The sequence below is a fragment of the Macrotis lagotis genome, chromosome 5 (genome assembly GCF_037893015.1).
Source record: "Macrotis lagotis isolate mMagLag1 chromosome 5, bilby.v1.9.chrom.fasta, whole genome shotgun sequence".
Taxonomy (NCBI): domain Eukaryota; kingdom Metazoa; phylum Chordata; class Mammalia; order Peramelemorphia; family Peramelidae; genus Macrotis; species Macrotis lagotis.
In genome coordinates, this window is record NC_133662.1 from 90,739,324 (window position 1) to 91,027,681 (window position 288,358).

A 288,358-nucleotide genomic window follows, 5' to 3' on the forward strand; every position below is an offset into this window, starting at 1 on the left:
TAGTTTATTTTACAGAGGAACTAAGACAAACAGGGTGTGCCCAGGGTCACACAGTTAGATAGAGTATGAGACCATTTGTGAACTCAGGGAGAGGACTGTTCAAAACTACAGGTCCAGAACTCTATTTGCTATGCATGTAGTTCTCCCCCTTAGAAGAGGCTCCAGTAAGCCCCCATATCCATCTTGATCATGAGACTTTATCAATTCCTTTTGTTATATGTTAGTACTTTACCTATAATAAAAAGAAAAAAAAACTGCTGATAGAAACCATAGCCTAAGAGTACTAGAGAACAGTGACTTATATATTTAGTTATTTTCCTTAAAAAAAAATGCAAGGGTTTTGAAAAGAATTTTATTTTCTGACCAGTGCAGTCCTTGCTTCTCTTCTTTATGTCTAGATCTCTGGTCCTGTCTCTTCAGTCTCTTCTTCCCCTCTCCCTTGCTGAAGGAAAGAGATTGATTCCCTTTTAACACTAATCAACATGATTCCCAAGAGAAATGGTTTTCTTCTGTCACTATTAGAAGAATTACTGCTTTCATATTAGTAAAGACCCTCTCCTGAAAGGATTCACAGAGGGAATTACTATGCAAACAAAAGAATAATTTTTGACATTTGAGCAAGTACCTTAACATTCCCAAATCTTTTTAGGGTTTTCTATTGCTCTGAATATTGGTTCAGGCACATGATTAACATCTTTCTGACGCTTTATGACTTCTTTCTCACCCGAAGAGGGAGGGAATCAAGCTGTCTTCTGATGGTTGTTGCTGTTTGTTTTTTCTTCTCCCTAAATTAAAGATTGCCCTTATATTTACTCTTGGGTAAAACCTCCTTGTTAAATGTCACTCTTCTCAATTGTATTCACAGGAAGGAAATAATTCTTCTTTCCCACTGAGGAATTCACATTCAAAGCTGTAAAGGAAGAAAGAAAAGTGATGATATCAAGGATTTTTAAAAAGTATAGAATATGGTCTTTGTCTATAAAGAGGATTCACTATTATTTACTACTTAGAAAAAGAAAAAATATTGCCACTGGGAAATGCTAAATTGTATTGTAGGAGTTCATAGAAATGTAAAACAATTAAATATAAAAAGACTTAATGAAAGTATTTACAGAGATGGCATTTGATCTGTACCTTGATAAATGGACAATAGAGTAAACAGAGGAGGCCTTTCTGTACTAGAGGGATGATACTAGATTTTATGAGATTCAAGAATATGGTATATAGTGAATGGATCAGTTTGGCTACAAAGAAGAAGATAGCACTAGAAAGAAAATTTGAAGATATTTTTTCAGAACACAGTGAATGTAAAACTGACAGCTCTAGGCTTTAGCTTTCAGACAAAGGGGGCAGGAGAGAAGGAAGAATATTGAAGCTTTGGAGCAGGCATATAACAATAAAAATAGCTAAACTTATCACCAGCATGGTGGTATAGAATAGAAGCTTTGGAGGAGGTATATAACAGTAAAAATAGCTAAACAATATTATGAAGGTATAGAATGGATCATAGTAGTGAGACTAGGATAGGAAAAGCTAGTTATGTTGGAGACAAAAAAGAATAAAACAAAAGAAACTGTACTTTGGAAGAAAATGTAAAGATTCCATTATCAGAAAAATGTTCAAATATCAAAGCTCCTTCTGAATTATCTTGAAAACATGTAATAATACACGTGCTATATATTTAAACACATTTCATTATATTTGTGGGGAGAAAAAGATTTATTTTTTTTCCCTTGGAATATTTCTTGAGTCCTATACCTATATAGAACAAGACCAAATTGTAACTTCAAAGAACACTTGAGAATACAGCCCCAAATCCAGTAAAAATGATTATTGCTACATTGCTAGACCTACCCTTCAAAATATTTAGACACTGAAAACTTGCATTATACACTGCATTACTCCTAGAGGAGTTCTTGGTCTAAAAGCATATTTTCCTATTGGCATCTATGATCTTTTAACTGTTAAAAAAAAAAATAACAGACCTGCAAAAAGAATAGCACTGTTAGGGGGAGTTCTGGTTTCTGCTTTTGAAACTGAAAAATATCATTAACTTTAGATTTTTCTGACTCCTTTCTGTACTTTCATTTAACATTGGCAATAATGACCTGTGGGTGAAGAATTTCTCAGCAGGTAATAGCCATCTGGGTGAAGGGCCAGAGGCTTTGTCAAAATGTCTAACCTGAGGGGCACTGTTGCTGATACAGATTAAGACACTGCATGAGAAATTAGTTTTGCTGCCTTGTAAACAATAAAGAAACTGTGAATGTAATTATGCAGGACAAAAATAACATTTTCACAAAGTTACTAGATTCATTCTTGGCAATGTACTATTTATTAGCCAGGAGGCAAATTAGCCTTTGACTAATGTTTGTGAACCAGCTATAAAAAAAAAAAAAAAAAAAAAAAATTTACATTTATCCAAGATCCCTTGAATGGAATTGAAAGTAGAGACTAGATTAAAGGACTAGGAATAACTTCCTTCAACCAAAAAGTTGGACTAGTCCAATCCAGTTAGTATCTTCATACCTTACACTCCCTGAATGCAATTGAATCCCATGATTACCATTTTCCTTTTAATCATTACTCTATCTTCTTTTACTCATGTAAATTTCACTGACAGCATTGCTGCAATAGTGCATTACTCATAGTCTGAGGGGGCTCCATTTAGGTCTTTTTATCCCCATAAAATTACTCACAAAACTGAGATGTTTGCATTTCTATGGAAAATAAAATACATGGAAATTATAACTAATGCACATGTTTTCATGGAACACACTGCTACAAATGAGACAGTGTATAAACTTAATAAAATGGAGCTCATTTGTGGCCAAACCCCTAGTAGAAACTAAAGTAGAATAAAGGAAAAACAAAAAGAATCCTGAGCTTTCATCCACATCAACCTACTGACTGAATGATCTTGGATCAAGTCCCCTACTTGATCTTTAACCTAGGTCTGAAGATTTTCCCATCTGTAAAGAATTATGGTAGTGACATATATTTATTTGTAGAGTGCTTTGGTATGCTTAAAATAAAGATTTTATATAAGTGAAAATTATTATGATTGTATTTATTAATTACTGGGATGGTTTCAGTGCACCTTTGCTATTTAAAAATCCTATTTGCAGCTGTGAAAACATTACATTTACCATAAGCAGTGATTAGCAATGGTTGGTACAGAGCAGCCAGAGAAGGCAACTGCCTGAGGGGACAACTGTTAAGAAAAGGGAGAAAATGAAAAGAAAACTTTAGGTGTTAGAAAAAAGGAGGTAAGATTCTGCCCCCCCCCCAGTATATTTTATATATACTAGTTTTAAGTATGCAGATATAGCTATATTATTATATATGATATAATTATATTTGTATTATATTATAACACTATAATATATCATACATATTATATATTACTATAATAATGTTATTATAGATATGCTATAGATGTAAATATATAGATAGACATACACACATGCATGTGCATATTTGTTTGTGTGTGTAATATTTCAGCATTGCTATTTTTTGTAAGAAAAAAACATGCTTCTTTTTGTTTCAGTAAGGAAAGTCCCACTATTATCTCTTCTGTCTTTTCCCTCCTAGATGCATTCATCTTTTTTGTTTGTTGACTTTTAGTTTTTATCTGAAATGGTAATGTTTCTAAGCACCTTCCAAAGGAAATTGGAGAAAGAAAAGATTTTAAATAACTATCTTCATTATAATTACACACACACACAAATATGAAGGGAAGCAGAATATCCCAAACATAAAGCAAATATACATCTTTTAAAAAATCAATATGTATTTGTTCATTATCTTACATTTTCATCTGGTGAGAAGCATGGAAGACCTTCATAAACAAGGCAGAGACAATACCTAGATAAAAGAAAAAAATAATAACCTGCATGGGAAACAAAATATTTCTCTTACACTTCCTACTTACAGGGCTACAACTCTAGTTTCTTGACACCTATGCAAAATTCTGGTCTGTCCACCAATTTGGAAAGACTTTGAGTGATGGATTCAGTGATAGACTATATCTAACTAAAGTGAGATAGGATTATCTCAACATTGGGATGGATTTTTAAATTATAGAAACTTTTTTTTAGGTTTTACATGTATAGTCAAGCAAAACATTTCCATAATAGTCATGTTATGAAAGAAAATGGATTAAAAACAAAAGTCTCAAGAAAAATAAAGTTAAAAAATATGCTTCAGTCTGTACTTAGACACCATCAGTTCTTTTTTTGGGAATGGATAACATTTTTCACTTAGTCCTTCAGAGTTGCCAGAGTTGTTTTGCTGAGAATCAGCTAGAGAAACTCTTGAAGAGCACATTAATTTATAGAGAACATGTGATTTTTATCAAGCTGTACCTTCTCAAGGAGGCCTTTCCTCATCCCTTTAAGTTATCCCATTTAAGGTTACCTTCTGTCTACTACACATTTATTTTGAAGTTTTTGATTTATATATTGTAAAACAAAAATGCATGGAAAAATTATTTTAGTTTTGCTTTTTTTGCTTTGCTTTTATTTATATCATCAATGCTTATGACAGTCTCTGGAGTATAATATGGTTTTAATAAATGCTTTTTTTGATTGTTTGATTGTTTAATTGGTATAAAGAATTCCCATGCCTGTAAAATTATGGATCCTCAAAATCCTTAAGTAAAAGTAAACTAAACTCTTTGGATTGTTTTTAGGGTCATTAAGCAAAAGAAAAAAAATTATCTACATAAATATCCCTAATGCAATAGATAAATAAATTGAAATATAAGTTCCTTGAGAGTAAGGATTATTTCATTCTTTGTACTTGTCTGCACAAAACCTGTATCGTAGATGTTTTATAAATACTTTTTCATAGATTGATTGATTGATGTATTAGTGCAATGAAATATTGTAGCTCTGTAAAAAATGATGAGTATGCAGAATTAATTATGGCAAAGATAGAAATTGACCTCAGAGACAGGAAGACCAGAGTTCAAGTTCTACTTCTAATACATATTGGCCATGTGACCTTGGACAAGGTATTTATCTCTTCAGTAAGCAAAGCAAATTGCTACAATCATTTAATACAGAAAAGTTGCTCACCTGCATGTGTAGTGAGACTTTCCTTTTTACAGAGTTCTTTGTGCCAAGAAATTGCAGGGTAAATTCCTATCTCTGTCCTTATGGGGAGACTTATATTAAATGATGCATAGGGAAGCAGTTGAAACAGGTAAACTATATGTGCAGAAGCTATATATTAATGGAAAAAAATAAATTGAACAAAAAAGTTCTTAGAATCATTAATTTTTACCCCAAAGTATAAATAAGAAAATGACTTTCTCCACTTTTTTTATAGATCTGGAAAACTATAGGAGTTACAAAATCCTTTAGATTCAGCACATTTGGTTATGAATTTTGCTAAGAAGTTTTTCTTCTCATTATTTCAGTTTTTTTACAAAGGATGGTTCTATGGATAAGAGGAAAAGGGAAATATTTTTGGAAACAAAAATCATGTCAAAATAGAACATATTAATATAAATTAAAAATTAATGTGCTTCTAAATGTCAATCACTTCCCTATCAAGACTTTGGGATTCTCTAGTTCTGTGTTCATAAGAAACTGGATTCATCCTTAGAGGGAAACCTGACCCCAAAGTTTTCCTCCAAGGTCAATCATCTCCACCCTAGAGAAGCCTTGGGCAAATCCCTAACACAAAGTTTAACTATACTCCTGTCGAATTTACCAAAAATACCAGTCAGAAGTTCCATATAATAAATGATTTCCATGTAAAAAATAGGTAATTAAAAGCTATTCATTTTCCCTACTATATAAATATATTTTAGACTCAAAAGACTAATAGACACAGAAATGTAAATGTGGACAATACTCAGTTAACCCATTATACATACCCACATACAAATTACTCATTATACATCCCTCCTTCCCCCAAATCAAAACTAGTAAAGGCTCTTGACAAGATAAAATGGATAACATCTCCTGACTTTCAGTCAACAATTTTCTATGATGCACTCTCTCCTTCACCCCCTCTCCCCACCCTTTACAGAAATCAACAGAGAGATAGATTAATTCCAGCAAGCAAAGGAGAGTTTCTTTCAATAAAGAATCAAGGTATCCAAATTTAGAAAATCAACTTGTGATTTGGGGCAAAATAAATAAAATAATTGTTCAGGTGCCAACTATATCCCAATTAGTGTAAATAATAGTTCTCATAAAGAGAATTCTCATCTATTCAAGTTCACACTATTTGAAGTTATAATTATTTAAAATATAATTATTGATTCTAACTCAGTGGAAAAATACAGTGCAAGTTCAATAATGTATTCACTTCACAGGATTCATTCATTATGCACCTTAATAGTGAACTAGCTGTAAGTCTCTTTTCCCTTGATCTTCATTTTATAATCCTGATTTGGGTCCACTGGCTTGGCAGTCTAGAATGAAAGAAACCAAATAGGTCAGAAAAGATGACAACAAAGAGAGGAGAAAGGGAATGAACAAGTTAAAAACATCCCCCTTTAAAAAATTTTCTCATTTGTTCCCTTATATTTTTCTTCTCTTTTTCATCGCCTAACTTCAAAAGTAAAAATAAAGATTGATAGTGAAGATAATATAGATATATATAAGAGAAATATAAATAGAAATATAAAGAAAAAAGAAAAAACAGAAAGAGGTAATGTTGACAAAAACAATATGATCTTGAAAAAAACATTTGCAAGTTGGTCAATATGTGAGAATTAGACTTGTTTGAATTATGAAGTTTTTAATTGCTTGAGCTGGTTTTGTATTTATCAAGTCTTCTTCCGCTTCATTGTTTTTCTCCAGCTGCTGCTGTTTATTTCTTTTCCTAAATGGATTTGAAGTTTTTTTTTAATTCTCTCCCTCTTTTCAGAGAATATTCTTAGGTGTACTTAGATTTAAAGAACTCTTATGGTTGAAAACAATGTTCAAAACAAATCTTGACCTCCATCAAGTTCAGATTATAAATATTTTCTCAAAAATTATTTGAGTTTTATTCCATTGTCAGAATTAAAACCTGAACTTGATGAAATGTTTCATTGAACTTTGAATGAAAATGAAGTCAGTACTTTATGATATTGGGACAGTTGTTGTTCAGTCATTTTGGCTGTGTCTGGCTTTTTTTACCACATTTGGCGTACTCTTAATCCAGATAGTGGAGGGATCTGGCATTTCCCTCTCTAGCTCATTTTTCCAGATGAAGAAAACTGAGGCATACAAGGTTAAGCAACTGTTTATAGTCTAGACAATCTAGAAATGTCTGATGCAGGATTTGAACTCATGAACATGTGTCACACACAACTTGTCTGCCTCTAGAATGGCTAGAATTCATACTATTACATCCATAGACCATTCCTTTTTGAATATAGTATTATTTAGAATTTAGTATAGAATACAGTAATAAATAACAGTTTTATTTTTGATTGTGCCTTGACATTAGTAGCAATTTCTATTGTTGAAGCCCATATTAACTCAGCAATGAGGTATAAGAGATAAGGTTCTTCTTTAGAACATTATCATCTTGGCCAGTCATTTAACTTCTTTGTTCTTTAGTTTATTCATTTTAAAAATGAATTTAAAATGAGGACATTGGATTCCATCTTCTATCTCTAAATGTCTTGGTTCTATGACTTAAATCACTTCATTAGTTATCCTAATTGATCTCCCTATTTCTAGCTTCTTCTCCTTACCCCCACCTCCAAAACCGAAGAAACAAGAACACATCATTCAAACCACAGCTGGATTTATCTCCCAGAAAGGTCTATACTCTCTCTGTCTCTTTGTCTCTCTGACTCTCTGTCTTTCAGAAAATGATTGTAATTTTTATTGTCTATAAGGTAAAGCCTTGCTTTCCCCCCCACCCTTGTTTCTTTTCATAAACCTTCTGCTCTTGGTCTGCCCATTCTCTCTAGACTGCTACTACTCTACTCTTCTCTCTCAAAACCCTACCCATTCTTAAAGTCCATTTTCCTTTGAGACTCTATCCATGACCAGCATCTTCTTCTCATCATTGCAGTCCAGTGGCATGACAAAACTCAAGTTGACTGGTGACATCCCAGCAGAGAGTCATGAGGCTACCCAAAGATGAGCAAACTGGACTATGTTCAGAAAAAAATGTAGCAAACTAATGATTCTGCAATGAATATTGATAAATATTGGAATTACTTCTGAGTAGTTACAATCCTGCTACTCTTCTTGCAGTGAAACAAGTTTATTCTTAAATATTTTTTAAAAAAATATTAACCTACTGATATAGGTTTTATATATATATATATATATATATATATATATATATATACATACATATATATGCACATACTCTACTGATCATCTACCTGTTTCTTAGTCCTTAGACAATTTACTAAAAACCTTTCTCAGATAATTTATGTTGAGGTGCTTCAATTAGACATTTTGAAGGGAAACTGCCAAAATGCCATCATTAGGTTGGACTTCCCCTAGTTTTTGTGGACTTTCACAGATTTAATAATCATATAGCTCTTGTTAATCTCAAACTGACCTTTCAATGCAGAGAAAGAAAAGAGAAATTACATATTTGAAGGTTGTTAGGATCATCAATAATCCTGAGGTCCTATCTACAATATGGTAAATAAATGTTTAGGAAATTGTTAAATGTTGCATCTAAGTATGAAACCTTAATTGTTTAACAATGGAAGCATGTTTGTTGTACAGATTGTTCTGTCAAAGTTACAACCTTATCTTTGGGAAAAAAAATAAGCTATTAGATATTATTCAATTTGAATAATCCAAGGACAAGAACAATTTAGAGGGCAAATATTCAAGGAAAAAATAGGGTGAATTGTAGGAATTTTTTTTTTGGGTTTTTGCAAGGCAAATGGGGTTAAGTGGCTTGCCCAAGGCCACACAGCTAGGTAATTATTAAGTGTCTGAGGCTGGATTTGAACTCAGGTACTCCTGACTGTAGAAATGTTTTAAGAAAAAGCTAACCACTTCTTAATAAAAAATATTATTAATTTTAAAAGCAATTTCAAGTTTACAGAGCTCTTTATATACTCTAATTATCTGAGATACAAATAATCCTGCAAAATCTGTACTGTAACTATTATTAATCCCTTTTTCAGTAAGAAACCTGACATTTGAAGATCCTCTGGACTTTGACCATTGTCACACAACCAGCATCAGAAGTTGTATTCAAACATCATACTTTTTTGCTTCCACACTCACTCAGTGTTCCTTCACTTAGAAATGTTAGTGTTTTTAAGAGCAGGATTAAGCTTATGCCTATTTTAGCTATGTTGTTTTTAGAATACAGTGATGGATAGTTAGAAATTGCATGCTTTAAGGCATATACAATATTGGAAATCTATGAAGAATTAAGAATAATTTCCAATAAATATATCTTATAATTGAGGAAATAGTAAAATAATGTGAACACATATTATTTTCTGGAGGAGGACAGGGCACCTATGATTTCATTGGTGTAGAAATTTTAGGGAGGTCTAGGTAAGGCACTTCCTCAAACTATGCTTATAAGCATCTTATAAACATGCATCCATATACATATGCATATGTTATTGCTCAGTCATTTTCTAGTGCCTGACTCTCTGTCACCCCATAAAGATATTGAAGTGGTTTGCTATTTACTACGCCAACTCAAGGCAAACAAGGTTAAGTAACTTGACATGGGTTCCATAGCTGCTAAGTGTCTGAAGTCAAATTTGAACTCAGGAATATGAGTCTTCATGATTCTAGGCCTGGCACTCTATCCACTGCACCACCAAACTGCCACTATACATGCATGCCTGTATATGCATATATACACAGTCATACATGCATGCATGTATATAATTTATTTGAAAGAATCACAAGAAAATGTTCATCTGAATATGTACTGAGTTCAACTGTATTCAACAACACAACTACACTATAAAGACCAAAATTATTGAATATTTATTCATATAATAAAAGTGGGAAAATAAGGTATTCAATTTTATTTAATTTTTTTCTTAGGATATATTTCTCTAAACCCACCTAACCTTTGTCATGTGGGTAAGTGGTGCAGTCTACAGATGGAAGGGCCTTAGCCCACCTACAGTTATGTATATCTGGTGTGTCAGTTTGTACTTGTTAACTTGCCAAAATTCACATTTTTGTAGGGGTGGAAGTAGGTGGGTGGTAACACACAGATGTTTCACTTAAAACAGAGAATAATCCATACACTATGAATAAATGCACTTCATCACCATGGATAAGAAAACCTTGAACAGAGATAGAAGATAAAACAATATATAATACATATGTGTAATGGAAAATCTCCAGTGCAGAATACTGTCATTTGGATAATTTTAATCATAGTATATATCTCTATGTTCCCTTTAGTGCATTTTTTAAAATGTTAATAATATTGATTTGGGCCATCTACATTAAGAATTAATATCTAGTCCCATATTTTCCAAAATATTCATAGCAGCTCTTTGTGTAGTGGCAAAGAATTGGAACTTGAGGGGATGCTTATCAATTGGGTAATGGCTAAACAAGTTATGGTACATGAATATTTATAGAACATCATTATTCTATAAGAAACCATAAATGGTTGGACTACAGAGAAGCATGGGACAAGTTACAGGATCTGATGCTGAGCAAAGGGAGCAATGTACACAAGAGAACAATATAGACATCAACAACACCAATATGAGATAATCATCCTTGAGAGAAGCAGCTTCTCTCAGCAGTTCAGAGAGTTAGGACAACCCTATTAGACCAACTATGGATAATGCTATCTCCATCCAGAGGAAGAAAAACAAAATAAAACAAAAATCCTTCAGAATCTGAGAAACACAAGGGGTGGCTAGGTGGCATAGTGGATAGAGCATTGGCCCTGGAGTCAGAAGTACCAGAGTTCAAATCCAGCCTCAGACATTTAATAATACCCTAGCTGTGTGGCCTTGGGCAAGCCACTTAACACCATTTGCCTTGCAAAATCCTAAAAAAAAATAATAATAATTTGAGAAGCACTACATTCACTTTTTAAAAAAAAAATCTCTTTTTTCTTTCCCTTAATCCTAATTTCTCATATCAACAATGGCTGCACTGAAAAGATGCTTATCACAAACTTTTAAATTCAATATTAACCTGACTGTTCACCACTGAGGGGAGAGGAGAGGGAAGGAAGAGTGGAAGGAAATTTTGTAATTTAGAATTATATATAAGCATATGGATGAATACTAAAAAAATCTTTCATAACATGTATTTGGAAAAGTAAAACATCAATAAGAAATTAAATGAAATGAAAAAAGAATATCTAGTGGAAACTGGATGGTGTAGTGGTTAAAGCACCGACCCTGGAATCAGGAAGACATGAGTTCAAAAAAATCCGAACTCAGTTATTTAATACTTACTTAGCTGTGTGACCTTGGGTAAGTCACCTAACCACATTGCCTTGCAAAACAAACAAAAAATAAGAATTAATGTCTAGATTAATAATGTCAGCTTGAATTTCTAGAATTAGAAAGTATTTTCAAACCAGATATCACTTTAATTAATATTATACCTCAGCCACCATTAGAAACATGTTTGTCAATGAGGAGAGATGATTTATTTTTATGGGTATATGTGGATGAGCCTGTATGCATGTGGCTGGGTGCTTTCCCCCCAGTCCAAAACTGTCTATTCACCAAGAAATGTTGTAACAGATTGGTAATTTATCTATAATTTATAGTCTTAAACAATTACCTAAAGTCTTGATAGATTAAGTGATTTGTCCAAGTGATTTGTCACTCAGCTATTATATGTCAAAAGCCAGACTTGAACCCTGGATAAATTAACCTTCTATCCAATATACGCTCTATGCTACCTCTCCTAAACAAAATAAATAGCATGAGAGAAGCATACTATCAGAGCCACATAAAACCTTTGAGATGGTCTAATCAAGCCATTTTACAGAATAGATAACCAAGGTACTTAGAGTAATTTGTCAGTGATTACACATTATATACATGTACTAAGTGGCAGATATTAGGTTCATGGGCTTAGGACACAGTCACTTCTTTTTCTTTTGTGTTTTGTTTTTTTCTCTATTACTCTTTGTAAAACCTCCTAGACCAGAGAGGTGCATTTGTGCTAATGTTCATGCTACCAGGGCTGCTACTCCAATGATTAAGTGTCCCTAGGTCCCAAAGTATGCAAACCCATATGCTCTGACTCTAAAGCTGACAGTCTTCCCATTATATCACAAAAGAAGGAATTTAATCTTATTATAGCAACAAACTTAAGCTAGTGGCTCTATTTTTACTTGATTATGATTGGATGTTCTAGAAGTAGTTCCTCATTTTCCACTAAATATAATACAAATGTCTTACACTGGCATTCAAGGACCTTCTCCACAATCTGTCTGCAATTTAACTTTTAGGCTTTATTTGATAATTCTTCCCTAAACATTCTCTACACTCTAGCCATCTGGACTACTTATCATTTCCCCTAACCTGTCCTATTTTCTTCTCATACCTTTGTATAGGCTGCTCATGACTCCTGGAAAGGTCTCTCCTCTGCCTTTCCCATGGCTCTGCCTTCTGAATTCTTTCCTCCTCTATAAGGCCAATTCAGAAACCATCTCCTCTATGAAAATTTTCCTGATTTCCTTAATTGTGAAGGAGTTCTTTGTCTAGATTCTCTTTTGCTATATTTATCCTGCTTCTATGTACTTGTGTTATCTATAGGATCAGAAAAGACAACTTGTGTTAAATTTTGAGGTTATTAGATTCTAGGAGCTAAAGACTATGTCTATTCTAGCTTTGCAATTTTTATTACCTTAAATTGAAATCAGATATATTATTACAGTCTCAGAAGCAAGAATTTTTTTAAGGCTATAAGAGACTTAGAGGCTATCTAGTACAATTTCTTTATTTAACTTATTGAGAAACTGAATGCCAGAGAAGTGAAATTGCTTATCTAATTCATATATAAAAAGCTATGGTTGAGTTAGAAATAGAACTCAGTCCATATGATTTCTAAAGCACAATGTTCTGTGATATTTCATACCAAAATGAAGCATAAGAATTTTCTGTATGTTATATTATGCTATGGTGTTTTATTATATGTCATATTACATAATTATAGAATTTTATGTTATACTATAACATATCATTTTGATACATATATGTTCTGCATTATGCTTGTTGATAAAATTTTAAGTACTAAAATGTTTGATACTTAAGTTGTCAGGTCACATAATGAGTACTTAATGAATGCTTCATCTATCAATCTATCATTTCTCTTTTAGTACATTGCAAGTAATTATGGAAATATTAGATAGAGAAGGGCATATATTTTCATGTTCCCAACATGCTAAGTGAGATAGTTCACCCTACATGCTTCAGATGGAACAAATATTTTGGTCACCTCTGAATTGATTGCACAAATATAAAAATAGTCTAAAGGTGAACTTTTCTTTCCATTTCTTTCTTATTTAAATTTTCCACAGGTAAAAGAATTTGAAAAAAATAATCATTATTTTATGTTCTCCTTCAGATTATTTTCTGTTATTCTTCTTCCTTTATACATTTCTTCTCATTTTATGTATAACCCTCAGCCCAAATTTATATTCCATCATCATATAGATTACTGATAGTTTCTTTCTCTTCTTCCCCATTCTTCCTACTTTCTCCCTGTGTATCATGAAAAAGGATCTCAGTTAGAGATTTTTTTTAGCTGAATTCTATTCTTGATTTAGACTCTTATAGGAAGAAATTGAAATAAAAGCAATAGTTTAGAGGGAATGACAATGATGGCCTCAGGAATCTCCTATACATGAATGATAAAAAGGAAAATAAAGGAGGAAAAAAAGAGACAACTATCCAATAATTTACAAGCTAACAATATATAATGTGGGGGAAAAAACAGGTACAACAAAGAGTCATTCAGGAATGAATTCAATCTACCTGTATTATACATGTCACTTTTGAAGTTGGAGAGGGGTAGGTGGGTAGTCAATCACTTAGTGTCCTACATATAATTCTGTTTTCTTGGTTTCTCTCTACTGTATCCTACCCAAACTTAAAAATCACTATTGAAGACATTTTCATATCAGTGCTATGTTCACATTTTTCTTTTTTTTTTTTTACTTGTAGGAAGAAAGAACAAACAACAGCAGCAGCAACAAAACGCTGCAGGGTTATCATGAAGTCAGTGAGAAGCAAAAAAAAAAAAAAGGGAGATTTTTGAAGTCAGGCCTATCAACTTAATTATTATAGCAATATATAATATGTATAGCCCTTTATGATTTGCAAACTGAGTCTCACAACAACCCACTGGGTAGGTATTAAGGGTATTGTTGTAAGCATTTTAACACTAAGGTAACAGACTGGAAGATCTTAAATGTCAGGGTCATTCAACTAGACTATAGTACAGGTGGAATTTAACCTAGGAATTCTTTACTCCAAATTGACAGGCCACAATGCTGCCTTTCGAAATACTTTCTAAGTCCTTTATAAAGGCCAATTCTGAGGTGGTAGCAATCTGCTAATGGATGAATAATAATGATATGAAGCAACACTGGGCTCTTCTGCTCCTAGTTTTATTAAAATTCCCAAAACTAATTCAGCTTAAAGGGATTGCTGCATTGCACTATGAAAAGGAATCATTAATCAGCCCTGAAGAATGGTTAGACTGATTTAAATCTAATTGGTGCCTTAAAAAAAAAAAGTGACTTTGACTATTTTTTCCATTACCCTCCGACTCTCCACAAATAGATCTGATAAGCCTGTGAACTATCACAAAGGTGCATGAAGGGCAATGGAAAGAAGCAGCTCCTTGACCTACAACTGCCTATTCATCTGCAGCATTTATTTTTAAAGCACCTACATTTAAACCGCTAGAGGAGATAGAGCTGTCATTCGATAATAAAGTTATCTCTATCATTTATTTACCTTCTTTTGAAAATGCCTCTGGCAGTATTAGAGAATAAAGCCAAACAGTCAACTAGAACTAGATGACATGTAACACCTTGGGAGACACAATGTCTGGTAGAATCTGCAGGAAGACCTCATTCATCTAAGCAAACAAATACTAAATAATACATTAAATAAATATTTAGACCAACTAGAATATTACTATGGTTTTCAGATTTATTGTTAAATAGTTATTCTGAAATGGAGTCCTGAAACTTAGAGCTTTTTTATTCCATTTCAAGATGGTAATTAAAATTTCTGCATTATAATGAGATCGCATTTTAAAAAACATCAAAAATGTCTTTTGTTCTGCTGGTTAGGATGTGACATAATTCAAACAGCAGAACTTAGAGAATTCACTTTTGTTATGTTAAGTACATGAGCTTCCTTTCATACATGTATCAACACAGCAGGATCCCTGCTATTATCATACAAGTTCCAAATGGAGAGATATCTCCCCTGTCTCTTATAACTGATGCTAATTCATTCCCCAAACAGAGGATGTGCCTACACTTGAATTTTAATAATTCAGAATTTGGGCTGCACTCCTTTAAATTGGCTTATTTGAATTTGAAGTTAGTGTAAATAGAATATTATGAAAAAATCACAAATTTTGCAATATATTTAGATAGTATATCTACATCCAATGTCTCAGGAAACATTTCATACATACCAGAAATGATGCATACTGTGGAGCTAAGTTCCATAGGAGTCAGCAGAGAGATGTTGGAGTCAGAACAGATAATGCAAGCAGGTTAAATTAATTATGTCTTTAATGAAGAAAGTATGTCCAACATGTGTACTATAAAGACCTTCATTTAAATCCATATACTTGCCGGCTATGTGACTTTGGGCAAGTTATTTAAATTCTGATAAGGACACCTACCTTTAAGGATTATTGAGGTTCAAATGAAATAATATCATTAAGTGCTTCACAAAATATAGTTGACACCTTTTTTTTTAAACTGAGGGAGGGGAGGGGCCCAGATGCTAAATAAGTTTATAAAGAAAAATTAGGTGAAGTAGGGCCTCTTGGCATGGGGTTTTTGTCATGTCATCATCTCCAAGGTTGAATTAGGATCATGAGCTTAAGACCACTGTTCCTTTTCTTTTACTCCAGTTTGTCTTCTCCATTACTCTTCCTATAACCCGTGGTCCAGAAAGGAACATGTGTGCAGCTCAGGCTACAAAAGAGCATTGTGTCATTCCATGCAGGAAATTCCATAACATACTTCACATATATCACATATAGGATTGGACTAAATGGTGAATGTATGTATATATGTATATATACACGAATGGATTAATAAATATTAATGAATGAAAAAAGGAACGAGTATTCATTCAGTATTTACCATGGGTTAGGAGCTGTGCTAAGAGCTAGGAATGCAAATGCAAACAAACAAGGCAATTTCTTCTCTCAATTATCTTCTATCCTAAAGAGTGAATGAAGCACATGTGACAGAGGTAGAGGTAGAAAGGAGAGTAATGGAGCAAGTTTCCATGCAGCACTATGATTTAGAAATAGCCAGAAAGAGACATGATGACTTGATTCTGGACAAGAGAAGGCAAGACCTTACCTATCAGAGCTAAGGATCCAGTGGTACAAGTATGAGTTTTTGAAGGGGAGCAGAAGAGGACAAAAGTGAATATGTCATAGTTTTGAATTGGTTGATCCATTCCAACATTAACATTCTATGATCTATGATCTATAATCATTTTGAGAATGGCAAAAAATGAAATATTGCAAAGAAAATGAACAAGAAGGAATGGTAGGTTTAACTCGTAGAAGATTTGACTCTGACAACATTCTCTGTCAAAAGAAATACTGAAGTCAATGAATGTTCAAGGATTGTCTGGTTTCCTATTTAATATTAGATACTAATATACTATTGAATATACTAATATTGTATTCTATCACACTATTTAAATTAAATCACTCTACTGAGACTTTTCCATGGACCTCTAATTGGGAAAATCACAAATCTTACTTTGCCTCAATATTTATTTTGTAAACAAAGAGTTAAAAGCACATGTAATTACCTAGTTATGTGCCCTTGGTCAATTCACTTAACCCCATTGCCTGAAACAAAAAAAAATAGTATACTGTGAATTTCAAAGAATGCAGGGAAAGTTGAGAAGTGATAGAAGCAGTTTATGATGAAATGAGACTATTCTGGATAGTGACAAAAGGAGAAAATATATTTCACTAAATTTGACAAAAATAGCCATTTTAACTATTTTAGTTTGCATCCAATTTTTCCTTCCTTGGTTTCAAATCTCCAATCCACAGCTTTTCATTTTTAAAATTACTTGCCGAGATGGAAATTAATTGTGTTTTGGTTAATATCTAATAATTGACTTTCCAAGGGGAAATATATTAAACACATACTTTTCCTTTAATTTGTGGTATTAACATTTTCCATATCACCTTTTCAAGTCTAGATAACCAGCAAAGAAATAAGCTAAGCCTTCATTAATAGAATTTCTGGCTTTTGGGGTGTATATATTCACTTTAAAATTTTAACAATCAAATTTCCTGAGCTAATTTGAGTTGGCTTCAACATATCCCTTGGTCCCGGACTCTTCCCAGTCCTTGATCAAATCTAGCCTCTGTACCTCAGTTTCCTCATATAATGGAGTAATGAGACAGCATCTTCAAACCTTGCTCTCTGCAAGATCATATTAGATTATTATGTTAAATTCTTGTTGCTTTATCCCAGTAAGACTGATATTATACAGAGGAGAGTAACCTCTATGGCAAAAAGTGTCAGATTCATATTCTATGTAGAACAAATGAAGAAATGAAGGATGCATAGCCTGGAGAAGAAAAGATTTGGGGGCATGATACTAGTTTTTGAGAATTTAAAAGGCTGACTCATTCTGTATGGATGCAGAAGGCAGATACAAAACAAGCTAGAAGGTAGAAGTATCAATGAGTCTGCAGTTATTCCTAAATAGATTAAACTTCCTAGGCAAGCCCCCTCTACCTAAAAGTCTTGAGTAAATGCTGAATAACCACATGCTCAGGCATGTAAATCCCTCCTAACTCTGAGATTCTATAACTAGATTAGCTCTATGAATCTTTTTAACTCAAAAATGCTATGTTTTACCTTATGACACTTTAAAAGGTGTGGAGATATTTTTTTTTCCTATCTGCATCAATGTCAATATGAAAAGTAGGGGGGGAAAGGGCATTTACAGTCATCCCATGGAATCTAGGGTCAGCACTTTTCAACAGAAGTAACAATTAAAATGAAGTTCTTTCATATACCTTGATCATCTAGTTACATATTTATGACTACTTCTTAGCTTTATGCTTTTATCTGTGTAGTAAACCACAAAATCTACAGGATGAAATAAAATATTAAATATTAAAAATTTTCTACTATTGATTTCGTTATCCCTTCAATTGCCTCCTTTTGATTTATTCAAGGTCATTTGGTTGACAGGATAATCAAACTTAATATAACTTAACATAATCAAACAAATGTTCCCACATATTCTATAATACATCAGAATCATCTTATAGTTGATATGCTTATTTTTCATTCTCTGTCTCATCTATCTTTGCTTATAACTGCTGTTATGGTTAGATGTTACCATCCCTCCAAGCTAATATTTGTCATTCCCTTTGCTCTCAGTAAGGATAAGAACAGCTATATTTTAAATTACTTGTTCATTTCATACAACATTGTAACCTCATTAGACATTTGTTTGATGTTCCCTGGTAGCTTCTGATAACTATGTGCTGAAATACAAAGACTCCTAGACAAGAAGTCAGGAAATCTAGTTTCTCATCAGTACTCTGTTTTTAGCTTGTTCTGTTAACCTTGAGGAAGCCACTTATACTATTTAGTAACTCCATCTGCAAAATTGAGAGTTGAAACTGACTTATGAGGTCTTTTCCATGTTTAAGGTTATATTTATAATATTTTATGTAGAGAACTTAGATGACAGCCTAGTTTATGTCACGTATTAATCAATGTTGCTTGATTTCCAACATTAATTGATATTATAAAAAATAAGGCCAGGCATTTTTCACTCATTGCTTATTTGGATTTTATTCTACTATTTAAGTTCAAAATGCCTAAGTTCTCATATTCTTTACCACTTTCCTTATTATTAGTTCTTTGCCAAGTAAAAAAGGAGAAAATAAAGTCCCTGAGATAAAATACAAAATATTCAGCCTAGTCTCAAAATTTTTCTCCTATCTACAATCCCAGTTAGATTTCTTGATACATCTTCATTTTTTCTCCAAGCCAAACTTGCCTAATAGCTATTCTTTATATATATATATATATGTGTGTGTGTGTGTGTGTGTGTGTATACATATATATATATATATATATATATATATATATATATATATATATATATATGGATTCCCTCATTTACCACTTCCCCCTTGTAAAACTGCCTCTCATCTCCCAAGTCTCCAATATATTCCCTTCTTCCTTCTGAATGGTGCAATCCCTAGCTTCGTTTTAAACATTACTCAGATAACAAGGGGAGGAAGAGAACCTCTGGTGGGATTGATCTGGTGTTTCCAAAGTAACCACAGGTGTGAGTGTAAATTCAACAAATCTAGTAGCTTTATAGGAGTGAATAATTTAAATGTTTGCCCAAATATAGACCCTGAATGGTGTTATAAATATAAAAATGGTCCTTGGCAGAAAAAAGGTTCTCCACCCCTCTCCTACAAGAAGCCTTTTCTGATCTCCTCATGCATATGCACACACTTATTAGCATTTAGGCTCCTCAGAAAGACTTGTAATTTATAAATATATATGTGTGTGTGTGTGTGTGTGTGTGTGTAAAATCATTTTACCTACATACGTAACATTATGTTGCTTAATAATTAAAAAAAAACAAACTTCTTGAGAGTAAGGCCTTCCCCCCTTATATAATTGTATAATTAATAACTAGCCTTGCTTCTTACATATTGTGTGTGATAAGAATTTCTTAAACTGAATTTGTTGAATTGAGAATACTATAATTTCTGGCAGATTGACAAGTGTTGTGGCTTCATGAGATCAGAGCTCAAAATTGATATTGAGTTCTAAAGATGGCAAGTAGTATTTATAGCAGAATTACTTTCAAGATGCTTTTCATTCCTTATTTTATTCTGTCTAGTGTATATACTTACTGGGAGCAATGACAGCATGAAGGAAAACTGGAACAGAACCAAATGGAATTATAGAATACTCATCATATAGATTCATAGAACTTAAAAGTAGGAGAGTATTTAAATAAGTCATCTTGTCCAACCCATACATATGGGATTCTCTCTACATCTTCCGCAAGTGGTCATTTACTCTTTACTTAAATACAGTACCCCTAGTATAGGGAACTCTTTACCATACAAGGCAACTCAATTCAGTTCTGAATTGCTGTTTTATAATTTTTACCTGTAAATTTTAATTTTGAGCCCCTAATCTAAAATCTACAACTCTAAAAAGCAAAATTATCAAAAAGTATAATTCCTTTCCACATGAAACCAATATTAAGCAGTTTATGACTCTTGACTTGCACTACTCCAGACTCTTTAACCTCTTTCTAAGGACAACTCAGATTCTACCTCTCACAAGAAGCCTTTTCTAATGATCTCCCCATCCAATCCACATTTTCATGCAAATGATATAAACACATAGGTGATTTTTTGCCTTTTGAAATTATTTTAAATTATATTATTATGTATTCTGTATTTGTATTTCTACAGATAAAATGTATTTGGTATTTATATTTTAATATATAAAAATATGTTTTATATTTGTATCTCAGTATATGATAGCTAGGTGGCATACTAGATAAAGTGTCAGACCTGGAATTAAGACGTATCATGGGGCAGAGCCAAGATGGTGTCAGGAGAAGAGCCTCTTTTAGGTGCTTTCCCCAAATTATTTCAAAAATCTTAAAATTATGACTCTAACTAAATTTTCAAGAGAGAGAACCCACAGAAAGATACAGTGAGGTAGCTCTCCAACCCAAGGTAATCTGGAAAATAGTGGGAAAATTGTGTTTCACAGGGATGGAGGGGCAGTAACACACCAGAACGATGGACCTTCAGCCTCCTGGGAACATACCCAGGGTGCCTGGGAGTGCCAGCTCCCAAGAACAGGAGCTGTTTCCTGACCTGCGTCTCAGGGAGCACCAAGCACAACTTGGAAGATCAGCAGGGAGATCTGTCAGAGTGAGCACAAAGCCCAGGCACTCAGTGCAGCCATGGCAGCCTAGAACCCAGGAAATGGAAGCAGGCCCATGGAGTTGCCCCGTAGGAGCCTCCAGACAGATGCATACTGAGTGCTCAGCCCACCAAAGGTAAGGGAGTGGAAGGAGAATGCCAAGATCTATCCTCTGTCCCTGGAACAGGACTCTGGACCTTTGACCACATTCAGACCCTGTTCACAGTCTAGGCCCCTCATAAGGCAGGGACCCCCCCCCTCACAGCCTGGTGGCAAGGGGTGAGCTTGTGGTCATTCACAGACCAGAAGAGTAGGCAGAGTCTCACCTGTCCAAGGGGGGTGGTATACCAATAATACTCAAAAGCTCAGGAAGCACCCCAAAACCAGGAACACACTGGGGAAATGAATAAACAGAAAAAAAAGAAACCTGATCATAGACAATTACTTTTGTCCCATGGAGGACCAAAAGACTCTAACTGAAGATGAGAAAGTCCAAGCTTCTACATCTAAAGACTACTAAGAAATATAGAAATTGGGCCCAGGCTAGGACAGAGTTCAAAAAAGATTTTGAAAATCAAGTTAGGGAGATAGAAGAAAAATAGGGGGGGAAATTGAGAGAGAGACTGGAAAAACTGAAAATGAAGTCAGCAGCCTAGTCAAGGAGATCCAAAAACAATGCTGAAGAAAATAACATGTTGAAACAAGGATGCCCAATATCACCACTACTATTCAATATTGTATTAGAAATATTAGCTTCAGCAGAAAAAGAAATTGAAGGAATTAGAATTGGGAAGGAAGAGAAATCCCATTCAAAGTAACCTCAGACAATATAAAATACCTGGGAGTCAATTTGCCAAGGCAGACTCAGAAACTTTTTGAAAACAATTACAAAACACTTCTTCACACAAATTAAATCAGATTTAAATAACTGGGCAAACATCAACTGCTCATGGATAGGTTGAGCTAATATAATAAAAATGACAATTCTACCAAAACTAAACTACCTGTTTAGTGCCCTATCAAAATTCCAAAAAATTACTTTAATGAGTTAGAAAAAGTGGTAAGTATTCATATGGAGAAATAAAAAGTCAAGAATTGCCAGGGATTTAATGAAAAAAGTGCAAAAGAAGGTGGCTTAGCCCTACTTGATCTAAAATTATATTACAAAGCATCAGTCATCAAAACTGTCTGGTATTGGCTAAGAAATAGAGTGGTGGACCAGTGGAATAGACGAGGTGCAAAGCAGGAAATAATTATAGTAACCTGCTGTTTGATAAACTCAAAAAGTCCAGCTATTGGGATTAAAAACTCTCTCTTCAATAAAAACTGCTGGGAAAATTGGAAGTGACAATGGAAGAAACTTAGATTATATCAACACCTCACTCCCTATACCAAGATAAGATCCAAATGGATACAGGATTAAGACATTAAAAAAAATACTATAAGCAAACTAAAAGATCAAGGACTAGTTCACCTGTCAGATCTATGGAAAGGGAAGCAGTTTATGACTAAGGAAAAGATGGAGAACATTACTAAAAACAAACTAGATGATTTCAATCACATTAAATTAAAAAGCTTTTACACAGACAAAACTATTGTAACAAGATCAAAAGAAATGCAGTAAATTGGGAAACAATCTTTACAGCTAATGTTTCTGACAAAGGACTCATTTCTAAAATATACAGAGAACTGAGTCAATTTTTTTTTAAAAAGTCATTCCCCAATTGACAAATGGTCAAAGGATATGCAAAGGCAATTTACAGATGAGGAGATCAAAGCAATCCATAGTCATGAAAAATTGCTCTAAATCATTACTTATTAGAGAAATGCAAATTAAAGCTTCTCTGAGGTACCACCTCACACCTCTCAGACTGGCCAATATGACCAGAAAGGATAATGATCATGGTTGGAATGGTTGTGGGAAATCTGGGACACTATTATATTGCTTGTGGAATTGTGAACTCATCCAACCTTTCTGGAGAGAAATTTGAAATTACACCCAAAGGATAACAAAAATGTGCATACCCTTTGATCCAGAAATACCACTAATGGGTCTAATGAAGAGATGATGAAAAAGGGTAAAAACACCACTTGTACAAAAATATTTATAGCAGCCCTGTTTGTGGTGGCAAAGAATTGGAAATCAAGCAAATGTTCTTCAACTGGGGAATGGCTAATGTCATAGAACACTATTATTCTATTAGAAACCAGGAGGGATGGGAAATCAGGGAAGTCTGGAGGGATTTGCATGAACTGATGCTGAGTGAGATGAGCGGAACCAGAAAAACACTGTACACCCTAACAGCAACATGGGGGCGATGATCAACCTTGATGGACTTGCTCATTCCATCAGTGCAACAATCAGGGACAATTTGGGGCTCTCTTCAATGTTTCCAGAGAAAGAACTGTGGAGTTTGAACAAATACCAAAGACTATTACCATTAATTTAGGAAAAAACCTGATATCTTATTGTCTGATCTTGCTATCTCTTATATATATATAATCTCTTATATTCCTTAAGGATATAACTTCTCTCTCTCATCACATTCATTTTGGATCAATGTATACCATGGAAACAATGTAAACACTGACAAATTGCCTTCTGTGGGAGGTGGGGGGAGGGAAGTAAGATCAGGGGAAAAAATTGTAAAGCTCAAAATAAATAAAATATTTATTAAAAAAAAGAAAAGAACATGTTAAAAACCACTTAAGGTCAAATGGATAAAACAGTTCAAAAAGTTATTGAGGAGAAGAATGCTTTAAAAAGCAGAATTGGCCAGATGGAAAAGGAAATAAGAAAGCTCGCTGAGGAAAATAAATCCTTCAGATCTAGAATAGAGCTAAAGGAATCTGACGACTTTGTGAGAAATCAAGACATAATACTCCAAAAATAATGAAAAATTAGAAAAAAATGTGAAATATCTCATTGGAATAAAAACTGATCTGAAAAAAAACAGATCCATAAAGATAATTTAAAAATTATTGGGCTACCTGAAAGGCATGATCAGGAAAAGAGCCTTGATCTCACTGTTAAAGAATTTCTACAGGAAAATTGCCCTGATATCCTAGAAGCAGAGGGTAAAATAGAAACATAGAATCTACTGATCTCCCCTGGAAAGAGATCCCCCAAAAAACAGCCCCCCAGGAATATTATAGCCAAGTTCCAGAACTCCCAAGTCAAAGAGAAAATATTTCAAGCAGCCAGAAGAACACAATTTAAATATCATGAAGCTGCAGTCAGGATCACACAGGACTTAAGCAGCAACTACATTAATGGTTCATAGGGCTTGGAATATAATATTCCATAAGGCAAAAGAACTTGGAATGCAATCGAGAATCAACTACCCAGCAAAACTGAACATTCTCTTCCAGGGAAAAAGATGGACATTCAGTGAAACAGGGAATTTCAAATGTTCCTGTTGAAACAACCAGAATTGAACAGAACGTTTGACCTTCAAGTACAGGACTCAGGTAAAGCATAGAGAGGGTGGATGAGAAGGGCAAATTATGAGGGACTTAATGATGATGAACTGCATGTATTCCTGCATGGAAAGATGATACTGATGATACTCATATGAACCTTCTCATTTAATAGAGCAGGTAGAAGGAGATTTTATAGATGAGGCATAGGAGAAAGCTGAATTTGAATGTATAATATATTGTAAAAAATGGAGACAATGGGTGAAAGGGAAATGTACTGGGAGAAAGAGAAAGGATAGGTAGAACAGGCTAAGATATTTCATATAAAAGATATTTCCTATAACTTTTGCAATTGTCTGGAAGGGGGGGAAGGTGAGGGGAATGAGGGAACCTTCATTCTCATCAGAAATGGCTCAGACAGGAAACAGCATACTCAATAAAGTATAGACACCTAGAGGAAAAAGGAGAGAAGGAGGACAGGAGAAAAGGTGGGAGGGATGTGGATGATAGAGGAGAGGGTAGATCATAGGAGAGAATAGTCAGATATAACACAATTTCTTTTTTTACTTTTTTACAAGGTGCTGGGATTGAGTGGTCTGTCTGGACCACAGGGATCAGGTGGGTCTCTGGAGTGGGAGTAGGCTTGGGCTCTACTGGCCCCAGGGCCAGTGCTCTGTCCCCTGTACCACTCAGCTTCCCTGCAGCATATTTTTGAAGAGGGACAGAGTGAAAGCAGAGAGAAAATATAATAGATGGTAGTGGGGAGGAATGGATGGAGGGAATTACAATCAGTGACAGTAACTGTGGAAAAATGTGGAAGTAACTTCTACAATGGATTTACAATAAAGAAAGTTATCCACCTGAGACAGAGCTGATGGTATCAGAACACAGACTGAAATACACTTTTTTCCCTCTTTCTTTTACTTTATTTCTCATAAGATTTTATATTTTTGTGGGGGCAATTTTACTCTTGAACAAGAATATTTTAGTAACATGTAAATAAATTAAAGAAAAAAAAAGACATCTTTCTGAGTTCGAATCCAATCTCAATTACTCAGCTATGTGACCCTAGACAAGTCACTCAAACATGTTTGCCTCAATTTTCTGCTCTCCAAAATGTGTTGGAGAAGGAAACCACTCCTGTATCTTTGCCAAGAAAACCCCAGATGGGATCATGAAGTCAAACACAACTGAAATAGCTGAGCAAAAACAAATTTCTTTATTTGTATGATTTCTAGGCTAAAAATTTCTAGTTTGTGGAAATGAATTTAAAAGTTTTATAGAATTATAGATTTTTATCTAGAAGAGACCTTAGAGGTCATCACTTTTACACCTATCCTTTTACAAAAAAAGAAAATAAGGGCAACTTCCGGCCAAGATGGCAGAGAGAAGAAAGGCACAGTTCTAAAGTCTCTCGATCTCTTCCCCATCTATCACATGAAACAAACCTCTTAAAAGAAATCCGATCTACAAAACCCAGAGAGAACATCCAGGAGAAAGAACATCTACCTCAGGATTTGTCTCCAGCAGCAGCTTTGGCCAAATTTGAGTGGGTGAGTCTGGGCTCAGCCCTGGATCAGCCAGATTAACAGCTGAATTGGAACCAGGAGTCTGAGGGCGCAAGAGCCAGACGTGCTGGATCGGTGGTGGGGCTGGACAAAAGGGGCTTGGGTCGGCAGGGGAACAGAGGCACTAGTGTTGGTGCTATACCCCTGGAGCTTGGGGATGGGGCTGGGGGGAGAGAGTTCTGGTGCAGGAGAGCTGAGGTTACCATCCTGGGCTCCTCTGGTCCCATCACAACTCAGACCTCCTCCCAAACAAACAAATGCAAACTACTTCTGCCTCAGGCCCAGGTGTGTGAGCAGAACCAGCACAGCAGAGGAATGACCTCAAGCAACCAACACCTTCTACTGGCCAGCCAGAGAAACTGCCCTCAGTGAGTAAAGCCTTTAGCAATCCCAAGCGTGGGTGAACCAGCCCTCCCCCCAACTCAAGGTCTTAGCAAAATGAAGAAGGGTCAGCAGAAAGGTGGATCCATAGAAAAATTCCTGGAAGGGAAAGACCCTAACTCAGAGAGACCTGGAACCTCTGAGGAGGATACAATCTGGTCTCCAACACAGAAAGACTTCCTGGAAGAAATAAAGAAGGAGCTTAAAAATTTGGGAGAGACAATTAATACCTGGCAACAAGAAAACAAAACCTTGGAAAGTATAATTGGACAGAGACAAAAAGGAGAATAAATCTCTCAGATCATCAATTGGACCAATACAAAATGAGAATAATTCTCTCAGATCCTCAAATGAGCAAATGTAAAAAGAAATTAATTCTCTCAAAACCTCAATTGGTCAAATGGAAAGCTCTTTCAAAAGTAGAATTGACCAATTGGAAAAAGAGTTGCAAAAGGTCAATGAAGAAAACTCTTCCCCCCCCCAAAAAGGAATGGAGTCTACAGAAACTAATGACTCCATGAGACAGAAAGAGTCAAACAAAATCAAAAAATAGGAAAAAAAGAAGCAAATGTAAAATACCTCATCAACAAAAGCACTGAGAATAGATCGAGAAGGGGCAAAAACTGCTCTGATATCATGGAATCGGAGGGCAAAGTAGTTATTGAAAGAGTACATTGATCCCCACCAGAAAAAGATCCTAAAATGAAAACAACAAGGCATGTTGCGTCCAAACTCCAGAACTATCAGATAAAAGAGAAAATCCTGCAAGCAGCCAGAAAGATACAATTTAAATATCAAGGAGCCACAGTAAGGATCACGCAGGACCTGGCTGCATCAACATTAAGGGATTCAAGGGCCTGGAACGAGATATTTTGAAGAGCAAGGGAGCTTGGAATGCAGCCAAGAATCTACTTTCCTGCAAAGCTGAGCCTTCTCTTCCAGGTAAAAAGATGGACATTTAATGAAATGGAAGAATTCCAAAAATTTCTGATGAAAAGACCAGAGCTAAACAGAAAATCTGGACGTCAAACAGGAGGTTCTAGAGACACATGAAAAGGTTAAAAAAGGGGGGGGGGGGGAATGCAATCCAGTAAATTGAAACTGGCTATATCCTAGCATGGGGGGAAAAAAGATTCTCATAAATGTTGAGAATTGTAACTCTGGCGGAGAGAATACACCTAGCCAGAAATGATGGACATTCATGACCTATCCATGAGACTGCTATCTAATGGGATATAACTGGCTTTAACCCCACTTGGGAGAAAGACTCTAATAACTCTCAGGAATTTTGACTCTATTCGATAGAATATACTGAACTAGAAGGGACAGACACTCAGAATTTTCTATGACTTAGACAGAATGATCTAAAAAACACTACCTCCTTAAAAATGGGGACAGGAAAGAGATGGGAGGAGGGAAGGGATTGAATGGGGTAAATCTCATTACACTAAGAGGTACAAAAAACCTATGGTAATAGAGGGGAAGAAGGAAGCAGAGGAGGAACACCTGAATCTTCCCATCAGACTTGGCTTAAAGTCAACGTACACATACTCAGTTAACTTATAAAACATCTAACCTTTCAAGTATTAAAAGGGGAAAAGGGGAGGGGTGGATTGAGAAAGGGAAAGGGAGTGGGGGGGAAAATGGGGAAATAACAAAAGGAAGGGAAGGGAAAAGGGAAAAAGGGAAAGGGAAAAGAAAGGGTAGGGTGTGATATAGGAGGGAAAACACACTGAAGGGGGTGGTATTCAGAAACAAAATACTGGGGAATATGGAGAAAGGGGGAGAAAGGGGGAAAAATACAAACAGAGGAAAGATAGCACAGAGGGCAATAAAGAATTAATAATCATAACCTTGAATGTGAATGGGATGAACTCTCCCTTAAAACGTAACCAAATATCAGAGTGGAATAAAAAACCAGAATCCTACAATATGCTGCTTACAAGAAACTCATTTGAAGCAGAGAGATGCATATAGAGTAAAGGTAAAAGGTTGGAGCAAAATATATTTTGCTTCAGCTGAAGTAAAAATAGCAGAGGTAGCAATCCTTATCTCAGATGAAGCAGCAGCAAAAATAGATAGCATTAAAAGAGATAAAAAAGGAAACTTTATCTTCCTTAAAGGTACCATAGACAATAAAGTCATTTCAATATTGAATATATATGCACCCAGTGGGACAGCACCAAAATTTTTAGAGGAGAAGCTGAAAGAGCTACAGGAAGACATAGACAGCAAAACTCTACTAGTGGGAGACCTCAACCTCCTGCTATCAGATCTAGATAAATCGAATCATAAAATAAACAAGAAAGAAGTTAAGGAAGTAAATAGATTGTTAGAAAAATTAGATATGGTAGACGTATGGAGGAAACTGATTGGGTATAGAAAGTAATATACCTTTTCCTCTGCAGTACATGGAACTTATACAAAAACTGACCATGTACTAGGACATAAAAACCTAATGATCAACTGCAGAAAGGCAGAAATAGTGAATACATCTTTCTCAGATCACAAAGCAATAAAAGTCATGTGCAATACTGGGCCAAGTAGATATAGGCCCAGAACAAATTGGAAACTGAATAGCCTCATTTAAAAAAATGAGTGGACCAAAAAACAAATTATAGAAAGAATTAATCATTTTATCCTAGATAATAATAATGAAACAACATACCAAAACCTATGGGATTCATTTAAAGCAACTCTCAGAGGATATATGCTTACATGAATAAATTGGAGAAAGAGGAAATCAATGAACTAAACATGCAACTAAAAAAATTAGAGAAAGAACAAATCAAAAATCCCCAATTAAATACCAAATTAGAAATTCTAAAAATTAAAGGAGAAATTAATAAAACCAAAAGCAAAAAACTATTGAATTAATAAATAAAACCAAAAGTTGGTATTATGAAAAAACCAATAAAATTGATAAACCTCTGGTCAATTTGAGTAAAAAAAAAGAAAGAAGAAAACCAAATTGCTAGTATCATAAATGAAAAAGGTGAACTTACGAACAATGAGGAGGAAATTAAAGTAATAATTTGAAATTATTTTGCCCAACTCTATGCCAATAAATTTGATAATCTAAGTGAAATGGATGAATATTTACAAAAATATAAGTTACCCAGCTTACATGAAGAAGAGATTAAATACCTAAAGAACCCTATCTCAGAAAAAGAAATTCAACAAGCCATTATTGAACTCCCTAAAAAAAAAAATCTCCAGGGCCCGATGGATTCGCAAGTGAATTCTACTAAACATTTAAAGAACAATTGGTTCCAATCCTATATAAACTCTTTGGAAAAATAGGGAAAGATGGAACTTTGCCTAACTCTTTCTATGAAACCAATATGGTACTGTTACCTAAACCAGGAAGTGTTAAAACAGAGAAAGAAAATTAAAGACCTATTTCTCTGATGAATATAGATGCAAAAATCCTAAATAAAATCTTAGCAAATTGATTACAACAAGTCATCACTAGGATAATACATTATGATCAAGTAGGATTTATTCCAGGAATTCAGGGTTGGTTCAATATTAGGAAAACTGTTAGTATACTCAATTATATCAACAACAAACCTATCAGAAATCATATGATCATATCAATAGATGCTGAAAAAGCTTTTGACAAAATACAGTATCCATTCCTATTAAAAACACTAGAGAGTGTAGGAATAAATGGACTGCTCCTTAAAATAATTAGCAGTATCTTTTTGAAACCATCAACAAGCTTTATATTCAATGGTGAGAGGATAGAGGCATTCCCAATAAGATCAGGGTGAAACAAGGGTGCCCAATATCACCACTACTATTCAATATTGCATTAGAAATGTTAGCATCAGCAATTAGAAAAGAAAAAGAAATTGAAGGAATGAGAATTAGGAAGGAAGAGACAAAGCTCTCACTCTTTGCAGATGATATGATGGTCTACATAGAGAATCCCAAGAAATCATCCAAAAAACTACTGGAAACAATTAGGAATTTTAGCAAAGTTGCAGGTTATAAAATATAGCAGGAAGAGCTAGAAAGAGAAATCCCATTCAAAGTAACCTCAGACAATATAAAATATTTGGGAGTCTATTTGCCAAAGACAAACTCAGAATCTTTTTGAAAACAATTATAAAATGCTTCTCACACAAATTAAATCAGATTTAAATAACTGGGCAAATATTGGCTGTTCATGGATAGGTAAAGCTAATATAATAAAAACAATTCTACCAAAACTAAACTATCTGCTTAGTGCCCTACCAATCAAAATTCCAAAAAATTACTTTTAATGAGTTAGAAAAAATTGTAAGTAAATTCATATTGGAGAAATAAAAATTCAAGAATTGCCAGGAGCTTAATGAAAAAAGTGCAAAAGAAGGTGGCTTAGCCCTACTTGATCTAAAATTATATTATAAAGCATCAGTCATCAAAACTGTTTGGTATTGGCTAAGAAACAGAGTGGTGGACCAGTGGAATAGACTAGGTGTAAAAGCAGGAGATGATTATAGTAATCTGCTGTTTGATAAACCCAAAGAATCCGGCTATTGGGATAAAAACTCCCTCTTTGATAAAAATTGCTGGGATAATTGGAAGTTAGTATGGAAGGAACTTAGATTAGACCAACACCTCACACCCTTTACCAAGATAAGATCCAAATGGTTACAGGACATAGACATAAAAAAACAATACTATAAGCAAATTAGAAGATCAAGGTCTAGTCTACCTGTCAGATCTATGGAAAGGGGAGCAGTTTATGATTAAGGAAGAGTTGGAGAACATCACCAAAATCCAATTAGATGATTTCTATTACATTAAATTAAAAAGCTTTTGCACAGATAAAACCAATGTAACCAAGATCAAAAGAAATGTAATAAATTGGTAAACAATCTTTACAACTAATGATTCTGACAAAGGACTCATTTCTAAAATATACAGAGAACTGAGTCATATTTTTAAAACAAAAAGGCATTCCCCAATTGACAAATGGTCAAAGGACATGCAAAGGCAATTTACAGATGAGGAGATCAAAGCTATCCATAGCCATATGAAAAAAATGCTCTAAATCATTAATTATTAGAGAAATGCAAATTAAAGCTTCTCTGAGGTACCACCTCACACTTCTCAGATTGGCCAATATGACCAGGAAGGATAATGATCATTGTTGGAAGGGTTGTGGGAGATCTAGGATGCTATTACACTGTTGGTGGAGCTGTTAACTCATCCAACCCTTCTGGAGAGCCATTTGGAACTATACCCAAAGGGCAACAAAAATGTGCATACCCTTTGATCCAGCAATACCACTACTGGGTCTATACCCTGAAGAGATGATGAAAAAAGTGTAAAAACATTACTTGTACAAAAATATTTATAGCAGCCCTGTTTGTGGTGGCAAAGAATTGGAAATCAAGTAAATGTCCTTCAATTGGGGAATGGCTTAGCAAACTGTGGCATATGTATGTCATGGAACACTATTGTTCTGTTAAAAATCAGGAGGGATGGGATTTCAGGGAAGCCTGGAGGGATTTGCATGAACTGATGCTGAGTGAGATGAGCAGAACCAGAAAAACACTGTACACCCTAACAGCAACATGGGAGTGTTGATTAACCTTGAAGGATTTGCTCATTCCATCAGTGCAACAATTTGGAACAATTTTGCACTGTCTGCAAAGGAGAGTGCCATCTGTATCCAGATAAAGAGCTGTGGAGTTTGAACAAAGTGCAAGGACTATTCCCTTTAATTTAGAAAAAAACAGATATCTTATTGTCTGATCTTGTTACCTCTTAGACTTCTCTTCTGTTCTTTTAAGGATATGATTTCTATCTCATCACAGCCAATTTGGATCAAGGTACAACATGGAAACAAAGTAAAGATTGACAGAGTGCTTTCCGTGGAGGGGTGTGGGGGGGAAACAAGATTAGGGGGAAAATTGTAAAACTCAAATAATATCTTTAATGAAAATAAATTAAAAAAAAACAAAAACAGAAAAGAAAAGAAGGGAGAGAAGATAGACAACTTGTTCAATTCCACATATGTTTTAGGTGACTGGGTTGAGACTTAAATCAAAATTTTGTGATTCAAGTCCCTTTTCCATTCTTATTGTCTTTTTCCCCTTAGCTTTTCAATGCCCTTTTTAAATATGAATATCATAATTGGAAGTAGCATTACAGATATAGTCTAAACAGGATGAAATATTTCTGGTAAATTATTACCCTTATTTTAGAAATAAGTGCCTATAAATATCTCATTTGTTTATTTTATATATTATCTATAGGTTCATAGTATAGATATAATTCATTAAAAACCTAGGTGTACTTCACATGAAGCATTTTGTAAAGATTTCTTATATATTCTGCATTTGTGCAGAATTTGAGCCTGGGTTGCGATTTCATATTTTTCCCTTTTAAATTTAAGCTGGTTAGCATGAGTTTATAGTTCCAGTCTGTATTCCAAATCAGCTGACCCATTATAATGTAGTCCATATCTCTTAGAAAAATATACTGAAACCTTATATGCTACTAAAACCTAGATATGTTATGACCAAGTTCACAGATCTAGTCTAGAGATCTTGTCAAAAAAGAAAATGAAATTAGTCTCTTGTATGATTATTCCGTTTTTCCCTCAGAGGTAATCTAGAAGTCTCTGAGCATATTTTAAATTAAATTAATTTTCAATTAAGAAAAATATTTTCCTTTACCTCTCACAATTTAAAAGGGATTAAAAAAAAGAAAATACTTGCAGGCAGTTGGCATGGTAAAAATAAAATGAATATCTATGTTGACTATATTTAAAAATTATGTCTCAGTTTGCCTCCTATATCTAGCATTTTTCTTTCTGGAGTGGATAAGATGCTTCATCAGGAATTTTTTTTTAAATCTAACAAAGGATTTTATTGCCTTGAAAATGGAATGATTTGTAGTTGCTTTTGCTTTTCAAAGGATGTTTATTCATTTTAGTGCCTTTCCATGTCCCCCAACCCAGAATTTAGGGAAATAATTAATAATGAATATATAAATAAGTACATAAATAAACAGAGCTTTGCACCAAAGATGCATAGACAAGCAAAATTTTATTTGTGGAGGGTAAAAACTTTTAAAATGTTATATAATCAAAATTGTACATTTTATAATCTGAGATCTTCTCTATCACCTATTTAGTCATGAAATCTTCCAAAATCATAGGTCTAGCAAAGATTTTTTTCCTCTTGAGCTTTTACTTAGTTTGATGTGCAACATTATATATATTTGGGTCATGTACTCATCTGAAGTTTGACTTGGTATATTGGTATATTATGTGAGATGACAATTGGAACAAAATTTCTTCCAGATTTCTGTCTAGTTTTTCTAATCATTTTTATCAGTTGTCATTCTTTTCCAAATAGAACTTTTATTTCATTGAATAGGCAACTATATTGTCTCTGTATACTATATATATATGCATCTAATCTGTTTCAATGATCTCACTTTTTTGCAAAACTTATTCTTTATGAGAACTTCATCTAGACCCCAAAATTTCTAGAGCCTTGGGAATACTGGTATGACAGACTAACCTGAAAAATAAATCCAAGTGAGATAATTTATGACTTATTGGTCTACCTGAAAGCCTCAAAATAAAAAGGAGCCTGGAGATCTTTCATTAAAACTATCCTAATATTCTGGGACAAGAAGACAAATTATTTCTTGAAATTATTCCTTGAAAAATCCACTGAACACCTCCAGAAAGAGATCCCAGAATAAAAACTCCAAGGAATGTTGTAGCCAAATTTCAGAATTTTCAGCTAAAGGAGAAAATCAACCAAAAACAAATAATATAAATACAAAGGAACCACAGTCAGATTTCAGTTTCAATATTAAAGTATCGGAGGGATATTCCAGAGGGCAAAAGACCTTGAATTACAACTAAGAATCAACTACCCTGAAAATTCAGCATACTCTTTCAGAGAAAAAGATGGACTTTCACTTTCAGTGAAATAGAGGAATTTCAAACATTTCATTTAAAAAAACAGAACTGAACAGAAAATTTGATCTTCAAGTACAAGATTCAAGAGGTGTGTAAAAAGATAAACAAAAAGGAGAAAAACTTTAATCAAAAACATTATAGTGTATACATTCCTACATGGGAAGACAAAATTTGTAACTCTTGAGAATTGTATTTCTCTCAAGATGATTTAAAAAGGCATAATTGGAGAGAGGGGATTGGCATAGACTGATCATGATAGTGATGATGCTTTGGTTGATACTTTAGCTCATGGGGATGAATATAGATGGAGGAAGTATAACTTAGAATATTTAGGTGTGAATGGATTCTCAAGTGATTTTGCTTTACATGACACTAGCTCATGAGGGTTGTATTTCTATTGGAATAGTTGAAGGGAGTTAGAAGATGTTGATATAACAATATCATTAAGTGATTTTGCTTTTATAATACTTTAGCTCATGAGGGTTATGTTTCTAATGGGACAAAGGGAAGTCTTTATATGATATTTTAGCTAATGAATGTTGAATATAGTAGGAAGGAGTGAACTTATATATATGTGCATTATCTATATTACATATAGATATAAGTATACATAAATAATAGTATGAGAGAAACAAATAATTCAAATATTATATATCAGAGAAACAATTAAATAATTAAAATATTATCAGCCACAGTCAAGATATCCCCACCTTTCTAAAGCAGTTTCTACATTAAAGTATCAGAGATCTTAGAATATAACATTCCAGTTTTTCAAGGCAATGGGGTTAAGTGGTTTGTCCAAGACTACACAGCTGGGTAATTATTAAGTGTCTGAGGCCAGATTTGAACTCAGGTACTCCTGACTCCAGGCCAGTGCTCTATCCACTGTGCCACCTGGCTGCCCCTCAATTTCTTTTCAAATAATTTTTTTAATTGAAATGAACAAGAAGACTAGAATAGAATTTTACATGCCAAATAGATCATTTCATAATTGAATATAGAAGTAATAGAGAGCCACTGGATTTTAAATGAAACAAGAAGACAATTTGATCTGGGCAGATCTAAAATTTAGGAGAATCATTTTGGAAAAAGCTTAGTGAATGATTAAATGAAATAGGCAAATGATGCTTGTGATTTTTATGAATCTATGTATCTATAATAATTGCCTATCTAAATAAAGTTCAATTACCTCTTTATCTTCCAGTGAAGAGTAAGAGGTTAGTAACTTTTCCCCAAGAATTGTGGGGAAAACCATTATTAACATGAATGATTAAAGAAACAGAGAATGCTGGACTAAACATATACTTAGTCAAAATTAATTAGACCTGTATACAGATTCTTCCTGTGATACAATCAAGCTGTGTGAACCTGTATAAGTCACTTAAATTCTCTGTTTTAGGTAACTCTCACCCTATAAATTAATACAAAAGTGCTCATCTTCATTAGTGTGAGCATTCTCACCCCAAACCTCATTCTCTCAATGAAATTATAGTTACATTAGCTATGAAAAACTAAAAAAAGTGTAAAAAGAATATAGTAAAAAACTAAAAATATCTGTTGCCAGAAAAAAAATTTCTACTCAGACAGCAACCTATTTCCCTAACAATGAAGAATGTTTCAAAATAATAATGAATTATTGGACAAAGTAGAGAAATTCTCTAGCAGTCTTTAAAAATAGCATAGATTGTCATTTTCTTTGATTGGTATTTATTTTTTATATTACTCTAGCTGAGAATTTCCATATAAGCATACAATCACAAGGGGAGATTGCTGTCTCTTCACAGCAAAGTAATATGTTTATTGACTAATAGGTATGAATGATAATTTTATGCTTTATGGCAGTATCAGGATTTCTCAATCTCAACTATTTGTTCTTTATCAACTCAGCTATAAAATGGAAAGAAAAGCAAAAACAAATAGGAACTTAACTAGACCCTTGGGCTAAAATACTAAAACTGGCATAAAATTATCAATATCATCAAAAATATCATTTCAAGAAAAATATATCACTTTTTTTTGATGTTGGTATAATTTGTTTCTCTAAAGCTGATGTGATTGCTCATATCTGTGAAGGTATGCCAAATGTTATGGTGGATATTGATCTTGGAAAGCAAATATCTGAGCCTGGAAGTTCCACTGTGAAAAAGACAAATATAAATATTTGGCAGACTAAAATAATATTCAAAAGATTGAAGTAATCGATTAGTGGAAAGAAATATGTGAATATCTATCATTTTGTACTAATTACCTAATTATCTTTTGGGTCAAATTAATTCCTTCCATGAAATATTTGCCCTGATCACATAAATGACAGACCACTTATTTTTTTCTCTAAGTAAAATTTTGCAAGGATGTGTCTACATAGTATACATAGTTTATGTCTTTATACAGATGCAAACATTTATATATAATATATATATGCATACATATTTCTGTATATGTCTTTTACATGCAATGATAATAAATTTTGACTTTAATATATGAGGTTTTTTCTTTTCAAAAACATTGACTGACTTCTGGCCAAGATGACAGAGAAAAGACAGGCACATTGTTAAATGTTTCTGGTTTGCCTCAAAAATAACATGAAAGAAACCTCTTAACAGAAATTCGACTAACAAAACCCAGAAAGAGAAGCTAGGAGAACACCTACCAACATCTACCAAGGTCTGTTTCAGGGCTCTATGGGTGAACAGGAAGTGGAGATCAGTTAGCCAGAGCAGGGACAGCAGCTGGGGGAAGCCAGAGAGGATAGGCATTAGCTGCAGAGGTTTTGGTGTGTGGCAGGAGCGAGAACTACCTTTAGTGGCAGAATCTTTGGAGGTGGTGGAGGAACTACAGGAGGGTGAGGTCCAGCACACAGAGTTTCAGAACATGCCTGGGAAATGACGAGCTGGGCTGGGACCTGAGCTCCATATTTTCAGTTGAGCTCTCTCCCCAGAACAAATGGTAAACAACCCCTACCCAGTCAGGCTCAGGTGTGGGCAACAGAGTTCAATCAACTGAAAGGGATATTAACTCCCTCCCTCAGGACTCAGCCCATTGTTCAAGATCAATTAAGATTCCACTGCTGAGGGACTCAGACTCTCCAGAGAAATCAACCAGCACCCCCTACTAGCCAGCCCACTTGGAGATACAAAGCCAAGTGAACAAAGCCTCTAGGCTCTTCAAAAGCAAACTTCTGAGAGTCAACCCCTCTTCCAACATAAGATCCTAGGAGAATGAAGACAGGTCAGCTCAAAGGGGGGCCCCATTGATAATTACTTTGAATGCACAGATCCTAACCCAGAGAGATCTAGCACTTCTGAGGAAAATATGAATTGGTCTCCAGCCCAGAAAGACTTCCTCGAAGAAATCAGGAAGGAGTTTAAAAATCAATTGAGGGGCAGCTAGCTAGCACAGGAGATAGAGCAGTGGCCCTGGAGTCAGGAGTATCTGAGTTCAGATCCAGGCTCAGACAGTTAATAATTACCTAGCTATGTGGTCTTGGGCAAACCATTTAACTCCATTTGCCTTGCAAAAATCTAAAAAAAAAAAAATCAACTGGAAAAATTAGGAAAAGAAACTCAAGAGAAAATTAGTACCTTGCAAGAGGAAAATTAACATCTTGCAACAAGAAAACAAACCCTTGGAAAATAAAATTGGATAAATACAAAAAGAGAATAATTCTCACAAATTCTCAATCGGGCAAATGCAAAAAGAAAATAATTCTCTTAAAACTACACTTGGGCAAATGGAAAACTTCAAAAATATAATTGACCAACTGGAAAATGAGATGCAAAAGGTAAATGAAGAAAATTCTTCTCTAAAAAAAAGAATGGAATTGGTGGAAACTAATGACTTCATAAAACAACAAGATTCTGTTAGACAAAACTAAAGGATCAAAAAAACAGAAGAAAATCTAAAATACCCCATCAGCAAAACCACTGACCTTGAGAATAGATCAAGAAAGGACAACCTGAGAATTATAGGCCTTTCTGAAAATGTTAAAAAGAAAAAAAAGCAGGGACTTAATATTACAGGATTTAGTGATGGAAAAATTGCCCTGACATCATGGAACCAGAAGGCAAAATAGTTACTGAAAGAATATATTCATCCCCTCCAGAAAGAGATCCTAAAATGAAAACATCAAGGAATGTTGTGGCCAAATTCCAGTACTACCAGATAAAAGAGAAAATCCTGCAAGCAGGCAGAAAGAAACAATTTAAAAACCAAGGAGCCAGAGTAAGTATTATGCAGGACCTGGCTGAATCAACATTAAGGGATCAAAGGACCTGGAATGAGATAATCTGAAGAGCAAGGGAGCTTGGAATGCTGCCAAGAATCCACTATCTGGCAAAGCTGAGTCTTCTCTTCCAGGGGGAAAGATGGACATTTAACAAAGTGGGAAACGTCCAATATTTCCTGATGAAAAAGCCAGAGCAAAATGGAAAATGTGGACATCAAACTGGAGGCTCAAGAGCCACATGAAAAGGTTAAAAAGGGTAGTAAAGAAAAAAAACTGCTATCCAATAAGATGAAACTGATTGTATCTCCACTTGGAAGAAAGATTCTCATAACCCTTGAGAATTGTAACTCTACTACAGAGAATATACTTAGCCAGAAGTAATGGTCACTCATGATTTATCCTTGAGACTGTTATCCAATAAGATGAAACTGGCTAAATCCCTACCTGGGAGATAGACTCTAATAACTATGGAGAAGACTCTATTAGAGAGAATATATTTAGCCAGAAGTGATGGACACTCATAACTTTTCTGTGACTCAGATAGAATGATTTAACAATAGCTTCTTGAAAAGCGGACAGGAAGGAGATTGGAGGATGGAGGAGATTGAATTGGATAAATCTCATTACATTAAGAGGTACAAAAGACCTATTGTCATAGAGGGAAAGAAGAGAGGAGGTGAGAAGCACCTGAATCTTCATCTCATCAGATCTGGCTTAAAGTTAACTTACACACACTCAGTTAAGTTAAGAAACTTATCTTACCTTTCAAGTATTAAAAGGGGAAAAAAAGGAAGAGAGGGATGGAAAGAGGAGAAAAAGAGGAACTAAAAGAAGAAAAGGAAGAAGGGGGGAAAAAGGGAAAGAGGAAAGAAAGGGGAGTGGGTTTGATATAGGAGGGTAAGCATACTGAAGGTGGCAGTATTCAGAAACAAAACACTAGGAAATATGGATAAAGGGGGAAAAGGGTGAAAATACAAGCAAAGGGAAGAAAGCATGGAGGGCAATAAAGATTTATTAATTATAACTTTGAATATAAATGGAATGAATTCTCCATTAAAATATAAGTGAAAAGCAGAGTAGTTTAAAAACCAGAATCCTACAATATGCTGATTACAAGAAACTCATTTGAAGAAGAGAGATATATATAAAGGTAAAAGGTTGGAGCAAAATATATTTAACTTCAGGTGAAGTGAAAAAAGCAGGGGTAGCAATCCTTATCTCAGACAAAGCAGCTACAAAAATAAATAGCGTTAAAAGAGAGAAAGAAGGAAAGTATATCTGCCTAAAAGGTACCATAGACAATAAAGTAATTTCAATACTAAATATGTATGCACCCAATGGTACAGCATCCAAATTCTTAGAGGGGGGGAGTTGAAAGAGCTACAGGAAGACACTGATAACAAAATATGAGACATCAACCTCCCGCTCTCAGATTGAGATAAATCCACTTATACAATAAACAAGATGGAAGTTAAGGAGGTAAATAGATTGTTAGAAAACCTAGACATGATAGAATTATGGAGGAAATTGAATGGAGATAGAAAGGAATATAATTTCTTTTTCTGTAGTAAATGGTTCTTACACAAAAATTGATCATATACTAGGGCATAAAAGCCTACCAATTACAGAAAGGCAAAAATAGTGAACACATCTTTCTCAGATCATAATGCAATAAAAGTCATATGCAATATTGGACCAGGGAGATATAGACCCAGAACTAATTGGAAACTAAATAAGCTCATTTTAAAGAATGAGTGGAACAAGCAGCAAATTGTAGAAAGAATTAATTATTTCATCTTAGATAATGACCATAATGATACAACATACCAAAACCTATGGGATACACTCAAGGAAGATGTCAGGGGATATACTATATGTTTAAATGCATACATGAATAAATTAGAAAAAGAAGAAATTGATGAACTAAATATGCAATTTAAAAAATTAGAGAAAGAACAACTTAAAAACTCCCAAATACCAAATTAGAAATTCTAAATATTAAAGGAGAAATAAATAAAATTGAAAGCAAGAAAATTATTGAACTAATAAATAAAACCAAAAGTTGGTTGTATGAAAAAACCAATAAAATTGATAAACCTCTGGTCAATTTGATTTAAAAAAAAGAAAATAAAATTGCTAGTATCATAAATGAAAAAGGTGAACTCACCACCAATGAGGAAGAAATTAAAGTAATAATTTGAAATCATTTTGCTCAAATCTATGTCAATAAATTTGACAATCTAAGTGAAATGAATGTATGTTTACAAAAATATGAGTTGTCCAGATTAAAGGAAGAGGAAATTAAAAACCTAAATAACCCTATCTCAGAAAAAGAAATTCAACAAGCCATTATTGAACTCGCTAAGAAAAAATCTCCAGGGTCAGATGGATTCACAAGTGAATTCTATCAAACATTTAAGGAACAATTGCTTCCTTCTTTCTCTTTAAGGAACATTGCTTCCAATTCTATATAAACTCTTTGGAAACATAGGGGAAGATGTAATTCTGCCTAACTCTTTCTATGACACCAATATGATGCTGATACCTAAACCAGGAAGAGTTAAAACAGAGAAAGAAAATTATAGACCTATCTCCCTGATGAATATAGATGCAAAATTCTTAAATAAAATCTTAGCAAGGGGCAGCTAGGTGGCACAGTGGATAGAGCACTGGCCCTGGAGTTAGGAGTACCTGAATTCAAATCCAGCCTCAGACACTTAATAATTACCTAGCTGTGTGACCCTGGGCAAGCCACATAACCCCCATTGCCTTACAAAAACTAAAAAAAAAAAAAAAAACTTAGCAAAATGATTAGAAGTTATCACTAGGATAATACATTATGATCAAGTAAGATTTATCCCAGGAATGCAGGATTGGTTCAATATTAGGAAAACTGTTAGTATAATTAATTATATCAATAATATACCTATCAGAAATCATATGATCATATCAATAGATACTGAAAAAGCTTTTGACAAAATACAGCACCCATTCCTAATAAAAACACTAGAGAATATGGGAATAAATGGTTTATTCCTTAGAATAATAAGCAGTATCTATCTGAAACCATCAACAAGTATTATAGTCAACAGGGAGAGGCTAGAGGCATTCCCAATAAGATTAGATGTGAAACAAGGATGCCCATTATCACCACTACTATTTAATATTGTATTAGAAATTTAGCTTCAGCAATAAGAGAAGAAAAAGAAATTGAAGGAATTAGAACTGGGAAGGAAGAGACAGAACTTTCACTTTTTTTGCAGATGTCATGGTGCTATATCTAGAGAATCCCCAAAATTCATCTTAAAAAATTACTAGAAATAATAAATCCTCATAAATCCTCAACATTTCTGTATATGACTAGCAAGATAAAGCAGAAAGAGCTAGAAAGAAAAATCTCATTCAAAGTAACTTTCAGACAATATAAAATACCTGGGAATCTACCTGCCGAGGCAGACACAGAAACTTTTTGAAGACAATTACAAAACACTTCTCACACAAATAAAATCAGATTTAAAAGACTGGAAAACATCAACTACTCATGGATAGGTTGAGCTAATAAAATAAAAATAACAATTCTACCAAAACTAAACTATCTGTTTAAGTGCCCTAGAAATCAAAATTCAAAAAAAAAAATAAAATGAGTTAGAAAATTTTTAGGTAAATTCATATGGAGAATAAAAAAGTCAAGAATTTGCAGGGATTCAATAAAAAAGTGAAAAAGGAGAAGACTTAGCCTTACCAGATCTAAAATTATATGATAAAGCATCAGTCATCATAATTGTCTTGTACTGGTGAAGAAAGAGAGTGGTAGATCAGTGGAATAGACTAGGTGCAATAGCAGGAAATGATTATAGTAATTTGCTGTTTGATAAACCCAAAGAATCCAGCTATGAGGATAAAAAACTCTCTGATAAAAACTGTTATGAAAATTGGAAGTTAATATGGAAAAAACTTGGATTAGACCAACACCTCACACAATACCAGGATAAGATCCAAACGGATACAGAATTTAAACCAAAAAAAACACAATATTGAAAGCAAACTAGGAGATCAAGGAATAGTTTACCTGTCAGATCTATGGAAAGGAAGTAGTTTATGATGAAGAAAGAGATGAAGAACATCATTAAAAACCAACTAGATGATTTTGATTACATTAAATTAAAAAGCTTTTTCACTAACAAAGATCAAAAGAAATGTAGTAAATTGGGAAACAATTTTTACAACTAGCATTTCTGACAAATGACTCATTTCTAAAATATACAGAGAACTGAGTCAAATTTAAAAAAAAAATTCCCCAACTGAGAAATGGTCAAAGGATACGCAAAGGCAATTTACAGTTGAGGAAATCAAAGCAATCCATAGACATATGAAAAAATGCTCTAAAACATTAATTATTAGAGAAATGCAAATTAAAGCATCTCTGAGGTACCACCTCACACCTCTCAGATTGGCCAATATGACCAGAAAGGACAATGATCAATATTGGAAGGGGTATGGGAAATCTGAGACACTAATACGTTGTTGGTGGAACTGTGAACTTATCCAACCTTTCTGGAGAGCAATTTGGAATTACACCCAAAGGGCAATTAAAATGTGCATACCCTTTGATCCAGCAATACTACTACTGGGTCTAACCCTTGAAGAGATTATGAAAAAGAGTAAAAACATCACTTGTACAAAAATATTCATAGCAGCCCTGTTTGTGGTGGCAAAGAATTGGAAATTCAGTGAATGTCCTTCAATTGGGGAATGGCTTAACAAACTGTGGCATATGTATGTCATGGTACACTATTGTTCTATTAGAAACCAGGAGGGATGGGAATTCATTGAAGCCTGGAAGGGATTTGCATGAACTGATGCTGAGTGAGATGAGCAGAACCAGAAAAACATTGTACACCCTAACAGCAACATGGGGGTGATGCAACCTTGATGGACTTGCTCATTCCATCAGTGCAACAATCAGGGACAATTTTGGGGTATACCATCTGTATCCAGAGAAATAATTGTGGAGGTTTGAACAAAGACCAAAGACAATTACCTTCAATTAAGGGGAGAAAAAACTGTTACCTTATTATATAATTTGGCTATCTCTTATACTTTATTTTTTTCTTCCTTAAGTATATGATTTCTCTCTCATCACATTCAACTGAGATCAATGTATACCTTGGAAACAATGTAAAGACTAACAGATTGCCTTCTATGGGGTAGGGGGAGGGAAACAAGAATATATAACTCAAAAATATATAAACTCAAAATATAGAAAATCTTTCTTCAAAAAAAATTTTAAAAATTAAATAAAAAAAAATCACTGATTACATGAAACTTAGAAGACCTTACTTTGTATTCTGTAAAGGCCCAGTAGTAGGGATTCAGCATTGTGCCTGTCAGTCAATCAAGTTATCAATTTAAATCAACAACAAAGAGTAGCAAACCATAAATACAGCCAAAACCGGAAACTTCCCCTACCATCAAGAGCTTACATGCTAATGAGAAGGAAAAGAAGGACAAGCATAAAAAATAAAGCAAGATTTGGTGGAAGATAATATAATGGAGGAAAGTACTAGCAAATGAAGGAAATGGGAAAGACACTAAGAGGTTATATTTGAACTGAGTGGGTTTTTTGTTAGTTTTGGGGTATTTTAAAAAAAAATTTCTTTATTTATTTTCATCCATTTGTACATATTTTAAGCTACAAAATTTCCTTCCATCCTCCCTTCCCATCCCTCTTCCCCAAGGGGGTGAACAGTCAGGTTAGCCCTTCAATCACTATGCCACCTAACTTCCCTTTCTCTCTCTTTTTTATCAGTCCCTTCTTCCCCTTTCTTTCCTCTCTCTCCTCACCCCCCCCCCCCATTTCCCAGTAGGGTAGGATAATTTTTAAACCCATTTGGTAACATATATTATTCCCTCTTTGGGCCCTGTTGAGTCAGGTTAGCACTTCTGAAAGCAGAAGCACAAAATACTTGAAGCTTTCAACAGTGTCACCTCTACCCTGAAAGCAGAACCTAAATTTAACATAAAGGTAAAATCAAGAAATACGATGGAAAATGAAAAAAAAAGCTGATCATAAAAATTTACTATGGTGACAGGGAACATTAAAATACAAATTCAGAAAAAGATGTTGAAATCAAATAGCTACATGCAAAGTCTTAAAGGTGCACAAAAAGATTTCTGGAAGATCTTCAAAAGAATTTTAAAAATAAAATAAGAGAGGTAGAGGAAAAATTATGGAAAAATGGAAAAAATGTAAAAAAATCATAAAAAAGTCAACAGCTTGATAAAGGAGAACAAAGAAATACTGAAGAAAATAACACTTAAAAAAAGAAATGGATAAATGATAAAAGAAGCATAAATATTCACTGGAGAAAAGAATTACTTTAAAAAGTAGAAATGAGGGGCAGCTAGGTGATGCAGTGGATCCAGCTCAGATACTTAATTATTCCCTAGCTGTGTGACTTCAGGCAAGTCACTTAACCCTTAAAAAGAATTTTTTTTAAAAAAAAGGAGAATTGACCAAAGGAAAATATGATACAACAATTTCTGATGGAAATATTTCCTTAAAAAGTAGAATTGAGCAAGTTAAATATTAAAATATTAAATATTAAGAAACAGTAAAATATATTCAAAAGAAAGATAAGAGGAAAAAGTGGAACATCTCATTAGAAAAATAACTGATCTGAAAAATAAATCAAGGAAAGGTAATTTAATAATCATTGGTTAATGGCTTAAAAAAATGTATTTCTTAGGGGAAGTTAAGTGGTGCAGTGGATAGAGTACTGGCCCTGTAATCAGGGGGAACTGAGTTCAAATTCAGCTTCAAACATTTAATAATTACTTAGCTGTGTGACCTTGATGAAGGCACTAAATCCCATTGCCTTGCAACCCAGCACCAAAACAATCTACTTACACCTCCTGAAAAAGATCTTAAAATGAAAATTCAAATGAATATTATAGTCAAATTTCAAGCTTCCCAGTCAAAGTAGGAAAAATTGTAAGCAGTTCTAATTCAAATATCACCAAACTGCAATCAAAAAAACCCCCAAGATTTAGCAGCTTCTGCATTTAAGGACTAAAGGGCTTGGAATATAATATTATGGAGGGTAAATGAGATTAGATTACTATAAAAAAATCACATACACAGCAAAATTGAATAGAAAGGATGAGGGACAGATATTTAATGAAATGAGGGGCTTTTAAGCATTTCATGATGAAAAACTCTGATGAAAATATTCAATAAGAACATACAAAAATAAATAAGAATGAAAAGCATGAGAAATTCAATAAGGTTAAAGTGTTTACACTCCTACTTGGAAAATGATAGTGTTAACTATTTAAAAACTTTATGATTAATATAGATAGAAGAAATATACAAAAAGACATGAATGTGAATTATGATAATGTTATATCAAAAAAATTTAAAAAATTAATTTGCAAGAATGTTGACTATTATAATAGGCTGATAGAAAAATAAAAATTAAGGGGAAAGAAAGGGCTGCACTGGGAAAAGTGAGAAGAGAGAGGCATAATGGGGTAAATTATCTCACTTGAAAGAGACAATGAGTTTTTTAACAATGAAGGGGAGGGGTGGCTAGGTGAGGCAGTCAATAGAGCACCAGCCCTGGAGTCAGGAGTACCTGAGTTCAAATCTGGCCTCAGACACTTAATAATTACCTAGCTGTGTGGCCTTGGGCAAGCCACTTAACCCCATTTGCCTTGCAAAAAAGAAAATGAAGGGGAGATGGGTGGTAGCATACAATACCTGAAAGCTATTTTCATCAGAATTGACTCAGAGGAGATAATATTTACACTTGTTTGAATATGGAAATCTATGTTAAGGTATAGGAAAATAGTATGAAAAAAAGATTTAGAGGAGCAGGGGAGTGAAAGTTGAGAGAAGAAAGGCTGAAATTGAAGAGGCAGTGGTCAGAATAAAAATACTTTTGAGGAGAGACAGGGTGAAAGGAGGCAGGGAGGGAGGAGGAGAAAAAGGAGAAGAAGAAGAAAGGAGAAAATAGAATGGAGGGAAATGTGGAAAAATTATTTTGAAAAAAATTTACAGATTTCTCTGCTATAGGTCCAATTTCTCAAATATATAAAGAACTGAGTCACATTTGTAAGAAAACATGTCATTCCTCAATTGGTAAGGAATCAAAGGCAATTTTAATGTAGGAGGATTAAAGATCAAAGCTAATTACAGCAATGTGAAAAATGCTCCAAATCAATATTGATTAGACAAATGCAAATTAAATCAATTCTGATACACAGAAGAACTTATATGATAGAAAAAGAAAATGACATATGTTGTGACATGGGAAAATTTGGCACAGTAAAGTACTGTTGATGGAACTCTGAAAAGATCCAGTTGCTCTAAGAGAAATCTAGTATTATATCCAAAGAAATACAAAATACACTACTAGGTCTGTATTTCAAAGAGGTCAGGGGAAAAAAAAGATTAAAAAACTTATATACAGAAAAATGTGGTGGAAATGAATTGAAAACTGAGGGAATATTCATCAATTGGGGAATGCCTAAATAAGTAGTAGTATATTATAGTGATGGAGTCTTGCTGTACTCAAAGCAGGATGCTTTGAGAAAAATCTGAAAAGATTTACATAAACTGATGCAAAGTAAAGATAGCAGAACCAAGAGAACATTATACACAATAATAATAATGATACCATGATCAAATTATCCAAGACAAGTGTGAAGGATTTTTGATGAAATTAGGGAGAGTGGAAGGAAATTTTGTACCTTAAAAATATACATATGCATATGGATCATTGTTGAAAACTTTCATAGCATGTATTTGGAAAAATAAAATATCAATAAAAAAGAAAAATGCTATATTCACCCCCACAGAAAAAAAAAAACTGATGGGAGTCTGAATTAAAGAGTAAGACATACTTTTTAAAACTTTTTTTAGATTTATTGTTGTTTGTATGTGATTTCTTTCACAACATGGTTAACATGGAAATATGTTTTGCATTACTGAACATATCTATATCAGTTCTATATTATAAAGAACATTATATAAAGCAAAACTATATCAATCTAAATCAAATTGCTGTCTTTCTTAATGAAGGCATAGGAGTGGGAAGGAAGGAGAAAATTTATAACAAAAAAAAACCTTAAAGCAATGATTTTTTACATGTAATTGAAAAAATAAAATATTTTTAAAATTATAAAAACCCATTTCTCCTGAATTGAAATGTGGTACTCTTTGAACATTTTATTTAATTGCATGTATGTCTCTCTGTGTCTTTCTCACACTCTTTGTGTGTGTGTGTGTGTGTGTGTGTGTGTGTGTAGATAGATAAATATAAATGTGTGTATGTGTATTTATACATTTGCACATATGTATATATGCATATACATATGCACATAAAACATTTTTGTGTTTATATGTGTATAAATTTGTTATTGTTCAGTCATTTCCAGTCATATCAACTCTTTGGGAATTCATTTTTTTTTTCTTGGCAAAGATTTAGGAATGGTTTGACATTTTCTTCTCCAGATCATTTTATAAATGAAGAAAATAAGTGACTTGCTAGGGTGACATAATTAGTAATTATCTGAGACCATATTTGAATTCAGAAAGGATGTCTTCCTTACATCATAATTAGCATTCTGTCCCCTGCCATAGACAGACAGATAGATATAGATACACATATATACAAATAGATGTATAAATACTGCTAATCTCCATAGAACTTATCCAACATAACATATTATTAATTAGGCTTGAATTGACTTGTATCTTAGTTGAATCTGTATTATTTCTTTGAGAGCTTGTATTTATGTGTTGCTGATGTCAAATGGGTGGTACTTGCATAAAATACTTATTAATGGTTTCAGATAGATAATGCTTATTATTCTAAGGAAAATCCATTTATTCATATGCTCTCTAGTGTTTTTAGTAGGAATGGGTGCTGTTTTTTTTATCAAAAGCATTTTCAGCATCTATTGATAATCATATGATTTCTGATAGGTTTGTTATTGATATAATTAATTATACTAACAGTTTTCCTATTATTGAACCAACCCTGCATTCCTGGGATTAATCCTACTTGATCATAATGTATTATCCTAGTGATGACTTGTTGTAATCGTTTTGTTAAGATTTTATTTAGGATTTTTGCATCTATATTCCTCAGGGAGATAGGTCTATAATTTTCTTTCTCTGTTTTAACTCTTTGGCTTAGGTATCAGCACCATATTAGTGTCATAGAAAGAGGTAGGCAAATTTCCATCTTCATGATAGGTGTTATTTCTATTAGATGTTGTGTCAACCTGCATTTATTTAATAAAAAAAATTATTTAGAGCATTTTTCCATGTGAAAAGCTTTGATTTCTTCTTCTAAAACCTGCCTATTTAAACCCCTTGACCATTTATAAGTTGGGTAATGCATCTTATATTTTTTTGAATTTGACTTTATTAACTACTTATTTTTATTAAACAAATAAAGAGTTGCCATTTACTTTTCATGTACAGAGAATTCCTCTTCTACCAGGACTCTGCAGATTAGATCCTCAATAAGGAGGAAACATCTTTAGTGAATAAAAATATGCTTATTTTATATCTCATTTAATATTGACATTCAGTGTATCAGTAAAGAAACTTTTATCTCTGGTTATATTTTTCAAGGAATTATGTATAATCAGAATATATGTGGGAGATACTTTATTGGAGAAGAGGTATAAAGTTAATGTTTTACTCTTAGAACTAAAAAAAAACCCACAAAATAATCAGTAAAGTGGAATTATGTATTATCTGCCATTTCAATCTTGTCTTTGTGTAAAGATTGTCTTTTTTAGAAAATTATTTGTTAAAGCTCTCTTGATCTCATAGTTCCACTACAATATTATAGACACATTTTTCAATCAATATGACAATGAATAGATGACCAATAATTGAGTCAAGAGAAACTCCTTCTCTTCTTGTGTCTTCTGCCTACTAACTATGTCACAAAGGCATTGAACATTTTGTGGTCCCTTGGGACTTAAAAGAGAATATTAAATAATTCTTTATACTATGTATTATATATATATATATACATATATATATATATATATGTTGAAAATTGGCAGCAGTTAAAGGAATTTCTTCACTAAGAATTCCATGAATCCATGAAATCTATGATTTGTACCTAAATATGTTAAATAATTAACTGATTAAAGTTTTACAAAAATTATGAATTAAGTATATGATTTGAATTTCTCGTCATGTATGGATCATTGTTTTGGTTAGAAATTATCAGTGTTATTATTCAACTGTTTCTAATTTCTTTCTCTCTGTAATCTTATAAGAATTGGTCCCTCAGCACTTTAAAAATTGTGATATTTCTAGGAAGGATATTTTCTGCTTGTATTTGATTTGACTTCTCCATTTCACCTAATTTTATCTTCTTAAGTGTCATTTCCATTTTGCACATTTGTAGAGGTTTGAAGTTATATGTTGACCACAATATGGATCATTATTTTTGTTATTCTGTCATTTTTCCTTTCTATCCAACACTTCTTAATTCCATTTGGTGTTTTCTTAGCAAATATACAGTGAATATTTTTGTGTACATAAATCTTTTTACTTTTACTTTAGTCTTTTGGGGGCATAAATTATTAGTGGTATTCCTGAGTCAAAGGGTATACACAGTTTTATAGCCCTGTGGGCAAAGCTCTCACTTGTTCTCCAGAGTGATTGGACTAGTTCATGATTCAAACTTCAACTATTATTAAAATAGCTGTAATTATTATTATTAATATTTAATATTGATAAGTATTATACTATTTATTAGTATACCTAGTTTACCTCACCTCTGTTAGGTGTCATTTCTATTAGTTGTTTCAATTTGGATTTATTTCATGAATAGTAATTTAGAGCAATCTCTCATATTAATAATTTTGATTTCTTCTAAAGACTTTTAAATCCTTTGATTATTTTATCAATTGGTGAATGTCTCTTGTGTTTCCAAATTTGATTTAGTTCACTATTTGAGAAATGATCCTTTATCAGAGAAACTTGCCATAAAATGTTTGATAGTACTTCATAGTCTGTAGTACCATTTAATAAACTATTTCCCTCAATATCTCTTAATTACATCTATTTTTGACATATCTGATATCATGATTACTATTCTTGCCTTTTTTGTTTCAAATGAAGCATACTAACTTCTATTCTATCTCTTTTTTTTCAAGGCAATGGGGTTAATTGACTTGCTGAGGGTGACACAGCTAGATAATTATTAAGTGTCTGAGGTAGGATTTGAACTCAGGTTCTCCTGACTCCAGGGCCAGTGTTCTATCCACTGTACCACCTAGCTGCCCCCTGTTCTAGCTCTTTAACTCTTTTTGAGTTTCTCTTATAAATAACATGTTGTTGGGTTCTAGTTTCTAATCCATTCTACCATCTGCTTTAGTTTTATGTATTAACTCTTTTGAGTGCATATAGTATAAGAGATAATATTATTTCATTGATTAAAGAATTTAGTCATACCATATCTAACACATAGCAAATGTGATAGAATTTTTGGTAATTTATTTAACCCTTATACTTATCTCTTTTAATTTGTAAAATAATGATAATGACAACTTGGATTTGAATAAATTTTTGCTACAAAGACTGAAGTAATCTCTCAAAAACTTTTACAGAAAGCCATAACTTCTGTTATCTCATTGTAAGCTGGGGAACAGCCTAAGTTTAGAGAAACTCTCACAACTTGCTACATCACTGTGAGCTATTTCTATTTTTTCCTGCAAGATATAAATAAATTAAACCTTAAGCCCAGTTAAGGGCCTTGTTTACTAATATGATGAGTGTCTGACATGTTATGTCTAGTTTCTTTTCAAACAAATCCAATATATTTAAACTTTTCCCACACAATCTATATAACATTGAGGTCTGTAAGCATCTCATTCTAAGAAAGTCTACAAAAATGTGAAAGTAAAATCTAGGTTGCATTTTCATTATATTTTGCTTTTAGTTTTGAGGAAAGGAGAAGCATTTCCTCATGTAGTTAGATCTACATTTGTTATCAAGTACTTGTATAAAGCTATTACCTTGCTTTCTCCCTGTTCTTGGAAGAAAAGAACCATTAATTAAATGACTTGCTCTAACCTCTTTGTACTAATACTTATTCTTTCTCTTCATTGTGGGATAGTTCTTAATCAAGAAGTCTACTTGTTGTTCTCTTTGATGTCACGGAAAAGTGGCTCTCTTCCTTTGCTTAACATGGTTTGAAAGAAATCTTGCCCAAACATGGCACCATGAAGCAAATCTAATTCTCTAAACTCAAATAAGAACACATTTACCTCCCTACTTGATTTGATTTCTTAATTAATCCCTTTCCCAAAGTACACAGATTCTGTTCTTATTTAATTATTTTTCAATTTAGTCCAACTTTTCAGGAGCTCATTTGGAGTTTTCTTGCCAAAGATACTTGAGTGTTTTGAGATTTTCTTTTCCAGTTCACTTTATAAATGAGGAAACAGACCAGTGACTTGCCCAGGATCACATAGCTAGTAGGTGACTGAGGTCAGAGTTGAACTCATGAAGATGAGTTATCCTGACTCCTGATACCTAGTTGTTCTACAAAGTTTCAATTAATATAAATTAAAAAAAATATTGCTTTTGTGTTTTCTATACCTATGGCACTGTTTCCTCCTATGTCTCCTTTCAAGAATCATTTTAGAGTTCAAACCTTTTCCTTTACATTGAATCTTAGAGTTAGAATAGGTAATCATCCAGTCCAATTCCTATATTATTAAGTGTGTGCTGGATACATGCTTATCAGGAATATTGTACATAGGACTATACATTTTACTTTAATTCATAAGTCCAATTTTTTCTCTTAAAAACTTATCCAAGCAACATTTAAACCACCCAATGAGAGTGAACTCACTGAGATATCTTTCCTCACCTTATTCCTCCACCAGTCTCAGGACAATCAATTCATTTTGGGATGATTCTAATATTTTGAAAGCTTCTCTTTATAAAAAAGTCAAAATCTGTCTCTAAATACCTTCTAACCATTTATCCAAGTTCTTCCCAGTGGGGTTAAACAAAATGAAATTATCCTTCTTTGTGACAATCCTTCAAATTTTTGAAGAAATGATTATTTCCATTCTGTCTTCAATGAAATAATGAATCCTTATATGATGTGATATCAATTCCATTCACCTGAAAAGATAGCAGGAATGTCCTTCATTTTCATGAAAACAGCCAGTCACTTAAGACCTCCTTATTTTCCCTTTTGTTCCAGATTCTTTTGGCTTTATTTCCCTCCAAACTCACCTTGTACCTCATAGTTCTATATTTCAATAATGATGTCACTGACATCCTAAATTCCTTCATCCAAATCAAGTCATTCTTAAATCTTAGGTACCTGTGGGTATTAAAAGCTTGAAAACTGTAACAGATAATAAGAAACAATAGTTTAGTAATTGCCATTGGACTCCTGGTTAGGATGGCAGAGTAGCCCAGTGCTCCTACATGTTTTCCCCAAACAAAATTGTTAATTCAAAAAAATTCTGATAAAAAAATGGGAATTAGCTTGGGTTAGAAATAAATATTCTCAGAGTATTCCTTAGCCAACTTAGATTTTTTTTAAAGACCCAAACAAAATGAAAGCAGGTACAGGTGATAATATGGATACAAAAGAGTTGTATGCTCATTGCATTAGTGCTAAAGAGACTAAGAAGGATAAGGAATACTAAAAAGAGTTTTGAACTATATTGATTACAATAAAAATATAAGAAAGAATAGTAGGATTAGTATTATTGCTCAGAATAAATAGAATGATTGCAATTGTCAGAAAACAACTTATTTATTATTCTATGTTTGTTTGCTAGAAAGCCAAAAGAAATCTTTATATTAGAAAGGTAGAAGAAAATTGTGTGAACTGAAACCCAGGGAAAGTGAGATGATTATAAAATAACGCATATTATTCTTAATGAGTTTGTCCTAACATTCAAATAAACTTGTTTCATTAAAGATAAATTTTATTGTTCTGAATGAATTGATGAACATGATTGCTAAGACTGTCAATGACACTACCTCAAACATTGGTATCTATAGATGAAATAAAGTTCAGGCAAGTCACTCAGGAGTGGATTACTAAATCTTTGAATCCCATAGGAACAAAGGAATTTTCTCATTCTCCCTTCTTTCTACAGATGTGTGTGTGTGTGTGTGTGTGTGTGTGTGTGTTTTGCATCTAATTTATATTTTATTCAAGAACAAAGCCAATAGTTGGAATTCTTCTACATCAAATTAATTTGATCAAGGTGGAATATGGGAGAGAAGTAGGAAGCAGCAATGTTTAGGATGACTCAACTGGTCCTATCAGGAAAGGAAGTGGTCTGCCTCCTAAAGAGTATTTATATTAAGGCAAAAGAAAAAATCTTGATATTGTCACCTTGTGGGAAAGCCCTGCTTGATCTATGTTAGTAATAGATCATAATGAATTATTTACACAGCTTCTATCTTTTTCATCAAGATTCCCTCATCCTTCTTCTTTGACCTGTAACTTACCAGTTGTCATCATCTAATTTATAAAAGAGAACAACATTTTCATTTTTTGTTTGTTTGTTTCTATTTATTTAAGACAATGGGGTTGAGTGACTTGCTCAAGGTCACACAGCTAGGCAATTTTTAAGTGTCTGAGGCTGGATTTGAAATCAGATCCTCCTGACAGTGTTCTATTCACTGCCCAACTAGCTGCCCCCAGATTATGATTTTTGATTCCCATTCTTGAGATTTTTTTTTAACTTAGAATTTGGTCCCTTTGCTTATAATGAAAATCAGTTTTTGATTTTTCTATTTCACAGATTTGTAAAACCAACTTTAGGTCCCTGAAAGTTCCTTCTTCTATTGGCACAATAATGACTGTAAAAACTAACAAACTAGAAAAAGAAAAACCCCCACAAAAAGAATTCCACAGCAAGATTCTATAAAATATTTCATTTGAAATTTTTGCATAGAAGAAATTCAGAATACAATAGTGCACGATATCAATGACCTTTATGTAATACATCTTTCTAAATATTAATTGTAGGGTAGTTAGATGGCATAATGGATAGAATATCAGTCTCAGAGTCAGACCTTAGACATGTCATTTAACCCTGATTGCCTCCCATCCAGGACCATCTCCAGTGGTCCTAATTCAAATCTCTCCACTGGACTCAGATGGCTCTGGAGGAGAAAGTGAGGCTGTTGATTTAGCACAGCACGCCCTGCCCCTCACCCAAATACAATTCATGTTCATGTCATGACATCACCTCCCTGATATCATGATCTTTCTTCAAGAACAAAGGAAAACCATTATTATTATTATTAAATATTGAATACATACATCTTCTTCATCTGCTTTTTGTAAGCTATTTCTGCTAGGAAAGAGATTTGAGCTGGGGAATTTTTGTTTAGTGAACTTCAATTGCTATAATAACATAGCTAAGGAGTTAATCCATGTTTTGGTAAACTAATTTAAAATCTAAATAGTCAAGTTGTATGATTTTTCAAAAAAATTGAATAGCTGATGTTGTACGGAAAGAAAAAAAATCCAGATGATCAGATGCATTTTCCACCATTCTACCAGATGTTTGGAGTTCCCTAATACATTGGGACAGTAGATATGGAAAAGACATAAGAGAACTTTTAGTCCAATACCCCAACTAAAATAGACATGTCTCCTAACTACCAAAAAATATTTCTTCATTTATTTGAAGGTGTACAGAGAAAAAGGCTCAATAATCTATTCTAGTAGGTCATTTCAGTATTTTATCATTCTGTATAAGATATTTTTCTTTGTTACCCATTCAAATCTTTCACTTCAATTTTGAATCTGTTTTCATTTCATCAGTCTTTTTAAGACAATGAGACTTACTTCATCACACACTTGAAAATCATAGCTATTAAATTTTTATCTTTGCCTTTTTCTAGAAAAGTCATCTCTGTCCCAATTTGTTACCCCTTTCCTCTTTTTTGTTTTTTTTTTATGCAAGGCAATGGGGTTAAGTGACTTGCCCAAGGTCACACAGCTAGGTAATTATTAAGTGTCTGATGCCAGATTTGAACCCAGGTCTGGCTTCAGGGCTGGTGCTCTATCCACTGTGCACTTAGCTGCCCCTACCTCTTCCTCATATGAAAAGCATATAAGATATAGTGGAGAGCATTGTGAGCCCAGGACTTAGAGAACATTATGGTAAATCTCTTAAACATGTGTTATCCCACTTTGGACAAATAATTTAACATTCTCAAATCTCAGATTCATATTCACTGGGAAGTGATAGGAAAGAGCTTTGTACATATTAAAGTGAAATAAAAATATGAGGTATCTTTATATAACTCCTAGGTTTCTAGGTGGTGCAATAGATAGAACTTCTTCATTTGTAAAATTGGGATAATAATAACATCTTCATTCCAGAGTTTTTATGAGGATCAAATGCAACAATAATTGAAAAAGTTTAACATAGTGCCTAGTACATAGTTGGTGCTATATATGTTAGCTATTATTACTATTGCTTTAGCTCTTTTCCTATGCTTACATTCCTCTTTTTCATGCTTTTTTAAGACCATCTCCAATTCTCTACTTCATTTCTATTTCAGGACAAAATTTTGACCATTCCAGTTTGAGTCAAAGTCTTTAAGTAAATATCAAATGAAAGTGAACTATTATATATATACACCAGGTCCTTTAGGTAAAAATAAACAAACAAAACACATAAAATTAAAGTAGTCTCTGTTTTCCTAGAACTTGCATTCTACTTGGAGAAAAAAAAATGAACAGATATACTTGTGTTTGGATAAGTATGTTAATTTGAAAAGGAAGGAAAGCACCACAAAATTATATCAGGAAAGACTTCCCTTTATAGAGAGGTGAGGAGCTAATGTATTCCCTCCATTAAGAACAGAAATCAAAGTCATAGAATTGGAGATAGGATTCTCAAAATGGAAAATAGGCAAGTTTGACTGAAAAGCAGAAAATGTAAAGTGGCATAATGGGAAGGATGACAGAAAACATAAACTAGGATCAGATTTAAAAGTGAAGCTGAGGGATCTTGTATTTTAACCTAGAAGCAAGAAGTTAAAACTGAAGGGGTTTTTTGTTTTTTTCTTTGTTTGATTAGCAGAGAAGTGACTTAGACTTGAAGAGTAAGATTATATTTTTCTTCTTCCTTCTCCTTCAGATAGATTGAAAAGGGGAAAGTCTAAATTGTGAGAGATCATGCCAAGAGCTAAAAATTTTCTATAACAAAAACACAAGAAAGAGACTGTGGAAGGGGAACCAAGATAGTGAGTTCAAGTTAGCATGCTTCCAGAGCTTTTCCTGACACAATGTTAAGTGAAGTCTCTTCTCAGATATTAAAACTATAGATCCCACCAAAAAAAAAAAAATAGAAACAAGTTTTCAACTATAGACATCATGAAAGATCTTCAATGAGGATCTGTCTCTTTAGAGGAAAAGTCCAACTTGGTGGGAGAGGGCAAAAGCCAGCCAGAGGTTTCGAGGTACAGTGCAACCTGGATTACAGCAGCCCAGGTTCCAGCAACTGGATAGCCAGCCAACAGGGAGGGTCTCAACCCCAGACAGTCTGAACCCTGAGTGGGGCAACATAGAGCACTGGGTTGAGAATAAACAACTGCTTAGGCAGAGCCTGGACATAAAGGAGGAGACAAATCTCTGCATAGGCAACATCTTGACAAGTAATAAACCAGGGATCAAACCCCAGTCCCAGAACAAAAAGTATTAGACTATATTCCCAGAGTTTAACAATCAAAATGAGCAAAAAGGCAAAAAAAAAAAGTGCTAAACATAGAAAGCTACTCTTCAGTTAGAGACATTAAAAATACCATCTCAAAAGAGGAAAGTGGTGATAAATTACCTACAAGGGAAGTCTCAAAAGAGTTAATAAGCTGGGCTGAAATCCAAAATCACATAGAAGACTTTAAAAAAGGTTTTATAAACCTAAGAGAAGAAGAAAAAATGGAAAAGAGAAATCAGAGTTGTGTAGGAAAATAGTGAAAAATTAACCAAAGAAATCTTCTCTTTTAAAAGTAAAAATAATCAGCTGAAAAAAAATTAACTCATCAAAAAGTAAAAGTGATCACCTACAAAGGAAAGAAACTTATCTAAAAGCCAAAACAACCAAATGTAAAAGGAATGCAACTCAGCAGAAAAAGAAAACACAAAAGTTAAGTGGACATTAGATAACCTAATTTTAAAGAATAACTAGGTCAAACAACAAATTATAGAAATAATCAACTATTTCATGCAAGAAAATGACAATGACATATCATACCAAAATTTATGGGATGCAGCCAAAGCAGTTTCAAGGGTAAATTTAATATCTCTAAATGCTCTAAATAAAATAGAGAAAGAGGCAATCGATGAATTGGGTATACAACTAAAAACATTAGGAAAAAGTACAAGTTATAGATTCCCAATTAAATATCAGATTAGATATACTGAAAAATGAAAGGAGATATGTTGGGAACCATTGTGTGTGGGAACATTGTGAATTATCTTCACCTGGTATCCCTGAGTACCAGAATCTTATCTTACTAAATGCCACAGGAGTGGGAGTGGATTAGAGACTGAAAAGGTCTTTAGTGAATAAACAGAGCACTTGGAGATCTTGATGGAGTACTTGTCTCCTTGGTCATCTTTGTCCAGTGCTTGCCTGGGAAAGATAAGGGAGTCCAGAAGTGGGACTGGACATATGGCATCCAACAGAGACTGAACACATGGTACCCATAACAGGTCAATAAAGGCGGTATTATCTGAATAAAGTCCAGAATAAGGGCATAGCAGATACAAGCAAAAGAACCAGGCACCATCCCAGAGCTGAGGACTCTGGAGAAAGTAACAGGTTGATTTGTTGCTTAGGGGGGCAGATCTTTAAATGAAGAGGAATCATAGAAAGTGAGAAAACAATTAAGTATTTAACATTGAGGAGTCAACTGGAAGTAGGGTCTCTGGGATGAAGTGTCTTGCTCAGCAAGAGGGCGTAACAGCACCATGATGAACCGGATGCAGAGGACTTTCTTGCTGCTCTTTTTGGCCACTGCTGCTTGTCTGATTGTGCTATGTGCAGTAAACGGGATCTAAATCTCTAAATCTACGGTGAACTGCAGAGACACCTCCTTGTTGTCACAGACCCTGACGCAGACTTTGACACAGACCCCAACACTGAATTGCACTCCAGAAGCCACAATGAGTTTCACTTGCCAAGCTACAGCAGGCAACTCTGCCATCGTTCAGGCAGCAGAGGGCTGTGAATGGAACACTAGCTGTGCTTCTTGTCTGGACAGTGAAGGTATCCCATGCTATTGGACAGTTTGTAATGGTATTGACAACTGTTTACAAAATGCAGCAACTCCAGATTGTACTGTCAACATCTTAAATAATTTGAAATGCTTTCTCTCATTCTCTGCCATTCCCACTCTCTGCAGAGGGAGGGGGGAGGGAGAAGGGAAGTCTTCCTTTTTGGAACTTCAAAACTCAAACCCATGTCTCAAAAAACTTATTTTAGAAATCAAGGGACTCCCATGCCTTCTTCCTGGTTTGGGGAGGAGGTGGGGTTGGGCAATGACTATGGTTTTCAATAGGTTATTTGATTGGGAAGCTTTGTGGTGCAATTAGTTGAGAGAAAAGGGGAAGATTTTTTTTTCTGGGATTGGGAAATTTGGATTTTGTCTAATGAAGTCTTTGCCTATGGTTTATATTTCTGTTGAGTAGGCTTGACTGGTTATGTGTATATGTGTTTATTTGAACATCTATAGGGCATTTTACATCTCTTTACTATCTTGGAGAAGTGGGAGAATATTTCTATAGTCTGAGAATTTGGTACTGTCCAGGGTGTCCAACAATCTCACTTTGATAATTTTGAAATACAAAAGAATTGTTTTCTGTGTGGAGAGTGTGTTAGTATCTAAACTGCAATAGTTAGGTAAAGTTAAATGCTACTCCTTTTAGTTTGAATTTTGAATTTGATTGCTTTGAAAGGTTTTTTGTTGGCAAAAGAAAATTTTGTAATCTTTGTTTATTTGTAAGTTAGGGAAAAATGAATTTCAAGGAATTTGGGGATATTTATTTGGGTTTAACTATTGTTATTGACATTTTTTTGTACTGTTTTTGAACTTTTGTTTATAACTTGTATAGCATTCATTATATAATAATTTTGCTTCAAAAACAAGAAGGGGAAATGTTGGGAATCATTGTTGTGTACGGGAACATTGTGAATTATCTTCACCTGGTATCCTTGAGCACCAAAATCTTATCTTATTAAGTGACACAGGAGTGAGAGTGGATTAGAGACTGGAAAGGTATTTAGGCACTGGTGTTTTGGTGAATAAATGGAGCACTTGGAGATATTGATAGAGTACTTGTCTCCTTTGTCATTCTTGTCTCCTTTGTCATTCTTGTCTCCTTCCCCTCCAATTCATTCCCCTGGGAAAGATAAGGGAGTCCAGAAGTATGACTGGACAGGGATATTAATAAAATTGAAAGCTAGAAAACTATTTAATATATAAAACAAAGAGTTGGGGTTTTTTGCAAGGCCAATGGGGTTAAGTACCTTGCCCAAGGTCACACAACTAGATAATTATTAAGTGTCTGATTCCAGATTTGAACTCAAGTACTCCTGACTCCAGGGCTGTCCCTAATAAATTAGATAAACTTTTCGTTCATCTGATTAAAAAAAGAAAAAACAAACAAATTATCAGTATCAAAAATGAAAAGTTTTAACCCACCCCCAATGATGATGAAGACATTAAAAAGATAATTTGGAGCTAGTTTATGCCAATAAATTTGACAACCTAAGTGAAATGGATGAACACATACAAAAATACAAACTACTCAGATTAAAAGAAGAAAAAATAAAATAAATAATTCCATTTCAGAAAAGAAATTGAAGAAACTATCAATGAACTCTGTAAGAAAAAGTGTACAAGCCCAGATGAAAGTGTACAAGCCCAGATGAATTTACAAATGAATTCTACTTCTATATAAAGTATTTTTTAAAGTAGTGAAGTTCTACCAAATTCCTTTTATGACATCAATATGATGCTGATAACCTCAAAAAGGAGTCAAAATGGACAAAGAAAATTATAAACCAATCTTCCTAATGAACACTGTTGTAAAAATTTTAAATAAAATTTTATGAAAATATTTACAAGAAGTTATTACTAGAATAACACATCATGGTCTGGTAGAATTTACACTAGGTAGGCAGTGATGGTGCAATATTAGGAAAACATTCAATATAATTAAACATTTCAATCACAAAGCCAAGAGAAATCATATGATTATCTCAATAGATGCTGAAAAAGCCTTTAACAAAATACAACATTCATTCCTATTAAAATCACTAGAGAGTATAGGAATAAATGGAGTCTTCCTTAAAATAATAAACAGCATTTAACTAAAATCATCTACGAATATTATATGTAATGGGGCTAAACAAGGGACATTTCCAATAAGTTTAAGGTGAAATAAAGATGCCCATTATCATTATTATTCAATATGGAAATAGAAATGTTAGCTTTAGCTTTATTTTTGGTGGGATCTGTAGCTTTAATGTCTTTGTAGAGACTTCATTAAATGTTGTATAGGAAAAAAGCACTGGGAGTATCCTAGCTTCATGCTACCCCTGAAGTCTTAATCTTTACTTTGAGCTTCAGGATTTCTAATTTGGTTTTCAATTTGAGAATTTCAATTTGCTCTTTTTTCTAGATTTCTCAGATGTATGTCCAATTTAGTGAGTTGCTTTTTCTCTTTTTTATTCATGTAAGCATTTAGAGACATAAAATTTCCACCAATTACTTCTTTGGTTGCTTCCCATATTATGTTGTCTCATTATTGCAGTTCTCTTTGATAAATTTATTGCCTATTTATTTGATTTGAACCACTCATTCTTTAGGATTAGATTATTTAATTTCCAGTGGATTTTTAATCCATCTTTTTATGGTCCTTTATTATATATATATAATTTTTATTACACCATTATCTGAAAGGGATGCATTTAGTATTTCTGCTTTTCTGCATTTGACTAAAAGATTTTATGCATTAATTCATGATTAATTTTTGTGTAGGTGCCATGTACCACTGATAAAAAGGTATATTCCTTTCTATCAGCATTAAATTTTCTCTAGAAGCCTAACATTCTGTTTCTAAAATTATATTCACCACCTTATCTTTCTTTTTTATTTTGTGGCTAGATTCATTTAGTTTCAGAGGGAAAGGTTGAGGTCCCCCACTAGTATAATTTTGCTGTCAATTTTTTCTTGCAGTTCACTTCTCTTCAAGATTTTCCATGCTATATGCCACTTGATATACATATATAGTTTTGTACTAATATTACTTCATGGTCTATGGTACCATTTTTAAAAATTTTTTTTTAATATTCTATTTGTTTTTCCAACTTCATGCAATGGTAGGTTTTACTAATCTTTTTGTTTTGGTAGGTTTTGAATTTTATGGTTTTCTTCCTCCCTTCCCTACCCCATCCCCCTGTCAGAAAGCAATCTGATATAGGCTTTACATTTATAACCACACTAAACATAGATCCATATTGATTCTATGGTACCTTTTAATTAAATCTATTTCTTCTTTTGCTATGTATGAGATCAGAATTGCTACCTTTTTTTTAACTGAAACATAATAGATTCTGCTCCAACCTTTTACCATTACTCTTTGTGTGTTTGTGTCTCTGTTTCAAATGTGTTTCTTGTAACAAAAAATTGTAGGATTCTGATTTTTAATTCATTCTGCTAACTGCTTCCATTTTATGTGAGAATCTATCCCATTTCCATTCATATGAGCTCTAACTCTGTATTTCCTCCCATCCTATTTTTCCATTTATTTTTTTTCTCTCTCTCTCCTTTCACCCTGGCTCTCCTTATCAGTCTTTTGCTTTTAGTCACTGCCTACCTTCTTACCAGCCCCCCCATTCCTTTTCCTCTTCCCTTCTTACTTCTCTATAGAGTAAGAGAGATTCCTTTACCCAGTTGCATGTGTATGTTATTCCCTCTCTAAGCCAAATTCAATGAGAGAAATGTTCAAACAATGCTCACCTCCTCTTCTTTCATTCTACTATAGTAAGTCTTTCATGCATCTTCATATGATATAATTTAACCCATTCTGCCTCCCCCTTTCTCCTCTTCTCCCAATTCAATCCATTTTTTATCCCTTAATTAATGTATTTGTTTGTCTTTGTCATTACATCAAAGCCAACTTATGGCAACAATCTCTAATTATACTCCTTTTAACTGACCTAATAAAGAAACAGTTCTTCAGAATTTGCCCATGCAGTTATAGAAACAGTTTAACCTCATTTAATGCCATATTGTTGTCATTGTTTTCCTTTCCCATTCGCCTTTACATGCTACTCTTGAGTCCTGTATTTCATCAGGAAATCTTGAAAGTCCTTTATTTCTTTCAATGTCCATCTTTTTTCTCTGAAATATTATGCTAAGTTTTGCTGCATTGAAGATTCTTGGTTTTAGTCCAAACTCCTTTGTCTTCTCGAATACCATATACAAAATCCTCTGATCCTTTATTGTTTATTGCTAAGTTCTGTGTAGTCCTGACTATGACTCTAATATCTGAATTATTTCTTTTTGGCTGCCTGTAATATTTTCTCCTTGACTTGATTATTCTGGAATTTGTGTACAATGTTCCTTGGAACTTTCTTTTTGAGCTTTCCTTGAGGAAGTGATTGGTAGATTCTTTCACTGAATTTTTTTCTATCTGGTTCTAGTTTTCCTTGATAATTTTTTGAAAGTTTTTGTCCAGTCTATTTTTTGATCCTGATGTCCTTCTAATTTATTTTGGGCTAGAAAATTGTTTCATTATTGACTTATTGTGTTTATTGTTCTTCTAAAATTCTTTTAGAGGTTTGAGTCAATATTGTTTCTGAAGGAAACTGGAGATAATTCAGACAATTTTCTGGTTTCTCACCACCATTAGGTAGTGTTTTCAAGAATTTGTAAGAATGGAAGAATCAAATGAGATTTTTTTAGGATTGGGGAGACATTAGCATATTTATAGACAGTAGGCAATGAGTCAGTAAACTAGGAGAGATTCTATACAAGTGAATGAATGTGGATAACTACAGATCATTCTTGGAAGAGATGGAATTGAATGGGATATTTTGACTAAGTAGTGAGGTTAGCCTTAGTTGAAGAATAAGGTCATTTCATCATATGAAAGAACAATGAAAAAGGAGAAAGTGCAGAAGACATCTGAATGATTAGTGATGAGGAAAAGAGAAAAAGAGGGATTTCACAGTGAAAGTCTTAAATTGTTTGCCACAAAATATGAGGCAAAGTTTTTAGCTGAGAGAGAAACTGAAAGGATATTTGAGGAGGGATAAAAACAACTGCTGAAGAAAGAATGCTAGTGTGTTGATAAAGCAAATATAGTAGACCCAGCAGCAGAGAGAACCCAGTTGAGTTTGTGTAACACAAAATTTGTAGCCAGCCCAGTCAGAACAGTTGTAAGATTTTCTCTGTTTTATTTAGCGGCACATGTGTAGGAGCAAAGGTGATGAATGATGGGTGAGATCCAAGGTTAAAGCTCAACCCAACATAATCAATGATATGAAAAGTGGTATATGAGATTCAAAAAAAGGAGAGCTGTATAGAATTGAATGGGTTCATCAAAGGATCAATATAGGGAGAAGAGGAAGAAGTGGTTACTGAAGGGCCAATGTCCTAGAAGAGAATTAAAGGTCAAGTCATTAGAGATCATGGTATGAATGAAGATTATAGGTTATAAGGGAAGGGAGAAGGAATGATGAATAGCTGATAGATTGTGACTGGTAAAATTCTTGAACATAGAAGTGGTACATTTGTAAGTGATAGCAAGGTCTAGGGATTGACAATCTTTGTTTATGGATGATGTGGGAAGGAGTTGATGCTTAATGGAGGTGAGTCTGTTTAGGATCTGAATGGTTAAGGTATTTAAGAAAGAAAATATGTACATATATGTATGTATATGCGTTTGTATGATTGTGGGTGGATGTATCAGCCACTATGAAGAAGGAAAGAAAGTGACCTGGACATCTACCTACCAGGATTTTTGATTGAGTTGAACATATGAATAGCATAAATCTAAAAGGATGAGAGATTACTGAATGATTAAAGAAATGGCAATGGAGAGCAGAGAAATCAAAGAAAACTGATGACTTTGACATTTTAAAACTGCACAGATACACCCTGCACTATGTATAAAATACTCCACCTGAGGTGGCAGCTCCCATTTAGAAGGGATTAGTTGTAATCTATGGATTAAACTCCTCTAAGCCCTCTTCAATTTAGGTAGAGTTCTACTCTCTATGACACCAGGTTACCACTATTTTGAAGAATGCATAACAATTCAAGTATCACATCCCAGTACTGAATTCTCTCTTTGCTTCCAGATTGTCCTTCAAAGGAACATTTTGTCTCTGGTGCCACCAAATTCCAAAGTCTTTCTCATTTCCTGGTTCAACAAACTTAGACCCTAGTGAACTTTACCAACATATCTTTCCCTGTGTTCCTTACAATAATCTTTAAGATTCTCCTGAACTATCTCCAACTATGAAAAGGTTTTAACACCTGCCATACATTTAACACTTGAGGACAGAAACAGTTTTTGGACTTAAAATCTTAAAAAGTCTTAAAAAGGGGGCGGCTAGGTGGCGTAGAGGATAAAGCACCAGCCTTGGAGTCAGGAGTACCTGGGTTCAAATCTGATCTCAGACACTTAATAATTACCTAGCTGTGTGGCCTTGGGCAAGCCACTTAACCCCGTTTACCTTGCAAAAAAAACCCTAAAAAAAGGCTTAAAATAATATTGGAGTAACATAAGAAAAAATGTAGATTTTAAAATTCTGATCTTACTGTATGTTTTGTTTATTTCTCTTCTCATATTGGGCAATACTGATTTGTATAGAACTCAATTCCCTGGTTTCTTTTCATTCACAAGCTCATTTTACCCATTTTTTAAAAAGAACAAAAATACAAGTTAGGGTAGTATTTTAATCTCCCTTTAAAATAATAAATATGTATGATGGAACTGGCTATGAAAGTTGGGTGACTTTCCTTCTATGCCTAATTACTTGCCTAAATGTTTTCTTCGTTGAAATAACTTTTCAGGGGTTAAGGGTGAAAGGGGCAGGTAGGAAGACTCAAGGTCAAATGATATGAGAAAACTGGAACTTAAGTTGGAAGTATCAGGATAAGATATGTAAATGCAACTTTGAGGGTGCTCAGGCAATGAAGCAATGAAGACTATTTTAGAAAAAAACCAGTTTTCAATATATCGAGAGACAGAGAGACAGAGAGACAGAGAGACAAAGACAGAGAGACAGAGACAGAGAGAGAGAGAGAGAGAGAGAGACAAAACAGAGAGACAGAGAGAGAGAGACAGAGATGGAGAGAGAGAGAGAGAGAGAGAGAGACAGAGACAGAGAGATGGGGAGAGAGAGACAGAGAGAGAAAGAGAGAGAGAGAGAGAGAGAGAGAGAGAGAGAGAAAGACAGAGACAGATTAGTCAGTCTAGTTAGGCTCTAGTTCTTAAAGCAAAAATACTCTGGACTTCTTAAAGGCAAAACTAATTGACATGTAGGAAGCAAGGACATGCAGTTTCTGTTATTTTAGTCTACAAAGTTCAATTAATGTAGCCAATGGTAATGACAAGCAGAGACAGAGAGAGAGAGAGAGAGAGAGAGAGAGAGAGAGAGAGACAGAGAGGTACTCAACAGGGTTCCCAATCTTGTTACATTTTCCACTCTTAGGCAAACTATTCTCTTCTTTTGGAAAAGGTAAGCTATACTGAAAGCTACTTTTAAAAGAAAAAAAATTATCTGGTGATAGTCTTATGCTAAAATGATGCCTTTCATCAGTTGTTACTGAATGTTCAGGTCATTTAAAAGAGAGACACCCTCTGATAAAATTTCAATATAATGAAAGCTTCCTTCTATCCACCTGAATTTAAAGTCATATTCTTCCCACACACTCCCAGTATGAACCGGATAAGTTTTAATGATGTTTGTGCTTATAACCAGATTCATAGGTCCCTCTGGGTGGTAGAAATTGTGACGAGTACAGCAACAGTCAGTGCTGAGAAGACACCAACTCAAAATAAATTTTAAAAATAAATTTTAAAAAGTGATGATACTTTGGAAAGTTATTAATCATTAACATCAATTAAGCTAAGAGTACAAATGTCAAATAAAGAAAATTCCATTTCTACAATTATTTTTACTAATGCAAAAATGATTTTTGATATTCTCTAGCTATTTTAAAAGCATTACATATTGGGGTGGCTACTTGGCACAGTGGATATTGTACCGGCCCTGGAGTCAGGAGTACCTAAGTTCAAATCCGGCCTCAGACACTTAATAATTATCTGGCTGTGTGGCCTTGGGCAAGCCACTTAACCCCATTTGCCTTGCAAAAACCTAAAATAAAATAAAATAAAAAGTATGCATATATATACAAAAAAGTTGGAATGAAGGAATATAAAACAAAAGTTCTTAAACCATGTATGTGTCGCTCTTTTAATAAGAGCTCTTGTAACAGAATTTTGGTTATTTCTTTTCTTTCTTGAACAATTCAAAAATATTCTCCCTCTTTTAGGGCCATAATTTAAAGAAGAGGTATAATTTCAAAACACCCATGCTGTTTAAAACACTTCACTCTGTTCCATGACAAATATTTCAAAGTATTGGTAAATGATGGTAACTGCAACCAAGATTCTCATTCCATATCTAATAACTTGAAAGAAATCTTCCAGGACTTAAAGGATCCAAATATACAGTCTACCAAATGTAGCAGGCAAGGGAATGCATCTGTTTAGTTTATGGACCATGGAAGTTACTCTGCGACCTCTCATCACCATCTGCTGTTTCTTTTCCTGTTTTGCAATATCTTTGGCTGGGAAGCCTGAGACTTCAGTTCATGTTTTGGAAAAGAATTCACATGAATCCAGAAAGAATGCTAAGTATACAATGGATTCTAGAGGGTGACAGGTATTAGCAAATGTCACCAACTGGGTAAGCACAAGCTGAACCCCAAGAGGTATCAAACCAGGTACCCAGTAGACTATCCAATAAGTTGCCACTGAAGTCAGCAGAAAAAATCTGGGAAATGACATAGAAATGAGATACTAAAGCAGATTGAAAGAAGATGGGAATGTTGGAAGTGTAGAAAAACTTGATGGGATAGATGTTGTACTGACCATGATAACATGCTTTTATGGTCAGGTCAACAATTAAGCCCTGCAAATAGATAACTGTAGATATAAAGATGGTGGGGATCAGGTAGATTCATGAGGCTGGGGAAGTTTCAGGGACAGAAACTTTTCAAAAGGCCCAAACTTTATTCATGTAGCCAACAGATGGCACAATGCAATGAGGGTACCTTCAAATTCCATATCTTGGCCAATATTGACAGTAGTAGGATTAAATGCTTTTCACATAATGGTCTCATAGATGTTGGTAGCAATGAAGAGAGAGATACTAGAACTAAGACCATATTTCTGCAAGAGTTCATCCAAAAGGAGGCCAATTAACCCAGCAGCCAAGTGTTAAATGTTGATTAGGAGGTAGATTCCCACACTCATTTTAGAGGGGTCTCTTTACATTCTAGTCATTACAAATAAAATGTATTGGCCAATAGTAATAATCATACCAAATAACTTCGATGTGACATTGAAAAAAGAACATGGTCTTTTGGAATGTTATCCACTCCAATTATCTTTTTTTTTAATTTTATTTAAGGCATTGGGGTTAAGAGTGACTTGCCCAAGGTCACACAGCTAGGTAATTATTAAGTGTCTGAGGTCAAATTTGAACTCAGGTCCTCCTGACTCCTGACTCTGTCCACTGGGCCACCTAGCTGCCCCCCCCCCCAACTCCAATCACCTTCATCGCAGTCAGAAGTTACATGATGAGGTTAGGGACAATGATGGTGGATATTCCCAGCTCCATCAGAGTGCCTCTGTTACAAGCTAAAATCACTCTCATCCAATTGAAAGGATTAACAGAATCTGATGATATGATACCAAACAGAAATCTGGCAACAAACTAAAAAGATAAAGAATGTGATAGCAGTGCATAACACCTCCTTTAACTGGATCTTCCTTTCAAGTTTTTGAATTTTTAGGAAGATGACATAGAAGTAGAGAACAAGGTAGAGAAAAATGTCAGTAGTAACACTACTCCTTCCAAAGTGGATGGGAAGGGAAGGATTGACACATAAATCTTATTATAGGAATTTAATTAAAGCTGGCTAGGAAGATAAAATATTAGGTAATTTTTTTTACTAGATATTCTTTGAACATGTATGAAAATGTTATCTTCTCCTTAGCCTCTATAAAGTGATAATCATTTCCCCCTTAATATAACTTGTGATAATGATGAGGGAAAGAAGGTTGTAAGGTTTAAAAACATGTGAATGAATACACGGAAAGAACAGCTCTTGACCTAGTATTTGGGATGGAAAAAAAGGTTTATTTATGTATCATTGCAGTTAAACAAATAAAGAAATGCCATAGTAATAGGGGCTTGGGTTTCTTAGAAACTTTAGCAAGAGAGAGAGAGAGAGACAGAGAGACAGAGACAGAGACAGAGACAGAGACAGAGACAGAGACAGAGAACAGAGACAGACAATAAGTAATGGCAGTTACAAGGCTATTACAATTGGGCTGATCCCCTGAAGGAATAAGCAGCAGCAGCTAGAGAAATTTAGCAAATTAATTAGGGACAATTAGAACAATGGACTGATTAACAGTAGCAGTCACCAGGGGCTAAGTAGCATCAAGAGAGAGCAGCATAGGGGTACAGTGAATAGAGCACTGGCCCTGGAGTCTGGAGGAGCTGCATTCAAATGCAGATTCAGACATTTGATAATTATGTGACCTTGGGCAAGTCACTTAACCCCATTGCTTTGCAAAAACCTTAAAAAGTGTGTGAGAGAGAGAGAGAGAGAGAAAGTAGCAGCATAAAGTAGAGAAGCTAGGAATAACTGTAAGGTTGTGTAGTAATAGGGGTAGAGAAGCCAAGCAAAGAGAGAGTTAAGACTGATTGCAACAGGGATAAGACTAGAGTTTATATAGGGTAGTGACTAAGAATAGTGCTCAGTAGAGATTAAGGAGTGGATAACAAATAGTCTGAGTATATTCTGAATGGAATGCAAGAATAGGCAGCTTTCAAGTAGTTTCAATAGCCCTGAACAAAGAGATGGGAGTAGATTTTTATAGTTTTTAACCTAGGATAGGAACAGGTACTTTAGCTCAAAGACTTAATCCTTTCAGGCTAGGGCAGGGATTTTTTGTTTTCTTGATAGAGGCATATCTTTTGGCCTGGGGGCAGGGCTTGACTGAGTCTTTGCCAGAGGTCAAAGTGTTTCATTCAAGTTCATTGTCCTCATCAATACAGGGTAAGAAGGACTATTAAGACTCATGTCATTGGGGTTAAAATTAATTTCCAAATTTATCTACCACTTAGTCTTTCTTTCAAATATAGACAAACAAGAGAACCCAAGTGCCAAAAATTAAGTGTGACTTCAACAATTTTACCTTATAATGGACAGAAACAACCTATTTGTAGATTAAAAATATATATAAAACAATGAGGGAGTAAGGTGGATGAGTTAACTGAATCTCAATGAAGGACCTTGACCCCTGGCAAGGATTCAGAAAATTCCTGCCCCCCCCCTCAAGACAAGTCCCCAAACAACAAGACAACAAATCCTTTTCCCAGTCCTAATTCCCTCATTTTCCTACCTTTAAAAGCTTTCTCTATTCAATCAGGAGAAAATCCCACTTCTGGGGAATGTGATCTCCCAAAACAAATACCCTTTGCTTGACTTGGAAAAAGTCTAGTATGCTAGGTATGAAGTAGATAAGAGCACTGATCCTGGAATCAGGAGAACCCAGGGTCAAATTTGACTCCAGACACTTAATACTTACTTAGCTGCGTGACCTTGGGCAAGTCACTTAACACCATTGCCTTGCAAAAATCAAAGAGAGAGAGAGAGAAATGATCTGTATCCTGAACCTCAATGAGGCTAGTGATAAATATTAGGGATATCAATGAGTTCTTATGTAGGAGTTGATACCTTAGCTGAACAGTAAAGGAAGGCAAGAATTCTAAGAGGTAAGAGAAAATGGTTTCCACAAAGGAGTGAAATCCTACATACACAACTGCATAGACACATGGAGGAAAATGAAAAAATTCCATGTACAATGAGCAAGTGAAAAGTGTGTAAGAATATATCATGGGAAATCACATAGTAATCTATAAGGAAAAAATATTTGTGAAAGATTGTAAAAATCTAACACAAGAAGTTGTTATTTTATTCTATAGGCAAAAGAAAATTATAATTCTTGAGGATTTTGACATGAAGTAGTTGTGGACTTGGGAATCTCAATTTAACACCTCTAATGACCTCTTGTATAGAAGATGATTTAGGAAGGGGAGATAATGTTGAACAGTGGAAGGAATCTTGCATTCCTGGAATCAGAATGGAAGACAGCATGGCTCAAGGGATAGAGGGATGGACTTTGAGTTAGAGTTGTAGTTAAACCTTTTACTTAGACACTCAGACAGAAGCAGGGGAACTCTGAAAACAGAGAAATGTAATCTTTTCATAATGGAAACTTTTCTGTACTGTGGGCGGGGAGGTCATTTTCATTGTGTTGGCTCTTTTTGAACCCCATTTCCTAAGTCACTTTGGACTAACAGTAAGGCTGACCTTGGTAATGCACTTTGTAGTAGGAATATGCATAGTACTATTGAACACTGCTCATGCTCAGTGAGTACTGACTTACATCAAGAAACATCCACTCCATATGGTCCAACCACTCCTTAAGGACCACCCCTATGGCATGAACATCAGAGAGTACTTGAAGCTTGGTGCTCAACTACTCCTCAAGCACCACCCTTCCCTTATCGTGCTCACCATGAAATGTATTTAAGTAAGCTTCCATCCCAACTTGCTCTCTTTTTCCTACTTCTATCAGGGCTGTTCTGGCCTCTTTCTTCCTTTCTTTAAACTGGATCCATATGCTATACCTCCAAATTACTACACCAATGGGGTCCCAGAACCATGCAGCTGGATCTATGTTGATCTGATTTTCCTTTCCTTTCCCTCTTCCCTTTTTATTTGTCTATCCTCTTTGCTATCTCTCTCAACTGTCTCTTTTTGCTTAGCTTTATTAGTTTCTTAGAAATTACTATCTCTTTTAATAAACTCAATATCTAGTTGCTTCTCCAAAGGACCTATTTGAACAGTTTGTAGTAATTTGTGGATTTTGTATGCTAACTTCTAGTGGGTTTTTTTTTTTGGCAAGGTAATGGGGCTAAGTGACTTGCCCTAGGTAATAATTAAGTGACTGAGGTCACATTTGAACTCAGGTCATTCTGACTTCAAGGCCGGTGCTCTATCCATTGTGCCACCTAGCTGCCCTGTATGCTAACTTATAAACCATTTGTGTAACCTGTTAATTTTTAGTCAGAGACTGGTGAGTTCTTCATTCAAAATGAACCACAATTATATCTCCCTAACCCCAGTTGCTCAGGCAACATTTTTGGCCACCCTGGGTGAACACAGCTGTCCCTCTCTACCTGGAAACAACTTGGAAAAGTCATTTTAGTTTTCTTACAAGTAATTTTCTCATCCTCATAGTAACTCAGATTTAATTCTTCCCACTATTTTTTAAATTACTATTTATTTTTTGTTTTTGCATAACTTTTCCTGCCTTTCACCTACCATATCTGAGTTGAAATATTACCTTGTCAGTGTTCTCCATTTCCTGAAATTATAATGTATTTTTAATTGTTATTTAAAATTAAGTATTAATATTAATTATTTACATTCAATTTAAATTGTATTTAAGTTCTATGTCGTCCTGTTGAATTCAAGGTCCATAAAGTCAGGAACTATTTCATTTTTTGTCTACATATCTATCATAAATGCCTAAGGCACTGCTTGGCATTCAGAAGGCCCTTAACAAATGTTTAAAAATGCTTATTGGATTGAAAGGTAACAGGGTGTTAATTTCTCTCCCATTCTCTACTCTTCTTCGGGATTTCTGTCCATTTGTCTCTCAAAAGAGGACAAATCTCCTGCTATATACTCCAAGTATAAAGCTTTTTAGCTACTGCTTCCTACAGGCAATCTCAGGAAGTTCTATAAGAAATTAGAGGAGACACAAATCAATTTTAGTCTTGGGGAAGAAGAGAGGAAAAAAAATGTCAAAGTTTTTCCCTGAAGGAAGAATTATAATAATAGGTAGAAATATATAATCAGGTGGAGAAGTATTCCTAGCATATGACAGGCACTTGATAAATGTCTGTTTGTTCAATCAAGAACCTACAATATGATGCTTAACTGCAAACAAAATAGTAAAAAGCCTGTTCTCAAGGAGATTGCAACATAAAGGGGTTAGGGTGGGAGAGAGATTTGCACAGGACTGCTCAAAACAAAAAAGAGATTCAAAGAAAGGTGCCTGAGTACTTAGAGGGGGGCGGGGGGGGGGGGGGGGGGGGGGAGATCACTTTCAACTAGGCTGAGGAAAAGTTTTGTATGATTTTGGGAATCAATGCCTTGAAGAAAGGACAAGGTCTCAACAGACAGAGATTGGAGTGGGATGGGGAGGGGATGATACATTTTAGGAAAGAGAGAGAAAACATGAGTAATAACTGAACAAAATATATATCAAAATTGAAATCCACTTCAGCTTAGAGAGAAGCAACACCCCCTTAACAAGTCAAGAATTAAATTGTATGTTTCAGTACATGAAAGCCATATAGAGGAAAAATATTCTCCTTTCACCTTTGTAATAGAGTTGGAGATGATTAAAAGATTCCATTTGGATTGCTGTTGAATCATTCTTTCATTATAGTCAGATGGTTGCCTCATCTGACTTGAGAATCATGAAAAGATTGCTATTTTAAATGTCATTTTGAGGTAAAAACATATTTAGAAGTGACAAATATTCACATTTGTGTTAAAAGAAAATAGAAGGGGAAAAAATCCCATGGGGTTTGATCTTGAACTTCTGATGCACTCAGAAATATTTTTCAGAAAAATTCTATTAATATGACAGTATGTAGCATGGAAGGAGATTGAACTCATAATGTGGGTTTGATAGTGATGATTCCCTATCTCAGAAGTCTATCAATGAAGAGATTCTTAAAAAACTTCAGAGGAAACAAATGGCTTTTTGTGCTTGTTAAGGAAACTGAAGTCTTGAGAACTAAGGAAATAGAATCACAATAAAAAGAGAACACTAGCACTCTATTTTTATCTATTTAGCACTATATAAAAGCCACAATATGCATGAATCTGTGTGCTCAGTTTGGGTTATCAATGAATAAGAAATAAATCCCAGTAATTAAAAAGATTGCAAGAACATGATGAATGTTGTGCTGTTTGCAACTTTGGACACTGTGGAGTTGACAGTAATCTCATGGCCTCTGTGTATTGCTTCTTAGTTCCTTCTCTAAGGGAGGCAAAAAAAAATAATATGAGTCATGCTACAAATTCTTATTTTTCTCTTAAATCACTCTGTCTCAGTTTTGATTTTGGGATTCTATTGGAGTTCTCATTCTGCATTAGCTACATGGTTTCTGGCATGAATTGGAGAAACAGATAAGCACACTTACTTATTTGGGAAGAAAGAAGCAGTGAAGGGAATTTGACTTAGGGCATTTAAATTTAAAGAGATGAAGATATATGATGACTAATTTATTACTAAGAAACTAGTTAAATGGAAGCACAGATAATGGGATAATAAATGCAGGTATATATTTTTATAAATTAATATTACATATTTATAAATATAAATATATAAACAATAAATATATAAGTATGTTTATGTTTATAAATGTGAAAACATAAATAAATTCTCTCACATATATAGTTTTTCAGGTATATTCACATAGAGAAAATCAACTTCACCATAGGTGGGTTGTTGGAGGGTTGTTTTTTTTTTAATTTATTAATTTCATTAGCCTTAGCTACCATATGATTACTAAATCAAAGATTAAGAGATGAAATGGGGGCAGCTAGGTGGATAGAGCACAGGCCCAGGAATCAGGAGTACCTGAGTTCAAATCTTACCTCAGGCACTTAACAATTACCTAGCTGTATGGCCTTGGGGAAGCCACAACCCCATTGCCTTGCAAAAACTAAAAAAAAAAAAAAAAGAGAGAGAGAGACAGAGATGAAACAATATTTTTAATAAAGAGAATTTTGATGTACTTGGATCGCCCTGAATGTAATTATAAGGTGATATGATTGGTGCTGTTGTTGACAGTACTAAAAATAATTCCTTAGAGATTGTTATAGTCCATAGGGGAAATGGTGAAATTGAGGTTTTGTCATTTAATACTTTCCATAATTAATGGATAAGTATTCATTTTCTATGGTTTTTAATTTTCGAGGCTACCTCCATTGGTCTACAGGAAACAAGATGACCTTGTTCTAAATCTAAATCAGAGATGTCATTCTTTTAAAAAAAATTGTTTTGAATTTATTTAAACAAATACCAAATGAGAAAAGAAAAAAAAATCATTGCTATGTAAAGAGCAGAACATAAGAGAGGATTCATTATAAAATAATAAATTTCCATTTCAAGAAAACCTATATAATAAATGTTAAACTATTTTCAAAACAATCCAGTTCTTTGCTTTCTTTTGTTCTCTGCTTCATGACTTTTACTTTATTTCTATATTTAGAGTCTAGTGTTCCCCTGACTAAAGGAAGGCTACAAATAAACATGAATGTGTATATACATATATATATATGTATATATATAAAACACACACTTATGTACATATTATATGCATAGATATCTATAAACATATTTGTGTGTATACATAAGCATATATGTAATATGCTTATTTCTACTTGTCATCTATTTCATAAATCTATGTCATTCAATGTTTTTTCCATGTTTTAATCAAGAAGTTCACAACATACTCCAACCCAATCACAACATATCTGAGAGATTGTCTATGTTAATAAAGTTGGGACAGAAAAGACCATATTTATTGAGATCCTTTTGAGATCTGAATGGAGATGGGGTAGTATGAACAAAAAACCTTACAATTTAGCAGCAGCTGGGGAAAGTGTGTTGGTTTTCCAACTGCAGTTAATCATGCCCCTGACAATTTAGGATTGTTAATTGCTTCATAGGCCTCAGCTGCCTATAGTAACTTTGGCCAGAAAATCAGAACAATCCCAATCAGGATTCCCCCTCTACCATGTTCCCATCCTTCCCTCCAATTGACCTCCCACTTGAAGACCAAACCTGTACCAGGGGAGGCACTCAACCCAAACTAGTTCTTTTTTTACAGTTAAAGAAGGCAAGCATCCAAGGTTAGACTAATTTTCAAGATCTGACAGGTGGTAAAGTGAATAGAGCAAGAAATCTGGAGACAGGAAAACTCATCTTCCTGGAGTCAAGTCTGAATTCAAACACTTACTAGCAATGTGACCCTGAGCAAGTAACTTAATCCTGTTTGCCTCAGTTTCCACATCTGCAAAATGAACTAGGGAATGGCAATTTCTAGTATCTTTACCAAGAAAACCCCAGATGGGGGTCATAGGTGCTAGAAATAATCACATTATTCAATAAAATCTCTAATTGTAATGGGAGAAATGATCTTTTAAGATAGCCTGAGAAAAGGGGTTTGGAAAAAATGGGGGATAGGATGACTTACAGAGGAATACTGATTAATAAATGAGAGCATAATATTAATTTTCCCTAATGTAAATAAAAAAGATTCCCTGTATCCAGCTCAGTCTAAGAATCTTTAGAGGATATCTCCACTTGCTGGCAGCACTTTCCCTACTAAGGTCTCCTCATCAGATTGATGAATTTTTCCCTATAACTTCTATTTGAGGAAGGAACCACACTCACCTGGTTCAATTCAAAAGTATCCCCATGACTGGATTAATTTTCTGCCTTACCTCCACTTGGATAACATACTTTTATGCCCAACAATTCACTTCTTTTCATGACCTCTCATCTTCCATTAGAGTATAATCTCCTTGAGGGTTGGGGAAAGAATTAAAATCTGAGAGAAAACATTCATAATGAAATATAAAATTTAAAACTACATTCCAAACTCCAGTAGAAGTCAGCTGAGGTTTAGTATGAACTATTTTGTCTTATAACCTCTTATGCTCCAATGAACAAGTATGACTACTCAATAGTTGCTTCCATGAACAGAACTTAAGCTTTCTAAAAGTCCAGATGGGCTTGAAATATCAGTTCTATATAAAACAAAAGAAAACAAAAAACTTTATGAGCCAGTAAGCACAGTATATGCAAGTTTTACAAAATATGTAACTGTACACCTGATCTCACTTGTATTAACTAATATGAATAAACCCAAACTTGCCTTGAAAAATTCAGGGCATGAGATTATGTTTCTAAGCACAGGCATTCTTTTGATATGCAAATTATAAAATGTATGACTATATGGGGCTAAGCCAAAAAATATTAATCAATAAAACACAACAGGGGTGCAATTTTCATAATTACACCCAGTGCTCTGCCGAATCGCAAGATTTAAGGTGCAGCCCTGATTGCTACTTTATGATAAATGTGTGCCCTTCAATTGTCTTTTAGCTAGCACGTGGAATGTTTCCTGCCAGGGAAGTTTTCTGGTTCAAAGAATATAAAGGCAGCTGTTTCCAATTCAATTAAGTTCAACAAACATTTATTAAGCACCTACTAAATGATAGAAACTGATAGGCACAAGGGATACCAAAATAAAGTCTTTGATAGGATGATTTTCTACTGAATAAAATTTTAGGATCAAATAGAAAAAAAATGAGTTGAGTTTAGTATAGTTTTCTTTTTAAATAGTCACTAATTCAGTAATCTATAATACCACTTGGAAACTAGGACAATTAAGTTTCCTCATTTGGAATACAAATCACTGATTAACCCTTTTCCTCCTCCTTCTCCTCCCAGTCATATCTTGGGTCTAATCAGAGGAGCTGAGATCTAGGTCTAGAAGGGATCTCAGAAGCCAATCAGCCTGTTGTAAGGAAGATACTTTTAGTTGTGTAGGACCAATTCTTTATACATAAATCAATATATAAACAAGTCCACAGACAGACACACACATATATTTCCGTTAGCATTTAGTAGAGCCAGCAGTACTAACCTTCTATTAATTAGCTTGAGTACAATCAAAACATACATCTAGAGATTTTCTTGGTGTTTCCTAAGAGTTTCACCTTCTGTTAGAGTTGCATATTGTCACAAGTGCTATAGTGATTACAGTAGAAAGTACTCAAATTTACTTCACAGAATCAACTAGGGCTTGAGTCTTGAGGGATGATGCAGATTAGAAAGGAGGAAGGAATGTTGGGAGGGAAAGTGTGGAGATTGTAAAATGCTAGGTGTTTTTGTGCACCAGAACCTAATCTAGCTGAATTGAAGGGTAGATTATGCTGAGAGGAAGAGTGGGAGATAAGACTTGAAAGACTGGTCTGTGAACTCAGCAGGGAGCCTTTGAATACTAGGTGAAAGAGTTTGTGCTTAATTTGGTAAGAAACTGGGCTTTTCTTTATTTTTGGAGGAGGAATAATATGTTCAAAACTGAGTTGGAATTTGTAATTTATTTTAGTGAAGATATGATTTTGATATTTACTAGTTGTATGACTATGAATAAGTCATTTAACCTCTCATTCTTAGTTTTCTTTCTAGGAATTAAACTGCATCTTGAAATTTAAAACTAAAAGGGTGGTTGGGGATTAATTTGTCCTTCTACACAGAGTTTCTGTGAGAGAATAAAAACCATATGTAATAAGTATATGGTAGCAACTTATAAATTATCTCAGTATTATTATTATCATCAGACTATATAACCATGAACCAAGGAATGCCACAATATCTGAAGAGAATTAATAATCTTCCAGTGGGCAATGGAGATATTCTCACAGAGCACTAGTAGACTTGAAGCATATTACCAACAAATAATTGGTCCATTCATTCCCATTCAATGTTAAGTGATCTGGAGGTCACCTTTTAACATATGTCACATGTTAGATATTCTTTTTTTAACATGTTACATATACTAGTCTTTAAGAATTTTTCCTCTCTAATATTTCCTCTCTTCTCCCAGTTCCCTTTTCTCTTTGCTTTAGTTCAGAGAAATCTTCCCAGTTTCTTCCAAAATGATATATTTTGTTATTTTTAGCAAAATATTATTCTATTACATCATATCCACAAATTGTTTAGTTGTTGCTCAATTGAACATTACCTTAGTTTCCAAAGTTTGACTGTCTCAAAAGGGTTGCTATAAATTGTAAATATAGATTCTGTTCTCTTTGATTTCTCTCAGGGATAGACCTAGTAGTAGAATAGCTCAGTCAAAAAATTTGGACAGTTAAGTAAATTTAGGTGTAAAGTTCTAAATTTTCCAGACTATATAAAGCAACTGAAAGTTCCGACAATTATACATTATTGTACCTGAATTTTTTTCCCTCAACTCCTTCAACATTCAACATTTTCCTCTTTTGTTATCTTTTCCAATTTAATGGATATGAGGTGGACCCTCAAAATTTCTTAAAGGCATCGATGATTTCCAATATTTTTATGTTGGTTTGTATATATTATATTTCTTCCTTTGAAGATCATGTGACTTTTCTTATCTTATGACTATCAATTATGAAATAGCTCTTAGTCTTATAAACATATCAGTTTCTTATATATCTTAGATTTGAGACTTTATTAGAGAAAATGAATACATAGATTTCCCCCCAGCTGTCATTAGCCTTTCTGAAAACAAATATATATATATATGTGTTTATATGTGTGTGTGTGTGTGTATGTACAGACATACACACACACACACACATAAATAGAGCCAGTTAAAGCATCTATTAAATGTCTACTATATTCTAGATATGTACCACACTAAGCACTGGCAGTGATGGTCCAAACCATAGGTGTCCAACCTTTTAGCTCTTCTGGATCACATCACCCAACAAAAACTTGTCAAGACAGCATACAGAATTTAATATTTATGACTACAATGTAACTCATATTAAAAATAGTGTAATAATAATAAAATATGATAAAGTATTATAACAGAAAACAATGAGTATAATAATAAAACATTTATTTTTAAAATAGAAAATAAAATAAAACAGTTCACTTTTAATGTGAACACTGAGCCTGCTTTTTCTATACCAGTGAATCTATATCTAGTTTGATTTGAGTTGTAGTGATGCAGAGAATATTTTTAAGACGCTTATCTGAGATTTCTGTTCTATTTTTACTTCTTGTACCCTTCATAAGGGGAAGAAAAAAACTTGCTGGCAAATGTATTAACTCCCCAAGAGAGACGTCATGAACAGGGCATGTTCGTGAAATACCGGATATTTTTCTTTAGGCAGATACATTTTATAAAAGTCCAATAAAGAAACTTGAATACATTTTTCTTTAAGTTTTATATCTGATTGAAAATCTCTACATTCTATTTACAAGTTTTCAGGCGAAGTGTTGATGCCAATTGGGAATGAAGTAGCAAATATACAGAAATGTAGTTGGTGTTTTCTAAGACCTTGAAATCTATTCTCAAAGTCCTGTGACAAAATAGCAATTAATGCTGCATACAATAAAGTTGTCTGTTTTAATTACAAATAAGTCATGTAAGATTTTACAATAACGATCCTAATTTCTATATGCATATATTTCATAAAATAGCAAAAAATTCCAGCAGTCTGTGAGACCACACAATGTTAATTACATGAAAAAGTCAAGCCATGTTAAGAGTTAAGCTGGTCTGTGCTGTGGAAATGCTGGTGCATGTGCTCACTCCTTCATTTTCCAATTATGGTTATGTGGTACAGGAAGCATGAATAAACTTTGAAGTCTTCTAAACCTTGAGTGTTGTCTAGTTTTCCCAGCAGTTTTATTCAAATGGTGAATTCTTTTCTTAAAACCTCATTTCTTTGGATTTATTGAACACTACACCAATGTGTTTGCTTCATCTATTCCACTGATCACTCTGCTTTGTACTGAAGTATGAGAAATGAGACTAATATAACCTTTCGCCTCCACCCTTTTTTAATCATTATTGAAAAGATCTTTTATTTTACTCCATTGAATATAAGGTCTACTCTTCTCTAATTTATTTATAAAACACAAGTTGTGTGTGTGTATTTAAAGTGAGGGAGTGTATAAAAGTGCTTTTTAGATTCCAAAGCAATAAAGCATTCTCTGTTGGTAAATAGAACCACAGACCAATGCATGGAACATGAATAAGGGAATTAGTGACCATTTCCATGAGTGAAAATAAGCCCTACCTTTCATATTAGAGGAATTGAGTTCAAAACTCACTTCTGATTATGCAACATGAAATTTATATTACCAGCAAGTCACTTTATCCTATTAGGTCTCAGGTTTTTTTTTAATAAAATAAAAGGAGTGAACTCTAAGACCTGTGAAATTTCATCCATCTTTAGAGCCATGATACCATGATGTTTGTGTAAAATTCACTCTTTTTTCTCAATTAGAAACATTCATGTAAAAGGAATGTGGAGTGTGTAGCATCATCTAAGTTCTCAAACTCTTGCATCACTACAGCATCAAGGTAAGCTTGTATTGTCCAAGTTTCTGACTAAGAATCATAACCTTTGCCTGTTCCAGTAAAACTAAAAAAATTCAATGATAGTATTTCACAATGTTTCTGTTGCCTTAGGATCAATCTATCTAAGTGAGTAGCTCATTCCTAAATGGTTGTACACTAGTTGGGGACAGCTATAACTCAGGAAAAATCATCGTCTCGTTTTTGTTTGTTTTTTGCAAGGCTTTGGAGTTAAGTGGCTTGCCCAAAGTCACACAGCTAGTTAATTATTCAGTGTCTGAGGCCAGAGTTGAACTCAGGCCCTCCTGACTTCAGGGCCAGTGTTCTATGCAATATACCATCTAGCTGCCTGAAAGATCATCTTCTAAGACAAATAAGGGTTACTAAAAGTCTAGATCAGCGAAAGGCATTTCCACATTGATAAAATTAAAAAAATCATCTTAAAAATTTGTGCAATATATCTATCAGGGTCCTGTGATATCATTGGGGAGTGCTTCCCCCCCCTACTTAGGAAGATCATAACTCATCTATAGTTTATATTTTGCAATAATTTCTTGAAGGTCATAGTTTCACTGCCCCTACATATTAGTGATGGAATTTGAAACCAGTTCTTTCTAACTCCAAGTCCAGCATTCTATATATTATGCAGATCTTTCTTTGTACATAATTCTTAAGCATAAAATAAAAGTTTGTTTTAGACAGATACAAATTTTCTTCCTACCATTAGGACTCATAATAAATTACTCATTTTGGGGACTTAATTACAAGTTAAATTTCATTTTCTCCATGGGTGCCATGGAACATTTCTCACAAAACCAAGTTTATGATGTGTTATTTCAGCTTTCCAAATAATCACTTTCTCACCCACCCAGGGCAAGTAATAAAGAATGATGATTTCACATGTTTGAATTACCTGTATGCCTGGGGGGAGGAGAAAGGTTTAGAGAGAGGTCTAATTTGTAGAACATTTTTTGTTGGGAGATACTTGTAAAATAATAATAATAAAAAAACAGCTATTTGCTTGGCAATGCTATTATTAAATTTTAAAAGTCTAATATTGGTCCCTCTATGCTTGTGGTTCAGTTATTTTTCATCCACTATGTAAAATCATTTTCAAACTTGTAAGGACAGAACAAAAATGGTTATTGTGTAGTTCAACCTCAAAAGGAAATATCTTCTTCCTATCTTCTGTTAGTCGTCATGAAGCCAGAATAAAGTACATTAAATTTATTAACTCTCTACTATGTGAATGGAACTACATATACAGTGGAAAAAATACATGGATATTTGAAATATTGGTTGCTGTGTTTGTTAATACGTTGCCATTCATCCTTGAAAAATCAGCCAATAGAAAAAGATTGGACTAAGGTAAATCTCCATTTTCTAAGTAAGAAGGAAGAGAGCATAATGAAATATGGTTTGTTAGTGACTTTTACTTTCACTCATGGGGGGGAAAGTATTAAAAGGAAGGTTTGCAAAAACAGAAAGGAAACCAGTGATGACAAGAAGAAGCAAGTCTTAACAGAAAAATTTGCCAAAGGTTATTTTTATTTCTTTTTTTTGATAGGTCTGCTAAATATAAATCAATAGAATACTGTAGGTCTAATATGCATAGATTTTTTAAAAATGCTTTTATATTCTGGCCTTATGGGCAGGATAGAGAGATGTAGACTAGGAAAAAATAAATGACTAGTTAAATGGATTCCCATATATTTAAATGACATAAACATTCCTCCTTTCCCATATTTTCTATTACTATTGAGAGTATAACCATTTTCCTCATCATTCAAGTTTATAGCCTTAGTGTTATAATGGCCATCTCACTCACATTTCAGAACACATATCCAATCTATTGCCAAATTTTGTTGTTTCTAGTTTGAAAAACATCTGTCTTCTCTCTCTCTCTTTTATTAATTTTTTTTAATCTTTCTTTCTCTCTTACCTATTCCCTTATCTCTCTTCCCACAAACACCAGCTTAGTATAGGTTCTCATCACCTTTCTCCTGGACTACTGCAATACCTTTTACCCTGCCTCAAATTTCTTTCCCCTCTCTAATTATTACTCTACTCAACTGCTTGTCCATTTTAGACCTTTCTTGCCTAGACTCCAGTCCAAGTTTTTTTTTTTTTTTTTTTAATCTCCTATTACTCCTTATACTTTGGCTAAATTTGACTTCTAGGTGCTCACCTAATGCATCCCATGCTCTGCTTCCTTTTGGCTTGTGTTTCAATTAATCCTTTCACGTGAAACAATTTTTGTCCCATGTTCATCTGTCAAAACACAATAATTTCTTTCAAAAAAAATGTAATTGTCACCTCTTAAATTAAACCAAACCTGTTCCCTATTCCCAAATGAGTGATTGTGCCTGTTTCCCAAGATAGAGAAAAGGAATAAAAATCTGTGATTTTAGTGATACAGAAAACTAACTACAAGATAACTTCCTCTACCAACACAGGTCATCATCTTCACTACACATTGTGGGCTTAGAGAGTCACACAAAGCCCTTTGAAGTTAAATGGAAGTTGCTTGGAGACATAAAGCCAATATGTGTCAAAGAAGAGACTTGAATCAAGACCCTCCTGGGTCTTAGGTCAGCTCTCTATCCACAACGACTCCCTGCCTCTAACCTCCTTTATGGTTATCATACATCCCTATATTGAATTAAATATTTCTGTCCTTGTCTTCTTTTCTTTACTAGAACTTAAACTCATTTGTACCATCAATTCCTTGTTCAGTTCCCTGTGGAGAATCTAACATATTTAAATTAATGCCATGTTCCAAGGCCTCCCAAGATCTCTGGGCTTACATGAAAGACATTCAATTCTATGGATCTGACCCAAAGTGGTCACTCTCTCTTTGGCTCTTTATTACCCTATCTTGATTTTTTCCATGAAAAGTCTCAAAATAATATACCTTGGGTATCATCCCCAGCCCAATACTTAGAGAGTCCCTCAGTGTTTACTACTGCCACAGAAAATTCATATAGCCCAAAGATCTCAAAGAGGCTCAGGAACAGAGTTCCATAAAACGTTGAAATAGTCCATTATGCTCAATGACTCCATCAAGAAAGTAAAAACTTTGGTTACTTCCTGTGACCAATGAAAAAATATTTTCCTTTCATCTCATATGAACTTTCCAAATAAATCACAGAAAATCATGGAAAATGTACAAGGTTCATTCTCACACCTTCAAATTAGGGCATTAATCATCCAACAGTAGAAAATTCTCTTTGTGATCATCTTCTCACAAACTTGCAACTGAGAAAATCAACTCCTTCTAAAAGACCAGTGACTACTTTTGAAGTTGGTAGCACCAAAATTCAGAGTTAGGAGATAAACACCCAAACACCAAAAAACTGTGAATGATTTTCTTTGCATTAGTAGTCTCTACTCTTTATTCACAAACAAAGGCAGAAGAAGATTATTTAGGGACTCTCCTATCACACTGCTAGGATATGCACAGGCTACTTGCTAAACACTCACTTCTGCAAGGTGTCATTTTCTGCCCCATTTCCTTTCTTCAATATAGTTAAGTAATCCAAAAGATTATGTATATGTGTGTATTTGTCATACATACACACACAATCAAAACAAGCAAAGAAAAATAGTTTCTATTCTCAAAAAATTACATGTAATGACATGGAAAAAACATGAAAACAATGGCAAATATACAAGTTTTATGAAAGATAAAATGGGAGTAGTCTCAAAGTGAAGGAATTAATTGAAGGGGCATTTTAGAGATGATGAGAAGACTGAAATCAAGGAAGCTAGAAATTAGAGATGTAAAGGAGACCATTGTAACCAGTGAGCACTCGGAGATGGAGTGCTATATATGAGTAACAGCATGATCATCAGTTACTGGATCAAAGAGTACACAGAAGATAGTAAGGTATAAGAAAAGGAGGATAGGAATATACTAGGTTGTGAAGATCTTAAAAAATAATTTTCTATATAGAGTCACTATATTTTATTAAATATAAAGGAAATATGACTTGGTCAGACCTGAACTTTAGGTATATCACTTTGATAAATGAGCAGAGGATGAATTGGATTGTGGAGAGATTTGAGGGAAGAACAAGAACTAGCAGTCTGTTGCAATACTTCAAGCATGAGGTGAGAAGAGTGCCTATCAGAATGGTTGTTGTATTAGAGGAAAAATTAAGGGAGGTTAGAATAGAAATGTTAGCAAGGTAGTATTCCCATAGGACTTGGCAACTATATAAACATGGGGTAGGGAGAGTGAAGGAGAATGAGAATCAGTAAAGGTTGAGAGCCTATGTGTCTGGAAGGATAGTATTACATTTGACAATTATAAAAATTTTAGAAAGAGTTTTTTGGTTTTGTGGATAAAGATAGAGCTTAGTTTTGATCATGTTGAATTTAAGATGTCTATAGGACATCTACTTCAATATATCAACTAGGCAGTTGGATACTTGAGACTGAAAGTTAGAAAGTTAAGACTAAATAATTCAAAATCATCGGTATGGAGATTATAGTTGAAATCACTGAAGATGATGGAATCACTAACTGAAATAATATAAAAGAAGAGAAGAGAGCTCAGGATCAAACAAAATAATAATTGTCAAGGACTTAATACAGTGCCTGGCACAATACAGCCTTCAAATGTTATTCCCATCCCCTTTCTGCTTCTTTCTAGGACAGACTCCTGTGGGACACCCACCATTGGCAATCATGACTTGAAAGAAGTTCCAATAAAGGGGAGTAAGGAGCAATCAGAAGCTAAGAGGAGAATCAAAATAGGACATTGTTAAGAAAGTCTAGACTTAAACTATAAAGGAAATGAGGTGATAAGCAGTGTTAAAAAGCTGCAGAAAAGTCAGAAAGGATGATTATTAGAACAAAAACCATTAGAATTTGCAATTAAAAAATAATTAGTAACTTTGAAAGAGGTAATTCAGTTAAATGATGAAGTTGGAAATCAAGACTGTAGAGTTAAGACACTGAGAGAAAAGCATTTGGACAGCTAATACAAATAGCTTTCTCAAGAAGTTTAGCCAAAAAATTGAAAAGAGGTAGCTAATGGCTATAGATGAACTAATTCCCCAAAGGATCAAGATCAGGAAGGTGAGAGAGTAGATTGAGAGATAAAGTCTGGGGTAGGGGGTTGGTACTGAGGTGTGAAGAGATTAGGGGTTAGGATAATGTTAGGATAATGAACAGGGTTTGAAAGGAAGAGGAAGGGAGAAATAACAAGGGATTATGATATTCATGAACATAGATATGTAATATTTGTGGGTGATAGCAAACTCAATGGCATGGCCATCTCTTTGTGTAACTGTAATGGAACAGAGTAGTAAAGAAAAACAAGTACATTTAGGAACTGAATGTTAAGGAAACTTAAAGGGGAGTAAATATGATTGTTGAATTCTCCTTGAATGATGGCAGAGAAGACAAAGTTGTGATCCAAACTCAGAACTCAATAAGGAAGGAAAGCATTCTGGAAATCTGCAAATAAGTTATAAGAATCTTTGTTGAATAATAAATATGGATTGAATGAACCTTAAAGGAGGAAAAACTATTAACTGCTGGTGAAAGAGATTCTGGTAGTGACAATAGGAAGCATGGAATCCCTCACTATAAATAAAGAAGAATGAAAGAAAGTGCAACCAATATTGTAAAGGGTAGTCAAGGAAGTTATTTTATTGAGTCAGGTGTCAGTGAGTTCAAGAAAATCTAAGAAAAAAGTTTTAAGATGAAATCTGTTTCATTACCTCTAGAACATGCTTTCTGGAGAATAGAAGTTATAGAACAAGATTTGAATGATGACAACTGAAATGGATTGGGTATGAGGGGTTGAAAATTGAGGAATGAGTTCAGGTATATTATCATTGTCCAAAGAGGATTGTTCATGGATAGAATTGTTCCAGGAAACTGCTGGGAGACAGCATTAAAAGGCTATGTGTGACTATAGAGGAGAGAGAGAGAGAGAGACAGACAGACAGATAGACAGAAATTGATGCCAGCAAGGTAAATTTTGGAGGATTCTAAGTAGCCAAAGACATTAACTGATGGAGGACTAATGCAGGATAAACACAATCTGTTGTTGCATTTTAGGGTTGGTTTCAGGGGGGAAATGCAAAATATTAGAGATATAGCACAAAGAAATGAGAACCTTAGGAAGTAATAATTTCTTATTTATTTGAGGTTTTTAAGCAAAGATCGAAGAGTTTATAGTCATGCATATTTTGGGCATTGTATATTTGAGTAGATGTCAACTGAGTTCCCTTACAACTCTGAAATTCTGTGGTTCTTTTAATAACCAAGATCCCAAAATTGGACCAAATTTCTAGGGATGCTTCAAATCTCTTTGGTAGAGAAGACACAATAGAGCAGGTATTCTATTTCTATTTCAGATTCACATCCTTAGAACATCATAGCAGTGACTTCAGTGGTGACACAGGTCTTAGCTTGTAGGCTACCATGTTGCTATCGCACCAATGTAGTGCAAGATGACTACAGCTTCCCTTAATCTTCCTTGAAATGTGGAGAGTCAGATTATTCAAAAAGAGTAAGCAGAGCAAAGATATTCTATTGAACTTGACCAATTTTTCATACATTGAATATTTGAGACTGATATTGATCCTTTGGGGAATCAGTTCAAATCTATACTGTCCTTTTTCTTGAGACTTTCTTCCTTTTGTCCTTTCAGAGATCTTTCTAAGTCAAATATTCTGTTATGTCATAAACATAAATCTATTTTTTTCATAAAGCATTTCTCCTCATGTTTTCCCCTCTTTTCTAGGATCCTTTAAAAATTACCTTAAAGATTCAAAAGTGGAAACAAACTATCCATATCAAGTATGGAAATAAGCTATCAGTACCAGAACTTACATGTTTTTTGATTGAATGTTTTACCTCATGGACAGCAATATCTTGAGGATGCTGCCTTTGCTTTATTGCCATGGCTACCATGGGGAATCAATGCAGAGAGGATGCTGACACAGCAGCCTCCCCAAAACAGCAATATTATTAGCATCCCCAACTCTGCTAACCCATTCTCAAAAGGATTTTGAATTTCCAAAGATGTGTCTTCAAAATAGGTTGCCATGAATGCAGCAATATCATTTTGAGGAACTGCATACCAGTGCTGTAGCCCAATTCTGATTGCCTACTTTATTCAAATGTTGCACACTCTGAAATTTCCTTGAAAAGACTAAAGATCCAGCCACCTGGTTGTTTAAAATCCTTAGTAAGATGTGAATTGCTGTCCTACTTGGGCTGTTTGGCCTAGTTGGGAACATGAAAATGGATTCTCAGAGTAAAAGTAGAAATATTTGGGATCCAAGCAGCAAGGGAGGTTTTTATGGTAGGGTGGGCATGAGGAGAGGTGAAAAGAAGCAGGGCAAAGTAGGAACTTGGAAGAATGAATTTTATATTTTCTGATTACATTATAAAGATAGTTTTCAACATTGATCTTTTGTAAGATTTTGAGTGCCACCTTTTTCTGCCTCCAATCATTCCCTCTCCCTTCCCCGCAACAATGAGTAATCTTATATAGGTTTATATGGTGTGTGTGTATGTGTGTGTGTGTGTGTGTGTGTGTGTATACAAATCAATTTATTTTTTTTTAAACTAGAACCAATATACAATAGGTACATTCTTAGTTTTATATCTTACCTTAACCTATGTTGCTATGTGTTTTTACTTCCCCCCCCAAAAAAGTGCTAAAAATCAAGACTACAGAGTAAATTTTCTATTTTCTTTCTTTTTTTCTAGTTGGTTGTTGCCAAGATAAATATTCTGTTGTGTCATAAACATGAATCTATTATCACCATGAGGCAGTTCTCCTAAATCAAAGCTTTAAATGAACCTTCTGATAATGATGACTTCAGAGAACATTTTGACAGGATGTATAACCTTTCTTAATACACTTCCAAAAAGAAGTATTTTATTTGCACTGTGGCTCTGAAGCAGTTGTGATGAATACTCATTTGTAAATGTTAGTACTAAGGTCACTATGACAGGGCAGAGGGGGAAAATATGAATGCAGAAACTGGAAGATGGGTTGATTCATTTCACAAAGGTAAATATCGAGGCCTGCATAACTGTCTGCTTTTAATTAGATTGTCAAAAGATTTTGACAAAGACCTCCAGTGGATTACTGAGTAAACCTGAGCTTGCTGATTACTTCTATTGAATCATGTCTTGTCGTTCATAGCTTTTAATAGAATTGATCTAATCAGGCTAGTTCTATTTCCTTATCAATTGTATACCCTTCTTTTGTTTGCATTGTGAACTAGAAGGTTTTCTGGAAACAATTTTGTCTCCTCCCAGGTTGCTATAGCTGGTCTAAGCTCAGGTGCACACTTTAGATCTCAGCTGATAATTTTTTTTTTTTGGCTCCCCTTATCAGTGAGCATGATGTTGCCAATTTTAGTTTTCAAAAATTGTTTCCTATAGAAATCCACTACTGAGAAAGTCTATTGTTGAGACAATAAAAAGGTAAGGTCATTTAGAAACAAAAAAATCCAAATCATAAGAATATTTGGGTGGTGATAATGATATTTTTTAGACAAAACACATTATTTAAGTGTTCCATTATATATTATTATTTTCTTCCTCAAAACTTGTTATGGAAATTTATAATAAATCTAGAGATCCAGAGGGAATCTCATACAAAGCAAGTTTCTTCTCCTAAATAATAGGTGAATTCCTAGAAGTTAATAAAGGTAACATTTAAAGTCAGAGGTTAAATGACCTTTGTAAATCTGTTCAGAGTGGTTAAAGGTCATAGTAAACATTGAAAAGTAAAAGTTCCCACTTCAGCATTTGCTGCCTAGTTCTCTTCTATAAATGATTGTGAGGTATAACTGGGGTTCCTTTAGAAACCAGATTTTAAATATGGAAAATATTCATTGTCACCAATATAATAAGTATATAGCTTTTCATAAATAAATGTTGCATTTCCCAACATCCCTAAAATAATTTAAAGAAATTAAAGAAAAAAAAAACCCTTCCAAAACAGGGGGTGTTTTTTAAAGGATAGATTTTGACTAACTTGGTACAAAACTATGAAATGAAGTCAAAGGAGAGTGGAACTTTATTTGTAATGTTTTAAAATCACTCCAGAATTACAAGTATTTTCCAGATGTCACAAAAGTTATAGGTATTTTTTTCTGATCAAAAGTCAAATAGAGTAGACAAGCTATTAAAGTGACAAGTAGTTCAACAGTAATCTTCTCCATCAAAATGAATAATCTAAAAAGGTTCATTCTCTAGAGAGCTATTTTAGACTAAAGGGGATATATCAGAGAAGATAGGGGCTAAAATAGTCATGTTAGCTGAGTAAAAAAGATAATACCTGCCCCCTACATTTTCTCAGGCAACTGATTGAACCAAATACATTTATTTTATTGAAAAAATAACATCTCCATGTCTTTTTTTTTTAATTTCATTCACCTTTATATATTATGGATGAAAAGTTTATTCATAGGTTGCCCTTCCATTCCATAGTGGTTTATAAATTATCAAACAGCAATTTAGAATACAGTAGAAAGTCAAGGTAATATTCCCAATATTACTGAAGCTAGAAAGGAAGTAAATCTCAATTATATTTTCCATGAGTCTGTTTTCTTATCTGTAAAATGAGAGAATTGAACAAAATGTTCTCTATCAGCTTTAAATCAATGTACCTATGTTCATATGATAGACAGGCAAAGAAACCTCTAAATCCTAGAGCTATATCTGGGGAAATATGACCAGTGCTTTGCCTCATGAAGCAGAAATTTGGAGTTTTCTTATAGTATTTCTCCTCATTAAGCAGACAGAAACACTGATTAGTCTTAACAGCAGATGCAAACATCTGTCTAGCCTTAATAGAAAGCTAACAGATGGTTTATTTCCTTCTCTATCCCTGAAACTCATGCCTTGTATCTCAGGTGAGTTCCTGTCTACTGGATCCTATGATTTTCTGTGATGGCCCAAACAAAAGTGGTGTTACAGTTCTGCAGGTTAACAAAGTCAGACCCACATAGAGTTCTATCCTGAGTCCCGAGTTTTCCCAGAAGTAGTGCTTCACCAATTTTATTTATCTCAAAATGTTAATTGGGGAGTGATTTGGTAATTCTTTCTCTTCATATATTTTATGCTAGAACAGGAGCGGTAGTTACAGATCTTTCAGAGTACCTTCCATTTATAAATCCTAAAAATCCAATGAAGGCAGAGAAATTTAAAAAGTTATTTCTCTATGTTTCCTTGGATTATCAAGTAGTAGAACTCCGCTCTGTCTAGTTTTACAGATTTATGGGTTTAATTTGCTAACAAAAACCATACCATCTCAAACTATAGAATCAGTTGATTTTCAGTCAAAGAGATGAGAAAGAACCAAACTGAATTAGATCACAAAACCCTTAAGGACCTGGTCCAGATTTTTGTCCCCAGAGCCCTGTTTAGTTCTTTGCATATAATAGACACTCAATAAATATTTGTCAATGATGGTGATTACTGTAATTAAGTTAATTACCCTGACTAGACTAAGCCAACCTCTGTAAGCTAATTCATTTGCGTCCTGAAATCATGAAATTCCCAACTCTTCCATTATGTGTGTACTCATGTGGGCTTTATCTTTATATTTCACTCTGACAAACTGTACAAGCCATATGAATATTTAACCAGTTACAATATTTTTTGTTCCACATTTTGTTTTGTTTTGGGTTTTTGTTGTTTGTTCTGCCAGATTATATATTGGTAATCATGAAACTCTATAGTCTCTGAAGAATTAAATTTGAAAATCAATCCAGGGGCAAAGGAGAGAGACTTATGATACAAGCTGGTTGTGACACATTAGAAACAAGGAACTAAAAAGAAATGAAAATGATAGAGAGAATTTATTTTTTAAAAAAATGCATGAACCAAAAAAAAAAATAAAGTGGGCTGGCTAGATTGTAACTGAAAGAATACTATTATATAACATATATATCTTACTGGTATCATTGGGCCAATCAAGTAAAAGGGAAGAGGGTTTCTACATATTGAATACATATGCCTCTGAAGTCAGTTTATAAGAAGACATGAACAAGCCTTGCAAAGAATGAGCATCCATGAATATGTTGCAATTTATTGTCGAAGGAAATACCTACCCTGTAAGATCTCAAAATTTTATGTATGGTTAGTTTTAAAATTTAGTAGAATAGCTTTCATTAGAGATAAAAGTAAGGTATAGAAAAATGTAGTATTTGCCAAAAGTTGAGATTACTTTTGTTTTCTTCCCCCTTCCTCTTCAGGCACATGTCTGGCTCAGTCCAACATTTTATTTTATCTTGAATATTTGTTTTAAAGAGTTAGAAATGAAGCATTCAATCAGCAAATATTTGTTTATAGTTGACTATGTTTGTTGTGAGTCAATCTTTGAAAGATGAACAAGGACAAGATGTAACCACTGTCTTTGTCCTTACCATGATATGAGGAAGCAATCTAGATTAGATGAATGAAAGAATAATGGAATTATACAAGTATATAAATGCTAAGTGCCATGTGAACAGCAGAAGGATTTAAGTGCTGTAGCAGTTCATAGGAAGTTGAAGTTCATCACCCAGTGATAGTGATGTCTTTCATAATGGAGATAGGATTTAAATTCAGTCTTAAAAAAATAAGAGGAGGTGAGAACCAAGTGGTGGAATGTCAGGAAGCAATATGGAATTCTTTTTCACATACTCCTCCAAAACTATCTTAAAATATACTAGATCAAGGAGCAGCTAGGTGGTGCAGTGGATAGAGCACTGGCTTTTTGGAGTCAGGTGGACCTAAGTTCAGGTCTGACCTCTGACACTTAATAATTACCTAGCTGTGTAGCCTTAGGCAAATCACTTAACCCCATTGCCTTGCGAAAACAGAAAAAAGAATATACTAGACTAAATGCTGGTGAAGAAATGCAAAAGATAAAAATCAGAGTCCCTTATACAACCAAACTCAGAATGGAGTGGAATAGAGAAGTGTTCTGGTATTAGAAACTAGATTGAGCTTGGAGTAAATTGGGTAGGGACTACCAAAGGATTTAGGGTGAAGCCATGGACCAGGCAAAGAAAAGGTTTTAGACCCATTCAGAGGGCATTGACTAGAGAAGATTCAAACTGACAACTTTATCTTGCACTATTCCAGTCTGCAAATATAGGGTGAACTAAGAGAGGATTTGTGCAGTGAAGTGGTGTTCTGGACAAAAAAATAAAATGGGAAGTGTATGGAGAAAAGAGGAAGTTTAGAAGGCAGCAACAGAAGCAGCAGTGTGATTCTCAAGTACAAAACAAGATCTCTTTTCTATCATCTGGCACACATTTTAGAAGAATAACCTAAATATTAGTCCCAGATCAAAGAGAACCTAGAATTTGACCTCTCTGAATTAACAGCACTTTCCAGTTGTCTGATAAAAGTTCAATCTACACTTGTGCAGATGCAAACCCAGGTCAGAAATTGGTAGAGTTCACAATAGAGAGCAAACTATTAGACTTTGTCATGGAAAGGATAACTTTGGAAGCTATATAAGATTTCAATTCCCCATCCTATCTCTGAGAGCCTGTAATAAAACTACACTGAACATCCCAAAAAGCAACAAAACCAAGGACTAGGCAAGAATAGCCAAACAAGCAAAAAAAAAAGAGTGTATTATTATGGTTGCAGGGATGCTCAAGAGAAACACAGAAAAAAAAAAGAATTATTCCAAAATATCTACATGCTATGCCTTGGGAACAAACTCAATTATAACTCCTAGAAGAGACAAAGTAAGAGGTTTTTTTTAAAAAGAATTAAATGAATTTTTAAATTTTTAAATTTAAATTTTTTAAATTTTTAAACAATTTAAACAATTTTTAAACAACTCAAAGATATCAGTTTCAGTGATATTTGACAAAATTTGCTGTAACAAAGTTCTATGAGTATTTCACAAAAATTTTTGGGAAAACTGGAAAATAGTATGAAAATATTTGGCATAGACATCTCATACACTATACCAAAATGAGGTTAAAATGGTTACAGGATCTATAAATAAAAGGGCAACACCATAGATAAATTAATAGACCAAAAAATATTCTATCTTTATGAAAAGGGGATTTATGAAAAGGGGATATCTTTATGATAAAACAAGAACTAGAGTACATTATAAACTGTGAAATGAATGATTTGATTATATTAAATTAAAAAGTTTTTGTACTAATAAAATCAATGCTGCCAAAATTAGAAGGAAAGCAGAAAGCTGGGAAACCTCTTCACAAGTTCTGATAAAGTTCTCATTTATAAAATATATAGAGAATTGCATCAAATTTATAAGGCTACAAGTCATTCCCCGATTGATAAATGGTCAAAGGGTATGAGTAGACAATTTTTCAAATGAAAAAATTAAAGTTACATATAATCATATGAAAAAATGCTCCAAATCATTATTGATTAGAGAAATACAAATTAAAACAACAATGAGATATTACCTCACAGCTATCAGTTTGGCCAAGATGAGAAAGAGGGAAAATGATCAATATTGGAGAGGTTGTGGGTAGATTGGGATATTGATCTATTTCTGGTGGAGTTGTGAAGTGATCCAACTTTTCTAGAGAACAATATGGAAATATGCCCAAAGAGTAATAAAACTGTTCATACCCTTTGATCCAGCAATTCCAATTCTAGCCTTATATCTAGAAGAGTTCAGAAAAAATGGGAAAAGTCCCACAAGTCCACAATATTCATAACAGCTTTTTTATAATAGCAAAGAATTGGAAATTGAGGAGATGACAAGCAATTGGAGAATGGCTAAACAAGTTATGGCACTTGAATACTACAGAATATTATTGTTCAATAAGACACCATAAATGGTCAGACTTTAAAGAAGCATGGAATGAGTTATAGGATCTGATGCTGAGGGAAAGAAGCAGAACCAAGAGAACAATGTATACATTAACAACAACATTGTGAGGTGATCAACCTTGATGGAAGGAGCTACTCTCAGCAGTTCAAAGAGCCAGGACAACTATATTAGACCATCTATGGACAATGTTATCCCCATCCAGGGGAAGAAAAAAAAAACAAAACTAAACTAAAACCTTCAGAATTTAATGAAGACTTTATAAAAATTATCTTTTATGTATCTTTTTCCCTTAATCCCAATTCTTCCTACCAAAAATAATTAATTTGTAAACATGTTTATCAAAAATATGTATGTATAGTGCTAACCTGTTTGCTGCTGAGGGGAGGGGGATGGGAAAGGAGGGTGGAAGGAAATTTTGTACTTTAAAAATATGCATGTGAAAAGAATAATTTTTATTAATTTAAATAATTTAATAATTTAAAAATAAATTTAATAATTCAATATTTTAATGGGAAAATAAAATAATAATTTAAAAAATAAAAAATAATTTATAAATGTATATGTATAATATAATTGTGCATGTGTAAGCTATATAAAATTGCTATTTTAGTATGAGGATGGGTGAGGAAAGAATGGGAAGGAGAAAATTTGACAAAAATTAATGTGGAAAATTATCATTACACTTAATTGGAAAATTAATTAAGTAAAAAATTAAATGTTTTTTTTTATCTTGAATAAGGATGTTTGAAGAAAAATAAAGTGGAAAAAGGTTGAGAGTTATCAAAGAAACAATTGGCAAAAGATTTAATAGCTTGGAACAAGAGGTAAAAAATTTACCCAAACAACAAATTCCTTGAAAATTAGACAGGCTAAAATAGAAGTCAATGACTCTATGAGACAACAAGAAATTTAAAAAAAAAGTCAAAAACCAAAAAAAAAGGAGCAAAGTATCTTACAGCAATAGCAACTGTCCTGCAAAACAGGACAAAGTTTTCAAAGTTTTCCTGAACTACTTCAAAACCAATTGTTTCTACTTCTACCTAACACAATGTCTACTTTAACTTTGAAGTTTCAGATTGTATAAAATCAATTAGTTCCATTCTTTAATAACAATGTAAAAGAGAATGAGTCAGAGACAGAGTATTTAAATTGGACACCTTTTAATCAGACTGAAATGCCTAAGAGTTAAGTAGAATTAAAAGAGGAGAAAAAAAATCATCCTTTAAAAGAATAATTTTGGGGGAAATTCCATTCAAATATTACCATTCTCCCTCTACTTCTAAAATGTTATCTTTTCTATCTAGGACTGTTATTTTTGGGGGGTTTTTTTGAGATAGCAGAATGCATCCTGTAATGCTCTGGACTAGGAATAAATAGAACTTTTTTCACTTAGCTCACTAAATTCAGGCCCAGGAACCTAATCAGGATATTATGTTTATATGTGAAGGTGCCTTTTTCCAAGTCAGGCACTAGACATTTAGTCCTAATGGATGCTATTTGCAGACACTGCCTCGCCATAAATAACTGTTTCAATGAGGTCAAGACCCTTTGTGTTCAACTTGTTGTCAGTGTTCCAGCTGAATGGCATCTGTGCTTATATCCTGCTTCGGGGGAAAAATGCAAAAAAAATAAAAAATCCCCATAGTTCCATAAACCACATCTCCATTCTACACATCATTATTTGTGTCTAAAAAGTTTTGGTCAGAATGAAGCTGGGTAAATTGAAGATGACAAAATTTCCCATGGTTTCCAACGGACAATCAGAATGTATTTTGCTCAGCTATACATCTCCTTGCTTGCCTGCTACATATTTTATTTATTTTCTCATTTGTTTCTAAATAGCTAGACCTACATTTAAATTTACAAATATAGATCACAGAGCCTCTAGGCATGTTTAAAATACAATAAGAAATAAGTGCTATTACAAAATTTCTATGAAAAACAACAATAGAACCCAATTTTCTGAGACTAGCAAGAAGGATAAGGCTTAGAAAACCTTAAAAGTCATACTTTAAAACTACCAGGAAAAGAGGAGATATAATCCAATGAAAATTAGATATTGTCAAGGAAGAGTGTGAAAAAGTAACACATATGGAAGACTTATTCTTGCCTAATTAAAATGAGTATAAGTGAACTTTATGGTACCAAATGGAATCTCATGCCTATTGCAATCAATTTTAAGTAATAGAAATTATATCAAAACTAAGCAATATCCCTTTCTCTCATATCTCCTCTCATATAACCTTTGGTTTTATTAATGATGATGTCATTTTCCTAATTGAAAAATAAATACAGAAAACAACAAAACCAAAAACCTTTCAGTGACTTCAAATGGATGAATTCAAATTGTCTAAACTCCTTATAGCTCATTGGGTCATTAGATCAGTGAATTTGAATTTGACAAGTTAACTGTGTGTGTGATGCATAATATTCATTACTAACAACAGTTATCATGGGATAGTGGGGAAAAAAAAAGATCAGAAGATCTAATTTCTAGGCTTAGCATTGTAACAATGCAGTTGAATGACATAGAGCAAGATGTGTAATCTTTTTTCTGGGTTCTGTTTCCTCACCTATAAAATTAGGGATTTGTACTAAGGTCCTATCCTATTAGCTTTGGAATTCCAGGATTTTAATCCAATCAAATGTAAAACAAGTAAGTGAATCAATTATTCAATTATTCTTATCTTTCAGAATTAATTTTGGAGTCAGAGCTGCATCCAAATACTATCTCTGATTCTATCTAGATGACCTTAGATAAGTCACTATTTCCTCATTTATAAAATGAGATAATTGGTGTAATCAGGCTCTGAGGTGCCTTCCAGCTTTAGATCTATGTATGATTCATTAATAAATAGGGATTATAATGTCATTAACTTTTTAGTAATTTATTTTCTTTTCCAATTTCAGTTATCTACTAGTAATTAAAACATGAAATATATACATTGTTTATTAATAGATGATTGTGGCAATAATATCATGTATGATTTTGGTATTTTATCCATAATTACATATTCTCATATATGAGAGGGTAAAGTTAAATTGTGTTATTCTATTACATATGTTATTGGAAATGGTAAAATTGTTATAAGGATAGTATATATTTCCCAAATCAGCGTCCAATGGATGCAAATAATTAGAATTTCAAATTCCTTCAGATAATTCTTAAAAGAATAGCCTGGAATGTTAGGAATAAAAAAAAACATGTCATAAAAGCTGAGAAATTTTAACAGTAATTTAGAGAAAAAAAATTAACCACCTAATAACAGTGGGTGTTTACTTTCAATTATCCAAGGTAATTTGTATCCTATAACTGCAGGAAGCCAGTTTTCAGTAATTAATATAGCTTTAAACTTTTCAAAACTCATTCTCAAGTAGGTTATTTTTTCTCCTAAATGGCAGCAGACTTAAAAATTAATGATCCATTTTCAGAATAAAAAACATACACTAAAATGCCTCATTTGGATGATTGTTATGGTTAATTCCAAAAAAAAATGGTCTAAGGAATAAAATTGAATTATTTAAATTGATTTAGCATAACCTCTCATACTCAGTGCTAATGTGTGACCTTTGTAATATCATAGGGGAATAATTCTTATTATAAGTGTCTTCTATGTTCTAGAAAGAATGGCTGACAGGACTGGGAATTGGAAAAAAAAAAGGCATTCTCCAAAGAGACAACATGCAGTATTCCCAGTTCATTGGATTGTGTAGCAAATCTGATGAAATATAAAGATGGACAGCCCCTCTTCTCCTTCAGGGTTTAGAGTTCCTGATTCCTCATTTGAATCATCACTCATTTGCAAAAGGCTGAACAAATAATTTTATAATTATTAACATGGATTAAATTACAATCAGACACATTTTTGAGCTCTTTAGGACTAAAAAAATGCTTCTTAACTCTTCTATGAAAAAAAATATTTTATTAACTCCATTTTACAAATGGGAATGCTAAGAGTCAAAGAAAGCAAATGATTCCCTCAATGTGATAGGTTCAGGTTAATCCGTTTTAAGTGTAATTCAATTCATTTCAATTCAATAAGTGATTATTATGTGCTTATTAAAGCTTTTAAAAAGGGGATATAAAGATAAAATGGAACAGTCCTTGTTCCCTAAGGAGTTTAGATTCAACTGAGAGGAAAGTTTGTACAAAGTCAGACAAATAAAAAATTCTTAAATCCAGTAAAGTCAATGTAATTTGAAAAATAGTAGCATCAAGATGTGAATCACCCACGATATCTTATTGGAAGTTGAACTTAGGCTGAATCTTGGATTTTAAGAGAAAGGGTTTAAAATAGAAGTTTTAAGTCAGGTTATGCTAAGGCACAAATATGAAATGTGGGATGTATAATAAATAGACTGGTTTGACTGAAATGTAGAATGCATGAGAAAAAAACAGTTTGTAAAGAGAATTGAAAGACTGATTCTAAAGTATTTTAAGTGATAAAGAAATTTGCATTTTCTCAGGGTAATAGGGAGCTAGTGGAGTTTTTTGATTGGGACAGTGACATGATTGTTAAAAAGTTGTGAAAGATAGAATGGAAAGGAGTGACACTTGAGGAAGAGAGACAAGATAGGAGACTATAACAATTGTGCAAAGGAGGTGATGAATGCCTGAAGAATAATGGCTCTGGGAATACATAAAGCTGGAAGGGAAGAATACTATGGAAGTAGATCCATTAAGACATGATAAGTGATTGGATATAAATGTTTCAGTGAGAGTAAAGAATTGAACATGACTCAGGCCAAAATTCTGGGTTATAGATATATTTTCCCTACAGAAACAGAGAAGTTATGAGCAATGGATTTAGAAGGACCACAGTTTCAGCTTGCATTTGAGATGCTCATAGGACTTCTAGGTAAAAATATCTAGCAAATGGTTTTAGACAAAAGACTAAAGGATATGTTTGTACACTTTTAGAGTGTTCTGTATTGAAATGATATTTAAAACTGTGATATCATTGAAAGATGGAGAGTGAGAGACAGAGAAGCAAAGAGATGACAGAGAGACACTGCCCTAGACATGGAGCCATAAAAAGACAAATTGGAAATAGTTCCTGCTTTCAAGGTCCTTACATCCTATCAGAAAAATGCTGTGAATATAAATATGTATATGCAAAATATTTATCCATTTTAAAATTTTATTTTTAGAGTGGATACCAGTGTGAATCAGAAAACTTATGCCCAGAAATTGTTGTCCTTTGAACAGTCTTGTTGTTATTATTTGATTTTAAGAAACACGGGATTCCAAAAGTTTTTGGATTTGGGTTATAGAGTATCACTTGTGCAAAAGCATAAAAGCATAAAAAGAAGAGATGAGGGATTGTGAGTAATTTCAAGAAAACCAGTCTGGCTGAGGGAAAGAAAGTGATTACATAATAATGTATATTTTGTTTGAGACCAAATTGTGGAAGGCTTAGAAGCTTTTGTTTGATCTAAGAGGTGAGTCATTTAAATTTTTTAAACAAGTAAATGAGTTGATCAGACTCACATTAAAGAAATATAACATTAGGAGAAGATTAAACTCAACCATATTTACTGATCTGATTGTTTACTTAAAAAATCCTAAAAAATGAACAAAATTATTAATTGAGACAATAGCTCCAGCAAAGTTTTAAGCTACAAAATAAACTCTTAAAAGTTAACAATATTTTGATATAAGGAAATCCAAGAAGCAATAAATGGAGGAGCAATCTTATTCCAAATAACTACAAAATGCCTAAAATATCTAGGGATCAATATATCATTCAGAAAACTGACATAGATTCGATTATAAACTGTTCTCTAAGGAAAATTACATAACAGTTTTCAGACATGGACTGTGTCAATAATATAAAAATGCCAATGCAGCCAAAATTAATGTAACATTCAATGCTATAACAATCAAACTATCAAAATGATATTTTATAAAATCAGATTAAATAATAAAATTTATTTGAAAAATAAATAATATATCCAGGAAAATGATGAAAAGAGGAAATGATGAAGGAGAAATAAGTTTCAGATTTCAAATAACATTATAAATATTTAGTCATTAAAATTATATGGTATTCATTTAAAAATCGAGAGGAGGGGGCAGATAGAGTACTGTCCCTTGAGTCAGGAGAACCTGGGTTCAAATGTGACCTCAGACACTTAATAATTACTTAGCTGTTTAACTTTAGGCAAATCACTTAGCCCCATTGCTTTGACAAAACCAAAAAAATAGAGAAAGGTAGATCAGTTCAATAGACTAGAGAAGGAAGAATCAGAAATAGTGGAACATGTTGACACAATGCTTGCTACACTTGAAAACGAATTCTTAGAAAAGAAATCTCTATTTGATTTTAAAAATTGCTAGAAAAAATGTAAAAGCATCCTGATAGAATTTAGACTTAAAACAGCTTCTTATACCTTATTCCACCAAAAACATAATAAAAGTCCATGTGATTTTAACATCAATGTTCATGTTATTAAAAACAGAAGAGACATAGAAAATATACTATGACCATACAAGATAGTATGAAAATATAATAAATGTAGGTAGGAGATACAGTCTTGAACAAACAAGGAATAGTGGAAATAAAAAGGGATAGAGGTAATAACTGATTAGTTGAAGGTTAAAAGCTTCTGTCATAAAAAATAATAAGAACACTATATCTAGGATAAGAAGGGAAGAGGTCGAAAGGGGAAAAATTTTAGCATATATTTCATTTCCTGTCAGAGGTCAAAGGATATGAAGATAGCTCCTCATAGACAATTTCAAACTTTTAATAACCATTTGAAAGAGTGATCTATGTAACTAATAACATAAGAAATGCCCATTAACCCTGATATTTTACCTCATACCCTAAAAATCAACAAAGATGATATAGTATAGGAATAGTCAATACTGGAATGATTTGGTGAAGATATGCATAATGCTGCATTGTTGCTATGAAAGCTATGAATCAATTTAATCATTTTGAAAAATCACTTTGGAATATTGTAAAAATAAGTCAGTAAAATTATTATTCCTTTTGACCCAGAAATTGTATTACTATGTTTATTCCCCAAGAAAACACTTATGAGAAAAGTATCCACAAAAATTGGGGAGTGACTAAGCAAACTATGGCACATTGATGTAGTAGAAGCTTAATATACTGTTAAATTAAAAAATGAGATAAATATGAAGAAATGTGAAAAGGTCTACATTAATTAATGTAGGCAAAGGAAGAGTCAAGAAAATCAGCTAAACCAGTAAAACCATACACAATCAAGATTTAATGTTGTAAAATTACAAAAAAAAACTATGACAGTTCAAAAGAAGAAATAAAAGAAAACATTCCTTCTCAATCTATCCCATTGGTGAAGTAGGGGGTCCAAAACATTGCACATTGTATATTTTTAAATTTATTATTTGTTCAAATTTTTTCCTTTCATGTTATTAAAGAGGAAAGGAGAAAGAAATTGAGGGAAAACTTATGAAGATATTAACAAAGATTAAGTTTTAAAAATTAATGTCAACATTTTCAATTAAAATTATTAAATCATATTAGAGGAAGAGGGAAGGATCAAAGAAGAGGAGAGAAAGAGAGACAGGGAGGTGTCAAATTTATTGCCAATATTATGAAACTGTTACTAGAAAGAAGGTATTATCCCCAAAAGAAATAATTAAATTACTTGAAAAACTGCTGAGGTTAAGGATTAACACTATTTTAAAATGATATGAAAATTAAAAGGATACTAGCAACCTTTGAAAAGACAAGTCCAACCCTATTCTCATACTACCAATGATTTCCTTGGTTGTAGATTATTTTAAGAGCATCCTCTGTCATCTATTTTGTAGTTCTTGAAAATAACAGTTAAAGAATAATTTAGGTAGCAACTATTCTCAATTATTTTCTCTGGTCATACCAGCTGAAAAAAGTTTTCTTTATGTATTTTGAAGAGGTATTTTTGTAGTTGTTAAAATAAAGAGACTCAAATGAGTTAATATGATAGCTGCCCAATACTCCACCTTCATTATTAAGGTCTTTTCTTTCCAACACCCTTCCAAACAGTACTTAACATAGGAAAGGAATTAAGGGAAAATGGATGCATTATCACATAGCTGAGTAGTTTTGATCTCCTTTAACAGCCCATCTGCATATATTTCTGCTATATAGTCTATTGACCTAATCCAGACCTTAGGTTAACCTTCAGGTAGAAAGATAGAAAAGACCATTAAGCTCGCATGGCTGGTTTAAAGCAGACATAGAAGTCAAGTTTATAAAACTGAGTGAATGAGAAACACCCTGATGTGTTAAACAAAGCCAGTACTCTCTCTTAAACATACTGTGTTTTGTATTTTAAAATACTTTACTTCATTGTTCTACAGTACATTGCACAGGCAATAACCATGTCTGATGCTCTGAAGGTTCCTAGAAAATTTTAATTGACAGTTATCTATTGAGTCTACACCAGTGACTCTTAAAGATCACAAAATGGAGTCCCCAGACTAGCAAGACAGCAGAGTTAAATTTAAAATTATCTTAAGAATCAGGAATAGGTCTGGCAGGTGAGGTCCCAGTGGATTTTCAAATATCAAATAAAGCAGTAGGAAGCCATTTTGTCATCTCTTTTGCTCCAGATGATACAAGACACATGTGGGAAAGGATGATAATCATTTTGATAGCTATCGAACTCATATAAATTTTGGAACTTTTGATATCTTAAGCATTAACTGGAAAGTTGAACTAATTTTGACTTTCTTAGGCTGCATTTTAATGGAACTCCCCTAAACTAGGTCACATAATCCTTTCCTTATCTGTATGCTCAGATTCAATAAAAATAATGACAATATATGAAATTTGGGAAAGCACAAGAGCATAATTGTAACATTTACAATATTCACTACATTAATTTGCCCAACTTGGAAAGTCATGAAAACATGGCCTTTTACATCATTTGAAAAAAATTTGATTTCCCATTAAATACTTGGGTTTAAGTCAGATTTTTCACTGAAGTGTATAGCATGAACTATCTGGAATTTTATCCTAAGGATGAGTAGTATTACATTGCTCTGTAGTTTCACTTTTAACATAATATTTGTTACTTCATCAGAAACTATAAAATTATAGACAGTGCTCTGTCTAAAGCTAAGAGAAGACTATATTTAATCCTAACTACTTTCTGACAGTGAGCAAGAGATATAGGATTTACCATCTTATTATATCACTAGCTTATTTATTATAAATAAATATGACTTTTATTCTATATATATATATATGTGTGTGTGTGTGTGTGTGTGTGTGTTTCTCTAATAGAATTCTAGATCCTTGAGAGTTATATAGCATGTTCAGCATGTGAGATATTTTCATGGAAACTTGGGAGTTTCATATGACTGAGAGATTATGACAGTGCACACTCAGCACTCTGTTCCCTTTCATAGTTTTTATGATACATAATAGTTTATATGTGCTCAAAATAAATGGATTTGAAGAGTATATGAATTAATTTTCATCAGACTAACCCTCACAAAATGAACAAATGACTTTAAAAAAATAACTGGTTAGAATTATCATTAAGAGAGCCAAGATGGCAGAGTAGAGGACTGAAAAACTCTCACTCAACACTTCATTCCAAACAACTTTAATATAATTCCCTGTACTGAATTCTGGAGTAGCAGAGACAATAAAAGCTGAAATTAAGATACTCTTCAGTCCACAGCATGGTAAAAATGACAATTAACAAAGGGAGAAAGGGAAGCTAGGTGACCCAATAGATAGAACACTGGCCCTGGAGTCAGGAGGACCTGAATTCAAATCCAACTTCAGAACTTTATAATTACCTAACTGTATGACCTTGGGCAAATCACTTAGCCCCAGTACCTCAAATAAAATTTTTTTAAAAGAGGGATAAACACAGAAACTACATGTTGCTAAAAGTCATCCTAGACAGTGAAGTAGGCATATATGGACCAATATTCAATTTCTTAAAGGAAAATTAAATGAACCTCATAAGGAAGTAGTAAAACTTTTTTTTATAGGTAAGGTACGTCAACTTTCTCCTCTCAGAGCTAGATAAACCTTAATAAAATAAGAAAGACAACAAGGATATGAATAGAACCTTAGGAAAATTTGGAGAAAACTGAATGGGAATACAAAGGAGTATATCTTTTTCTCAACTGTACATTGCTCCTTCATAAAAACTGACCATGCATAATTTCCTCACACATAAATACATGAAAGACATATTAAATGCATCCTTTAAGACTAGAAAGCAATATAAATTATATTAATAAAGGATCATTATAGCAAAAAAAATCAAAGACTAATAGGAAACTAATAATGTAATTTTAAAGAATGAATAAGTCAAAGAACAATCATAAAACCAGGTAATAATTTCATTAAAGAGAATATCAGCAGTGAAAAAATATTCCAACATTTGTGGGATATAGCCAAAATAATACTTAGAGGAAAATTTTTAACTCTAAATGCAAACATAAATAAAAGAGAGAAAACAGCAGATCAGTGAATTAGACTTGTGGCAACAACAACCAAAAAGAACAGTAAAGAACAAATTAAAAATCCCTAATTAAAACTAAATTAGAAATTCTGAAATTCAAAGGAGAGTTTCATGACACTGAAAGTGAGAAAATCAGCTAAAAAATAAAACTAGGGATGGTTTTATGGGATAAAATGAAATAGATAAATCATTGGTTAATTTGATTTAAAAAAGAAAGGAAATCAAATTACCCTTATCAAAAATGATGAGTGAATTTGCCATCAATGCAAATGAAATTAAAGCAATTATTGAGAAGTATTTTGCCCAATTATATGCCAATAAATCTGAAAATCTAAGAGAATATTTTCTAAAATATAAATTGACCAAATTAATAAAAGAAATAGAATACTTTAATAACTCTATATAAGAAAAAGAACTTGAATGAACCATCAATGAACTCCCTAAGAGGTAATAATCTAGACCAGATGGAATCACAATTGAATTATATCAAGAATTCATAGAACAATTAATTCTGATATGACAGAAAAATAAGCAAAGAATGAATTCTACCTACTTCTTTTTTGTGACAAAAAATATGGTACTGATCTATAAACCTAGAAGAGCAAAAAGAGAGAAAGAAAATTTTAAACTGATTTCCCTAAGGAATATCAATGCAAAAACTTTAAATGAAAAAGTAGTAAGACATTTCAGCAATATATCACAACAATCATACACTATGAACATATGAGATTTATACCAGGCTAGCTCAGTAGTAGGAAAAAGTAATAGCATCATAAAAATCATACAATTATCTCAAAAGATGCATTAAAAACTTTTGACAAAATATAGAACTATTTCCTATAAAAACATAAGAAAACATTGAAATACATGACAAGCATCATTTATTTTAAATCCATGAGCAATCAAGCATTATCTGCAATGAGAAAAAGCTGGAAGTCTTCCCAATAAAATCAGGGGTGAAGCAAGGATATCCATCTTTACCTTTGGGTCTAGAATGCAGCAATAAGAGAAGAGAAAGAATAAGGAGAAATTAAAATAGGTAATGAGGAAACAAAACTATCATTCTGTCCTTAGATATTTGGAATCTGAGAGAATCGACTAAAAAATCCAGTTGCAAAAATTAACAATTTTAGCAAATATGCCAGATATGAAATAAATCCACATAAATCATAAGTATTTTTTTTATATTACTCACAAAGTCTTGCAGTAAGAGATAGAAAGAGAAATTCCTTTCTGTAGACAATACAAATTATTGGGAAACTACCTGCCATGTCAAATGCAGGAAGTATATGTATACAATTACAAGACATTTTTCATAAAATAAATTAAGATCCAATCAACTGGAAAAATATTTATTGCTCTTGGGAAAGTTGAGCCAATAAAATAAAAATGACAGTTATATCTGAATTAATTTACTTCTGTAGTGCCATATCAAATTACCAAAAACTATCTTAAAACGCTAGGAAAAAATTAATAACCAATTGCATTGGGGAGAACAAAAGATCAAGATCACTAAGGGAATCAATGAACAACAATGTAAAGGAAGGTGCTTTCACCATATCAGATCCCAAAATGTATTACAAAGTAGTAATCAACAAATCACTATTGTACTGGCTAAGAAATGTAGACCAGTATAATAGATTAGGTACACAATGCATAGAAGTAAATGACCACAGTAAAGATTCAAAGTTTTGGGACGACTACTCATTATTTGACAAAAAAAAATTTGGGAAAACTGGAAAGCAATTTCACAGAAACTAGGTAGGTCAAGCTAGGTACATGATTTATACATAAAGAAGATATAAGCAAATTATAAGATCATAGAATAATTTATTTGTCATATCTACTGATAAGGAATGCATTTAAAACCAAAAAAGAGATAAAAATATTGTAGGATGTAAAATAGATAAATTTTTTACATTAAATTTTTAAAAAGTTTTATAAAACCAATGTGGCCAATATTAAAAAGACATCAGAAAACGGAGCAGTGAGTCATTTTGCATTATATCTCTGATAAAATTCTGTTTCTCAAATATGTAGAGAATGGAATCAAATTTATAAAAATACAATTTATTCCCCAAATGATATATGGTAAATAGACATAAACAGGCAGCTTTCAGATGAAGAAATCAAAGCAATCTTTAGTCATATAAAAAAAACCTCTAAATAACTCGATTAGAGAAATGAAAATTAAAACAATTCTGAGCCGCCACTCCATACCTATTAGATTGATTATTATGACAGAAAAGGAAAATGACAAATGTTGACATTTGTGGGATGTGGGAAAATTGGGACACTAATGCACTGGGTTTATTTTTATTCTTGCTGTTGTTGTTTATTTAGTATTTTTCCACATGTACATATAAAAACAATTCTTAACATTCATTTTTAAAACTCTGAGTTACAAATTTTGTTCCTTCCTTCACCCCTTACCCTTTCACCCAACTGAAAATACAAACAATTCAATATACATTATATATGTTTGATCATGCAAAACATTTCCATTCCCATAAAAATAAATAAAGAAAAAAATTCTTCAATCTCCTTTCAGCTCATTCTCTGGGGATGATAACATTTTTCATCATTAGACTTTCAGAGTTGTCTTGGATTTTTGAATTGCTAAGAATAGTTAAATCATTCACAACTCATGTTCTTACATTATTGTTGTTACTTTGCATACAGTACATTTCACTGTGTATCAGATGCTCATGTAAGTTTTTCCAGGTAAATAAGCATTTTGCTTATCATTTCTTATAGCATAGTAATAGTCCATCATAATCACATACCACACAGTCTGTTCAGCCATTCCCCAATTGATGGGTATCCACTCAATTTCTAGTTCTTTGCTACAGAAAAGAATTGCTATAAATATTTTTGTACATATAGGTCCATTTTCTTTTTGTAAATCTATTTTGGGATATAGACTTCATAGTGGCCTAGGTCAAAGGTTAGACAAGGTTTTATAGTTATTTGGACAAAGTTCCAAATTGTTCTACAGAATGGTTGAATCAGTTCCCAATTCATTCAACAATGCATTAATGTCTCAATTCTCCCACATTCCTTCCAACATCCTTGTCAATTTCTTTTTCTCTCTTATTAGCAAATCTAACATGTATCATAATGTTTTAATTTGAATTTTTCCAATCGGTGGTGTTACAACATTTTTTTATATGGTTGTGGATAGCTTTGTTTATTTCATCTGAAAACTTGATATCTTTTGATCATGTATCAATTGAGCACCAGCCTTGGAGTCAGGAGTACCTGGGTTCTAATCCAGTCTCAGACACTTAATAATTACTTAGCTGTGTGGCCTTGGGCAAACCACTTAACCCCATTGCCTTGCAAAAAAAAAAAAATTTGAAAAAAAATTTTGAAAGGCCCGGTGGTGCAGTGGATAAAGCACCGGCCCTGGAGTCAGGAGTACCTGGGTTCAAGTCCGATTTCAGACACTTAATAATTACCTAGCTGTGTGGCCTTGGGCAAGCCACTTAATCCCATTTGTCTTGCAAAAATTTAAAAAAAAAGCATGCAAATTTATTTCAATTCTCTATGTTTGAGGAACGATGCTTTTATAAGAGAAATTTGTTTCAAATTTTTTCAGTTAAGTATTGCTAACAGTATTTCCCTTCATTCTATTCCTCCCTGTTTACTGTATTCTCTCTCTTCTTTTATCTTGTCCTTCCTCAAATGTGTTTTGCCTCTGATTACCCCTTTCTTCAATCTACTCCCTCTTCTATAACTCCTCCTTCTCTTATTGCTTTTACTTTCTGTTTTCCTGTAAGATTAGGTTTCTATACCCAACTGTGTGTATGTTATTCTCTCTTTGAGGCAATTACTCTCTGATGAGAGTAAGGTTCACTCCTTCCACCTCACTTCTTCCCTTTTACTTGCCTCTTTTATGTGAGATACCTTTTTCCACTTACTCTCCCTTTCTCTTTCTCTTAGTACATTCCTCTTTGATCCCTTAATTTTTTTTAGATATTATCCCTTCATAGTCTACTATCTCCTATTCCCCTTCAAAATATATGTACTTTCTAACTGTACTAACAATGAGTTCTTATGAGTTACCAGTATTATCTTCCCATGTAGTAATATAAACAGTTTAACTTATTATATCCCTTAATATTTCCCTTTCCTGTTTATCTTTTTATGCTACTCGAGTCTTGTATTTGAAAAATAAATTTTTTGTTCAGTTCTGGTCTTTTCATCAGGAAAGTTTGAAAGTCCCATATTTTATTGAATGTCCATCTTTTCCCTGAAAGATTTTGCTCAATTGTGTTAGGTAGTTGATTCTTGGATTAGAATTATTTTCAGTATGAGAATTTAGGATTAAGGGAAAGAGGTATAGAAGAGAAAATTTCTATAAGGTTCATCAGATTCTGGATTGTGTGTGTGTGTGTGTGTGTGTGTGTGTGTTTGTGTGTGTGTGTTTTGGTTTGTTTTCTTTTTCTTCCTCTGGTTGGGGATAACATAGTCTACAGTTTTAATACAATTGTCCTAGCTCTCTGAATTGCTGAGAAGAGTTGCTTCCATCAAGTTTGTTTATCTCACAATGTTGTTGATGTGTACATTGGTCTTTTGGATCTACTCCCTTCTCTAAGCATCAGATCCCTGAAGTCATTCCAGGCTTCTCTAGAGTATGACCATTTATGGTTTCTTATAGAACAATAGCATTCCATTAGTATTCATGGACCATTACTTGTTTAGCCATTCCCCAGTTGATGGGCAACCCCTCAATTTCCAATTCTTTACCATGACAAAAAGGGCTGCCATGAATATTTAAGAACACATAGGACTTTTCCCTTTTTAAAAATAATTTTTTCTGAATATAGACCTAGAATTGGAATTGCTGGGTATAAAGTTTTATTGCTCTTTGGGCATTGCTCTCCAGAAAGGTTGGATCCATTCACAATTCCACCATTAATGCATCAATGCCTCAATCCTCCCACAACTTCTCCAACGTTGATCATTTTCCCTTTTTTTTTCCATCTTGTTCAATCAGATAGGTGTGAGATACCTTACTGTTGTTTTAATATTCACTTATCTAATCAGTAATGATTTGGAGCATTTTTTCCATATGAGTATGTATAACTTCAATTTCTTCATGTGAAAGCTGTTCTTATCCTTTAACCATTTATCAGTTGGGGAATGACTTATGATTTTATACATTTTAGAAATGAGACCTTTATTAGAACTCCTAGTTGTGAAGATTGTTTCCCAGCTTTCTGCCCCCCCCCCTTATTTTGCAAGGCAAATGGGGTTAAGTGGCTTGCCCAAGGCTACACAATAATAAGTGTCTGAGGTCAGATTTGAACTCAGGTACTCCTGACTCCAGGGCCATGTTCTATAGCTTTCTGCCCTCTTTCTAATTTTGGCACCATTGATTTTATTAGTGCAAAACCTTTTTAATTTAATATAGTCAAAATCATTCATTTTACAGTTTATAATGTTCTCTAATTCTTATTTGGTCATAAATTTATCCCCTTTCAATAGATCTGATAGAGTATTTAATTTATTTATCTACCTATCTTTATGTCTAAATCCTCTACCTATTTTAACCTTATTTTGATTTGGGAAACTCACAGGTTCTTTCCAATCTTATATATTTTGTCCTTATGGTTTGATCAGTGACAGAATATGAAAATAGTCACTTCCTCTCTATGGATAGCATACCTCTCAATCCTGGGCCAATGTAAAACACTTTAGTAATTAAAATATTTTATGGTATAATATTGCAAAATTTTAGGAGGAAAAGAGATACCATCTAGTCCAAGACTCTTTCTTTTTCTCATTTGAGGAAACTAAGCCCAAAGAAGATAGACTTAAATATAAGACATCTAAAAGATTGGTGTAGGTGACTCCCAAGGGCAGTTGCCCATCATGTACTATTTCAAGAATACTTTTAGAACTAAGAATGTAACATAATTGAATTCGTAAAAAAACAAACAAACACTGTTTCTTTTTGTATGGGTTCTAATAATGGAGCTCAAAATAATTGCACTGCAAACCCAAGATTAGAAGTTTTAAGATTCTGAGATTTCTTTCTGCTTTCCCAAAATCCAATTCTACTTGATGGTAGAGAAGGGGAAATTACCACTATTAACTACTACAAAAATAGGTTCTGTTTACCAACAAAGAACAATGAGAGAATTTCATAATTCATAATAGCATCCAGTTAATTCAATGAGAAAATTTTCTTCTATTTTCTATTGACCTGTAAGCCAAGTTAAAATTTAAAAAAATTAAAGGTATATAAGATAGTTCACTTTTCAACTGTGATGTTAACATTCAATCTAATGAAGCTTTATTAGCTCTCCAATTTCTTACAAGATTCAAAGAAGATATATTTAGGGTTGAATAATTCTTTCCCCTTGATAATCACATGCATATTTTCAATTAACAGTATTAATAACTAGAAGTTGCATATATAAGATGTCAGTACAATGAAATTTTTAAAAAATTAGGCAAACAAAATTTAAAGATCCATTTTATATCATATAATTTAGAATGAGGATTATCACTAGAAGCCAGTTTACACTCCACTCATTTACTGAAACCCATTCATTTTACTAATGAAATAACTGAAGCCCACAGAGATGAGGAAAAGCATTAAACACAAGGTTAAATAAATGATACTGGCCTTCCTTCAGACTAATTTAACAAACATAATGAATGATAGAATCAAGGTTATTGAAAGACTAGAGAATTGGATTGAATAGAAGATAAAATTTATTATGGAAAATGTATATTTTTTACATGAAATTAGAAAAAACATCACCTTTACAGACTCTGGATTGTGAGGTGTAATTAGACAACAGTTGCTATTTAAAATAAAGATAAAGGAAAGAAAAGAAATATCTAAGACTTTTAATGGACTCAAGTTCAATATGGATGACAAATGTGTTTCAGGAATCAAAAACTTATACTACATTGAGAGGTATGACTTCTGGGAATATGGAGGTAACAGTTGTACTGTTTACTGCCCTCATCAGACCTCATCTGGATATTATGTTAAGTTCAGAGAATCAACTGGAAATACTGAGAATAGGATACTAATGAGACTTGAATCTATAGTATATGAAGATCCAGTGAAAGATCTGGTGTTGTGTAACCTAGGGCAGAGAAGATTCAGGAAGTGTGTGATAGCTCTCATCACATAGAATCACCATTTTATTGAGGAGGGATTGTATTGAGGAGGAATTTTGTCTCAGAAAATAAGATTTAGAGTTAGGTTGAATGCCTAGAAGTGAAATGGGCTGCCTGATAAGGTACCGAGTTTCTTTTCCATCATACACTGTATGATGACTCATCAAGTATGACATTAGAAATGATTCTTTTTGTGAATAGATAAAATACATTAATAGCCTCTAAAGTCTTCCATCTCAGAAATTCTGTTTCTGATTTGGTCCTGAGACTTCAGAACCAATATTTTCCTCAAATGATAATGTTATTATTTTCTCATTGATTGTTTTAAGTTGTGTTATTTTATTATGCCACCTAAAGGAACCAAAAGTCAAATGAAGTAACATCGATAACGAAAGAGGTGAAAAATTAGTACATAATATGCTTTTTTTTATATATTCTTATATCATTGTCACTTTTTTCACTTTCTCCATCTGATTTTCCACAGAAAAATATCTAATGAACTTTGTGAAACTAAGAGGTTTGTGATTTTTTTCCCAATTTCTAAAGGTTAATAACTTTTACAAATGAATATTTTTAAAAACTTGTACTAATAAGAAAGACACATGACTTAGAGATTTACTAATTGTTCTTCCATACTGTTAGTTTTATCCAAATTTTGGTTTTATAAGCAAACATTACAAAGGCTATCTAGACACTAAAAACCTGTCAATTGTGCCTTGTTGTTTTGTTCATGGAAAATCTCCCTTCTGTCAGCTTCCTATGAACCAACACTAAAAACCAGATAGTGTTGATATGTTTTCAGAAGTTACACATCTCATCGATCAGATTTGAAGGCATAATAATTTAATAATTTTGGAGTGGCTCAAAAATAGATGTTACTGAAGATTACCAATAGGCAGGATCATTAATAAGATGAAGGAAATAATTAATTATATGCAAAATGAGATGTGTGAGTATGAGGTTTAATATGAAAAAACTGCTCAGAAGAGAGCATAAGAAATCAGCGAGACTCCAAGGTACATTTAATTGGAATGAGGAAATGATGGGGCATAGGTCAAATGAAGGAGAAAGGGTTCAAAGTCATCTTAACTTTTACAACAGCTCTATTAAAACATTCTATGCTATGAAAAGACTTATTCCTTTTTAATCTCTGATGCTAACAAAATATAAGTGAATATTGATTGAAAATATAGATTCACAAATATTTCAAAATTTAATAATCTGTCACTCAGGATGAAATCTTTCTGTCATAATAGTATAAATAGAAAACCTTATTTTTAGCTCAAAAATTATCTATCTATATAAACACTCCTGCTCCAAAGTGGGGTGGGGTAAGGATCTATATTTTTGAATTTCAAATTTGCAATAGGATCAAATGCTATAGAAAATTTCAAACTGAGAAATTCACCTTAATGCAGAAATCTCCTAACCCAAATGCAGCTGAAATGAAGGCCATGTCATGAAGAAAATGTAATCCCCCTCTGACAGTGAATGACTGGTACTTCAAAACTACCACAGAGGCAGAGCCATTAGAGAGATGGATGAACAAATCAGTAAGTATGGGCACACATATCTGTTAATGGGAAGGTCACAAAGCAAACATTGACAGTCAAAAACACTAATATATCCTCCCACTCTCATGAATTCTCAATAGTGACTTTTGACAGGAGCAATCTGGTTCCCATATGTCTCTTGCTAAATCTCAGGGACAAGTTCAGTTCAAAACAAGACATTTCAAGTTTTTTTGTTTGTTTGTTTTTGGCCTCATCTTGAAGGCACTAAGACAAGAGAAAGGAAATTTTTGGCTTCCATTCTATATCCTTCACTGGAAAAAATTACTCTTCATAAGTAGTCATGTCAGTAGAGCAATTTGAGTTCTCTATACCTAACTGTATGGTATGCAGAGAATACTATTCTAAGAATCAGCTAAGCTTGAATGTACTCTCAGTTCTGTGAAAACCTCTGTGACTTGAACTAAATCACTATGCATTTATGAATCTCAATTTCCTCAGTTGTTATAATCAGGAAGCTAGGCTAGAGGATCTCTAAATTTCCTTCCAGCTTTAAAAGTTGAAAAATGGCATACAATTTCTTGCCAGACATAATATTCTCCATTTGATTGTGATGCTTGAATTCAAATCTTTGCTAAGATTTTTCTAATTATTGTGACAGTCACAGAACTAAATTTGGAATTGATCACAGTGATTATAAAACAGGGACTCCACTCATTTAAATTTCCATAGGGAATGAAAGGAATAGTAAGTGAAATTGAGGATAAATTACTAAATTAACTGAAATTAGTGGCATATCCAATGGAGAATCTATAGAGGACACGAAAAAAAGGTTGCACAAGATAAGTATGAATGGGTTGTGGTATTTATTGTTGGAGGGAACATCCACCTTAATGAAATCATAGGTCTCTTTGAATATAATTGGTATATTTGAATATAATTAAGATATTATGCTTCAATATAAAACTAGAATGATAATATCAACAACTCAAGGATTGCATAAAGCAATCATTTTGCTTACCATGAAGTCTTTTATATAGTAACTGTTACATATATTTTATTATGAGATGTAGTAAAGATTAGAGATTTTCATGTTCTCTATGGAGTCAGAATAACTATATTTGTTTTTATAGAGAGAGGGAAGGGAAGGGTAAAGAAGGAAAGACAAGATAAGATAAGGAAGGCAAGGCAATATAATAAGTATCCTTTATAAGAGGGAATATGAAGAAAATTGGGAACCAGAAAAACATTAAGTATAGATAAGGAACTGTTAGAGAAATATTCCAGACAGAAGAGTTAAATATATTTGAGATTAAAGTATAGCAATAATTTAAGAGTCTAAAGGAAGAAAATTTAGCAGTAGGTAGCTGAATAGTGACAATAGTCATGTGACAGAAGGTTAAGAAGATATGTAATAATAGCTAACTTCATGTAAAGATATATTATCTTTTCTGATTCCCCATAGCAATTATGAATAGTGGATGCTATTATCATTCTGATATTACAGATGAGAAAAATTATTCTAAGATCATTCTGAGATTCTGAGATATTTTTAAGTGACCGAGTCAATGGAAATTAGAAAAATCTTAGCAAAGTTTTGAATTCAAGTCTTCTTGACTCTCTCTCTCTCTCTCTCTATCTATCTAATTCACCATACCAACTAACTGCCTTTATAATAAATAGCATTTATATGATGCTTTGAGATTTGCAAAACACTTTATACATTATTTCTTTTGAGATAAAGAACCCATAAAAGGTATTGAGTCAGGGAATTATATGTCTTTTTCAAAGTGAAGTTTTATAGAATAGAGTTCTGTTGAATCTTTTATTTAATAATAGATAATACTGACCATGAAATTGTAAGAGAAAGATTATTTACTGACTACATTTTGTTATTTTCTATTTTTTAATGTACCTTCTTGAGATTTTTAAGACATTCTATTCCAATTATTATTCCCTCTAATCAGAGTTATAATGTTAACACTTAATCATGCCAATGTTATATGATAAATATCTCCTCTCTGAGTTTATGTAGTAGGTAACTGCTACTAAAATATATTTACCACAGGGCAAAAATTATAGAGGTAAAAAAAAACCTAGGTTTGATTATTATGCCCATGTATAGTTTCAGAACCCAGAGAAAACCTAAATTCCCATTAGAATTCTAACAAGCCCTCTTATAAACAAAATTAAATCAGTGACAGAGAAATATTTTTTGTATGTTTCAATACATTACATTCCTCTTTAGCCATAAAAATTAAAGAGAAGGAATGTTCAAAATCCCATACTTCCTTCAATGTCATAAAGGTTGAACTGAGTTATAATCAGAGTTATAAACTCATAAAAAAAACTTTATAGGTAAACTAAGTCAGACTTCAAATTAAACAACATTCAGAGGATTAACCAAAAGGCTGATTAAAGTAGATTTACATATCACCAAGGAATCAAGGACAGGTGAGAGTCTTCTGGTTTCTTAGCTTTTATATCTTTAAGTAAAATTTCACATCCTGTAGGTCAGGTTTTTAGTTAGTTTGACAACCTCTCACCTAGGGGGAACTAGCCCTGATCTTCCTTTATCATTATTATTTCATCAGTCCAATCTTGGACAGCTGAAGTTAATTGATCAAGACTCAAAAATTCTCATTACATCAAGTCTTTATTCTGAACATGCTTTTTTTTTTGGGGGGGGGGTTTGTTTTGTTTTTGTTATTGTCAAAAACTTCCAAGTAGGGGGCAGCTTTTAAACTTAATTTTTATTGTAGAATACACATTCAGTATAGTATAAAGTTACTAGTCAACTGTGGTGATTGTGTTCATATATGTGTGTATTTGGTTTTGTTTTGTAGCAGTACATTTTGTGATGTTTTTGTTATAGTTTTAATTCAGCATTAGCAAGAAGGTTGAAATGGGAAGGGGCAGACAGAGAGCTCATTTCTCAAAATATGATAGAATCAAAGTGAAATATATAAAGAATATATTATCAAATTCTTTACTTGGGTAAAACCTCTAAAAGAAATGCACAACATGCCCAAAGACAAGAGATGATAATTTAGCTAGAGAATTTTAAGGATAAAAAATAACCTTCACACAGTCACAAAATTACATTCCTTTGCTTACTTTACCTGGCTTTTTTAGTCTTAGGAACTTAGAATCAGAGGAGAGAATTCTATTTTGATTGATGGTCATGGTCAAGTCTAACACTGGTATTAGAGTGATGAAGACTGAATTCAAAGTTTTTCTGTTAAATCTCCTATCACTACCCTATTGAATTTTAGGATTATCTAGTATATGTAATTTTAAGCTTGAAGTAAAGGTAACTAGGTGACTGCAATAGATATAGTACTATACCTGGAGCTAGGAAGACTTCATTTAAAACTTGGTCTCTGTGTGATGGTAGTGATGCTATTTCTTATTCAGTAGGTAACAATTTCAGTCTGTTTAATTTCCTTCATTGCTAAAATCAGGATAATATAGTTCCTACCTCCCAGGATTATTGTAAGGATAAAATATGGTAATATTTGTAAAGTGCTTTGCAAATCTCCAAGTAATATATAAAATTCTAGCTATTATTATTCAATACTTCCTCATGAAACATGTTGAAGCTGAGGACAGGATAACTATCTCCGCATTATTTTATTCTCTCAATAATAAACTGGGTGACTGAAGAGATTAAAATTCCATAAATTTAGTTGACATTATTAGATTAAATAAAGAACTTTATGAATACGAAAATCACTTAAAATAACTTTCATATATCTAGAAACTGTTCTGAAACTGGAGTCCATTAAGGATTACTGAAAATTATGTCATTGTTTATACATATTCATATGGATGATCATCCAGTTAATCTAATTATAATAGTTTACTGCAGTTTATGATATACTATACATATATATATATATATATATATATATATATATATATATATAGTTTGATGATCAGCTAATTATATTAGAAATTGTGGAACTGGTTGATATAGACAGAGCCTTTTAGGTCCAGAAAAATACAATTATTTTTTGGCTATGGAATGTAGGGAAAAATTCAGTCAATTTGGGACATTTTCATTAATCCCCTTTGATTTGAATAGAAAATTATTGGCATCATGAGAGCAGAATGAAATAGAAAAATATCTTTTCATGTTAAGTCAAATAGATGTTTTAGACTGAGAGATCCTTGAGCAGCAGTAGAAGAAAATAACTTGAAAAGACAAAATTAAATATTCATAGACAATTCTACATGGTTGGATGGATGACCTGGCTAGACTACATCTCAATAGAGATGAAATATTTTAAGATTATGAGATTTTCAGAACTGAGATCACAGGAACTTCATGAAGAGGTAGTTTCTTAGATTCAGACCAACAAATGGCAACAGAAATCAGCAGGAGCTGAGATACCCAGCAAAAAACCCAGAGCTACCCAGCAAAAAACTTAATTTTTTTTGTTTCAATTTATTGTATCCTCTGATTGAACTAATAAAAGCAAATATATTAATGAATATTCAAAAGTTGAGGTTGTGAGTGAATTTCCTACTTGAAATAGTTTCATGAAGAGACCCAAAGGTATTACACTCTTATTAACTGTGTGACTCTTGTCAATTCCCTCAAACACTCTATTTCCGTGTATTTTAAATGAAAATGTTTTTTAAATGTGAACGAGAGGAGCAATTATTTTTCAACTAACATATGCATAGTATCATATGCAAACTCTTCATAAAATCAGAGATTGTAAATCATCTATGATTTAGTAGATAAATCTAAGAAAGTCAGTTGAGATAGGTGATAAATAAGTGATTTGACCTGTCATAAATAAGTAACAGTAAATAACATAAGTAAATAATAGAAGTGGTATTTGAATTCAAGTCATCCTGGCTACAATTCAGCACCCTACGTACTATTGTAGGATACATACATACCTAGCCTGAACTGATCTCTAACTTGTGGAACCAAGCAAAGCAGGCTAGAAATAGAAAAATTAGGAATCAAACAGAAGTTTGATTTCAAAGTGAAGGAAATGACTTGCAAGCAGGAAGGCAGATTAGTGTGGTCAAATCTCAATGCCTCTACCAATGCTTCACAATGAATTGTAGCCCTGACAATGAGGAATGATGGCAACAATGTAATAAATTTGAATCACAGTAGGGTTTTATAACCAGAACATGGATAAAGCAGGCACTTTTCTGAGAGAACACCTGGTGCTGGTCAATAATTACAATACAATAATTATATGAAACAATTCTGGGATGTTGCTGTGGCGGAGATCATCCAGAGGGTGAACACAAAGAATTACTGACTAAGCTCAGGTGTTGAACAGCTTGATTATTGGATCTTGTCCTAATATCTTGGTAAGATCATCTAATTCTAGACCTACATCAGAATGATATGACCAACCTTCAAAGGCAACAATGTTGAGTGATAATAGCGGGGCTCTACCTTCTTTCTTCACATTCAGTCCTCATGTTTGGGGGAGGAGAGTGGAGAGTGGGCATTGGAATGGACAACATTGCAGGGGTAAATAGATGAGAAGTACAGGGAGAAAATAAATTGGCATAAATGTTAACCACATGTGACCTTTATTGATCCTTTTCTTACCCTTACTTTCCTTATGTAGCCTTTCTGTGTTATTTGTAAATTCCTGTAATGTAAATTCCTCAATCTCTTTTTTTTCTTTTTGTATAGGAATCCCTAGTGGCTATCCTAGGTCCTGACATACCCACTTAATAAATGTTTATTGATTGATTAAGGAGGTATAAAGGATGAATAGGCCAAATGAATTTGGTTTCTGGGACTTCTCTTGAATTCCTCAGGATCATCTTCATCCTCAACATAATTTGTATTCACTGCTTCATAATTCCTTTCTATGGAAACCAAATCTTCCCTAAGGGCAGAATACTCACTTTCCCCCCTTGATTTTACCAAATACCAGTTTTTAAATGCCCTCTTGGGGTACATTAGCTCAAATTTATGCCCCAAAAGAACATAGGCTACCATGGCTATTATATTACTTAGAAACACAAAAAAAGAGTTCAGGATAAAAAGGAATTAATTAAGTACAGAAAGGAGGTTACAGAAGTTACTGTAGAATGGAAAAGCAGGATGGAATATAGAAAAAAAGTGAATGATGGTAAAGAGGAAGAGATAGCTATAAGGCATTGTCTCTCAAATTCAGGGAACGAAAATTCAGAGGGGAATTGAAGGAGAAAATTGGTGACTGGTAAACTAGGAATAGTGAATAGTCCCTTTCATTGAAAACCATTATATTAACAGTTTCATTTTTCCCCCAAATGCATATGTAGATAGAAAACTTATAATGAGTATTAACCATTGTATACATAGTGATTTCACAAGTAGTTCTTCAATCACCTTACAATGTTTTACTCTTACTCTTAGAGAAGTTGAAAAGTTCTTCAATTTATGATATAATTTAATGTGCATGGTTTGTTTTGTTATAAGAATTATATGTGACTTCTGTCAGTGTATATCAATTTAATTTATCATCATTGTTTGAACATTAGAGTTGACATACAATAGAAGAGCTATAGATGAAGCCAATACCCACTAACTGATAGCAAAGAAATGGATAAAAATTAGTTACATTGAAAGGTGAAGGTTGGAACACATTTTTTGTATTACAGTTCAAAAGCATTACAACTATAAAAATAACAAGCTATATATTTCAGTCCTTATGATGACTCTTCTTATAAACAATTATTTATAATTGTTATTTATTCCCTATGTCAAATGGAGGGCTGCATTTCTAATATTTATCTTTGTCTAATAGTATATTCAGAATTTCATGAAACTACTTAGACAACTATTTTTGCTCAAGAAGCAAAATCTTGTACAGTGAAGACTAATGTTAATTAAACTAACCATGCATATAGATCTTAATATGAACTAAGAGAAAAGCTCGTTTCCAGTTGTGCATTACTTATATTTGATTTGCTTTTTCTACTTTTAGGAATTGAAAACTTTAATCTTATTATTCTATTATTAGCATTTCAATTAATGGTTTCCTATCAAAAGAAAAATAGATTGGTTCTTTAGCTATTAGTAAAAACAACACACACACAAACATATACAGAAAGACTCAAACACAAAGAAGAGGTATCTGACCAAATATTTCTGAGATAATTTAATCATATATCAATGAAATATTTGCAGGAACTCCTTCAGAATTTCTGGCATGATATTATATCCACATTCTATTGTGTAAACCACAGCTTGTCACAGTTTTAGAATCCACAGGAGGTCTCATCAGCAGCAATACTCTTTCTAGACATATCCAAGGCCCTGCTGTATGGTTGAAAACTGGCCATTTTTCTCCCTGATCTTTGTACTTCACACTGTTGATCCCTTTCTCATAATGCATTTGTGAACTCATTGAGGAAACAGAAACATTTTCCCCCTTTTTCTTAAATGACTTCTTCCTTAATTCAATTTTAACTCATTTTCAAAGAAAAATTGAATAATTCATCTGGATATTTTTAATTTCACTTCCTTAGTAATTGTCAGGGACACGGGTCTTTGTTCAGTAGTTTCATGATTCCAAACTTTAAATGAAAGTGCAGAAGCAGAATAGCATGGCAGAAAGAATTCTTGATTTGGAGTCAGAGGTGCTGAGTTCAAATCTAAAAAAAACTTTTCTACTTTATGGTGATTTACCTAGGTTGTGTTCTAAGATCATCTTTGCTAGTAACTACATAGATAATCTCAGACATATTATGGACTCTATAGACCTGTTGTTCTTTGTTTTTATTTTCCTTATTGGAAAATAAGGAATTTGGCTTAGTTAACTCTTATATATCTCCTCTTTTTTAACTCTATGATCTTATAAATTCCTACTTTTTTGTCTAATATCATAAAGCTGTCTAAAAAAATTTAAGGAGCCTGAACATAGAAGGATAAATGAAAGGGATTCTAGTAGAAGAAACTGTCTCCAACTCATCATAATTACTAGATAGCTCTTTCCATGTTCAGGGTTAGCCCCAGTACATGGGCAGAGTAGTTAACTTTCTATATGGTGAAATTTCAAGAGTCCAATTTCTTCTACTACTTAGATTATTGGGGTCCAAAATTGCCCCCAAAGAATTTAACAAATATATTTTAAGATTCATGGAAGGCTGTTATCCTAGTTAAAAGTACAAGTATCCTCAGAAGTCATTCATTTATATCAATGAGTAATAAAGAAAAAGAGAGTATAGGAATCAGATGTCCAATCTGGGGAACCATAGCTATCACCCAATGCACTCCTTTTGTTTTATAGGCTAAAACAAAAACAGTCACAAACAAAAAACTCAGAATGAAACTCTGAGCCCCAGAAAGTTTAAGCAACTCTGAAAAGTCCATACTTATTAAGTGTTAGAGGTAGGGTTTGATCCCAGGTCATTATGATATTTATATATATATATATATATATATATATATATATATATATATATATATATATATATATATAATGTATGTATGTTGAATAAGTTGATTTTAACTCCAAAACCCTACCCAGTATACCACAATGGTAGGAACAATAACCTAACCCCTCTTTCCAAGTAAGTTATTTTTTCATCAGCAAATATTAAGATCTTACTTGAGTATTAGTTGAATGCCAAACTTGATTATCACCTGAAAAGACCAAGCCTTTCCAGGGTTGGAGATCTCAGGAGTCAACCCCAGACCTAAAAAAAAAAAACCTAGTGATATTCTGTGCATATCCATCCCTCTCATCTCTGGGTTCAAGAAATAGACTCTAATAATGATACCTAAATTCATAAGTACTTGAGAATTGTAATAGAGAAACAATTTGTTTCTTATTTGTATATAAACTGGAAGGGGGAGCAGTATGGTAAATGATCAGAATATCATTCTATACTTTCTCCCCAATATTTGCCTAAGCTTCTGGAGCCCACTCTGGTATTGTAAGGTTGCATGGAGGACTTTTCATTGTTATAATAAGCATCTATGCGTCAATCATTATTTCAGAACTAAAATAATAGAAAATTGTCATTTGTTAGAATGGAAAATGCTGTAACAAAGGATGTATTTCTATTTTTATCATGGAAACCAAGATTTTTACTAGTCTATTATTCTGCACAAATTACACATACACATACACACACACACACAGAATGGGCTTGCAGTCTGCAAATTAGACTATGCCTATTTAGCACAAAGAAGAAAAAGAAAACTGGGAAGGAAATAAAGATACAAGGAAGGAAAAAAGGAAGGAAAGAAGGGGAAAAGAAAGGGAGAAAGATAGGAAGGAAGGAAGGAAGGAAGGGAGAAAAAAGGAGGGAATGGAGGAAGAAAGGACAGAAAGAAAGGAAGGTTGGGAGAGGAAACTAAAACATGATAAAAAATAAGGGAAGGAAAAAAGACCCTAAAAATAAAAAAGGCGGGGTGGCTAGGTGGCGTAATGGATAAAGCAGCGGCCTTGGAGTCAGGAGTACCTGGTTTCAAATCCGGTCTGAGACACTTAATAATTATCTAGCTGTGTGGCTTTGGGCAAACCACTTAACCCTGTTTGCCTTGCAAAAAAAAAAAACCTAAAAATAAAGGGGAAGGATGAGAAGGGGAGAGAACAAATATTTATCAAGCACCTTTTATAGATCAGGCACGTGTTTATTGCTTTAGAAATAACAATATTCTGCTTAATTCCTTGATTTTACTGATTAGACAAATGCTAATTGTCTGATGTCAATAGTATTCAACAAAATCAAAATTAGAAAGTTAGTTTCTGAGTATATATTTTTACATTTTTGGTGTTTCAATGCCTATGCTTAGTGTTTAATATATGTTTATTTTTTTTACTTAATTTATTGACTTATTACTTACAAATTTACTTATCTGTTTTTCTTTTTTTTTCTTTTTTTCTTTTTTTTAGGTTTTTGCAAGGCAAACGGGGTTAAGTGGCTTCCCCAAGGCCACACAGCTAGGTAATTATTAAGTGTCTGAGGCCAGATTTGAACCCAGGTCCTCCTGACTCCAAGGCCAGTGCTTTATCCACTATACCACCTAGCTGCCCCTACTTATCTGCTTTTTAAATATACAGCTTGAATAATGTATCTTATTTAATTAAAAAAATAAAACTTCAATGACTCTCAATTGCTAAGTAAAAGTTTTCACAGTGGCAGTATTGTCGCTAATGAGGTTCAAGCATCCATGATCCTTTTCTACCATTCCTAAGAGATTACACAAATCTGGGGCAACTGGATGGCCCAGTGGATAGAGTATTGCCCCTGAAGTCAGGAGGACCTGAGTTCAAATTTGGCCCCAGACACTTAATAATTGCCTAGCTGTGTGATCCTGGGCAAGCTACTTAATCTCATTGTCTTGCCAAAAAAAAAAAAAAAAAGATTATTCAAATTCTGTATACTTTTTTGGGTTAAAATTCTTTTCAAATCACTATTTATTAATGTATTTAATAATCAACTAGAAAATGCAATCGGTTCAAAAAAGTCATTTAATGAAATATCCCTTTAATAAAGAAAAAAATGGAAAATTCCCCCCAGTAAACTTTGATCTCAACCTCCCACTTAAATGTACATCTCCAAAAGTAAGAGGGAGTGAATACAAATCATAAATGTTATCTATGTCTATGTCTATGTCTTTATCTATCTATCCATCTATCTATAACCTTTTCAATTTCGCACTGAATCTGTTATAATCTCCAACTCAGATGCCATCTTCAAGACCCTTTGCCATCTTGGAAGAGTTTCTGTTAGGATCAGTAATTTTCTCTTATTTGTAAGATCTATCATTCTTCTCAATCACCCATGTGCTAATAAGCATGGAATTCAATGACTTTAGCATAATATTACTCTGTTGATAAGTGAAAGTGGAATGTGTTCTATCTGTCCATTGTATTATTTTTCTTCAACTCCACCTGAATTATTTTTTGAAAATCTATATTAGGGAGTTGTGAATGGATCCAACCTTTCTGGAGAGCAAAATGGAACTATGCTGAAAGAGCAATATAGCTGTTCATACCCTTTGATCTGGCAATTCCAAATCTAGGTCTATATACAGAAGAAATTATAAAAAAAGGGAAAAGTTCTACATGTTTCAAAATATTCATAACAGCTCTTTTTTGTAGTGGCAAAGAGTCGGAAATTGAGGGGATGCCCATTAATTAGGGAATGGCTAAACAAGTCATGGTACATGAATACCATGGAATATTATTATTCTATAAGAAACCATAAATATTTGGACTTTAGAGAAGCATGGAATGACTTACAGGATCTGATGCTGAGTGAAGGGAGTAGAACCAAGAGAACAATGTACACATCAATATCAACATTGTGAGATGAACAACCTTGATGGAAGGAGCTCCTCTCAGCAGTTCAGAGAGCTAGGATAAACCTATTAAATTAGCTATGGACAATATTATCCCTATCCAGAGAAGAAAAACAAAACAAAACACACACACACACTAAATCACCTTTCAGAATCTGAACACTTCATAAAAATTATCTCTTCTGTATCTCTTGCCCTTAATCCTAATTCTTTTTACAAAAAAATAACTAATCTGTCAGCATGTTTATCAAAATACGTATGTACAATGCTAACCTGACTGTTTATGGCTGAGGGGAGGAGGGTGGGAAAGGAGGATAGAAGGAAGTTTCGTAACTTAAAAATATACATATATATATATGAATGAAAATAAATAAATTTTAAAAGAAGAAAAAGAAAATCTATGCTCTCATAATTTCCCCCAACTGAAGTAAATACCTTTAGGCTCCTAATTCTTTTAAGAGAAAATTTATTGTTGTTGTTGTTGATAATGATGATAATGATGATGATATGATGATGTAGATGATGATTATATAAAAAAGAGGAAGAGAAAAGAGATGGAGAACAAAATATTATTTATTAAATATGTATGGTATGACAAACACTCTGTTTAAGTGCTGGAGATACAAAGCTAGATATACAAAGCAAGTTCAAACCTACTTTCAAGGTTCTTAGAATGAGGAAAATCCACACACATATATTGCAAAATCAGAAGGGGAAGGGTGAAGCAACTGTCAAGGAGGATAAGTCTGGAACATGTGAGTGTGAATGAAGTGAAACATGACTGGGTCCCTTCATGAAATAGTGATTCAGGCAGGCAGTCACTAGCTATGCATGCAAAGCCTCAGGGAGAGGTATCTGGAGAGTAATAAGGTGATTGGAGAAAAAGAAAAAAGAAGTTCAGAAAATAAAGACATAAAGTATCATTTAAAATTGATGCTCAATTTTCCTTCCTGATCTTGTACCATGTAGATTACAAACGGTTGCACAAGTTGGAGAAAAATAAAAGAACGACAACTTTTGTCCCACCTAATATTTTAAAGTTTAAATCTTTTTATTCAGATATTGAAGACTTTCTGAATCTGGTTCCAACAACCTTTCCACTTATATCTATCTCATCCTACTTCATTGAACAGCATGTCTTCCACTAAATTGGACTATTTAAAGTTCTTTGACTTACCCTTCCCCATATCTATACCTTTGTTCATTTTACTACTCATGTATAAAAGGCCACCCTCACCCCAAGCCCAATCTTACCTATCAAAGATAAGTTGTACCTTTATACAATTACTTTGTGTACAAGGTTTCATCTTTTGTACAAGACCCAAACAAGAGTGTTATCACAATCCATAAAGTGATGATTTCATCAGCCAAAAGTACTTCTTAATTTTTTCTGAGATTCTTTGCCTTTTCTAGTTATTTGCCTTCATGTCTTTTAGCTTTCACCTAATCAATTATTAATTAACTAATGAAGCACATATTAATGTAGACCCAAATATAGAACAAGGAGTTTACATTCTACCTGGAGGGTACAATTTGTTCACAATTAAGCAGATACAGGATATATATAGAGAAAATATATACAGTATTTGGGGAAGTGGGTATACTTTTACCTGGGTAATCAAAAATTTCTTTTGTTTTTTTTTGTTTTTTGCAAAGCAATGGTTAAGTGACTTGCCCAAGTTAAGTAACTATCAAGTGTCTGAGACTGGATTTGAACTCAGATCCTCCTGACTCCAGGGTCAGTGCTCTATTCACTGTACCACCTAGTTGCCCCCTTTTATCTTTTTCTTTCTTTTTTTTTTTGGTTTAAATTTCCCTTAAAGAGGTGAATCATCTGGTTCCTCTAAGACAAGAGGAAGAAGTGAGAAAGATACCTGACCATTTGCCTTCAAGGAAGTATTTAATCTTTGTATCCCCTGAGTTTAGCATGATTCTTCTCTAATGTATATTATGAGTTTAGTAAATGTCCATTTATTCCTTATGTAGTAAATTGAAAAAATGAATATAGTGAATACCTATCGAATTAATTATTTATATATTTTTTGTTTTCTTAGTGCAATTGAAATTAGGAATATTAACAACAATAGCAATCACCACAACTAACCAAAGGCAGGATAAAATCTTCAAAAGTGAGTTAGTAAAGCAAGACTGAAAACTTGCTTCTACTTCCCAGAGCACCCAACATAGGCAGATACCATAGGGGCTCAACTAGTATGAGGAAAAATAAAAACAAAATAAACCCTGTAGTGGGAATCCATAGTAGAAAGTCATAACCTAGAATTCTTTGATTGAAATGGGTAGGGGGGTATGGATGGAGGGGGTATGGGGATATTCCTGGTTGCTAGGACCATAATTACTATGAGAAAAAATAAAAAGGAAGTAGGGGAAAGCAAAAATGAATCTCCTTTGAAGTGAAGCTAAGAACATAATCTCCTAGATCCCAGGAACTAGAAGGCTTGTAGGTTCCATTCTGCATGACTTGGATGAACTGTCTATTGACAGATCCTGTGGATAAGTCTTCTAATGCAGTGTTTTCCAATCTATCTTTTGCACAGGAATGGATTTAATTCCAATCTATCTTTTGCACAGGAATGGATTTAAAGGAGAAGGCCATGTGGTCACCACTCTAATTCTTCCAATTCTAAATGTTAATCATCAATACAAAGGTATTCTGCCTGCTTTCAACTTGCTACAGCTGCTTTGCACTCAGGAGACAATAACAGCAGGTGACCTCCATGCTGCCCCTCATCTGGAAAAACAAGGGTGGGAAGGGGTGTGACTCCAACTTAAAAGTAGGCCAGGAAGCCTAAGCTCTTTGAATTTGACAAATTGTGCAAACTTTTGTTGAGCTTAAATCCTATTTCTTTGATCTTCCTGGTATGTTTATCCACCCCCACCCCCCACTCCCCACCTCAGACTTTCAATTCTGTCTGCTTTCTTGAACACCCGGTTTGGGACTAACTGTGGTTATACATCTTTTCTCTAGTCCTTATCTCAGATTCCTAGTTTCCTCATCTGTAAAATAAAGTGGTTGGTCTCAGTGATCTCTGGGATCCCTTTTGGGTCTAGGTCTGTGATCCTTTAATATGCTATTTGTTACTATTCCTATGACCTGCCCCTCTCCTATGGTCTCTTCAACTCTGACTACATAGAAGAATTATGTAAAACTACCAGATTCAACAAGCTGCTTGTCCTAGCACTATTCCCACACTAGGATAAGATCAAAGGAAAGAGAACAATTTCTAAATTCCAGTTATGCATTGTGGGCACATTTGGTTGACTAGAGAATTGCTATTATACTAAGGTAGCTTTTATGATCAATTTGATCATCACTAATAGCACATGCAAGGGTTGGGCTCTTATGTTACCAGCTACAAATGTTTTCATTGACTTAGAGCTGAATTGCTTTTAAACTGAATCTTTACTTAGCTTATTTGCTATCGGAAATTGAGTCAGGTATATAAAATTTCTAAATCACAGCCTTAAGAGTTTAAGATACTACCCACAAAAACAGTCTGTTAGGTCAATTTAGTTTACATAAATAAATACATATTTTTGGTCCAGATCTGTTAAGTCACCATTGCTCTCAGGAAAAATGAACACAAAATAGGATAACACCTGTTCTATAATTTACTGTTTTAGGGATGGTCTTGGCACATTAAAAGTTCAAGTGAATCATAGTTTAATGTGACAAGACCAGAACTTGAACTCCCACCTTCTTGACTCCCAGGTTAGTCTAACTACTATACCTAGTTACATCTTAAATATACACATATATTCAAGTACTAAAATGAATCTATGATTTCATTTATGCAGTCATTTTGGAAGGTAACATGGTTTAAAGGATTAAAATTCTAGACTGAAAAAAGGTAGGCCAGGACTGAATTGGGCCTCAGATATTTATCACTATGTAAGCCCTGTCAAGAAATCCACATACAATTCACCAGGAAACTGAAGTCTACCTGGTGCCATCTACCTTGTTGCTCCCCTACTTCACCTTACTTAAAATATTAAGTTTCTGGATGTGACTACAAGAGACCATAGTTTAAGTCTCCAGATCCCCAGTGGAAATCATCCACTTTGCTAGGAAATCTGTCTGGTAGTCCCAAATGCACTAGTTAATGAATGAGAAACCACCTAATATTTATATCTAGTTAACCCATCATATCCCTCTCAGTAATAACCCACTAGGAAATGTATGCCAATCTGAGCATCTTATCATTTTCCTTGCCATTCTTTGCCTCACCCCATCTTCTCCTACTTTCTATCTCTTGTTCTGGGAGTAGTAACCCAAACAAATTAGCAATGCTATTAGCAATGGCATACAAGATAATCTAGTGCCCCATGACTACATTTACCCTCCCTGTGATTCACCAGACCAGAAACCCTAATCATACTTCCCTTATTGGAATGTAAGTTCCACTCTCACATTTTTGTTTGTATTTCCAGCACAAAATAATGTGTTCATCACATAAAAGACATTTAATTTTGCATTCATGTATTTCTTCATTCAAGTCTCTTAACCTCTCAGAGGATCAGTTTCCTTATGTGTAAAAATAGGTTTAATAATATATCATCTACTTCACAAGATTAGTTGTAAGGAAAGCATTTGACTCAATTTAAAGTGACAAGGGGCAACCAGGTGATGCAGTGGATAGAGCACTGGCCCTAGAGTCAGGAGTACCTGAGCTCAAATCCAGCCTCAGACAATAATTACCTGGCTGTGTGGCCTTGGGCAAGCTACTTAACCCCATTTGTCTTGCAAAAACCTAAAAATAAAAAATAAAAAATAAAATAAAGTGACATAAATGAATTGAAGAGAATAGGAACTCTTCAATTATACATATATATTATACATTATACATTATACAATTATACATATTCCACCCTTTTCTTCCATAACATATTATCCTATGTAGTTCTTACATTCTTCCATAAATGTTCCATTGAGGAGTCAGCACATTAGGGCCTATGGGCCAAATCTGATCCACTACCTATATTTATACTGTCTATGAGCTAAGACTGGTGTTTATATGTGTGTGTGTGTGTGTGTGTGTGTGTGTATATATATATATATATATATATATATATAATTTAGGTTTTTGCAAGGCAATGGGGCTAAGTGGCTTGCCCAAGGCCACACAACTAGCTAATTATTATTAAGTGTCTGAGGTCGGATTTGAACTCAGGTACTCCTGACTCCAGGGTCAGTGCCTATCCACTGCACCACCTAACCACCCCTGGTATTTATATTTTTAAGTAAAATGTACTAATGTATTTACTCAAGGAAGCAAAAAAAGAAATAATGAGATCTTGGTTTAAAATAAGTGTTTTAGGAATAGAGAGATGATGACCCCTGTTTGCTCTCCTGTTGTCAGGCCTCACCTGGAACATTGTTTTTGATTCCAGAGACCAGTTTTATAAGGACATTGAAAATCCATAATGCCCCCAATCCATAGTGCCCCCCCAAACTGCTGAGAGAGGTGATGAAGGGCCTGGGTTCCATATCATATAAGGATAAACTGAATAAATTTGTGATGTTTGGACAAAAGTCATAAGGGAACCATGATAGTTGTCTTCAAATTGTCTGAAAAAATTAATGATTATATGCTTCTATTTGGTCCCATGGAGCAAAACCAATATAAGTGAAAGTTGCTTAATGTCAAAGGGGAGGGATAAAGAAGTAGGAGAAATAGGAGAGAAAAGGTAAAGAGGGAAAGGAAGGAAAGGGAAAGAGAAAGAAAATAACTAAAACTGATCACTTTGGTTATAGTGGTGTTTATATGAAATTATAGTAGGGATTCCTTTTGTGACCTGGTTCGTCTAGATGGCCACTGAGGATCATTCAAATTCTTAGTTTCTGATTCTGTGACCAAAGGATCAACCCTTGATACTGTGTCTGCATACCTACAAATATAATTGTCAATCCTTCCTCACTAAGGGACTAAGAGTTCTCTTCTTTCCTTTCAAAATAAATGCATTCTACATTCTTGATAAAGGCTGAGAAAACCTTTTTCATCCCAATGTAATAAAAATATCTCTCTAAATAATAGGGAAAAACGTACTCTTGCAGTATTTGTATATTGCTTTTTCGAGGGGTAGGCCAGGAAATTATTTACTTAAGGAAGACTGACTCTACTACTATTAAATAATTAGTATTCTATTGAATCATTTGCATGCTAATAAGCACATAGAGGAAGACCTATGAACTGTGTTCCTCTATCATTTCCGCTGTTTTTATCCCTGGCTATTTCTATAGGTAAATTAGCTCTGGGAATTACCAAAGGGCATTTAGAATGTGAATATGCTCCAAAGAAAATGAAACAAAAGGAGTGCCTGAAATGAGGCCATGCAGAGTTTGTTCAGAGAGTAGTCTTTATGAAAATAAACAAACAAAAAACCTACTAAGGAATCATCTAATTGACCAAAAATCTAGAAATTTAAACATTCTTTATTATATGCTTATAAAAATTCTTTGGGGTAAAATTATTAAAGATTCAAACAGATCTAATGATGGGGAATACTTCTTCCTGCATTAGTGATCTCAATCCATTTATCCATTCCCATCCTATCACAATGAGCGTCCATAATCCCCTACAAAGAGGTTCCATCCAACAAATCAATGAACTCCCCCAATTTTTCATGATATTATAAGAATGCCAATAAAGCATTTGCACAGATTGTCCAGTGACTCAACACATTTCCAGCATGTTATCTCGGGTGAAACTATGGATTCTGAAAGTAGAAATCTAGATAATTTTTCAAGACCTAACCAGAATTTAATTATTTCCTTCTATAATGATGACATGTGCAGCATATTCATGCAATCTTTTGCATTCCTTCTCCATATGTTTGGAAACTTATCTTTCAGGGTGCATGGCATTCTTTCTTTGCCCTAGCCAGTGATTCTGCAGGCAATCATTTCATTACATATTCTGAAATCCACTTTCAAAAAGCAAGTATTGATTTTGTGGCTGCTGTCTCTTTTGTTTCTGTTTCTTCTCACCAGAAAAGTGCCAAAATATTATTTCAGCTTGGTGAGAAGAGTGTAAGAGGAGTTGGTATTCTGGAATTGGCTTCAAGTCTGTATGAGCAGAATGCCAGAATGTTCATTCTGCTCAAGGGAAGAAAGAAAAGAAAAGGAAAAAAAACACGTTTGAATGACATTTTGCTTCTGCAGTATTACACAGTTCCTTGAAATATATGAGACATGCATGAAAATGCTGAGTTTTAAAGAATATTTATTAGAGGGTATTAAACTAACCTTTTGCAATACCTGGAAACTAGTTGCTTCTTAAAAATGCTTGATGGATTCAATTCATTTAAAGTTCTTTGATTATCAAGACAACAGATCTGGGAATGTGAGTCTTCAGTATGCCAAAATATCCAGATAAAAGTGGAAATTTGTTCAAACATGTGACTATTTAGTCACATTGATGGAAAGGAATTATCTATTTACAAATACTCAAATGACTAAATTTTTCCTTTATATCAAAATGTTTGGTATTATATTAAGCAGCCTTAGAGTTTCTTAAGCAAGATAAGGTTTACAGGTTATGTTCAATTTATGTATTTCTATGGGAATTATGTAGTGGAAAGCAGTTTTCCTCATGTTAAACCATCTTTGTAGGTAATAATTGTTTAGTTCACTTCAAGGTCCATTATATTTGGAAACATAGTAAGGGATATTTTCATCTATGGCAAAACAAAGAAATAAGCTAGCAAGCCAACAACTGGAGGGAGTGGCAGCACAGAAGGCAAACCTACATTAGATAATGTATTGAAAGAGAAAGTTGTCAGTTTTTTGTCCTCTCAGAGATCAGGAGAGCGTTTCTGCAAGAAGAACCTGGTAAGAACAGGACTATAACAACAAATAAGAAATAAATGGCAACAATGACTAGGATTTACATAACCCTTAAAAGGTTGAATTTATCATATAGTATATCATTTTTATTCTCACAACCCTTTGATTTAGATATTATTATTTGACATTTGACAAATGACAAAACTGAGGCTGAGAGATTTTATGTGACTTATCCATGATGCCTAGTGAATGTCTGAAGTATGATTCCATTGTCCAAGAAATAGATTGCAGGACCTGGATTCCCCAAAGCCCTGAGTTCAAATCTAACTTCAAAACCATATTAGTTGTATTACCTAGGATAAAGTTAATTATTCTCAGACTGCCTCTATTTTCTCATCTATAAAAAAGGGGTAATAAATATCATCATAGTTCCAGTGATATCATTAGGAAAAAATGAAATATTTGTAAAATACTTTGCGAATATTATTATACTATACAATATGTAGTACTATAGATTATAGTACTATATGCTACAAATACTAGCTATTATTTTTCCTATCAGGCTACAATTCTGTCTTTTATGCCCTCTAGCTGACAACAGCTAGACAGAGAGTGTCCCCATAAGCTGACGAAGGACTGAAAAACAAGAGATAGAGATTTGGTCCCCTTGGGAAGAAAGCACCTCTTTCAAGAAATGCTACCCTTGCCCTTCATGTTGGCACCTTTGGGAAAAGCACTGTTTACCAGCATGCTAAGTTATGCTTTCTGACTATGCCTAGCCCGGCCAAGGACTTCAGGGTCATTTGATACTATATTTCTGTCTTGTACTTCTCAGACTAAGGGATCTTTTTTTTGTAGGTTTCCATTTATCACAATTCACAGGTCTCTGTGTGTAGTGTCTTTAAGAAGTTTTAGTAGATCGCTATCAGCTTTATGCTTTTTATTAGCCAATGAAGAGACATAGAGAGGTGCAGGTTAGGGCCACCCACCAGGCCATTTGAGCTGTTTTTATGACAAGCTCCCTAAAAACATTTGTTGAATATCTCCCCCTGCTGTTATTGAACTCTCTTTACCAGACAGTCTTCTTTGATGAAATACTTTGCCAGGCAAGACAAGTTCTACTTTTAAGAAAATTGGGTCCACAGGATTAAAGCAGATTGTTCCTCTTTGGAATATCAGAATGGCCATTAATAGGAATGCTTTAGGCTCATATCTACACAAGGTGAATGCATCTGTCTATATATGCTTCTCCTAATAAGTTCAGGTCTTTATCTCATGGAGGGGTTAGAATTTCAGTGAAATTTGGCAAAACTAAATCTTCACCTTTGGCATTTTAGCAGTCTGTAAGTAAACAAATGAACAAAGCATCTTATTATGTTATGGAATTTTAAACACACAGGGATATATAGAGAGAAACTTCAGGGCATACCCCTGAATCTATGCAAAGACTTGGTACAATTGTGGCTACAGGCTTAGTTTAAAAAAATAAGTAAAAGAGGGAAGGGAGAATAGTTTATTTCTGTGTGCCTTATGGTGATCAAATTATCTATTATATCCCCCAATTGGTATTAATTAATTGATAGCCTATTGCTCTGTGAAGATTTCAGAAGAAAAGGGGAAAAATCACAGATGAATAAATATAGGTCTAGCAGTTTTAGTTTATGTAAACCAAGCACCTACCACCTTTTCAACCCGTCTCATTGGGAATGCTTTTCTTCCTCACATTCACCTTTTGGTGAATTACTGATTCCTCTAAGAGACTGATTCCCTCCTGTGTTAGTGCATTCCCTTGTAACTTAACCAAATATATATGTGGTTATTTTATCTTTCTTTCTGCCTATCTATGTACACATGCATTTTTTTTTATTTATGTTTATGTCTTTTATTTTTATAGTTATTGCTGGCCTGGTAGAATGTAAACCCCTTTGAAGGCATGTTTTGGTTTTGTCTTTATATGCCCATTATCTAGCATAGGTGGCACTTAAAAAAATTCTTGTTAAATGGATATTGAGCACAAAATGTATTAATCCTGAATCATCTATGAATAAATGCATTTAAAAATTCACTTAATTATAAATTATGTAAAATATTTTCTAAAGTTAGAAGTAAAAATAATGAAATGATTAAAATAAAATGAAATATTTTGTTTCTTATAATTTAAAAATGTTTTAGGGAAAAGCATTATGGTTTTCAATATGCAATAACTTTAACCTCAAATTTACAAAATGTCCTGGCCTCCACAGTCATACATTTTATTCAATATATCCAAGCATTGCTTCATCACATTGCTATTTGAACTTCATCTCTGCTATATAATCTTATAATTTCTGTCCCAAAAGGTCTCTTCATTTTCTACAAAGAATCAGTGTTTTCTCTAAGTTCAAGGGGACATGATTTAAACAAATAAGCAAAGCTAATATGGAACTTTGAACTCTAGGATAAGGAGAAGAAAGTGTTCTTAGGAAAAAAAGACGTTTCTAATTCATTGTATTCTCATTTGTCTTACAGGCCATTTCTTGTCTGTTTCCATCTCATAGTGCCATTTCCCACATCCACATTCATGGACTCTGCCTTTGGACCCCCTGATTTTGATAATCTGTCATCTCCTCTTGCCTAGGCTCATTTCCAAACCATTTCCTAGGCATCTCTATCCCATGCATCATACACAGCCAACTCCTTCCAGCTTTGCTCTATGCATTGCCTTCTCTAATAAAAACATAAGCTCCTTGAGGATAGATAACATCTCATTTACTTATATTTTTAATCTCAAGTGCTTAGCATAGTGTATGGAGCCCAACAAATAATAAATTGTCTTGTACCTTCCTATCTATATTAATCTTTCTTTAATCATATATTTTTTTTCCTCTTAAGACTTTTTGACACACACACAGATGCATACCATGTCTACTTTTCATGATTATTTAGGTAACATTTTAGAGTTACTAACCTTTTATAGAAAGTGTATTAATTCTTATTAAAATATTTAATATTTTCTTAACTATGATTTTATTATATCTTGAAACCAAAATCTTTGACATGGAAAAGTATCACCAAGGAAAGATATAAAAACAAGGAGTAAAAGGAAGCCTTTGTGTTAATAATCAATTTTTTAAGACAAACATCTACTGAGTCCATTATGGGATAGATTTTTTTAGTTTTCTTATAGTTATAATTTTTAATTGATATTTTATTTTTATAAATGCCTGCTATGAAAGTTTTTTCAACATTCATCTATATGCTTATGTATATTTTTAAGGTACAATATTTCCTTCCACCCTTCCCACCCTTTTCCTTTCAGGGATGAACAGTCAGGTTAGCACTGTATGTATATATTTTTGATCAGCATGTTTACAGATTAGTCATTTTCAGTATAAGGAATTTAGATTAAAGAGATATATAAGAGATAATTTTTAATTTGAGTTGTTTTTTGGTTTTGCTTTGTTTTTCCTTCCTCTGGATGGGGGATAACATTGTCCATAGCCAGTCTAAAACAGTTGTCCTAGCTCTCTGAACTACTGAGAGTAGCTGCTTCTGTCAAGATTGATCATCTCACAATGTGATTGTTAATGTGTACATTGTTCTCTTGGATAAGATTTTTTTTAAACAAGAGTAATTCAGTGTGCAAGAAGAATATTGATCTTTGCCATCAACTGAAATCTTCCTTTTGCCTTTAACTAGGAATTTATAATTTCCTAAACTTAAATGTTTTTTTAACCTAAAACAATTCAAATATTGGATAGCATCTAAGTTTAAGTGGCCTGTAAACTGAAATCTTCTTTTCCCAATCATAATGTAAGTTATATTGTCATTTTCTACTGATTAATTTCTAAAAATAATATTTTGGGGGGGAGGTTCTACTAGGTAATGTCGTTAAGTAACTTGTCTAATGTCACATAGCTAAGAAATTATTAAATGTCTGAGGTCATATTTGAACTCAGGTCCTCCTGAATCCAAGACAAGTGATCTAGCCACTGCACCACCTTGCTGCCTCTCTAAAAACAATTTTAACAGCCATTCATTCTTTGCTCTTGAACTGTTGGTATATGCATAAAAAGAAGTCAACAATGAAATTATTCCGATGCTATACATCAAAAGATATTTTTTTTTAAAATTGGGTTAAATTATTTAATTCCTGATTGGTACTACCTGCCATTGTTCATATTCAGTGAGAATCATCTATTATTGTCCTACATAAAACTCCCATTATTGCAAATTAAACTTCTTCCCAAAAAATGACGTGTAGTCCATTAGGCCACAGTACGATGGTTCATGTGTTGAGATTCAATGCAATCTATTAAAAACCTGGTGATTGGGTGTTAAAGTCTGATTAAACTGGGAAAAACATGCAGCTTGAAGATGGATGGGCTGTAATGTGCCACTGCAGCGCTCCCAGTGCTTTGTTTATCTTTGTTTCAAACTGGCACTGAATCAAGATAACAAGCAGTCCAATATAAAAGAAAATATAAAGAAGGGACATTTAATCACTGTATTAGCTTCAGATGAGGATCGATTCCTGCCCTGCATTGTCAGATAAATGGAGCTTGATAAAGTTAACCTTGTGAATGTGTGTGTATGTGTGTGTGTGTGTCTGTGAATGTGAGCTTGACTGTGAGTGTGTATGTGTATGAGTGCATATCTGTTTATGTGTGTGTCTAAAAATGTGTGTGTATGTGTGTATTGTGTGAGTGTCAGTATGTGTCTGAGAATGTGTATATGTAAGTGTGCCTGTGTGTTTGAGTGTATGTGAATATGTGAGTATATGTGAATGTGAGTGTATGTCTATTTGTATTTGCGAGTGTGTGTGTGTGTGTGTATGTGATTTTGTGAATTATGCTAGAACAACATCTTGAGCTCTCTTGGTACCAAATAACTAACCTACCTTTACCTAGTGAATGGACTAAGAGTCAGACACCCATGCATTTCCTAATTTCCCTTGAGGTCAGGAGGAGTATTAGGATAAGGAAATTAGGTATCTGCCAATTGAAGGGACATGCTTATTCTATTTACTCATTTAAAAAAAAAGAAGTTTTAATTTCACGTCCTTCCAGCTGCATGATGAAACATCTACCTCTTTCTTCGTATTTGTTTTATAATCACTTTTCATCCATTTAGAATTATGTTCCTCCTCATATTAAGGATTTGACATGTGTACCCATTCAATTTAGTTCCTTCTTAGGCTCCTAAGGAATGAAGATTTTTTTGTACAACTAGTAATTCCATTAGTATTTCTCCTTTATTCTACAAAAAGCTTTACAGATGGATTTATAAAATATGTCAGCTTACAAAGGTTATATAGGTCTGGTGCTTTCTACATTTGACTTGTGATGGCAGGAAGCATAAATAATCTGAAGAAGTGCAGTACTCATACTAGGGGTCAATTTTTTTCCATGGTTATTAAAGTTATTACTTTCCCAGTTTTACTTCTTTCAGACTTTAGGTTAGTGAGGGCATTTTAATTAATTAGACTTGGCTACAAACCTTCTATGTAAATCACAATGGTTTAATTATATGTGTGTGTGTGTTGGAGGTGGATGAAGGATCTAGGTGCAAAAGAATGAGACGAAAAAATAAGAAAGGTTTCCCCACAAATAGTAACACTAGGTCAAATATCTACCCAGAAATTTCAAAAAACTAGGGGCGGCTAGGTGGTGTAGTGGATAAAGCACCAGCCTTGGAGTCAGGAGCACCTGGGTTCAAATCCGGTCTCAGACACTTAATAATTACCCAGCTGTGTGGCCTTGGGCAAGCCACTTAACCCCATTTGCCTTGCAAAAACCTAAAAAAAGAAAAAAAGAAAAAAGAAATTTCAAAAAACTTAAGAGATAAGGTCCAATATTACTATGTATGTTCAGTATATATATAAATATATATATATATAAATATATATATATATATATATATATGTATATATATATATATATATATATAATGAATCCCAGTCACTAACTATGAGTCAAAGTGATCAAGTAAAAGGTGCATTAAAGTAGGCTCAGGACAGAATAGAATTGATTCTAACTTCTGGTGACTTAGAAGAATCCAGCCCTTTGACCTTTAGTTTTTTTTTCATCAGGAAAATTGAGATGAGAGCAAAATTAGGATGGATAGTTTCTGTAGTTATATTTTAGCCCCAAATTTTCATAATTACCATTTTCATAGTAACACTCTATGAAAAAAGGAGGAAGGGGACTCCTTCCTCCTCCACCACAAATATCTTAATGAATTTTCAAGCAATGACTAAATTATTTATATTCAAGAGAAACAAAAGAAAATGAAATGTACCATACAGTCTAATAAATTAGTAGCCAAAAAGATTAGGAATAGTGTTTTAACTGACAAAGTTACAAACATATTTTGCAAAACCTGGGATATTTATAAGAATGATAAAGAAAAAAGGTTTGAAAGACCTAGTTTCTGGTCAAGAGCAGAAAAGAAAAGATAATCAATAACCTAAATGACATCTTTATCATAGGAAAGCATAGATCTATGTCAATCAAATTTGTGAACTTTTTAAAAAACAAATAAATGTGTAAACACATGTATATCTCCTGAGTCAATTAGGAGATGTATAGTATGTATATAGTATGTGTGTAAATATGTATTATATGTATATGTGATATATTTATGCATGTGTGAGTTTGTTTTCATATGTATGTACACATAAAGCATTTGTGGGTTTTTCACATTTATTTTTCATTTTTGTACTAATTCTCTATAATATAATAAAGGATGATTGCACACATATCTGCAAATTTATTATATACATCTTGTTATCTTTTTAAATATGTAGTAAAGTTATCATGTAAATTTCTTTTGTTTTAATTTTTTGTTTTGTTTTCTTCTTATGTAAGTTATTTGTAAAAATTTCCATTGCTTACTCAGGTGATGGAGGTTAGTGGGTGGTCCCATAAAGTGCTGTAATCTGTTGCACTCCATCATCCATTTTCTCAAAGTTAGCTATATATTGGGAGAAATATCATATCCCTGGGAGTGAAATTACTATAGTTCTCTTCAAGACTCCTCAAACTAAAGCTTATCAATCAGTCTATTAGCATGTTCTTCCTATATTTCAAGCCTATGCTAGGTGTTAGGGTCAAAAAGACAAAAATGGAAAAGTCTCTTTTCTGGAGAAGCCTGTATTCTGTCAGGGGAGATCACATTTGTTTACACAGGTACATAGGGAATAAATACAGGGTATTTAGGGAAGAAGTATGCTGGCAGGAGTTGAGAGTGATTTAGGAACACACATTTAGTAAGTGAGCCTTGAGCTGTGTCTTGACAGAAGTAAGGAATCCTATGAGTCAGGGTACAAAATAGAATATATACAGGAATGAAAAAAGAGCCCTAATCAATGTTTCAAAATCAAGGGATACAGAATGAAGGAGAGCATCTAGGTGGTAAAGTTGATTCTATCATTCTTTCCACTGTTGCACCTAGTTACCCAGGAAACAGACCCCTCAACCCTCTGCCCCTCCACATGTTTTTATTATTCTTCAGTTGTTTTCAGTCATGTCCAATTCTTCTTGACCCTATCTGAGATTTTATGGCAAAGATTCTGGAATGGCTTGTTATTTCCATCTTCATCTTATTTTATTGATGAAGAAACTGAGGCAGTGTTAAGTGACTTTTCAGTATCACACAACTAGGGTCTGAGGTCGGATTTGAATTCAGGAAGGTGAGTCTTCTTGTCTCTATCCTGCCCCTTTATATACTGAGTCATCAAGATCCCCACTTACTTATGTAACTAGATACAAATATATAAATCTGTATCTATATATAATTGCTATACACAGATGTATATCCATTTTCATATATATATATATGCACATGCATATATAAGAATTTGTACAAATATATATAGATATATAATATATATGTATGTATATATGTCTATCCTTATATTACTTCATTGTGTTACAAGTGTTCGCTGCTTAAAATTTTTAGGAGAAGAGATGCTGTGGCCAGAGCTCTCCATTCTCACCAAATTAATCTTCATGATAGAATAGTTTTAAAATGAGTATCATCATTTCAATTATAATCATCCATAAGGGTATCAAGTCATTTCCCCACAGTTTTAAAGTGACAAGAAGCCAGAATCTCCAGTTTTAGACCATTGCTATATTTTAAGGATCTTCTTGACAAGAATCCTAGCTGGCAAAAGCTCACTCTAGAAAAGGCAGTTGAGGGACTTTCCTAAGCATTTACTTTGGCTTCAAATAAACATTCACATTGAAGGACCATATTTCCCACAGTAGTAGAAATTTTATAGGAAAAACAAAAGAAGAAACAATTGCATGATTCTCTGGCAAGTAAGCTCAATCAATTATTAACAGGAAATGCCAAAGACTCCACAGGTCTTAAGAAATGCCAAGAATATTTCCAGTGGAACATCCTTGATGTTGTCTAACTCTCCAGGGAATTCTAAAACATTTGAGCAGCCAATGAAATATTCCTGGATACCATATGCATGTTCACAACTTTACAGAACCTTGATTATTAGGACTATACCTGGTAGGCTGGTGAACCCAGCTTGTCATATGGTTGGGGAAAAAAATGAATAAATATTTATTAATTACCTGGTTTGATAAAGAAAGAAACAAAATCCACATGGGAGTCTCATGACTTTTATATCCTTTTAAAAATTGCCTAGATGCTTCAAAAATAATATAGTTAATCTGAGGGAATTAGTGTCATATAATGATAATAACAAAATAGACTGGCATATTTAAGTCAAGATTATTTAAGAGAGAAAAATATAGTAGAGGATAAGGTGAATTTAACTATCATCTTAGCAAAGAAATTTAAAGAGGTTTGAGATGATTTAAAAGGTTTTGAATAAGATAATTCAAAAGCTTACCAAAGTCTAAGACCACTAGAAACTTTAAAAGTAAACAAGAAAATCTACTTTACCTGTCAGAGGTTAAACTGTACCCAAAACAAGATTGAAAAAAATTAAAACTTTGTCACTGTCAGATCCTGAACACTGAGCTGAGTGTCCCACAAAGGAAAGTTTTAAAATGAAAGGAAGATATTACTATCTGTATCTCAACTCTGATTAATATTAATAGGATTGCATTCTGCAAGGAGGAAAGACTCAGCAATGCATGGCACTTTGTGTTTAGTAAGTATAAAGAATGGTGTCCAAATTTAGTCAGGACCTCTGTGGTCTTTTTCTATGGCAAATCAAAATCAAAGAAAATGTTTCAGAAGATGCATCTTAAGCATCATTTTCAAAGTTGATATGAAAAAATTACAGCATAGAAATTACACCAAATCTAATAAAATGTCTAAGAAGCATTCATATTCCTAAAAGAAATTCCCATATGTGTCACTTTCTTTGTAGTAGAGTTACTGTGCAGTGATATTCATAAAGCAACATAATGAAAATAATCTGGCTAAATTTGTTCCCCAGAGCTTTTCTTGAAAAGAAAATAATAATCAGAAATAATTCATTTTTTCCCTCAGTATCTCTCAATTCTAGATCATGTTTTCCTTCCATTTCTGGAATTGTGAGATAGGCTTCCATGTTTCAATATAAGTGGGGAAAGGATCAGGATTCCCTTTCAAATACTACTCTCCTAAAGCTGCATTTAAGGAGTCCCAAACAACTACAAAATGAAGTTAGGCTTTAAATTAAATTGATAGACTCCATAAAATCCTGGTGTAACTTGTGGGGGGGGGCAGAAGGGAATGAAGTGGGGCTGTGGGGTGAGTAAGATAGGAAAGAGACTAGGAATGTAGAGTATTAAGAACAGGAAGGTACAGAAGAATTTTGGAATAAAATAAAGGAAATCAAACCTCTTGCCCCAATTCCACATGATCTCTTAATCCATTTTATAAGAAAAATATTGTTTTTTTCCTGGACACCATGCTATCTGCATTGAGCATTATATTCATCACAGTTTGGCAAATGCTTATGTATAGATATTTATTTTCCCTTTCAATCCTGCCTATGAATTCCCTGGAGCATGGGACAAAAAGATTACAAAGAATTCATGGGCTATGTAGTGTGCCCCAGGTGTTTGACTAAGTAGCATCCTCTGGGAAGGAATATAGAAATGTTATACGAATAATTTAGCATTATTGCAGTAGATTAGCAATGTTGAAGAAAGTGCTATAGGGAAAGTAGATCTGAAACCACTTTGGAATGGTATGGGCATTACAACTAATAAAGCACTTTATTTGCAAATAAAGTGTTCTCTACCAAGTGTTATGCCATCAACATTACTAAATGCAATAAAGCTCCTTTATTCCCTACTGGCCACCATCAGTTTCCCTTGAAAGCACATTCAAATACGTGAGGGTTTATGATTATCTCTATTATTTTTCAAAGTAGAATGAAATGGGCTTTATTTAGAGAGCATCTTTTTAGCAATATGGCATTAAATAAGGAAGCATATTCATAATGCAGACATCAACAAAAAGTACACATTTTTCTAGATGCTACATATCCTGGTAGGAGGGAAGCAAGCAAGGCAAGCAAATGAGAGAAAACTACTATATGCTAGAAAATAATGGATAACCTTTCTACATCTAAATTGATCATTTGTGATTGATCAAATTTAAGGAAAGAATCTTAAAATTAAAAATACCTTTCAGAGAAAAGATATCTAAGCAGATTTACCTTAATGATAATTATAAAGAAAAATATACATTCATGCATAAATAAATATCCATTTACATGACAATCAACATGGCAAAATGGTTAGTGAATAGATCTTAAAGCCATCAGGACCTGAATTAAAGTCCTCTCTTTCTCTGATGAAATTTGACTGAGGGGTCAAGTTAATTAATTTAAACAAAAAGTTATAGAGAAAGTAAAAGACTGCCTTAGTAGAGGGAGCTATCTGACTTGAAATTTTCCAATAGAAATGAAATCACAGGTCAGGCATATTTATATATATCTATATATCTATCTATATCTATCTATATCTATATCTATATCTATATCTATATCTATATATATTCCTAGAAATTTGATATTCCTTTGCCATTGCAAACAAAAATTTGTAGAAATTGACATGCAATTGTAAATGTTTCCAAAATTACCACTTCTGAAAATGAATTTCTCTAAAACAAGTCTAAACACAAACCATTATAGTGCTGTTCTAAATTATTTAGCAAGAAACAGAAAGATCAAGTTGTTTGGCCCACACAGACAGACACAAATAAATACCGAATTACGGACACTGGCTCATATCACAGTTCATCCCATGACTCATGACTGGTTTTTATGCACATCTGCACCCAGGCAGACTCATCTCTGAAATCTGATGTGCTTTAATCATGATAGAATGAAGATTTAAAGCCTCTTGTTAAATTGCTGAAGTTTCTCATTTAAAGCAGCCGCCTCTTCTCCCTTCAACGGCACATTCTTATTGTCTTTCTTTGTGACTCACATGTGTCTCTTACCACTCCCTTAAAGCTTTATCATCTGGAATTGTTAAATATGTCACAGAAGAATGCAGTGGGGAAAACAAAGATTGATCATCATAAAAATAGGCAGTCTAGGAAAAAACATGCATATTGTCAAAATAATAAGAGTTAGAGGCAAACTGATCAAATGAAGGAAGAATTCTGCTAAGTGTTAAAACAGTGGGAAAAAGTCCTTTCCCCTCCCTCCCAAGTCCTACTTTTAAGTTCCTTTGATACAAGGTGGCACAAAGTCAAGAGAGAACTTAAAACAAGCTTCACATTAATATTTGAAAAAGGGCACCCAGTGTGTTTGATGTGGCGCCCTTCATGCAAATGATGTAGTCCAAGAGAAGTCCCAATAGGGAAGATTCAGCTTTCTTCTTAGCATGTGCTCCTTTTTTTTTCTGGTGGATAATAATGAACTTTTCACACTCCCTTTGCAACCCCCCTGAGCTATACAGAAATAAAGTTATTACTTGCTAGCTGCTGACTGTTTTGGCAGATTTGGGAGGCCTTTTATTATTGATTTTTGGTAGAGTAAAAGAAGCAAAGTCTAATCTTTATGAAATAGAAAAAAAAAATTTTGCCTATTTTTTCCCAGAAAGGAAATGGATGCCATAAAGAAAATGTATGATTTAAAAATATACCAAGTGGTGACTGATAACAATAAAACAAAATAAATCCCCACACATTTATGCACTGGTTGCACAGAGGGACATTGATTTAGTTGGTGAGGAGGGATTATTAGCAGAGTGAGCCTAGAGGGTTGAAGGGATGCTATAAAGCAGACCCTTGGACTCCTCATAAACAGCTCCCAGGCTTCAGAAACATGGAGTTGCAATTACCAAGTTTCAGAGCTAGAATTGCTGCTCTATTGACAGCCCTCAGCATGTCATGTAATTAGGACCCAAATGTAGGGTGACTATATACAAAAACAGCCCCCCAACTTACAGCACTTAGAGGGAAGGCCCATCCACTTTCTTTCTGTAACGAAAACAAGGTCATGTCCAGAATCTCAAAGGCTTCATTTAGGTGAATGACTGAGGAACACTGCTTGGTTCTTTCCATCCCCAGAGGATACTTGGTTTTGAACAGGAATTCACCTATTTCCCTTGAATTTTTCCTGAACATTTGGTATATTTTCTTGACAGCTATACTGTGGGGATGCTTTTAGCAAACCAGAAAATTCATGCAAGCACATATTAAACACAATCCCTTTCCTTCAACTTCACCATATGTTATATCTGCATAGATGGTTTTATCAAATGCATTGACAGGGTTCAGAAGTTTCCTGGCCTTTGATTAACCATAGACCTGTATCCTCCTGATGCATGTACCTGTCTCATTATCTCATTACCCTTTGTGGAAGAGAAATATTTTGGTAGTACAAAAGATACCAGTGATAATGCATTCATACAGAAAGTCAACTCATAACTAGTAGATTTGGTTTTTCAATTGCTTTATCAAAACATAAACTAATACTCCTGGTTAATCAAGTGTCAGATAGTCGGTAGGGACAGAAGGAACCAAAAATGATTACCTTAGCAGAATTTGAATGGATTCAAGGTATTATTGATAAACTTCTTGAAGAATGAAACATTTTTTCCTCTTGGATCAAAATGTAAGACAGTTTGATAGCATGTTTGACATAGTTCCAACTTGTTCCCTAGAATGGTTGAACTACTTCAATACTTCAATAGCAATTCATTACTGTACATTTTCTCCCACATCTGCTCTAGCAATTGTTGTTTTATAGGTGGGAGAATGTATGACAAAGTTGTTTTAATTTGCAATTCTCTCATTAATACTGATTTAGAGCATTTATAAAAATGTGACTATAGATTACTTTTATTTCTTCTTCTGAAAAGGGCCTGTTCTTACTCTTTGACCACTTATCAACTGGAGGATGGTTCCATTTTCCTAAATGTGACTCAATTCTTGATATATTTGAGAAATCATGGTTTTATCAGAGAAACTCATTGTATAATTTTTGATATTTTAGCATTATCTACATTACTTTCCAGTAAAATGTAGTTATCCTAATAATCTTTTAGTTAGATGTAGTGTTGCTTTCAGTTTGTCTAAGATCATAATTGCTCCATCTCCCTATATATATTTGAGGTTATAGCAAGGCAAATGGGGTTAAGTGACTTGCCCAAGGCCACACAGCTAGGTAATTAAGTGTCTGAGGCCTGATTTGAACTTAGGCACTCCTGACTCTAGGGCCGGTGCTCTATCCACTGCGCCACCTAGCTGCCCCTACATCTGCATTTTTAATTTAAGTTGAAGGAATCAGATTTCTAATCCACTCTGCTATCTACTTCCAACTTATAGGTTAACTCATTCCATTCACATTCATAGTAATGATTACTCACTGTATTTTCTTTCATCCTATTTCCTTTTATTTCTTCTTCCTTTATCTTCTACCTATTGCTTCCCTTAATCTTCATCTTTCTCTCCTCTTTTTTCTTATTTCCCTATTGGATGAAATAGATTTCGAATTACAATTAAGTGTGTGCCTGTGTGTTGTCTGTCAGTCTGTATGTGTGTATGTATGTATGTATATATGTATATGTGTGTGTGTGTGTGTGTGTATACACATATTTACACCAGTTCTGATGGTGAGGATTAACATTATTACCACAAAACCTCAATTTTCTCTTTATTGTAAAAGTTCTTCTCTTTATTCTTCTTCTTTCCCCCTTCTCTTCAGTGCATCCTTTTTTTTTTCACCCTTTCATTTTTTTAAAGATCATTCTAGGGGCGGCTAGGTGGCACAGTGGATAGAGCACCGGCCTTGGAGTCAGGAGTACCTGAGTTCAAATCCGGTCTCAGACACTTAATGATTACCTATCCGTGTGGCCTTGGGCAAGTCACTTAACCCCATTGCCTTGCAAAAACTAAAAAAACAAAAAGAGAGAGACAGAAAATGTGAAGGGACAGCTGGGTGGCATAGTGGATAAAGCACCAGCCCTGGAGTCAGGAGTACCTGGGTTCAAATCCAGTCTCAGACACTTAATAATTACCTAGCTATGTGGCTGTGGGCAAGCCACTTAACCCTGTTTGTCTTGCAAAAATCTAAAAAAAAAAAAAAAAAAAGATCATTCTAAGATAATTAACTTATACCCTATGAAAATTCCTTTTTACTTCCCAAATAATGATGAAGTTCTTAGGAGTTACATGCATCATCTTCTAATTTAGGAATGTAAAAAAAATGAACTTTATTGATTTTTTTTTCACGTTTACTTTTTTTTTAGTTTTTTTTTTTTATAAGGCAATGGGGTTAAGTGCTTTGCCCAAGACCACACAGCTAAGTAATCATTAAGTGTCTGAGGCTGGATTTGAATTCAGGTATTCCTGACTCCAAGGCCAGTGCTCTATCTACTGCGCCACCTAGCGGCCCCGATGTTTACCTTTTTATGCTCCTTTTGAGTCTTCTATTTGAAAATCAAATTTTCTATTCAGCTCTGGTATTTTCATCAAGAATTCTTGAAAGTCTTCTCTTTCATTAAATTTCCAGATTCCCCCCTGCTTTCTGAAATTCACATGCCAAGCCCCTCCATTCCTTTAACATGAAAGATGCTAAATTTTGTGTGATATTACTTGTGGCTCCATAATATGTGAATTGTTTCTATAGCTTGCTAATAGGAGCTCTGTAACTGATCCATAATGTTCCTGGGAGTTTTCAATTGAATATCTCATTCAGGATTGGTTGGTGGATTCTTTTGGTTTCCATTTTACCATCTGGATCTAAGATAGCAGAAAACTTTTTCTAATTTCTTGAAAAATTGTATCTAGGCTCTTTTTTGATCATGACTTTCAGATAGTCCAATATTGCTTTAATAATATGTCTTCTATCTATTTCCAAGTCCTTTGTTTTTCCAGCAAGATATTTTAAATTGTTTATTTTTTCAGTTGATTTTGTTTTATTGTCTCTTGATATATTATTGAGTCATTAGCTTCCACTTACTTATTTTTAAGGAATTATTTTCTTCAGTGAGTTTTTGAACCTCTTCTTGAATTTGACCAATTTTGCTTTTTATGGAGTGAATTTTTATATTTAGTGAATTTTAGTGCCTCTTTTACCATTGGATCAATTCTATTTTTAGAGTATAACTTTCATTGATATTTTTGGTGCCTCTTTTACCAAGCTGAAATCTCTCTTCATAATTTTCTTGTATCATTCTCTTTTCCAATTTTTTTCCCTCTACCATTCATCTCTTTAACTTTTCTGAAAAGATTTGCTGGGCTTCTGACCATTTAGTATTTCTCAATCTTTAAAGCTTATGTGAAGTTATTTCATATTAATAATATTTCATATTACTGTTTTCTGAGTTTGTGTCATGGTCTTCCTTACCACTCACTGAAGTGCCTTTTTTTGTGTTCAAGTTTCTATTCTAAAAAAACTATTTGTTCATTTTTATATTTTTAATTTTGTGTAACCATCCTTTTAACCATATATTCAAAATTTTAAGCTTTTTTTTGTGTTGCTCTTTTCAAAGTTAATTCTAGGAATCAAGTTTTAGGCACATCCAAGGTGATGTGTTCAGGGGATAGATTTTGTCACTGCTCTCCTGGTCTGGGATCTGGTCTTTATTCAAGAAGAGTCCCTGCTACACTGCAGAAATAAGCACTATTCTCCTCTGGGCCCTAGAACTGTGGCCAGGTCCTCTGCTCTCCTTTAATTTTCTTGGAAGTGCTCATCTCTACCTTGAAAATGTGACCGGGTCTGCAATGCAGAATTGCTTTTGAGCAACAGAGCTGCCAATTAGTTTCAGATATACCCAGTACCAGCAATGGATCCGCTTTAATCTCTCTCTTGACCCATTGTCTCACCATCTTACTCTCTGGGCTGAGAGCTCTAGAAGTTGTTACTTCTGCTACTACTACATGCTATGCTGCAGTCAGGTCTCACAGACCTTTTCTCCCAACCTCTTAAGTTTTCTTATTTCAGTAAAAAAAAAATGTCTCACTTAAACCTTCCATTGCTGCTGCTCTAAAATTGACTTTGAGTGTTATTTTAAAGTTGTTTGTAGGGGAATATTGAGAGAGTTCAACTGGTATGATTCCTCTAATCCATATGTATAATATGTTTAAATAAAATACATAATTATTAATATTAGATACTTTTGATGAGGGTAGTTTCAGTTGTAGGAATCAAAGACTTCATTAGAAGGTGGTACTTAACTGAATTTAAAGGAAACAATGATTTACAAGAGACAGAAGTAAAAAGAGAAAGCATTCTACAATGAGTTAGTGACAAGCAGAGGGAAATGAGAGATAGATTATGATGAGTAATGAAGAACAATTTCATGAGTGTGGTTGAATTGTAGCGGGTATGAAAGGGAGTAATGCTTAAGAAAACTAGAAAATTAGGGAAGAATCAGGTTTAAGAAAACAAACAACCAAAGCTTTTTATATTTGATCTTAAATGAAATAGAGAGCCACTAGAAATTATAAAAAGGGGTGACATGGTAAATTCAACAATTTAGGAAAGCCACTTAGATGGCCATAAAAATGTGGTTTGGAGTCAAGAGACAAGTCAGGAAAAACAAAGATAACTCAGTAATATAAAGAAGAGGTAAAAATGACTTGATTTAGAATGCTGATTCTGTATTCAGAAAGGCGATTTATTCAAGAAATTTTAGAGAAAGAAAAAATAAAGCTTAGCTATAAGAAGGGAGAATGAGGAATAAAGAATAACACTAAAATTTTGAACCTAGATGACTAAAATAATTGTGGTACTCATGGTATTATTAAAAAAAAGTACAGGGCAGCTAGGTGGCACTGTGGATAGAGCAATGGCCTTGGAGTCAGGAGTACCTGAGTTCAAATCTGGCCTCAGACACTTAATAATTAACTAGCTGTGTGGCCTTGGGCAAGTCACTTAACTCCATTGCCTTGCAAAAAATAAAAAATAAAAACAAAAACAAAAAAAGGGAAAGTACAGAAATGAGGCAAGTTTCATAGAAAGATAATTCTATAAGCTTGAGATTCCAAAGAGCATCAATTATAAATGGTATAATAGTAGGTAGTTCATGATATGGGACCATAACTCAGGAGAGAAGCTAAAAGGAGACATATAGATCTAAGAGTTATCTACATAAACATGATAAATATATGGGAAGATGAGGTCACCAACTGAGAAATTATAAAGGTTCAAGGGCATGTGTCCCAGACCAAAGATCTGAGGTACATATAAAATCAGTAAGTGTGTCATGATGATGATCCAGTAAAGGAGACTGGATATTAACAATCTGACAGGTAGCAATAAATAAGAAAAGAAGAATGTAATGAAAACTCAGAGAGGATAGAATATTCAGGTGGAGTAAACTATCAATACTGTCAAAAGTTGCACTGAGGTAAAGGATAAAGTTGGAGAAGTGGTCATTAGATTTAACAATTATGAGATAGTAGATACTTTTGAAGAATGATGTTTCAGTTGAATTCTGAGGTCAGAATAAAAGAGGATTTATAAGAGATACACAATGTTATGGAAATGTTTATTTTATTCCATAAATTTAAAAAAGAAATATTTTTAAAAAGAAAGAGAAACAATGAGAAAAAAATGTGGGGAGATACAGAGTTTAGAAGGCTTTTTTAGAGTTTGAATAAGAGAAGCAAGACATAGGGATGATAACTAGTGAGGAGAAAATGATGTTATAGAATTTTTGTAAAATATAACTTCATCATTCCCCAATTGAGAAATGGTCAAAGGACATGAACAGGCAGGCTTTAGATGAAGACATTAAAGCTAACTATAATCATATGAAAAAATACTCTAATCATTATTGATTAGAGAAATGCAAATTAAAAAATGCTGAGGCATCAGTACACATCTATCAGATTGGCCAAAATGCCAAAAAAGAAGAATGATCAATGTTGGAGGGGATGTGGGAAAACTGGGACATAATACATTGTTGCTGGAGTTGTGAACTGATCCAACCATTCTGGAAAGCAATTAGGAACTCTGCCCAAAGAACAGTAAAACTGTGTATACTTTTTGATCCAGCTATTGCTTACTACTTATTATGTATCCCAAAGAAATTTTTCAAAAACAAAAGCAGCTCTTTTATAGTGGCTAGCATTGGAAAATGAGATATCCATCAATTGAGAAATGGCTGAACAAATTGTGGAATATGAATGTACTGTAGCATTGTTGTTCTATATAAAATCATAAGCGGGCAGATTTCAGAAAATCCTGGAAAGACTGCATGAACTGATGCTGAGTGAAGTGAGCAGAACAGGAGAACATTGTAGACATTAATAGTAATATTATATCATGAGCAACTATAATGAACATAGCTCCTCTCAGTAGTTCTGTGATCAAAGAAAATGCTAATCACATCCAGAGAAAAAGCAATAGAGATTGAATGCAGAGCATACCGTACTATTTTCACTTCTTAAGACTTGTTTGATTTTTTTCTACTTCTTCTCATGTTTTTTTCCCCTATAGTTCTGATTCTTCTTTTTACAACATGACTAATATGGAAATATATTAAACATGACTCTGCATGTATAACCTATATCAGATTACTCACTGTCATGGGGAGGGGGGTGGGAAGGTAGGAAAGTAGAAAAATGTGAAATTCAAAAACTTACAAAAAACCTGAAAAGTATCTTTGCATGTATTTGAAAAATCTACATTCAAAAACTACATTTAAAAAATAAAAATATGACTTCATAGTGGTGTTTATATGGTACACTATAAAGAATATAGAATCTGGAGTCAAAGACCTATAGTTCAGATCCTACCTATCTTATTTACTCCCTGTGTCAATGAGTATGACACTACCTCCTTAGATTTTAGTCTAAGATTGACTAGTTGTTTTCTATAGTTTTTTCTAGCCCTTTTTTATGATCCTTTGATTTGGGTTCAAATCTCAGCTCTGTTAATTATTTTCTTGTGCCGTTAGGCAAATCACTCAGTTCCTTATTTGTCAGACAAGAATGTTGAACAAGATAGTCTGTAAGATTTTAGTCTATGATCCCATGAACATATACCTCAGGGTTTGTATCACTTAGGTTGATAATATTATTGAAAATAAGACAATATGCAAAGTATATGCATCCTATGCTGTTCCATGCTTTGAACATTACAGTCTTTTCAAAGTTAAGAATAGATGACCTTAGCTATTTTGAAAAATGAGCCATAATTAGAATCAGGAAATAGTTACATTCAAATCCTGCCTTTGATATTTACCAGCTGTGAAACTCTGGACTAGTCACTTCATGTTTCCGAGTCTCAATTTCATGCTTTATAAAAAAAAAAAGTACCTAATACTTCTGGTTGTTGAGATTTGTACTTCATTTTTGATGTACATCAAGGGGTGATGTCATGACTTGTGCATTAATTGAATTTACATGAGATAAAGTTTCACAGAGTTTTCAGCTTTACCCTTTCTTCCCAAGTCATTGAAGTCTTATTACAAAGTAAAAGACAAGATGACTGGTGATAGCTTGGGATGTAGTGGATGATTCTTGCATCTCTGATGTCTAACCAAGTTCTTAGCACCCCATAGTACCTGCTTTAGCTGCCTTCATGGTCCATTAGGGAAAAAATTTTCCTCATTTGACCATTCTGCCAGGGAAAGTCTTCACATGCTTGGGTTAGACATTTCCCTAAATCACTGATGAATTTAAGTCCTGTTGTTTGTTCTCAACTTGGTTTTTATTGAGTTTCATTGGAATGTGTCTGCTGCCCATGCTACAGCTTCTTGGAACTACAGGTGAGAATTGAGTGATAGGTAGACACCAAAAATGGATGAGCAGCCCTGAAAAGGGCTTGACAAGATAATACCTCTGGTAACAAACTCACAGAGCCATTGTGGGTGTCAAATGAAATAATGCCTATCAAATACTCTGAAAACCTTAGAGCATTTTCTCCAATGAATGTCAGATGCTATTATCATTTTTATTCTATCACCAAAAATGTAATATAAAGAACCTTCCTTTATGTTCTGATCACACCCTGGGAATTATCATAAAAAAAGCCATGCCTACGAAACAGAACGTGATTTATCTGAAGTCTTGAAAATTCTTGGGATGAAGGCTTTAGTTTTTCCTTAAATCAAGTTACTAGGGTTCCTGACCTAGTAAAGGAAACCAAAGGAAGCAGATAGATAGTAATAGTGATAAAAATGATGAATTTGTCAAAACAAGGACCATAAACCTTATATTTAACTAAATTACCTCTACTTTGATAACCCTAAAATAATGATTTCTTAACATCCCTTCAAATAAGAACGTGTATTTTAACATAACACTTCTGACAATTAATATATCTCATCTTCATGAGACGGTGTTCATGGCAGCTGCTTGAAAGAAAGACTAAAAGAATTGCACATATATCCCTCTATACAGAGCACATAGCACCCTTGCTGACCCAAACAGATGACACATTTATGCCTGGGAGATTCTAATGACTTTTCTAATGATCATATCCTTCATATCTGTATTCCTCAATCAGTTTAAAAATTGAACAACCTTTTCAAAAGTAAATAGGTAGACTTGCAATCAGATGGTTAGTTAGTATTTACTTAGCAATTTAGCATTGACTATTTTTTAAACAGATTTAAAGCTTTTTAAAAACTGTTTTACAGTTTCCTTTGACTTGACTGTTTTTGTTAGAAGACAAAAGATGTGTACCTTTCAATAATTAAAAAAAGAAAAGAAAAGAATTGGAAACATGTCATAATGAATGTTTAGGTTTTGCTTTGTTTCAACACAGGAATAGCAAGCATTTATTTACTGAACATCTATGATATGCTACACAATGCACTAAGTCTTGAGAATATATATATATATATATATATATATATATATATATATATATATAAAATAAACAGTTCCCACACTCAAGGATCTCATAGGCTAATGGAGGTGGCAACATACAAACAACCATGTACAAATAAGGTATATAGAAAGTTGAAGGGTAACTCAGGGAACATGAGAACTAAGGAGGACTGGAGAAAGACTCTTACATAAAGTGAGATATTAATTAAGACTGAAAGGAAGTCAGGAGCTAGAAGTGAGAGGGAGATAATTCTAAGCATTGAAGACAAACAGGAAAAATACAATCAGGAGATAATGTTCTAAGTAGAACAACAATGAAGTTGTTTTGATTTGATTTGATTTGATTGTAGATTATGTGGATAGGAAAACTGTGACTGAATACTGGAAAAGTTGAAAGATGTTAAGAAGTGAAAGTCTTAAAAACAAAATGAAGGATTTTATGTTTGATCCTAGAAGTAACAGAGAACTACTGGAGTTTATTAAAGAGAAGGATGTCATTGGCACAGTTATGGTTTATGAATATAATATTAATAGCTGAGTGGGGGATGGAATGAAGTGTGGAGAGACTTGAGGCATGGAAATTAGCCAATAGTCTTTTGAAATTTCTTATATATGGGGTGATAATGTCCTGTACCAGAGTGGTAGTGGTAGTGCTAGTATCAGATGAGAGAAGGTAAGCATATGTGAGAGATATTGAAAAGTTAGAATTAACAGATCTTGGCAGTTCATTAGATATAGGTGTCAGAGAGATTATAGTTCAGAAAGATATTTAGATTTAAGGTTTAGGTAAATAGCAAGATGGCGGTGTCCTCAGTAGCAGATCTGTGGAAGGTGGGAAGAAAATAAAGCTTGAAGGAAGTTAATTTAATTTTTGACATATTAATTTTAGGTGTCTTTGGAATATCTAGTCAGAATAGCAAAAATTTAGAATGTCTAAACAAGTGTAAAGAATGTATTTTTAATCACAATCTCTTAGTGAGACAACTCTTTAATGGGAGCATGGGGTATATTTAGCTTAGAAAGGAGAGACTTCAGATTGAACTGATTGCTATCTTCCAATATTAAAAAGATATTTGCGCAAAAGAAGAATTAATCTTAATTTTGGCCATAGAACCCAGAACTAGCAATGGATATAAAATTAAATAGAGATAGATTTCAGGAAATACTTCCTAGAAACTCCACCAATCTAAAAGTGAAACGGGCATCTCTGAGAGGAAATGAGTCCATCCTTAATAGAGGTCTTCAACAACAGCTGAATTAACAGTTGTAAAACATATTGTAGAAGATGGTCCAGTTTAAGTATGCATTTTTAGAGCTAATGGGTTCTGAGTTTCCAATGCTGAGATCCTATGATTCTGTGGTATGTTCACCTCTAAAGATTTATGTATGTGAGAACTAGAATAGGTCTGTGTAGGTACACTATGGAAATTGAATTCTTCACGGGTGATGGAAGTTATTCTAAAACTTGCCAAATTAAAAAATCTACCAGGCTATCTGTTTAATTTTAGGGGAGGATTTTAGGGGAGAAATCAACATCAATGCTATTGTGCTGGGATTAGTAGATAAAGAGATGTCTTTTAGTCAAGGCTTGACCCATTTTAGCTATGTGACCCTGGACTAGTCACTTAACTTCCCAGTGTTCTAGGCAACATTTTATGAATATAAATCACAGAGCAATTTCACTGCTGAAGGGAGTTTCCTTCCTTAAAGCTTCCTAAACCGATAAAATCACAGGTCTGGAATGATGATAACAATGATGATGGTGGTGATTATGATACTGACAAAAGAAAAACTACCCAGAGTGGCTATCTACGTAAGAGTCTCTTTAAAAGAACTTGGTGAAGATTGTATACTGACTTAGAAGGGAGTGAATATTAGAGATGTCTTTGTGGCCCATCTTTGCCCTTTCTGAATCCACTCCATTTCTCTTTCAATAATGATATTGGGCATTTATTTAGAGTCTAAATTCAGAGAATGTGAAAAGCTTTACATACATTATTTATTAATCCTCACAACATGCCTGTGAGTTAAAGAGTATTATCCTTATTTTATAGATGGAGAAACTGAAGAGGTTTTAGTGAAACCTGTTCAAGGTTAAACAATGAGTCAGTCATGGGTCTAGAAATAGAAAATGAGTCCCGATATTTTATCCTCTAAACCATGCTGCCTCCTTTAATAAATAATTCAAAATAAAATGCTAGGCATTATTTCCCTTCATGTTAGAAGACTGTACAACTCTCATTCCCAGTCTATGCCTTCCATCAGGAATCTGAAGTATACTTCAGATATATTCAAAGATAAATTCAAAGCATCTGTACACAGCACAAACTCAACCTAGAGTTTCCCCACTAAAATCTGCTGAAGAATTATTCTTTTCTCTTTTAATAGAATAAAATTTACTCCTTGTAGATGAATATAAACAAGTAAGGTCTACACAGCTCTTTCTTTCAATGGTGATTCACTTTGAGGTAGAGATGTTAGAGGTATATCATTTTTGTTTGATGACTTCATTTCATTTCAGTTTATTTTATTTTTCAATTAACATGCATTTATTTTCTCCTTATTTTTATCTCTCCTCAATTTAAAAGAAAAGAAAAATCATTGTAATTCTTATTCATAGTCATGTAAAATATTCATCTGGAGGAACAGAAGGTTAAGAATCTTAAAAGAAAGTATTTTTTAAAGGAAGAAGGAAAAATGCCTAGCAATACTAGATCTCAAAATATACTACCAAACAATAGTCACCCAAATTATTTGGTTCTGATGAAAAATCAAGAGATCCATTAGTGTAATATATTAGGTACAAAAATTATTGAAGTAAACAAATGTAGTAGTAGTATTCTCTAATCTTTGGTGATTTCTTAAGACACTTCTGGTGAGGCAGCTAGGTTGCAGAGTGGATAGAGCACTGGCCCTGGAATCAGGAGGACCTGAGTTCAAATGCGGTCTCAGACACATAATAATTGCCTAGCTGTGTGATCTTGGGCAAGTCACTTAACCCTACTGCCTTGCAAAAAATCTAAAAAAAAAAGACACTTCTGGTATCTGAAAGTCCCATTACCAGCCCTAGGAATTTCTTATCTCCTTGAATGAGAAAGTTCATGATTTGGCAATACTCCAGAAGTATATTTTTACCATTTCCAGAAAAATAAGTGATAACAGCTTTCCAGTTAAGTCTTATAAGGACATCATCTTTAGCATTCTCTCAAATACCAACTTTATAAAATTTTTTTTTAAAAAAGGAAACTTGTACAAGGATCCCTAGGATCCAGATAGAAAGGAAATCTTTATAATAACATAATGCCACATTTTTATCAACTTCACAATATCCTCCTGTTCATGTGAGTTGGTTTTAGATTTAGCATAGACCTTAGTTTTGATATGGTATAATTCATTCATATTACAATCAGAAAACTGAGATCCAGAGAGAAGAGGTCCCTTGTAGAAGTTCATAAAGGTAAAACAATGAAGCTTAGTGTTCTTGGATTAACACTTCTTCCTACTCTTTCTACTCTACTTCTCTCACTCCCAACTTAACCTAACTTTGGCCTTCATCATGCAATTAAAATTTCTCTCTTTAAATTTAGCAATTGTCTTAATCATAAAATATTATCATTCTTCATCCTCATCTTATCCTTTTTTCCTGGATATGCTTTTTTTATCGGTTTCCATGACTACTTTTTTCTTTATTTTTATTCTACATTTTTGACTAATTACTTTGCTGGCTTATTCTTATCAGGCCACCAAACTGTCATTATTTCCTAAAGTTTCTATCCTGTGCCTACTCCTCTTTTCTTGAAACCATCATTAGTATCCATGGTCTTAAACATAATCTCTATCTAGTTGATAGATCATATATGTTAGAAATAATTATGCATATAGTTAGATTGAATATGTCCTAAAGTTAACTCATTATTTTGTCTAACAAACCCTTCCTTCTTCCAAGTTCCCAATTTCTGATAAAGATACCATCTCCTATTTTTCTAGTTTCATAAGCTTAGCATTATTCTGAGCTTCTCATTCCTTTTTACTTTATATATCCAATTAGTTGTTGAATCTTGACATCTCTACATTCACTGCATCATTCATATCTGACCTCTTTTTCTTCACTAATACAATTATCACCTTAATCTTAGACTTCTCTCTCCCAGATTATCACAACAGTTTCCTTAGGCAGCTTTTGCCTGAAGTCCTTACCTACTCACTTAAAATTCACTCTGCACACTGCTATCAATGTCATTTTTCCTTCCTGCAGATCCACTCATGGGATTCCCCTTCATAATCAGTTCCAATGGCTTCCTATTTCCACTAGCATAAAATATAAATTCTCTTTTTTAGCTTTGAGATCCCCATTCCCCATACAAGCATGCTGTAACCTATTTTTCCAGCTTCACTGAATATTTCTCCCATTTTTGTCAATCTCACCAATTGAACTTCTCTCTACTCCTCACACATACAGTTCTCTTCTGTTTTCTGTGTTTTTCAATTGGCCATCTCTAATGTCTAGAATATACCCAACTCTTCACCCACTCTTAGAACCCCTCTTTTCCTTCAAGATGAAGTTTAAACACTGTTCTGCATAAAATCCTTTTTTGATTCCCCCAAGTGACAGTGCCTTCTTTCCATAATGACATATTTAGCTTTTTTTGTATATATTTCATGTACTGAATCACATTTATGCTATATAATGATATTAATAGATGTGCTTAGTATTGCTTCTGTTATAATTTAATTGTCTTCATAGTAGGATTTTGCTTTCATTCTTTGCATTTGCATCCCCAGAGATTAACAGAGATACTGACTTGCTATTGAATGACTGATTGCTTTTTTCTACACCATCTTGTTCTGTCTTTACATTATACAATTTTATTCAACTTGACATGCATTTATTGAGTAACTACTATATGCTGAAAGAACAATACTTGTCACTGAGGGAGATACATAGATAAAGTCCTTCATAGGATCATGCAATAACAGACATAGAGCTGAAAGGAGCTTCAGAGATCATCTAGCAAAAATTTCCTCTCATTTTATAGATGAGAAAACTGAGGGCCAGAGAGAGGTTGAGATACTTGAACAAACAGGGAGTAAGTGGCAAAAGAGGGATTTGAAACAAAGTATTCTAACTCCACTAACTCCAAGTCCAACATATTTTCCATTGTGCAAAATCACTTCTTTTATGGAGCAAGTAATCAGCAGAGAGACCCACCCAGGGGATAAGAGGTGGATAAGAGGGATAAGAGGTGGAAAAACATATATTATCAGACTTAAAAGTAGAACAGAGTAAATGCATAAGAAAAGTACAAAGGCTATGTAAGATTTGAATAAGTAAGGAATGAAAGATATTCTGATATTTCAGCATGGGAGAAAAAATAAATTGGCATTTGATCTGAGACTTAGAAGATAGGAAGATAATACCAAGGCAAGATCAAAATGGGTACAGGATTTAGACATAAAAGAGACTATTATAAGCAAACTAGGAAATCATCAAATAGTTTACCTATCAGATTTATGGAAAGGGAAGAAGTTTATGACGAAGGAAGAGATGGAGAACATCATTAAAAACAAATTAGATAACTTTATTATGTTAAATTAAAAAGCTTTTGCACAAATAAAGCTGCTGTAACTAAGATCAAAAGAAACGTAGTAAATTGGAAACAATTTTTACAGCTAGCATTTCTGACAAAGGACTCATTTCTAAAAAAAAAATAGAAAACTGAGTCAAATTTATAAAAAAAAAAAACCAAGCCATTCCCCAATTGACAAATGGTCAAATGATATATAAACGCAATTTACAGAGGAGAAAATCAAAGTTATCCATAGTCATATGAAAAATTACTCTAAATCATTACTGATCAGAGAAATGCAAGTTAAAGTATCTCTGAGTTACCACCTCACACCTGTCAGATTGGTCAATATGATCAGAAAGGATAAACTTTAACATTGCAAGGGAAATGGGAAGTCTGGGATACTAATACAGTGTTGGTGGAACTGTGAACTGATCCAACCTTTCTGGAGAGCAATTTGGAATTATGACCAAAAGGCAATAAAAATGTGTATATCCTTTGATCCAGCAATACTACTACTGGGTCTATACCCTGAACAGATCAGGCAAAAGGGTAAAACCATCACTTGAACAAAAATATTCATTGCAGCCCTGTTTGTGGTAGCAAAGAATTGGAAATCAAGTGAATGTCCATCAGTTGGGGAATGACTGAACAAATTGTGGTGTATATATGTTATAGAACACTATTGTTCTATTATAAACCAAGAGGAATGGAGTTTCAGAGAAACCTGGGAAAATTTGCATGAACTTATATTGAGTGAGATGAGCAGAATCAGAAGAACATTGTATACCCTAACAGCGACATGGGGGGGGTGATGATCATCCTTAGCGGACTTGCTCCTTCAATACAGCAGTCAGGGACAATTTTAGAGTTCCTGCAACATAGAATGCCATCTGTATCCAAAGAAAGAACTGTGGAGTTTAAACAAAGTATTACCTTCAATTTTTTAAAAAAGTATCTTACATTCTACATAATTTTGCTATTTCTAGTATTTCTCCTCAAGGATATGATTTCTCTCTCAACACATTCAATTTCAATAAATGTATAGCATGGAAACAATGTAAAGATTATCAGACTGCCTTCTGTGGGTGGGATGGGGGGAGAGAAGGGAGGGTGGGGGAAAATTGTAAAAATTCAAAACTTTACAAAAAACCTTATAAAAAACTACTATTGTATATAATTGGAAAATAAATAAAACATTAATTAAAAAAAGAAGAAAGGAAGGTAGATAAAATTATTCTCTCCTGGTCTAATGATCCTCCTTATTATGCCACCGGGGTGCCTTCATAGCATGTCACAGAGAATAGGCTCAATGATTTCTAATTCAGATGTTGGTGGTTATAAAGACTATTTTTCATTTCCTTAGTTTACAACCTTTCTTAGAATTTAGAGGTAGAAGGGATCAGAGATCATGTGGTCATACTCATGTTACAGTTAAGAAATTGAGGCTTAAAGTGATGAAAAGTCTTTCTCAAATTCATTATAAAGGGAAAGTCAGATACTAGCATTTTTATAGTTCAGGCTTGGGGGGGGATGAAGCACTCAAATTTTTGATTTGTGAATCATCAGTTAACAAAAGACTACTTATTCCTAGTAAGAGAAGGATGTGCAACATTCGCACCTGTAGATGCCCATTTCCCTTATCTTCATATGGAAACCATTCTGATCATCAAGACATGGTGTGCTGACTCACACACAGTGTTCCGAAATGCACCATGACAGGTGCACCAGCTCCATATGATTGGGAGTTTTATGTCCTTTGGCGATGCAACCAGAAAGCTGCATCAAGGGAGACAGGAATCAAGGTCCTAAGGGACAGTTTTGTCCCATTTTTGAGGAAAATTATTCCCTTTTAGGGATGAGAAGAGAGCAGGATAACCCTAGTGGATATTAGTCTGATCACAGACATATGAGTAGAAAATAGCTGAACTAGGATTCAAATGTGCTTAATCCACTCCACTCCCTCCCCATTAGATGTAGAGTCCTAAGACATCCTATGTATTCCATCCAATGTCACAACTGTATGATGTTTTCTATGATAGACTGACAATATAAGTGTTTATATGGAACTAGAATTAATTATATGCAAACTTTAAGTCTTTGTTCCTTTCTCTTTGTTGTTCTGTTTTGTCAATTAGTCACGTCCAACTGTTCATGATTCCATTGGTGGATTTCTTGTGTAAAAGATACTGGTGTGGTTTGGCATTTCCTTGAGGAAACTAAGGCAAAAGGTAAATGATTTGCCTGGGATATTCCTAGTAAATCTCTGAGGTTGGATTTTAATTCAGATCATCTTGTCTCCAGGGCTATCACTCTATCCTCTGTATCACCTAGCTTCCTTTTTTCTTTTTCTTTTTCTTTTCATTAAATTTATTTATTTATTTTCAGCCATGTGCACATGTATATTTTTAAGTTACAAAATTTTCTTCCACCCTCCCTTCCACCTCCCCTCTGTGATGAACAGTCAGGTTAGCATTTTATAAGCACATGTTCACAGATTAGTAATTTTCAGTTTGATGAATTAGGATTAAGGGAAAGAGATATATAAGAGATCATTTTTATAAAGTATTCATCAGATTCTGAAGGGTTGTTTTGCGTGTGTGTTTTGTTTTATTTTGTTTTTCTTCCTCTGGATTGGGATAACACTGTCCATAGCTAGTGTAATATAGTTGTCCTAGCTCTCTGAACTGCTGAGAGGAGCTGCTTCTATCAGGGTTGTTCATCTCACAATGTTGTTGTTGATGTGTATGTTATTCCCTTGGTTCTGCTCTCTTCACTCAGCATCAGATTCCAAAGGTCATTCACTTTTTTTCAATGTATTACTTTTCTAATACGATTGTAGCTAATTTTGATGATGAGTATCTGTTTTCCATAAGGCAGAATGGAAACAATTAATATGCAGAGTTCTATCTCTATTTCCAACCTCTCTGTTTATTCCTTTCATTGCTTCGTGAGGATCAAAAGTATGACCAAGCTTATTCTTACAACATTGTACTAGTTTAAAGAACACTGACTTGAGATGTTGAAATTGCCTCATTCTGAAAAAATTTCCTGACTTCCATATAGCTTCTGAGGAAGAATATTGGAGTTTAAATTTAAAAACAAAATCCATCTGACTGACTAACCATATCTTAAATCAACCTGAGCTTCACTTTCATCAATTAGAAAAACTGGTATAACAATGTCTGTTTTTGCCATGTTCATAGATCAAAACACCTGGGGAAGAAGAAGGAGGAGGAGGAGGAGGAGAAGAAGGAAAAGAAAGATAAGAAAGAGAAGGGAAGAAGTATTTATATAGTATTTTAAAATTTGAAAAACAATGTACACATGTTATCTCATTTTCACCTCATAACAACTACTACCCTACAGGTGCTCTGATATAGATGATTGAACTGAGACTGAAAGAGCTTAAGTGACTTATTCAAGATCAAAAAGCTATAGGAAGCTGAGGCAAGATATGAACTTGGGTCTCCTTGAGTTCATTACTCTCTCTGACTCTTTGGTGTTGGAAGAAACTCTAGTGGTCATCTAATTTAGCTTGTGTTATCTAAGTATGTCCCCTAGAAGATTCCCAACAAATGGTCATTGAGCCTTACCTTTAAAATCCCTAGTGAGAAAAAAAAAAGAAAAAAAACACCCCAAAGTTTCTTTCACTTTTGTATAAATCAAATGCTAGGAAGTTTATTTTCTTGTTTCTTTATTTTCAAACTCCAGGTCTCTGAAATTTCTATCCATTACTCCAAAATTTACTCTCTAGAGGCAAACAGAATAAGTCATATTCCTCTTACATATGACAACCCTTGAAATACATTAACACCACCTTTGGTCATAAGTCTATTATTTAGGTTCCCAATTCCTTAGAGAATATGAAGATATCTGCCTATTTAGCCATTCTGATTGACATTGTATGGAGACTTGCTAACTTGTCTTTAGCTATAATACAACATGATGCTCTTGAATACTTTACCTCAGATTTTATTTAACCAGAGAAAATTATAGAGAAATGCTTACCTCCCCTATTACGGACTTTGAGTTATCATGTAGTCTACAGTGATTCTAACATCTGAAACTGTCAAATTACACTAGTGGAGACATAATAAAAGGTAAAGTGTGGAGACCTTAAAAACCAGAATACCTGAGTCAAATCCTACCACTTACTAACTGTGTGATTGAGCAAGTCACTTATAAATATTCAAATAAACAACAAAGGACATAAGAAGGAAGATACTATCTGCATCCAAAGGGGAAAAAAACTTAAATAGAATTATATAGATATATAGAATGATTTTATATATATATATGTACATAGATATAAATATGTATATAAAGATGTTTTATATATATGTATATCTAGGGTGAGGAGTGGGGGAAGGAAGAAAAGGAAAAAATTAAATTACATACTTTTATTATATAGTCAAAAATAGAAAGTGGTACACAATAGATTTGTAGTTTCATGCATAATCATTTTTTCTATTCTATTATGATATGGAAATGCTTGTTTTATTACTTAAGTTCAGAATAAAACAAATAAAATGTCATATTATTAAAAAATTGATAGACAGAATAAATGCCGCTACATGTTGTTATCCTCATTAGTGGGAGTACTGCTCATATTACATATAGCCTTCCCTGACAGAAACGTATGTGTTTATGGAGCCAAAGTTAGTGACTGACACATTCTAGGTACTTTTAATGGATAAATATTGCTTGATTCCTGATAATTCAGGTGGGGAGGGACTAGCAAATTAAAGAATTGACATTGGAATCATGAAAAACAATTAAAGTCCTACCTCTCATGTATACTAGTTGTGTAACCCTGATAAGTAATTTAATATCAAATACCACTCTAAATTACAGAAAATATGCCTATCTACATTGATAGAGAAAATTCCTTTTTTAGGGGGATGCCTAAATCATTAACAAACCTGAAGGACCTTCACTTTCTGTTTTCTATGCCAGAAATCACTCTGCACTTCGGTTTTACAAACGGTTACTTCTTAACTGGAACTTTCATAAATACTTCATATCATGCATAAGGCTGCAAAATTTTTCCTGGCCTTGTATTTGCCTGAAACATGATCAGCAATCCTTTGTTTTCTTGGGAGTTCTCTTCTGTAACCAAGGGTGAGCTGTGCTCACTTGCCAATATTGGACCATCTACCCATATTATTTCATCTTGCCACTGATCTTGAGGTTTCTCTTTCTACTTCCCTTAATGCTGAGCTCCCTGTCATCCCTAGTATAAGTGTAATGGAGAGGGGGTGCTGAGACTTAATTTACTTAACAGACACAAGCAGGCTAGACATCAGCTCACAAGACACAGGCACATAAAATGAACTCTAGTTATCTAATGAGACCTACTTCAGTTCACATTGCTCCTAATCCCCTGATAATTCCTTCTATTGCCTAGATCCCAGGCTTTCTGTCCCACCTTGGGGATGGGGGAGAAGTGAAAGAGTTGCTTAATTTATTTTACAGACAGAAACAGCCAGACGGCTCTCAGACTAAATGCAACCACAAGTCACTGAGAACTAAATGAGATAATGTATATAAAGTGCTTTATAAATGGCAAAGTATTATATAAATGTAAGGTGGAGCCAGGAATTTTATACATCCATTCTAGCAAAGGGCAGAGCTTTGAGTCTAATAAATTGATAGTACTCAGGAACTCTTGCTCTCTTAAAGTATGGCTTCAATATGATATTAAGAAAATTAATACAGAAGCTGATATTGGCATCCTCAGGAAGGTCCAGTCTCATTGCCAAATAATAGTAAGTCAAGCAATATTTATTAAGTGATCCAGCACTTCACAAAGCTCTTGTTCCATTTCATATGCTCTTTGTGACCCCATCGACTTTGTTCGTGAGGCTTTCTTGGCAAAGATATTGAAGTAGTTTGCCATTTCCTTCTCCAGTAAGTTTTCCATTTTGCAGATGAAGAATTGAGTCAATTATTTATTAAGTGACCTGCCCAGGGTCACCCAACCAGAAGATATCTGAGTCCAGATTTGAATTCAGATCTTTCTGATTCCAGGTCTGGTGGTTTTATCTACTGTATTACCTAATAGCACTAGGAATACAAAAACAAACAAACAAAACAAAACAAAACAAAAGAAAACATGGTAACTGCCCTCAAAGACTTCATAGAATAGTAATATTATTAACATTTTCTATGGACCAAGAGCTATGCTAAGAGATTTGCAATTATTATCTCATCTGATTCTTACAACAACTTTATTTATTAAATTTTATTTATTTATTTGAAGCAATAGGGTTAAGTGACTTGCTCAAGGTTACACAGCTATGCAATTATTGTCTGAGACTGGATTTGAACTCAGGTCCTCCTGACTCCAGGGCCAGTGCTCTATCCACTGTGCCACCTAGCTGCCCCCCTTACAACAACTTTAAAAGGTTGGTGCTTTTATTATTACTATTTTACAGATGAGGAAATTGAGAAAAATGGAAATTGTGATTTGCTTAGTCCCACAACTAGTAAGAGTCTAGTTTCAACTAAATTTCAACTCAGCTCTTCCTGATTCTAGACTCTGTGCTATATTCTCTGTACCACCAGCTACCCCTAATGGAGACAAGAACATTCAAACAAAATACAGTAGAACCTCAGTTTACAACTAACCTGGTATATGTATGCTTCACTGGGTGAGGAGAAAGTTTTTGTAAAATTTGTCTTTAGGATGACAAAAAATTCACAGAATGAACATCATATTTGAACTTGAATAGCTTGCAAAGGAATGATGTTTAACTATGGCAACGTTTTGGTTTTTTTAATTTTGCTTTCATATGTCAAGCAAAGGAACCTCACTCAAAACATATTGTCCATTTCTACTTCAATACTATCTCCATAGACAGCCCCTTCTCATTTTTCCCTATCATCCCCTTTGTTCATGAGCTTATTACCTCCCACCTGAACTGTTGCACAGCCTCCTAATTGGTTTATCTGTTTGAAATACCAGAAGCAAATGTAAAGAAAAAAAATCAGTGAGTCAAAACATGAAAGTGATTCTAAAAAATGAAAAATAAGTGAAGGCAGTAGGGTTAGTCTTACTTTTAGTGAATGTAGCATAAGAGAGAACACTCCTGATGCTGAAATCCACAATGTTCTCATTGGAAGGAGAGTCTTCTAAGCAAATTCTCCTTCTCCCTTTTGTCTCCCTCAAGCTCAACCACGACTCTTTTCAAAAAGGTAAAGTGCAGGTTAATTTGTTTTATTTTCAGTGTACTCATTTTGTGTACTAATTATTGCTATTAGATTTCAAATACATTAGGGACAAAAAATTTGCTTAAAATTATAAATATTTATTTTTATATGAATATTTTTAGGATTTATTATTGATCATCTGATTTTACATTATTTCCTATAGGAAAATTGGCTTTGCAATAGGAACAAATCACATAACAGAATCTTGGAACGAATTAAATTCATAAACTTAGTTTCTGCTGTATGTACATATAAGATAATAATAGCTAGCATTTATATATCACTTTAAGATTTGTAAAGTATTTTATAAATATAACTTCATTTTATCCTTACAGCAGCCTTGGAAGATAGATTACTTTCATTTTACAGATAAAGAAAAACTGAGGAAGTCAAAGGTTAAATGACTTGCTCAGAATCACACATCTAGCAAGTGTGATATGTGAACTCAGATCTTCCTGACTCCTGATCCAGGTTTGTCTCCTGTGTCACCTCATTGCCCAGTTAATGGAAAGTAATCTTGAAAGGGAGTCTAATTGTGTGTGTGTGTGTGTGTGTGTGTGTGTGTGTGTCTAAGTGTCTATGTGTGTTTCTATGAACATTTGTGATTAGATAAAGATAACCAAGTCAGTTCTCTGCAGCAGGTAGATTCTGAGTTGAATTTAGAAAGAAATTCAAAAATTAAGGGAAAAGATGAGAAGCATTCCAGGTATGGGCAACAGTCAATGTAGATTTTTACATCCAGCTCAAGCTTGGAACCTTATGGTCTCACATGGGACAAGTTAGTTTTCTTTAATACAGTTTTCTGTTTTATCTTTCAGGGTGCTATTGATGTGAGACTTCTACCTTAATAGCTATAGTACAATACAGTTCAAGTAACAGGAAAACAAGCTTTTTAAGGACTTCCAAAACAATGAAAGTACTGGAAATTGGCACAACTCAAGTGTCTACTTTATATATCACTGAAAGACAGACTAATGGGATAGATCTCTGTCTCTCTGCCCTTTTCTCTTTGATTCTTTCAAGCTCCTTATATTCTTTCCTCTCTTTTCTTGTCCCTCCCCGCTTTTCCTTCTTGTCTTCCTCCTTATCCCTTTCTATTTCATGAATGACAGTATGGTAAAGGGAAAAGAACACTTGCATTTGTATACTGATTCAGATGCTTCTTATTTATGTGACCTTGACTGCTTTCTGAACTTTAGTCTCTTTATCTTCAAGATAAGAAGAATATTACTTGGAGTATTTATACTTCATAAATACGTTTATTTGCCTTTACCATTTTCCCATGTTCTTTCCTTTTTCATCTACTTATTCTTTATAAAAAGGGATTAACAAGAAAAAAAGTGAGAATATAAATAAGTAGTGTTTTGAGGACTAGTTAATGATGATCTGAACTAACTACTAGCTAATTTATAGAAAAATATTTAAACATGAAATGACACAGTGACCACTTAAATGAATCTTTAACAATCTTTATTTTTTTTTTTTTTGGAAAAGCCCTCTGGTCAAATTACCTTCAAATTACTATGGCTACTTTGCTTATGACATAATATAATCTTTGATTATACTGTAGTTAGAATGTCTTATATCTCTTAGTGCCATCAGACCCAAAAAAAACCCCTTTAAACATGGCCACTGGGGTATAGTACAGTGCTTCTTAGCCTTTTTTCATACTCTTAGATTCTAGGGAATTCAGAATACATTGCAATGGGAGGATCTGATACTATTTTATCTCCATTTATTATAAATTCCTCCTAGAAGTGTCTTCATCATCCCCAGAGGCTGTGGGGCTCTCTCCTCTACCCCCTCCATCACAACAGATGGAATTGATTATCATCATTGTAGTTCATCAGACTGAATTATTGAGAATGGTGCTAATGAGGCCAAGGTCACAGGTTCAATCTTTACACAGGCTAATTATTTCTACATGCAAGGAAAAAACAAAATAACAAAACCCTCTGTGGCCATGTACTGTTTCTCAAACCCCAGTAGCCTATTCAAAATTAGATGTGCTAGGACATTCATGCTGACATGGAATAGGTGTAGGTAAGAGTGGTGGGACTTCACAGCAATATTATAACTACTCATGCATTTGGCTTTAAGAATTACAAGTCTTTGGTTCTGGCAAAGATCCTGTTAGGGAAGTAAATCAAATACCTATTTGGAAGTTCTTGGTGTCTGTTTTCTTGGAAGTCTTCCACCAAAGTATGAATGATCATTTATTGGGTATGTTACACTGGAGATTTTTTTAGTTTATTGTTTGGACTAGTAGTGCTGTGTTATTTTATAATTCTGTGACCACATAGAATCATACCCTTATAATTGGAAGAGAACTGAAAAATCATCTAGTTGAGTCCACCCCTTCCTCCTTTCCTTCACAGACATGCACATCTCATTTTACAGATAAGAGGCTAAAGGCAAATGAAGATGGAACTTGCCCAGGTTCACACATCCAGGAAGGATCTGAGGCAAGATTTGAATTCATGTTTTTATGACTTCAAGTCCAATACTCTATCCACTATACTGACCTGCCTTTACCTGTTGTCAGATTTAGTAAGCATCTGAGCAAACTAGATCTTGGACTCTATATTCTGTTCTCTTTCCACTATATCAAACTACTGCAAGGAATTAAAGATGAATAAGTTTGGCAACTAGTCATTCAATACATTTTTACTAAGTTATGTACCAATTATGTACCAAGTATCATACTAAATTCTAAGAATACACATATGGAAAATATCTACTCCCTGCTTTCATGGAGTTTATATTCTAATAAGAAGATAACTCACCAAAGAAAGTAGAGAAGGAAGTTGCATAGTATTGTGGGCATGATGGAAAAGTACAAAAGGATGCAGTTGGATAGGGAAGCAATAAATTATTGACCTAAACATCTTTCTTAAATGGAAGTTCTGGGAGGAGCTTCTACCATCTGGTGGGGTTATTGTCTTTTGCTCTCAAAGAGGAACAAAGTGACATCATTATGTTGGGGTCAAGAGACAGTATGTCTGACTTTAAGGATCAGACCAATGCAAACTCTGAGAGCTCTGCCACAGGTTTAGGCACAAATAGTCCATATAAACATTTGTAATGTAGATGTCTCTAAATTTGTGGAACTCATGTTTCTTTTGAACTACTGCACATTTGCTTTGTTCATAAAGCAGGTACCATGCTGGGAATCCTATGCTAGGGTCTTTGATATTTCACAATTGATATCAAAGTTCTTCAGAGAAACATTGAGAGTTCTTGTCTTGTGTAAGTTCTTTGTAATGTAGGCTGTTAGGCAAACATAAATTTGACATTCAAACAACATGGCCAGCCCATTAGAGCTGTGCTCTCTTCAACAGAGTTTGAATTCTTGGAAGGTCAATGCAGAAAAAGAGCCCAATCAAAGAGAGGATTACACTGATGAATCAGAATTCTAGGATTAAAATCATATTTCAGGATGAAGAGGTTCCTAGGGGCATGATAAAAAGTCCAGAGGAGTACAGTTAAATGGGAAATGATAGATAATGTGAAACACCTGAGATATTATTGCTTCTGTGATGAAAGAGTTAACATCTGTATTGGAAAAAAAAGTTGGGGAGAAAGTTACTATGCTGTGGACAACAAGGGGCCTTGGACAAGAATGTTAATAATCAATCAATAAATAAACATTTATTAAGTTCCTGTTTTGAGTCAGGTCCTGTACTAACATTGGGGATATAAAAAAAAGAGGCAAAAGGCAGTTTTTATCCTCAAGGAGCTTACAATATAATAGGAAAGGCAGCATGTAAACAAATATATACAAACAAGTTATATACAGAATAAATAGAAAATAATTAATGGCAGGAAGGCACTAGAATTAAGAAGAGTTAGGGAAGATTTCCAGTGAAATATAGAATTTTAGTTTATAACTTAAAGGAAGCCAGGGAAATCAGTAATCCAAACAAAGAAAAGACTAAGGTAGCAGAACAGTTAGAAAATATTTTTGAAGCTAGGAAATGAAATGTCTTGTTTGGGGAACATCCAGGAAGCCAGTATCACTGGATTGAAGATTATATATCAGGAAATAAGCTGTAAGAAAATGGAAGGTAGAGACCTAAGTTATGAAGGACTTCAATGACAAAAAGGGCATTTTTGTATTTGATTCTGAAGGTGATAGGAAGCCATTGGAGTTTATTGAGTGATGGCAGGAGGGTAGAAATGGTGGCATTTATGGATAACATAACTGGATCTGTGTCTTAGGAAAATCATTTAATGACTGAATGGAAAAGGAATTAGACTGGGGAGATTCTTGAGTCAGGTCAACCAACTAGTAAACCATTGCAATAATTCAGGTGTGAGTTAATAAGGACTATGTCAAAGGAGAAAACGTGACATTTAAAAAGATTTTACAAAAATTGATATCTTAGTATCAGATTGGATATGGGGTGCGGTATGTGAGAGATAGTAAGGAATCCAGGATAGTTAAAATGGAAATTAGATGTAAAGAGTCAAGGATACAAACAACAAAATGTATGATGATAACTTTCAGATTAATGTTTAGGTGTTGTAACAAGATTTACCTCATGTTGACATAAGGATTCAGGACCACAGGAATACTGGGAGAAAAGTAGAAGTTAGTTCTAAATGATATTTTTCCTGTATGCATCATAACAGAAAAAATATTAAAACATAATGAGGGGGGAGGAGCCAAGATGGCAGCAGAAGAACAGACTTTCTTAGGAGCTAACTCCAAAATATTTCAAAAACCATAAAACTATGACTCTAACTAAAATTTCAAGACACAGAATCCACAGAAAGCTCTAGTGAATTCTCCAATCCAAGGTAACCTGGAAGACCATGGGAAGGCTCTGTTCCATGGGTTAGGGGAGGGGCAGTGCTCTGGAGCAAAGGAACTTCAGCCCTCCGGGAACAGCCCACAGGGCTCCTGAGTTCCTGGGAGCCCCAACTCCTGGCAGCAGAAACAGTTTCCTGACCTGACACCCCAGGGAACACCAAGCATAACTTGGAAGATCAGTAGGGTGACCTCTGCCAGAGAGAGCATGAAGCTCAGACCAGTGTGGCCCTCTTCAGGATGGCTGTGGCCCTCAGAGCAGCTCAGATCCCAGGAAACAGAAGCAGGCCCATGGAGTCACTCAGTAGGATCAGCCAGGCAGCTGCTTCCCGAGTGCTCAGCCCACAGAAGGTAAGGGAGTGGGGCGGGGGGAGACTGTGGAGATCTCTCTTCTGTCCTTGGGACAGGTCTCTAGGGCTTTGACAACATTGAAACTCTGGTCACAGTCTGGGGCCTTCATAGAGCAGGGACCTTCCTCACAGCTCTGGGGCTGAGGGGTGAGCTTGTGGTCATTCACAGACCAGGAGACCAGTCAGAGACTCACACACTGAGGTCTTGCAGGAGGTGTCCCAATAATACTCAAAAGCTCAGCAAGCACCCCCAAAACCAGGCACAGGCTGGGGAAATGAGTAAACAGAAACAAAAGGAACCTGACTATAGACAGTAATTTTGGTCTCAGGGAGGATCAAAATACACAATCAGAAGATGAGGAAGTCCAATCTTCTGCCTCTAAAGGCTACATGAAATATAAAAATTGGGCTCAGGCAATGACAGAGCTCAAAAAATATTTTGAAAATCAAATAAGGGAGTAGAAGAAAAATTGGGAAAAGAAATGAGAGAGATGCAGGAAAAATGTAAAAATGAAGTCAGCAGCTTAATCGAGGAGATCCAAAAAAAATGCTGAAGAAAAATTAAAAACCAGTTTAGCTCAAATGAATGAAATAATTCAAAAAGTTATTGAGAAGAATGCTTTTAAAAAATAATAGAGTTGGGGGCAGCTAGGTGGCATAGTGGATAAAGCACCAGCCCTGGAGTCAGGAGTACCTGGGTTCAAATCTGGTCTCAGACACTTAATAATTACCTAGCTGTGTGGCCTTGGGCAAGCCACTTAACCCCATTTGCCTTGCAAAAACCTAAAAATAAAATAAAATAAAAAACAGAGTTGGCCAGTTGGAAAAGGAGAAAAGAAAGCTCTCTGAGGAAAAGAAATCCTTTAGATGTAGAATGGAGCTAAAGGAAGCTGATGACTTTGTGAGGATTCAAGACAGAAAAGAATGAAAAATTAGAAGAAAGTGTGAAATATCTCATTGAAAAAACAACTGATCTGGAAAAAAAAATCCAGAAAAGATAATTTAAAATTTATTGAGTTACCTGAAAGTCATGATTAGGAAAAGAGCCTTGACCTCATTTCTTTTTTATTTTAGGCAATGGGGTTAAGTGACTTGACCAAGGTCACACAGCTAGGCAATTAGTAAGTGTCTGAGGTTGGATTTGAACTCAGGTACTCTTGACTCCAGGGCCGGTGCTCTATCCACTGCACCACCTAGATGCCCCCCCTTGACCTCATTTTTAAAGAATTTCTACAGGAAAATTCCCTGATATCCTAGAAGCAGAGGGCAAAATAGAAATTGAGGGAATCCACAGATCTTCTCCTGAAAGAGATCCAAAAGAAATTGCCCCCAGGAATATTATAGCTGAGTTCTAGAACTTCCAAGTCAAAGAGAAAATATTACAAGCAACCAGAAGGAAACAATTTAAATATCATGGAGCTACAATCAAGATTACACAGGACTTAATAGCATCCTCATTAAGGGCTTGGAATATAATATTCCATAAGGCAAAAGAACTTGTAGTGCAACCAAGAATCAGCTACCCAGCAAAACTGAACATCCTCTTCCAGGGAAAAAGATGGACTTTCAATGAGATGGGGGAATTTCAAATGTTCCTGTTAAAATGGCCAGAGCTGAACAGAAAGTTTGATCTTCAAGTACAGGACTAAGGTGAAACATAGAGAGGGTGGATGAGAAGGGTAAATTATGAAGGATTTAATGATGTTAGCTGCATGTATTCCTGCATGGAAAGATGATACTAATATGAACTTTCTCATTTAATAGAGCAGGTAGAAGGAGCTTTTATAGATGGGGCACAAAAGAGAGCTGAGTTTTAAGGTATAATATATTGTAAAAATGGAGTCAATAGGTGAAAGGGAAATGTACTGGGAGTAAGAGAAAGAGACAGAATAGACTAAGATATTTCATGTAGCTTTTGCAATAGTATGAAGGGGGGAAGGTGAGAGGGAATGAGGGAATCTTCATTCTCTTCAGAAATGGCTCAGAGAGGGAAACAAAACACTCAATAGGATATAGAAATCTAGAAGAAAAAGGAGCAAAGGAGGACGGGGGAGGGGAAGAGGGGTGGGTGATAGAGGAGAGAATAGTCAGATATAACACATTTTCTTTTTTACTTTTTGTAAGGTGGTGGGATTGGGTGGACTGTCCCAGACCATGGGGATGAGTGGTTACTGGGTCTCTGGAGTGGGATGTAGGCTTGGGGTCTCTTGGCCCCAGGGATAGTGCTCTGCCCACTGCACCACTTGGCTGCCCTGCAGCACACTTTTGATGAGGGGCAGGGTGAAAGGAGAGAGAAAATATAATAGATGGTAGTTGGGAGGAATGGATGAAGGGAATAACAATCATAGAAGTTATTCTGTGATGGACTTATGATAGAGATAGAGACTGAAGCACATTTTCCTCTTTCTTTCACTTTATTTTTCATGGTTTTATATTTTTTTGGGGGGAGGGGGTATTATGTTTACTCATAACAAGAATATTTTAGTAATGTGTAAATAAATTAAAGAAAATTTTTAAAAAATTTTTAAAATTTAAAAAATAATAAGCAGCATGCTTTCAGAAAAACTTAGAAAGACTTACCTCTCTGTTACAAAATGAAATGAATAGACCCATGAAGATATTGGGCAGAATAACAACTATATTGTAATATGATCAACTTAGCTATACTCAGCAATACAATTAGCCAACACAATTCTGCAGCACTTATGAAGAAAGGTGTTGTCCATCTCTAGAGAAAGATCTAGATGAATCTAAATGCAGATCGAAGCATACTTTTTCTCCCCTTTATTTTTCTGTATTTTTTGTTTGTGTTTTCTGTTACAGAAGGACTTAAATGGAAATGTGTTTTATATGACTATACATGTATAACCTATGTTAAATTGCTTGTCTTCTCAATGAAAGGATAAGGAAAAGGAGAGAAGAAAAATATAGAATTAAAAACATGGAAAAAATGTTAAAATTATGTTTAATTATAATTGGGGAAAGAATAAAACAAAGATGAATAAAAATTTAAAAAATAAAAATAATGAAAACTTTATCTTCTATTTTGTTGGGAGAGGCTTATTTATCCAATTTTTTCTTCAGTCTTGATACCCCTAAATTTACTGCCTGAGTAATAGATTATTATCTGGTTATCTGATTCATTGATGCTTTATTTTGTCTCCTCTGTTACTAGGCTGTAACCTAATGACTGATTCTAGAAGACAGCATAGCCTCATTCTTGGGAAAACAATCATAAGCACATATTTGTTGAAGGAAATAAGACTTTCAATGACTACAGTAGGTAACTAGCATTAGTTTTGTACACTTGTAGTATAGTAACATCTTCAAAAATTCATCTCAGAACATATTTAAATAAGTCTTATTATGAATCAGGTCATCAATTTATAATGTTTGCAAGTTCTGAACAATAGTCATTTAAAGTTCATATTACTACTTACATCATGACTTATTACATAATAATAACTTACAGGTTCTCCCAAGAAAAGAAAAGAATTAGCTAAGTTGATTTTCACATGTCTAAAGACAAGGAATATCATTTTGAAGATATTTATTCATTTCATATTGCAATGTTCCTAATATTTGAAGAAAAAAAAGCTACTAAGATCATGGTAGCATTATAGATACTATTCTTTTATTTGCAAGGGATGATTAGGTAAAGAAATACTTCAAAAAGCTTCCAAATAAAATCAAAATATACATTAATATTCAGTGATTTCAATGAAAAGATGGAAAGATTAAGATAGACAAAATCTATGTTATAAAATATATTTCAAGAGCAAAGAGGAAAAACTCATAGAAGATTCATACATATCTTCAAATAATTTCTTGGAGGATACAGAAATTGTTTTTTATATATAAAATCATAAAGATAATGTTAATTTTATTTTAACAAAAAACCAAATGACTGCTTTGGGACTTAATCCTGAAAGCTACCTATGTGACTAGATAGACACCTTATTGAACCAAGATTAAAATTTAAGACAAGCAGAAATAAATGAAAAGAAAAAAGAAAAAGGAAAAAAAGACAGCAAAACACATTAAAATCTAACCTATTTAAACTACTTAAATATGCTGAAAAATAAGATTTGAATAGAAGAAAGAACAAAGATTAAGACTACAATCATATACTAAAGTGTGACCAAAGAATATCAATTATCATAACATGGAGGAGAAAAGAAAAATAAACAGCATTTTAGTCAGAACATTCTTGACTAGCTTGATAAATAAATTAACAGTTAAGTGAAATAAGTTTCAAATATCAGCTTCTTTATCAAATCTCATGGAGAAGGGTAGTAGTAGTAGTAGTAGAAGGTTTTGAGCAATATGCCTCAAAATACAAAGAGAAGCAGCATTGGGTGAACGCAGTGTAATTTAAGTGTTGCAAGTGATACATCTAACCCAAGTTATGTTTATAAAATTTAAGTACAATACTGGAAAGAAAACAAACCAAAGAAAAATGGGGGAATGAGAAATGATACCCAATGATTTTATCACAAATTTTGTTCAGTGCTTTGGATATAGGTGCCATCATTCTATAAATAACATTACAGGCCTCGATATGCTTATCAATGAGATTTAAAAAATGATACCATATATAACAAAGGTGAACAAGCAGCTATGCAAAGTATATCTAAATGTAGGCATTGAATAAGTTGAAACATTTAAGAGGGCATTGAAAGATTAAATTGCTAGAGACAAAAATGAAGGTAAAACTCTAAAGGCTGGAAAAACACAATGTTAGACTTTAATACTAAAGATAATAGCAAAAAAAGTGACTCATTATATTGACTATGGAACTATGTGCTTACTTTCCCAGTTATACAAGCCTTTATGAGAATAATCTACACATACATCTAGGAAATCAGAGATAAAGGCATTTAAATATTATAGAGAAGCTATCACAAGTGATATTCCATAGTTAATCACATCTTTACTATCACCAAAATGACCAGTGTAAAGTAAAAAAGTACTTGTTCCTACTATGCTTATTGTCTGACTCTTCAGTAAAGGTTAAGGAATATTTTTTCTTCTCATCTCTCATAAACCTATTATTTTTTTCCTCTAGGGAACCATCCCTCTCCCAAAAGCCTATTTTCTGAATAGTACTTATGTGCTTATGTGTATGTATGTGTGTGTATATATATATCTTTGTGTGTATGTGTGTTTGTGTATGTAGTTATATACGTATGTATATAGAGAGACTTTCTTTTCACTCTCTTCTCAACTCTGACTCTTATTTCATAGAAACTTTTCTCTCTAAGATTATGAATATTCTTTTAATTGTCAAATCAGATGACATATTCTCAATCCTCATTCTTCTTAGTCTGTCAGTAACCTTTGACACTGTCAATCATCTGTTTTCCTTGACACTCTAAGTTTCTGTGATATTGTTCTCTTCTGATTCTCCTTTTACATTCTCCCTTGATCCTACTCTGTTTTCTTTGTAGGATTTCCTTTTAATCTGCCTGGTAGGCAAGGGATTTCCCCTAATGCTTTAGCTTGGGTCTTCTACTTTTATTTCTTTGTATCATTTCTTTCTTATTCCTCTAAACTATTTATCCTGATGTTCTTATCATCTCCCATGGATTCAATGATCACTTCTAAGTAGATGATTCTCAGATCAATTTGTATAGCCTTAGCCTATCTCCTGACCTCCAGTCTTGAATATCCAATCCTATTAGATATCTTATGGACATCTTAAGCTCAACATATTTAATTTTGTAATGCATCAATTACTAAAGAGGGTTCCATCATCCTTTCACCAAGGATCTGTCCATCTAGCTAGCTGGCTTATCATCAATGACTCCTCACTCTCATTTTTCATATCCAATCAATTATATAGGTGTGTGAATGCTACCGTCATCATATCTCTGGTATAACCGCTTTCCATCTTCTGATACTTCTGTAACTTGTGTAAAGTTTCTAGTTATAACATGCCAGGATTACTGTAATAACTTTCTGCATAGTCACCCTGACTCAAATTTCTCACTTCAGTCTATCCTTTACTTAGATCAAACTTATCTTCAAATCTTAAAGTCCCACCTTCAGCAAGAAAGCTTTTACTAATCTTCCTTAACATTTTCCCTTCTCTATGATATTATCTTTAATTTAGTCTGTGTATTTCTAATTTCTACAAAGTTATATGTATTTTGTCTCCTCCTACTACAAGATGAATTCCTTGAGAATAGATACTATTTTTTTGCCTTTCTTTATATATCCAGTGATTAGCATAGGCCCTGGCACTTAATAAATGATTGATGATTGATTTTTTTTGCTCTATAGTTTGTTTATATTTTCTTTGATTCTGAGAATTTCTTCCTTAGTGTTTGTTTTTGTAAACATGTTTCTTTTTAATTTTTAATTGCATTGACCATTCTTTCATCTCTGTTTTCTCTCTTTTTAATGAGTCTTGAGAGATAAAATTTTTCTTCGTTAAGCAGAATTTTAGCAGCAATCAATGTTTTGCCTTCTTCAATGCCTACTCTATTGTTACTGTTTTCCATGATGATGTGCTGTTTATATGTTGTGTTACATGATCCATCAATTATTTATGATTTAATTATTTAGTAACCAATTTTTAATCAACTATTCTTCATTTGTCTATTATTCCATTGTAGTCAGTAAAGAATGTTTGATATTTCTTCTTGTCTGCCTTTTTGAAATTTTTAAATGCCCTGGTACATGATCATTTTCTGTAAAAGTGCTGTGCCAAGCTGAAAAAATATATAACTTTCCATTGATATTCACAAAGTGTCAGATAATGTCTGTATCTATCTTATCTAAAGTTCCGTTTAAGTCATAACTTTTTCTTTATTTGTCTCTCCTTTAAAAAAATTACATAGCTCTGCAAAGGGGATATTAAAAACCTTCATAAATATACTTTGATATCTATTTCTCTCTGTAATTTGATTAACTTTTTAATTAACTATTTAAATGGTATGCCATGATAGAGAACTATATAGATTTTTATATGAATATATATAGATAGATATAGTTAATATAGATATGGACTATTTATAGTTTTCTATGCCAGGTGCTATACTAAACAACAGAAATACAAATATGAAGAAGCATGACATCTTTACCTTCAAGACTTTCTACACAAAAGAGGAAAGACAACAAATAGAGGGAAACTGGTAAGTGTGTGGTGAAGGAATAAAGGATACCCATACCAAATGACAACTAAAAAGAAAGACTTTGGAGAAAGTCCAAAGGGAGAAATACTCTTCTAATTACCCTCTTTTTATCTTTACTACATCCCCCATCCCTCTCATTTCTCTTTTTTCCTAATACTATCCAAAAAGAACAAAAGTATCTCAAAATCTTCATTCTGTTTTAATTCTCTCTTTTACTCTTGAATACATTGATTCTAAGAGGATACTTGTTTTTTCCTGCAGTACTAGAATTTTAATAATCATATAACTGCTTCAAACTAACCAAATATTTTCTATATTCCTCAAGTCATGAGTCTTCATATAAAAAAATAACTATTCCGTTTGGACCTTTTCATCAATAATGCTTAGATATAATCTATTTAAGTAAAAATGCCCCCCCTCATCCTTCTGTCATTTTTTTTTCTTGTAGGATCATGTTATAGGTTATTTTTCATTGCAAGTCTTTATTTTTTGAATTTTTGGAATACTGAATCCATCCTTTCCTTTCCTTTAAAGTAGAAGTAGTCAAGTTTTAAGTGATGAAAATTGAGACTATTTTTATTTGAAGTTTTCCTTTTTGGTGCACTACATTATTTTTATAAGTAGAAGCAATAAATTTTGACTTTGCTAGTACTATTCATTTGATTTTGGCTTGTTGGTTATCTTTGATGCGTAGATTCATTATATTTTCATTCTTGCTTATAATTTTAGTGGATATGGATAGTTTTTTATGATTTCTCAAAATATAGCATACATACTCAGGGGATGAATTGAGTCATAATTTGGGGTAGTCCAATAATTCTTTTTTAGGTTTTTGCAAGGCAAATGGGGTTAAGTGGCTTGCCCAAGGCCACCCAGCTAGGTAATTATTAAGTGTCTGAGGCCGGATTTGAACTCAGGTGCTCTTGACTCCAGGGCCAGTGCTTTATCCACTGCACCACCTAGCCGCCCCCCCCCCAAATAATTCTTAAATTAGTTCATTGTGACTTATTTTCCAGATCAGTTATGTTTGATATTTGGTATCTTAAATTTTCATCTCTTTTCATTTTCTCTTTCCCCCTCATGAAATTAATGCTTTCCTTCTGTTTGGTTAGTCTAATTTTCAAGGAGTTCAATCCTTGGATAGGGTTTTCAATTATCTTTTCTAAACTAAATTTTTCTTGTCATACTTTTCTTCCTAGTTATTATTTCTTTTGAATTTGCATAACTTGCTCCATTTATTCCAGATGCTTTTGTTTGTGTTTATAGGATACTCTTTTTTTTTATAAGGATCTCATTCAACTTGATATGAAATTATTTTCTTCTTTTCGGTCTACTTATTGGGATAGTCCACATTTTCTTTCTCTTAAGATAAATAGAAGTCTTAACCCTCATCTTCCATCTCTAAATCCTTTACTCTTAGATGATAAAGCCAGATCCTATTTGGTCCTTGATGCCATGATTAGGATTAGGATTTTCCTTCTAATTGAAATCTTTGGTTATGGCTCAGGATCCCTTTGAGTCAACTTAAGTTTTGGTCTTGGCCTCTTCTCTTTTTCTTCTCCTTGAATAATTAAAAAAAAACTGAATTTTTTACTAAGTCTTGTGATGAACTTGACAGGTTCCAATCAGATTTTGTCCTTTATTTTTGTGACTTGCTTCCTCTAAGACAGCAGGTATCTTGCTTCCTAAGTCCTACTCTATGCATTTCTCCTTGTGCAGCTACTGTCATAGCTCTGGCTCTATGCTGTGTGGATGGTAGTCTGATCTTACCTCATTTGTGGTTCAGCTTCCTGGGCTATGTGCTGATCTCTAGGATGTCCTTGTTTCTTAAACTGGGTCTGTGTTATTCATGTACTTTGCCTTCTACATATACTGACTTTTCTTCATTTGGAACTTCTTTTTTAATTCTGGACATTTTTTTTGTGCTCTTTTTCCTGCCAGATGGAGAAGTTTATAACTGTTTTTCTTAGGGTTTTTTTTTTTGGTAAATCATTGTTTTTTTCTGGTTCATTTTTTTGTTCTTTAACTAGGTATTTATGGGGAATCTGAGTTCTTTTAGGTCATAACATTCCAAGATTTATCCACTACTCTGATAACTAACTTTCAAAATGATAAATTTATAGAGCTATGCATAATATATTGATTTGATAATTTGGTCCCAAACTCAGTTTCAGTGCAGGAAGAATCCCTGGGGAAAAGAAATTTACTCTTTCTGTCTCTGTCTCTCTCTCTGTTTCTCTCTCTCTCTCTCTCTCTCTCTCTCTCTCTCCTATCATGAGATAGTTATTGCTTTTATGGTATATCCTTGTCGATATCTCAGCTATTTCACACTATATTTCCTCTAGACCTCATTCTGGAGGACTCGTCCAGTTACAGTGATTTACGGCTGTTGAATTTCTGAAGGTTAGTTATGAATTCCTTCACAGAAACTTTACTCTCTGCTAAACACCCTCATATACCATGAAAAGTGCATTTGGAATAGGAATTTCCTCATCATCATTTTTCAATAGTCTGATGTAAAAGATTTAAGTTCTTTACTAATTCTTCAACTCTTCAATTTCTCTCTTTACAGTTTAGATACTTTATGGAACTATGATTATATATGCAATCTTCAGTTAATAATGTAATGGTCCTGAATTAGAATCTTTCCTTTTTCTTTTCTTTTACTGTATTCTAAATAATGAAACTAATATGAATTGTTTATAGTGAAAAATAATCTGACTTTTATCACTTTTGTATAATTTTTTAAAATAAATAAGAGACCCAGAAAATATCCCATTTTAGAAATCTAATTAAAGACCTCAGGTATCACAAGGAAGATGATCCAGCTTGTTTATCTGAATAAAAGAAATTAATTATGAGTTTAGAAGCAGAGGTGACTCAAGGATTGTTTTAGCTGCTCCTTGTGATGCCTTCTATCATTTCCACCAGGGTGGTCATAGACAGTAAAGAAAAACTAATTCTCTCCTACTTCTTAGTCAGACATTCTAGCACAAAATACTGAATGGAAAGGAAAAGGAGAAAACAGTTCCCACTCATGCACCCATATGAATCAGTATAATGTAAGTACCTTGAGTCAGGAAATATTTAATTTTTCTGTTTATATTCCCATACCTAGCACAATGTCTTATAAGTTTTTATTCAATGTGATTTGAGTGGTGAAAAATACTTACATTTAAAAGAATATCTTGTGTCATAGATAGTCTTATTTAGATATTTACATCTCTGATCTCACTGATATGTGTCCTCCCTCCAGCAGAGCAGATCTCAACCCTTACATACCTTCTTATTCTGTATAATTCCTGGTCATGTCTATCTTTACAGCTGATAGAGGATATCCACTGCACTAGTTTCCTGGTATTTCAAATAATTTCCTGGTATTTCAAATCAGTGCAACACTTAGGTTAGTCTTTGATTTATTTCTATTCTTACTATGTAATAAGCTCCTTTTCTCTTTCAACCATTCATGCATGCCCTTATTTACATCTTTTGGGTCATTTTTATGCCATAGGTGATATTAACTAGTTTATAATTATTTTTTGTTTGGTGAAGTTAATTTTATATAATATACTGCTAACAGGCAAAGTCAAAAACAATGTTTATCACTGTTCTTCATTTGGATATCAGTCCCTAAAGGCACTGTCCTGCCAGATCAGCTGCCCAAGGTCAAGAGTTGATGCTGATTACCCATGAGGCTGTAAATTTTGTCCTTTATGCCTAATGCTCTCCAACTCTAAATATAATTTCAAAGTATCAACGTCCTAGTTATATTTCACAGCATAAAATGTTTGTTACTCTTCTAATTCAGTTAATTCAAATTCTTCAAGGATGAATTCTTCAAGGAAACTGCATGTATGTTTGTATGCTAAAAGATGGCATGCTGCCATGAAATGAAGCTGGCAATTCTGTCTTCCTGAATAATGTAGCCCTTCATGCCATTCTAAAAAGAACCACCCAATTAGGGTGGGAACAGTCTATAGTAGCCTTCCAGTTCAATCACCTTATTCACAAAGAAGGAAATTGAGACTAGAATAGGTAATAGACTTGTCTAAGGTCATACAAGAAGTCTTGAAGCCAGAATAGGAGCTTTGTGTTCTAACTGAAAATCTGATGATTTTGAAAACATATTCAGCAATTACCTTTGGATAATATAATACCATTTTATCTGTAATTGATAGTTGAACTTCATCATAAGTAAGATATATATACTTACACACACAAACACACACACACACATACACATGCAAAATTCTTAGAATAAGTTCAGAATAAGCCAAAGTGCTGAACTTGGAGTCAAGAAGAGCTGAATTCAAGTCCTGTTTTAGAAACTTACTAGCTATATTCCTCTAAGGAATTTCTTTATCAGCTCTTAGCTTTAGTTTTCTCAGCTGTAAAAAAGGAACATAATTGCAGCTAATTTTGTTGGATTGTTGTGAGCATCCAATGCAATATTATTCAAAATGCTTTGTAAGTATTAATAACTTTACAAGCATTAATATTCAGTACTGTTGTTGTTGTTACTATTATTATTTCATTATTTTCCCTACCCCACTACTATTTTTAAAAAATTACCTGGGCTGATTGAATGACGTTTTGCAATTTTTAAAAGTAAATAAGTACTTTTTTCCCCTATAATGAGAAGATCCTTTGAAAATTAGTATTTAGAATATGCTTTGAAAGTATTTAGTATTTAATTTACAAGAGAATGTATGAAATTTCCTATTTTTATATTCATACCTAATTATGTTTTGCTAAATTTCCATTAAAAAAGTAGCTTCATAAATAATCAACCCATAAAGTGATAATCATCAATCTGAATTCCTTCCAAGTAGTCATTGTCAAACTGGCTAGAACCATGCTCTACTAAATACCACCTAACTTTATTAATATTTGATGGAAGGTCACTTAAGTTAATAGAATATTAGGATTTTCATCACTTGCTGAAATAAAGTGTGTCTTAATATCAACACAGCTGGCTGGCTGCTGAATAAAATACATCATTATTTTTGATTATTGAACAATTAGAAGAAGCTTCTTGAGTTACAGAGCTATATCAGTTCAGAAGTGGTACTTTTATAATGTTCATTTCTCACTTAAGTCTGGGCACTGAAAATGAATTCCATTTGTATATATGTGCATACATGGATATATGTGAATGAATATAAAGATGTTCATATACATGGTAAGTCATCACTACTGAAAAATATAAATTCTTTTTCATCTTCAACCTTCTTTATTTTCTAAATTCACCCCTTTACAACCATTTCCAAATGGTCTGAATATTTGACTATAGAATGGGGAAATGAATCAGTGAATAATGCTTCTCACTTTTTGCCCACTTTATAAATGATTGTTTGACAATTCCACAGGAATATAGTCCATCTCAACTTAAAATCTATTAGTCTTAACTCCCATAGAAGCTCAGGACAAAAATGTTATCCATCATTTGGTGATCAGAGATAAGTATTTTAATTTACCACCACCCTCACTTTACTACCAATAATGATAGCAGACAATCAGTGGCAGTTGACTGCACATTTAAAATGGTGCTTATCTTCCTAATTATCTGGCATCCATCAATAGTCACTGTTTGAAGATAAAGGGAGAAAATTAAGATCAACATTTATAGAGATAAAAATTCTTATGTGATCCTTAAAAAAAGCAATATATGAGATTTGTAGTCAGATATAGGGACTATGTACTCACTATATTTGTCTGAATTTTTCACAATGAAGAAAATATAACAATAAATTAAAATTTGTAGACATATTTGTGTTACTTGAATATAATGGGAAAATTCAAAAGAGGCTGACTTTTTGTAATAATATTTGTTTTCCTATCATTATTATATGATTTCAGGTGTATATTAGAGGCTTTAAGCTTTTTCAATTCAAAACATGCAATAGATTGATAGATAAGAACAGAGCTTCCTATCACTGTATGTACATGAGAATGCTATATAGTATATGTAATTTACATATATTATAGAGGTATATGTGTGTATATATATATACATATGTATATATGTAAACATGTAAAATGTTTATATTTTACATAGGTACAGGTAGTTTACACAGCAGATAGAGTGTTAGGCTTAGTCAGGAAAATCTTTCTTAAAATTTGTCCACACATTCTTAATAGCTGTGTGATCATGGGCAAGTCATGCTTTGGTTTCCTTATCTATAAAATCAGCTGGAGAAGGAAATAGAAAACTACTCTAGTATCTTTACCAGAATACCCAGGGAGAGTCATAAGGAGTCAGACATGACAGAAATGACTGAACAATAACCAAAAAAATTATCCATAGAAACATGACTGTGTGAATATGTATGACTCTGATCATCAGAATTCATGAATGTTTAATAAACTGAGAAACTGGGAATCACTTACTCTCTATCCCCCTAGCTATATACTTACAAGGTAAAGTTGGAATTATCCCTGTCTCTAAATCCTCATTCCTTTTCAGGCAATTCAGGAAATTCACTTTTCATATTATACCCACTCTCTTCCCTTCCCCCTAATTGTAGAGCAATCTCTTATTATTTTCACATGTTTTTTTCTTTTTTTGTCTAAAATAAGTTTAACCCCTATTAGCCCTTTAATCAGAATACGAATACTATTGCATCCAAAACCATTCCACTATATGCTGTTCAAGAACTAATGACAATAAAGGCTACTGCTGAGTATCTATAAAAAGTTTTTAACTTTTATCTTTTTGTGGTATTCTCACTTTTCATTAAAAATTTTTCTCATTTCTAGTCCTTTGGTATAGGAAGAAGGGAGTGTAATAAAGTATATTCCTCTAGCAGAGGAGCTAGATTTGAATCCCATCTCGAAATCTTATCAATTTTATAACAATCACTTCACCATCCTAGGTCTTAGTTTCCTTGTCTGTAAAATGCTTCCAAATTCTATTTCAGCTTTAGATCTATGAGTCTGTGTATATATTATACTATGTTCATGCTATTTTATATTTAATTATATTAAATTTTTGCATTATATATATTACATTAGTAGCATCTGTTGTATTTTATATTATATCATACATATACATAATATGTGATGACATATCACTGATGCATTCATTAAGCAAACATTTATTAAGCACTATATAGCACTCTTCTAGGTTTGGGGAGAAATACATAACTGAAATGAGATAGGATTACTGTCCTCACAGAACTTAAACCTAAGACAACACAATATGTTATAAAGGATAACACATAAGAAAACATATTTCTTTCTGGGACTTTCCTTACCCCTTTATTTGGAGTCCTGGTTTGGTTCTTATTTTGCCTAACTTATTCTCTCATTACTAGCATTCCGGTTCATACCCTGATCTCTTTCAATTAGTTTATTAGAGAATCCTCTTCCCCAAACCAGTCTGCCCGAGCCCCCCCCATCTCATCCGGAGTCTGACGTCATAAATCCATCATACATTATTTGCCAGATTAATCTTTCTTTTCTTTTTTTTTTTTTTTAGGTTTTTGCAAGGCAAATGGGGTTAAGTGGCTTGCCCAAGGCCACACAGCTAGGTAATTATTAAGTGTCTGAGACCTGATTTGAACCCAGGTACTCCTGACTCCAGGGCTGGTGCTTTATCCACTGCACCACCTAGCCACCCCTAGGTTAATCTTTCTACTATATAATTTTGTTTAAAACCATATATGGTTTGTCATTTCCTGATTAACTGAAATTATATGTTGGATTTTGAATCCTGAACCTTAGGTTTATTCCCATATCTACTACTTTCTATCTGTGGAATTTCAGATAGATCACTCCTCTATTCTTTCTGTTACTTAGTTCAATTATCTATAATAAAGTAAACTTTCAGTAGATGATTTCAAAGTTCTCTTCCAACTCTACCTACTATGAATCTATCTTGGTCTGTGACTCTGTCCTCGATAATATGGTTCCATGTATATCCCCAGTTTTGTCTCCCCTTCACCACTCCTGTATATTCTATGATATTCCTCTATTCATTCTTCCTAGTTCTCCCTAGGCAAAAAAAAGGATCTCTCCCTCTTTTGAACTCTAATAAGACACAATTCCCATCTCACTGAGGTTCTTATTATTTTCTGTTTTGTAATACAGTTCTTCCTGTGGTGCTTTTCTCTACTATCAAGTATATAAGTAGTTTTAGTCTATGTACCATGTCATTTTCACTATCATGTCTTACCCTCTGGTAAGTGTTTGATAAGTCTATTGAATGAATGATTAAATCAATTAGCCAATATTATTTTACCAGATCTCCATCCAAAACAACAAATTTGAGACATTTTAATGAGTTTAGTTCTTTGGAAGTGAAAATCAGTATTGAATAAGGGTAGATTTTTTTTTTGGCCAAACACAATGTTTTAGAGTCATTGCACTAGTCTGAGATAATTGCATTCTGGTAGAAGGAAGGGTACATTGATGGCATAAGGGTACCAGGCCTGGAGTTGAGTTAGGAAGTCTTATCTTCCTGAATTCGAATCTGGTCTTAGATCCTGTTAGAATCACTTAGCCTTGTTTGCCTCAGTTTGTTCTTATGATCTTGAGAAGGAAATAGCAAACAACTCCAGTACCTTTGCTAAGAAAACTTGAAATGGTATCACAGCAAGTTGGACATGATTAAATAAATTAAATAAACAATTAAATTAAATTAAATAAACAACTTGGAGAAAGAGCCAAGGTTAGGAGTCCAAAGTCTGCCATTTTAGTCCTAACTTTTCAAAGGATGAGATGAATTTGATGATGTTACTTTAATATTCTTGACCTCAATTCCCTCACCAATAAAAGGAAGAAATTAGATTTGTTAATCTCAGCAGTCAACTTTAGTTTTCAATGATAAAAGAAAACATTAAAAAGATCATATGTCAACGAAATATTAAGGACTTGGTGGAGATTCCTGCAATGGCAAATTAAAACAAAACAAAACATAAAAGGATCATATCTCAGAAACAAATGATATTCAAATCAAATATTTGAAATAATTAAAAATACTCAGAAGCTCAATGAATTTGTGGGAATCATTTGTCTTTTTCAAACTTATCAAAAATCACAAATGGTGAAAAGTACTAAGTCAAAAAGCATTTCATAAATGATTACTATGTTCCAAGAAATTCAGTAAGGACTAGTAATACCAAGAAAGGCCACAAGGCATAGAAAAATAGGAAGACTATTTAAATATTGATTAACATTAATAATAGTAATCTTTGGTCTAGAAGTACCAGGTAGATTTTACTTTGCTTAAATGTGAGGCAAGCCCTAAGAGAAATGAGATAACCCATAGCATTTGGCCCATTTTCCCAATTCTTAGCTTCTGGCAAAAACATGTGAATTTGCTTCATTGCACATTTCCCCCCACATTCTCTTGGCTACAAGAAGACAGGTAATATGTATGTCTCAGTGGGGTGTGTTTCAGAGAATGTTTCATGTGCAATTTCAGCGAGAGAGACAAATGAGATAACCAGAAGAGATCCCAGGAGTTTGTACTTCCTAGGCTGCAGCGCCATTTAAAAAGCATAAAATTATACTAAAAATTAAAAATGCACAAAGTGCATAAAAGCAATGTTTGTGTTTAGACAGAAAAAAACTAACTACATTTATCTTTTTTTCTGGAAAGTTCGATTATTTATTGCAGACATGACAGGGCATCATTTTGTTGGTGAAATTCTGCTAGTAGGCAAATGTCAACATAGAATTGCCAGTTTAAATCATCTACTTTAGCTTTAACATCTTTCATCCTGAAAACATTTTCAACTAAACAGTCTATCTGTTGAACAGAAAGGAGAATATTTAATTCCAAACCATTCTGATTTGATGTATTAATAACACCAACATCAATGAAAACTTACGAAGCCTTCAAAAGTTTTCAATTTTTTCTAGTTGTACAATGGAAAGATCTTCAACCCAAAAGAAACCAGAGGGCTTATTCTGATTCTGACACAAAAGTTGTAAGGTGATTTCTAGTTCAAATATTTTGTAATTCTATCAACATGTTTTAAAAAATGTGACATTTCTGGACCTTTTAGTTGTCCTTTCTTCTTGAAGATAATCAAAATTGTATTGCTGTGCTGGAGGAAAGGTATAATGTGTTCAGTTGTGACTGATCATACCAAAATTAGCTCAAAAGGCTCTACCACAGATTGGGCATCAGTAGTCTAAACAAACATTTGGAGAGGAGATATTTAAAATTTGTGCATCTCAAGTATCTTTTGAACTATTGAAATTTTGCTTTGCTCAGGGCATGGTGCTTTATTTAATGTGGGCACATCATACTTGGTGAACCCTTGCCAGTATCTCCCATTTCTCACAATAGATTCCAAAATTCTTCAGAGAGAACTTCAGAGTGTCCTTGAATCACGTCTTTTGACTTTCATGTAAGCACTTGCATTGGATAAGCTCTCTGAAAAAGTTTAGGTAAACATCTGGTATTTCATTTGGCATTCAAACAATATGAACAGTCCAATAAAGTTACACTCTTGGGGGAAAAAAATTGTATAGCTGAAGTGTAGTTGAAGAAAGGAAGTCAATGTCTGATAACTTATCTTGCCAGGTGACCTTTATAGTCTTCCTAAGAAAATTAAAATGGAAGTTATCTCTGGAATGGAGGTGGTAGACTGTACAAGTTTCACAGGCAACAATGGAGTTGGCACAATGGTTCTGTAGACCTTCACTTTGGTAGTCAGTCAATATCTTGTTACTCTCACACTTATCTTCAGGACCTTCCTAACAACAAGGCAGTTCATCAACCCCATCATCTGTGTGTACATCCCTAGAAATTATACTGTCAAAGTAAGTGACTCATTCATAGTATTCAAAACATCTCCATTTGCTGTAATCAATGGTTCCATATATGGATGATGCATTGCTAAATGCTGGATTACCTCTGTTATCTTGCTCCTAATTGTTAGGTCAAAATTAGTCCAAGCAGCAGAGAACCAATCCATGCTTTTGGCAACCCAGCCTCGGAGGCTACACTGAGTACAAAATCATCTATGAACAAAAGATCACACACTAATTCTCCATCTACTTTAGTGTTGACTTGTAGTATTTTCAAGTCAAATAATTTGCCATCTATGTGGTCACTGACCTTGACAATCATTTTCATCTTATTGAAGGCATCTAACACTATAACTGAAAACATCTTGCAAAAAGTATAGGAACTATCACATAGCCCTGCTGGCCTCTTTTGGTGACTAGGAAAAGGCAAAGAACATTGTGCACTATCCAGAACCTGTGTAAAGATGATGTCATGAAACTGATAACACTGATGAACTTCTCCAGGCAACCGAATTTTGCCATGATCTTCCACAAGCCCTCAAAACTGACAATATTAAAGGTTCTGGGCAAATCAACAAACACTGTGTTCTCTATTTTGCCCCTGACATTTAGAATTACCAGGCAATAAACACCATAGAAACCTTTCCTTCGCTCTTTCTGAAGTCATACTGACTCTGAGGTAGATGACCATGTTCCAGGTGGAGGATTAGGCTATGAAGGAGGGTTCTGGTAAGAATCTTGCTGGCAATGACCAAGAGAGTAACCCCACAGTGACTGGCACAGGACCACATATTTCCCTTTCCTTTCTAAAGATTAGACAAAAGATGCTGCTATTTGGATTTGATGCCAGAAAAGTTCCCTCAGAACATAAACTGTTCATCTTTCAGATTTACTGTCTTTCTTGTTGTCCATAAGTAAATGCACAATCTATGTACCAATGTTAAGAGGAATTATCCTTGCAAAAATCTTTGCCCTTTTTTCCATATATGTATAGATAGATAATTTTCTGTCTTTTGAATAGCAAGATAGAATCCCTACCTGACCTGTAAGCAAGTCAGGGTTAGTTTGCTGAAGAGGTGAGCAATGGAATTTTTAAGAAAGGTTGTTCAGATACCCAGAGGAATGTCAAATTCCACTACTACTTCAGTCCAGTGAGACTGCCCTATGACTTGAGTCGCCTGTATGCAGGATTGTGACTGTAGCTCCCATTATGTCTGTACATGCTGCTTCATCACTAAACTATTTTCTCAGGACTCTGAGGTAAAAGTAAAAAGTTATGGATATTTTCTTTTGACTCATGCATAAATTGGATTTAAGTAATATCTAGTTGCTCAAAGTCCTTGATCTCACCTTATCTTTAAGTCAACAAAGTCCAGTGGCAAGATAAAAGTCTAGACAACTGATGAAAGCTTAAGAAGCATTGGATACTGGAGAAAAATATGGAAGTATGCCCAAAGAGCATATTCATACCCTTTGACCCAGCAATTCTAATTTTAGGTCTATATCCAGAAGAAATTATAAGAAAAGGGAAAAGTCCTACATGTTCCAAAATATACATAGCAGCCTTTTTTGTAGTGACAAAGAATTGGAAATTGAGGGGATGTCCATCAATTGAGGAATGGCTTAACAAGTTATGGTACATGAATACTATTTTCTATAAGAGACCATAAAATGTCAAGAGAAGCATGGAATGACTTACGGATCTGAAGCTGAGCAAAGTGTTCTGATGCTAAACAAATGTACACATCAACAACATTGTGTGATGAACAACCTTGATGGAAACAGCTCCTTTCAACAGTTCGGAGAGCTAGGACAACTGTATTAGACCAGATATAGACTATGTTATCCTCATCCAAAGGAAGAAAAACAAAGCAAAACACAGAAAAAATTCCAGTCCTTTAGGATCTGATGACTACTTTATGAAAATTATCTTTTATGTATCTCTTTCCCTTCATCCTAATTCCTCATACTGAAAATAACTAATCTATAGATATGTTTATCAAATTATGTACATACAATGCTAACCTGTTTCCTGCTGAGGGGAGTGGGGGGGTGGAAAGGGAGGGTGGAAGGAAATTTCATAACTTAAAAATATGCATTTGCATATGGATGAAAATTTAAAAAAAAGAAGCAGTGGATGAACTTCATATGTTAATTATCTAACTAAGCTCTTAAATGCCTGCTTTCACTACCTTTATGACCTTTTGGAACAAATTGTTCTCATCTACTCATTATGCTGAGGGCATTTTTAAATGCCTGGAATAGACACTTCCTTTACTCACTGATAAGTTTGAAACTGGGCAGGTACCTGCAACCTGGTTTATTCCCTCCATCAAAATGGTTTCCAAGAACTGGCTACTAGGTATGCTATAGCATCTTGGGGGTACTAATGAGAATTGGGTGGCACCTGGATACCAAAGGTGAATGAATAGCTCTTCAAAGGTCTTGGTAGCCCTCATACCAAATGTACTAGTTTTCCTTGAAACATATATATCCCCAGACCTTAGTTTACTCTTCTATAAATAAGGTTAGAATAGATATTATTCAATCTAAAACTCATCTATTCATAAAATACTGTTCTAGATACTAGAAAACAACAAACTATCACAGAAGTACAATTATACAAAAACAAAATAAACTCCATCCCCCTCAAAAAAAATAACAAGAATAAACAGTTTGTTCCCTCAAGAATCTTGAATTTGGGGGCCACTAGGTAGCACAATGGATAGAGAACTGGCCTTGGAATCAGTAGGAGCTGAGTTCAAATCTAGCCTCAGACACTTAATAATGTAGCTGTGTGACCTTGGGCAAGTCACCAAACCCCACTGCCTTGCAAAAGCTAAAAAGAAAGAATCTTGAATTCGAGACTTCTGGTGGAGAGAGGCTAGACAATGTTTTAAGTTCTCCTGATTTTCCTTAAGAACTAGAGAACATTGCTCAGCAAGATCTGTCACAGGAGAGTGTGGATGCGCTGGGGGCAAAGAGCAGATCCCTAGTGCAGGGGTGCCAGGGTGAGGCCTGGGGTCTAATTTGACAACAGTGGCAGAAGCTTTGGCTGTGTGTCCAGCAGGCGGGAGAGCTCCCTGCTAGACATCTATCCAATCAGCTCTGGTTCTCTGGAAGACAAGGACTGTGGGCCCCCATCTTTTTAGCAAAATCCCCGTTTCCACTTGAGTCTCCTCCCCATCATTTCTGTGGCATAAAGTTACTCTCCCTTGAACAAACACAGTAACAGGGATGGTTGCAAATCCCTGACACCTTGCTTATTGAGGATTAAGTAAATTAACTATATAGCCCAAGGGCCCAAACCATATTATTCAAGGATAACTCAGATCCTGCCACTCCACACCCCCTCTCTAGGCCTAGGGAGTGGGTCACTAAGTCAAGATCACAGATACTCCAGAAGAAGCATCCAGAATCCACTATTGGCTAGCCCTCTTGGAATTACTAAGGCCAGTGAGCAAAACCCCTAGGGATCTTAATGTCCAAGATCTGTAAACAAGCCTCCCACACACACACCTGCCTGCCCCACAACACAAGATCCCAGGTAAAGGGCCTGAAATGAAGAAAGGCCAGCAGAAAGTTGGGTTCATTGAATATTACCTTGAAGTCAAATATCCTAAGAGAGGACTAGAGCTTCAGAGGAGAATATGACTTGGTCTACTGCCCAGGGAGACTTCTTAGAAGAGGTCTGGAAGGAATTTAAAAATTAAATGGAAACATTAGGAAAAGAAATGTAAGAGAAAATTAATACTATGCAAAAGGAAATTATCAGGGGTGGCTAGGTGGCGCAGTGGATAGAGCACTGCTCTGGAGTCAGGAGCACCTGAGTTCAAATCCAGTCTCAGACACTTAATAATTACCTAGCTGTGTGGCCTTGGGTGAGCCACTTAACCCCATTTGCCTTGCAAAAACCTACCAAAAAAAGGAAATTATCATCTTGCAGCAAGAAAACAAATCCTTCAAAAATACAATTGGACAAGTGCAAAAAGAAAATAATTCTCTCAAAAACATCAATCCTTCAAAAATAGAATTGACCAATTAGAAAAGGAGTTACAAAAGGTAAAAAAAATTCTTTTCTAAAAAAAGAGATTGGAATCTGTGGAAACTAATGATTTCATGAGACACCAAGAATCTGTTAAACAAAATTTAAAAAAACCTAAAAAATAGAAGAAAATGTACAATACCTCATTAGCAATACCACTCACTTGGAGAATAGATCCAGGAGAGACAATTTAAGAATCATAGGACTTCTTGAAAACTTTAAGGAGAAAAAAAGCCTTGAATACATACTCTAGGATATAGTGAAGGAGAATTGCCTTGATATCATGGAACCAGAGGGCAAAATAGTTATTGAAAGAATACAACAATCCCCTCCTGAAAGGGATCCAAAAATGAAAGCACCCAGGAATATTGTGGCCAAACTACAGAACTATCAGATAAAGGAGAAAATCCTGCAAGCAGCCAGAAAGAAGCAATTCAAATACCAAGGAGCCACAATAGGGATTACACAGGACCTGACTTTTTCAACATTAAGGGATCGAAGGGCCTGGAATATGATGTGCTGAAGAGCAAGGAAGTTTGGAATGTAGCCAAGAATTCACTATCCAGCAAAACTGACACTTCTCTTCCAAGGTAAATGATGAATATTTAATGAAATAGGAGAGACTTTCAACTTTCCCTGATGAAAAGACCAGAGCTAAATAGAAAATTTAATTCAAACAGGAGACTAAAGAGATACATGAAAAGGTAAAAAGGGGGAAAGGAAAAAAAAAGTTATCCAATAAGATGAAATTGAATATATACCCACCTGGGAAAAATATTTTCATAACTCTTGAGAATTGTAACTCCATTAGAGGGAATCTACTTAGCCAGATGTAATGGACACATGACTTATCCATGACTCTGATAGAATGATTTTAAAATAATATCTCCTTAAAAGGGGGGAGGGATAGTAAAGAGATGGGAGGATGAAGGAAACTGGGGTAAATTACATCACACAAGGAGGAGCAAAGGACCTATTACAACAGAGGAGAAGAAAGGAAAAGGTGAGAACTACCTGAATCTTACTCTCATCAGATTTGGCTCAAAGAGGGATTAACATACTCTCAGTTAAGAAATTTATCTTACCTTTCAAGTATTAAGAGGGGAAAGGGCAAGAGGGGAGCAAAAGAAGAAGTGACAGAAGGAAGGGAAGGAAGAAAGGACAAAGGGGAGTGGTGGAAATAAGGGGGCAAACACACTGAAGGAGGTGCTGTTTAGAAGCAAAATACTAGGAAATAGGGATAAGGTGAAACAAAAGGTGGAGAATACAAATGGACAGAAGATAGCATGGGGGGCAAGAAAAATTAGTAATTATAAATATGAACATGAATGGAAGTCAGAGAGTTAGGATGACTATAAAACTGACTATGGACTATGGTATTCCCATCTAGAGGAAGAAAAACAAAACAAAAAAAAAAACACACACACACACACACAAAACAAGGATCCAGAATTTTATAAAAATTATCTGTTATAGAAATGCAAATTAAAGCATCTCTGAAGCACCTCATACCTCTCAGACTGGCTAATATGACCAGAAAGGATAATGATCATTGTTGGAAGGGCTGTGGGAAATCTGGGACACTATTATATTTTTGGTGGAGCTGTGAACTCATCCAACCTTTCTGGAGAGAAATTTGGAACTACACCCAAAGGGCAACAAAAATGTGCATACCCTTTGATCCAGCAATACCACTACTGGGTCTATACCCTGAAGAGATGATGAAAAAGGGTAAAAACATCACTTGTACAAAAATATTCATAACAGCCTTGTTTGTGGTGGCAAAGAATTAGAAATCAAGTAAATGTCCTTCAATTGGGGAACTGCTTAGTAAACTGTGGTATATGTATGTCATGAAACACTATTGTTCTATTAGAAACCAGGAAGGATGAGAAGCCTGGGGGGATTTGCATGAACTGATGCTGAGTGAGATGAGCAGAACCAGAGAAACATTGTACACCCTAACAGCAACATGGGGGGAATGATCAACCTTGATGGATTTGCTCATTCCATCAGTGCAACAATCAGGGACAATTTTGGGCTGTCTGCAATGAATAATACCATCTGTATCCAGAGAAAGAACTGTGGAGTTTGAACAAAGACCAAGGTCTATTAACTTTAATTTAGAAAAAAACTGATATCTTATTGTCTGATCTTGTTATCTCTTATACTTTATGTTTCTTCCCTAAGGATATGATTTTTCTCTCATCACATTCAATTGTAAAACTCAAACTAAAATCTTAAAAAAAATTATCTCTTATGTTTCTCTTTCCCTTAATCTTAATTCCTCATGCTGAAAATAAATATTAATCTGTAAACATGTTTATCAAAATATGTATGTATGTACAATATTAACTTGATTGTTCATCACTGAGGGGAGGGAGGTGGGAAGGGAGGGTGGAAGGAAATTTTGTAATTTAAAAACATACATGTGGAAATGGATGAAAATAAATTAATTAAAAAAAAAAGAACATGAATGTAATGAACTCTCCCGTAAAACACAGACAGATAGCAGAATGGACCAAAAAACGAGAATCTTACAATATGCTGCTTACAAGAAACTCTGTGGAAGTAGAGAGATACATACAGAGTAAAGGTAAAAGGTTGACGCAGAATTTATTATGCTTAAGCTTTAGTGAAAAAGACAGGGGTAGCAATCCTTATCTCAGATAAAGTAGCTACAAAAATAGATCTCATTAAAAGAGATAAGAAAGGGAACCACATCCTCCTAAAAGATGCAATTTCAACACATATATGCATACACCAAGTGGTATAGCATCCAAATTCTTAGAGGAGAAACTGAATGAGTTACAGGAAGACATAGACAGCAGAACTCTACTGGTGGGAGACTTCAACTTCTCTCTCTCAGAATTAGATAAATCTAACTATAAAATAAGCAAGAAGGAAGTTAAGGAAGTAAATAGAATGTTAGAAAACCTCGTTGTGATCTTTAGACAAAATTTAATGGGTTTAGAAATTAATGAATTAAGCATGCAACTAAAAAATTAGAAAAAGAACAAATTAAAACTCCTAATTAAATATCAAATTAGAAATTCTAAAAATTGAAGGAGAAATTAATAAAATTGAAAGCAAAAAATCTATTGAACCAATAAATAAGACCAAGAGTTGGTTTTATAAGAAAACCAATAAAATAGATAAAAACTTTGGTTAATTTGATTTAAAAAAAGAAAAAAAATTTCTTGAATCAAAAATGAATAAGATGAACTCGCCACCAATGAGGAGGAAATAAAAGTAATAATTCAAAACTATTTTGCCCAACTGTAAACTCTGCCTAATTTCTTCTATGATACCAATATGGCACTGATACCTAAATCAGGAAAAGTCAAAACAAAGAAAGAAAATTATAGACCAATTGCCCTAATGAATATGGATGCTAAAATCTTAAATAAAATTTTAGCAAAGAGATCGCAGCAAATTATCAATAAGATAATATACTGTGACCAAGCAGGATTTATTCCAGAAATGTAGGGTTGGTTCAATATTAGGAAAACTGCCAGCATAATTGACTATATCAATAACAAACCTAACAAAATATCTTAATAGATGCTGAAAAAGCCTTTGACAAAATACAGCACCCATTCCTACTAAAAACACTAGAGAACACAAGAATGAATGTTTGTTCCCTAGAATGATGAACAGTATCTTTCTGAAACCATCAACAAGTATTATATACAATGGGGATATGTTAGAGGCATTCTCAATAAGATCAGGAGTGAAACAAGGATGCCCATTACCACCATTACTATTGATTATGTTAGCTTCAGCAATAAGAGAAGAAAAAGAAATTGAAGGAATTAGAATTGGGAAAGAAGAAATAAAACTCTCACCCTTTGCATGATGGTATGTATACCTAAAGAACCCTAAAAAAATCATTTTAAAAACTATCGGAAACAATTAGCAGCATTAGCAAAGTCACAGCATATAAAATAAACTCACATAAATCCTCAGCATTTCTATATATTACTAGTAAGATACAGCAACAAGAGTTAGAGAAATCTTATTTAAAATAACTTCAGAAAGCATAAACTACTTAACAGTCTATCTGCCATAGTAGACTCAGAAACTCTATGAAAACATTACACTTTTCATATGTCTAAATAACTGGGCAAATAGCAGCAGCTCATGGATAGGCTGAGCTAATAAAATAAAAGATGACAATTTTACTTAAATTACTTATTCAATCAGACTTCCAAAAAATTACTTTAGTGAGCTAGAGAAAATTGTAACTAAATTTATATGGAGAACCAAAAAGGCAAGAATATCAAGAGATTTAATGAAAAAATGCAAAAGATGACAGCTTAGCCTTTCCAGATTTAAAATTATATTATAAAGCATCAGTCATCAAAACTGTCTGGAACTGGATAACAAACAGACTGGTGGATCAAAGGAATAGATTAGGTGCAAAAGAGACAGCAATAAATGATTATAGTAATCTGCTGTTTGATGAACCCTAAGAATCCAGCTTCTGGGATAAGAACTCATTCTGATAAAATCTGCTGGAAAAACTAGAAGATAGTATGGAAGAAACTTGGATTATACCAACATCTCACACCTTATGCCAAGATAACATCAAAATGGGTGCAGGATTTAGACATAAAAAAATTATAAGGAAGCTAAGAGAACAAGGAATAGTTTACCTGTCAGATCTATGGAAATGAGAGTAGTTTATGACCAAGAAAGAGAGAGAATATCATTAAAAAAACAAACTGGATAAATTTGTTTACATTAAATTAAAAAGGTTTTGCACAAACAAAATGAAAAGAAATGTAGTAAAGTGGGAAACAATCTTTACAATTAGTGTTTCTTAACAAAGGACTCATTTCTAAAATATATAGATAACTGAGTCAAATTTACAAAAAAAAAAAATTCCCCAATTGACAAGTGGCAAAAGAATATGCAAAGGCAATTTGCAGAAGAGGAAATCAAAGTTATCCATAGTCCTTATGAAAAAATTGCTCTAAATCATTACTGATTAGAGAAATGCAAATTAAAGCATCTCTGAAGTACTGCCTCACACCTTTTGTATTGACCAATATGAGAGAACGGACAATGAATGTTAGGAGGGATGTGGGAAATCTGGGACACTAATGCATTGGTGGAGGAGCAGTGAACTGATCCAATCTTTCTGGAGAGTAATTTGGAATTATCCCCAAAGGGCAATAAAAATGTGTATACTCTTTGATCCAGCAATACTTCTATTGGGGTCTATACCCTGAAGATATCATGAAAAACAGTAAAAACATCACTTATACAAAAATATTAATAGCAACTCTGTTGCAGTAGAAAAGAATTAAAAATTGAGGGGATGTCCATCAATTGGGGGATGACTAAACAAATTGTGGTATATGTATGTGATGGAATACTATTACTCCATTAGAAATCATGAGGGATGGGATTTCAGAGAAATTTGTAAAAAACTTCCATGAATTGAAGCTGAGTGAGAAGAGCAGAACCAGAAGAACATTGTACACTCTAACAGCAACACGGGGGTGATTATCAACCTTAATGGACTTGCTCATTCTATCAGTGTAATAATCAGGGACAATTTTAGGATATCTGTTTCTGTTTTTTCTTTGTTGTTGTTGTTTTTTAGATTTTTCAAGGCAATGGGGTTAAGGTTTTGCCCAAGGTCACATGGCTAGGTAATTATTAAGTGTCTGAGGTCGGACTTGAACCCAGGTATTCCTGACTCCAAGGCCAGTGCTCTATCCACTGTGCCACCTAGCCGTCCCCTATTTTAGGATATCTGTGATGGAGAATACCATCTGTATCCAGAGAATAACTGGTGGAGTTTAAACAAAAACCAAAAATTATTATCTTCAATTTTTAAAAAATTATATAATTTTAAAAACTTCATAATTTTGCTTTCTCTAATATTTTATTTCTTCTTCAAGGATATGTTTTTTTTTTGTTCAACACATTCAATTTTGATCAATGAATATCATGGAAACAATGTAAGGATTATCAGATTGCCTTCTCTTGGGGAAGAGGGAGGAAAGGGATGCAGGGCAAAAATTGCAAATTCAAAACAGAAAAAATGTTTTTTGGAAACTACTACTATTTATAATTTGAAAATAATAAAATCTTTATATAATGAAAAAGAATCTTGAATTCTACTGAAATGCATATTTAGAAAAGTAACTATATGAATTTTAACCTGATATAAGAGGGAGCATTAATAAATACAGATATCTAAAAAGTGTCTTCTCTGCAGCTTGATGATTCCAAGGAACATATTGACTTGAAATTTGTTGTCTCTTCTAACATATTCTTTATACTTTTCTACCAAAATCTATTCAATTTTACCCTACCCAATCCTACTTTTAGAGTCAGGTCTCTATAAGCATGCCACAAATCTAAAAAAAATATTTTATGGGAACTGTCCTGTATAATTATTAATTTCACATTTCATTTCATATATTTTAATAAATAGAAGACATTTATTCCTTACCCATTTGCATGTTTACCTGAATTTACAATCCCTCACTCAAAATAATATTTACATTTGGAGGTGCCAAGAACTGCCCTCTCTCTTAGATTGAATTATTAAGAGGAAATGAACAATTTTCTACAGATAATTTTTAGAATAGAAAGCTTCTAACATTAAATGTGTAGTGCTAAAAATATAGTCTTTATACAAGGTATTACATATTGAATTTTCTTCTTTGTAGCATTTGAAGATGGTGTTGAAAAATAATCTATATCACTTTTTCATAGAAAACTTAAAGCTTATTCCTTCTGTTTAAAACTTATCAAAAGGGGCATCTAGGTGGTGCAATGGAAAGAGTACCAGTCCTGGAATCAGAAGGACTTGAGTTCAAATATGGCCTCAGACACTTAATAGTTGCATAGCTTTGTGACCTTGGGCAAATTACTCTTAAAACCATTGCCTTAAATAAATAAAATTAAAAAAAAATAAAACTTCTTAAAAGCAGTTATATCTATGACCAGTGTCTTTAAGATGTTCTTAAGAATCTTATTTCCAAAATAAATTGCAAATTTTCTTCAACTTTTAAAAACAAATATATTTTAAAATTGCAATGTTCAAGGCAGTTTTCAGAAGAAATCAAAACTATTGATAATCATATGAAAATATGACCAAAATCACTATTGACTAGAGAAAAGCAAGCTAAAACAACTTTAAGTCCTATCAGATGGGCTAAAATGACAGAAAAAAAATGATAAATGTTGGGGGACTTGTTGAAAAATAAGGACACTAAAAACAGCTGGTTTTATGAAAAAAATCAATAAAATAAATAAATCTTTGGTTAATCTGATTTTTAAAAAGTTCCAAAAATGAAAAGGGTGAACACACTAACAATGAGCAGAAAATGAAAATAATAATTCAGTTGATTTGCCTGACTACATGCCAATAAATTTGACAACCTAAGTGAAATGAATGAATATTTACAAAACTATAAGCTACCCAGCTTAATAGAAAAAGAAATAATAACCCCATTCAAGAAAAAAAAAAATTGAAGAAATCAATAAACTCCCTAAGGGAAAAAAAAACTCTAGTACCAGATGAATTTACAAGTGAATTCTACAAGTATTCAAGGAACAGTTAATTCCAATTTTATATATAAACTATTTTTCAAAAATGGAAGTTCTATTAAATTTCTTTTATGACTAATATTAATATGGTGCTGATACCTAAACCAGAAAGAGAGAAAACAAAGAAAATTATAGACTACTCCCCCAAATGAATATTGAAGCAAAAATTTTAAATAAAATTTTTACAGAGATTACAAGTTATTACTAGAATAAGACACTATGATCAGGTAGGAGTTATACCAGGTAAAATTGTGAACTGGCTTAACCATTCTGGAATATAATTTGGAACTCTGTCCAAGGGACTATCAGCAATGTCATTACTAGGACTGTATCTCAAATAGAGCAAAGAAAAGCAAATAGGACCAATATGTACAAAAATATTTAGAGCTGCTCTTTTTGTGGTGCAAAGAATTGGACATTAAGGGGATGTTCATCTTTTGAGGAATAGTTGAACAAGTTATGGTATATTATTGTGATCAAATATTATTAAGTTACAACGAATGACAAGCAGGATGGTTTCAGAAAAAACTGGGAAGACATTTATGAACAGAAACAAAGTGAAGTGATGAGAACCAGGAGAACATTGTGGAAAGCAACGGCAGTATTGCAATGAACATCACAGATGAAAGAATTAGTTTCTCTGCTCAATACAATGATTTAAGATCATTCTGAAGGACTCATGATAAAACATGCTACCTCCAGAGAAAGAATTGATGATCTCTGAGTTCAGATTGAATCATACTTCTTTCACTTTATGTTCTTGCTTTTATTTTTTTTACAATATAACTAATATGGAAATATATTTTACATGACTTCACATAATTAATTGATATATTGCTTTCCTTTTAATTGGTGGAGAGGAACAGAAGGGAGGGAGAAAATGTAGAACTCATTTTTTTTCAAAATGAATGTTAAAAATGAAAGACCTTTCAGGAGCTGCTAGGTGGCGAACTTTCAAAATTACAATCTTCAAGGCAAAAAGAGGCAAAAATTTTACATGTATATATTCAGAATTACAAGTAATTGGTTTTTAAGATGGGATTTCCAAAAACATATCTTTCCCTATCTTTACCTAATAGGGTTAAATTTAATAATATATAAATATGTATATTTATATTTTTTCTCCTTGACTCAATGTTCAAAAGTAGGATGAAAATATATGAAAAATCACTCCTGTGTGATGGTTAGAGCTCTACAGAATGGTGAGGAGCAGATGTATTGAGTCAGCACCTCTGTAAGTGTAAATTGTTTCATATATATGTATTGTTGCTCATAATTTAGTCATAACTTGATTTCTTCAAAATGTGTTAAGAATGAAAAAGGGAATATTCTGTTTTGTATTTAATTCTTAATGTAACAGGGAAGATCTGGTTGTTGAGGTAGAAATATTGAAAACTTGGAATTGGGGGGGAAATGATAAATCAGTCCTCAATCTTGTGAGAGAGAAAAAATCAGAGACAGTCATATTTGTATCCTACTTTTTTAGAAAACAGTTCTCAAAGAATCCAGGGGAAAGACATTTAGAATATTATGGCTTAAAATTATATAGAATTCAGATCAGGAGAGATGAGAAATATAAAAGAAGAAAATTCTCAAGTTACAAAGGGAAATAATTCCAATGAAGAGAATTTTTTTTAAAAAAAGAAATTTATCCAAAGCAGATGATATGGATTCACAGAGAACTCATCACTCAATCTAAATTTATAAAGAAATATTTATAAGGCAGAAACAAGAGTAGACAATGGGAGATAGGGTAAAGGAGCATGATTGTCTTAAAGAGTGTCAAGAGTGATAAATTAAGAATGGGGTGTTTCATATTAGAAGTTAAAAAATTTATTCTTTAAGCTTTTGGAGAAAAAGAAGAGTCAAAGAAAGACTATTTGCTTGAAGTGATAGTAAAATGATAACTGACAAGAGAGTAGAAGCAGATTCATTCAATTATTTTTTTAAATCTATTTTCTCTGCTAAGTAGAATGGTCATTGTACTAAAAATGAAAAAAAAGTCTGTGTGTATGTGTATGCATGTGTATGCATTCTTATGTGTGTGTGTGTGTATGTGTGTTTGTGCGAAATGCTAAGAATGCCAAAAGTTACCATATATTATATAAAGGCATCAGGACAGAATGAACTATTAGCACTGAAAAAAAAATAGCCTGTTAAGTGATATTTGAAAGATTATGTAAATCAGGGGAGGAATGTGAGATTGAAGCAGGGCAAATATGTTGAAAGGAAGGAGAGAAGAAGACACACACACACACACACACACAGAGAGAGAGAGAGAGAGAGAGAGAGAGAGAGAGAGAGAGAGAGACTCCATTTATGAAAAATATCAGTAATGAATGCAGTTGACAAACTTTAGGCTAATGAATTTGATTACAGGGGAATATTTAGAATGGTTCCTTAAAGAAATGGTTGGTAAACATCTCAAAATGAAAGTGTAATTACAAAAAGACAGAATGGCTTGGAGGACAAAGCTGTTCTATTGTTGAATCTATGACAAATCCTAGATGATTTCTTTTTAAATTTTACTTATTTAAGGTGATGGGATTAAGTGACTTGTCTAAGGTCACACAGCTAGGCGATTATTAAGTGTCTGAGGTCAGATTTGAACTGACGTCCTCCTGACTCCAGGACTGGTGTTCTATCCACTGTGCCAATTATCTGCCCCCTCCATATGAACTTAATATAAGAATGGGAGTCATGTCATTGGAGAAGAGTCTTCAAGAAATCATTTTGCCTTACTAAAACAATTGTGATTTATAAATAATGAACAATAAGCACAATAAATCTTATTTCATTCCATGACCCTTTAAATCATTTTTATCACTATAAGCATATTGCACAATACACTGTTGTATAAAAAAGATTAAGAAGGTCTATGCATTCACGTCTTATTTTTCATCAAGAATCAATTCATAAATGAACTCCAAATGTTGCTATCTCCAGTAAGTATCTCCTTTGTGGATATTTAGTCTGTTTCAGAGGTTCTTCCTGTCTTTGTCCTTTAACTCCCCCCCCCCCCCCACAACCGCACTTCACCCTAGCTTCTTGACTCCTCAAAGAATTTGGATGAGTCAAAGTAAACAACTCCATTCCTTCTGATAAAATTTGGACCACCAAGACTCTCTCTGTCTTTCCTTCTCCCCTCTTCCCCAACCCAACTTTCATCTTAATCAACTATGTACCTTAAAGACCTCTTGTCTTTATTGTCTAATTCTCTATTGAAACTTAAAGGCTTCCAGGTCTTTCCATATGCTGTGAAATGGAGTTTTCTTTTTTATATGACAGTTCATAAAGCTAGAGCAAGAATTCCTTAGAAACAGAAACTGCTTAGTTTCATTATTTGTATTCCTAGCACTTATCACAATATTTGGCACCTAAGCAAGACTTCAAATGCTTTTTCATTCATTTGTTTATTCATGTATGTCATTTTTATTTTCACTGCACTACACTCCTACAGTACATAAAAGACTGAGATGGTAGAGTCCAAATGAGTTTCTATTGTCATTGATGAAAATTTTGATATACTTATAACTCTTCACTCAGAGATTCTTTTGAAAGATTCTCCAGATTCTAGGAATCTTATGCATCAACATTCACTTTGAAGACCTTAGGATTATAGATTTAAATATGGGAGAACATTATCAGAGACTTATTTCAACTTCTTTGTTTTACCAATGAAGAAAAAGAGATAGAAAGAATTTCAATACTTGCTCAAAGTGGCAGGTAGTAATAGAACTGAGAATTGACCTTTGGTGACTTTAAATCCAGTGCCCCTTCCACTGTACTACACTCCTTCTACCTCCCCCCCACCCCAAAATAATGTTCCTTTTACCAAATCTACCAGAAGATATACTAGTTGAAAACAAAATATATTCAAGTAAACAGCTTAGCAAATTTATATGACAAGGATGATATTCTGATTCTCAGGGACATCCTAAAAGTTTTCCATACCAATAATGTTACAATTATGTGACTCCAGGGAATAAATCTGAAGTGAGAACATTAATGATCCCACATGATCAGGGTAGTTTAAGTTTCCAAAGGAGAATTTTTCTTTGCCTATGTTGCTACTAGCTGGCCTGGTGATTTCATCAAGCTATAGACTGCTGGGTAGCATTGCTAAGCTATTTTCCTAACTGCTTGCCCACTTTCTGATTCTCTCCAATTCAATTTCTCTATTGCCATCTGCCATTTCTTGGCATCTGGTCTTCTCTCTACAGATACTCTACTGTTCTCTGCTGCCATATGATCTTCTGCTTATCTACTACTGTTATGCCTATATCTAGATCTAAATATAGATCTATATCTATCCAAATCTAGATATCTATGTATATATACACACACACATACCTATCTACACACACACACACATACACACACACACAAAACACATATATGAGGGACTTTAATTTCCTTTTATAGGCCACTCCAGAGTTATCGTACTCCTTTATGATTTAAACTATTAAACTAAAATCCACCAGCAGAGTCCCTGATGTTATATATGACTTTTTAATATAGTTGATTTTCTTTCAGTTTTCATTCTGTGATGAGTCCTTTAGTTGGCAAAGTGGGAACTTTTAGTTCATTTTCTTTATGCTTCTATAATGCCAACTCTCATCCATACAAATTCTGACCAAAAAAACTTAGCAAGACTAAAAGGAACAACACAGAGTATCTTATTGTCATTCCAGAAACTAATTATTCCTATATTTACACATATAAATATTGAAAGAACAGTTCACTTTTTTCATTTCTGTTATCTTACTTCCATTTTCATTGAAAATAAGAAAACTTCTCTGACCTGATTTTGCTCCTCACACTCTAGAATACTATTTTTCTACCTCTATCTCAGTAGTCTTGTCATCCTGGAGATATCTCCACCCACTTCTTCCAAAGAAGAATAGAGAATTCCTTCTAGGAATTTTCATTTGATTAAGCACTCACACCAGCCTCTACCTTGGTTCAGCTTCAGATTCTACAGACAAGCCTTTTTAGCTTCCTTTTATGTTTTTTCTCCCCCATAAAAATTAGCACTTTAAGGACAAGAATTTTTTGTTGTTCTTTTTCTCTTTCCTTGTATTGTACTGGGCATAGTTCCTGGTAAACAGTAAGTGTGCAGTATATGTTTTATTTAATCTCATCTGAATTGGCAGATAGATGTTCAAATAAATAAATTACTGGGTTTGGAATCAGATTCATATTCATGACTTCAAATTGAGCTTTATATACTTATTAGCTGTGTGATTTTGGGCAAGTCACTTAAGCCTGTTTGCCTCAGTTTCCTCATCTGTAAAAGAAGTTAGAGAAGGAAATGGCAAGCCACTCCAGTATCTTTGACAAAAAAGAAAAAAATCTTCAAATGGGATCATTAAGAGATACTACTGAAATGTTCCTTGGATGATTTGATGTTATTGGGCATTAATCAAGCATTTATTAAAACTTTTTTTTCTTTTTAACAATTGTACTTATTCTGCCAGATAAGGTTTCTAAGATGATTTTTTTTTTGTAAACTGGTACTATTCCTGGCTGATATAAGTACATTAATTAAAATTACAAATGGTGGTATTTTCCAAAACAGAAAATTTAAATAATTATTGTTATTTTATAATCAACATGATAAAATACATTAGCAGTCAAATTTTGATACACTTTTTTCCTTAATGTCAGTGAGGCCAAGGTCAGTTTCATTCCCCAAATTATATATCTTCAGGAATGAAGACTAAATTGGTTCTCTCCACCCTGGATGTCCTGGTTCTATCCTCCACCTCTGAGATTGGAAGAAACAAGTATATGTGTACTTGATTATACTCTAACAAGCCCAGTCAGATATGTTCCCTCATATCAGAGTATATTGCCTTATACAAGCATATCTGACCTTTAAGATAAGATTAATCATAGTTATTCTAGGTCAGATAATCCCCAAGAAGGTGTGAGTCAAACAAAAATAAACAAAGTTAAAGATAAATAACACTAAAAAAGCAGAAAATTTGAATCAAAAGGTAATGATTTGGATCCTGGCTAATTCTCTTACAAGCTGTATGATCTTAAACAAGTCAAATAATTCATCTAGCCTTTATCTTTCTAGATTATATTCCAAGTTCTACCACTGATACCTGGACATTCTGTACCATTCCACAAAATTTTCCTCACTAGGGAAGTTCTTTCTGCCTACTTCTCAAAATGTAAATTATACTTGCCCTTGCAGCCCCTTCCAGTAATTAACAGTCTCCTCCCAAAACGTCCATTTTAAGGAAAGTATCTACACCAGCCATATCTTTATTATTCTTCCGAATTCATTATAGTCTTAAGAATTTCTCTTCTGAGCCCCATAGCTTCCCTCTTCCCTAAATCCCACCTTGTGCTCTGTAGGCATTGAGTTTTTTTTAGATTTTTGCAAGGCAAATAGGGTTAAGTGGCTTGCCCAAGGCCACACAGCTAGGTAATTATTAAGTGTCTGAGAAAGGATTTGAACTCAGGTACTCCTGACTGCAGGGCCAGTGCTCTATCCACTGTGTCACCTAGCCACCCCCTGTAGACATTGTTCTTAAGAACTCAATTACCTCTATGCTTCCCATATCAAGGGCAATCAGCAATAGGAACTATCTGAACTAGATAAAACTGTTTTTAATACTTAAGGAAAAGTTCATTAGTAATATATTTGGACCATCTCCCTAAAGTTAGATATTCTCCCAAAGTGTGATGGTTTATCCCTCAGGTATTTGGCACTACAAAGGCACTGGCATAAAAACATCTGGTCTCATCTTGCTTTCTCCAATCAGCCTGCAAGTTCCACACATTTTTGACTCAATTTTTACAAAAAGTTGCAGTTTTTTTCATTGTAATTTTAATCTAGCCAGTTAGTCTTTTTTTTTAAATTAGATTTACTCAGGAATCTGGCTGCCTCTGGCCATAGAGGATAGAGCACTGAACTTTGAATGAGAAAATTCTGAGTTCACATTCTGCCTCACTTATCAATTGTTTAACTCCACTTAATCTCTTTCAGCCTCAGTTTCCTTCTCTGAATAATAAACCTACCTCAGAAAGTTATTCTGACTATTAGAAAATTGTCAACCTTAAAGTGTTATATAAATAGTAACTTTCATTACAATGTCAGTCCAATGTCCAGATATGAAGCAGGATGATTAGAGATGACCCTTAATAGTATGGAAGATCTTGGCCTTTTTAAGCTAAGTTCTTTAATAGTTCTCAGTCTGACTGAGGCAAGGTCCATTGGGTGATTAAGACTAGATAGGGGAAAAAAAATTAGACAAAGAATGGTCTTTTTATCTATTCCAAAAAAAAAATCAATCTGAGAGGGGAAGGATGGTCAGGATTTCTGGCCCAAGCAGAAACAGTTGCTATTTATATTCACTCTGAATCAGTTGGGGGCCAAAGAAAAAAATGACCAAATGGAGTTTGGCCTGGGACCTATTGTTGGCCAATCAAAACTTACATTCCTTAGGACAGAGCACCCTCAGGTAAGGGTATAATACCCTATTCAAACAGAGGCTTTAGGTGGCTCTGCCCAAAGGAATGTAAATTTTGATAGCTCAACAGTAGGTTCCAGGTCAATTCCCACTTGGTCATATTTTAGATCTTCAGCCAAACTGAGGCCTGCCAAAATCCCTAACTTAAAAAGGATCCAAGATCATCTCCAGTCATCCTGATCCATATCTTGCCACTGACCCTGAATAACTCCAGAGGAGAAAGTGAGGTTGGTAACTTTGCATAACCCTCTTTCACTTAAATCTAATTCAGTTGCATGTCATGGCATCACCTTCCTGATGCCATGGTTCTCTTTGAGAATAAAGGACAAACAACAACAATTATTACAATGACTTAACTCTAGCCCCAAATTTATTATCAGTGAGGAGATATTCCCTTAAATTATAACCTTCAGAAAAAAAAATCTAAATGTTTTTAACCTCTTCTTCCATTTTTCCACTCCAAGTTCAAATATCCCTCTTAAGAGCCTGAGATCACCCACTTCCCAGTCAGATGACAATTAACTAGATGACTAAATTAGAGAGTAGCTGGCTTTTATTCTTTCTCTGTAAGCATCTTAGACCTCTAGTCTCCCCCCCTTCTTCCTAATCAATAGCTAATTAACGTTGAACAGCTTCTTTACTATAGCATGAACTCCCAGCAGTTTTATAACTTCTCTCAATGGCCTTTCCCTTTCAGAATAAAATCAAACAACCCCCACAAGCCACTATCTAATTAAAAAAATTTTTTTTTGATTCCACAGTTGTTCCTTTTGCTTTTATAGATTCCCATGTCTGAAAATATGCATCTCATATAGGTAGCAGATATAAGAATTTATTGTTTTCAGGATTGGCCTTGCAGAGAACTGAGAAGTAGGTCAAATATCTTCATTGCCCCTTCCCTTTTGGTTGTCATTGTTTTTCTACTCTGCCTTTGGTTTTTTCCCTTGTTTTCAAACCCATAGAATAAGATGTACTCCACTACCACCCTTTCTGCTCATTCAAGTTTGATTCAACTGGATTCTGAATTCAGCTCTCAATGCTTTGTATCTGCTCTCCTTCCTAGTTTCAACTCCATTGAACAATGTATCCCTGAGATGGGTATCTTTCCCTCCTTCCCCCCATTTCTTGTCACCTTTTGTATGTTATCTCCCCATTAACTGAAAGCTACTTAAGAATGTTTCATTTTTATTATTTATTTATTTAAAATATTATTTTATCTTTTTATTGATTGTACCTTAAGTATTTATCAGTGACAGGCACATTGTAAGCATTTAAAACATGATAGTCATATTGAATTGGATTTGTTGATTTGGATTTATCTCTTTCACTACTATTCTTTGAGTTCCCTAAACATGTTCCCAAGTAGCATTATGATCCTGCCAATGAAATCCTTGATTCTACACCATTGTGCTTTCCAGGATACAATTTCTTCTTCCAACCTTGCTATGCCTGGTCATAATCCTGACCAGAAATCTATTCACTGACATGTGAACCCTCCTTACATGAAAATTTACCTATGAATAATTCATCATATACCATATGCCAAAATCCCATACTTTTCCACTTAAGTGCCTTTACTAAAGGGAAAGTGATAGTGAGCATAGTGAAAGACTTGGCATCAGGAGACCCCGAATAAGTCACTTAGTCTTTTTTAACCCTCAAATTAGATTTCCTAATCTGTAAAATGGGAACAGTGATAATACCTATTTCACAGGATTGCTGTAAGGATTAAATGTGATAATATTATCATGCATTGCAAATCTTAAAGTGCTTGTCATTACTACTATTATCACAAGGACTGCTGTTGCTATTACTCAGTATTTCATTTGTATAGCGAACTCCCAAGTGATCTAATTATCTTTACCAATGGAGTTTGACATTTTTTTCTCCAACTTACAGTTTTAGAGTTATTGTAAAGCATGGAAAATTTAAATAACTTGATCCCTGGGAAGTGCTACTGATAGTTAATTATTTACTGCCAACTGAGTCTTCTCTACATTGAAACTTATCAGTAAGTAGTCCTATTTAATCTGTTCTACAAAAGCCCAATTTTCCTACTTCCCAACTATTGTTAATAGAGGGTAGGGAGAGCACTCATGATTTCATTGTTATATGGCACTTTTGAATGAGCAAACATTCACTACCAATGTAGACAGGAAACTTCTCTATCAAAAAGGAATCTATTCCCAGGATTTGGGACAGCAAATGCAAAGATGTGGTTTTCTATATGAAGAACTTCAAGTGGGCATCCAGAGTTAGGGGTTAGAGTATTTAGAGAGAAATAAAGTGCAGGAAACCTGGAAAGGAAGGAAAAAAGATTGGTTGTGATAAGGTTCTATTGTCAAGTAAAATATTTTATATTTCATCTTGGAAGTAACAGAGACACTGGAATTTATTGAGTGAGGCTGGAGAGGGGATACAAAACTAGATCAACTTTAACTTAGGGAAATCACTTTGACAATTTAGTAGAGGATGTATTACAGCAAGAAGACCAGTTAGAATTCAATTTCCAGGCACTGCTCAATAGATATATGGTTAAAGCACATGAATAAACAATTCTCAAAAGAAGAATTGAAAAGTATTAATCATAAGAAAGAATATTCCATTTTACTAATAATAAAAGAAATGTAACCTTCAAGTTCCACCTCATACCTTGCAAATTAGCAAAGATAACAGAAGATGAGGATAATTACAATACTGAAGGAGTTTTGAAAAAGTAGCTACATGTGTATTATTTGTGGAGCTGTGAATCAGTATAAATTCTTACAAAACAATTTGGAATTAAGCAAAGAAAACCACTAAAATTTTGATTCCTTTTGATTTAGAGAGTTTAGCTTGGAACCTAAATTCTAGGGAAGTCATAGCAAAGAACTAAAAATGATATAGGTACCCTTTGACTGGAGAAAGTAACAACTCTGAGTAACTAAGACATTTTGATTATTATAAGTACCCAAATTAATAACAAAAGATATATGAAGGAAGATACTATTTGTATCCAAAAAGAACTCATAAAAAGAAGTATGTGTAAAAAGTTTTACACATCACACACACACACACACACACACACACACACACACACACACACATTTGTGTCTAATGATATCCATCACTCAGCTGGAAAAGGGGAAAGAAGAGAAAAGAAGGCAAAAAAGGGAAAGTTATCTAACTTTATTATATATTTTAAAAGAATAATGAGTTATACATAATAAATGCATAGTTTTATATACAATCATCTTTTTTCCTATTCTACTGTATTGTAGAAATGTTTATTTTATTTCTTAAGTCCAGAATAAAATAAATAAAATTTAAATAGAAAATATGGTATTTCAATATAATGGAATGCAAATTTGGTATAAGAAATAATAAATATAATTATTATTGAGAAACATGGAAAGATTGATATTATTTGATGTAGAGTGAAACAAGTGAGCATAGCCAAGAAAGCAGTATTTTACATGGTGGCTACAACAGTGCAAACAAAAACAATAAAACAACAAAATATAAATTTTACAAATGAACAAAAGTAAGCACAACCCCAGAGAGAAAAACATAAAGGAGAATACATCCTCACTGCATTTCTCTGCAGAGATGGATAGTCCATGAATGTGATCAAGTGCTTATATTGTCAGACGTTTTTGATACATTAACTGATTTTGTTGATTCTTTTTTCTCTTCTTCCTCTTTTCCCCATGATGTCATTGATCAATGAAGGACAAATAACAATCTTAAAAGAATGTTATATGAGATGGCTCTCTGGAAGGCAGGAGAAACTAGAAGGAATTCTGGTGTTGTAAAAATAAGACGTAAATAATGTTTTTAAATTTTTAAATTTTTATTTTTTAAAAATATTTTTTAGAAATCTGTTGCAATAGTTGTTACAATAGTTCAGATGAAAGATAATGAGATTTATTTGAGCATGGTGGCTATTTGGATAAAGGGAAGAAGACAGAGAAAAGAGATGTTGTGAAGGTGGGAACTATAATATTTAACAACAGATTGTGGTTTGAGTGAGAAGACATGAATAACTTATCAAAGTTCTGATCACTGGTAATTATGAAGATGGTAGGGGTCTCAACAGTAATAGGAAAGCTGAGGGGGAAAAGGGGGTGTTTATGGGAAGTGAAAAGAGTTATGTTTTGAACAACTAGACTTTGATATGTCTATGAGACATCAAGTTAAGAGTTTTGAAAAGAAATTGATAATTCAGGCCTGGAGCTCAGCAGAGAGATGCATCCAACTAAAAAGATTTGAGAATCATCTGCATAGAGATAACAGTTGAACCAATCTAATGCAGTCTAAGAAATATTTATTAAGCACTAATTAAGTACAGAATTTAATCTTTTTCTTATTCTTCTGAAGATGTCAAGGTCACTAAGCAAGATAGTATGGAAGGAGGAAACAGGACTTAGAACAGAGCCTTGCAGGGTATTCACAATCAGTGAGCATGACCTGGAAAAAGGACATTAAAAACAAAAACTTTATCTTGAAATCTTAATGAGCTGAAAGGATCATAAGACTGACAGCTGAAAAGTACCTTATTAAAAACCTAGTCCAATCAGTCAATCAATAATGATCTATTAAGTGCCTAGAGTGCAAGGCAATGTTCTATGCTAAGATATAAAGAAAGACAAAAGAGATTTCCTGCTCTCAAACTAAGGCCTGATGAAGTTAAGTAATTAAAACAAAATTATATAGGTGGTAAATGCCTTCTACCTAGTTGATGAGAACACTTCTAGAAAGGAGATTCGTGTCAATTAATTTTAGAGAGAGCCACCCCAACTCCTCTAGTCAGAGAGAATTTTGGGCAGATATAATAGACTAGTTGGTTGGTTTTTGTCCTTAATTATTGTCATATAAAATGACATCACTATGTTAGAGATAAATCTAATAAGATCACACACACACACACACACACACACACACACACACACACACATATATATATATATATATATATATATATTATATATATATATATCCCTACATAGATAAGTCTATGCAGGGATATATATGTATATTATAAAGAGGCAGATATAATAAGCTGACTGTGGTATAGGAAGTCAGAGCATACCTGCTGCATATACCTTTTATAATAATAAAAACTGGATAGTCCTGTAGAATGTAGCTTAGCAGATAATAACTGAACTTAAGTTGTTACTCCAAAGTATTTTTGTGCTCTTTACTTAGAAAAACCCTATGCAACACTTGTGATATAACTCTCTTTTTCCAAATGAGATAGATGAAATTTGTTCATTCTGATATTTGCTTATAAGTTTAAGTGGCAAGATTTGAACCCAAGTCAATCCAAACCTTCAGTCCAACATAATATAGCCCTTCCTTTATTACTGGTTACCTTCAATTATTCTTTCTAAGCTCTAACAGCAGGGCAGTTAGATAGCACAGTAGAGTGACTAGAGTAATGGACCTAGAACCAGGAAGATTTGTTTTCCTGAGTTCAAATCTGGCTTCAGATAGTTCCTGGCTCTGTGACTCTGGGCAAATCACTTACCTTTGCTTTGCCTCAGTTTATTTGTCCTTCATTCTCAAAGAAGACCACAACATCAAGGACATAATGCCATGAGAAGATCCTGAATTGGATTTGAGTGAGGGGGTGCTGTGCTAAGTCACCAACCTCACTTTCTCCACCAGAGCCATCTGGATCTAGTGGTCAGATATGAATCAGGATGACTAGAGATGACCCTGGAGGTGAAGCAATCAGGAAGACCTGAATTTAAATCCTACCTAAGACTCTTGACACTTCTATAAAATGAAATGGAGAAGCAAATGGCAAGCCATTCCAGCATCTTTGTCAAAAAAACAAACAAATACACAAATAAATAAAAACCAAATGGGCTCATGAAGAGTTGGATACTTCAACTCATGAAGAGATGGAACCTAAAATGACTGAAAACAACAAAGCCTTGAAAACAAATTGACAAATAGTAATTAAATCTCTCTTGTTCTTGGAGCTGTGTGCTAGAATGTTGGATGAAAAGAGAGAGACTAAATATAGCAAGATCTTACCTAGTAGGAGAGACCAGTGTTGTAATACAAGAATCATTTCTTTTAGGCTTTTAGGTAAATCATGTGATTTGGGGGGCTATATTTAAATTGTTTAGTTTAGGTTATTATTAATATTCATTGTTAATGACAGGGCATATGCCAAGTGGTAGGAAAGTCTGTTAGATAGAATTTGCCATGAGGAGACCATAAAGTTTCTAAAATACTCTGAATAATTTAGAGATGACTATAATGTCTGTCCATAATAGGGTCAGGCAATGACATCTTTAGATACCCTGCAGTCACAGCTATTGAACTGTAAATTATCTCAGGAATCTTTCAGTAAAATCCCCTAATCTTAGAGATGATTTTAAAAAAAGGTTTCAGGAGGTTAAATAATGCCTAAAAAGCATACATATAGCAAATGTCAGGGATGGGATTTGAAACCAAATTTTATAGCACTAAGGTTAGTCTTTTTTTCCATTATAACTGCTTCCCTGTACACAGTCTTTCTATGAACACATTCTTTCTTTCCCTACAGAAGGTGATGCCATGGTTTCTGTGCTGCCTATGAAACTGAACCAAGCTCATTTGCAAACAAACTGTAATAAGAGGCCACCATGCTTATCTGTTATTCTGCAAGGTTGTTCTTTTACTATGTGTAACAAAAATTTTCTCATGTCCATTACTCACTCATTTTATATCATGCACTTTTGCTGTCCAGAAAGCATTAGACGTAATGACCTGAATGATTTATCTACAAAACTCTCCATCCCAAAGAATTTGAAAGTGCTTTAGGGGCTATATACATAGGATACACTTCACCTATCTCTGATAGGAAAGATATCAACTATTTAAGAGCAGTGAGACTATATATTGAAGTGTCTTCAAATACTGTTTAACCAAGACAAACCTAAGTTGAAATTGTATAAGATGCACCAAATTACAATGCAACTGAAAACTGGATATGATGTCAATAGGAAGATCTCACTTTTTTTTAGTTTAGAATCATATTCTGAGTTTGTTAAGTTCCTTAGAAAGCACGAGTTTCTTTTTGAGAACACTAGGCTATTTGACACCCTAAACAACAGACCAGTGGTCTAATGAAATCAGTGCTGATACTAGAGTAAGTGTACCTTGCTTAAAATGTTTGTTCTTTCTTACTACTTATGTGATTTTGACCAATTTACTTCAACTCTCAAGGTTTCAGTTTCCTCATCCATAGAGAGGTGGAACTAATTAGATGATCTCCGGTATCATGGCAAAGGTGCTTCATTAGGCAATGAAATAAAGAGGATTTTACTGCTAAATGTTACTAATTTGGGGAAACTTGAGAAAGTTGGAAATTCTGTGAAAGCTTCAATTTCATCCTCTTAAAATGGACTTTAGAGATATCTATACTATTTATCTCACAAGAATCCTTTTTGGCATTGAATAAGACAATGTAAGTTGAGTTATATATACATATATATATATATATATATATCAGCTATTATTGTATTTCACAATCATATTGGTGTGACTCACAAAGTGTTCACCTGCTAACTGCATAAAATATTGTGTTTCCAAATAAATCAATTTTTGTTCTTTCTTGAAATAATTTAGGCTTTTATCCAATGGAAGAATTCTCTCCTTTGCTTATTCTGGAGCAAATCAAAAGTAGTGAAAGTGAATTGTAGACCTCCTCCTTGACCTTCTCTTCACTTACCATGAATCTTGAGGGGAAATTTGAATGCAAGTAGGAATTATATAGTTCGTGTTATAATAGATGAGTCTCAAAATGTATATTGAATTATGCTACTTTTCCTACTGATAATTATCCTTTCTAAAATACAAGAAATATCCTATTTCTAAATTTAAAATTATACAATTCTTTTCAACTTCTTTACAAACAAAAATACCTGAACTAAAATCTGACTGTCACATGCTGTGGCTTCACCACATCCTATTTTCAGGGTGGTTTCATGGGGCAATGACCTTCATTTTAGATCAGGAGAAACATCAGTGTCAGTGCTTCTTGAAGCTAGAATAGTATACCTTTTTTCCCTTTTGACTGCCAAGTACCCACCTCCACAACTCCCCATTTGTTGTCAGTCCCCAAGTCTCATCATATTTGTGTGCCTCTAAGTTGACAATCTATAGATTTTCATCAAATCAAGCCATGGGAAAGGAGCTTGAACTTCCAGATATGATATGGGCTGAGCAACATGATAGCATATTATAAATATAAATTTGTGTAGCATTTTCAATGCCTAAGAAAAGCACCCCTACTTCTTTTGAATTTTTTCCCCTATGGATCCTGGCCAGTTTTTTAAAAGTTTGTTAGGAAGGTTCAGCCTCACTCATTGGGAAGCCTTTTACTTGTAGAATAACAGGTATTCAAGTATTTTATTTGATTTTACAGGCTGCATATAAAAAAATATCTACCTAAACAGGATAGGCTTTTCTTTAACTCTTCATGTTGGAAGTGACTGGATCAATGCAACATTTCATAATTGGAATGAGGCCTCATTCTTTCACATATAGAATATGCCAGAGTTTCATACATCTTCTGTTTGTCACTAAAAGGTAACAAAATTAAATCTTACATGTGATATGGTGAATTTAATATTTATGAAGCAAAAATATGAGGGGGGAGGAAGAAGGAACTATGCCATTATTATATTGAAACTTGCAGCACTCACTTGTGGACAGAATTGTGTGACTTGAAGCATCACCTTGGTGTGTTTCTGCAAATGAGAATTGTCCAGAAAGTAATGTCTCTTCACCAAAACTTGAGGCAATATGATATAGTGGACAGAGTACAGGACCTGGATTCAAAAAAACTGGGTTTAACCCTTGCCTTTGATATGAATTGAGTGACCATAAGAAAGTTAATTAGATTCTTTCTCCTGGTTTCCTCATTTTGTAAAACTGGGAACAGAGGGTGGAAGAAATGAACTCAATAGTTTCTCAGGTCTTTCCCAGATCAGTACATTTTGAAGCAATGAACCTATTATTTCTGAGCATATGCTCATTTCTGAAATCTTTCCAGACTCTTTCTTCTTGAAAGCTACATTGTCAACCTGGAGAACTTTTCCAAGGCCTGTCCTTATCATTGACTTACTGCTTATGAAAACCATTTTTAAGGACTCTAATCATGAACATCATTCTTCTGATATATAAATAAAATCTTATTTTATGAAGTATATGGTACATTTCTGATGATGATTAGAATGTCCTATCAGAATATAGTCACTTTTTTTCCCCTTTCCTTATAGTGAACTCTACCTTCTTTCAAAACAAGGGCTTGAACTATCCAATCACTTATCAATTCATGAGCAAGTAGGCACTAATTGTATTAGCAGAAATTAAGAAAACAAGATGACTTCTTATACTCTTAAACCAAATTCCAAAACCTTCTGGTGTTGGTTGTTAACTGTGATATTTTTAAGGAGGTCAGAGCTAAGAATGAGGCCCTGTTAACATAGTTTCAAGGGCTACAAAGGGGTTTAGAATAACCCGAGGGCTATTTTCTAGGGCTAGATAACCAGAAATGTGCTGCAGAGAATTCAGTTATATTTGGGATACAGTTGGCTGACACAGTCAACTCAACAGTCACTACTCTGGGTTTGTTTTCTGGGTGAGAAAAAACAAATTCTTTATTCTGACATTCAACAGTCTTTCAAAATAGGTTTCCAGTATACCTTACCAGAATTATAACACTATATTAATTTTTCACACACCCTACTTTTCTCTCAGTAAATTGTTCACCAGTCTCATTCTAAGAATCTTTCCCTTTTTTATGTCTTTGCCCTTACCTGTTTTCCTCTGACTAGAATGAATTCCATCTCTCCCCCCCAACACAAACACACTCACACACAAACATATTTACAGAGAGGGAGAGGGGAGAGGGGAGAGGGAGAGGGAGAGGGAGAGGGGGAGAGAGAGAGAGAGAGAGAGAGAGAGAGAGAGAGAGAGAGAGAGAGAGAGAGAGAGAGAGAGAGAGAGAGAGATTGAGAGAGAGAGAGAGATTGAGAGAGAGATCCCTTCTCTTCATTCAAAAACTAACCATGTTTCTACATCTTCCATGAATGGTCTATGACTTGCTGTACCTTCCTTCCCTCTACACATTTACTTTGAGTTCTAGGTATTTGTGTATAGTATCAACTTTTGTAGTGTATTATTCTTTCATCTTTCTATTCCCCAGTATAGTAATTTTTATATGTAGGATTTATAAAGGTTTAATGAAATGAAACAAAAAGTCTATACAATCCCCAAGGGTGTAATTTGGTCTATCCTCCCTCCCTCATTTCCTGCTTTCAGAGAGGATCAATGATAGCTCCAATATATTTTAGCTCTTAGGGATGTTGATTGAAATCTAATAGTCCTTGGAACTTGCTTTACACTAAACCACCATCTTTAAGCTGTCTCACAATAACCAGTATACAGCAAAGGAACTCAGGCAATAGGTGATTTTCTATAGATTAATATATACTCACTTTAGGAATAGAAATGATCTTTTCAAATACAGCTGCATTTAACATACTTCTTTCCCTCCCTTTGGTTGCTAATCACTATCTCCAGTAATAAAATTTACAAGACCCTTGATTCTAAATAACATAGTCTACTTTACATTTATATAGCATTTTACAGTTTACGAAGACCTTTCCTTGCAACTAGAGGCATGCTGGCTGCCACAGCATACTGTCAAAGCGGATTGGATTGGCCTAGCTATGACACGCAGAAGTTCTGTGACATCATATTCAAGTTACTTATACTCATTGAACTTATCCCTTCATCTGTAAAAATGATATTATCCACACTATTCATCTTACACAGTTGTTGTGAAGAAAAAGTTTTTTCAATTTTAATATACCATATAAAATGAGTTATTTATTAACAATACCATCAAGTACACAACATTAATATTAGACCAAACTCATTATATTCATATATAGAATTCTCTATATGGAAGTTGCTTCTATCAAGGCCAATCAACCAATGGTCTGTAATTTTTAATACTAGAGAGAGTAGGTTGAAGATATTGAGAGTTTAAATTATCGTGGTTCCTTGTTACCTTGAAAATAAACTACAGATCTCTCTCTGGTCAGCATTTAAAGTAATTCAAAATATTACTTTCACCTGTCTTTCTAATCTAATTATGAAATTAATCTCCTTCACTCATTCTTCAACCAAAGTGGTCAACCTTCCTCATACTTTGCATTCTATATCCCACCCACATGCACAACAGAACACATTCTATATCCCACAGCACAAGATGCTCCTCCCCTCCCCTCCCCAATTCCTGGAGTATTCTGCCTCCTTAGTCCATATCAAAGAATCCCTAGATTTTTCCAAAGCAACAGCTTTGGTGCCACTTCCCAAAGGAGACTTTTCCTTATCCTCCGGGTTTCAGTGCCTACCAATAAATCCCCACAAGAAACAAAATCACTTTGAATAATTTAATATTTATTTTCATATATTAATCTGTATATGAGGCAGAGTACAATAATGGCTAAAAAACTCGCCTTGGCATCAGAAAGATCAGAAAGACCTGGGTTCAAGTCTCTTTCACAAATTGTGTGACCTAAGTATTGATCCAACCTCTTTAAGATTGAAAGGTGCTGACCTGAATTGGTTGAGGGATTTTTCTGATTTAGGAATTCCCCACCTTAAAAAAATCACAGGCTTAGTTCTTATCTCTATCTGTACATCCATGGTTTCCTCCTCATTCCTAGCCCAATAGAATGTCAGCTCCTAGAAAGTAGGGAATGTTTTGTTTTTGTCTTCCCATTTCCTAGAATAGTGCCTGATAAATGGTAGATTTCAATAATGCTAGAACTGAATTTCTGAATTTGATGGAAGCAGCATGCCCATGAATATCCTGCAATTTTCAGAGGCAAGACTTGAAGCCAGTTCTATATGATAGTAAGGCTAGCCCCCCTCTATTCCATCTGCCAGGCAGCCCCTCAGTAGAACTGCCACTATCCCAACTTTTCTGATGATGAAAGTTCAGAGAAGCTGTCATTTGCCTGTGGTTACTTGGCAGGAAGCCCAGATTTAAACCCAAATCTTTAGAATGCATCTATGATCCTTAATCATTTCTCTAATATATTAAAATGAAATCATAAATTAGTAAGAAAAAATTGAATGTTATTCATATGAAGTTATAAACATTAAATAGAACATATGGAAAATCTCTATCAATGTCAAAGATAATTAACAACTTAAGGAATTTGTTCAGTTCTATTTAATTCAATTCAATCAACATTTATTGGGAATCTACTATGAACCCAGCATTTTACTAGGCAATGGAAATATAAATAAAACAATAAAATCATCCTGAAGAAATTTGCATTTAATAAGAATAGAAACAAAATATGAATATAGAAAATTAAATAAAAATTATATGTAAATCAAAGATACTATTAGACTTCTTGTTAGAAATCAAACTAGAGTTATGCTTTGAAGAAACTTAGGGATTCTAGGAGGTGGAGATCAAAGAGAACATTCCAGGATAAGGAAAAACTCTGGACAAGGGTATGGAGGCAGATATAACAGTAAAAGATGGAATATGGAACTGAAAAATTTACCCATAAGTCCATTACAATACTGGCAAGATTTTGCACCATACTAATGACTCAGTCTCATGCAATATTGTCAAGACATCAGTATATCATAAAACCTGTCTACTATTCAATTTTAAACAATGAAGCACATTTAAAGTCTTTTGAATACTGCATAGAAAACACTAAGCCTTTGGAATGTTAATGTAGACATAGCCTCAGGCTGTTTGATTCACACCAGAATAATTACATGTAAGCAATGTAAAGAAACCCTTCTGCTGAGGAAGTTCTAACCCTTCGGGGATGCCATCTTTGTAACTAGAAGGCACACACTAGAGGTCTTGTAGTTCAATCATATCATTTTATAAATGAGGAAACTGAAGTCCAGACAGCTTATATAAGTTGCCCAAAATGGCCTGGGTAATAATTGGCAGAGATGGGATTTAATCTTAGGTCTTCTCCTTCTGGCTAAAATATTATAATAGGGTACCTTATTCTCAAGCATACATGACCTGTACACTTATATTGTGGGCTAAAACTTGATATACTTTGAATTTAGTTCCATTCTTAATGAATGTTTCAAACAGATATATCAATTTATTATCTCATTAAGCTAACAGTCAACTTGGGCCACCTTCATTTAAAACATTAAAACATTAAAACAATGTTTTAATCATTCTCAAGTTGTTCCTAACCAAGATATCATTATAATGAAATAATTAAGATAAAAGATAAAACCAGTTATTCTAATTATTTTGATTATCTTATTAAATATATTCAACCAATAGTTCAACTTCTTTGTGTTGGAAAAGTCCATTTTACTATTATAATAATAAATCCATTTCACTGTAAAGACAATACCTCTTCTGTTTCAATCTCTCAACTACATTGCTTTCTTTAGGTTAAGTCTGTACACTTATTTGAAGCACAGGTTTACACAGTTATAATTAAAGTTTGGGTTGTTGAGACAATTCACATATATCCAAAAAAGCAAATTCTTAGGATCTTAAACACCCTTTTTATGGCAAACACAAGAATTAATAAATTAAATGAATTGTAAGATTATATATACAAACATAGAATTCCCTTGGATAAAATCACGCTAGTTTTCAATTTGAAGATATTTTTTGAGAGTCAGAATGAGTAACATGTTTTCTATGAGTAAGTAATGAAATTAACTTTTTCATCAATTAGGCATGCCATTTAGTTAGATGGAAAACATTGATGACAACATTGAGCACTAATTTATACAGAAGGATTAGGAAAAGGAGTGTGCTGATATATTAAATATTCTGGTCAAGTTAGAAAATACAAATTAAAATAAAATTTTAAATATCATATTATCAGTCCAGAAGTGCTCCCAAATATTTATTATTAAGTACTCCCAAATACTGTGTTAAACCTTAAGGAACTAACATTGAAACGAGTGAGAATATGCCAATGACAGCATACATTATACCTGAGTGTGAGCTTTTACATATACACATATACATGCATTTACTATATCTGTATATGCATTGGTCAAAAAAGAGGCCTCTAGTTAACCCATTTTCATCATTGTTTGGGCCTTACCTGACTTAGAATGAATGTAAATAGAAATTGCTCCTGTTTTGACTTGAAATCCTGATAGTCTTCCCTTTCCCTGTTTTTTTTTTCTTTTTCTTTTTAACTAGGTAAAAGAGACCATTCTTTGCATCATTACTGTTTACCTAGCCTTACTTAATGTATGGACATTGCCTCAATGACATTGAGAATTGTAAAAGACCTTAACTTAAAAAGGTCAAGGTTTCCCACTGAATGCAAGGCCATCACCAGAAGTACTGATCTATATCTTACTAATGGATTCAGATATCTCAGGAGGAGAAATTTGAGGCTGGTAACTTTTCACAACCCTCCCTCACTTAAATCCAATTCATTTGCATGCCATGGCAATGGACTGGAGTCATTTTTCTTTCTTTTTTTTCCTCTCTTTCTTTTTCTTCTCTTTTTTCTTTCTTTCTTTCTTCCTCCCTCTCTTCTCCCTCTCCCTCTTCTTTCCTTTTACTTCCCTTTCCTTTCTTCTGTCCACATAGAGTATTATACCCTTACCTACAGGTGCTCTGCCCAAAGGAATATAAATGTTGATCTCTGAAACCCCCCCCCCCCCAATATCTTGGGGTTTTCAGGCTAGTTTTCTTTTTTTAAGGCTCATTCCTTAAACCCAAATCTCTCTGATTTTCTTACTTTAGCCAACAATAGGTCTTATGTCCATTTTCTCCTAGCAATTCAACCTAGTGCTACTAGCAGCTGGGATGGGGAAATCTGAGAAAGATAGCTGTGGTTCATTTTGGGTGATGAAATCACCAAACTCTCTGACTCAGGGACTTTAATTCCCAGGTTGCTTAGGTTAATACAAAAAGTTCACAAGTTACTATAAAAAGTTCACAGTTAGGTTCTTTGAACAAGCAGCAAGATACTGAGTTTCATTATTACTGTGAGCTGAAGGGTAGGCTGTGATTAGCAGAAGTTGAGGAAAAGAAAAGCTAAAGTGAAAGCCGGAAAGCATTGATCCCCAATGTGAGAAAGAGTAGTCAGAAAGGGAACTAAACTTTGGTTCTTTAACAAGGTAAAAAAGGTAAGTTTCTATGAAGATAGCAGGGTTAAGCAAAAAGTGACAATCTGGCCTAGGTATTTTAACAAGGTAAAGAAGCTGAGTTTCTAAGAAGATATAAGGTTAAGCAAAAATAAGCAAAGGGGGGAAAAAGGAAAGCAGTCATGAGACAGTGACTGAGCTAAGAGCAACAAGGATCCAGCATGAGGAGCTGGGACCATAAAATTGGGATTATATGAATCCAGAATAGAGAAATGAAGGGGAAAGGAGTCCTGTGTAGGAAAAAGAAAAGGGTCAAAGTGCCAGTCCCTCTTTAAATTCCCTTCTGTGGTGGAAGGAATGGGCATGGTGTTTAAAGAGTGGTTAACACCTGGTCTAGGAAGGGAGTCTACTAAGCATACTTCAAGGGCAGGGCTTAATTAACAACTGATATAAAATAGCATTCAGGACTTGTGAGTGGAGTCTTCTGTGCCTGCCTACCCCCCCACCCCGCCACCCCAAGTGTGACTAAAGGTCACGCATATGACCACTTATTGTCAAATCCAGAGTAGTTGAGGATTAATGACATAGAGATATCTGGATGGGTGTCTGTTGCTGAGGTAACTGTGAAATGGGATTTACATAAACCAATACAGAATTGAGAACACTTTAACAGAATTGAGAACAAAAAATTATATTTGTTTCCAATTCAAATAGGTTGAAACAATTCTCTGTACTCAGAGTTCCTCTGCTTTACTAGAGATTCACCTAATATGCTGTAGTTCTTCCTAGCTTTCTCTCAATATCACAAGGGTACAACCTATGTTCTTCTTCTGGCATATAATTCCTTGATACTTAAATTTAGAGTACCATTGTTGGTAATCTGCTCAAAAATACAATCTTTGTTTTGTGGTTGTAGATTCATTTGATAGCGTCTGACTCTTTGTGGTTCCATTTGTGGTTTCTTGGCAGAGATAAATGATTAGTTTGCCATTTCCTTCTCTAGTTTATTTTACAGATGAGAAAACTGAAGGAAACAGGGTTAAGTGACTTAGTCAGGGTCATCCAGCTAGTAAGTATCTGAAGTCACATTTGAACTCATGAAAATGAGTCTTCCTCATTCCAAACTCAGTGCTCTATCTAATGCGATTCTCACACATCTATGTGATACTCATCATTAGCTCTTTATAGGAACTACCAAATCTCGTTACCATTCAGTACCACTAACATCTAGTTGGACATGTATGTATTCCAAATCCTCTAACACTAACACAAAGAAAGATTTACTAAATATATGTCAGATAATGAATGAATTAATGAAGACAGATCTAGACCCACTCTTACTACCAGCATATATAGTTTTGTATATACCTGTGTGCATGTCCACATAATCACTAAAAGCTATAAAATACTTCCAATTTTGATAAGTGTTTTGTTAATGGTATTTCATTTTATCCTTCCAAATAGCAATGCGACCTAAGTGTTATTGTTGTCACATTTTTATAGATAAAGATAACCAGTATGAAAAAGGCTAGGAGACCAGGTCATACAACTAGCTGGTGCCTGAAGTGAGATTTGATGGGGTTTTTGTGTGTGTATACTTGTCTATGCTAAATGCAAAATCTCAAAAATTAGTTCAGTGGAAATATTCTAAGAAGTTTGCATGCATAAAGGTATGAATATTTATTATACACAAAGCATCACATTTGCTATTTTGGATGTGAAATAGAATAACAAAAAAAGTAGAAAAGTCAATCTTTGCCCTCCCATAGCCTACAGTCTAGTTGGAGAAACAAAAATAACACACAGGAAACAACTGGAGAACACAAAAATTGCTTCTGTGCATGAGAGTTGGATCATAGGTTGTAGAGCTGGAAGGAAATTTTGAATGGGAGAGCCATCCTAATGAAGTTTCTCTGTTTGCTGCTGAAACCATACCATTGCCAATGCAAAACAGAAAACTGGCAATAAAAGCATCATTTACATGAGAAATTACCCAAGTGCCCCCACACATACAGCTTCCCTTGCACAATACAATGCCGTTCCATTTTTGGTGGAGCATATGCTAAATGTTTAAACTCAAAGATGATTTAGATGAAATAGAAAAGGTTTTTTAAACATTTATTTTACACTTTACGGGATTCATTTCGATTGGCAGATGTTCCAAAGCCCAAGAAAAAGTGACTGAAAAGGCTTGCTGAATAGACAATGTTGCAAAAGAAAGCAAAGACGAAAAAACTTGAATCTTCAGGATGCTTCATTGGAGAAAACAGATAGATGAATGAATTAATCAATTAACATATAAATAAATAAATGGGTTAATGGATAGATTGTTCAAGGAATGAATTAATAAATCAACATATAAATAAATAAATGGATGGGTAGATAAATAGCTGAAGAAATAAATAAATAAAGTGAATGATCTTCCAGAGGAAACCTAACAGTTAAAATACCAACAGGCTTCCAAATTCTTTCAGGTACCTGCAGCAAATGATGTATTGATTTTGCTGTTAAACTGCACAGCTGTAACCAACACATTAGACATGGAAGATAAAAGCAATGACTAAAAGCACCTTATTTCATCTGTCACACCTGAGGCTCTGCCTTCTCCAGACCTTCAGTGTATTAGCACAGAAAATCAATTAGGTAAAGAGCTAAGCAAATGAAGAGAGAATAAAAAGGGCCTCATTCACAAAGTGTCAGGGATGTCAACAACCCCTGGAGACTCAGGCTGAGTATAAGATAGCTCCAAATAAACCATGACAACTTTTTCTCAACTTTTCAAAAATCTGCAATTATGTATCATCTCGCCCATTGAGCCTCTTTCAAAGGCGCCTGAGCATTACACCATATTCACAAATACTGAATGGTTTCTGGATTGGAAGGGAGGGGGGGAAAAACAATGAAGAATAAAATGGGACCATTTAAATCTTAGACTTCTTGCTATTATGAACAATTGCAACTCTGGCTCCTGCAAACCTCTTAAGTGATGAACTACTTTCTGAATCAAGTAACCCCAGCTCAGCTCACTAGATTGTCCAAGGGATGCTCAAAATATGCACATTAGCCAGGCATGTGCATGCCCTAGGCAAGGTTTTCAAATTGTGCCCCACACACAAATACCCAAACCCAGTGACATTAAAAATATAGTGCCACCTCTTAAAATAGTAGTTGATTTTCAACTTACTTTGCTTAACAGTTAAGCAAATAGTCTCTGTGGTGTTTTGTTTTGCTTTTTTTTTCCCTTTGTAGTAAGGCTGTGAGAATATGTTCACAAGAGACTTTGAGCCTTCACTGTAACACAGGAGACTTGACAGCACAATATATGTACCCATATGCCATGAAGAATAGTATTCTGTTTTCTGGCATTAAAAATATGTGCATTATAAGAATTAATTTTAAAATAGATCTCTTATTGCATGCCCCCCATCTGTGTGCGATGCCCCAGGCAGCTGCTGTTATTGCCTACCTCTTGGTTCTGCCTGTACTACTATTTCATTTTAATTCACTGAGTTGATGATCTGGACCATTTACGCAATTGAAACTTGTCACTACTAACAAATGCCTCCTTCTGGCTACATTACAAACCCAGGTTATAGCTATGCCTACAAAACTCCAAAAGGGGATTGTTGTGTCTATACCCAACTTCCACAAAGAAGTTTGCTTTGTGGTGTTAATCCATTCCAAAACAAAGGATGCTATCTTAGGTACCTGAATATATTTCAAAGGGAGAGGATATATGCTCACTTAGCTTCTTTCTACTTCAGTTTTTTTATCCTGTTCTCACTATTGCTGCTTTTCTATTCTCTAAACTGAACTACCAATAACTATATCTGGGCAGAGATAAGTTACTGAGTTTTACAATCCCTGAAAATAAGCAACATTATTTTTATCCTAGACATTTTCTTCCTTGCCATGATCTTTGTATCTTCTTAGACAGACCTGATCATTAATTTTTTTTTTCTTCTTTTGAAAGTGGTCATTCTTGGTCTCTTTGCCTCATCTCTCTCTCTCTTGCCTAACCTTAATGACTGATTGGTCATTGTCTCAGTCAAACTGTGACAGATTTTCTGCCTTCATTGTCCACAGTTATGGGTTACAGTTCCAGGGTGGAGAGGAGCCCTTGTGCCTGACAAAAGGGAGCATGGGCCCTAGTTGCAGTTCCAAGGCAGAATGGAATATTAGCATTTGTGACTGCAAAAGAATAGGGAAACTAGTCACAATTCCAGGACCAAAAAGAGATCTAGAATTTTGTCTACAAGGGAGAAGAGGCCTTTCTTGGGCAAAGACTAAAGCCTAGACCAGGGGAACAGTGAACATATCTCTCTCTGGACCACACCATCTTGGAAGCAATTGAAAAGTTGTACACCCTCAGAACTGACTTGAAAATAGCAGTAAAAAATAATAACTTGAAGCTTGGGACAATGACTCCCAAATACTAGATAAAGAGCTCAATTTTAAAATGAAGTTTTAAGTCAGAAATGGGCCAAAAATTAGGAAACTACAGCAAAAAGAGAACTTGTCCATGAAAAACTACTGTGGAGACAAGAAAGATCAAGACACAAACGTAGAAAAAAGACAAAAAAATGAAAACACAGAAGGAATAACCTCAATAAAAATGATAATTGGAATAAGTCAAACAAAAATTTCTGAAAAAGTTAAAAAAGATAAGAATTATGCAGCAAAATGATATAAAAATAACAGTTTGATAAAAGAGGCACAAAAATAATCAAGAAAAGAACATCTTAAAAACCCTAATTAACCAAATGATAAAAGGGGCACAAAACTCACTGAAGAATTTTTTTTTTAGGTTTTTGCAAGGCAAATGGGGTTAAGTAGCTTGCCCAAGGCCACACAGCTAGGTAATTATTAAGTGTCTGAGACTAGATTTGAACCCAGGTACTCCTGACTCCAAGGCTGGTGCTTCATCCACTATGCCACCTAGCTGCCCCTGAAGAATGTTTTAAAAAGCAGAATTAGTCAAATGGTAAAAACAGCACAAAAGTTCACTAAAGAAAATTAATCTCTTAAAGGGTTCAATTAGACAAATAGAAGTTAAAAACTCTGAGAAATAACAAAAAAATTAAAAGTATAAAAAATAGTGAAAATTTATATTAGAAAAATTATATCAGAAAAACAAAGGACTTGAAAACAGAAAGGAGTGATAATTTAATAGTTATTGTACTCCCCAAAAGCCATAAATAATATTAAGGGGAAAAAAGAGCCTACACATCATATTTCAAGAAATTAACAAAAGAAAACTTCCCTGATAGCCCAGGAACAGAAGGTTAAATAAAAACTGAAAGAACCCATTGATTATTGCCCGAACGTGATTGAAAATAATAACTTCAAGAAATATTATAGACAAGGAACTCTCAGGTTAGGGAGAAAATATTGCAAGCACCCAGGAAAAAAATGCATTCTCCATTAAGAATTAATTCAAAGAAGGAAAGAAAGATAGATTTATAGATAAATGAGGGTGTATGTTCACTAAGTTGGGTTTATTCATCTATTTTATCATATAGGGAAGTATGAAGGGACGGGAGAAAAAAAGGGGGGGTTATAGAAGAGAGAGCAGAGTGAGGGAGGCAATTGTCAAAAGCAAACCATTTGTGAAGACAGTGTGGAAGAAGAAGAAAGAGAAAGAAAAGTATAAACAGGAGGAAAATAGGAGAGAGACATACACAGATATTATGAGGGGAAGACCAGTATTTAAATTTAAATTTAGGTCTTTTAGGCTCAGAATTAGACTATATAGAATATTTTTTCATATGACTACAGTACATAAAGCACCTTAGAGTTAAGAAGACCTGTTTTCAAATTTGACCACAGTCATTTACTGGCTGTGAGACCCTGGACAAATAATTTTGTTTTTCCTTGGTTTTCTTCATCTGTAAAATAATGCTCATAATGGTACCTTCCACATATTTTGTGCATCATATGATGTATTTTTTTCACTTGGGAAGACTTTTATGAACTGATGCAAAGGGAAGTGAGCAGAATCAGGGGAACATTGTAACATAGTAACAATATTGTAAAGATGATGAATCATAAATGACAGTTATTCTCAAGTCACACAATAATACAGGACAGCTCCAAAGGACTCATGATGAAAAAAGTCATTCCAATTCCAGAGAAAGAACTAATAGAGTTTGACTGCAGATAAAAGTATCCTTTTTAAAACTTTATTTTTCTTGGTAGTTTTTGTATCTTTGTTTTTTTTTTTTTTTTGCAACATGGCTAATATGGAAATATCTTTTACCATTGCACTGGTGTAACCTATATCAAATTGCTTGCCTTCACAAGAAGGAGGGAGGGGAGAAAGGGAGAGAATTTGGACCTCAAAATTTAAAAATAAATATTACGAATTGTTTTTCCATGTAATTGATAAAAAATAAAATGAAATAAATTTTCTGGGTTTTTTTGAGGCCAGATAGATTAGGTTATTTGCCTTATGGCCTAAACATAGTGTTGTAGGCAGACTTTGAATGCCAATTGTACTGGATCCAAGTCCAACACTCTAATCATACCTCTTACTTATAATAATATGAAGGGGAGAGGAATAGGAACATGCAAGACGTATTTGTTACAGTCATGTATTTAAATATTTGTATGTATACAAATGTTATAATGAAAATCAGAATGGAATAGAGGATGATGAGAGAGAGATTTAGAACTGAAAGGACAATCAGTTCTCACTTTACAGATAAGGAAACTGAAGGCAGAGCTGTGATGTGAACTGTCTGAGGCTATTCAGATGGTAAATGGAAGAATCCTTGTCCCTGGAGGCATTCCCTGTCCCCTGCCCTAGGACTACAAATCCAGGGTTCTATCCATTGCAAAACCCCTGCCTGGATAAATGATTTGTTCATGTATATTTGTATTCTACAAGTCATTAATCACAAAACCAAAGGGGAAAAGGATAAGAACATCCCAAGATGTCCCATTTCATCAGGGCTTGTGGAGGGCAAGGGTGGAGAAGCAAAGCCCTGAGCCTTGGCATGATCTCCCTTCTCTGTGATCTCATTTCTTGTCAGTTCAATCCTTTTTGCCCAACCACTTCATTTATTCTACCTATATTCAAACTAGAGAACTCAGCTCTGGTCCTTTAGGTCTGGCTCTTTGCCCTAGATTGTTACCAGGGGCTCTGATGTGGAGAGGGACCCATGGGGTTCATAGAAAGCTAAGTCATCTGGCACATGGAGGACTAATAAGATTTAGGAAAGTCAGGTCTTCCTTTGAAGGAAATGTCTCCAAAGATTTAGCAACTTAATAATCAACCAAAATTCCACAGGACTCAGGATGAAACTTCAATCTATCTCTAGACAGAGATGGAAAAACACAAGAGGCCAGATGAAAGCCTATTCTCTTGATGTGTCTATCTCTGTCTCTCCCCCTCTCCATTTTTTTTCTTTTTTTGGACAAGGTAAGCTTGTTTTGCACAACTCTACATATTAGTGAAGTATTTTTTTTTCCTTCTAAATGAATGGGGGAGGGGGGATAGAGAGAGGAAGAATTTGGTTCTAAAAATAAAATGAAATAGAAGAAAGAAAGAACCAAGGAAAGCTTCAAAGCTTGAATGAGGCCCTTCAAGATCCCCTTGTCCTGAGATCAGAGATAGCAGATGAGAGCTGGAGACCTAGCAGGGGCCTGGGAAACCATCAAGTCTGATGCCTTCATTCAACTGATGAAGAAAATGAATCTTGAAGGAGCTGCTCATGGTCACCAAAGAGCAACCCTTTGAGAGTCAAATAATTTTTTGGACACAAAAGAGCCTGGAAAGAAAGAAGCCATGCTTCTCCAGGCTCCAGAAAGGCACTAGCTTATCAAAATCCCAGCTTAGGCTCACAGATCCTTCCTAGCAGGACCCCAGCTTCACCCTAGATTCTATTCAAAGGGGCCTTCTTCAAGTTCTCAAAGTGGAGCTTAGTCACCTTATGAATAAACCAATCTTCATGCTGAGTGTGAAGATGTTCAAGATGGACCAACTCGAGGCCCTTCTCTTCAGCCCTAGCCCATTTGTAGAGTCTCTTCAGATATATCTGGGGGGAAGCCTGAAAGTAGATGAAGCCATCCAGGAGATTGTGGCTGATAAATTCCTAGAGAAGGAAGGAATGACGATTCTGATAGCACACTCAACATCATTTAGGAAGTCATTTTTCAAAGAGATTCTTGGAAAAGATATACCTCTCACTCTACACTGACTGGTCAAAAATCTAGACAGACCCTTAGAGCTTCAAGAGGCTTTCTGGACAGGGGCCCAGCAGGGCTTGCAACTGGGTCAAGAAGGAAAACATCTGGAAAGTGCAGGACCACTGTATGGGCTGTTGGTACATCATAGCTAGCAAGTTGCCCATGCTCTGGGAGGGCCAGCTGCTGGTGTGACAATACCCTGGATGTTCTGCCATGTTGTTACTGGTTCAGAGGCAATGTGCTGTTCTGGGAAGGTTTTCAGGAGTAAATTCACAAAGGTAGATTTCCCCACAGTGATTGTGCCTTCCACCATGAGACTCACACCCAGGAGCCGGCCTGAGCCAGTGCTGGCTCCCTGCCGTGGGCCAGTGAAGGCACCAGGCAGGAGCTGCAAATGCAGAGCCCCCAGACCCAGGCCCACACGTCATTTCCTCCCTCTCCTCAGCCATAGACTATATGAGGTATTAATTGAGAAATGCTTAGTATAATATTTGTCATTATAGTAAGTGCTATATAACTGTTATTATTATTATGCACATATACATATATATTCGCATCTAAGTGTTAATGTGTGTACATATACTAAAACCAAGAAATTCAAGACTTTTGACCTTAAAATAACAAGATTCAAAATGGCTAGAAGAATAAAATTCAAATCTTATGAGAATTTTTTCAGAGAATGATAGGGAATATAGGAGGAAAACCAACATTTGAGAAAGAAATGACATCATCATTTTCATTATTTACTACCATATAAATTTTTTTGATTTTGCTTTTTCTAAATATTTGGCAGGTTTTGTTTACTTTTTTTAAGTTTGTTTTTGGTTCTTCCAAAAAGAGGCATGGGTGACATGGAGTTAGGATCCTGGCTATATCAGAAGACAGGAGAAATAAGAAGTTAAAGTCATTCTAACCATTGGAATAATTATAAACATCTTTAGAGAGGTGCAGAGTCCTATAATTATTTAGTCATTATATATCAAAGTATACTTAAGGAAATGCCCCCAAATGCCATTTTTTCCATATTTATAGATTTAAAAAAATCATTATTTTCATGGTATAGAATTATAAGAACTAAAATTTAATGAAATCTCCATGAAACCTCAAATATACTTTGCAAATGATGATTCTGAAGTCCAGAGACCTCTTTTGAGGTCTATCTGCAATTTATAATCTAAAACAAACAAATAAACCCTAAAAGCTAAGGACAGTTGTTTCGATCTTGGAGAAAAAATTCAGTTATTCTTTAAATTCAATTTCTAGAGAAAGACTTGCTTTGATATGACCCACTTATTTCTGAATTCTCCTAATGAAACCTAAGTTGATATAAGTTGTTTCATGCTGAGGTCATAGATTGCTAAAGTTCTCATTTTTTTGAGAACTGCTATCTAACCAGGCCTTCACCATCTTGCATTTGTAATGTTGACTTTTTGGAAATAAGGTAAAACTTTACATTTATGTTTATTAAATTTCATTCCATGATATTCCAGTCTGTGATGCAGTATTTTAATGTATTTTAAACTTTTTCTTCCTTTTTTGTAGCATTTGAAAATTTTCTGATCATGTCATTTGTAACTAAGACGTTAATAAAATACTCAACACCATAGGGTCAACCAGAGATCTTTGTTCATTCCAGTGTAGACCTCCTAGGCTTCCATTTTACTTATTAATGACTAATCTTTTAATCTGATCTTAAAAAAGCTTTTAAATCCCTCTGGGTTTTATACCCAAGATCATATTTCTTCAAGTTTTCTACAAAAATATTATAAGATATTTAATTTTTTCCCAAATGAGTTTTTAAAGATAAATTTTAGATACCAGATAACTCCTAGCATATTTAGTTCTGGGCATCACATTTTAGGAAGTTTCTGTTAAGTGGGAATACATGTTGAGTGAGGCAGTTAGAATGACGGAGAGGATTAAAGGTCATGCCATAGGAGAATTATTGGAATGAACTGGAATGTCTATCATATGGAAGAAGAGTAGCCTTATTCACTAGAAGACAGAAGAAAGATCAGTGGATAGAAATTAGAAAGAGAAAGATTTAGAACTGATGCCAAAATAAACTTCCTAGTCATTAGAACTGTCCCACAATATTCCACATTCATTAAGCAGGGATTAGATGATCACTTCTGAGCAATGTCATGGAGAAGAATTTTTGATTTTTAAGTTTTTATGGGCAAGGAAAGAAGATATCCTGTTTAAATAGTCTTACTATAGGACCCAGCATTACTATAACACAGGACCTAGAACAAGGCCTACAATGATAGCAAGTTAATAAAAGCTAGTTGACTAGCCAGAAAAGGATTCTGCCCAGAGAAAGTAGTTCAGGTAGACAATTTCACTGTGGTTCTCTAGGTAAATGTAACAATTTTAAGACACTTTAAGGATTAGAAGTAGAAATATGAAAGCCAAGATTTGCCCACTTCAAAGATTTCCTTGATGTCCTTTATGGGTCTTATGTTTCTTGGCACATATTTTAAAAATTATAGGTTCTCATGGTACCACGTCAATTTTATTCAATTCATTCTATAAAAATTAATAATGTAGTATATTCAGAATACTAAAAAATTAGCAACACACTGTTTTGAAATTATAAAGATATGTTAAAATAAAATATAATAAAAGCAATTAAAGACAAAATCTTTTGGAATTTTAATTGAAAGATTATGTTTGTATAAAACATACAGTTCTAAAGTAAATTAGAACATGGAAAAAGCACAAGATACACATACAAACATACATACACACAAATACACATACACAGTAATTGAAGTCTCACTACTAACTCCCATACAAGGAAATCTTACTTTTGTGATATAAACAATTATTGTATTACAAAAAAATCAGGTTGCAGGGAAAAAGCAGTTGAATTGCTTTGCTAAGACTTTTCCCTGCTCTACCATCAAGTGACACCATTTTTTCCTCTGGTCTACTGAGATGTAGGAAACCCTTTTCCGAAGGTGTAAAATTATTTTGAATCCAATTATAAACAGCTGCTCTCACATTTTATTTCTCACAAATGAACAAAATTTTAAATGATATTTGAAATGGGTATACTACACGGTCCTTGTAAGGTGATAGATAAAGTTTTCAGGCACCTCTTTGTACCAGAAAATTTGAGTTCTTGCTGTTGATAATAAAATGAGCCGATACTCAAACCACTATGCAGTTGATAATCAAATGCAATATTGCCCTCATTAGTTCCATGGAGGCTATGATTTTGTCTTACAGGAGAATCAAACCTACATGTGGATTTCAGGACAAGAACTTTGCTTAGTAACTTCTTCCTCTTATAAAAGGATTCTGAGGGTAGATTCTCAATTATTTCTACTTCCTGGGGTCATGCTGTAGGGGTAAGTGTTGAAATTCATGCACCATTCCCCAAACATTAAGATTAAAATATGTTCTTTCATTTTTACTTTTCATGCTGAATACTTTTGTACAATACAATACATTTTCCCAATTCAAACATTTTCAAGATTTAAAAAAATGCCTACTAGTTATTCATTTTTTAGACTAGGTACAATATATTTTTTGTGAAATACGTATACACATGGGGCTTTTGCCTCTTCCAAATACAATGTGGGATGATTACGTACCATTGGAAATTTGAAAGCCACATACATACAAGATTAGAAGAGACTTCTGGTTTTATGTGTGTTTGAAATTGATGATGAAGAAGCTTTTGTTACTACTATCTATATAAATCAGTACATACTCAGCAATTTATCTTCTTAATTGGTCACTTGAGATATGGAATATTAAATGAATTGCCTAGGTGACTCAGCCAACATATCAGAGGCAAGTCTTGAACCCAGGTGTTTCTGATTCCTAGGACTACTCTGTAAATTATGTCATACTTTCTCTAATATAAAAGCATAGGAGAAAGAAAAATGGACTTGAATTCTGGAAACCATGAATCATTAAGTCGGTTTTGTCTCTTTGAATTTGGTTCTTCATCTGTAAAATGGGTTAATAATATCTGTACTAGTTAGACATTATGGTATAATGGTTAGAGTTTTAGTCCTAGACTTGGTCTCTGTATCCTCAGCACCTAAAATAGTGCCTACCATAATATATGCTAAATAAATGATTCTTTATTTGAATTGGAGAATTGGATAAACATCTTGCCACATAGTAGTAATGTAACTTTAGGCAAGTCACAACTCTATGACTTTCATTTTCCCCATTTCTAAAATGAAGTTTCTGTCTGTCAGAGTAGTTATGAATTTCTAGTGAGATGAAATATATAAAGTACTTTGTGAATGTTAAAGTACTTTATGTGTCGATTATTATCTATGCCATTGTATTATTGTCAGGAAAACACTTAGTAACCATTAAATCATTATGTGAATATGGGTTCATAGAAATAGTGTGCTCCTTCATACACTTGAGAGAATTGAAAAAGTTTCAAGATAGAATGTTCACATTTTATTTGCCTCTAACATGTGTCTATGACAAAGGTTTGATTTTTTTTTTACCATTATTTTAGACCTAAAACCCATTTTGGTTTTTGGGGATTAGAGGATTCTTGTAATAAAATTCTTACATGATCAGATCACTATAGCTGTTTTCTCCTCCTTCCTTTTTCCTCTTCCCTTAATTTAATTTGGGATGGTTCTTTCCCTATTAGACAAAAAACATCATTACCAAGACCTGACTAAAATACTGGATTTATGCCTCACTCAATCCTCATCCCTGCTCTTCTCATTCCTAATTTTTCCCTTGTTCTAGTCCATTCTACTATATACTTTGGGGCCATCAAACTATTTTCAACAAACTTCTCCGACATCTTCAAGTTTTGTAATTTATATTCTTCCTCCCTCTCTGCTTTTACATAAACTTGCTCTTTTTTGATGTTATCCTTTTTGATTCTGTCCACTCTGGTTCTGAAAATACTTCATAGAAGGATATAAGCCTTCTCTCTATGCTGAGGAATTAGAGAAATTTGAAAGGGAATTAAACTATAATTAATTTGAAGACATGGAAAAATTTGCACCTTTCTTCATATGGGTGTCCAAGAATATTTTGCTGTGTGATTTCCTTCCTTGTTTTCTGTTTAATGTTCTAATCAAATACTTTTGGCTTCATCATTTATGTCTTGATATGTCTAGCAACAGACTAAGGATTTGGGTGGAGGTTTTAGCTGTGATTTAAATAATTAGCATCCCTTAAATAGCTACTCAATCTGGAAATATTTACACTAAAAAAAACCCTTCAATTCCATCAATCTAACTACCATTTCATGTCTTTTTTCCCCCTCTAGCACTCATTTACTTAAAAATATTGTTGAAATCCTATGCCTCCATTTTCTTTTTTTTACCCATTCTCTCTTCAAACCCTGCAATATAGCTTCCTTCCCCATTACTCTTCTAAAATTGTTCTCTTTGGTCACCAATTATTGACCAGTTGTCAAATTCAGTGCGCTTTTATTATTTTTTCCCTCTCCTTCCTTGACCCTGCTCTAATTTTTAAAATAATATCTTTTACTGGATAGTATTAAACTCTTTTAGTTCTCTTCCTATTTTGGATAATACTCAAAGATCCATTACTGACCTTCTCCTGTTCTCTCTCTGAACCCTCCCTGGGCAATTTTATTTACTCTTGTGATTCAGCAAGCAGTTCCAAGAAGATGACCTCTAAAATTATTCATTTGACCTCTCTTCTGAGCTCTAGCTTCATCTCCATCTCCATTTCCAGTTGGCTACAGTTCATCTCTTTCTGGATATATCCTTGGCATTTCATGATCATTATATCATAATCCTAGCTCATTTTCTCTGTTCTTAAACGTGTTCCTCCTTTGGCTTTATTATTTTTTATCCATATTACTATCATTTCCTAAGCTCCATTTTCCCCTAATCTCTGTTTTTTTGTGTAATCCTTAATTTGTCTCATCTCTCACATACATTTAATTACCAATTAGGTAGTGCTTGGCATGAGGGAGAGGAGTTTCAAACTCCATTTTGTGAAATCCATCATTCTATTCACTAAGCCATGTTGCCTTTCATGTGTTTCCCCAATGATTTTAGCTTTTTAACTCATAGTAAAGTTCTCTGATTTCTTCTGATAAGGGTTATAAATTAAAAGTGCTAATATTTGCAGAAATAATTACAGTAGAGTAATAGAACTTTGGAAATAGCATCTTATGGAATCTTTCAAAGAAGAGGAAGAAAAAAGGAAAATGAAGATAAAAAAGGAAAGAATATGAAATAATTCCAGAAGCAGCCCATTTAGACAGTGATAGAAGGGGGGTCAAGATAATAAAAGATAATTAAAAAGAAATGGAAAATGAACTTTTTCATGATGTTTTCAAATGAAATTTTCATAAAGTAATGAAAAGCAAAACAGAATTATAAGTCAATAGTACTGAGTTCTAATTACATTTCCACAAAGTTACTAAATGATCCAGTCACTAATCCTATCTGTACTTCAGTTTCCTCATTTGTAAAATAACTAACATGTATTTAGTGCTGCAATATGGGCAAATATTTTATCTCTATTATTTCATCTGAGTCTTACAACAGCCCTCTAAAGTCCATACAGCAGAGATCACTGTCCTTTTATAGATGGAGGAGACTGGAACTTGGAAATATTAGATGCCTTGTTAAAGATCATGCAGTTAGTATTGGAAGCATGCTTTGAATTCAGCTGTTCTCACTTGAAATCCATTATTCATATCTAGAGGCTTGTATCAGATGATTTCTAAAGTTCAACCAAATAACAATATTCTCAAACAAACTAAAATCATACAATATACCCATGTCCATTAAATGAATAATGTATAATGAAATCCCCTGAAGTGACTAATATTTATTTGAGTTTTTACTATTCAAAGTTATAATTATGAAAAAATATGGTCATTGATTCCAAACCAATGAAACTTTTCAGTATAAATTTGAATAATACCACTTTTTAAGTGAGGGCAGAGAGTTCATTATTACACTAATCAGAACCTAGCCATACCATGGTAAGAAAGATTAGTTCCATTGAAAATTAAAGAAACTTTGCAATTTGCATTGTTTTAGAATATTATGGAAGTATCTCTGAAACAATTGTGTGCATAATAGTGATTGAAATGTTATGGAAGCTGATTAATAGTATTTGAATGATAAATAATACCAGATGAAGAAGAACAGAGATTTATAATTTTAGAGGAAAAGAAGGAAGAGTGTGAGCACTGAGTAAATTTTATTCAATAGATTTGGTCCAGAGACGGAATAAGATACATTCCCACTTAGGTTTAAAAATCTATCCTAATCTAGAGGGAAAGTGGGGATAGGGAAAGTGAAAGATAAGGAAAGAAGGGACTGATAAAAGGGAAGGAGAGGGTATACATGAAAATAAACTGAAAGCAAAATTTTAAAAGAAAAATAAAAGGGGAAAGGGAGTAAAATTTTGATGAAGAGAAATAAGAAGAAAGGAAAGAGAAAAATATAAATGGAGAAAGATAGCAAAGAGGGAAATACAGAATTAATAATCTTAACTGTAAATGTGAATGGTATGAACTGTCCCATTAAGCAGATGCAGATCACAGAATGGATTAAAAACCAGAATCCTACAATATGTTGTTTACAAGAAAAACATTTGAAGCAGACAGATGCACACAAGATAAAGGTAAAAGATGGAGCAAAATATACTATGCTTCAGCTGAAGTTAAAAAATCAGGGGTATGGAGCGGCTAGGTGACACAGTAGATAGAGCACCAACCCTGGAGTCAGGAGTATCTGAATTCAAATCTGGCCTCAGACACTTAATAATTACCTGGCTGTGTGGCCTTGGGCAAACCACTTAACTCCATTTACCTTGCAAAAACCTAAAAAAAGAAAAATCAGGGGTAGTGATCCTGATCTCAATAAAGCAAAAGCAAAAATCAATCTCATCAAAAGTGGTAAGGAAGGAAACTACATCTTCTTCTTTTTAATTAATTATTTATTTCCATTCATATGTACATGCATATTTCCAAGTTACAAAATTTCCCTCCACCCTCCCTTCCCAGTGCCCTCCCCTCAACAGGGAACAGTCAGGTTAGCATTTTACATACATATTTGTTAGTTATGTTTATAGTAATTTTAGTCATGATGAATTAGGATTAATGGAAAGAGATACATAAGAGATAATTTTTATAAAGCATTCATCAGATTCTGAAGGACTGGTTTTTTTTTTATTTGTGTATGTTTTGTTTTTTTTTTTCTCTTGCTCTGCATGGGGATAATATAGTCCATAGATAGACCAAAACAGTTGTCCTAGCTCTCTGGACTGCAGAGAAGAGTTGTTTCGATCAAGGTTGTTCATATCCTAATGTTGTTGATGTGTACATTAATCTCTTGGTTCTACTCCCTTTGCTAAGCACTGTGCTTCACTAGAGTCTGACCATTTATGGTTTCTTATAGAACAATAGTATTGCATAGTATTCATGTATCATAACTTATTTAGTCATTCCCCAATTGATGGGCATCCCCTCAATTTCCGATTCTTTGCCACTATAAAAAGAGCTGCTATGAATATTTTGGAACATGAAGGACTTTTCCTATTTTTATAATTTCTTATGGATATAGAACTAGAATTGGAATTGCTGGGTCAAGGGGTATGAACAGTTTTATTACTCTTTGGGCATAGTTCCATATTGCTCTCCAGAAAGGTTGGATCTGTTCACAATTCTACCAGCAATGCAGCAATGTTCCAATCCTCCCACAACCTCTCCAACATTGATCATCTTCCCTTTTTCTCTTCTTGGTTAATCTAATAGGTGTGAGATGATACCTCATTGTTGTTTTAATTTGTATTTCTCTAATAAATAATGATTTGTAGCATTATATATATATATATATATATATATATATATATATATATAGCTTTAATTTCTTCATTTGAAAACTGTTCATAACCTTTCACCATTTATCAATTAGGGAATGACTTGTGATCTTATAAATTTGATGCAATTCTCTATATATTTTAGAAATGAGACCTTTATCAGAACTCCTAGTGTGAAGACTATTTCCCACTTTTCTGCTTTCCTTCTAATTTTGCCATCATTGATTTTATTGGTGCAAAAACTTTTTAATTTAATATAATCAAAATCATTCATTTTGTAGTTTATAATGTTCTCCAGCTCTTGTTTGGTCATAAAATTATCCCCTTTCCATAAATCAGAGTATTTTTTGGTCTATTAATTTATCTATAGGATCACTCTTTATGTCTACATCCTGTACCCATTTTGACCTTATTTTGGTATAGGGTGAAACTACATCTTCTCAAAAGGCACTATTGGTAATGAAGCTATAGCATTACTAAGCATGTATGCACCTAATAGTATAGCATCCAAATTCCTAGAGGAAAATCTCAGTGAATTACAAGGAGACATAGACAGCAAAACTTTATAATGGAGGACCTCAAACTTCCTCTCTCAGAACTAGATAATTCTAACCACAAAATAAATAAGAAGAAAGTTAAGAAGGTGAATGAAATCTTAGAAAACTTAGAAATCATAGACTTATGGAGAAAACTTAATGGGGATAGAAAAGAATATACCCTTTTCTCAGCAGTTCATAGCACCTATACCAAAACTAACCATGTTACTAGAGCACAAAAATCTTATTATCAAATGCAGAAATGTAAAAATAATAAATACATACTTCTCAAACCATGATGCAATAAAAATTACATGTAATAAAGGGTCATAGAAAGATAAAACAAAAAACAAAAAAAGAAATATTATGGTAGACAAGAAGTCTGGGTTTAAATCCTACAACAAAGAAAGTATGGTCCTAGGCTTATTTCTTAAATGATTAATTTACACATCTGTAAAATACAGCTAATAATACTAGTTCTACTCAATTCATAATATTTTACAATGAAAACACTTTGCAAGCTTTAAAAAAAAGTGCCATTTGAATTTGAATTACTATCTTCCAAAGTAAAGGTGAAAATTTTAAGAGAAGTAATCTCTTCTTTCTTCCATCCTTTCTTTTTCTTTCTTTCTTCCTTTCCCTTTCTTGTTTTCTCTCTCTTTTCTTTCTTTGACTCTTTTTTTATTTTTTCTCTTTCTCTCATTCTTTCTTTTTTCTTCATTCTTTCCTTTCCTTCCTTCCTTCCTTCCTTCCTTCCTTCCTTCCTTCCTTCCTTCCTTCCTTCCTACTTTCCTTCCTTCCTTTCCTTTTGTCATTATATTACTCAAATCTACCTCAGCACTTCACAGAATCAACATGATAAATTCTTATTACATTATATTGTAGAATTAGAAGTAGACATATAAATTCTGATATCTTAGGTCATTTGAGTCATCTTTGTTGTCTCTGTTCATCATTAAAGGACATTTTTATTTTGTGATTATAGTAAAACAATCAGTAGGAACAATCTTAAAAAAATTTAAATGTTTATGATGTAAAAGAGGATGAAATAACTCAAGTATAAAATGTCCCAGATTCCAGTGATCTCCTCAGATAAATCAATGCCTTTCTTGCTCAAAATCTTATTAGCAATTGTTCTCTTCAGAAACATGACATGTTTTGATTCTTAATTTAGTGTAAACTTCCCAAGTGTTTAAAACATCACAAACAGAACAATGTAATCAAGCATTCCACTTTCTGTCTGAATCAAGTGCACCCCATAAAAACCACACATGCTTGCTAAAATAAAGGGTCACATTAGAGGTTAAAACAATACTCTTTGAACAGTTCCCAGATAAATCAAGTAGCTTTTTGCTTTGTTTCAGCAAATGAGGGTTTGTTTAGTTTATGTGAAGATCTAGTTTGTGCCTGAAATAGTTTACGTTGAAGAAAAGTAGAATGTGCAAAAGATTAATGATTAATGGAGTCTACTTAAGCAGCATAACTAATTAAGAATTTTATTTTAAAGTGCCGTGCTATAATTTGCATACTGCATAATGCATGTTTGCTGCCTTTCAGGGGGGGAAATGCATTATGTTGTCAAGAGACAATTTTCCAAAACCCTCAGTGTAAGTACCCATCAGCCCCCATGAAAAAGAAATCATCCCATTGTACCTATTCATTCACCAAACTTTCATTAAGTACCTGATATGTACAAAACCCTATGCTAAACCCCAGGCAATATACAAAGATAATTAAGATCTAGGTGTTCTTATTTTTATGAGTGATTAGCAACTGACCCACCATACACCCTCTCCCCACTGATGTTCTCTTTGTTTTAATCTAAAGCCAATGTTATCTCCAAAAGACTTGTATGAGAATAATGCTGCTGAGAAGGGCATTACTAACTGTAATACAAGAGTACTGACTGAAGTCTATTTTAGCCTGGGAAACATTGAAAGCATTTAATTGGCTTTAATGAATCCTGACTATATTCTATTCTTTGATGAATGAATTATACCATTGTACTTAGTTTAAGTTAAACAATACTTCTATAGAGTAATATCTTCTGTTAGCTAGAACAAATAATTATTTCCTCCCACACCCATATACAAACATATACAGAATTTTTCATCCTATTGAATCCCATTAAGTTGTGGAAGAAGAAGAAGCAGAATTGTAACTAGGCCAAGGTAAATGAGTATTTTTTTAATTTACATCTTTATTTATTTGCACATTACTAAAAGTCTTGTTGTAAGAGTAAGCATAATACTCCTTCCCCCCACAAAAATAAATCTTATGACAAATAAAGTGAAAGAAAGGAAAAAAAAATGTGCTTCAGTCTATGTTCAGTTATTATCAGCTCAGTCTCTGGGGTGGATCAAATTATTTATCATAAGTCCATCAGAGAAGTTACTTCCACATTTTTCCACAGTTGCTGTTGCTGATTGCAATTTCCTCCATCCATTCCTTCCCACCACCATTAAATATATTTTCTCTCTCCTGTCACTTTGTCTCTCTTCAAAAGTGTGCTGTGGGGCAGCTGAATGGTACAATGGACAGAGCACTTGCTCTGGAGCCAAGAGGCCCCAAGTGTACATCCCATCCCAGAGACCCAGAACTGACCCAGCCGCATGGTCCTGGACAGGCCACCCAATCCCACCACCTTGCAAAAAGTAAAAAAAATAAATAAATAAAAATGTGTTGTATCTCCCATGATTTACCTTCTCTATCACCTACATTTCCCCTCCCCTCCCATGTCCCCCTTTTCCCATACCCTTTCTCTCCTTTTTTTTCTTCTAGATTTCTAGACCTTATTAAGTATGTTTCCTCTCTCTGATGAAAATTTAGGCTCACTTATTTCCTGTCACCTTCCCCTCTTTCACACCATTGCAAAAGCTTTTACTTGACTCTTTTACATAAACTATCTCAACCTATTCTACCTTTCCTTTCCCTTTCTCCCAGTACATTTCCTTTTCACCGATTGACTCCATTTTTATAATATATTATAACTTCAAATTCAGGTCCCTCCTGTGCCTTGTCTATATTTGCTCCTTCTAACTACTCTAATATCTAAGAAGTTTCATATGAGTATAATCACTATCATCTTCCCATGCAGGAATATATACAGTTCAACATCATTAAATTACTCATAATTTGCTCTTCCCATCCACCCTCCCTATGCTTTACCTGAGTCCTGTACTTGAAGATCAAACTTTTTGTTCAGTCTGGACATCTTAAAAGGAATATTTGAAACTCCTTGCTTCATTGAATGTCTGTCTCAGTTGCATTCTAAGCTCTTTTGCCTTTTGAAATATTATATTCCAAGCCCTACGAGCCCTTAATGTGGATGCTGCTAAATCCTGTGTAATCCTGACTGTAGCCCCATGTTATTTTTATTGTTTTCTTCTGGCTGCTTGTAATATTTTCTCTTTGATTTAGGAGCTCTGGAATTTGGCTATAATAATCCTGGGGGTTATTTTCTTTTTTGGATCTCTTTCAGGAGGAGATTAGTAGATTCTCTCAATTTCAATTTTGTCCCTTTGCTTCCAGGATATCAGGGCAATTTTCCTGTAGAAATTCTTTAAAAATGAAGTCAAGGATATTTTCCTGATCATGACTTTCAGGTAGTGAAATAATTATTAAATTGTCTCTCTGGATCTGTTTTCCAGGTCAGTTATTTTTTCAGTGAGAGATTTCATGTTTTCTTCTTGTTTTTCATTCTTTTGTTAGTGTTCTATTGTTTCTTGATTACTCTCAAAGTCAAGAGCTTTCTTTAGCTCCATTCTACATTTGAAGGACCTGTTTTCTTCAGTGAGTTTTCTTATCTCCTTTTCCATCAGGGCAATACTGCTTTTTAAAGTAGTCTTCTCATTAAATTTTTGGAATACTTTTTCCACTTAATCTAAACTGCTTTTTTATTCTTTTTCTTTTTTCTTTTCTTTTCTTTTCTTTTTTTTTTTTTGCAAGGCAATGAGATTAAGTGGCTTGCCCAAGACCACACAGCTAGGTAATTATTAAGTGTCTAAGGTCAGATTTGAACTCAGGTACTCCTGAATCCAGGGCTGGTGTTCTATCCACTGCACCACCTAGCTGCCCCCTAAACTGTTTTTTCACATGTTATTTTCTTTAGTATTTTTAAGATCTCTTTTTCTAAACTGCTGGCTTGGTTTTCATGTTTTTCCTGCATATTTCTCATTTCTCTTCCCAATTTTTCCTCTACCTCTCTCACTTGATTTTCAAAATCTTTTTTTGAGCTCTATCATAGCCTGAGCTCAACTCTTATTTTCCTTGGAGACTTTGAATACAGAAGCTTGAACTTTGTCATCTTCTGAATGTGTGTTTTGATCCTCCACGCTCAGGTTCCTTTTTTACTGTTTACTCACTTCTCCAGCCTGTGCCCTGGTTTGGGGGTGCGTCCTAAGCTTTTGAATGTTATTGGGAAAATCCCTGCATGGATCTTAGTTCCTTCAGGGTCTCAGAGAGGCTCTAATGACTCTCCTAGCTTGTGCTTTGGTTTGTGGATGACCACAAGTACATCCCTCTGTCCTGGAGCTGTGAGGAGGATCCCTGCTCTATGGCAATGGAGGGCCCCAAACTGTGACCACAGTCTGAATATGGACAAAGCATAAGAGTCCCATCCCAGGAATAGAGGAGAGATCTTGACAGTCTCCCTCCACCCCCTTACCTTATGTGGGCTGAGTGCTCTGGGAGCAGCTGCTGGGCAGCTCCCTACTAGGTGGCTCTGTGAGCCTGCTTCCATTTCCTTGGATCTGGGCTGCACTGAAATCTACTATGGGGGCTCTGGACTCACTCTGGCAAAGGTCTGCTGATCATCCAAGTTGTGCTTGGTGTTCACTGAGTTGGCAGGTCAGGAAACTGCTTCTGCTGCCATGAGCCAGTACCAGGGCCCTGCTGTTCCCAGAAGGCTGGAGCTCCTTTGCTCTAGCACTGTGACCCTGGCTGCACTGTTGCCCTCTCCAACCCCATAGAACAGTCTTCCCACAGTCTTCCAGGTTACCTTGGGCTGGGGATTTGCCTCACTGGATTTTTCTATAGGTTCTGTCTCTCAAAAATTAAGTTACAGTCATAATTTTAGGGTTTTTGAAATATTTTAGAAGAGAGTTCCTGGGAAATGCTTTCATCATGACAGCATCTTGGCTCCACCATGATTGAGATTTTGCCCCAAAGGTATAGAAAACATTTAGAAGGCACAAGAAAAAATTATTTTAAAAGATCACTTAATTTTAAAATTGCTTATATTTTCATTTTGAAAGTAATGAACTTCTTCAGTTACATAGAAACAACTGAACTTAGTATCAAGATAGCAGGAGCAATATGAGAAACAATAACAAAATTATTTATTTTCCAGTCACATTCTAAAAGAGCTGAACCTTATACTCTATTTGTGTCACTATCAAATATGACTGATAATCCTATAGCTTTATATGCTTTCCTATTGTACCTTCCCTTTTGAACTTCTCTCTTTATCCAAAGGTAATCTTCCAGCTCAGGTAAATGAGCTAATTTAGGAATTACAGAAACTATAATGATTAGAATCAATGAAAACTGATAACCCAGTGTAAATCCATCAAGGAAATTCTTTGAGAATATTATGAATGAGCAGGACTATTTGCCATTTTCTTACTTATATATCATTGGTTGTAGCGATCTTATGCAGAATCGGACAATTCAATTGTTTTTACTTATAGCAGTAAATCAGTGATTTGCTTTATCTTGACTTCTTTTCAGTCATATTTCTGAAATCAGATAGAACTTTAAAAAAATTAATCTTTCATGTTATTTGACAGACATTTTCTTACTTTTCTCAGAGCTCTTAGCACAGAATTATAGGTGCAATGGACATTCAATAAATATTAATTGACCGTTATAATAATTCATCTTTGAATCTCTACTTAGAATAGCTTAAATGTAGTGTCCTGACTGATAGGGCCCAATTTTAGATGTCTTAATGACATTCTGACTCCCAAAATCTCAGGAATTGGTATAGAGAGAAAAATGAAGGTTCCATTTTCTTTGTTCACTCTAAATAGGTAAGATTCATTTAGCCAATATGGAAACTAGGAAACTTAGAACAATGGGGAATGTAAAAGACAGTTGTCTTAATGGTCAGTTATTCAGTCATCAAAAAATTCTGTTAATCATAATTTGTTAGAGTACAAAAGAGCCTTAGGTACTCTTTCATTCAAAGAAGTTATTTTAACATCCACTATATACAATGAACTTTACTAAGTGCAGATACAAAGAAATGAAAAATAGTCCATTCCTTCAAAGAATTTAACATTACACTAGTAAATAAATGAAATAATTAGGTAAATCAAAAATGACTTTATGAGGGAGAGAGAATTAACAACTTGGGAAATTCGGAAATCCTTCCTATAAGAAAGTTCACACGAATAGTTTTGAAGGAAGCTAGAGATTCCAAGTAGAGTTGAGGAAAAAGAACATTCAAAGCATGGGAGAAAGCCTATGTAAAGGGATAGAGATAGATTATGGAATACTTGGTTTGAAGAATAAAAAATACATGAGTTGAACTGAATTTCAAAGTGCAAGATGGAGAATTATAAGAAATATTATGTGAAACAAAACTGAAAAGGTAGGCAGAAGAGGTTGAAGCCAGCAGGTAATGGTTTTTAAATATCAAAAGTTGGTGTTTGGGGGCGGCTAGGTGATGCAGTGGATAAAACACCAGCCCTGGAGTCAGGGGTACCTGGGTTCAAATCCAGTCTCAGACACTTAATAATTACCTAGCTGTGTGGCCTTGGGCAAGCCACTTAACCCCATTTGCCTTGCAAAAAAAAAAAAGTTGGTGTTTGATCCTAGGGATAATAGGGAGCCAATGAAGTTTATTGGTATGTTAAATAGGTTGGATAAGGAAGAGATTAGAAACCAAAAGTCCAGTTTAGACTCTGTTACAATAGTTCAGGTAAAAAGTAATGAAGACTGAAGACTGAAAGTGATTATGTGAGAGAAAATAAGAGAGAGAAAAGAAAAAGATGCTGATTGTATTTTCAAAGCAAAAACTGGTAAATGAGAAGGAGAATATAAGGGAAAATAAAGAGAGGCATTGGCCATCATCAAGGATTATATTGATGTTGTAAACTTGGGTGATTACCCAAATAGTCCTGCCTTCAATAACTAAATGGAAATTTGAAGGAAGGAATACTAGGAGGGGGTGGAGGAAGATGTGAAGTTAATGAGTTGAAGTTTGAACATATAGACTTTTACAAAGGAAGAAATTGAGACCTAGAAAGATTAAATCTGTAACTTGTCTAGCATAATTTAGTCATTTAAGTTCATAACTCATAGAATTTAGAACTGAATATAGGACCACAGAGGTCAACTAGACCAACATCACAAAAATAAGGAATCTATGATCTTCTTGGCAGCTGATGCTGACCCCTCTAAGTTTTCTTCCCTACTCTCAACTGACAAGTGTCATACAATTGCCCTGTTGTTTTTAGTCTAAGGGAATAGCTTGCTACTCCCTAGGTTACAGGCAAAAGTACACTCATGTCATCTACTCTAAATAAGCAGGTACTTCAGACTTCCTGAACTGAGATAAAGTGAAAGAGATCTTGGGATGAAAAAGGTTCTAGGCTACTTCTAGGGCTCCTTCTTTCATCCTCTGAACATCAGGATAGATATGTTTACCTGCTTAGAATCACCATTAAGGACCTTCTTTTATCTCTCCAAGCAGAACTGAACCTGTGACCCACTGTGGAATCATGTTAAGACAATGAAGTACAGGTTTTCTGTCTCTTGATTCAATATTTTCTCTATTCTTATAATACTGAAAATAATCATCCAAGTGAGGATGAATTAAAGGATTGTCTCAAAAATAAAAAATAATTTTAAAAAAAAAATATTTTAATAAATTGTAAAAAGGACAGAACATGTTATCTATAAGGAAAGAGATTGGGGCTGTAAATCCAGGGGAAAGAAAAAAAGAGAGATAATGAAATATTTTTTCAAAGAATTATGAAATTTTAGAGTTAAAAATGCTAATATTAATCTACTATTTCTCATATTTGAGCAAAAATTCCCTCTTCAATAAACCTATGAAAGATTTCATGAATAGTTGTTCTCATTGTTCATAGGAGAACGAACAAAAAGAAATGAAATCAGGGAACATTCGTAATTTCAGCAGTATCTCAATGTTTTTGTTACTTGTCTTTTAGATTGTTCAATTCCATCAAGTATATTGGAGGTATTGGGGAAATCAATAGATCAGTGAAATATTCCCTAAATAACCTTCCCTGAGTCCTATCTCCCACTATTCTGGGACAAAAATCACAGAACCTGAAAAATCATAAATGAATTGTATATTGGATATTGTTTTTGTTTTTGTTGTTTTGTTTTAATTTTGAAGGAGAGATTTCATTAGATATAAGAAAATCATATTTCACTAATTAGCACACTGGACAGAACTATAAAGTACTCTCTGAGTGCCTCCTTCTCCAGAGATGTTTATAAAGAGAGCAGACAACCATCTGTCTTACTTGTTTTGGACATTTGCATTAATCTATAATTACAGGATGTTTTCCAGTTAGAAAGAGCTTTATGTACTTTATTATATTTAATTCTAATAACAGCATCCTTGTGAAGTAGCTCATACAAAGATCATGCCTTCTTGAGAGGTAAGGACCATGAGATTATGAGAGATTGTGTTTCTTATCCATCCAAGGTTACATAAGTTCATATAAGGTTAAGTTCATGGGAGAACTGGGAATCACACCCAGGTCTCCTGCTTCTGCTTTAACATTGTGTTCCTTTACTTGAGGTTGAAAAACCTGCACTAGATAATTTCTTTCAGTTTGAGTTTTAAGAATTATCTGTTTTAATTTTTAAAAAGGTTAAACTTGATTGTCTTAATTATTCTGAGATCTAGTTTCCACATTTGAAAATAATTCTGAGAAAATTATTCTAAATCTATCCCATAGAGAAGATGGAAGAAAAATAAACTGGGAATACTAATAAAATTTAATTTAACAGACACAGTTTTACTAGAATGAAATGGAAGTTAGTCTTCAACTATGGCGATTAGTTTTAACACTTTATTTCTCCTTTTTTTTTCTTGTCTCAGTATCCAAAGACTTAAACCTGATGGCTCAGTGTTCTCCTTCTCTTGTCTTTTCTGAAGTTCTTTTACTGGTTCTCATGTGTTCTCCCTCTATTTTAAAATATGAGCAATTTTGTCATTTCTTTTTCTATGCTCATTTCCTTAAAGTGCTCTTTGTTATATTCTCTGAACTTCACCTATCAACTGGATACTGACTTAAAAAAAAAAATCTCATTTTCTAGTTCTTATTTTCATTTCCAATGAACTCAGGTCTTATGGGGCATTTCTAATTGGATAAACTCCAACTTTTCCACCTTCACTTGGACACAAACAAACAAAAATAAGTAACATTCACAAGGCCATAATTAATTTTTTGATCCCAGAACTTTTACCCTAGAAATCGTAATGCTATATTAAATTAGCATAATATTTTTTAATCTTAGTGCTTTACTTTATTGGTGTCATAATCTTTCAGGTAAATGGGTATCATTATCTTATTTTTCATATACAAAGAAAAGTAGCATTCAAACAGTCAGAAGCTAGAACTAGAACTGTGAACTCCTAGCTCCTAAGATAAGGTAGATCGGCTTCATACTTACTTCAGGGTTCAAGCGGGAAATAGTGCTGACAATTGTCTTTTACTATTTTTTCTTCTATTCTCTAATGTTATTAGATTATGTTCTGTTCTAGTTTTGCCCTTCTCCAAATTAGCTTTCAATGGCTAGCTTAATAGGTACATTTAACCAATTGACACCAGTTATGTTTTTGAAGTTACAGCAAGAAAAATGAAGCAAATATTTTCCCCCTACTCTTCCATGGCACACATTCCCTGTGACAGCTTGGTCTTGGTGAGAGTGGGCTGAGATTTATTGGAGTTTTTACATGTCATGGCTTCCACTCAGTTCATATCCATATATAGCATTGTTGCTAGATAGGTCTTTGTTTCTAATTCAGTTGGTCTGGCTCCTCAGGGCTGTTACTCAATAGTCAGGATTTAGACCTTGACTGGTTAACATGCAGAAAGATGAGTATGTATTCTGTTGTTAGACTTCCTTAATGACTCATCTCCTGACTTCTTGAAGTTCTCAAGATTATGGACATCTCCTTCATTTAAAATACAAAATAAATGACAAGACAGAATCAAAACCTGAATTCATGGGTACTTTAGCCTCATATGTTGAGTGCATAAGACATTTCCCCCTACAGCTCTGTCTCTCATGTCTATTAGACAGAAAAGTCAGACCACAGAAGGATGAATGAAGTAGGGCTCACCCCATCTGAAAACTTCATGATATTTACAGTTCTTCAGCTGTAACCAATCAGATAATCTTCTTTGCTATGTGGTTAGCAGTCCTGAGGGCAGATACTATTTATGCCTTTTTTGTAACCCCCAGGTTTAGCTCAGTGCTGATATACACATAAAAAACCTTTTAAGAAATGCTTATTGGTTGATTGGCAAGTCCAAGTATTTGGAGTAATGATTTGTATCTTAAGTCTTTTTTGTCTCTTCTCTCAACTAAGAAATCTGAATTCCCTCAATTGTTTTATATGACTCTGAAAGTAACTCTCCTCCTTGGGCATACTCCAACCTGCCAGTAAATTTTTTATAGTGTAATGTCTAGGATTGAATTCACTAGGCCAAAAGGGGTCTGATCAGGGCAAAGACCAGTGGGGTTCTTGCCTTCTTTATGAAATTGTTTAAATTCTTCAACACATTAATAGCCATGAATTAGCAACCCCCCCCCCCACAATAACTATCCAATTGTATTACTCATTTTGTTCAATTAGTCATTTGAAAAAACAGCCCAGGCTCCTTAACATATTGGACAGGTACCTTGATTGTTTCAGTCTTTACTCCTGCTGCTTGCTCTCTACATTTAATTTCTTCAACCTTCTGTGATCTCTTCAACAATCCATACACTTATATATACTTGTTCTCTCTTCCATGAAAATGTAAGTTCATTGTAAATTGTGATTTTTTTTTTCTAGTTTTGGTACTTGTATCCTATCTCTGACATTCAGTAAAATCTAATAAATGATTGTTGACTGATTAATTGAATGAATCCACAGTTGTCATTCCCTCAAGAATGCCCTTAAGTTTTAATTTCTCCAAAAAAGGTCTTTTTAAATTAACCCTACACCCCCCCCCCCCCTGCTTAATTAATGCCTAACTTTGTGTTTTCTTGGTACCTTTGAATATTTGGTATTAAATCACTATGCACTTGTCTATATGTTGCTTTTAATAATTCTTTGGTTGTTTCAAGTATGTGTTTTTTCTCTTTAACAAGATTGTAAACATCTAAAAATACCTCCTGGCTTTCCATGTACATGGTCAAGGCTAAATACCCTAGAAGTTTTATCAATGCAATTGGTCAGAGGCCAAGAGAAAGGCACACGTTTTACAGTAAAAATTCATAAGTGCATTCGTAGCTTCCTTCAATCATCCTCCCTCATTAGTCTCCTTGTTAAACTAACTGCAAATGCAGAAATATATTTATGAAATTACAGTTATGTCTATATAAAAGAAAAGTGTTAGACAAGCAGACATATTGGCCTTAAAGGCATACAACAGAGGATAAGTGATTCAGAGTAAGATATTGATACAAGTCATCAGGGCAATTGCATCTTAACTCATTCACCATCTGAGCACTGGCCTAAAGAAACTAGTTCAATAATAACTAAGTACTGTCAGACTACAACAGTATTTTCTATTTTCTTTTTCCAAATTTCTGTCTAGAGGGTAATTTAGCCCTCAAATTAACACTTAGCAAATGACTATAGACCCCATTTCCACTGGATCCTCATTGCTTTTCCATCTTTAGTATATTCCTTGTGTTGGAATCTGAAAATTACAGCTTTCCCTGCCCTCTTCAATATTATTTCTCTTACTGTTACCAGAGAAATAATCATAGACAATAGAGGACTTGGATAATACAGGGCAATTTCCTCAACTCAAGTCTCCAATATTCTTAGTTTAGAAAAAATAGTAAAGGAATTAGGATAATTTGGTATTGAGAATAGGAGTTTCTCTTTACATGGGGTGGGGTAAGTATGTGTGACTGTGAGTGTGTGTATGCTAATGTACAAATATACATGAATGTATTTGTAGGCAGCATATTTCTGTTGGTTTATGAAAGATTTTAAGAAAGGTTTTATAACATAGATTTTACTATTAGTTATATTTTAATTGGCATTTTTTCAATTAAATGCTTTATTATTTGATTTCTAGTGATTTGTTGGAAGAAAGGAAAGAAGAAAGGAAGGAAGAAGCATGTCTGGCACCTTACCAATCCCTTTACAAATACTTTGTAAATTCAGTCTCACAACAAACCTGTGAGGTCAGTGTTATTACAGAAGTTAAATTATTTGCCCAAGATCACATGATTAATTGGGTTTTAATTAGAGTTTTAATACAGGTCTTCTTAACTCCCTGGGGGTCTCAGAACTCTATAAACACCACCACCTAGCTTTCAAAGTGAAGATTATAAGTAGAGAATGCCCTAGATAGGAATTTGGAGCAAAAATTTAATTCCTCATATATTTTGAGATATATGACCTTATAGTCAGTCCATCATTCTCTTTTTACTATATAGAGAATGAGTGGCAAAGAAGCATATGTGTACCCAACATCAAAGGATAATATGTAACAGAACCAACATTTGGAACAAAGTCCTCTCACTTTAAATATAGTGCTTTAACTACATTGCATGAATCAGTGAATAGGCTAGGGACATAGAGTAGGAATTCACCCTTATAGTCTGATAAAAATGCTATAATCTGAAGAGATTTTAAGAGTTCTAAATAACTCATTTTTCAGATTTCAAAAATTGGTGTTTAAAGACATTAAATGATTTAATTAAGGTTGCAACTTAATTGGGAGTGAAGTTTTATCTAGAACTCAGATCCCTTGATTCCAAGTAGAGATTGCTTTCACTTAGGTTAGAACTCTGAAATGAAAATTTAAGAGTTGATATTTCAATTTTAAAATTTCTTATATATTCTATCAAAATTAAATTATAAATAAATAAATAAATAGGCAATTCAAGCTTTTCTTAGGATTTCTAATTTTTTTGGTAAATATTTCTTTAGTAGGAAGTTTATAAGCCTAAATTATCTTTAAAACAAAACAGGCAAGTAACAGTCTTAATTTTTGACTTTTACTTGGCAATGGAAAAAATGTCCAGTAGCAAGAAAGCAAGAATACTATAAATTAACAATCAGTTCATCTTAATGGGTATAGACAATTTCAATGCACACACATCACTCTATAGCCATATCAATTTGACCTTTTTTTCTATTTGACACTTTTCATCATTCCAGTGTTTTCAGTCATCTTAATGACTGAGTTGGCTGCATGGGCAATCCAATCAATTGTGCAGAACTCAGACCTTAAGATAGTAGAAAAGAACATTTTTACTGTAAAACAGTCAATTCAGGAGCTGCATACAGATATGGCCTAGGGGTATTAGCTCTCATCAATAGGAACCATTTTAGATGTACTGATGAGACAAGAGCATTTCATGATTCATTCAGCTCTCAGTTACCCTTGGAATTGGGGGAACAGAAGTCTGAATAAATGAAAGCTGCAAAAAAAAAAAAATCCCAAATCTCCTTTTAGTTACCAGTTTCCACATCTTTAACTAACCTTTTACCGAAGGTGCTAGTAAATGGGAAAGTGTCAGATTAGAGTTTCATTTCTGTTTTCCCCAAGTCAGATTTTTAGTAGAGGTGCTAATGAGCAGAGAAATAGAAGTAAGTTAGACAGCCAGAGCAGAAAGAGGGAGAAACAAAAGGTAATGAAGAGGTGGCTATATGCCAAAATGCCAAAATGGTATTGCATGATAGAAAGATTGTGCATCTTAGAAAAAGAAAATCTGGGTTTTATTTATGATTGATATTTCCTAGCAGCAAGAACATTGGCGAGTTGCTTACTCTCTGAACCTCAATTTCCTTATTAATAAAATGAAGGTCATAATATTTCTACTTCTATACTTCTAAACTCACACTTAATTGAAACTCTAAAATAAACAAATAATCTCTTAATTTCCAAACTGAGTTCCTTTTTTAGACATTATTCCTCTTAACCTGTTACTGCATTTGTCAGAGTTTATTGCCTTGTTCTTCTGGATATTTTCTCCTCTCTAGAATTTCATGATATTATTTTCCCTTGATTCTCCTCCTACCTCTCTGACTACTCATCAGATCTGTTGATGATTATCATCCATATAAAGCCCCTTAACTGTAAATATTCCTGAAGCTCTGTTCTAGGAAGCTCACTATAAATTATGATCACTATATACTTTCTTTTTTAGTAAACTCATCAGCTCAAATGAGAATAATTATCATCTCCATGATAATGACTCACCAATATTCACATACAACCCATCGGCATTTCAAATTGTATATCCCAGGGATATCTTAAACTCAACAGCTTTATAACTTCCTCCCCCAAACTGGCTCCTCTTTTAAACTTCCATATTCATCAAAGATACCTTCCCAAATTCCAAGTTCATAAATTCATCATTTTTTGTTCCTCTCTTTCCTTAAATCCTACATGTCTAGTATCCAAATCTAATTTCCAAATAATGATGTTGTTACTTGCACATCTCTCAAATCTGACCTTTATCAAAATCCATACAGCTCTCAGTTTAGTTCAATTCTATCATATTTTTCACTTAGATTATTGCAACAATTTCTAAAGTGATCTCTTGCTCACAATTCTCTCACTACTCCAGTTTATTCCACATAGTCCTGTCAAAGTTCTTTTTTCTTTTATTTTTCAACATTCATCCATATGAATATGAATATTTTTAAGTTACAAAATTTCCTTCCACCCTCCCTTCCCACCTCCTTCCCCTCAGTGACAAACAGGTTAACAGTCAGGTTGACATTGTACATACCTATTTTTGGTAAACATGTTTACAGATTAATCATTTTCAGTATAAGGAATTAGGATTAAGGGAAAGAGATACATAAGAGATGATTTTATAAAGAGTTCATTGGATTCTGAAGGGTTGTTTTTGTTTCATTTATTTTGTTTTTCTTCCTCTGGATGGGGATAACATTGTCCATAGCCAGTTGTCCTAGCTCTCTGAACTGCTGAGAGGAGCTATTCCATCAAGGTTGTTCATCTTATAATGTTGTTGCTAAGATGTACATTGTTCTCTTGGGTCTGCTCCCTTTGCTCAGCATCAGATCCTGTAAGGCATTCCATGCTTCTCTAGAGTCTGACTATTTATGGTTTCTTATAGAACAATAATATTCCACAGTATTCATGTACTATAACTCGTTTAACCATTCCCCAGTTAATGGACATCCTCTCAATTTTCAATTCTTTGCCATTACAAAAAGAGCTGCTATGAATATTTTGGAACAAATGGAACTTTTCCCATTTTTTATGGTTTTTTCTGGATATATAGGCCCAGAAATAGAATTGGGTCAAAGGAAATGAGCATGTTTTATTGCTCTTTGGGCATAGTTCCATATTGCTCTCCAGAAAGGTTGGATTTGTTCACAACTCCACCAACAATGCATTGATGTCTCAATCCTCCCACAATCTCTCCAACATTAATAATTTTCCCTTTTTCTCATCTGGGCTATTCTAATAGATGTGAGGCGATAGCTCATAGTTGTTTTAATTTGCATTTCTCTAATCAATAATGATTTGGAGCATTTTTTCATGTGATTATATGTAGCTTTAATTTCTTCAATTGAAAACTGGCTCTTCATATTCTTTTACCATTTGTCAGTTGGGGGGAGTAATTTTTCTTAAATGAGGATCTGACAATATCATTCCCTTATTCAATAATTCCACTAACTTCCTTTTATCTCTAAAAATAAAATGAGAACACTGTTTTTTTTGTCTGCAAACCCTTTTCAGACTATTATTCTAGTCTCCTTGAACATTATTCCCCTCTTTGACTCATAATCCATACAAATTAAACTTCTTTCTACTTCTTACACATGGCACTCCATCTCTCATTTTTGTATCTTTGTTCCCATGATTGAAATGCCCTCCTTTCCTCTACAACAACTGTGGAAATCTTACCTAACCACTGCCCTTCCCCAGGCTATTAGTGTCCTCCCTCTCAAGGGACTTCATATTTATTTAGATTTATTCACTTTTTATTTATCCTCTTTGTGCATATACTCTAAGATATACACAAATACATATATATATTATACACATCTGTACATATCTATATTTCTATATCTATCCTCTCTCTCTCTCTCTCTCTCTCTCTCTCTCTCTCTCTCTCTCTCCATCTATCCAACTGCTTTCTTCCCATTGGAATGCAATCTGCTTCTGAGTAAGATTGTTTCATTCTTTATATTTGTATCCCCAGAACATAGTACAATGCTAAGCACATACTAAGTATTTAATAAATGTATGCTTTTTTTTGTGTTGCTATTAATTTAAGATAGAAATAAATTTTAGTCATTACAATATCCTAATTATCACAATATAGTTCCTAGAACACTGTATGACCACATAAGAGAAATATGATATACCCTATGAATTTCAAAAGGATCTAAAGTTTCAGAAAGTCCATCTACCTTATATAAATGGATGGGAAGAGAGAAGTGACTTTTAAAATACAAACTTTGCACCATTCATTTTCAAACTCCCAATTTGTTTTTACCTTATCTTTGACTTGGCTATGATAAGATACAGTGTAAAAGATGCCTACAGCCTTACCTACATATACTTAACACAAAATGGAGCCTGATTGCCAATTTCCAAAAAAAAATGCTCTTTGAGTGCAGCAGTATTGGAACTGAGAGGGAAGAATGCTTTTATATAAAGGATAAAGAAATAGAGAAGCTTATTTTTTCCTTTACATATAGTACATGGCCCTGAAAGAATCTATTATTCTCAGTAGGAGGACAAAATGTAATTTGTTCTTTCTTTGCTATACCAGCAGCATTAAAATTGTCCTCCATCATTGACAAAGTCAGTCATTTAGCAGTGTGTAGTTACTGAAGGGGCTGCAATGGTTCTGAGAAACTGTTAGAAGTCTGTAGTTTGATGTGTGTACAAATTTCAAGGCTACTGAATGCAAATAGTCACATTATTTACAGATTCTGATTAATGAAATGGTTTCTGAAGCTGGATTAAAAATGAAAAAAAGTTTCTATACTCATCCTACAAGGTTATTTGTACAGATGGCAGAGTGTTACCTTCTGTTCTGAGATACTTCATAGGCTTAAAACTTCAAACCTTCATTCTTAGCATTGCTGTGACCATAAATGACCAGTCAAATTTGGGCTTTATTGATCCACATAATAAGGAAAAAAAGAAGGGAAGGACTATTTTTTTCTTTTCTTTTTTATCTCTAGCACTTAACATAGCATATAATGTACATGCACACACACAGATACACTTCATAAATGCTTATCATCTAATTGATTAAAAGGATGAATGAACTACTAACATTATGATTTAGCAAATCAAGGACTGGACTTAGAATCAGAAATTCTCAGATTCAATCCTGAATCCAATAAAATATATATTTATTGAGTGAGTTCACTGCAAATTTGTTACATAATCTCAACTTGGCCCTCATTGCTTTTAGGAAATCATACTATACTTCTATCATCAATTCATTATCCTAATTTCTACAACTAATCTTTCAAAATTTTTCATCCCTCCCCAAATCTTTTATTATTCCCCCTACTCCTTCTCCACTAAGTACCTTCTCTCACATTTTATAGAAAAAAACTGATGTCAAATACTGTGAATTCCTTCTTCTCCCCTATTTTTTCTTTCTTATCACTGAAGTGCCTTCTGTCTTATTCATACTCTACATCTTCAACAGATGCCATTCCATCTTGTTTTCTCCACAAATTACTCATTCTCTCATTTCTAGTCTTTCACTTATTTTCAATCTGTCCCACTCTATTGACTCATTTCCTACTTTCTATAAACATACCTGAAAAGAAACTCTCTCTTGATCCTTCTATCCCCAATAATTATCTTCTCATATCTCTTTTACCCTATGTAATTTCTCAAAAAAGTTGTCTGCATAGGCATCCTCACTCTCTCCTCTCACTCTCTTCTTAACCCCCTATAATCTAACTTCTCTAAAAAATTACTAATAATATCTTAGTCGCCAAATCCAATGTCCTTTTCTCAAATCTCATTCACCTTGACCTTTCTGAAGACTTTGAGACTTGTCTTTGATCATTCTTTTGTCTTTGATACTCTTTTATCTCTAGGTTTTTAAGTCACCACTTTCTCCTGTTTCTCCTTCTATATATCTGACCACTTCTCTGTTTCCTTTATTGAATGCTCCTCCAGATCATGCCCTTAACCTTGGGTGTCTCTTGGGATTCTGTTCTTGGCTTTCTTCTCTTCACTTTTTATTCTTTATCACTTTGTGATCTCATCAACTCAAATGGATTCAATTACCATCTCTTTGCTAATAATTCTCAATCTTTTCTTTCCTGACCCGATCTTTCTACTAACTTCTAATCTCACATCTCTAGTTACCTTTCAGACATCTCAAACTAGATTTCTAATAGATATATATCAATATAAACAAAATAAAATTCATTCTCTTTCCCTCTAGTCTAAATCCTTCTCCATTTTGTCTTGCCTATTAATGTAGGAGTGTATGAAGTGTTCAAGAAATACTAGCACAGGTAGTGTGAGGCCTTGCTGATATTTTCAAAGCTTCTCTTTAACTTTTGGTGTCTACCTGACTCTCAACTCCCACCTGTACCTCTAAGAAGCTGTAGAATGTGCAGTGGCTAACTCTGATAAACCATCTCAGCAGATGGGCTAAATCAGTGTGACGGTAGACATCAGAGATGATAAGGGATTGTAGGGTGTCTACCCCAAGTATGTGAAAATTTCCTTCCAGAAAAATGATTATATGAGAACAATTTGATCCTGGGGTCATGAAGATGGCTGAAGGAGGTTTTTCAGAGCACTTACAATTTTGTCAGATGTCAAAGATGGCAAAGTCAATAACTGCATCTCAATCACTGTCAGATATCCTGATTTTTATCTTGCTATTATACTTTGATGGCAGCTTTGTGCAACTTTGCCTCACTCAAATCTAACTCATGCTCAAGTCAAGACATCACCTATTAATGTCATTTGTCCTCTTTGAAAATGAAGTACAAACAACAATTACTAGAGACAGTAACAATCAGATCCTTCAAATCTTTCAGGCTCACAAGTTAGGAGTTGTGGTAGATTCCTCATTATTTCTCAACCCCCGTATTCAATCTATTGTCAAGTCCTATCATTGCCAACGTTTCTCAGATATTTCCCCCTTTCTCCTTGGACACTGTCACTCTGATTCAGGCCTTTATAACCTTAAGTCTCAATTACAGCAATAGTCTTTTGCTGGGTTTGTCTGTCTTAAGTATTTCCCACTCCAATATCTATTTGGCCAGTAAAGTGATTTTCCTAAAATGCAAATCTGATCATGTCATACCATTAACTCATTAAACTACAGTGAATTCCTATGTCTCCAGTATTAATTTTTTTTAAATGCTCTGTTTAGCATTCAGAGCTCTTCACAACTTGAATCCCTCTTATCCCTTCCTTCACTTTACTCTTCAACATTTACTCTTTGATCCAAAGTGACATTGGACTTCTGGATATTCCATGAACAAGATGCTCTCTCTCAACTTCACTCATTCCTTCTGACTGTCTTCCACGGGAGGTCTTCCTCCTTTCACTCCAGTTACTGACTTCATTGATTCCTTTTATCAACAAGTAACTTCTGCAAAAAAACTTTCCTCCAAACCTTTTAATTCCAGGGCCTTTCCTGTTACCTTCTTCCTTTTTTATCCTCTACATAGCTTGTGTGTATATACACATACCCACACCCACACCCATACCCCAACACACACACACACACACACACACACACTCACATTCATACTCATACTCACACTCACATAGCTAGCTAGCTTTCTAAATGTTGTTTCTCTCATTACTTTGTAAGCCCCATGAGGGTAGGATCATCTTCTGTATCTTTTTTGTATTCCCAGTGCTCACCACAAGATCTGGACCCTAATAGGTATTTAATTGATGTGTATTGATTGGTTAAGTTAAATTAAGATTAAGAATATGGGACAAGTACCAACCTTGAAAAGTTATGACCAACAAATTTCAAGTGAGTTGTTAATTATCATAAAGAGTGACAATGAGGATGAAATTCTACACTAGGAGTTACCAACATCAATGAAAATCATATGTCTAGACCAAAATGAATGTTGGCAAGTAATCAATCTTTCCTCCAATTATCACTTCAAAGACCAGATCAGGATGATCTCCAGTTAGCTTTTCTGAAGCTAGTCATTTCCACAATCATGTATTTTGTCCTAGAGTTGAATTAAATATGCTTCATATAATGAAATCTTGACTAATCCCTTTGTGTGGTAAGTCATTTGCTAGTTCAAGGTATAATGAGTTCAGTTCTGAATATTCTGGACTTAAAATTTATATGGGACATCCATTTTAAAGCATTCAACAGGAAATCAGAAATTCACACTAGACTTTGGGAGAAAGGTTAGGGCTAGATAAATAAATCTGAGAGTCATGTTACATAGGGATGATGATTGAATTAGTGAGCATTGATAAGATCAACAAGCAAAATAGTATAGAAGGAAAGAAAAGAAGAAAGGCTGAAACAGATATTTCAGGCACACCCTGGATAAGCAGTTTAATCTAGCTGGAGTTCCCAGCAAAGGAGACCTGAGGAGAATCAGTCAGACAAAATAGGAAAAGAGCAATGTTGTAAACACCCAAGGAGACAATTATATGAAATTGATGAAGATAATTAATAGACTCAAAGACTGCACAGAAGTCAATATAAATGAAAATTGAGAAAAAAGTCATTAGATCTATTTAGTACCCTTGATAACTTTGGAGAGAACAGTTTCAGGTGAATGATGAGATTGAAAGATTACAGTTAAGAAAAGGAAAAAAAAGGAATCAGTTGCACCAATTGTACATGGCATTCTCATGGAGTTTAGCTATGAAAGAGAAGGGAGAAATAGGGTAGCAAGTTGGATTAGATGATTCAATTGTTGAGTTGTGTTTAATATGTTTTGTAGTAAGGAGGGGATCATTCAGTAGAGAGGAAGAATTAGAAGATTAACAAGAGAGGGTGAATGAATGGTAAAGGGTAAATCTATAAGACAAGACAAAATGCATTGAGAACAGTTTTGCATATAGAATGGTATGCCTTGGCAAGGAAAAATGTTGCTCCTGTATGAGACAGAGGTAAAAGAAGAGAGGAATGCATTTAAATGATGTGATGTGGGGGGGGGGGGAAGAGAAGAGGAAGTTTACAGTGAATAACTTCATTTTTTAAGTGAAATGTGAGAGAAGGTACTCAACCAAAAATGTGAGGATGGGGAGCTTGAGGGATAAAAAGATTTAAAATAGTTGCTGTGGAGAGTGAGATAGAGAATTACTTAAGGACATTTGAGAGGATTACCCTTCAATATTGAGGACCCAGTTGATATTCTGTAATTTAAATTTACAATGGACTTAGTAAGCATTGTTTTAGGATTTTTTCCCACCTTCTTTCAACAAAACAATGTGAATAGCAGTGAACGACATAGATGGAAGGAGTTATCCACAGCTAGAGTTAAAGTGGGCAAAATTTCAATGGGCTAAATGAACAAGGAGTTAGAAAGAAAAGTAGAATGTATAGGTGCATTTCGCTAGAGACCAAGATGTGGAAAGAAGTTTAGTGAAGCTATTGCCAAAGGTGATGGCCTTGGAAAGCACTAAAGGTGAAGGGATTGGAGTACAGAATGAAGAAAGAGGACAGGTTTGGGATTGCAAAAGAGAAAAAGATAAAATGACAAACTAGTATAATCATATATAGGTCTTTCGGGTTCATGAACATATGTCTTAATTCAGTTTTACTTCTGTAAACTAAAACTCAGTATTAGGAGATAAGGAATATTCAACACAATGATAAACAACCCATCTTTATTGAGGGAACATACACTATGAAAGATAGGAAAGATAGGAAAAATGGTAGAATCAGGGTCAGTTTTATCAGTATCCAATTTATACTGCTCTGAGATCCTGGATGGACTTGATGATGCCCACTAGTTTTTATGGTTAAGTTTAGTTTGGTTCTTATCCATCATTATCAAAGAAGACCAAAATGACCTCACTATGACAGAGACAAATTACAATGTGTCTGACCATAACTGATCAGACCAATATGAGCTCCAAATGCTCTATCACAGTTTGGACACATGTAGTCCATAAATACCTGGGGTATTTATTCTAAGCTTTCATCTCTCTCTTTTTCTCTGAGCTGCTTCAATTCTACCTTATTCATAGAGCACAGCACTCTCACTGATGAGGGCATGCCATGCTGGGTGGTCCTGTGCCAATGTCTCCCATGCTATATAATCAATTCTAAAATTCTCAAGAGAGACCTTTAGGGTGTCTTGGTAGCACTTCTTCTGATCCCCTTGTGAGTGACAGCCCTGTGTGAGTGCTCCATAAAATTGTCTTTTTGGCAAGTATATGTTTGGCATTCTAACAAGATATTCAGCCCAATATGGTTGCACTGTCTGTAGAAATGTATGAATGTTTGGCAGTTTAGTTTAAGAAACAACCTTGGTGTCTGGTATCTTCTCCTGCCAGGTGAATCTTCCTAAGTCAATTTAAATGAAAGCTATTCAGTTTCCTGGCATGGCTCTGATAGACTGTCCAGGTTTCACAGGCATACAACAATGAGGACAACACAATGACTCTGTAGACCTTTAGTTTGGTAATCATTCTAATACCTCTTCTCTCCTTCATTTTCTTTTGGAGCCTCCCAAATACTGAGCTAGCTCTAGCAATGTGACTAAAAAACAAGTCTGGTTTTTATAAAGTTCTTAAATAGGTCTGGCAGAAAGAGAATTTCCTGAAAAATAAATAGCTAATTGATAAACAAATTTCCTAAAGATAAAAAAAGGACTTTGGGTCATTGAGGCTGGTCTTGCTCTGACAATTGACTCAGATGTTTTAAGCTTTCACAGGCTTTCTTCCCTTGATATGAGAGAAAGGCTTACTTGGATTATTATAAGATGGAACTAGAAGATTTGTGCGCAGTGACAAGATCAAGGGTATGAATGTGTAACTGGGATGAATGGAGGAATGGTTCATGGGAAGTAAGTGAGGAACTGAAAATTTAGTGTTTGAGTATCAATATATATGTTGAATTTCCCTAGTTTCAGAATAGGAGCTGAAAGAAAAAAGAATAACTATGAACCAGGCACTGAACTCATTGAGGAAATATAGAGAGACCCTGTTGATTATTATAGAGAAGATAATAGAATCTTGTTCAGGTAATAAATATGAATTGAATGAACCTTGAAAGAGGATTGACAATGGGGAACAAGGCCTATTCTGAATCTCTCAACTCAATCCATGTGAAGAAGGGGTAGAAATGAAAGTGCCTGGAAAGGTGACCAGGGCATCTAAGTCAGAAGGGAGCAAGGTCTCAGTGAAATCAGAAGATAAAAGGGAAATAGTGAGAACAGATAATTCAGTCAGAAATTCAAGCTAGGCTTAGGAGAGAGGTTAGGGCTAGATAAATAAATCTGAGAGTCATCTCTTCATAAAGATGATAACTGAATTAGTGGAAGTTGATAAGATCACCAAGCAAAATAATATAGAAAGAGAGAAAAGAAAAGAATCTGAAATAGTAAATTTCATTAAGTTCATTCTGTGTGTGTGTGTGTGTGTGTGTGTGTGTGTGTGTGTGTGTATTCCATTTCCTTCTTCTCTCTTTCCCTCTTTCAGATTGGGGCTCTAAGATAACTTTGTAAAAACAGTTTTGCTCTTCCCTTGTTAAAAAAAAAAAAGGATGCTCCTTTGTCCTGAGGTTGTTTAAAAATTTCTCCAGGTATATGGTAGCTAGATCAAATATGACTACAAAAAATAGCAATCATTTCTTGCATGAGAATCCCATCAAATGCAATTTCAAACTTGTCTTGGATATTCATGATTCCCAATGATAAAATGAAATACAGGAGAAACCAAAAGAAAATACCTGTTAGCACTTCGGAAGAAAAAAAATGTCCCTATGACATGATGAGAGCCAACTGACTTGCCAAATAGAAAGCAGATTTCAAATGTAATATTCTAAATCATTAGTATCCTTTTGCTGATACAGAAAACTAACAAGAGATTTTTACCTAGAATCTGATTTGTTTTTAAGAGAGGAATCCAACACAGATTGTAGAACTGGAATTTGGGAAGTTCAAGATGCATAGAAACAGAATGATCCAGTGTATTTTATTCAACTTTGTTGAAGTCCCTCTAACTCAATTTCTTGGGTCAGTGGTTTCATGAATTTAAAAGAAATAGTTACAGTAATTTATTCCTATTGGTATTAAAGATGTTTAGTGCATAGAAATAATATAGTAGTCTAATTTGTGGCATATAGTATTTAGAGCACTAACTGGAGTTAGAAGGCTTGGGTTCAATTTTGGCATGCTACTTCTCAGTCGTGTGACCTAGGATCAGTCATTTCACTGCCTACTATATCAGCTTCTTCATTTGAACAATAGTTACTAGAAATCTTGGGAGAAATGTCTTATAATACCTCAAGTCTTGAGATATTATAAAAATATGATGTAAAGAGAGAGAAAAAGATAAGGGATACAAGTAGAAAGATAGATGAGAATTTTGCATGCATATTGAATTTTTCTACTTTAAATTATGAGTAAATATTTTCACAAATATTTTATTCAATCTTAGAATGTTCTCTATTCATGTTCTATATCTTTTAAATATAAAGTCCAATTGCTATCCAGACAAGAAAAAACCATTAGAGAATATGTTGATTAGGATCCCTTTTACTTTGCTAAGGTTTTTTTTTTAATTCTTTGGGGTTGCCATTTAAAATAGCACAACATGCTTCTATTTCTACCCCTTTAGACAATATAAAATGAAAATATCTTTAAACAATCATAGAACTTCACATGATTTTACATTTCATATCCTATACCCAAGTAACTTGCCATCTTAGATCTTAACTGCTTTCCTGAGAATAGAAATTGTTTCAATCTCTGTACTTGCATTCCCAGAACCTAGAAAAATGCCTGGCATCTACTAGGAACCTAATAAATACTTGCTGATTAATTGAATCCTTCAAAATGGAAAAAAGAACAGAATCCTAATTCTTAAATTTTTATAACCATTCCTCTGTGTTAAGGATGTTATCTACTTAATTCCCAGTCAGAGTAGATGAAGATGTAATCTCAGGTTCAAGGGCCACCTCTGACAAATATTAGCTGATCCATTGCTGATACTGGAAAAGTCACTTAACCTTTCAGAGCCCTAAGCAGCTTTCTAAGACTAAATTTCAAAGTAGGTGACCTGCCCTGGTAAAGAACAATTCCTTATGCCAATGAATTCTCAATTGATCTTATCCCCTAACCTGCAACTAGATGGCACAGTGGATAGAGCACTGGCTTTGGAATCAGGAGGAAAAGAGTTCAGATCCAGCCACTGACATTTATTAACTGTGTGATCTTGGGCACAATCCTGATTGTCCAGCTTACAGAGTCATCTCCAGTTGTCCTGATTCATATCTGGCCACTGGACTCAGGTGACTCTAGAGGAGAAAGTGAGACCGATGACTTAGTACAGCATCCCCTCACTCATATCCAGTTCATGTGCTTGTCATGGCATCACCCCCCCCCCCCCATGTCGTAGATCTCTCTTTGAAAATGGAGGTTAAAAAAAATTCCCTAACGTATTGTTCTACTAGATTCCTTTGAACAGCATTTGCCTTTACTTAAATTTCTAAAGTTGAACACATTTACATGGCATAGAAAGGTTTCTTTTAGGAGAGGGGTGGTGGACATAAATGCAAGTACAGATATTCAGAAAGGGAGAATGGGGGCAGGGGAGAGATAGCAGGCCAGGTTTCGGGGAAAAATTCCTGCTTCACTGGCATTTTTGCATTTTGGTGAGAGGACACCCAGAAATTCAAGAAGTTACTGACAATAAATGTGACTATCATTTATTGAAATTATCTCAAGGGTTCCTATTTAACATTGGTATACATGAAAATCTACTAGTTTTCAGCAGGACCTATGGTAATGTCACATAAAATACTGAAACCTTGAAAATGCTCACATTAGTGATATCTGTTAGAAATAAATCTTCTGGGCGGCTAGGTGGTGTAATGGATAAAGCACCAGCCTTGGAGTCAGGAGTACCTGGGTTCAAATCTGGGCTCAGACACTTAATAATTACCTAGCTGTGTGGCCTTGGCCAAGCCACTCAACCCCATTTGCCTTGCAAAAAAAAAAAAAAGAAAGAAATCTTCCACATTCTTCAAAAGGAAAACAATAAATTTAGGAAGGGGAAAAAGGGAATTGTCTATACTGTCAGCTACATTCTAGAGAAAGAGTAAATGAGTAAATGAGATGTGAGGCAGAAATCTTCTTGACTCAATCAGATTATTTTGTACTTTTTCATTCATGGTTTTCATCACTGGAATACTGCCAAGAATTTCTATAGCCTATGGCTACACAGTACCAGATTCAATGGCTTGATTAATTAAATTCTACCAAATAAGTCCATTTGGTGTCAATTTGTTTCAATTTTGGTTTAACATTTATTAAGCACTTACTCTTTGTATGAAATGATACTCTAGCTAACAAAAATGAAAGTGTAATGCAAACACAGCTTCAGGGTCTCCAATTCCTCATATTAATAATGAGGAGGTTAGATGGACTCTGAATTTTCTTTTAGCTCCAGACCTATGATACTGGAACCCCCCAAAAAAACCCTTTAAACCCCACTGCACTGCTATCAAAAGTCTTTCCCATCAAAGCAGCAAAGGATCATAGTGGCAGCTAGGTGGCACAGTGGATATAGTACTGGTCTTGGGGTCAGGAGGACAGGGTTCAAATCTGACCTCAGACACTTGACTCTTGCCGGCTGTGTGACCTTGGATAAGTCACTTAACCCTGGTTGCCCTGCAGTCAGGGTCATCTCCAGTTGTCCTGATTTATATCTGACCTCTGGACCCAGATGATTCTGGAGGAACTTAGCACAGCCCCACTCACTCAAATCCTATTCATGTGCTTGTCATGGCATCACCCCCCTGATGTTGTGGTCTTCTTTAAAAATGAAGGATAAACAATATTAAAAGATAATAAAACTTTATAGGATTACAGATTTAGAATTAGAAGTTAGAGTCCTCTCATTTTCAGATAAAGAAACTGAGGCACTGAGATGTTAACTGATTTGATCAGAGTTAACACAGCTAGTAAGCCTCTGAAGCAGTTGGGATCCAATTCTTCCTTTCTCCAAATCTGATATTCTACCTACTAATCTACCCTGTCTCTATGTCTTATTCTCCTGAATAATAGCTTACATTGATATTATAATGCATGGTAGATAGGAATCAACCTCATAGTCAAGACAATATGGATTCACATCCTACTTCTGGAATATGCTGGCTGTGTGAACACAGGCAAATTATTTAATATTTCTATAAAAACCAACTGTCTTGAACCACAGGTTGCGGAGCAAATAAATATATCTGTATTAAAAGAGTTTTCCATAACCAGGAGTGCCCAGACCAAAAATGATAAAAAAATTAAAAAATACTTTCAGGTTTGCAAAGCATTTCACATATGTTATCTTGTTCAATGTCATATGACAAAATAATACATTTAACATTGGGCACATTTTAAAAGTGAGGAAAGTCTAATCACTTAAATCATGTTAGGTGTTGGGTTACCAAGGCAAGTTACCAACTGTCATTTTTTGCAGTTTTCAGAGGCAAATGATTAGAAGACTGCTTTAAAGAAAACACAACTTTTCAGGGATTTTTTTTTCCTTTTTGTTCGTTTGTTTGTTTGCATGGAATATAAAAGCACAGTCAAATTCAATGGCCCTTTCTAGGCAACACATGAAGATTGTCAGAATCTCTGGACCTACTGTGATCATTGTACTTCAGGAAAGGAGCAAACTCACAGCTAAAGTCATATTCTCTCAGGTGCCAGTCATTTCTTGGTAGCATTAAGCACTCTGTGAGGAAATGGACTCTCCCAGGCCTCCAGGGCATCATTTAGATGCATTTCTGGTGTGGTTCCCTCAATGGTACCTTAGGCATTTAACTGCATGTGATACACTATAATCCTATAGAAACTCCTATCTGTGGAGAACAGAGTGTCATAAAGAAGATTTTGATGACTCTAAAGTGGAATGATTGTAACATAAGTAGTTTTAGACCTTGACTGTTAGAGAAAGATAGTGCTAAAATATGGGCATCTTATAAATCAGTAGTCTCTCTTCTCTCCTGTATCTGTGTCATACCCTAGTAATAAAGTCATTGCTATAGTCAGTATATGATTGCCACAGGGCATCAGGTAGTATCTATCTGGGGGAGGGGGAGCAGAGTCATCACTGGAGAGAAATGAGTCCCCAGATTCTGAAACTGCTTTCATTTTTTTCTCCATAAGCCTAAACCTATATCACCAGCAATAAAGCACTACAGATCATCTATTTGCATTTGTTCAGCAGAGAATTAAAATAATTTAGAATAATTTTTAGTTTCTGGCAATCAGAGAGAACAATGATATGAGGGGGAAAAGGTCAAAGTTGCTATTCAATCATTCTCATTCTGAGTCTTCACTATGTACATCACAGTTCCCCACAAAGAAAGGAAGAAATAGAGGCGAGCAGGGCATAGTGTATTAAGTTGAGATATGCAATAAAATGTGTTGACATTCATTTCCTCTCTGTTGACTGACTTGGAATTTTTTTTAATTATCTTTTTAAAAACTGTTCTTCAGCAAAAGGAGAGCAGAAGGGATCAGGAGCACTTGATACTCAGTTGTACAACTGCATTGCCAACTATTTCAAATTATCAATTCTTGGCTCAATTTACTGATGACAGTAATGCACGACTTCTGGGAGATGCCAAAACAGATCAAATGTGCCAGTGTTGGTTTCATATTTTCCATTTCTATAGCAAATGTGGTGAGGAGGCTTGGATACCTGGAAAAAAAATATCTGTCAACTCCCTCACCAGCAGCTGTCACCTATAGTTAATCTTTTCATCTCTATCTGTGAGAGTCTTTCTACCCCACCCAGTTTCCCACACACTATTTCACCATCTGCTACCATGTTTTCATGCATCCAATTGACCTCTCCCAACATGGTCTCACCATCATGTATAGTTAGTCAGACATCACTGAATGACTGACTACAGTAGTCTTTGAAAGTCAAACAAACAATTTCATACTGAAAGGAAGTAAATTCATTCCTAGGTGAAGCAGAGAGTCCATTGTTCTTTTAAAGATTTGACTGAATGTGTATGATTATACAAACAAGGACACTTGTCTACTGGCTTTATAGAGGTTCATGAATATATTACTTATTTTGTTGTTTGTTGTATTGATTCTACTCAGTAAAAACAGTGTCTCCCCTTTCCTCTAGGATCAAATATAAAATGATCTATTTGGCTATTCAAACATTACATACTTTTCCAGTCTTTTTAAACTTTACTCTCAGCAACACTGACTTTCTTGTTGTTCCTCACCCATGTTGTAAAATGATTCCCAATTATGTGCCATTTCTTTGGATATTTCTCCATGTCTGGAAAGATCTTCCTTGTGGCTACTTCCTGGCTTCCCAGCTACCTTCAGGACTCAGCACAAATCTTGTCTTTTCAATTCAGTTTTCTAGACCCCATTCTCTTCCTTAACCCTCTCCTCCATCAGTATTTGTGACTTTTCTCCAAGATTACCTCCAATTTATTCTAAGTGTATGCTATATATTCTTGGTTCTTAGCATTTATCTACCTCAGAAGAATATGATAATGATGATGGTAAAATTGGGTTTACCTGACTTTATATCTCTAATGATTAGAAAAGTTCTTATATATTAAGTATATAATAAATTTTTATGGACTTCATTTGACTTTTTGACTTATTTAAACTGGTTGATGATGTTTGTTCTTTGTTTTTGAAGAAGAGTATGATATCAAAAAGATGATGCCATGATATGCACACAAAATATATCTGAGTAAGGATAGTGCTGTGCCAATTTATCATGCTCACTTTCACTTCCAGAGTCATCTGGATTGAGGGACAAGATATGAATCAGGATGAATAGAGATAGCCCTTGAATTCAGGTCCTCCTGACTTAAGGACTGGCACTCTACTCACTGCACCATCTATCTTCCCTACCATGGTTGGAAGAGCTGGGAAGACAATGGGTGATTTTTAGTCACAGAGAGGCTGTGGTACAGCAGGCTAGTGGTACAGCAAGCCAGTAGTGAAGGTTCTAACTCCAGCTGGGAAGGCAAAATTCAAGTCCCAGAACACTGATGAAGCAGGCAAGCCTGTGCTGGGATACCATAATATAGGAAATGAACCTCAAGCACCTGAGACAAAACAAAAAAAACAAAGGCCCCCTGAAGCCCCACCACAAAAAGCTTAGGACTGTATTCTCTGTGCCCTACAAACTGACTTCATCTATGAAAATTAGCAAAAAAATGAAAAAAGAATGCTAACCATAGAATGCTACTATTCTGATACAACTAATAAAAAACACCATCACAGAAGAGGAAAGCAGTGACAGAATAGTTGCATGTGATGCCTCAAAGGGGTTTACTGAATTGGTCCCATATAATGTTTAAAAAAACTCTTAGAAAAGCTCAAAAAGAATTTTAAAAATCAAAGAAGAGAGAAAGAATAAAAAATTGAGAAAAGAAATGAGAGTTGTACAGGAGAATTATGAAAAATTGACTATAGAAAAATTATCTTTAAAAAAAATTAACCGGGGTGGCTAGGTGGCACAGTGGATAAAGCACCAGCCCTGGAGTCAGGAGTACCTGGGTTCAAATCTGGTCTCAGACACTTAATAATTACCTAGCTGTGTGGCCTTGGGCAAGCCACTCAACCCCATTTGCCTTGCAAAAAAGAAAAACCTAAAAAAAAATTAACCAAATGGAAAAATAAATCAACTCCTTTAAAAATTAAATTGACCAAAGGGAAAAAGAAACTTACTCCTCAAAAAATAAAAATTGACCAATTAGAAAAGGAAAACGACTCATCAAAAAGTAGAATTGACCAAGTGTAAAAGGAAAGCAATTCATCTAAAAATAAATTTAACCATCCGTAAAAGGAAACACAAAAGCAAACTGAAGAAAGCAAAATCCTAAAAGTTAAAATTGCACAAATGGAAATTAATAACTCTAGAAGAGACCAAGATTCCATCAAACACAACCAAAAGTTGAAAAAAAAATAGAAGAAAATGTAAAATTGCTCTTAGGAAAAATGACCAACCTGGAAAATAGATTCAGGATAAATCATTAAGGATTGTTGCTCTACCTGAAAGCTACAATCAGAAAAAGAGCCTGGACAATATCATGAAGGAAATTATTATGGAAAACTAGAACAAGAAGATAAAATAGTCCTTGAAAGAATTCATCGATCACCACCAGAAAGAGATCACAGAATAAAAACTCCAAGAAATATTGCAATCAAATTTCAGAATTATCAACTAAAGGAGAAAATACTATAAACAGCCAAAAAGAAGCAGCTTGAATACCACAGTCAGGGTTTTAGGTTCTGGAATATGATATTCTGGGTTGTGTGTGTGTGTGGGGGGCAAAGCAGCTTGGATTGTAACCAAGAATCAACTACTCTTCAAAATTCAGCATGCATGAGTATTGTATTTCCATTGAGATAATTGGAGGGAGTATACATGGACAGAGGGCATGGGTATAAATTGACTATTATGTGATGATGTTTTCAGAGATTGAGAATTATATTTCTAATGGGACAATTGAGGAAAGTATACTTGGATAGAGGGTGTGGGTATGAAGTGATTATGATGTGATGATGCTTATAAATCAACCATCCATCAATTAATCATCCCTTGAGAATTGTACTTCTACCCATCTAGAGGAAGAAGAAAAACAAAACAAACAAAAGACAACCCTTCAGAATCTGATGAACACTTTATAAAAATTATCTTTTATGTATCTCTTTCCTTTAATCCTAATTCCTCATAGGGAAAATGACTAATCTATGAACATGTTTATCAAAAATATGTATGTACAATTCTAACCTAATTTTTCACTGCTCAGGAGAGTGGGATGGGAAGGGAGGGTAGAAGGAAATTTTGTTATTTAAAGATATACATGTGCATATGAATGAAAAAATATATCATTATAAAAAAGATAATTGAATTTCTATCAGGACAGATGAAAGGAGTATTCTTTAACAGAGAGTTGGGAAACAAGACAAGTATAAAACAATTAAAATATGAAAAAAGAATTATACTGAAAAAAAGAGGAGGTCTTAGAGAATAAATTTGAAAAGGTAAATACTTCATAGTTATTCCCACCAAATTAACCTTCCATTCTAAAAAAAAATACAATCAAGCAAACAAAAACATATTGTCTAGTCCAATGAACTATTCCTAAATTTCCCCCCTACAGACTATCACTTTTTTTTGGAAAGAAGAGAATAGGATGTTTGCTTCATTATCAGTCCTTTGCTTTAAAGATGGAAGATTAACCTGATCTTTATGACGTTTTATGTCATTTCTTTTAATATTAACTACTCTTACTGAGTAACTCATTTACTTGGTTTGCTTCTTTACTCTGTATCATTTTATAAAATTCTTCCCAAATTTCAGTGAATTCCTTCTTTTTTTTGAAGTATCATAGGATCATAGATTTAACAACAGAAGACCTTCCCCCCCAACCAATTTCTAACAATGAGAAAACAGACCAGTGAGGTTACAGAAGGTTACACATTAAAATGGATTTGCATCAGTCACTTTTCACTCTAGCTATCTGTGAGATGGGAATTCATGAGGAATTGATTTTAATTTATTATGTCAGCTAATATTAAAGAATGTTTTTCTGTTTTCAATATGATTTATTTGTATAATGTCAGTTGATCTTTATAACAACTCTATTAAATCAATGGGGATTTATTAAGTGTGCCTTGTGTCAATCATCATCACTACTACCCCAAAACAAAAAAACTTTTATTTTCTTGATACTTCATAATTTTCAATATAATTGCATAACTGATACCTTCATTCTCACATTCAACATATTAGAGATATATGAGGACTCACCCCACTTAATTGCAAAGTAATGACAATATCAAACAAAAACTGTTACAAATAATATTCAAAATTTTGTAAAGATTTCCTTCTTGAAATCCCTGTTCTGGTTAAATTCCTCCCTGTGACATAGATGTTAGTATTAACTACATTTTATATATGATAAAACTGAAGAAGGTGGGTGACTAGATTTGTGCCCAGTCACAAACCTAGTAAATATTTGAAGGAAGATTTGAACTTAGGTCCAGTGCTAGGTGAAGCAGTGGATAGAGCACTGGCCCTGGAGTCAGAAGTACCTGAGTTCAAATAGGACCTCAGATACTTAATAATTACCTAGCTGTGTGGCCTTGGACAAGCCACTTAACCCCATTTGCCTTGCAAAAACCTAAAAAAAAAAGAGTCATTCCTCTTGGGTCTTATGGATACTAGGGGGGTGTTTTTGGTCATGGAATCAGCAACTACATATAGATGGCAGAGTAGATTGAGCTCTAATCATGGAATCAGGAATCCTGAGTTCAAATGTGATCTCAGATATCTACCAGTTGTATGTGATTCTGAGCAAGTCAATTAAACTCTGCCTCAGTTTCCTCACCTGTAAAATGAGGATAATGTATCTACCTTCTACAAATGTTGTAAAGATCAAATGAGATGATATTAAAGCACTTAGTATAGGGTCTGGCACATGGTTTTTCTATAAAAGTTTATTTTTAGGCTGATATAGGACCCAGATGGGAGCTACTCACAGTGACCTCCCCAACATGTCATAAGAGAGAGCAATAAAAGAACAGGGGTGGGATGAAGAGAAGTAATCAGCGATCATATTTAATACATAGGAAAGACCACCTAGTAAACCTCAGTGAATAAACTGACAAGTCTGTGATTTGAGAATTCCAAATATTCTGAGGCTGAGGTGGAATGCTTAGAGCAAGGAAATCATCTCCTGAAGATATTACTGAAGGCCTACTTTTTTAAAGGGAAGTAAATAAAGTGAACTTGGAATGTTTCCCAGGTTGCACATCTGCCTATTTAAATTGTACCTGAGAAGCAAGGTCCAAACAGATGGAAGTAAGGAGGATTAGGGAACTGCTTTATTTGGTCTTTATGCCCCTACAACTACAATGGCTGACTGATTGTCCTACTCATATTTAAAGAAAAAATAGGAGGCTGAAAATTGGCAAGCTGGTTTGCAAATTTATACATTCTAACACCTGTGTATTAAATAAGTATTTACAGGTGCAATGGCAGTTTCCCTGGATATGAAGGATAAATTTTGATTAGTTAGGCATAAACACTTTCAATTTGTTTCCTTTCTAGATCAGTCATCTCTTACAAGACAACAGAAAAAATTGCAGAAAATCACTGGGACTCTTTAACAAATGCTTTCTATGAAAGCCTATTTTAAAAATATAGACTAGGCCAGCTATCAACACAGGGTGGGAGAGCTGGCAAAACTTCCTTCTCAATTTATCTCCCCATTCCCCTTCTTGGCTTCCTTTACCATCATCATAAGAAGCCCCAGAATGGTGAGAAGGAATTGAGAGGCTTCTTAATGACAGGAAATTATTTCCTTCCTTTTGTTAAACCTTTGATAACAGTTAATGGATTTGGGGAGTTTTAATATATGAAGAGTTTTTATGGTTCTTAGGCTTTTGGAACCTTTACACACAAGACTGAGATAATGAGCATATTCATGCTAATTCTTTATGCTACACTTCTATTGTGTCAGTTCAAATTATGAAATAGTTGGCACTTAAATGAAATCATACATAAGGAAATTTTTTTAAAAATTGAAGCAAAACTTTTCTAAGAGAATGGTTGGATACATCATACTTAGCAGTGTTTAAGAAGTAGATTTTGATCAAAACAAGGAAGATTAAGGAGTTAGGTGGGTTAGAGGGATTAGCAGTAAAAGTATAAAATGTTTCATCTCTCCAATGACTCACCAGCTTAAACATCATCTAGCTAGGTATTAACAGGGAGGAAAACTGGCAATGAATCAAGAGACAATGTGAGATGAGCTGGCGATTTCCATTCCATTCTAAGTTGAATGTTGAGTAGGGGCTGACAAGTTGGTAATTGTTCTATTTAATCATTCACCATAGTAGTATTGGTTACCATTAATAACCCTCATACATCACATCCATTAGGGTCAGTTTCACATTCCTTCCTACGCTGTCATTAAGGAAATTTGAAAAAGATGCTTGAAATTTTAAGTGATTGAATTGGATCATAGGTTGGATAAAAATTGCCATTCTGTTTATCTCTCTCTCATGAAGTTTCTCCAAAAGAGGTGAGAGTTAGTGCTTCAAGATTTCTCTTTTTTAATAAATGTTACAGATAAACTTTTTTTTAAAGTATTGCATTCACAAAGATCTCAGTCTCATTGCATTTAAGTTTGGGGCCCAGTAAAGCCATGTCATTGCATTTCATATATAAAAACTTCTTTAACTAAATTGATAAGGAAACTGGCAGAAGCCAGTCAAGGTACTGAATGTACCTTGATCTTCTTATTTGCCATGAGACTCTGAGCAAGCCTATTAAACTTGATAAATCTCATTTTCCTAATCAATAAATAAAGGACAGTGATAGAAGACTAAGTACTTCCCAGGATGGTTGTGAAGAAAATAAACTGAACAATCAATGTTATGCAAATATGATTTGCTATCTTCATTTTTATTTTTTTTCATTCTGACCTGTAATTTCATTGTTCTAAGAACTTTCTTGTTAAGAAACTACCAAAAAACAGACACTATCTCCTCTTCAACAATTTATATTCTTTGAGTCATCTGGGATCAAATTAAAGTTTTGTACAATGAAATAACATGAGACCTGATGTTAGAGAACCTTAGTTTGAATCTTGTTCCAATGGAATCTTATCAAATCATTTCTCTTATATGGGATAGTATCTCATCTATAACATACAGGGGTTGTACTAAATAGTTTTCAAGGTTGCCTACACCACTAAATCTATGGAAGTTGCACCAGATGTTTTTTTCACTTTACAGCTACTTAGAATGTCAATTAATTAGAGCTGAATTAGAATTTATTGGTCCTCTATTTAAAACCCCTCTATTCACAGATAGGAAAAATGAATCTCAAAGATACTGACACTTTTCCAGAATCATATAGCTTTTGAAACTACAGTTCCTGACTTTTAGTCCTGTGACCTTTCTTATATGCTTTAGCATCATGCAGAAAGCCTAAATTAATTCATAATCAGACTACTCTGATTCTCTAATTCTCTTCAATACTTTGATGAAGCTATGCTCTCATTAATGTGAATACTTCTTTCAATGGTCCATATGGAAACCAATCCATACTTTCCCAGTCCTCACTCTGGTAAACCCTCCATAGGGTTTGCACTGAACCAGCTGGTGTTTATTACTCAATATCTCTCTTTCCATCATGTAAATAGTTGTGAAGCATGTAGATTGAGTATTCCTAGCTCTTGCTAAAGAACTCTCCCACCTCTTCATTTCTAGTCATACACATCTCTGATGATATTTTTTAATATTGTTTCTTCTGTCCAACTTTTCATTTGTTTAAAATGCCACCTTCTATATTGGTCCTTTCCTTACCAAGTATTTATTCTGTTTTGTAATTCATAAAGAATTAATATGAATATGCTCATTATCTCAGTCTTGTGTGTGAAGGTTCCAAAAGCCTACCATAAAAAAACTCTTCATATATTAAAAATCCCCAAATCCACTAACTGTTAACAAACGTTTAACAAAAGGAAGGAAATACAAATACAACCACCCTGAGAAGTACTTAGTCTTCTATCACTGTCCTTTATTTATTGATAAGGAAAATGATATTTATCAAGTTTAATAGGCTTGCCCAGAGTCTCATGGCAAATAAGAAGATTAAGATCAATACACATATATTGTGCAAATGTTCTATGTGCAGAGTAGAACATAAGCTCTCTGAGGTCAAGGTCTGTTTCACCTTTATATCCTCAATATCTTGCACATTTCTTAGAACATTGTGTGTACTTGAAAACTGTCCACTGGTTGATTTATTACAACCAAATCACAAGCGAGAATATTCAAATTTTTTAAAATGCATTTTTTTTTGTAGAAAGAAATTTGATTTGTTTGTAATCAATTCAGGATGTAGTTCATTATTCATCCTCATTGCCTGCCCAAGTTACAAGTACTGGTAGACTGTTTCTATAATCCAACCACAGTGACTAAACAGGAATTATTCTTTTCTTTTTTTTTTTTTTGCTATTTCTTTCAATTGGTATTTTATTTAATTTTCCAATTACTTATTATGAAAGTTTTTCAACATTCATCCACATGCATATCCATATTTATAATAACATAATTTCCTTCCACCCTCCCCTCTCACCCCCCTCCCCTCAGCAGCAAACAGTCTGCTGAACATAGTACATATACATTTGTGTTTAACCTCTTTACAGATTGGTCACTTTCTGTATGAAGAATTAGGACGAAGGGAAAAGAAAGAAAACTATGAAATAAGAAAGAAAAACATAAGAGAAAATTTTAAAAAGTGTTTATTCAGATTCTGAAGTTTTTCTTTGTTTTCCTTTGTTTTGTTTTTCTTCCTCTGGATATGGATAGCATTGTCCATAATGGGTCTCCCAGGTTTTATTAGCTCTCTAGATTGCAGAGAGGAGCTGCATGCATCAAGGTTGATCAACTCACAATGTTATTGTTAATGTGTACAATGTTCTCATGGTTCTGCTCTCTTTGCTCAGTATCAGTTCATGTAATTCATTCCGTGCTTCTCTAGAATTTGACTATTCATGGTTTCTTATAGAATAACAATCATATACCATAATTTGTTTAACCATTCCTAATTGATAGGCATCCCCTCAATTTCTAATTCTTTGCCACTACAAAAAGAATTGCTATGAATATTTTGAAACATGTGGGACTTTTCCCATTTTTTAATGAGGAATTATTATTTTCTTCCTTATCATCCCTTTCCTTTCCCCCTTCCTCCTCCTCCCCCTCACATCTCTTTATTTCCTCATCTCCTCCAGGTAACAAGTTCATCTGCTAGCAACATTCATGTTTTAGTTTGCCCAAATTCAATTAACCACCAGCTTCAACCTCCTCAGTAACAGAGATTACAAGTATGTGCTATCAAAACCAAGAGAAAATAAGCATTATTTATCTCTCTCTCCCATCCCATATCCCACACAACTACTGCATATGAAATATTATACTCAACTCTGGAATGATCATAATAATTTTCATTTAGGCACTCCTGATTTCTCCAAAACTTGATGCAATTAGGACAATGTAATTCACTAGCAGTAGCATCTGGAATACCTCAACATCTATATTGAATACTTCTGTCATTTGTAATGGATATCCTCTATCACAGTGGTAGACATTTTGGCAAATATAAATCTTTCTGTTTTATGTCTGACTCAATCTTTAGAAAGTTATTGAGCAAGTTTATACCATAATTCAAAGAATCTGACTTGATTTTTAACATGCACAAGGGAGATAAATGTATGTGTATTATCTTTTAAAAGTCCCTTTTTGTCTATCAAATCAAATTTTTCCATAATCATAAAAATAAATATTTTTATTATTATATCTTTTTAATAAATTGTATGCTAATACAAATGTGAGCTATAGAACTATTTTAATTAAAAATTTCTGCCTATTCTTTTATGACACTTTTATTAAGGATGTTATTGATATAAGTATATATTAGCACAACAAAGTTATTAGAGAAATTGGTAAAATAGGTCATATTAGTCAGAAGAGACTTATATTTTTAAAGAAATTATATTGATGGCTTGTCTTTAAAGTCCTTTAGTATCATTTCCTTTTTTTTAAATGCCATAGGAATCCATCCCTTTTATTGTGCCTACTTTTGTTTCTCTTTCAGTATATTAATTCTATCCAAGTGATTGTATATGGTTTCTTTTTTTCTTTTTTCTTTTTGTTTTTTGCAAGGCAATGGGGTTAAGTGACTTGCCCAAGGTCGCACAGCTAGGTAATTATTAAGTGTCGGAGTCCAGATTTGAACTCAAGTCCTCCTGACTCCAGAACCAGTGGTCTATCCACTGTGCCACCTAGCTGCCCCTGTCTGTTTTCTCAAGAGTTTTTCCTACTCCCTCATGGGACACATTGGGGATTGTGAAGTTTGGGTACAAATGTGTTAGAAGGTAATTTTGATGAGAAAGAGTTTTTTAAAGCAATCTGATTTCATTTCTTATCTGTCTCAGTTTCTTCCTCAAATACTCCTAGACTGATTAAAAAAAAAACTTAATAATTATCTGCAAACTTTATTTTCTCTCCCACATTTCCCCTTTTTATGAGTTGTTTTCCTCCCTAACATTTTAACAAACTATGACAAATGAACATTGCCTTTGACAGTACATCTTTCTGCTTGGAAATAAGATAATGTATCTGTTAGCAAGCTATTTCTGAGTATTTTTCATTACCTAATGGGACAAATTGTAAGAATATTTTATCTGTTCTTTTATCTATTTCATTTTTTAGTTATAAAAACTTATTTAGTAGATTAGACTAGCTTTGCTTCAGCTCTATATCAATTTTCACTTTCTTTTTTTCTCATTTGATATTTTAAAAACAATGATAGTATGACAATATATAAATATCCAACTTTGATATAATTCTCCAGTCAGAAAAAAAAAGTTGTTTCCTGTGCTTTAGGATATAATCATAATCTATACCCATTGAAAACCCCATTATTTTTGAATTATTATTTACCCTTCGTTATGCTCATATGATGATAAATTTGGATACACACCTTCAATGGAAACTAAGGGTAAAGTGAGGGTACCCAAACTTAATGAGCATGAAAGATATGTAATAAACTAGAGGAAATCAGATCTGGACATTGGCTTCTACTATGAATTGATTGGTTTTGGTTTTGGTTTTTATTTTTTTTTTGCCCTTGGAATTAAAAGTTGCCACTTGTCGTGAGTCAAAGTGGGGGTGATAAGCAACTCTTTTTTGAACCTGGATTTATTGGCCACCATCAAATTAATTACATATGTATTCAAGTCAAAGGAGACCACAGACTGCTCTAATTTCTTATATGGCAAGCAGGAAGTCAAAATATCAAAGGGCAACAGGAAAACAGAAGTAAAACTTCCAGTATCCAGATCTTGTCCTCTTGAATCTATCCTAGGGATTTTTGCCTTTTTTAATCATTATGCTTTTGCAAACTTTCATTGACAATATGTGATTGAATTTACACTTCATCATTTTTGGACTAACTGGAATATCACAGATAAACACCTGTTGAAAAATAATTTAAATGTCCTCAATGAACCATATTTGGGCTTTAGAGGTTGTAGTATTCATAGTTAATATAGTCCCAAAATCTAGATGTTGACCATAAAACATTCAGTTAATTATACAGTGATGGAGTATGAGATCTGAATTGTACATTATTAGGTGACAGTACCCTAGAACTAATCACTTTAGTTTCTTTCTAGTCTAGGTCTAGAATATCCTTCAAAAGACTGAACTAATCCATCTGACATCAGAGTATAGTCAACCTGAAAATGTTTGGGTCATCATGTTTCCCTACATGTGAATCATCCTTGCATGAACAGCTTCCACTTGTCTTCTCTTTTCACTCACAGCAAGGCTTCCATTTCTCAAATCACTACCACTTTACCTTCTTTATCTTCCCTGTAGGTATAGAAAAGTAGGGGAAAATGATAAACATTTATTTTACTATTTAATGCTATTTAATTTATTATTTAATGCTTTTACAGGTATCCTTTATCCTATCCTTAAGCTCCTTTTCAGGTCTTTGCCTCACCCTTATCTTTGACATGGGCAATTTTTCTCTCCCTCTCCCCTTCCTTCCCTTCCTCCTTATCTCTCTGTCTCTTTCTGTCTATCTCTATCTGTCTCTCCGTTTCTGTCTCTGTGTGTATGTGTGTGTGTCTTTCTGTCTCTGTGTGTGTGTGTCTCTCTGTCTCTCTTTCTTTTCCTCTCTCCATTCTCTGTCTCACTTGCTCTTTCCAATCATCTAGTGAATCTTCCTATGTTTCTCACCAGATTAAAAAATACAGCCCTTCACTTCACAATATAATTTTCTCTTCTACTGCATTCTTAATCTTTTGGAAATTTTGGCATAACTAAAGCCTAAACTTGCTCACTGGTCATTGGTTCCTTAGTTCTTCATTTTATAGGGAGTCTTTTAAGAAATTTCAAATGAGATGTAAAATGAAAAAAAGTCATGAATAAGAATAATTAATTCTTAATGAAGGATAGATTATAAGGAGAAAGTAGAGATGTAGAAGAGTCAAAGAGATTATTGTGTATAAATCTGATCTGATTACCCAGGATCACAGTAAGAATCCAACAGAATTTAAATAAATTTCTTTGGAGTAAGAGGTCTTTTAATTTTTTTTCTATTCCAACACAAGAGGAATTTAATCAATATTTGTTGAATAGAGTTAAATAGGAGAATTCCAAACTTACAAAAAATCTGCATAGTCAATGAGAGGAAATAAATATTAAAAGAGGCATGAGAATGATCTATTTTAGTAAGCAGTGACCATGGGACTACCAGTAACACCTCTGCCTTCCTCTCTCTGAAAACAGCTTTTAGTTTGACTCAGAGACAACTGCAAAAGATCTTGTCTTTACTCTGGAGAATATTAATGTGAGGGATCTAACCTTTAGGGAGATTTATCAGAATGGAGTTAAGTCAATGGGGAAGAAGACTTTACACTTCTGTCTGATCACCATAAGAAGATATATCAAGAATGATTCTCAAATCAGTATCTTAAAAACTAGCAGCTTCTGAATGAAACTAAAGAATAATCATGCTCCTGTATGACAGGTCAAATTGATACATCTTAAAGGATGCTTCCAAGCCTGAGTCAAAGTAGTAAGACTTCTTATCACCTTTACTGGATTTGCTATGTGAAGGCTATGATCCAGGTCTGCAGTACAAAGTCAGAGCAAGCTAAGCTTTACTGATGGTTGTAGTACTGATAATAAGCAATTCAGGAAAACAAAATATTCTCTTGGATTGCTATATATGTGCAGCAAGTTCCCAGGTAAGTAAATCTTGCCTCCTGTTTTCCTACAGGTGATGAAGAGGAAATTTGTGTTTCTTCAACACCTTGACATTCAGGCAATAGGATTAAAGATAGGGACTAATCTAAGAAATCCTTCTATGAGTGCTGGAGTTAGAAGTTCTGTTAGGTTCTGGTCCAGGGATTCTCCAGTAACAGAATATAGACATAAATCCTATAGACACAGATCCTTTTAGAACTATCTGCAATATTAAAATACCTTTTTTTGGTAAAGACTCCTGCCTACTAACTCCCTTAGTCTTTTCTAGGACAAGTCAGTCACCTCTGAATCCTTACTGAGAATTCATACATCTATCTGCTATTGCCTTTTTTGAGTTGGAATTTAAGGAGGGTGAGGATGGGGTTGAATCATATGCCTACTTTCAAAGAACTCTCTTAACAACTTATCCACTGATCTGATTCATTTCTCAATGATTAGCATATTCCTACATGCTTTTACTGCTACTTTAAAGCACTGATTTTGAACTGAGTTCTTTTTTACAATTCCAAATCCCCCATCCACCTGACAATAATATCTCATTTTATATTTGTATGATCCTTTATTTCTCCTACTATGAAATATGAAATTCCTGCTCTATATTGAACAGAATCACAGAATCCACTTCTCTAACTTCAATCTCTCTGTTTTCACTCCTCCCAACTTTTGATCGTTACTAAAACCTGGATCCCTCTGCCTCCTGATGACATTGCTCACCTCTCTACCCTTTCCAGTACTAATTTCAATCATTTCTTGTCTCCTCACCACACTGCCCACCAATTCATTAGTTCTTCACTTCCTTTGAGGTTCATATCCAAATTTATAACCCAATCAGGATACTAGTGGTCATCTCCAAAGTCCTTAGAACATTATACTTTCTCTCACTGAATTCAGAGATGGGTGTAATCTTTTTCTCCTCCTCATCTCCTTATTGTATAGTATGGGACTTCAAAATACGTATTGATGTTCCCTCAAATAAATTAATTTATTAGTTGCTCAATCAATTCAATGTCTTTAATTTACTCTTTTATCCCACCTCAGTTACACATAGATAGTGAAATAACATTAGTCTTACCATATTTTCAAATTCCAATATTCCATTATTTGATCATTATCTTTCTTTTGCCTTATGATGCCTGACTTTGTTCTTTGGTCCCAGCAAGACTTCCACTCTCTCTGTCTGTCTGTCTGTCTGTCTGTCTGTCTGTCTCTCTCTCTCTCTGTCACACACACACACAGAGTAAAAGTTTATCTTTTAATTAAGTTTTCCATATTTTACCCTAGATACTTGCAAAAACAATTTTTAACATTATTTTAAGATTTTGAGTTCCAAATTCTCCCCTTTCATCCCTCTCCACCACTCCTCATTGAGAAGGCAAGCAATACAATGTAGATTGGACACATGTAGTCATGCAAAACATTTTCATATTAGTCATGTTATGTAAGAAAAAAGACAAAAATGCTTATATGTGTATTCTATATGCTTATATCTATATTCAGATTATATTAGTTCTCTGGGAATGGATAGCATTTTTCATCTTAAATCCTTCAGAGCAGTCTTGGATAATTGTACTGCTGAGATTAACTAATTAATTCATAGTTGATCATTCTACAAAATCTGTTACTTTTGCACTGTATATTTCACTTTGTATCAGTTCATGTAAGTCTTTCAACTTTTTTTCTGAGAATATCCTGCTCATCATTTCTTATAGCACAAGAGCACAGCCTGTCTGAATCATATTCCACAATTTGTTTATCCATTTCTCCAGTTGATGGTCATCTCCTCAGTTTTCAATTCTTTATTATAAGAAAAGAGCTGCTATAAATTTTATATATATATATATATATATATGTATATACTTTTCCTTTTTTATTTCTTTTGATAAACAAAACTAGTTGCAGTATTCCTAGGTCAAAGGATATATATGATTTTATAGCCTTTAGGGCATAGTTCCAAATTGCTCCAGAGAATGGTTGAGTCAATTCACAAATCCACCAACAGTGCATTATTGCCTCATTTTTCCCATGTCCTCTCCAACACTTTTCACTTTCATTTTCTATCCTAATAGCGAATCTAGAATTGTTTTAATGTGCTTTTCTCCCATCAAAAGAGGATTTTTTTCCTGTTGCTATAGATAGCTTTGATTACTTCATTTGAAAACTGTTCACACATTTTGATCATTTATCAATTGGAATTATCTCTTACTTTTATAAATTTAACTTCGTTCTCTATATGTTTGAGGAATGAGGCCTATATCAGAGAAACTTCATTTAAAATTGTTTTAAGTTACTATTGCTAACTGTATTCTATCCTCCTCCCCACTTTTCTATTCCCTTTCCCCTTTCATCCTGTCCTTCTTCAAAAGTGTTTTCCTTCTGACAAACCCCTGCCCCAATCTAGCCTCCCTTCTATTATTCCCCTTCTTTTGTTCCCTTCCCAAATACTTTCACGTAGTGTAAGGTAGATATCTATACCCAATTGAGTGTGTGTTATTCTCTCTTTGATCTAGTTCTGATGAGAATAAGATTCACTTACCCCGTCTCAATTCTGCCATTTTCCCTTATACTGTAAAAGCTTTTCCTTGCTTCTTTTATAATTTTACTCCACTCTGTCTCTCTCCCTTTCACTCAGTATATTCCTCTCTCATCCTTTTATCTTATTTTTTTAGATATCATCCATGATAATCAGCTCAACCCTGTGCCCTCTATATATACTATTTGTAACTGTCCTAAAAATGAAAAAGTTTCTATGAATTACCAGTAGCATCTTCCCATGTAGGAATGTAAACAGTTTAATTTTATTAAGTCCCTTATGATTTCCCTTTCCTGTCTACCTTTTTATGTTTCTCTTGAGTTTTATATCTGAAAGTTAAATTTTCTATTTAGCTCTGATCTTCTCATCAAAGAAAGTCACCTATTTCATTGACTATTCATTTTTTCTCCTTAAAGGATTATACTTATGCTTCCTGGGTAGCTGATTCTTGATTCTAATTCTAGTTCCTTTGCTTTCCAGAATATCACATTCCAATTCTTCTGATTCTTTAATGAAGAAGATCTTAACTCTTATACATCCTGACTGTGGTTCCATGATAATCAAATTGTTTCTTTCTGGTTGCCTGCAATACTTTCTCCTTGACCTGGGAACTCTGAAATTTGGTCATAATATTGTTAGGAATTTTCAATTTAGGGTCTGTTCCAAGAGGTGATTAGTGGATACTTTCAATTTCTATTTTACCCTTTGATTCTAAAATATCAGGGTAGTTTTCCATGGTAATTTCTTGAAATACATTGTCTTATAGACAATGTATAATACTTTCTGGTACTCTGACATTTTAAAATTCTCTTTCTTGACCAATTTTCCAGGTCAGTTGTTTTTCCATTAAGATATTTCACATTGTCTTCATTTTCTCCATTCTTTTGGTTTTGTTTCATGGTTTCTATATTACTCACAAAGTTATTAGCTTCCTTTTGCTCAATTTTAACTTTTTTCAATTTGTACCTCTTTTTTCAATTTGGCCAAATTTTCTTTTGAAGGAGTTTTTTCTTCCATGAATCTTTGTGTCTCTTTTTTCCAGTTGATCAATTCTTCTTATTATTAAGATGTTTTAAGGTATTTTTCTACTTATTGATTTATTTCATCATTTGGCATAGTTTTATTTTTTAAGTTATTTTCTTCATTATTTTTGTGTCTCCTTTCCTAAGGTATTAACTCATTTTTTATGATTTTCTTCCATCACTCTCCTTTCTCTTCCCAACTTTTCTTCTATTCTCTTATTTGATTTTTAAAATACTATTTGAGTTCTTCCATGACCTAAGACTAACTCATATTTTTCTTGGAAGTTTTAGATTTAGAAGCTTTATTCTTCTGAGTATTCTGTTCCTCCTTATCACCATTGTAACTTTCTGTGGTCAGATTTTTTTTTCCTGTTGTTTGCTCATTTTTCCAGTCCATTTCTTGACTTCTTTACTAAAGTAGGGCCCTACTTCCAGCATGGATGTTGCACTGTCCCAAGTTTTTGTGCTACT

General features: G+C 34.0%; 2 long non-coding RNA genes and 2 pseudogenes across 5 annotated transcripts; all 4 read right to left on the bottom strand.

Moving 5' to 3' along the window:
• Window positions 1–367: 367 nt before the first annotated feature.
• LOC141489798 (uncharacterized) lies at window positions 368–52,828 on the bottom strand. The gene is made up of 5 exons (XR_012468991.1): window positions 52,675–52,828; window positions 6,350–6,430; window positions 3,813–3,867; window positions 3,150–3,214; window positions 368–910 (listed from the first exon to the last, which is right to left on the bottom strand). It is a non-coding gene; the product is annotated as an uncharacterized LOC141489798 (long non-coding RNA).
• A 14,495-nt stretch (window positions 52,829–67,323) lies between these two features.
• LOC141487827 (protein transport protein Sec61 subunit alpha-like) lies at window positions 67,324–75,809 on the bottom strand (annotated as a pseudogene).
• A 30,628-nt stretch (window positions 75,810–106,437) lies between these two features.
• Window positions 106,438–220,120, bottom strand: LOC141489799 (uncharacterized). Of its 4 annotated transcripts, XR_012468993.1 has the most exons (6): window positions 219,934–220,120; window positions 218,137–218,262; window positions 217,880–218,013; window positions 193,946–194,033; window positions 147,075–147,176; window positions 122,758–122,866 (listed from the first exon to the last, which is right to left on the bottom strand). It is a non-coding gene; the product is annotated as an uncharacterized LOC141489799 (long non-coding RNA). The 4 variants fall into 4 exon arrangements; XR_012468992.1 differs by lacking the exon at window positions 217,880–218,013; XR_012468995.1 differs by lacking the exons at window positions 122,758–122,866; window positions 147,075–147,176; window positions 217,880–218,013 and adding an exon at window positions 106,438–106,525.
• Window positions 220,121–232,449: 12,329 nt separating this feature from the next.
• On the bottom strand, window positions 232,450–233,075 carry LOC141489330 (deoxyguanosine kinase, mitochondrial pseudogene; annotated as a pseudogene).
• Between the last annotated feature and the right edge of the window lie 55,283 nt (window positions 233,076–288,358).